General features: G+C 46.3%; 3 protein-coding genes and 2 pseudogenes across 4 annotated transcripts; 4 read left to right on the top strand and 1 right to left on the bottom strand.

Moving 5' to 3' along the window:
• Window positions 1–489: 489 nt before the first annotated feature.
• KDM7A (lysine demethylase 7A) lies at window positions 490–80,053 on the top strand. Its single transcript, XM_075007354.1, has 20 exons — window positions 490–650; window positions 22,411–22,496; window positions 30,550–30,667; window positions 31,571–31,731; window positions 36,684–36,825; window positions 37,094–37,280; window positions 37,876–38,038; window positions 43,281–43,368; window positions 44,364–44,470; window positions 48,101–48,192; window positions 57,220–57,309; window positions 58,425–58,634; window positions 60,372–60,496; window positions 61,125–61,285; window positions 63,296–63,393; window positions 64,993–65,138; window positions 65,285–65,490; window positions 66,511–66,596; window positions 69,548–69,821; window positions 75,621–80,053. The coding sequence occupies exons 1-20, from the start codon at window positions 535–537 to the stop codon at window positions 75,713–75,715; spliced, it is 2,751 nt and encodes a 916-aa protein (XP_074863455.1). The 5' UTR covers window positions 490–534; the 3' UTR covers window positions 75,716–80,053.
• Window positions 80,054–111,500: 31,447 nt separating this feature from the next.
• LOC142016859 (cystine/glutamate transporter-like) lies at window positions 111,501–136,733 on the top strand (annotated as a pseudogene).
• An 8,855-nt stretch (window positions 136,734–145,588) lies between these two features.
• Window positions 145,589–181,308, bottom strand: LOC142016922 (cystine/glutamate transporter-like; annotated as a pseudogene).
• Window positions 181,309–201,581: 20,273 nt separating this feature from the next.
• Window positions 201,582–234,880, top strand: LOC142007235 (cystine/glutamate transporter-like). Its single transcript, XM_074983806.1, has 12 exons — window positions 201,582–201,854; window positions 204,497–204,623; window positions 215,963–216,078; window positions 216,843–216,968; window positions 221,160–221,259; window positions 221,373–221,417; window positions 221,586–221,709; window positions 222,492–222,595; window positions 224,099–224,195; window positions 224,975–225,124; window positions 232,667–232,841; window positions 234,352–234,880. Exons 1-12 carry the CDS (start codon window positions 201,659–201,661, stop codon window positions 234,414–234,416), a joined length of 1,425 nt encoding a protein of 474 aa, XP_074839907.1. The 5' UTR covers window positions 201,582–201,658; the 3' UTR covers window positions 234,417–234,880.
• An 18,368-nt stretch (window positions 234,881–253,248) lies between these two features.
• On the top strand, window positions 253,249–271,593 carry LOC142007236 (protein mono-ADP-ribosyltransferase PARP12-like). Of its 2 annotated transcripts, none has more exons than XM_074983808.1 (8): window positions 253,249–253,579; window positions 256,912–257,065; window positions 258,560–258,680; window positions 259,574–259,670; window positions 262,672–262,750; window positions 263,637–263,767; window positions 266,555–266,709; window positions 271,281–271,593. In XM_074983808.1, the coding sequence occupies exons 2-8, from the start codon at window positions 257,006–257,008 to the stop codon at window positions 271,559–271,561; spliced, it is 924 nt and encodes a 307-aa protein (XP_074839909.1). In that variant the 5' UTR covers window positions 253,249–253,579; window positions 256,912–257,005; the 3' UTR covers window positions 271,562–271,593. The 2 variants fall into 2 exon arrangements, with proteins under 2 accessions (XP_074839909.1, XP_074839910.1); XM_074983809.1 differs by having other exon boundaries at window positions 266,555–266,717; window positions 271,281–271,414.
• Window positions 271,594–288,358: the final 16,765 nt, after the last annotated feature.

Below are 288,358 nucleotides of genomic sequence, written 5' to 3' on the forward strand. Positions count from 1 at the left end.
GGGCCCGCCCGGCAGCTGTCGGTACTTTCCGGGCGGGAGGAGGCGGAGGTGAAGCAGCAGCCCCTCCCCCGCGGCTGGCCCCGCCGGCTTACATAAGGGCGACGCGTCAGCTCCTCCCCCTCCCAGCGCTCGAGCTCTTTCTCTCTGTGTCCTCGCGAAACCCTTCGCTTCTCCTCCCCCAACCCGGAACTGTCACGCGGGGGGCAAAGAGGAGGGGCAAGCGCGTGCCCGGGCCGCCGCCGGCTCCGCCTCCATAGGGAGTCCGCAGCACGTGCTTTTCTGTCGCGCATCCAATTAGCGCGGGCGGGCACGCTCGAGAGTCGCATCCGCTCGTGCGTCCCCCAGCGGCCGCTTGTTCTCGGGAGGCGAAGTTCCTGCGCGCGCATGCTCGGTGCTGGGAGCGTGGGGGCGCGCGCGCTCCGCGGGGCTTGGGGACGCGCGCGCGCGCGCGCTGTTGTTATTGGTGCCGCTGGCGGCGGCGGCGGCGGCGGCTGTTGGAGGGGGAGGGTGGCTCAAGCAGGGAGTTCTTTAAAGATGGCCGGAGCGGCGGCGGTGGCCGCGACCCCCGTGTACTGTGTGTGTCGGGAGCCCTACGACGTGAGCCGCTTCATGATCGAGTGCGACATCTGCAAGGACTGGTTCCACGGCAGGTAGGCGTCGGGGGCCCCGCGAGGCGAGGAGAGCCCCCGCCTGGGCCGTGGGGGGGGTGTGGGGAACAGCCGGGGGTGTCCTCAACCCCGGCAACAACAACCGCTACCAGCGCGGAGCGGTGCGGGGGAGACGGACCCTGGGGACTCTTCGAGTCTCTGTGCTCCCGGCGGGACGGCTGCGGACTCCCCTTCCCCTGGCTAGCGGAGCGGCGGCAGCGCCGGCTCCCGGCGAACCAGCCCCCCCCCCCCCCCCCCCGCATATCCTCTTGCCCCGCGGCGCGGAACTCCGCTTCCCTCCGCGCGCCGGGTGCCTGGCTCGGCCGTGGGGCCGTGTCACCCTAAAAGTCAAAGGCGCAACAGCTGGGGGCTCGGGCCGCTGGAGAGCGGCGCCAGGAGCTGTCCAGAAGTTGGGCTCTCCCTGGGGTGGGGGTGGGGCGCGACATGTGCGGGAGGGGGGATTCCCTAGGCTGCTTCTGTCATGCAGGGGGCGGCAGCTGGCGCCCGCAGGGAGGTGGGGTAACGAGACCACCCCTTCGCTTGTCCCGGCGTGTTGGGGCTACTACGGGCCGGGAAGCGCCGGCTGCGGCCGTGCCTGGGGCTCGTGGCTCGCTTTGTGTTTTGGGTCCGTCCTTGCTTTCTTTGGGTTTGACGTTTCTTGGCCGGTCCCAAGCGGCTTCCCAGGCCGCCGCCGGCTCGCGTGTGTTTTGTAAGCGGAGCGTGTGCGTGAGAGAGGCCTGAGGCGGCGGCAGCCCGGTGTCTGTGTGGGGGAGAGGGGGGTGGGGGATTCACGGACATTTAAACAAAGAAACAAGTTGGGGGTTCGGCGGCCCAAGTGGCTGCCCGGCTCTGCTCCCGGCTGCTTGGCTCACGTTTAGTTTGTTGTTTGTAGCGCCCAAGCGCCGGGATATTTACAGCGGACCTGGTTGTGATTGTAGGAAGTGCGTTTTGATTGACAGCAGGACATTTAAATACCCCCGATTTAACAAAAACAGACTCACGATGTGAAGCAGGCTAGACAGCTGAGTCTCCCTCTGCTGGATGTGGATGGGAAGTGGATTTTTTTTTTTTTTTTTTTTTTTTTTTTTTTAAAACAAGCACATGCTTTTCGTGCTCACTACAGATTTCTAGAGGCCAGGGGACAGTGGACGCAGTGACAAGCCCCAAAGTTATCTAGTACATAAGAAAAAATATTCTATTGCATAATCAGCTCTGTAACTTTTTTTAGAGATTCTTGGCCAGTGCAGGAATATTTGTGTCCTCAAATCCCCAGCCTGTGGTCCTGTTGTTGAGAACAGGAAGAGTGCCTTTGACAGCCTCTGACAGCAACAACAGTTGCTGCCTGTAGGTTTAGGTCTAACGTGTAGGTTTTGTTTGAATATATACATTTATGTGTGTAACTTTTTTGCTGGGTGGGGAATTTTAATGACTTCATTACCTTTTTGTTGATCATGTGTTCAGAGAATTCAGACTTCATTTTTATGAGCCTTGTATACAAAAGCGAAGGACAAAAAAAGCCTGAGTAGATTCAAAAGTGTAGTTCTAAACCCATAAAAATTAGCAAGGTGTAGGGTTTGGTACAACTATTTTTCGTTGACTGGATTTCAAGTTGATAGTGATTACATCTTTATTCTCCAGCACATACAGAAGCTGTTTCCATTTGGATTTGCAGCTTTGTGACATCATTCACAATTATCTTCCTTCATTATCTGTTAAATAATATTTTTATTTGCTCTGCACTCTTCAGAACACAGTTGGATTGGACCTTGCCTATGCTTGCCTGGTTTGAGAAGTTTGTATGAAGCTAACTAATGCATCCTAATGCACAGTCCCTTCGATATTTATTTTTTTTAAAGAGGAAGGGGCAGTTTTGTTGAAAGTGTCTGGGGGGGCTTGTGTGTTTTTTTTTTTTTTTTTCAATTTCTCCTTAAATGGTGATGTACAGTATATGCTGATGCAGTGAAAGGTAAGCTTTCTTCTCTTTGTGCCAACCACATCCCTTGAGGCTGTTAACTAATGAAATGTTATGGCAAGAATCTTTTTATGAAAAAAATTCCATGTAAATCTATAGATTATGATGCTGGATAACTAATGTTTCATGGCAGTTAAGTAGCTGTTTCTTTTTCTTACTAATTGGAACACTGGTAGAATATGGAAAACAGCAGAAGATTGTTTGCTATCCTTTTGAGCATCACAATCTTATTTGGGCATACGTTGTTTCAATTTTGGCAAAACACATATTGCACTTCTAGTCATTTGCTGTACATAAATTTGTAGACCAGTGTTTCCCACATGGTGTTCCACGGAACCCTGGGGTTCTGTGCAGTTAAAATATGGGTTCTGTGAGAAAATTCCTCTATGGCTTCCTGCCCTGCCACTACTAAAACAGTAGAACTAAATGTAATTGGTTTAATGGCTGGGGGGGAGGGAGCTGGGCAGGAGGGATCTGGCCATTTTAGAATTTTAAAACACTAGAACTGGAAGGGACCTTGATAGGTCATCGAGTCCAGTCCCCTGCTCTCATGGCAGGACCAAGCACCAAGTTAAACCAACTGAATTCAGTTCCATTATTTCAGTGGCGGCAGTGGAGGGAGCTGCAGAGAAGCCCCTCACTTGCCCCGGTTACCTGAGCAGCTGCACCACTGTGGTGAGCGTGGCTTGGATCACCACTGCCAGCAGAGCACCTCCATGCCAGCCTTCCTTCTGCTGGTTGCATGCGGCCGCCCAGCATAGGCTCCCCAGCCAGGGCCACAGATGAGTTAGTTCCCTGGGCGGGTTTGAGGCTGAGGCTGCTTAATCCTGGGAACTGGGGGGAGGCAGGGTTTGGAGCTGAGAGGGGCTAAGCCTGAGAACAGGTGGATGGGTTTGAGGCTGAGAGGGGTTAAGCCTGGAGATGGGGAGGATGGGTTTGTGTGATTTGGGGTAAAGCTTGGGGATTGTGGGGTGGATTTGGGGTCTGAGGCAGGTAAAGCCTGGAGCTGGAGAGTGGGTTTAGGGGCCTGGGGTGTTAGTCTGGGAATGAGTTCTGCAAAACTCTTTTGAGTTTAAAAGGGTTCCATGGCTGAATAAAATTGGGGAACGTTGTAGCCACATCTTCACACAATGTTAAGGGTTACCTAAATTATAGGTGGCCTTTGTAATATAGAAGGGCATGCATACCTTTCTATTCTTTAATCATTAACACTGTATATAAATTATTGTCGCGTAAGGGTTAAATATTGTATTCTGGCACCTTAAGGAAATACATTTACCATTTTAAAGCACATAATAGAGGGAGTTGTTTGAGAACCACAGAACAAGAAGTTGTTTAATCAACTGACCTCGTGTGCCTCAGTGTCCCTGTCCGTACAATGTGGCTGTTGTGAAGTTAATATTTTAAAACACTTTAATACCTTTGTTTAGATTTAAACATATAGGAAAAAAATGTAAGCAGGTGCATTCAGTTAGCTTTTCACAGGAGCCTGAACTTATTTTTTACCTCTTCATCTATCCGGGAAACATATCTTCAGCTTTCTTCAAAATCCCTAACAAATAAATGTCTTTTGCAGGATTCATGACAAGTCACCGTTGCTTGGGCCATAACAGAGGAAGTCTGGAAACAAGTCTTTGCAAAGGAGGCACTTACAGCTGTGTCCCTGTTTTTTTAAATAAGAATAATGAGGAAAGGTTCAGCTTGGGTGCCTCAGTGGACTGCAGTTGTGGAAGTTGGGCATGAGGAAAGAGCCATTAGTTTAGCTAGGCCAGTCAAAAGCGGTTTAGTTAGGTTATAATCAATATTTTAAACTCTTCCTGAAGACTACTGGGTGACTTCTGCAGATCCCAGTGAGATACCTCCACATAACAAATGAGCTGCTTCATTCTGCACTAGCTTCTGTCTCTGGTTTTTAAGGTGTAGCTCCATGTAGAGTGCATTGTAGTAGTCTAATATTAAACTAAAGGTTTAAACAAAAAGTACAAAGATTTAATGAAACATTAAAATATTTTAAATATCTGAATTACTGTATTTGAGAGTTTGTGCATATTTTATATTTTTAGTATACTCACTGACAAATTGTTGTTCACTTACTTCTCTGCTTCTATCCTGCATGCATCCACTACTACCTGAACTCTTTTTTTCAGAAGTCTTAAAGAGTGTGTGTGCAAATGAAGCCTTTGGATTCTTGTCCATTTTGGCTTCTGTATCCAGAAGGAAAAATTCTTGAAAGGATTTTTGTAAGGGTGTTTTTTTTTAATGGCAAGGTTTTGGCCAAGCTTTGTTGTAATTTTGTTAAAATGTACATTCACATGAGTAGTTACAGAGAGGTTAGTCTGTGTCTTCATAAAACAAAAAAGAAGTCTTGTAGCACTTTAAAGACGAACAAATTAATGTATTAGGTGACCAGGTTTTGTGGGGCAAACCCACTTTTTCAGATCTGGAAATAGTGCCCTGGTAGTAGTAAACAGAGCACCTAGGACAGTATTTCCAGATCTGAAGAAGTGGGTCTGCCCCACGAAATCTCATCATCTAATAAATTATTTTTTTAGTCTTTAAAGTTCTACATGACTGCTGGTTTGTTTTTATTCCTGTGAGTGCTTAATAAAACCAAGTAATATGCATATTAGGGGTGTTAATGATTAACAGGTTAGCCTCACACTACGCCCTTGATGTTTACGGGTTACAGGTAACCAGTAAGGGGCTGTGGGGTTGCTCTAGCCTGGAGGGCATGTGCTGGGGAAGCCTCTCCAACCCAGCCGGGATGGAGTTGCCCCCCTTCTGTGGAGCAGGGCTGCTTCTGCTAGGCTGGAGCACCCCTGGCTGGAGCACCAGACAGGCTGCTCTTGCCCAGCCATGGTGCCAGGAAGCGGGTCTGAGCTGCTATGGATGGGGGCTACTTTGGCTGTGTTGGAGCACCTCCCACCCACAGCAGTGCTACAGGCAGGGACACTTCAGTCAGGCTTGAAGCAGCTCTGGCCCTGGTGTGCTGTGGGCAGGGGTGCTCCAGCCCTTCGAACAAAATTCAAAAGAGAGAGTTTGGGTTTATTTGGTGCTGTCTCAGTACAGGAGGGTGCACTTGGTGACTACTCAAGGTCCTTTCCAGTTCTACATTTGTGTGACTCTGTCTGTATTTTTGTAGTGTTGTCTGCCATAAGTTACTGTTGCATGCACGTATATAGCATAGGCTTCTTGCATTTCTTTAATGTTCATACCCATTAGAGATTTAGACTGTAAGGCTGTGGCTACGCTAGCCTTCCCTTTCGGAAAGGGCATGTAAATTATGGCCATTCCAAAATGCAAATGAGACACTGATATTAATATTCAGCGTCTGATTTGCATAATAACCCCCAGGGGCAGTTGAAAGTGCTGGTTTTGAAATAAAAATAGCTTTCCAAATTTGTGAAGAAGGGTGCTTTCGAAATCAGGGCACGCTTTTGAAGGCATCCCAGCTACACAGCTATTTTTATTTTGAAATCAGCACTTTTGATGGGCTGGGTGGCTGCTATTATGCAAATGAAGTGCTGAACATTCATATCAGCTCATTTGAATTTCCAAATGGCCATTCTTTACATGCCCCTTCCAAAAAGGAGGGGTGGTGTAGCCATGGCCTTGAGAGACTTTTACTTTATTTCTGTACCACAAAAAATATGCAAGGAACTTTCAAGGCTTTAAAAAAAAAACAGAACAAAACCCGAAAACAAAAACTGCCCTGAGAAGCTTAAAACCTGATTTCTATGCTTGTTACTTTTTGGGTTTTTAAAACTGAATCATTGAGACACAGCCAATATCTGCTACAAAGTGGGTACAGCCAACTTTTGTCCCTTTTTAAATGTAAAGGAATTTGATACAATACCCAACTTAGATCTCATGTCCATTTATTTGGTGGGGGGGCTGGGAGGGGGAAAAGTGCAGTGATCTCTCTTGCCTCCCCTCCCAATTTTTGCTTTTCAGATTGCAGTACACTCATCCCTCGTTAAACAAATACTTTATTTTCAAGTACTCTCTTAAACAAAGGACACACATACCTCCCTTAGTTCACTCAACGGATGAAGTGTCCCCACTAATACGAGCATAACCCCCACCCCGTGGCTCCAACCCCCTGTAGTCTGACCCCCCTCCCCGCTGGCCCCACAGCCCCAACCTGTTGCAGCCTGACAACCCCTGCCAGCTGCGCAGCAGACCACCACCAGCCCCATGGCCCTATAAAATGGCAGCCTGAAGGCTCCGTGTCCCCGCAGCCTGACCCCACCCTGCAGCTCCAAACCACAGCAGCCAGATCCGCTTGCCGTCCCCACAGCCAGACCCCCATGCCAGCTCTGTACCACAGCAGCCTGGCATCCTCCCCCCCGCCGTGGCCCCACAGCCAGACCCCCTTGCTGCCTGTACCCCCTCTGTGATCCCAAATCCCAGCAGTCAGGCCTCCCTGCTGCCTGTACCCCCTGCGACCCCAAACCGCAGCAGCCAGACCCAACCCCCACTGGCCCCGTATCATGACCCTCTGCTGGCCCCACAGCCCGAAGCCGCGGCATCCTGAACCCTGCCCCTATGGACCCAACCCACCACCAGATTTTAACCCTCCCTCCTGCTCACAGCCCCAAACTACCCCAAGCCTTTAATGCTCCTCAACCCAAAGTTCACTTACCTTTCAAAAGCAGCACCACGTGCTGCCTCTCTTTCCTGGAGTAAGGAGCCCTAGGAACCAATCAGAGGTATTTACATGTATTTTAATAGGAATTTAGTGTCCCTCTTATGAGTTTTCACCTACAAGCAGAAAGTTGGGAACCAGTTGTGCTCGTATAGCAAGGGGTGAACGTAGTGCAAAACCCACTGCATAGTGGGATACATAGCTGTACATAGACTGGTTTCAAATGCACAAAACGAAAGCTGAAATTCTGATACAGTAATTTTAGTTTTTTTGAGAAAGGTAGCATCTCATAAGTTAACACTGTTTCATTAAAACTAAATTCTCTTAGTGGAAGGTTCCAGGAGTAGTTGTGTGAAGAAGAGGATTCTCCATTGCTGAACAGTCATAATCTAAATCATTTTTTTGAGATCATTTGAAAATCTTTTTTATTGTAAATGCTAAGTGTGTGAGCCTGTTACTACAAACTTGGTGCACTTTACAACTGAATTTGTTTTTCTTCTTGAGTCTGTTTTTAGATCTAGAAATTTATATCCCTGTCTGTTTTTTAAAATGCTTACAATTTCACAGCTGTAGAGTGTCTTGGTGACCATATTTCACAGTGAACAAGTTGTTAGACGATCATGAGGAGGAAAACTACAGTACTATTCATGTGTGCATAGTGGACATTACTTTTGGTTATAACTAAAAACCTTAAATGACTAAACTTCAGTTTACATCATCTTGGAACTTACAGCATTGATTTGCAGTTCTCTCTCCCAGAAACTTAATTCTATATTTAATCTAACCTGCTGAATAGAAGTAGCTTCATATCCATCCCTGTGAGAATTGTTTCCAGTACAGGTATACCATTTAATTCTCAGTTGCGCCTTAGGTCTTTTCCAAATGTTTGTGTGGGGACAGTTCATTTGAAAAGGTAGAATGTTCTTCTTTGTTTGATACTTTAGGGACTGGTTAGTAAAAACACAGATGCCTCAAAGTTTTTTCTGCCTTTTAAAAGAATTCCTTTTATCAGTTTTCAGGACTAAGAATGAATAAAGAAATTGTACTTTAGAATAAAGTGGAAAAAAACACATTCATTAGAGTGATTATGGTAAATATCCATTATTCCCGATACTAAGAGGTTCTCAGTCCCCTCATTTTAGTACAGTATCAATCTCCAAATCAGTTTTGAGCTCCTGTGATTGTCAGCATTAGCAATCTCAGGTATCCTAATTAGAGAATTTGGCAGATTGAGAATGAGATTTCTTCACGCTGGTTAAACGGAGAATATTACAGTAACTGTTTTTGTTTTTTTGTGTTTTTTTTTTTTCTCCCCCCCCCCCCCCCCCCGCGAAATCATTGATGTGCATTCCTGTTTTAATAGCATCTCACTTCTAGGTAGTTTGGTTTATATACTGAAAAGAAGAGGATGGCCTTGCAGTCAAGTCATCAGACTAGTACTGAGAGCATTTGGTGTCTGATTCCATCCTTGCCACAAGTTTCTGAACTTACTGAGAACAAGTTATTCTCTTTGTATCTTCATTTCCTTTCTGTCACATGACCTCTCTTTTCAGAATATAAACCCATTAATCTGTGTGAAGTGATCATCCAACTGAGTGTTGTAGAAAAGTCTGATTCTTCCAATTGTATGGATATCTGTTTTGAGTGCAGTTGTCTTGTCAGATTGGGGTTTGACCATTTTATATATGTACTGTGTTTGGAAGTAACACATTCTTTTTCTTATGACCAATAGTCTGTTCCCTATTCATATAGTCATTTTTTTTCTAAAGCCCCAACTTCTTGAATCATGTGAGATGAGACTCTTTCCTCCCTTTTTAAAAGTAAACTTCTAGCCCTCGTGGTTGTGGAGGAGAGGGAATGTGAAAATGTGAATGCTAAAGGCTCCAATCAAAAAGTAAATATTTTTAAATTTTTTTTTTTTTTAAATATACTCATGACTTTCAGAAGATGCTTGACTCATAACTTTTGAATTCTTCGGTTGGGCAGTCAAGTCAATTTTGTTGCAGTGAATGCTTTTATAATAAAATTGCAGTGGGAGGCAACAAGGGAATTTCATCATGCTAAAATATGTGGTGGTGTTAGTTTTTTGATAGTACCTTTCATCTAAGAATGAAAGTATCTTGTGTACACAGGAATCATTTAATCCATTACTGAATGTTCTGGGGTGAAATACAGCTGCTGTTTAACAATGTACAGCAATGAGTAATTTTGAACAGGAAGTGAAGAATATGGTGAAAATCTGTAAGAATCTAGGTAGGCAGAACTCAGTTTTCCAGATTAGAATCAGGGCATGACATATTGAGCCTATATCCATTTTTGGTAGAACACTGGTAGTATCTAATAAGGTACAAATCATTTATCTAATAAAGAGATTCCATGATTGTAATTTTCTTTGTGTCACTTTGAAGCCTAGAATCAGTGTGAAGTGATGGAAACAGCTACAAGCATAGTGGAGAGTCCTTTAGACTGTCACCACATTCATCTGTTAAAGGGATTTGTGGAGTGTTAGGCCGTGTCTGCACAGCAGCGTTATTTTGAAATAATCTATTCTGAGATAGCTATGTTGAAATAACACAGCTACACACAAGAATGCATTTCAAAATAGCGTGTTTGGATACATAGTGTCTATTTTGAAATAGTTCCATTGGATGCCATTATGGCTTATTTTGCAATAGCACTCTTCCCATGTCTGAAGAAATGCCTGTTTTGAATAGCTATTTCAAAATAGGTGTTATTCCTCCTGAAATGAGTTTTACAAAATTTGAAATAATGTACCTACTATTTTGAATGTATTTCAAAATAGTGCGTGTAGTGTAGGTGCTCAAAGTTATTTCTAAATAATGCCTGTTATCTTGAAATAACTTTGTGTTGCCGTAGCCTTACTGTCCAAATAAGTTCTCAGCTGTTTTCTTTTTGAACTAGACTCTTAGAACAGTTTGAGTTTTTCCTACTTACTTGTACTATGCTGCTTAAAATCTTAGGATTTAGAATTGTTGTTTGAAATAGTTTAGTTGTCATGTATGTGGTATTTAATTGCTCATTACCAATCATATTGTTAGCCTGGCCTGTTTTAATGTACCATTTGGAGAAAAAAAAAAAGTACAGTTTAATTTGGTAATCCCATTTTATGTCACCTGAGTTAGTGAAGACAGTTTTTGTGAGGCAATAAGTATGAAATTTAACTCATTAGTAGAGAATTTGTATTACATCACCATCTAGATATTTTACATAGAAAATGCTTCAACATTGAAAGAGCATGTTTGGTTTCTTTGACATGCGGTTAATTAGACTGAAGTATTAAAGTAATGGTTTTAAAGATACTCATATTTTTGGGACTGAAGGCCTTGTTGATCATCTTAATGAATCCAGTATTTTATATAATGGGAGCCCATGTTGGAGTTGGATGGTCCTTGACTCTTAAAATAGAGCAGGGATGGGCAACAATTTTTACAGGGGGGCCAGTCTGAATTTTGGTAAGTCATCATGGGCTTCACTTTTCTTATTAATGACACTATGTCTCCATTTATTGCAAATTACTTTCATTGTGTTATCTACACAGCAGGGTAATGACACTTAAGAATGAACTATTATAAAAAGATTTTTGTTCATATACCAGGCAAGGAAGATAAATGCCAACAACTTAAAATAAATTGACAAACCCATTAATGACTATTACTGTCGTCCACTGTATTTTTAAAGAGATTAAATTTAAAATATGATTTTTAAAAATGAATATTTTTAGGAGAAATCTTCTCTTATAGGGCTAGTTATGTGTTTGATGCCCAGCAATGTGTGAACTGTTGCAAAGATCATGTTGTATTTCAAGAGTCCTATAATAAATAGTTCTAATTCTGATGTATCAAACGGTTTAGGAACCGGCCCAAACCAGAATCACGAGGTCCCTGGGTTAAATTTGGAGGAGCTGGTTCTCGGCCCTGGAAGGGCAAGGACCTTGGGTGGCAGGGTTGGGGCTGGGGCCTTCTTTGCCCCAGCCAGTTCTTCAGTTTTGCCTGGCCCATGCTGCCAAAAATTTAGGGGGCCTGAGCTCTGGCTGCTGCCACAGTAGCAGTGGTACTGGCCAGGAGCCACCAGCCCTTTTAAATCACCAGTCCCAAGGCAGTTGCCTCAATTGTTGAGTCATGGTGGGCCATACAGAAATGTTAAACTATCAGAACTATTAACTGTTCATTATGGCTGCGTCTACACTAGCAAGTACGTTCGAAATTAGGAGCGGAAGACCGAGCTCTTTCAAAAGAACCCGCGGAGCATCCACACACTGCACTCTTTTGAAAGTAACTTCAGAAGAACTCCTGCGTTCTTTCGAAGTCGGTCCTTCGTTCCCAAGGTGGGAAGAGTACCCTCCTTCAAAAGATAATTTTGAAAGAGAGCAAGCGTAGATGCTCCATGGCCCGCTGGTTTGAAAGAGGGAGTCCTCCATGGCGGCAATCAGCCAGCAGGCGGCGGTGCTGCTCACAGCACAGATGGAGCTCTATGGCTCCAGCATCTGGCCGCGCTTAAGGACACAGGCTCCCAGAAACCCTCAGACAGGGAGCTGAGAGCATGCAGCCAGCAGTGAGGCCACGCTGCTCTCCAGCTCACCAGCCACCTTGACGGCCAGCCAGTCCCCGCCACACCACTCGGTCCTGTGGCCAGCCACCCGGGCCCGTGGCCACCCCACGGGCCCTCCAGAGACAGTAGGGAGGTGTCCCAGGAGGTGAGCCAGGCCCCAAAGCTTCGAGCTGCCTCCTGGACAGAGGCTGAGATCCAGGACCTCCTCTCCCTCTGGGAGGATGAGGAGGTCCTCCAACCAACGGGGATCCGTCTCCACAATGCAGTCATCTTTGAGCGGCTGACAAAGGAGCTGCCTGGCTGCGGCCACCCCACCCACACATTGGGCCAGGTGCGGTCAAAGGTGAAAGAACTGCGGCAGGGGTATTGCAGGGTCCAGGATGCAGCCAGGCGGTTGGGGGAGCCTCCACAAGCTTCCCCTACTACAAGGAGCTCCACCGCCTCCTGGGGCTGAAGTAGGCCGGACCCCCCACCATCCTTCTCGACACGTCCGTGGGTGACGCAGAGCCGGAGACGTCAACAGAGGGCAAGGAGCACCCGGGACCATCAGCCAGCTCTAGGCGACTGTGGACAGCATGGCGACTTGACTCCACCAGCGATGATGAGGGCTCAAGCGAGGGGACCCTTGTCATTGACTGCCCAATTGGGGTGTACAGCCAGGCCCCGTCCAACCGTGCCTCGCCTGCCTTCCCAGATGGACTCATAGGTAGGTGGCGTGCCCACCAGCCTCCCTAGTGCCCAGGGAGGGAGTGTCAGGTCCCACCCGGGGTGGCCACAAGCATCCCACATGGCCACCAGCCCAGGTACATGTGGACCCTGGACGGCTATGCTCCCCGGGCTCAGGAGGATGATGCACGGCACTCGGCACCACATAGCTGGGACAGCACCAGGGGCTGGCCAGACATGGAGGGACTGGGGAACAGCGGGGGCTGGGTGCGTGTCCTCAGTACCCCAGCAGGACACCCAGGGACATGGAACCTGGGGTGGGGTGGACAGGACACAGGGACCTGCACCTGGGCCTAATGGCCCATTCCCCTCTCCCCAGCTCCTGCAGCCAGCGGCTGGACCAGCCCCACCATAGAGGGCGAGGGGGAGCGGCCTTCATCCCAGGCAGGGACTGTGCGGGGCTGCCGCCAGGCCATCCTCAAGCACCACCAGCGTGGTGATGAGAAGGCTGGGGATGCTGCCCATACCGCAGCTTTGCAGGACCTTACCGATGTGCTGTGGGAGTGGCTTGCCATGGAATGGCAGGCCTGGGACTGAGTTGTGGCGAACATGGACGCCCTGACTGGGGCTGTGCTGGGCCACCTAGACCCAACCACTGACCCATCGCAAGCCACTCACACCCTTGCTCTCCCTGCCCCCACCCTCCCGTCTCTCATTCCCTCCCGTCACCCAGCTTCTGCCCCACCCCCGACATCCCCTGCCCCCCAGGTCTTCCCCCCCCCACCCTCTTCAGTGAACCCCCCACGAGCCTGACCTCTCTGCCCCTGTCAACCCACCTGTCCCCGGCTGCCCTGATGCAGCTGGACCATATGTTGATGACCAGGGCTGGCCAGGGTGAGGCCACCCTCCCGCATCCCCCCACTCCCCCATGCAGACCCCAGGGAGCCTGCAGGGGTCCCACACCAGCAGCGTCCCTCCTTCCACATGCCACCCACCTCAGCCTAGCCGCAAGGGACCACCCGGACCCAGGGGTGGGGGGGAAGGCGGGGGTGGGCAATGGGATCCTGTCCCTCGACCCCCATAAACGATTAGGGCCTTCTGCCCTTTTGTCAGCCCTCCCAGGGTCTGGAGGGTGACCACCTGGGGCCACAATGCCCCTGTACATAGTTCCCCCCGCAGTGCCCCTTTTTGTGATACCCCTCCCTGTACATAGGCAAAACGGTAATAGCGGTTAAGTAAAGTGTTTATTTCATGGTTCCATCTGGGTCCCCTGTGCGTGTGTAGGGGTGGTGGGGTGTGTGTGTGTGTGGGGGGGCGGGGGGGGGTTACTATGGTCCCTGCTCAAAGGCCTGGTGCAGGGCCTCCCATACCCTCACTCCGTCCCTCTGGGCCTGGCGACATGGGGCAGCAGGGGGCTGCTCATACCCGTGCCCTGCCTCAATGGCCCACCCGTGCACGAATGGCTTGTGCTTCACCTCCATGAGGTTGTGCAGCGTACAGCAGGCCGAAACTCTGGGGAGGCCCACTTCCAGCCTCGTGAGGAGGCATCTGAAGTGCCCTTTCAAGCCGCCGAATGCCCACTCCACAGTGTTGCGGGCCTGGTTCAGCCGCTCATTTTGAAAACGTCCTGGCTGGGCTGTGTGTGCCCCGTGTACAGCCTCATGAGTCAGGCCTGCAAGGGGTAGGCTGCATCTGCCCTGATGCAGGGTGTCATTGTGGTGTCCCCAATGGGGAGCTCCTGCTGGGGGATGAAGGTCCCCTCTGCCAGGCGATGGCCCAGCCCCAAGTTCCGGAACACCCTGGTGTCATGGGCACAGCCGGACCAGCCCACACTGATGTCCTGGAACCAACCGCTGGCGTCGACGAGTGCCTGCAGGACCACGGAGCGGTAGCCCTTACGGTTTATGAAAGCCCCGTCGCTGTGCTCTGGGGCCCAGATGGCGATGTGCATGCTGTCCAGGGCCCCGAAGCAGTTTGGGAAGCCCAGTTCCTCGAAGCCCTGGATGGCATCGTCTAGGTCCCTGACACGGACCAGCTGTCTCAGGAGGACTCTGTTGATGGCCTGGATGACCCGCAGGGAGCGGGAGGAGGATGCACTCATGAACATGGGGTGGGGTGAAGTGTGCCCGACCATCCCTGTCCTGTCCCTGGTGAGGGCTGCCCTGTATTCCTCAATGGTGCCCCATGCTGGAGTGCCCCACATCCCCTGGCGCCCGCATGCACACAGCTGACCTCATTGAAGACGGCCCCAACAGTGGTCCTGCCCATCCCGAACTGGTGGCGGACGGATCGGTGACTGTCTGGAGTGGCCAGTTTCCAGAGGGGCGATGGCCACCCTTTTCTGGAGCGGGAGCGCTGGCCTCATGCAGGTGTCTTGGTGCTGGAGGGCTGGGTGAGCCAGTGGCACAGCTCTAGGAATATGCCCTTGGTCATCCGGAAGTTCTGTAGCCACCAGTCGTCCTCTCAGTCCTCCAGCACCAGCTGGTCCCACCAGTTGCTGCTTGTGGGGAAGCTCCACAGGTGGCGGATGCTCCGGGGGGACCGGCTGGGGACGTCGCGCCCTCAGGATGACTTCCAGGAGGGTGGCTAGTAGGCTGGCTGCCCGTAGCTGCTGCAGTGTGGCGGCCAGGACCATGGCCAGTGTGCTGGTCACAGCCTCAATGGTGGCGGGGGTGGGGAGCTGCTAGGGTTCCACGGTGCCTCCTCTGATCTCCTTCGTGTGTGAGCCTGGGGACAGGTGGCTGGCCCTTGACGTGTGCAGGCTGAGGTATGGAATGGGGGGCCCTTTAAGGGGACGGCAGGCTGCGGTCTCAGAAGGGCTTATCTGCCATGCGACACTGCCTGCGAGACTTCCTGCGCCTGTACTTTTGAAAGAATGCCCTGCATAGTGTGGACACTCATTTTCAAAATTGCACTCCAGAATTTTCGAAAGAGCGGATTGCACCTTCAGTCTCTGTGTGTGTGTGGACGCTCCCTTTCGAAAGGGCGGCTTTCGACGTTCTGTTTCGAAGGCTGCCCTTTTGAAAGGGGGCTGTAGTGTAGATGTGGCCTAAGTGAGTTTCCTTAGCACATGGTAGCAAAATGGGTAGGGTATTATGTAGTGGAGTTTTTGTATTGTTTGTTTTTTAATTGTCTGTCCACTATGTTTTCAGAAATTAATATAAGTGGTGCTCAGGAAACATACATCATTAGTGAAGTGCTAACTTTGAAATACAGTAGTCCCTTGAGTTAGGCAAGGGTTGTGTTCCCATGGACCCTTGTATAACTCAAATTTTGTGTTATTTGGGGGTGGCTTTTTCCCTGGGGAATGCATGTTCTGCAACCGGGGGAGCAGCAGAAAGGTAAATCCTGGCATTAGGGGAGCGCATGGGGAGGGTTAAGCCTGGCGGAGGGTTGGGGCCATGGGCGGAGGGCAGGGGGGTTAAGACTGGGGTGTGTTAGGGCTGCCAGGAGGGGTGGGGGTTGAGTTGAGCTGGGGTCGCATGTCGGGGTGGGGAGTGAGCCAGAACCAAGTGGGGGCCGGGGGGGTGGGGTGGAGTTTGAACCAAGGCAAGGGACATTGAGCCAGAGCCACGCGCAGGGTTGGTGAGCCAGAGCTGTGCTCAGGTGGTGAGCCAGAGCCAGGGGGGAGTGGGATTTTGAGTTGCACTTAACTTGTGTTAATGTGAGTTATGCACAACTCAAAATAGTGCATTTTGAGGGTTTACTGTATTCACTACTTACAATGTCTGGTCGAATTCTCTGCTCTTTCTGTGGGGGGAGGGGGGAACAATAGCCGCGCAGTGCCTGTTCCTTCAAGATGTCAGTTTGCGTATGGGTACTAGGCTGACATTTTGCCTGTTGTACAAATTCTTGTACTTGATTGTTTTGATTCTGAAAAGACTGTATGGAAATTTGTGACTTGTAAAGACTTTGATGTATTCAGTTCATAGGCTTGAAAAGTAACATTCCACCCCGTAAAAAGGAAGTTTTAGTCATTTAATAACAGAATTCCTTAATAACAGAATTCCAACCAGATACAAGGAAAAACTGTTAAATTGTTTTGGTGAATGAAGTACTTAGGGAGTTGCTGAACAATTTCTCATATTTCTCAGTCTTTATTCCAAATTATGATATTGGCACAGGAATACACAGAACTAACCTGCATTTCAAAAAGTTGAAGTGTCTGCAGATGTGTTTCTGCTTCATGTCAATACCATGGGTTTAAATGGATACTTCTGTCTTTCCAGGTCAGTTCTGCTTTGGATTGAATTAATATTTAATAGCTTTCTCTCCATTACTTTGGCATTAAATAAAGTAGATTTTCTTGTTGAGAATGTTGAGTTGCAGGATATAAGTGCTGATGTTTGCCACAGAAGCAAAAACTTCTGTAGAAGATCTTTCTACATTATTTTAAAAGCCAAATGCAGTGAGTCAAAACATTTTAAATTTTTAATGTGTTGTAGTATTCAGTGTTTGTTTGCATTTGAAATTCAGTTGACAGACTGCATCTAGCTTACTTAAACTTACCCCAACATTTAATTATGTTGGTTCTTCTTATATTAATGTTTTATTTTATTCACTTTAAGGCTGTCTTAAAACACTGTTCATGGAAGTGGGGGAAGGGGAAAAGAGACTTGAAGTTTATAGTGGAGTGTTTTTTAAATTTGATCTGATCTGGACCATTCTAGAAGGTGAGCTCTTGACATTTTCCAAACACACTTGGATACTACTAGCTTTGTGATGTTGATTTCATAGAGGTTAAAAAGGAAGGAAACACTAGATGAATAAGAAATAGCCAAATTGCTCACTTTGGTTACCCAGTATGTTTTGTAAAATAGCTGACATGGAAGTAAAAGAATAAAACTTCTTAAAGCCTTTCCTAAAGTATTACCCAGCACTTCTTACCTGTTTTTAGGTTTGGCTTTGGGTCCTCTATTAATTTTCAGATGTGCCTGAGGGACTTAGGAACTCAAGTCACTTAGGCTTTAAAGTTCTGTTTACAAAAATCTGATTTGACCTTCAGTGAGGCTTTGTTTCTTAAACCATGTGCTGCTTTTGAAAATTTTGCTCTTTTGTATCTTGCTTCCAGGAATAAGGGCTAATTCCATTTGCTTTTCAGAGGGGAACTGTTTCATCAGAGCTGTGTAAAACAGTGAAAACCCTTTGAGGTTGTCCCCCCTCCGCACACACCATGCCATAGTCTGTTGTTTACTAGCACTTCATCTTACCTTCTCCACCCCATGCCACCCCACTAAAACAAGAAGTCGGTACCCTGGGTAGTGACTTAGTTAAAATTGTGAAGTGTTACTGGTTTTGGTGAATACTAAAAAATGAGATTACATCCACAAGGACCAGACCAGCAGAGCTCTGATTCAGTGTATGCTTGTATTTTAAAAAAGGCCTTTTTCATTTTTTGCCACTTAAGTTCCATTGTGGTGTTGCTGTTATTGATGTGATTTTGTTTAATGACAAAAGCACTTTTGGCAACTGTGCAGTTCTTTTCCTAAAGATTTGACTATAGAAGCTGAATTTTAAAATTGTACAAGAAATTTTTTCCCTCAGTCTCGTTCATGAGACATAATATATAATTACAGCACATAGGAATGGAGCATTAGATCATATTCCATGTCTTAGGACTTGTTTAAATAGCAAATTTAATGTGTGGCAAGCCAGAGCATGACTCTGTAGCACACCAGCTTGCTGTGCAGTGAAGACTTGTACAGTGATTTTGAAAGTTCTGGGGCATGGTTTGGCATCCTACTACTCTTTGAAGTAGCATGCTAAATTGCACTCTGGGACTTTAACTGCACTGTGTAGTAAAATTGATTGTTATCTCTTAGATAAAAATTAAAATGTTTTTCAAACAGTAAAAAGATGAAAATTCTGTGTTATGAATGACATGTCCCATTTACTTTCTTGTTTTCCTAAAATACTATTTTAGTGATTTAAATATGTCTAGTATCTGGTTCACATACAAGATAGCCTATTAACTATTAGCAGGTACTCTCTTAACTCAGATGTTAAGAGGTCTTGTGTTATGGACCTAAAGACTCCGACTTTGTTGATAACACCGCTAAAGTCAGATGTTCAATACAGTGAAATTATTTTAGTTTGCTTTTTAAAAAAGACAAGAGCTTTACATAACTAAGTTTGCCACGTCTAATACTCAGAAGTTATGAAATGCCAGAAATAAGGCTGACTACACAGCCTTATTGGTCCTCTTACCCTTAAGTATTATGAGACATCCATTAGTTCCTGCATTACCTATTTTTTTTCCCTACAAGCCCCTGCCTCATTCTGTGCACAGAAAGGATGGCACTAAGGCAGCACATCAGGTTTGTATAATTAGAGTCCTGTGTGGATGCCAGTTTCTGTATTTGCACCTGCACAAATGAGCTGCGGATATCTACATTGACAGTTTTTTTTAATGCATTTGCTTCTGGTCGGTATCTGCTTGGATGGTGAACTGGAGCCCTGCTTGGGTGGTGAGCTGTGCCTTTGGGGGTTTGAACCAGAGTGGGGTGTTGAACCGGGGCCCTGTGTGAAGGGTGTTTTGAACTGGAGCCGTGCACTGGGCGGTTGAACTGGATCAAGAGGATGGAACTGGGGCCATGCGTGGAGGGTTTAAACTGGAGTTGTGTGTGAGGGGTGGTGAGCTGGAGTCAGGAATGGGAGGTGAGCCAGCAGGGAGGTTGAGCCAGAGTTGTGCCTGAGGGATGGTGAGCTACAGCTAGAGCCAGAGGTGGGGGTGGGGGGTTAGCGGAGCTGGGGGTGGGGAGCAAGCTAACTGCAACTGGAAATCTTGCATTTTCAGGGTTTAGTTTAGGAATCGGGTCAGCTGCTTAAGAGTGGGGTTGCATTCTCTGGGTTCGTGTACTCTGAGACCTTACTGTACTGTAACATCAGTAGAGACACTGGAATATCATAGGATGAAAAGATGACTATTGGTTCAGTTTTTTCTAAATAAAAGAAAATTCAGTTTGCTTGATTCTTAGTAGCGAGATATGAAAATGTTCATCTTTTGAATTCTTTGTGTCTAAGGCTGCTTTCTTGTCAGTCAGTTTAGTTTAGATCTAAGTTTTAATTGACTTATTTTTCCCCTCCAAATATTAATGCTCTTAGTTCCTTAGATTAGCTTTCAAATACAGTTCATTTTTCAGCTTTTTTTCGCTCTTGCAGGAAGTGTTCATATGTGATAATATTTTCAATCTGTTTCTCAGTCTTCATCTGTAGCCCAAACTCTTAACTCTTCTGTTTAAATCCTCCCTGAAGGAATGACAAATAGTGACTTATACAGAGTATCTGCAGAGTCATTTGCTAGGTTGTGACAGTTGGAATTTTTAGCACTTTGTTTGAATTTTCAGTTTTTGCTAAGTTAGCACTCTTTTGACACTTCAAGACAATTAAATTGAATTAATGATTAACCAGACTTCCATGGGATCTGCCAAACTGATTCAATACCTGTATCCCCATTCTTCTGGATAAAAATACTCACATTGGCATTCTTTTCTAGGGATAAGGAGTGGGAGGGTTTATTTTTTTGCTTAGCTTGCAGCTGTTGAAAACTGATTCTGCTAATAAAGGTACAACAGTTGTAAGAGTGTTTTTATTCTGCATGTGCAACCTAGATTCAAAACTGAGCATAGAAACTGTAGACCATGTTTTAATCAGAATATAATGCAAAATTTTGCAAAACTTTTGTGTATTAAATCAGAAATATTTTTGATTTCTTATTGATTGGACATTAGCAGTAATAGCTTATATTTAAAAAGATGTATTAGTCTTTAATATGTGCAGAATTCTTACATGTACAAAGTTGCTAAGATGGGGACTTTCTTTCCTATTGTATAGAAGCATCATTTGGAGATACAAATCAAGGGAAGATGTTATTTTAAAGCCCCTTTATAAGTTTTATTCTGTGTGCATGCTACACAGGTATGTGAGGCTTAAATCATTTTTTTTAAAGGTTATCTTCATTTTTATACAGAAAAAATTACGACTCCTTACACTCAGTGGTGTACCTTGGAAACTTCCAGGGATAAACCCATTCTGATAATCATCTGTAGCATGAATCCCCCTCCAAAATCACCATTATAAATAATACACACCTAATATACTTATGTTTAGAATAAATATACCTTTATTTAACTTAGTTACATGGTTTAAAAGACACTGCATTTAATTTAGGAGTGATATTTAATCTTAGACTGTTAAGTAAAAATCAATTAGCAAAGAAAGTATAAAGCAATAAATGAAACGTAAGTTGCTGGTATTTACACTGCCATCATTTACCCACCCCAGAATGTACACTTCTTTGAATGACAAAGTCCCTGCTGCTTGTGTGGGCATGCTTGAAGATCAGCATCTGGGGTGAAGACAGCAGGATACAGGCTCTGCGAATCAGTTGAGCCAAGGCACCAAGTTGCGCACACAACCCCTCTGAAACTGGAGCTGGTCCCACCAAATGCTAGCAGGTTGGGTTCTGGTTCACTGGACAGATAACTCTGCTTCTCTTGAGACTAGGGCAGTCTAGATTGCAGGCTTCTGCGGGAGCCTGCATATCTCCTGGTAGAAGTCTGCCACTCTGGGAGCCTTCTGCCAACATCCTGGTCATCCTCATTACACGAGAAGGAAGAGTTGGGTTGGCAAAGGGCTTTTCCTGATATTTGGCCCCAGTCCTCCCAACAGAACTGTTGGCAGGAGGTACATCAGTGCGTTGTACAACTTGTGTATTTTTTTTGCTGACAGTTCTCAGCAATTTAGATGTAGCCTGAGCCTGTCTCTCTGTTGTGGCCCTGCTTTGCAAGCACTTTCCCAATAAGAGTTATAGTTCTTCACTGTTTCTTCTCTGCAGCCCTTCTCAGTCAGCTCTAGGCACAGCAAGTGTCTCTCCCCTTCAGGGAAGGAAATCACCAACAGTGAAGCTCACTCCTTGATCAAAGCCCCAGCAGGCTTTCAGCAACAGGCTCTAGCTTCCAGCAGAGTCAGCTTCTGGTTTGGACAGAGCCCCACTGCAGGCTGGTGCCTCTCCAAAGTGGAGCACATCACCTGGTCTGCACCCAGAATTCTTGGATGAGGACAGATTCTCCCTTTTTTCCAAAGCATCCTGGGAGCTGTAATCTCTAGGGCTAGATTGCAGCACCAGGATCCTCACCGTAAATCTCAGGGGTTCCTACAGTAAAAGGGTCTATACAAGCATTATAAAAAGTTTACTGTTAAATTACCAAAAAAAAAAAAAAAAAATTACGTTTTCCGTGATAAAATCGACGCTAAACAAAGCATTAAGGCTTTCAGACTCTGTTTGATATGAGTGCATTTATATGAAAGGATGCATATGCTTTGCAGAGCAGAAGAATGTCTTTTGTGTGGTCAGGGAAGGTATGAGGAAAAATAAACAGCATACCTTATTTCCCTTTTGGTGAATAGCGCTTTTGTTACAGTGTGCTTCTGAATTGCTGCAGTATTGCCACATAGGAAGCAGCAAAGCTTTTTTTGATGTCTTCCGTAAGCTACCAGCACTTAAATTTCAGTTATACAATTTTTCTGGCTCTGTATTAATGACCTTACACACCCTGCTTCTGGTAATTAAGATCAAAGTATCACTGTTTCTTTCGTTTTATAGTTATTGTGGACTTAGCTTCCATCTGGTTACTTTTATCAGATACATTAATGGTATTCCCAACTAAACTTTGATTTGCATATTCTAAAGTAGCTGTATTGATGTTGAAAGTGACAAATATAGTTTGATGGCTTTAAAGTGGAGTCTTGATGTATGTAGTTCTCCCTGCATAGAGCTGACATATGATCTGGTAAATGTTGTGAGACTTAACACTGATTATGAGTAGAAAGGAACATAAAGGGACTTGAATTCTTGAGACTTGTTTTCAATGCTCATGAAAATGAACAAAAAAAACATTTTTTTTCAGCTGTGTCAAAGTGGAAGAACACCATGCTGTTGACATTGATCTGTACCACTGTCCCAACTGTGCAGTTCTGCATGGACCATCCTTAAGTAAGTATTGAATTTTAAAACCAAGATTAAAGGTACATGTGACTATCTCTGTACTTCGCCCAGTCTGAAACTGTAAAAAAAAAAAAAAAAAAAAAAAAAAAAAATTGTTGGGACGGACATTTTAAATTACAGCAGGCTAATTATGAGTTGGAGCACATGATGCATGGAGGCAGATAGGTTGGAATGGAGCACCTGTATACTTTTTATTGTCATTAATGATGTAAACCACAACTAGAGATAAAAATTAAGGTAAACTTTTCCGCATTTGGAGCGTGGCTGCAGTATGAAGGCAACAAAACTGAGTTTAAGGGGAAAGATGATGGGGGTGGGTTTTTAAGTGACCAGACTGTGGGCAATGATGCTTCATTGGACATGGGTGAAAATAGCAGAGAAGTGAAAAATGAAAATTCTGAAGTATGACCCTATGAAAACTAGGCATTTTGCCTGGTCTCTAATACTTGGAAATTGTGAGGGACTGGAGATTTAAATTTCTAGTTTCAAATCCTGAAGAAGTCAGCAATTGAAAGAATATCCCAGCAGGGTCTGTGGTGTCATTCTTCCATGAATAGTGGGCCTCACACGAAGGGCAATCCAAAGAAATCTCTGACCTGTCACTTCAATAGGGATCTATCCTCTAGTGTCTTTTGTTATTTTTCTCAATGCCTGTCTCCACTCTAGTTTCCTGATTTATAAACAGATCTTCCTACATTGCTGTTTGAGCCTAAATCTCATAGGTGTTAGCCTGCGTGCTCTAGGAATTGCACAAGAGATCACCATTCAAACAGAATGGCAGCAGAGGCTTCCTCTCTATCCATTAAATCCATTTGTGGTACAGATGATAGATTTAAAAAAAAGAAAACCTTGACTTATTCTTTGTTTCTTGCGAACTTCAACAGAGAGATTTCCAAAACAAAGAGTGTGTGAGGGAGTGGGAAGTGGGGTTTGGATGCAACTTTAAATTAGTGTTTGCAGTAGTAGCAGCAGCTCTGCATTATCTTACTGGTTTAGCTCCTGGCAAAAGCAAAGCTTACTAGAATAAGCTAGTACCTTTTAGTATTGGAGAAGACTCCTGTAAAGCAAAAAATCTGAAGAGTGTCTGTCTGCCAGTTGGCACTGAAGGCATCTTCAGATTCTTGAATTCCCCCCCCCCCCCCCCCCCCCCGAATATTCAGTCTTAGTTTGGGACTAAATTTGCTTCTGAGGAATATGAAAGGCATTCAGATTCCTGTCAAAAGAAAATGGTAGTCCCTTTTAGGGAAGGGTCTCAAACTGTTGGCCCGGGGGCCATCTGCAACCTGGGCACATCCACAGTCTGGTGTGTGAAATATTTTGAAAAAGTTATTTAATTGTGCTAGTGAGGTGGGCGGCATACAGGGATTCACCCTTGTACATGGCTCCCAGCAGCACCCATGCCCCGAGAGCCCACATAGTTCTGTCACAGAGGGCACTGCTCTCTCTAAAGCCACACTGTTTGCCTCCACCTTGATGCAAACCATGCTGGGCAGGGAGCTGTCCGAACTGATGCACTTCTGAAGTGCAGCATAATGGGGGCTGATGGATTTTGCTTTCGGTTACCCTGGTCAGGGGCTGGGAGGATCCCAGAGCAAGGATGTGGATATCAGCGGGGTGGGAGAGGGTTATGTAGGATTCCAGTGTGAAGTTGCAGGCCTGGGCCTCCCAACATGAAGACATGGGGGTGTCAGGGTGAGTACTCAGATTCATGTCTCTTGTCAGATCCTGGGCTCCTGGACTCTAGAGGAGACACTATCAGCTTTCATGTACTATGTTGCCAACCCTGAGCATTCCAAATTCATGAACCTGCACTTTGCCCCCCAAAAAAGAGTACCTTTTTGAAATCACAGATAAAAATACACTTGGGGATCTTTTTATTTGGTATCTGGTGTTTGAGGTCTTTGGCTGAACTTGGGGCCCATTTTCTAACTTTTCTCCACAAACCATAATAAGACCTAAAGTCTTACTTTTTTTTTTTTTTTTTTTTTTTTTTTAAAAAAATAGGAAAGGCTGGGTCTTTCTTCTAATACATGCACTGAAAAGTGAGCATACTCTACTAAGTCAGAATGATAGTGGTGCATGAGGCATCGGGTAGTGAAATTCACAGACCTGGCTGAATTCTGGTAGTGAGGCTAAGGCTTTCCACGGTCAGTTTCACAAATGAGTTCAGTATCACAGGTTAAACCTATGGACTGAACAGCTGTGCACATACCTCCCCCACGCTAGAGAGAGATGCCAGCAGTAGCACAGCACTAGCACCAAGAAGCCACTCTAGCCCCACTACACTGCTGGTGGTGTGGTGGCCCCGGTGGGTTTTAAATCCTGCAGGAGCATCAGGTGGGCTTAGGGGCATATGAGTGCAAGGGGAAGCAAGTGGGCTAGCAGTAGGGGCCAGGAGACGAACAGGGAAGGGGGAAAGCACAGAGACCCTGGCTCCCTCCAGAGCCCTGCCAGAGGGTGGTGCTTGTTGACATTCTAGGTTGATTTGAGGACTGGCACTGGCCCTAAGGTCAGTTGAGTTTGAAGCAAACTTTGCACCTATGCTTTCCTCTTTTTGAGCATATTTAAATTGTTCCCAGAGTGGATGGAGCAGGCTCTTCTCTTTTCATTTGTCCATAAGAGCAAAGAGATATGTATCTTAGTGTATAATGATTAAAACATTTTCATAATGTAAGGATAAGAATATTGAATGGAAAGGTAAATTTTGTGCAACACTTACGTACATAGTGGCCTGATCAGCTGATCTTGGCTTTTTAAAGGTTAGCCTGCTTCTTGTTAACATATTACATAATGAAAAATTTTGGGTGGAATTTTGAGGTGTCTTTTTAAAAGCTTATCAACATTTATTTCCTGGCCTCTACATCAATTCCCTGAAAATACTTAAGAGGTTGGGTAGCAGACTAGTCTGTGGATGGTGTATGTCACTTATACCCTAAGAATCCAGATTTTCTTGCCTTTCCAAAAGTATTTCTGATCTGTATAGGTTTGACGTTTGCTTTTCCGCTAACAACGTTAGAGAAGAGTTAGTTGTTGCAGCCCTGATTGTTTTGAAAAATTAATCCTCTGTATCGTATATGAAACGTACTGAATACCTTTTAAGATTAGTAACTTTTAGGAGATAAAAGCAATGATCAGCTCCTTTTTTGTGTGTGTTTGTGGTTATCAGTTTTTAACCTTTCATTACTGCACACCTGTCATATGGATCAAAATACAATAAAGTGCATGGAAATATCAACCAACCTCCTTCAACTCTCTTCCGGAAAGCATGAGATGATACATACGTGAAGAGTTTTATCTTGCCTGCTCATAAATCCTGACTCAGCCAAATCAAGGAGGGGAGTTAAGTTGCAAACTTAAATACTCCTCAATGTCTAGCTGACAGCCCCCTTCTTAAATCCCTGCAACCTAGCCTGAACATAGTGAGCTCCAGCTATGAGTGTCCGGTCTTGCAGTTGTTCTGACCACAAGGACCACACATAACGTAGCAAAGACTGGCAGACTGCAGAAGCAGGCTGTTCATCCACTGGTGCACTAACTTTATGTGTAGGGGGAAGAGAGCTGACCCCACAATCAGGAGTTGGTGGCAATGCCAACTCAGGCCTGGGGTCTGTTTGTCAGGTTGGAAAATGATCTGTTCTCAGTTTTGGGTAGGATGGGCTTGGGTGTGGGTCAAAACTAAAAATTATCTAGAGTACATCTTTCACCCTTACTTGCATCAAGGGGCTCAAATATCTGCACTGATCTCCACTTCAGGAATATGACTGACAGGAATAAGGGTGCAATTTGCATTGGAAATACTTTGAAATAGAAGGTGTAAAGTGAAGCAATGTGTCACAACCAAGAAGATTGTCAAGTGGGTAAATTTTCTAGATTTATTAGGCATATCAGGTAAAGTCTTTTTCTTTATCATATCACTTCTATGTCTTTGACCCTGAAATATTCATTTGGGATTTCATTAATTGGATTTTAGTATTGTAACTGAAGAATAATCAGCTAGGAGAAGTGGCTGTTTCTTTAAGGTAATCCACAATCTAAGCAGTTTGTGGGGGTGGGGGGGGGAGATTGGATGATGGAGTATCTTAAAAACATTTCAAAAGTGCTCTATACATATGAAATGCTACATAATCAAGTATTACTTTTATTTATTATAATAATCCCTATTGAAATATGTTTATCCAAATGTGTTTCAAAAGAAGCTAAAACATAATTATATTCAGATTAAAAGGAAGGTACACTGCAGCTCCAGGGAGCATGTATATTATGGATATTTTCCTGCCTAATCATTTACAAGACTGTTCATAATAATTTTTAACTTGCAAGACTAAAGGCATAAACAAGTGCAAACTCTGTATTACCAGAGGTCAGTTAAGGCTGACTTCTGGCCCACCAAAGAATCCACTCTGCTAATAAAAGCAAACTCCAGCACCTAAAGGAACTTTGCTGTCTAGTTTCAAGATGTAAAGATGGCTTGCGGGGCCAGGGAGCTGATCAGCTCATGGCTGGTCAGTTTCCTGTTCCTGCCATTGCAGGGGAGGGAACCAGGCTAAGACCCTTCTACCTCTCTTCCCCCACCCGAAGGGCTGCCAGACAGCTGCATGTCTGAGGGAAGGGAGGGAGAAGGCTCCGGCTGCAGGTCTCCCTGCCCCCCAGCCAGGGACCCCACTGCTGGAGCTGAGCCGGCTTCAGGTCTCCCCCTGGCCAGGGACACTGCTCATATAAGCAGGGGAAGTTCACTCATATAGTGAATAAAGGTAGGTATATGTGTTCCTCATGTTAGTGAGTACTCATTAAACAAGGGATGAGTGTACTTGAAAGTTGAGACTCATGTAAGACATACTAGAACAATACTGGATTTTACCAGCTACAGAACATGTGACATTTAAGGTACTTTTCATACTGCTTTGTATTCTTAAATATTTTCTCCTGCTTGAGGAAAGTGATGCACCTCCCTAACTACCCTGTGAGAAATAATTAACTAAAATAAGTATTAATTCCCAGATCTCAGATGTTAAAACTGATTTAAATATCCTCCGTTGTAAAAAAAAATTTACCATGCAACTACTGCATTCTTTTATTGCAGTATATTACATCACAGATGAATTTTGTTGAAAATGCTGTGTTGCAAATCAAAGCGTTAGCTACTGATCTGTTGCATTATTCAGATATGTATGAATGAGGAGGTGGATTTGGAAAAATTAATTAATACTTCAAGTGCTACTGAGTATTTGAATAGTTAACTCATTAAATTAGCTCTATACCACTGATTTTGAGGTTAGCAAGTCACTATAAACGCCACGTTTAATTGAGCTAATTTATTTTCCTAAGTGTCTTTTAAAGAGTACATTTTGTTACCTCTACAGAAAACAGTACATCATTAGGAATGATATAATGACACAGGAGATGTAAATAGATTAATTAGCTGTCAATCAGTGCTGGACTGCAGCTGGTGTTTCTGTGGTGGGGGGCGGGAATTCTTTAGCTGATTATAATGAAGACAGATTATTATTATTTTTAAATAGAGTGGTCAGTCTTGCTAGGTTGTTGTAATTTGGATGCTATGTGATCTATTTTTACAAGAGCCTATCCTAAATTTGTTTAATATTTGGAATAGGGGTTTTATTGAATTATTAAAATTACTGAATTTTAAAACTGTGTAGTGTCAGATTTTGTTATCGAGGCTTTTTTATCTCAATTTTGAGACACCATTTGTGTGATCAGAGTAGTAACCTGAGTTCTTTTCTTTTCAGAAGATGTAACCAATTCCTGATTAGTACTCGTGTAGTAATTTTTACATTATGCACTTGGTTTCATTTTGTAGATTGGCGGGCAGTTGTCTTTATTAGCACCTATCTAATATTACTGAGCACGATTTGGCATAGTTTTTTTGTTTTAGAATTAATCGGGATAAAATAATCATAAACAAAACTGAACATTTGGGCTAACTTCCCTCAAGTTGCAATTGGTACGTTGCAGAACAATGAAAAGATAGTGAGAAACTGGGGCTGAATTCAACTGAAGTACATTTGAAGCTGATGTGGTATAATCCTTTTTGCTGATGCACCTGGTTGGGAATTAGTTGGGGTTTGCAGCCTTTGAAATGATACAAAGTGAATGCAAATAGTTGAGTAGCACTTTATACCAATGTAATAGTATATGTTGTCGTCAGAGTCATAAATTAACTTTCCTTTCTTCTAAGGAAAGTTTTTTATAAACTCACATTCTGCCTCAGTTATGGTGTCAAGATAGAAAATAAGAGCAATCATGAAAGGTTTAAATGGGTTTAAGGAGAAATGATTGTGATGGGTTCAGCCACAGAGGTGCACTTGAGATTGTCATGTATTGTGCTGATCCTGCCACTGCACTCGCCTACCTGCTGGGCCAGAAGCTCTGGTTTCCCTCCACCAAGGTGCAGAGTTGTGGTAATAACTCCCCAGCAGGGCAACATAGACAGTGAATTAGTTCAGCTTTGGGAGGGCTCAGCTACAAGGCCATTGATAGCACCCAGGTACATAGTCCCAAAGAGGACCAAAACCCTAGATAAATCCATCTTATTCTGTGTAAAAAATTTCTTACACAGAAATAGCTTATAAAGTCAGAGCACCCTTGACAGAGAGAGATGTACAGTATGGGAAACTCTCTCATACCGAGCACCCATGGGACTAGGAGGTTGCCAGATATGCAAATATTCTGATTAATTGAGAGGCACAGGTGGTCAGTGCCCCCCACCAATAATGAAGTTCAGCCACCACCTCGCACTCCAGTGTTGGCTCCTGCTCAACTGCTGCCCCTACCTTGTTGGTGGGGACAGTGTGGATCTGCTTGAAGATGTGACGGGGGCTCACTGTGATGAGCAGCAGACACCAGGCAGGAGAGCAGTGGAGCCTGCTGGGTGCACACACATGCAGCCCAGAGGGATGCAGGGCAGACTGAATGGGCCAGCCTGGAGGGGTGGGGCACTACTCCATAATTCACAAACCCCAGCCATAGTACCCCTTCTCTGTGGTCCCACCTGGTGTCCACTGCCCACAGCTTCATTTGTGAGTGTTATACCTGTTGTTTGAGTCTCTGTTACTCAAATACCAGATATAAAAGAATTTACTGTAGTTGATCCCCTACCCTCAGGTAAAAGTTGTTTATAGTGGGCTTGATAATAAACAAAAGTGTTTTTATTGAGTATAAAAAGTAGCTTTTAAATTATTGCCTACAAAAACAGATCGGCTCAGTGGTTTGAGCATTGGCCTACTAAACCCAGGGTTGTGAGTTCAGTCCTTGAGGGTGCCACTTAGGGACCCTGGGGCAAATAGATTTATTTAAAAAAAAAAAAAAAATAAAAGAGGGATGGTGCTTGGTCCTGCCAAGAGGACAGGGGACTGGACTCGATGACCTCCCGAGGTCCCTGCCAGCCCTATGGGATGTATATCTCCTTATTATAAAATAAACAAAACACACCAGCTAATCCTAATACACTAAGGGCAGGTATATACTACCCTGGAAGATCAGCCCTAGTGTAAATAATTGTTACCTGGGGAAAGCAATTGTTGTGCAGATCTTTCGCTGATAGGGGAGCTTACCTGATAAGCTTTTCCCATGTAAAGCTTTTCTTAGAAAGAGATGGATTTATTTGGGTGTTTTTGGTCCCATTTGGGGGGTTGGTTTCCTGGGTGCTGAAACCTAGAACTATGTCCTCCATGAGATGAAGTGGTTCAATGTCTGCATTGCTCTATGGAGGGTCTGGGAGTGGCAGTGATCTTGATTCTGTACCTTGCCTGGGAAAGACCAGAGTATCTGGCCTAGCAGGATAGGATGGTGAGGAGGCTCAGAGTAAGAAAGTAGGTGTTAGTGGCATGATCAATGCATCGGGAGAGAACCCCAAGAGGACTTCTGTGACCACACCCCATCACATAGTGGATGGGGTGGAGTTAAAAAAAAAAATAAAAAAGCTGTCTTATTAATATGATTGGTTCATTGATGGAACAACAGCCAGTCTGACCTATGCTACCAACACTAATTTTCACGTTTAATCCTTTAAAATATATTCTAGTGAAGAAGAGGAGGAACTGGCACAGACATGACTACACAGAATTTGATGATGGTTCCAAACCAGTCCAAGCTGGAACACGAACTTTTGTTAAACAACTACGAGCTCGCTCATTCCCAAGGTATGGAAACTTCCTTAGAAGTCTGATCACATAATGGGGAAATCTTGGATATTGATCATGTTCAAAAAGCCTTCCTAACATGCCTCCAGTAAAACACCGGGCTCACAGAAAAAAATCCCTTCCCTCTTTTCAGAGATACATATTTTTTTAATTTCCTCTAGTGTGTTTATATGCATATATTTGCCTTCATGGCAAACGTCAGCCCTTGATCAAACACATAGATGTAATTTTCTAGGGAGTCTGTCACTAGCAACCCATATTGATAGGTGCATTGCCTCTTCTTCATTTTCTACTCATCTGGTCTAGGAAACAAGACTCAGAAATCACATCCCATTTTCTCTCTAGTGTAGACCATGTATATTGGAACAGTGGCTTATCTAGTCTTGGATGCTTCAAGAAGGTGAAGGAGATCTCCTGTTGCATAGCCATGTAGTAAGCTGGCCATAAAAACCATTTCTTCCTTATTCCTGCAGTTAAGGCTTGTCTTACTCTCTCAAGTGTGATGACTTATATTGCTTTTTAAAATAAGTTTTTCACCTTATAAAACAATCTTGTTATCCATACAAGTGACTCCTTTTAATCCTTCTCAACTCTTAGCTTCAATGACTTTAAATAGCAGAGTTCCCCAGATTAATTAGGCATATAATAATGTACTTCCTTAATTGGTTTTAAATGTCTTGTCTTTTAGTTTCATTAAATGTAACCAGCTGGACTGCCTTCACCATGAGTGCTTAATTAAATACAATTGTGTCCACTTATTTTTAATTTGGCTTATATTATCTATGTAACTCCCATAAGATGTTTCCTTGAAACCTAACAAAGCTTTTGTTAATTTCTCTTTCTCTTTCAAACTGGGTTACGGGTCTTTTTCAGTGCTAATATTTTGACTTTTCCATCATGCAGTGCTGATGAAGTCATTTTGAAAATGCATGGCAGCCAGCTAACACAAAGATATCTGGAGAAACATGGGTTTGATGTCCCTATTATGGTCCCTAAATTAGATGGTCTAGGGCTCAGACTCCCTCCCCCTGCTTTTTCTGTTTTGGATGTGGAACGCTATGTAGGTAAGTGACTTCCTGAAATATATGTGAATGCTCCAACATAGAGTTAATTAAATTCAGTAAATATTTGCATGATAACAGTCTGAGGATACTATATGCCTAATCTGTATGGAACGGTTTTTACCAGGGTAAATCAGATCTAGCAATCTAGGTTTCATTTGTGGATATGCATGTGACAGTTGTATGCCCATAGCTCTCAACTTCCACACCTGCCAACTTTTGTGGCACAAGCTATTAAAATGTGTGTTAAATGATTGAAATGTTGAACAGCTGTGTTTTGTCCTGCAGTATACCATATGCAACAGACTGTAATGGGGTTTTGAGGATGTTTTCTCACACTGTGAATCAGAAGTTAGTTTTGCAATCTGAGGTTTAATGATGGAAGGCTGTCCTACAAATTTTTTTAAATGGTTTGCCACACGGTGAGAGCAGCTTTTAAGGTTTTTACATTTACAAACCATCTGTTGCTGATGTTGTGTTGCACAGCAAAGTTTTTGCTTATGTGGGGGTCCCTACCCGGGTTTCTGGGATGCTGGGGACAAGGTCCTTATCTGGCTTCTTGTATGGTTTGATGGACATTGGGCGGGGGAATGAATTTAGGGAGACAAGGCTGCCACTTTGCCAGTTACCCCAAAATACAATTATACCACCCACTCTTTTAATGTATTGAGGTTATAGCTGCTGCATGGTTCCAAATACTTCCAACTGATGCATCTCTGGAACCCCCTGCAGCCTGTTAAGGAAGCAGAGGAGCAGAAAGAAGATTTCAGATGGAGTGGTGAGGAGGGAGAGAAGTGCAGGGCAGAAAAGCTCAAACTAGGGAACGGAAAGGGCACAGACAAGAGAACAGACTGGAAGCTTAGGGTCAGATCTATTCCTGCTTGTCTTGGCTCTTTTTATATCTATACTCCAGTGACTCTTCAGTCCACCTGATCCCTTTCTTATAAGCTTCTTTCTGCTCCTTGGAGGAGAGATTGAGAACAACCATAACTTCAGTGGGAGCATTTCATGTTCTGTCGGGCTTCATGGGTAGTCTGTGACCATCTCTTGACCACCTACATACTTACTTCAGTGAGACTGAGGCAGCTGTAGTGTGGACTGTACTGCATAATATAGTACTGCTGAGAGTTTTGTGTGTGCCTTGCTTCATCTTTCCTCCTTGTAGTAATATATTGAGGTATACTACAAACAGGACTTTTATGTTTATCAGTGTTTATAAGACTCCACTAGAATACACAATGTGCAGTATATTGATTTACCTGACCATATACTCAGTCCCCTTATTGATTTTTCAGAAGAATAGCTGGTAGGTCAACAATTCTGTGACTTTATTTTGGAAGTCTGGCTATGCCACAGCAGAAGATAGTCCACCCTCCTTCTACACACTTTCAAGGAGTGTCTTGCTGTGTGCTCCATTTAGGTAAATGTGTGTGTCTGCACCTGCAATTGGAAAATTTCAGTGGCAGTGCCCATTTTGGTTACATATGTGCTTTATCCATCTCATGCTACTTCTGGCAGGTACATAGCACTATGTGACTAAACAGCCCGCAAGTTCTTCTCATCTGTTCTTGTGCTGAGATGGAGCTAGGACAGCCTGTCTTTGCTTGTCACATTTACTTCTGAGTGTTTACATAGTTTCAGTAGCTAGTTAATGATGGCTACCCTCCTTTTTCATAATTTATTTCCTTTCATCTTTATTTTCACCTTTTTATAGTGCATCTTTAACCTCCTTTATCTGGAGGAAGACATGCCAGATCCTTAAGATGTAAACAATGGTGGGAGGCAGTTCTGGTCAGTGATAGGCATTCTCCGTGTGTCCAGTGTTTGGGCCATACACACCTCACAAGTGTCCAAATTGACACAACCTCATGTGTTGTCCTGAGCCAGCCCTGAAGACAGTGTGTGTGCTGCGTGGACACAGGCTGAACCAGTTTCACAATAGTCAAAAAATTCTCTACACAGTGGACTTGACCTCACAGTATGTGTGTTGGAGTTCTTTTCCCAAGCCTCTCTGTCAATTATCTGTCCAGTGGATACATCTCTATAAGGCTGGGGAGGATATTTGTATAACCACACAGACAATGGCAGTTGGTTCCCTCTTAGCGTCAACATTACATCTCAACCTTCTGGAACTCTGAGCAGTCCAACGCTTGCTCGCACTTTTTACCTCTGATCAGGAATGATGTAGTGAAGACAATAAACTATATTACTTGTATGTATTTTATGTAAGCCATAAAGAACAACAACTGGTCACACTCCCTCTGTAGACGTCAGAATTAGAATTTAGGCCATCATGACTTTCCGTCAAAGTTAATGAGTTCTCTGTCTTTTCACATTCTAACATTAAATAGTTCCTATGGGGCATTTGAAACATCTATCCTGAATTAAGCATTCCCCTTACTTTTAGTTCCCCCTTAACTTAGTACTGTACTGTTGCACTGGCTCCACATTTGAACCTGGGATGACATGTTTGCTCATGCACACATAACCATTACATCTGTGTCACGTGAGAAAACTAGGGGCGCTCATGATATATGGTCCATATACACTCTTATTCAAAAATAAGGTCACTTTAAGATTACATCCCACATTTCTACCTAAAATATTTTCATTCCACTAGAACCAACCTATCTACTTTCCATCACTCTTACCTAAACTTCATAAGAACAAACAAGATGTGATGTTCCATGCTATAACTATTAGTTGGGCATTATTATTCTATTCTGAAATTACTAAACACTTGGGGAAGTCAGCAAACCTAGTCCTTTCTGTTACAGAGAACTCTTAAAGGATCAGTCACATACAAGCAATAACTTTAGAAATAGATTTTAGTGCATTTATCTTTGTTACTGCCAGTAATGATCTACATCCCCTACAGAGGGCTTGAACATGTTTCATCTTACTGCTAGTATACACTATAATATTAGAGGTTTTTCTGGGCATCACTGAGAAGGCCAGATCAGGGGAATTTGCATTAAACGGAGCTACTTTACAGACTAAGTCTGGGGGTCCTCCACCATAAGGCACAACAAACTAGTCACACAGAGCAGCACTTCTGTTGTCATGCTCACGAGCAGTTCCCTTGCACACTCCAGCTTCTCTTGTGCCACAGCTGGTATCCCTCCTTACACAAATGAGAGGTTATTAAAAGGTTCTTCCAATCCTAAAGGGTCAGCCACATTCTGAGATCAATTTTTACCTCAGATCCCACCCAAAAGAGCACACTGTGCCAATCCTTTAAAATCTAAAAGATTATTAATAAAAGAGAGAATAGGCTAAGAGTAAAATTTGTTTAAAGGTATCATATTACAGATAAGTCACAAAGTTCTTGATGCAGGCTTGCAGCGCAGGTAGAATAGACTACGATCTTTGGAATACATGCTTGGATAGCATGTGTTATCAGTCCTTCTGGGCCCATCCTCTTTAACAGTGCTCTGAAACAATGGCACCTATCATGGACATGTGTAAAGCAGCCACTGGGGAGTCAGCCCACTTGTTCACAGAGCACTTTGCTATTGAACAAGACTCAACCTTGGGTTTTCTGTTAGGACTCACTTTCTTACCACTTGCAGATCCAACTCTGAGCCCCATTCTTCCCATGAGGGACACTGCTCTGTAGTCTCTTAAAAAGGGGTAGTTGTACAAGCACTCCTTGAAGAAGTGGTTTGTTCACCTTGTACAGCAGCTGTGGTTGCTCCACTATCTATTGTCATCTTTTTTTACTTTTGGAATTTAGATATGCACTCTGCCCTAGAGAAGGAACTGAGGGCAGTTTGATTGTACAGTGCTGTGTATCTGCCAGAAGCATCCCAACATGGGAAGAGTGTGTGACCCAAAGAGGCACTGCTATTGAAATTCCCTGATCGCAGGTGTAAGAATGCACGTTTATCTAGAGTGGCATCTCCACAGGGATGCACATCTCAAAAGGATTTCGGTTATTGCACAAATGTAAATTGGCATACCATACAAACATGTCCGTTAGCGTAAAGTCAAGAAATAAGAGAGCCGGCTAAATATCATGAATACTAGAACACACCTGGCCACTCTGTTAGTTGTGTGTGTCCACTTACTGTATGAAACATAAATGACTTACATCTTGTCATCATTCTAAACAGAACTATAACAGTAAGAAATACTTTTGAGTATCTTTCGCAGTCTCTGCTATTTTCTGTTTAATTGCCATTTGCAAGGTTGAATTACACAAGCTCCTTTTTGAGTTGCTGATCACTTCCTTTTGGAGTTAACATGTTTTGTAATCTACCGGGGAAGAAGAAGCAGTGTTGGTTGTCAGATAGGGGTCTAATTACTGATTCTGAAATTTGGTAATTCTTTTTTTTGCACAGTTCCATGGTATATATCGCTACAAATATTCAGAAGAAAATCTGTAGACATGGGACCAAATCCTGCAGAGAGTTAAGCACTTGCCTAAATTTCAGCACACAAGAAGTCTAGTGGGATTACTGCATGCTTAGTCATTCATATGTTTAAATCTTTGTAGGATCAGGGGTACACACTTCATTATTGCTTGTAGAAAATTTGCAGTTGACATTGAATTAAGTGCTCAGATATTGTGGTGATGACAACTATTGAAATATATACAAATTGCATGTATTTTTGATAATTTCCTCCAACTCCTTTTTTTTTTTTTCTTCTTTCCCTTTTGGTAACAGAAGCCACAGAGCCAAGTATATGAAGCAGCCCCAGTCATATTAGGATCTTCCTTTTCCTTTTGGTTAACCACAGAAGTGCTGACTTTATTTTTTTAGATTAGTTTGTTATATTCTAAAGGAGCAGCAACAAGTTATATCTAGATAAAATCTTGGTTTATTCTTGTCCCTCTTTTTGTTCTGTGTAGGGTGGGATAATAAGTGTGTGTGTGTGTGTGGAAATGGATTGTCATATCTTACTGAAAATAAATACATGTCTTCTTAGAAAGTTTTGTTTTTGTTTTGCAGGTGGTGACAAAGTGATAGATGTAATTGATGTGGCAAGGCAGGCAGACAGTAAAATGAAGCTTCATAATTACATTAAGTATTTCATGAATCCTAATCGACCTAAAGTGTTAAATGTGATCAGTTTGGAGTTTTCAGATACAAAGTGAGTAAATGATTTCAAGACAACTTGACTTGGACTTCTTTGAAGTAGAAGTTTTGGGTTTTCCCCCACCTGAAACAAGGAGTAAATGTAGAACTACAAGTAAATACCACTCTAAAATGAAGGAAATACCTAGTAAAAATTTTTGAGTAGGGATTTGGGGACAATATGAACTCTCATAGAAGCACTATTTGATGGTTATTTAAGAAAGTAGATATTTAAAGATGTTTCTCATTACTTGTGCTTACTTGTTGTTTACTTACTTTTTAAGGATGTCTGAATTGGTGGAAGTCCCTGACATTGCCACAAAGCTTTCATGGGTGGAAAACTACTGGCCAGATGACTCTGTCTTCCCCAAACCTTTTGTTCAGAAATATTGCTTGATGGGTGTTCAAGATAGCTACACTGATTTTCATATTGATTTTGGAGGCACATCAGTCTGGTACCATGTTCTGTGGGTAAGAAGGTCCTTACTTTCTGAATGCTTGAATACACTTCTGTATATATCTTTCTCCCACAAAAGCGACCTGTGTTCAGGAATTTCCTCATGTTTTTTTGAATGACAGTATTAGTTTGAATAGGGGGCAGAGGAGGATTATTGGCTGTGCGCTGTTCAGGCCTCTGTACATGTTTATGCATAGAATGAAACTACCAGTCTGAGCTTTCTAACAGACTGGTGGAGGCTATATTGAGCATTCTGTAGGAGAAAATAACAAAATGACAAATTAAACTTTTCTCTGACATAAGCTCACACTGCTTTCCAAAATGCAGCAACTATGTAGCTGAGGTTGACTGGACACAGCTTCCATCAGTATTAGTAAATTGTTCCTTAAAATGGCACTTTCCTTGTCTCCAAACCCCAGAAGGATGGAGTGTGCTGTGTGTTTTCTGGTAGACCTAAAGAGTGAAATATGAGGGTTGGAAAGCCTAGGGGATTCACATGGAAGTACAGTATATTATCATTAGATTACAGGGCTTGCCTGACAAAATACTGTTCATGTAAATCATTAAAAATTTGTACCATACCTTATGTGGGACATTTTCTATGTACAGGGTGAGAAGATCTTCTACTTGATCAAACCTACTGATGAAAATCTGGCTCTGTACGAATCTTGGAGTTCCTCAGTCACCCAGAGTGAAGTGTATTTTGGGGATAAGGTAGACAAATGTTACAAATGTGTGGTGAAACAAGGACATACGTTATTTGTTCCTACAGGTAAGATTTTCGTACCTCTCCACAGCTTGCATGCTTGTTGTTGCACCACTAGCAAATTTGGATATCTGAACATCTTCCTTGCATTATCATTTTTAGAAATATCATAACGTTTGAGGAAGAGAGTGTCTTAAAACACTTGAAACGGGTACCCAAAGAGAGCACAATATCAGCCCTTCAAAATGTTTAGCTAGTTGGCAAGTTTCTTAAGAATTAAGAAATTGACTCTGGTTTTTGTTATTTGAGGAGGAGGAGGAGGAGTTGTAGTAGTAGTAGTGTTTTAAGGAGACAAAGACAAGATTAGAGTTTGAAAACCAGTCCCGGATTAACTCTCCTGGGAGGCCTGGGGCTAGTAACATTTATGTGCCCCCTAGGCACTGGGATGAATCCAAAAATTCGGGAATCAATGGGTAGGAGGGGGATGGGGGCAGAGGTAGAAGGGTGGGTGCAATGCAGGAGTGAATAATGGCTCCTACAGGATAGAGGCTCTGAGGGGTGGGGCTTGGGGATGAGATGTTTTTGGGTGAAGGGTGTTCAGGCTGGGCCCAAGGTGTTTGGAGAGTGGGAGGGTCTAGTAGGGAATTAAGAGTGCAGAAGGTGGCTGGCACAGGTAGTTGGGTTAGGGCAGCTCCTGTTTGGCATGTGTTGGAGGGAACAGGTAGCTCTGCATGGCCTGTGCACACTTGCATGCACTGTCCCCTGAAGCTCCCATTGGGTCAAGAATTGAGGGCAATGGGAGCTGTGAGGTCTGGAACTTGCAGGCAATGTCAATGCCAGGACAGAGCTTCCTAGTGCAGTGTGGTACTTCTCTTGGCAACGTGGCTCCAAGGAAATGGGGGGGAGGAGGAGGAGGAGCAGCAGCAGTGTGCGGAGCCACATTTTCCCCACCCACTGCCAGACAGAGCCAGCTCAGGACGTAGCGCATGTGGGTTTTAGTGACTGCAGCCTGAGGTCCTGGGCTGCAGCCCCTAAAGCCCCTTTCTTAATCCAGCCGTTTTGATTTGCCGTTTGTTTCGGTAGCTAAACGTTGGATATTACATCAGAGGAAACGCATTTTCAGTCACTTCATGCAACATTTTGGCCATTTGTTTCTCTGTCTAGGTAACTGTTAAATGGCCTCCAAAATATATTAACAGATAAGTTGTAATTCATATTTAATCATGCATTTAGACAAGTAGTGTTTTAATGGGTATGCTCTACGTCATCACTTATCTAGTTTAAGAACCATTCTTGCACAATTAGGAAATAACAGACATGAACTTCAAAGACTGAAATTAGATGTTGCTCACAGATAAATACTTGGGCAGATGAACTATTTAGCGACAAGACTAGGAATAGGCAACTGAACTTTGCTGAAGTGATTTTCTATCAGTAATTTACATCTAGAATTGAGTGGTTTGGGAAGAGAAATGAGTTTATGCTATTTTCTTGATTTAAAACTTAATTAAAGCTGTTGAAAGCAAGCTTACTCTACGGCTGTGGCTACACTACAACTCACTTTCAAAAGGCGAACTTTCAAAAGCTACCATCCAGAAGCTTCCCTTTTGAAACAGAGAGGCTCTAACATTGATCCATCCTTTTGAAAGAGCCCTCTGTCCTTTTGAAAGTGAGTGGCTACAGATCCTTGGGCTCTCTTTCAAAGGAACGAAGCAGGAAGCACTGTGGGTGGGGTCTCATGGCTGTGACAAGCCTTTCTGGGAGCCACAGCCAGCCATTCCCTTAAAGGGCTCCTCCTCAACACCCTCACCATGCGCACGCTGCAGCTACTAGACTGTTTGCAGCACAACCCACCATGTGTGGAACACAGCAGAGCCACTGTGGAGACCTGCCTGGATCCCACCCGCTGCCAGATGGGGATCTCCTGAATGCTGTTGCCAGCCTGCTGGGCGCACTGCTCATGGCCGTCCAGCAGCGGATCCAGACAGCCAGTCACTTAGCTGCCTTCCTACAAGCCCTCCCCATATTGCAAGGTGTGAGCCCCCTCCCCTGGGTCAGATGGCACTGGTGGAGGTACCCCACCAGTGCCAAGTGGTGGGACTGGCTTATCTTGGGGGATGACTGCTGGCTCCAGGATTTCTGAATGACTAAGGTCACGTTTCTGTTGCTATGTCACTGGCTGGCTCCCACCGTCCAGCACCAGGCCACCTGGATACAGCCCACGTTCCCCTGGAGAAAAGGGTTGTGATCACACTCTGGAACCTGAACACCCCAGACAGCAACCAGTTGGTTGGGCACCAGTATGGGGTTGCCAAGGCCACTGTCAGGGTCATCCTCATGGAAGTAAGCCAGACTGGGCCACACACACCACCAACAGGGAGTAGGGAGGGGCCTCCGGAAGGGGGCTGGAGAGGAGACTGGGGAAGGGCCCTTGTGAGGAGAGAGGGGGTCCTGGAATACTCTGCCACATGCTCAGGGGCATGTTTGCCCTCCATCCCATGCAGGTAATCAGGGTGATAAACGACTTGCTCCTTTGCCAGATTGTCCATATTGGGGACCTTGATGATGCCATTGTGTGTTTGCCAAGCTGGGGTTCCCCAACTACTTTGGGGTGCTGGATGGGACCTACATTGCAATCTGGTAGCCACCCAGGCTGTGTTGCAGGAATGTCATCTGGAAGGGGTACCACTCAGTAGTGCTCTGGGTCCTCGTCAATGCTAATGGGTGATTCATGGACCTCTTTGCAGGCTGGTCAGGCTGGGCCCACGATCCCTGGATCTTCAGAAACTTGTGGCTGGGGCACGGGATGGAGGCAGGGATGTACATCCCCCGCCCTCCCCATGGGAGTTCCTGGTCAGGGACACGACCATGCTCCTGTGCATAGTGGCTGATGCTGCCTATCTCCTGCATCTGTGGCTCATGTGGCCATATATGGGCCACATGGACCCCAGTCAGGACCTGTTCAATGCCTGCCTCAACCAGGCCCGCAACACTACTGAGTGAACATTTGGGTGCCTGAAGGGGTGCTTCCAGTGCCTCCTGATGAGCTGGAGGTCTGCCTCCAGAACATGCCTGCCATTGTGGGAGCATGTTGCACTCTCCACAGTATTGTGGAGAGCATGCGGGATGTATTCGTCCAGCTGTACCCTGCTTCATGCAGCCGGCCAGTGCCCTATGCTGCCAGGTGGACCAGGATGGGGTGTGCATGAGGGAGGCCATCCGGGAGGCCTTTGCCTAAGAGCCCTAGTGACCCTCCCCTATGCACCTCTACTACTACCCACTCCTGCACACCCACCTCTCCCCACTCCCCCACCATTCTCACAAGACACTTGGGTGGTGAAAAATAACCTTTTACTGAAACAACAAACAAGTGACAACATAGTTCTTGCAAAGTAACTAACTAGACTGAGGGTCAAGGGACAGAATCTGGCAGGGGAGGGGGCTAGCACTGGAGTGGGTGGCTGGGCCAGGCAGGTGGTGGTGGCGGCCTGGGTGAGGGTGTCCCCTTCTCTCCCGCCCTGGGGTGTATGAAACACCTGAGGGTGCCTCAGGGGAGGCCTGGGTGGAGGTGGCCTGACTGGAGGACCTGGCTGGAATGGCTATCACCGGGGTCTCAATGCTCGACCGTTCCCTGTTGCTGTCTGGCTCTGGCTCATTCTCTAGGTCTTGGGGGTGGGAGGGACATGCTCCAGGGTCCTGGTTCTTTCTCCTCGGCCTCCTGGAGTTCCTCCTCTGGTGCTGTGGTGTCTAGGGGGCTGCCTCCTTCGCCCAAAGGAGGCAGTCGAGCTTCTTGTAGTAGGAGCACCTTGCAGGAACTGTTCCGGAGCCGTCTCCTTCATCCCTGGTCTTGCAATAGGCCTGCCACGTCTTTTACTTTTGACTGCACTTGCTCCAAGGTTTGTGGGGGAGGTTCCCCCGGGAGGTGAGCCAGGCAGATGAAGGCTGCGGTGTTCCATCGGCACCCCGTGGTCTACTGCAGGACTGCCTCGTTCCCCACATGCTGAGGAGGTCGTGCAGCTCTGTCTCTAACCAGGGCGGGGCTCTTTTCTCGCCACCCTGGCTGGTGTCCTGGGAGCCCTTCCCCAGGGTGGTGATGGCTCTCTGAGGGGTGGGGGGCTGCTGGCCATGGCTGGCCCAGCTGTTTTGCTCCTTGTTGGTGTGCTGGAGGACATGCAGCTGCAGGCTCATGCTGTCTCTGCTGCTAGCAAACTTTCAGCTTCCTGCCACAGGGTTTCTGGGTCCCTGGGACTTTGAACATGGCCACACACAGGGGTCAAAGAGCTCTTCCTTGGAGCTGGCCAGGACATCTCCGCACTCTGGCTGGCTGGCACCATGCAGGACCCTTTCTTTTGAAAGAGGGCCCCATAGAGTGGCTACACACATTTTCTTTCAAAACTATTTTTGGAAGAAAGCACTCTTCCTAAAATGGGAATGGAAGAGCAGTTTCGAAACATCGGCTATGTTCTTTTGACAGTAATTTCGAAGGATGGTTGTCTGTATGTAGCCGCTCCCTGTGATATTTCAAAATAGGCCCTGCTTTTGAAAGTATTTTTGAAGGAACTTCTGAGTGTAGCCACGGCCTACATCTTCTTTTAAATAAGAAACAATATGGATGTACTGTTGTGTACATATTTGAAGTTATTTGAGCTTCAGTAGTGGCTAGGTAGAGATGAACTTCTGCTGCTTGTATTAAATTGATGTTGTGAGAATAGTCTTCTAATTATCTGACTAATTAGCATTGTGTATATAATTACCAGTCTTAGTTTTAATTTGATGATAGTTTCATTGGGCTATTATATAATGGCTGCAGTTTAGGCTAATTAGTGGAAATACATTCTAATTTGTATCTGAATAACTTAAATAGAAATGTAATTACTTGTTAGGGGATACTTGTCAGAATTTGTTTACCTAAAGTACAGTGAACTGGAAGATTAGAGAAATTTATTTTGGTTAGTGAAACGGTATGTCAGTTGCCCTGGACTTATGGGTTGTTCACATAGAAAATGGGGTGGAGGGAGTGGCAACAGAAGGAGGGAACACTGTTTTTTAAATAAGAATGTGGTTTTAAGATCAAAAAGGCCTTGGGAAGGTCTGATATCTCTAACTGCTATAACTTGTTTTAAAAAAAAAAACAACCCCACAAAACCGCAAATCTAATTACCAGATTCATAATGTCTCTTTAATTAGTATTTTGCTGAAAAGTATTGTTGCTCTTTGACCTTGAACAGGCACACAATATTTGTTCCCAAACATTGTAGATGCATATTTACATTTTGGCGCTCTTTTTTTTTTTTTTTGGTCAATTCAGGCTGGATTCATGCTGTGCTCACATCTCAGGACTGTATGGCTTTTGGAGGAAACTTTTTGCACAATCTCAATATTGGCATGCAGCTCAGGTTAGTTTAACTTGTCTGTTTTGACTACAGTATAACCCCGAATCACGCTGGGGTTGCATTCCTCCAACCTCCACATAACTCAAATTTTTGTGCAAGTCGGGGTGGGGAGCTGGGAACCAGGCTGCTGCTTGGTTCCCAGTTCCCTGCTGCTTGCAGAACCTAGGAAACTGACCAGCCCTGGCAGGCAGTCAGTTTCCTGTCTGCTTCTCTCTGCCTTCCCCCAGCTGCATAACTGTGGAAAGGCAAGGAGAAGGGGCTCTTAGCTCGTCTAGCTGCCCGCAGCTGTGGTCAGCAACCATAGAGCAGCTTCAAGTTGCGCTTACTCTCATTAAAGTGACTTAGGCACAACTTGAATCCATGTATTTCAGGGGTTTACTGTATATCTTTTCCTCCACAAGCAGGACATCGTTCTGTTTAATAGATTTGATCGTTCTTGTTACAGGGGATTAAATGGAAACCAGCTCTGGTAATGTACAATAGTTTTTTTTTTTTTTTTTTAAAGTGTAGATTGTTCCAGAAACAGACTTTGATCTATTTCATTTCAAAAAGAATCTTCTCCAAAGCAGAATTAATGGTCAGCACAAATGTAATCACCCTCTAAAATCAAACAAGATTTGGAGACTAGTACAAAAAAGAGAGAGATGTGAAATTCTGAGTTGAAAGGAGAAACCTTGTGTCAGGACAGCTGTATTAATTGTTGTCCAAAATGTGGAGTTGTTTTCTAACGGACTTTTTTATTTGTAACAGTGGAGTTCAATGCAGTTCCATACGTTAAAAGTTTATATGTTGGCTTTCTGTCATTTTATGAAGTCCAACTTTATTGTGGAAGTGTGGCTGTCAGACTTGATAGAGCCTGGATAAAATCAGACTTCAGGCTTGTCCCAATGTGGTCTTGTAATTTGACTATGCGGTACTTGATTTATTTTGTTTATCACAGCCTATTCATTGTTTAATTTTAAATTTACACATATAGTAATCCTTCTAAATTTGTTTAGGTGTTATGAAATGGAGAAGAGGTTAAAAACCCCAGATCTTTTCAAATTCCCTTTCTTTGAAGCCATCTGTTGGTTTGTGGCCAAAAACCTACTGGAAACTTTGAAAGGTAACTAATTTTATGTTTTGAAAAGACTTTTGAACATTCTAGCTTTTTCTGTCACCTTGGGAAGGTCATGTTCTCCATCTCTTGACAAACATGCAATGTGTTGAGTTGGGAAACATAGTATTTGTGTGGCTTGAGCTCCTAACATGTACAAAAATGTATAATTTCTTTACCAAAATCTGTTCCTTTGTTTTTTTTTTCAGATGTGGCACTGTTACTACTTGTAATCATTTTTGCTTTCAGTAAGCAGTAATTCTGAAAATTTCTTTGTAGACCGACTAACACTGAAACTCCTTTTTGGGAAATTTAGGTGGATAACTTGAATTATTTTCTTAGTCTTTAAAGTGCTAGGTGACCTGCTTTGTTTTTTGTTTTGTAAAGATACAGACTAACATGGCTACCTCTCTGTGACTTGCTAACTCTGGTATTTATTTAGTATTTGAATTCAAACTTGGTGTTTAAATTTGTTTTCAGATGCCAGTATCATAACTGGCCAGTTAAAATAAATTTCTCTAGACTGTATTAAATTTTAAGTTTGGACACAATGCATATATAAGATCCTAGGTCAATAAGACTAAACCTAACCTACTAGAATTTAGTTCCTAGCTGACCAAAAGGACCATGCTCTGATTCCACTGGCTCACATGAGGTAGCTGCTAACGATACTGAGCACTTGTATTACATATCTCTGTAAAACTCTCACCAAGTAATGAAATTGTAAGAACGCAGTTCATTTTGATCAGAGCCTTCATCAAGAAGGCAAGGTTTCACAGTATCATCTTGAGATGCTTACTGTGGTAACTAAAATTTAAGAAACTATTAATCCAATACAACTCTCTTTACAGAACTCAAATTACATGGGATATTTCTGGTTTTTTTTGGTATCTATCTCTTTGCTTTGTAGAAGCAGAGAAGTCAGTTTAGTGACACAGTCAGCAAAAAGCTTTTAAAACGAATTTATGCTTTTCTTTCTTTGAAGCATCACTTTTACAAAGTCCATTTATTTCACTTGTTACCTTCCATTTCCATTTTTCCCTTTCATGGAAATCTGTTGCTCATGTCCTCAAAATTGATTTACCCTTCTGGAACTTAAGCTTTGACAGGCCCTTATAGATCATAGTACTGAAAGGAACCATGAGAGGTAATTAAGTCCAGTCCCCTACGTTCATGGGGGGGACCAAGCACCGTCTAGACCAGGGGTCAGCAAGCTTTCTGAGGCAGAGTGCCGAAATTGGACCTTTTGATCTCTACATAACGTCCCAGTGCCTGTGATACTTATTAAAGTCACTAATAGTCCTACTTACAACAGGTTCATTAATAAATAAATTAAGATGCAGAGCTTTACTGTTCAGGTGGTAGTTGGCAGCATGAGCTGGTCTTTTCTTAATCCACAGGAGGCATAGTTTTGAGCAAGCTCCCAGCTGCACGGGGATGGAGTGGGGCAGGAAGACACAGGGGAACCTGAGCTGCTTCCTCATGTGCAGATGAAAATTAGCTTATGTGCCAATCTTGGCACCTGTAGTGGGAGTTGCTGACCCCGATGTAGACCATATCTAACAGATGTTTTGTCTAGTTTGCTCTTAAATCTCCAATGATTTTAGGAGCCTAACCCATTGAAAAGCAGTGCATTTTAGGGTCAAAATTGTGGTGTCACTTTTGAAGACTTTACCCAAGATCTTGTCCTCATTAGACAAAGCAGTATCCTCAGAATACTTTGTGAACTGTAATACTGAAAGAGCTTTTAAGAGGAGCCTTGAATCTTCCTCCATTACACTGTGCTGAAGTAACATTTGTTGTTAATTCATATGACCTTATCAATCACTCCTCCATATTCTCTCTCTCTCTCTCTCTCTTTCTCTTTTCTAAAAAAAATTACTATTGCAACTGAAAAGAGGATGCTAAGAACAAGTTTTCTTCTTTGAGTGTGATCCCTGTGGGTGCTCAGGTTTAGGCGTTCATATGCCCCTGTGGTCATACTCAGAGTTTTGGTAGCAGTGCTTGGTTGGGGAATATGTGTGTGGTCCCCATCTCGTGCAGCTTCAGGATGTTACTTGGTGCTGTCCCACAAAAGTTTATCACCTAATAAATTACTTTGTTAGTCTTTAAAGTGCTACTGGACTGCTTTTTTGTTTTGATAGTATATGGACTAGCATGGCTATCTCTCTGTTATTACTTGGTTCTGTGTGACTATCACCCCCGCCCCCAAGTTTCTTCTCTACCTCTTTTAGCTACAGTAAGATCAATTAGCAGTGACTTGCTACTTCGTAGTTAATTAGTATAACAGTTACTTTTTAGTTACCTCATTAATAGTTAATTTCCTTTTTCTTTTATCCATGTTACCTCATTTAAAAAACAACCCAAACACATTTTTTTGTTACTTTCCATTTGAAGTTTAACATTACATTACTAGCTAAGGTGAAGTTTCAGTTGAACCTCTGCATACATTCCTACTCTGAGAACAAAAACTCCTCTTTACAAGAATGCCCTGTTCCCCAGGTATCAAACACTGGCTCACCTGCAAGCTTGCCATACATGTCAGATGACACAGTGTGTTTTCTGCCTCCATGAACCATACATAACAAATGTGTGCACTGCCTCACACTCACTGCCACAACAAGAGAGGCTAGAGATTTGCAACTAAAGCTCCTCGTGGAGAAGTCTCTCAGACCTTCATCTGAGCCCGAAGCCCAGATCCCTCATTCAGACAGACTTTGCTGACCACTGCTTCTGTGAGGAGTCCCTTCTCAACCCAGGCAGCTGATCAGCCTGCCAAAAACCTGTGGAAAAGATGGGCCACCTATGTCCCAATGCAGAAATTGGACAGGAAGTGTCGTTCAGTGAGTGGACCACCAGCACGAGTATCCAGCTGACACAGTGGAACCACCTGGCACTGCCGATATGGCTAGGGCCAGGACCTCTAAACGAGCCAACTCCAACGGAGGCACTAAGGCAGATGGGGGAAAATTACAGCCTGTGGGGCACATCTGGCCTACCAGACCCTTTTGTCTGGCTCCTGCGCTCCCACCCAAGAATGCTAGTCCCTGGATCCACCTTTCCTGTTCTCTCTTCCCCACTGTGGTCTCAGCTTCTCTGGTGCCTGGGCAGTGTGTTTGCCATGCTGCCAGTCCCAGTGCTCCCAGTAGCATAGCTGTGAGCTCCCCCTGCTCTTTCTCCTCCCTTCCACCTTTCAAGAAGCAGAGCATCCTGGGAAAGAAGAAATAGAGTTGCTTTGAGACTGAAAGGAATTGTAACCCCAAATGGGAAAATGTGGAACATCTGTGTGGTGGTGAACTGTAAACTAAAGATTGTTGCAGTGTAAAATGTCATTAAGAATGTTTTATCTAAACCAGGGCTGTGGTCTGTTACATGCTGCTCCCCCGGCCCTAAGTAACGTGTAATACATTGCAAAACTTGTAATTTCATGCAGAAAGAAGCTAATATTAAAAACAGATCTTGTATTTTAAAACATCATTTTCTATGGTTTCATGTACACAGAGTACTACATTTGAGTTGTTTGTCGCACTTTATCTGTGTAATACATTGGCAGGTTTATTAAAGGTTGAAAAGTGTGTGTCTGATTACAATCTTACATTGCAATATGCATATAAACTGAAACCTCTCTGTCCTTTTTAGAACTGAGGGAAGATGGTTTCCAGCCACAGAACTACTTAGTCCAAGGAGTAAAGGCTTTACTTAGTGCTTTAAAGTTATGGATGAAAAAAGAAGTAAGTGCAAGTGGGTTTTTGTTGTTTTAGTGAATTGCTTTTAATTTTAGATACATGATAGTTTGAGTCCTTTTAGAATAAACTTCCATTTTATAGCTCTTCCATTCACTAGCTAGTATTGGAAAACTTGTTAGAAATTCTAGATAGATAGTTTGTGACAGAGTTGTCTGTGGTATTGTCAGACAACATAAAACCATCTGTCATTACAGACCAATTAGTATATTTAACTCTTGGATTGCATTTAATCATGCTTTCTCTTTCCAGCGTATAATAAAGGAATTAGATGGCAATCACAGGAAGATTTTTTCCATGTGAACAACAGTCTTGTGGCACCTTATAGACTAACAAATATTTTGGAGCATAAGCTTTCGTGGGATAAGCAACCCCACAAAAGCTTATGCTCCAAAATATCTGTTAGTCTGTAAGGTGCGACAAGACTTCTTGTTGTTCTCGAAGCTACAGACTAACACAGCTACTTCTGATACTTGTTTCCATGTGAAATGATCATTGCATGTTGGCAAAATGTGCCTAGAGGCTCAGAGTACCTAAGATTTAGTCAGGTGTCAGATCAAGTCAGATTTAGTACGGTTCATGGTCAAGTCACAGACCAAGATTTTGGTCTTTTGATTGCCCATGATCTGTTCATAACTGTCACTAAAAATACCCGTGACTAAAATGTAGTCTTAACCATAAACTAAAAAGGAGCCTGATGTCATCCTTTTCAAAGGAAACGGTACTGGGGCGGGGGGGTTGTGTGGGGCTGGAGATTTAGGGTTCAGTACTTTTTTTTTTTTTTAAACTTCCTTTCATTTCTCCCCACCATCCCCAATCCTCCCATGATCACTGGCATAGTCTACAGGCTTAGGCTGAAAGCTCAAGAGAGAACATCTCTGGCTTCAGGCCCTCTCACCTTTGCGCCAATGAAACTAATCACTGCATAACTGAATCACCTCTTAGGCCTTTTTTTGAGTGTTCACAGGACAGCAGGGATGCTCAAAAGGTGACTCCCCAGTCAGGTTACTCATATGGTCCCCCAAGGCTGACAGCTTTGCTGCAGTGAACACGAGAGAGAGAAACAGGCTATCCAACAAGGTCTCTGCCACCATCTGCTCCCAGAGTGAGCACTTTCAGTACCTCAGGCACTGTGCATCCCACTCCTGTGCACAGGACCAGTGCCGAAACAGCTGTGTCTGCCCTTTCATTCTCCTGGCACCTGCAGCCCTGCAGATAGACTGCACTCACAGCCAGTCTCCTCTCCGCACAACAGCACGGCACCTCAGCAACAACTGAATTCGCTTCACTGGTACTGAGCAGAGCGGCTCCGTGAGCGTGGGAGGCCATAAGTCTAGTGACACCACAGCTGGCTACACCAAGAGTATATACCCATCAGAGGGATCTGTGGGTCTCTTCACTACCAGCATTCCAGCTGCTGACAGTGCCCCTCTTGCCTACCTCAGGCCTACAGTGCAGCTACTCTGGAGGCTTGCCCTTCCTCTAGTGAGGGGGAGGCAGGCTTTTCTCATCATTGCTCATCTCCCCTCACAGGCCGTATATCTGGTGAACCAGTGGGTTGCCTGCCCAGCTATGACTACCTACTGCCCTGGTATGGGCACCACTGGGGGCTGCTCTGTCCACCCTTTTCTGATCTGGTGCCATACTGGAACCCGTGGTGGCTCTATAGATTGCTTTATGACAGGCATCCTACTCCCTCCCAACAGTGGGCATATTAGGTCTCCACCATTGCCTCAGCAGTTCACTGAGGCAGAGGAATGGGAATTACCCGTGGTTAGCCGCTCTGAAGACATTTGTTCTGGCCAAGGGAATGTGTACTGTAATTCATCTATACCACCATAGGAAGCTGTTTTGCCCTCACCCCTACGCACTATGGATGATTTTACTGATTTTTCAAGACCTGTTAACTGTGTGGCTGTGGAATTCCTATCCACTCTGGAAGAGGTTCCTGAAACCCAGCATGGACTGAGTGATATATTGCAGCCACACTCACTGGCCAAGATAGCTCTGCCAATCAATGGTATGTTCTGGACATGGTGAAAATGGTGTGGCAGAATCTGGCCACAGCACCACTGACTTGCAGGAGAGCAGATTGCAAGTATTATGCCCCTCCAAGGGATTTTTCATCATTTCTCTTTAGGTGTTTCTCTCGGGGAAGATCTCAAACCATTTTAGTGCATAATCCTGAACCATGCCACCTCTGTTGGGAAAACAGCAGTATTTGATGGTCCGCAATGTTAAATGCTACAGAAAAGTCCAGGAGGAGGATAAAGGATGTCTACCCTCTATCCATTGGCAAGGGCCATCTCTCAGTCTCTCTCCAGTTTCAGTTCAATGCCCTGGGCAGAATACAGATTGTGCTATGTCTAGAATATTCTTTTTACAGTAACTATACACTCCCTCTGATTGCATTGGTTCTGAATATCTGAAGGTTGAGGCACAGTCACGATGTTGTCCTAGCTATAACTAGCTCTTGGAAACTGGCTTCAGACTTTCTAGGTCTGATGCTAGCACTACTTTCTGAGTACAGGTTTTTTGTCTCCTGATTGGAGTAAGACTTTCTACCTAGTGTTAAATCATCTCAGATTGGCACTCTGACTGCAAGTTTGCTGAGGCACTTGATGAGTGTGGTACAGAAGTCATGTGACTTTAAAAAAAGGAATCTGAACCAAACATAACTCTACTTTTTACATTGCTGAATATTACATCTCAAGTATTCAGATACATGTTACACATTCTTCGGGGCTGCATGGGTTGTGATTCTAGCTTCAACCCTCATGTGCTCCAGCAACAGTCTTTATTTGCGTTGTAATACCCTAGTTTTTGAAAGGTTTTCTCCATGTACCCCTAGAATTACATGACACAACTGCTCTATCTTCATGTCTGTTCCACAAGAATCCATTTTACTGTGTATCACTGTGTTTGCTTGGATGTGTTCATTTACCTGACCTTAAGTATTTCTTCTAGTGCATGCATGGTGTTGGTTTTCAAGGTTTTAGATCTGTTTAGGCTGCTACTGTGAGAACATAGCCTGTACTGTATGTGAGAAGAGGATATTTTTCAGAGCCATAGCTACTGCGTGTATTTAGTGAGATACAGACTATATGGCCAGTGTCTTTAAACTGTAGGCCATGCAGGAAATGATTGTCTTTTGCTCTCTGATCCACGTTTTCAATCTCAAGTCATCTGTTTCCATTCTGAATGGGTTTCTAGCCTCTAGTATTCCCATAAGTCTCTGACACCCTTATTAAGACTTACAAGTGTTCATTCACCCAGAGAGGAAAAAAATGCACTAAACCAGAAGACAGCATCCATTGCAGGCTTTTGATAGTCTTATTTGTAGAATTTACAAAGCTGTTACTTGAAGCCCTATGTGTACACATTTAAAAAAAATCTAAACCCTGCCCCTCACGGAGGTCTCATGATAATTTTCAATAGTCACATGATCTGCCATGTCCAGTTGATGCTTTTTTGGGTAAATTTGCTGTTAATTTTTTATTTAGAAAAGTGGGCAGAGGAATTCCAGAGGGGTTGTACTGCTTGCTAACCTCCCATAAATGGGAATATGCAGAGGTCACTTAAAGAGGCTACTTCTGGTAACTGTGGTGGTGTTTCTCAGGGTATGCTTTCACTACATGGAAGGTTGGGGTCCAGTCTTTTCAGATCCGATTTTGTGCGCCAAGTGTGGACCTTTTTTCAGGTATTGCCTGTGTGTATTAATACTTACCATCTACCTTTCCCTCTTCTTTGGAACCTTAGGCCTGTTTCTCTACTTGAGTTATGCTGGCATAGGCCAGGTCTACTGTAGACCTTAAAGTTGATTTGTAGATGTGGAATTCTAGCTATGGCAATTGCATAGCTGGAAGTGACTATCTACAGTCCACTTACCTGGCTGTCGTCACTGAGGGTTATTGGTGGGAGAAACTCTCCCATTGACCTCCCTCACTCTGAGAGATTAAGTACAGGGCTTGACTGTTGACCCCAGTAGTTCAATTTTGTGCATCCCTACTAGGTGTGCGAAATTGAACCCCTGAATATTGATCCTGACCAGCTCAATCTTCCACATAGTGAAGCTATACCCTATGATGTTGGTTAGGAATGTGAAGCCAATCACACGGTTCCCTGATGATGTGCCAGTAAAAGCTCTAGTGTAGATGAAGTTAGACTGGCAAAGGAACCCTTTTGCTGCTATAGTGAGTTTTTGCTCAGGAAAATTGTATAAGCTATACCAACAAAAGAACTCTATTGGTGGTATAAACTGTCTCCACTCCTTGAGTTTCCTGGTTTAGTTACATCATCTAATGTAGGGGTGAGCAAACCTAATGTGTCGGGCCTCACTTTTTGTCCCTGAGTTAGCAGCACCCCCACTGGTCCTATATAATGTAGTCCAAACCAACTGAAATTTCAGTTATGTTCATATGGGGGGAAAAAACCCTTGTGACGTGTAAGAAAATAAGCATGTAGAATGTGAAGACTTGATGAATCGGTATATAAATGGATACATGCACCTAAAAAGTGTAACACATTTCATTGCTTTCAATGAGCCAGTTCATACCTGAGACCCTGCATCTGATTGTGCTGCACCCCCTCTTGAGAAATTTCATGCTTGCCCCCCACTTGGCACACTCCTGACCCTAATGCTTTCTAGTGCAGACAGGCTTCAGTTAAACAAATGTAAAATTAGGGAAGCAACTGAAGGGCGGTTGTGGCCATTCCTCCTTTGAATCACCTGCAAGGAAGGGGGCAGAAGGAGTGAGTAGCCCCAATATGCCCTGCTTTCTCGAAGAACAGTAGCTATTAGTAAGTAACATTGCAGCAGTCAATTTAATATTTTCCATAAAATCAATGATAACTTTGGTGTTAAGTCTGTATTAATACTGCTGTGTACTGCGTCATCAGTTAAAGGACAGCCTGTTCTTTCCAACTATCGAAGGAAAATTAGGTTCTCAGAATGGCTTCAGAAAAATAAAATCAATACAGGCTGATTGTTCGATACAGAATGCTTTGTAAAGAAAGAAGGCATCAGTTCTCAAATAAGGTGGTCTCTTAGTTCGTCCCTGTCATTCTGTATACGTGTTTTTCCCCCTAAATGTGACTCTTGAGGGCAGTTAGGTTATGCAGCTCAGATGTTGAACAGATACTGTTACAGAGCTAGAACTAAGCCTTCATATAAGTCATTTAGAATACTTACACTGAGGGTAAATCTATGTGGCAAACCCATCAATGTTCAGATATTGTGCTAACTGCATTAAAGTGAGCATACACTATTATAGTCTTACAGGTTTTTCAGTACTGTAATGCCTTGGCTCACATTCTACCAGGTTTAAAATAGGCTCCATCACTGAAATATACAGGGATGCAGCCTGGAGATGAATTTATGCATTTACTCAGAATTGCTTTAGATTTAGCTTTTGCAGCTGAGGTCTAGTTCAGATTGTTGTGACCAGTATGTAACTGAATTTTGTTGAGACAGCATATACTTTTACTGTTATTACTCCTTGTAATCTCCCAAAGTAGGGTTCCATATTTACCATGCACAAAGGAGAGGGAGAGAACCTGTTCCCAGTTCAAGTAGTCAGTTAAATTGTCAGTATGGGTTCCTAGTCCCTCTTCTTTAAATTCCACTTTCAGAATTCTTAGCAAAGAAAGAAATGAAGGACAGTTGATATTGAAGGGAATGCAACATCTTTGAGACTAAATAGGAGGTGCTGCTTTCTAGAGCTCTGATCAGATTCTCCTGCATGTGCAGTAAAAGCTTTGTTATCCAGCATGTTGTGGGGGTGCAGGGTGCTGGTTAATCATATACTCCAGTTAACTAGGTGTTAAGCTCTCTTTAAATATTAGTATTCCAAAAGTATAAGAATGCAATAAAAATGAATACAGTATCAAATAGTATTCAGGTATTCATCAATCTAGTAGTAGTACTACATCGCAGAGTAATTGATTTTCTTGAAGCGCTTAGGTGTATACTGATGAAGTTTTCAATATAGTAGAATCATAGAATGCTGGGACTGGAAGGGACCTTGCGAGGTCATTTGAGTCCAGCCCCCTGCCCTTGTAGCAGGACCAAGTACTGTCTAGACTATCCCTGATAGACATTTGTCTAACCTGTTCTTAAATATCTCCAGAGATGGAGATTCCACAACCTCCCTAGGCAATTTATTCCACTGTTTGACCATTCTGACAGTTGGGAACTTTTTCCTAATGTCCAGCCTAAACCTCCCTTGCTGCAGTTTAAGCCCATTGCTTCTTGCTCTGTGCTCAGAGGCAAAGAAGAACAAGTTTTCTCCATCCTCCTTATGACACCCTTTTAGATACCTGAAAACCCCTATCTTGTGCCCCCTTAATCTTTTTTCCAAACTGAACAAGCCCAATTCTTTCAGCATTTCTTCATAGGTCATGTTCTGTAGACCTTTGATCATTCTTGTTGCTCTTTTTCTGTACCCTTTCCAATTTCTCCACATCTTTCTTGAACTGCGGTGCCCAGAACTGGGTACAGTACTCCAACTGAGGCCTAACCAGTGCAGAGTAGAGTGGAAGAATGACTTCTCCTGTCTTGTTCACAACATACCTGTTAATGCATCCCAGAATCATATTTGCTTTTTTTGCAACATCATCACACTGACTCGTATGTAATTTGTGGTCCACTATAACCCCTCAATCCCTTTTCTGCCATACTTCTTCCTAGACAGTTGCTTACCATTCTGTATGTGTGAAACTGATTTGTTCCTTCCTAAGTGGAGCACGTTGCATTTGTCTTTATTAAACTTCATCCTGTTTACCTCAGACCATTTCTCCAATTTGTCCAGATCATTTTGAATTTTGACCTTGTCCTCCAAAGCAGTTGCAACCCCTCCCAACTTGGTATCATCTGCAAACTTAAGCTTACTTTCTATGCCAATATCTAAATCGTTGATGAAGATGTTGAAGAGAACCAGTCCCAATACAGACCCCTGTGGAACTCTACTTGTTATACCTTTCCAGCAGGATTAAGAACCATTAATAACTACTCTCTGAGTATGGTTATCCAGCCAGTTTTGCACCCACCTTATAGGAGCCCCATCTAAGTTGTTTGCCTAGTTTATTGATAAGAATATCATGTGAGACTGTATCAAATGTTTAGATATACCACATATACTGTGTCTCCCTTATCCACAAGGCATGTTATCCTGTTAAAGAAAGCTGTCAGATTGGTTTGACGTGATTTGTTCTTTGCAAATCTATGTTGGCTGGTCCCCATCAGTTTACCACCTTCCAAGTGTTTGCAGATGATTTCTGTAATTACTTGTTCTATTATCTTTCTTGGTACAGAAGTTAAACTGACTGTTCTGTAGTTTCCTGCATTGTACTTATTCCCCTGTTTATAGATGGACACTGTATGTGCCTTTTTCCAGTCTTCTGGAATCTCTCCTGTCTCCCATGATTTTCCAAAGATGATAGCTAATGGCTCAGATACCTCCTCTGTCAGCTCCTTGAGTATTCTAGAGTGCATTTCATCAGGCCCTGGTGACTTGCAGACATCTAACTTTTCTAAGTGATTTTTTAACTTGTTCTTTTTTTATTTTATCTTCTAAACCTACCCTTTTCCCACTAGCGTTCACTATGTTAGGCATTCCTTCTTCAGGCTTCTCAGTGAAGACCGAAACAAAAGTCATTAAGCATCGCTACCATTTCCAAGTTCCCTGTTACTGTTTCTCCCTCCTCACTGAGCAATGGGCCTACCCTATCCTTGGTCTTCCTCTTGCTTTTAATGTATTTATAAAAAGTCTTCTTGTTTTCCTTTATGCTAATTTGAGCTCATTTTGTGCCTTTGCCTTTCTAATCTTGCGCTTGTATTCCTGTGTTGTGTTGTTTCCCTATATTCATCCTTTGTAATTTGTCCTAGTCTCCATTTGTTATGATTCCTTCTTTATTTTGAGATCTTGCAAGATCTCCTGATTAAGCCAAGGCGGTCTTTTGCCATCTTTCCTATGCAGTGGAATAGCTTACATTTGGGCCCTTAATAATGTCCCTTTGAAAAACTGCCAACTCTCCTCTGTTTTTCCCCTTAGTCTTGCCTCCCATGGGATCCTACCTACCAGCTCTCTGAGTTTACCAAAATCCGCCTTCCTGAAATCCCATTGTCTTTATTTTGCTGTTCTCCCCTCTACCCTTCCTTAAAATTGTGAACGCTATGGTTTCATGATCACTTTCACTCAAGCTACCTTCCACTTTCAGATTCTCAATGAGTTCCTCCCTATTTGTAAAAATCAAATCTAGGACAGCTTCCCTCCAGTAGGTTTTTCAGCCTTCTGAAATAAAAAGTCGTGGACTGCATTGGAAACGAACTTATTGGGTAGTCTGTGTGTTGCTGTGTTAGTTTCCCAACATATCTGGATAGCTGAAGTTCCCCATCACCACCAAATCCGTGGGCCCTATTACACTGTATCTCACTATGGGCAGCATATTGGATGCACTAAGATCACTTACGGTATACACAGAGATCACTAAAAATACGCATATTAAAACTATGCTGAGTGTAATTTAATTCAGAAGACACTTCAGGATCTTGGAGTGTGTTAGGGTCATGACTATCAACATCAGTTGTTGTAGGAGAAGGGGCTGAATCTGTAATGACCCTATGGCACACCTTGGAAGGTGCTGTTTTGAATAAATCCCTGATTTCAGCTTGCTTGCTTGTCTTATGCCTCTTTTGCATAAGAGTGCAGAATACTCACTTGAATAACATGATGGGCAATGTACTAGACGTGGTTACTAGATTGATGTCTTGTATTGGGAGCTACCAGAAATGCAAGTTGAGAGCTTTCCAGTTGGTCAAGTGCCAAATAATGCAGCTTTTACTGTGTGCTGATTCATACTGGCATTCTGCTCTAGTATAAGTAAGTACTTTGGCTTAATTGACAAGGTTTTCTTTGGATCTAGGATTTCCATAGTTTCATCTGTTTTGTAACAGCCTTGATTTTTCTTTAATTTTACTAAAACTTGCTCTATTTTTTTGCCACTCTTCACATACAGCTTGTAACAGAACATGCCTTTGAAATTCCAGACAATGTTAGGCCTCGGCATCTTATTAAAGAACTCTCTAAAGTGATTCGCTCCGTAGAGGTAAGACCAAAAAACATTAGTTGTCTGCACAAAGGATACTATGTTTCTTTTATGTCTTCAAATTATTTTAAAAGCTGTCATGTTTACAAAAAGCATAATTAGTCACTTTGATCCTTTAAAGCTTTGCAGTAGTTGTACTTCAGGATCAGTTTTCATGGGTGCCACTTGTGAAAACATTCTGGAGGTTCCTAGCTGCCAGCATTTCTGATAACCAAAAACATAGCAATTTTTAAAGTGTATAATTCTTATACTAAAATTAGTAAACATATTTTTTTTCAAAGGGAAGTGGGAACTGAGTTGTAGTTTTTAAGTTTTTATATTTTTTAGATTTTTTTATTGTAGTGTTGAACATTTTAGAACCCTTTTATTTTCTAAGATCATCCTGTTTTATCTCCTTGTCTGTCCCTTTTTTTCTTTTGAACATTTTCTTCACTTTTGTCTGGTTTATTATAATCTTTGGTTTTTCCTTAAGTTTTTTTCCTTCTGTTTATTTTAAGTTGGGCACAGTGTGCTCCTATACTACTTAAGAGTCTGTCAATGATGAGGATTCCTAGTTTCTTTGAAATAAGCCTCCACTTGTTGTGAGAGTGGTGCTGTAAACTGGGGAGAACAGAGGTCTGCTGAGTATAGTGGTTATATGCCCCATACTTCCTTAGTGTACCCAGTGGTTAGGGCAACACACTTGTTTAGGCAAATTTTATCAAGAATCATAGCAAAGGTAAATTTAATCACTGGATTTTGGAGAAATGGTATGTAAACCCATGGGAATGCCATTCAACAGGGAGCACTGTAGGGAGGGTTGGATCATGGACACAAAGAAAAGTTTGCATGATTTTTCTGTTCATCCTTATCTAAAATGCTTGCCACTGGTACAAACATGCAGCCTTCACAATTGTATGTACTGATGGTGGTTATACTGTGATAGCACCTAAAGGCTCGAATTACGGGAGAGGTCTTCTGCTTCGTCCTGTATAAAACAGAGTATCTCCCCCAAAAGACCTTCAGTTGTTTGTCTTTTTATGATTAATTTTCTTTCATGTGAATTGGAAATGCTAGTTAAATGTGTGGGCTTATCCAGGATATATCCCTCTGAAATATTTTGTTTTCAATTAAAGGAGGAGAACAGCAAACCAGCTAAAACTCAGGGAATTCTTGGTATGTGCCCAGTTTCACGATCCTCACATGAAACATCCTCTCCTCACCATTCCAGAAGAAAAGTGAGGAAATTGCGCGATCATACAACCAAAGTTCCTTCTAATCTGGATATCCTGGAGCTCCACACAAGGGAGGTACTCAAAAGGCTGGAGATGTCCCCATGGGAGGAGGCAAGTATTATGTTTCATGGACTTAAAAACTATAATGTATAGAAAGTTTTTAAGCCATATATTAAGATGTGAGAAACAGCATAGGACATTTGGCTAAAAATACATTCCATTGCCACTGTATAAATTACGTACCTGTCACCTGAATTTTTTTATTGAAATCTGGTCATCCTATCTCAAAAAGAATTTAACACAATAAGAGATTGGGAGCTTAAAAATAATCATGTCTTGAAGGGCCTTCTAAGCCAGCGAAAATATTGGGAATATTTAGGGTATGTCTACCCTTACTGTGTCAAAGGGTCAATCTCCTGGAGTTTGATTTCACGCATCTGGTAAAGACACACAAAATCAATCTCTCTGGGGTCCGCAGTTGACTCCTCTCATGAGGAGTAAGGGAGGTTGATAGGAGCATTTCTCCCATCAACCTCCCTCAGCGAGGACAGATCTTACAGCCAACTTACGGCTACAATTGCTGTAGCTAGAATTGTGTATATGCAGTTGACTGTAAGGTCTAAAGTAGACCAAACCTTAGTTGTGACAGGTATGAAAAACAGAATGTCATAGAGAAGTGAATCAGATGCTCTTATTTTTCTCAGAATACAAGATAAGAGACATTCTATTAAAGTGAAAAGTAACAAGTTTCATTTTTACAGAAAAAATCATGAGCCTGTGACACTCACTTCCCCAAGAGAGCTACTTGGGATAGAATTAAACAAAAAAGTTGGTCTAATAGAAAAAAACACAGAATCAAAGTTGAAATATTATGGAAAAACAAAATGTATTCAGATTACATAGATGATTAGTCGGACTATGCATCTTTGCTATCCTTTTCGTATTAGATAAAATCTTTTCTCTGCTTAGTTATCTATTACCTTAAAAGTTGCACCATTGTGGATACTCAAAATGTGGGAAATTTTCCTCCTTTCTTACTTTCCAAAGACTGGGGGTTTCTTCTTGGGTTCAAGCAGTTTTCACTTGCTCTGATATTTCCTTTTCCTGGACTGGCTGATGACTAGGTGCTTGAAGTCTGGTCATCTGTTTGGGGAAGTAGCATTTCTTACTGATTTTTTGTTTTGCTGCTCTGGTAGATGATATGATGAATTTCAGCAACAGTTAATTAAAATTTTCTATGTAGATAGAGATGCTTGATAAGCATAATCTCTATACTTGACTCTTAATGGCTATTAAGTTCTGTGCATTACAAGCATTCTTAAAAGATCTTATTGAATAAAATCTCTTATAGCAATATAACATGTCATGTTATCATTTGGTTTAACTGCTTAGTTTGTTGGGTTTAAGTCATCTTTCCTTGTCTTTGGTTGTCTGCACGTAATTGTCATAGTGTACAAGGCAGTAGCTGCAATACCTGTTCCCTGCTTAGCCTTTGGTTTCTATCGCACAATTGCTGTTCCTGTGATTCAAGAACAACTTCTAAAGGGAGCAATTTTCCACATACTTGTCTGGAAGAATGTTTGTAGGAATATGATAATGGAAGGTGGTCAGAATAAACAGAAAAAATCCATAGGTGATGGAATGAACACAACAATTTTGTATTGCTTATGTCCAATCTATTTTATCCCATTCACTTCCACCATTAATAGCCCATCTGAGCTTTCTTCTGCTGCCTGCCCAAAGTATTGTGGGGGAAAAATGCTATAGTGGTTTCTAGAGAGAGAGAAATTGAAGTAAATTTTTTGCCATATGAGGAAATAACAAACAGTTCTGCTTTTGATTCTTCAGGACATATCAAACTCTAAGCTTAATGGAAGATTTAACAAGCCCTTTCAGCCATCTTCTACAATACCTGAACGGAGAACAAAGGACAATGATCTACGTCTTCTGCTTTCAAATGGAAGAATAATTAGGTATAAAAAGTTGCTCATGAATCACTTGTTCCCAGTTGTCTTGGATTTTTTTGCATTCTCATTGTGTGACAGATCTCTTCCTTTCTGCATACTTTGTTAGCAGCTTTGTGTTTGCCTTGCTCCGAGGGGAGGAAAGAGGCCCTTGCATAGCAGGGGGAAAGAAAAAGGAGGGGTCTTGCATGCCCATTTATATAGCATTAAATTCAGTTTGATAAAACTTCAAATTGTAAATGCGTTTTAATCCATAGATTTGTTTGGAGAGTATATACTTTACCCCTCTAACAAATAATTCTCATTTTAAAAAAGTACAGTAAGGTCACATTTAGCCCATTCACATTCCAGGCAGAACATGAATGTATGCTTAATCATCCCAAAATGTGCTGTCATAATTATGATACACAATGAAGAAGTAAAATGTAGAATCATGTGGCTGTTGTGGCAGAGGCAATGCAGTGGGAAAATGTTTGGTAAAAGGAAAAGAAAAGAGCAGTCAGTGCGAGAGCGAGAATCGTGCCCCTAAGAGTATTGCAAAAAAATGAAGACTTGAAACAATTATTTTATGCAGTTTTTGTACACAATGATACAACGTTCAGTAAATAACCTATAACATTTCACTGTCTTGAGATAGAGATGAGCGGCAACCATTTACAGATCGAAGTCTTTACACAGCAGACAGTGAAGATGAGGATGACAGGACGAGGTCAAAAAAGACAAAAGCTATTAAGATGGAAGACCAGAGCTCAGGGTTGGAAGGACAAGGGACTGCAGATGCCCAGAAACCACTGAACAGTAAGCTTGTTTTTGCTTGGACTGAACAATTCAGTAACTCTTTATGACCAGAATAAAGTTCACTTATACTGTTAATCTTTTCAGTGGAGCTTTGTACCTGACTGAACTTTTTTCCATGAGCAAAACATGAAGAACTAAGATTAGAGGGAGTAATTACAGGAATTAAAGGATATTTATGTTGAACAGCAGTGTGTCTACTGCTGAAGCTACCAACCACGTGGAAATAGGGCTTTTCACCAAATGGTTTTTGCTTTAGGTACACTTGTCTATGTGTATGATACATAGATAATTATGGACCAGAAACTGGTGCTTCTGGCATGTAAGGGTGAGGTGAAGTTTTTTTGCTTAAATAGGAATTCAGCCTCTTTGTTACTTATGGAAAAAGGATTATCCTTCCTAAGATTACAGCACTTACTCTGAATAAACAAGACATTTTCTGAACATTTTCAGGTACATCTGGTAAACAAGTTTGGAGCAAAAATAATTTTAAAATAGGTCCTTTTGAGAAATTTAGCATCTGGGGTGTCAAATATTGTTTCTAGAGATCTTATTAACTCACTGAGGTTTGGTGGATAGCCTGTAGTGGAAGAACAAAAGGGTTAAAGTCAGTTTTTGCTTTTATTCATAATAACTGAAGTTTTATGTGAAGGCGCATTTCCTGTGGCACCCGATAGGAACTCAGCATTGCCCCTCCATCCCTGCCCTCCCCCATGCAACTCTCTGCAGTGGCTTCCTGCTGGGGCCAGCAGTAGTTGCCCACCCCAGGGATCCATGTCCTTGGTCCCTGGCTGCTGCCTGCCCCTGGGGCTGGCCTGGGCTCTGCTCCACCTGGCCACTGGGGGGCTAGATCTCTGAGATTTGGTCCATCTCTTTTGAGTCAATTACAATAAATATCCTTCACAATCTTGAGCCCACAGATGCTTACACTTTTGTGTTTTTAAGTAAATGAGCAGCCTCACTGAGCTCTAGGGGATTACTGAGGTTCCTGAAGTTCAGCAGGTGCGTAAAAGTTTTCAGGATCGGGGCTTTACTGTGAAACCAGGTATGTTGCAGATTTGCTGATCCCTTCAAAGGAAGCAGGTCCAGCACTCCTGTGTGTGAATGGGCGCTTCCAGTTTGGCCAAAACCAGATTGCAGGCTAACACGTGGGTCTGTAGAGTCAAGCAGTCAATAAGGAAGGGTTGAGGAGAGTAATAGGGGTTGGGCCTTGAGTCCCCCAGAAGAAGCTGTCAGTCACTCAGGAGGGGAGGCAGTGGGAGGCTGCTGCTCCACTGGGAGAAGAGGTTTGACCTATGTGTAAGTCCTGGAAATTTTTAGATATTTAAAAACCTGCCTGAATGGAGATTTAAAGGCCAAAATGGTAAAGCTGTATATCTGTATGAGGTCATTCCATTGATTTTTTTGTATAATGTAATTTCCATATTCTCCATCACACGCCTTATCCTAACACTTGGCTGTTTTTCCCAGCAGTCTTAGTTGAGCACTTTACACTGATACTAGGTCCCTTTCCTGAGCTTTAGTTAGAACCTTATCAGGTGTATGTTTATTTCCCATGTGCCTTATTTCATTATTAACAACATTAAAATTAAATTGCCATCTTTTTTTGCTCATTCACCTAGCTTATTAAGAACAAACTCTTTGATCTTGATTAAGCTAAACTATGTGTGTTCATATGTTCAACTCATTAAAAAGATCTCATAACAATAGTGTCTGAGATTTTTGTGTAGTCTTCATATATGAAAACTTTAATTAGAAACAACCAGGAAATTCCAGAACAAAAGCTGTTAAGATTACACATCAGTGATTTTGGGGTAAAGGAATCTTAAAAAGAGAGATCTCTTTAAAAGGAAGGCCACTTCACTAAATAGCATAACATCAGACTTATAAGTTGATTTTTGCACATGGAAGGAGGCTGATGAAACTGTGTCGAAAATTGAATAGTATAATGATTCATTTTGAAGACAAATGTGAAATGGCAGATTTAAGAACAAATTTGTCCTTTATTTCCAGTGTTCTTTGAAAGTGTGAAATCAGAACTCAGGAATGGATCTTCAGAGTACTCTGATATTTCTGATTCAGAAGAATCTGAGCCTGATTGCACTACCCAGGTAAATGCTAGGGAAGGAAATGGTATTTGGTGAAATGAAAATCAAAATAGTATTTATTTATGTTTGTGTGTTTTAAATTTCTGGGTACAGGTACAAAACTGTCATTTAAGAAATCCATGCACAGGGCAATTAACTTTCTATGCTAAAATCAGTTGTTGTTGGCCTTTCAGATGTTATGGCATAATCACTGGTCTGATCTGTGGCTTTTTGGGAGGGAGGCAAATATTAATGTACTTCTCTTGTAAATGAAGCTGATATTGAAAAGACTTTGTTTTTTTGTTTTGTGTGTACAGTAACTAGAAAACAATGGGATCTTAATCCATGACTGGGGTTCTGAGATGCTACAGTAATACAAATATTAAATACAAGTTGAACGCCTCTGGTCCAGAATTCTCTTGTCTGGCCATATCGATAGTCTGTCAGGACCACAGATGTTGCTGCAATTGAGGCCAGCTGCAAGTCCATGGTGGAGGGACCAATGGCCAGGAGCCTGGTGGAAGGGTTGGGAACAAAGCCTGTCCCACAGCTGGTGGTGTAGTCATGGGGTGGGAGCAGAGCCGGATCCTGCGGCTGGGAAGTCAGGAACTGGTCTGGTCTGGCGTGAGATCTGGGTTGGGGGCAGCAGAGTCCAGTGGCCAAAGCCAGGGGAAGTGAGGGGGAGCTTGACTGGGAGGCTGGGAGTGGAAGGATCAGAACTGACCATGCCTGGTCTGGCAAACTCCCTTGTTCTGGACCATTCACGTCCCAAGGGTGCCAGACCATGTAGGTCCAACCTGCAATGATAGAGCTGCTGGAATGTGTGGAACAGAGATTTAAGTCATAGTCCCAGTTGTTTTCATAATTATGGTGGTATCAAAAATCTCTTCACTTGCCTTTTCACAGGTTCAAAATTAAAGTAAAAAAGTTTATAATACCATAAGTGTTCATGTAAATACTTCAGAATTTTTTAAAAAAATTCCCTCCCCACATTTAACCACCACTGAGTTTTTGTTTAAAAAAGATAGATCAATCTCAGATTCTGCAAAGCCTTGATTTTTGTTCAGTAAGGTATTCTTCCACTTCATGAACACATTAGTTTTAGATTTCAAAATGTATGTTAAGTAACCTGAGATTTATCTTGCTTTGGTAATCTTTTGTTCTGTACTCAATAAGCAATATATAAATTCACAGTATGTGTTCAGAAGCATATTTCCATTACAATACCAAACAAGAGGGCAGAATTTGGATTGGGTGGGCACAGTAAGCCACCTGAGATGAATAGTGAATGATGGAAAATTGGCAATTTGGGTGGATTCTACAAACTGCCTATATTCAGATTTCAGTTTTTGAAGTTTAAGAAGTGTAGAGTTTTTTTGTAAGAGAAGTTTGGTTTTAGAGGTGTTAATTGTATTACCCTGGAAAGACACTTTCAACCTCTTTGACCAAATTTTACAAAATCTGATATTAGACTTCTCTGCAGGTTCAGTGTTATGACATTCTGTGCAGTACTAACTATTTCTGAAAAATGAATTACTTGAACCTTTTAGTCTAGATTGTAATAGCAATTGTGTCTTTAGAATTGCTGCTGTTCATCATATGTCCTGTTTGCGCTTGTTCTAGCAAAAGAATTCCTCTACAGAGGAGTCAGAATGCTCAGGTGATGAACAGAAACAGGAGGTAACGTCAAATTTCAAGGAGGAATCTAAGATAAAGGACCTCTGTCAAACTATCCAGGAACCAGCTAAAAATGAAACTCCAAGTAAACGGTGAGACAAATGATGTGGGAGTCCTGTTTTATAAATTGATAAGGCATTCTAGACAAATGTATGCGTAAGCCTGTGTTTAATGTGAATATAAAAATTTCCTTCAGTGAAATTAAAGTTCCCTTCTATACTCTAATCTGTTTTTCTAGGGAATGTCCTACCTCGACAAGTACAGAAGAAGAAGCTATTCAGGGCATGCTTTCTATGGCAGGATTGCACTATACCACTTGTTTACCAGGTCATACACAAAGCACAGACTGCACAGATAAAAGAACGTCTCATCAGGAACACAGAAGTTACTCTAAAAGTAGGCATAAGGACAGGCAGCCATCCCAGAGTCATAAAACAGTGTGTGGTACGTACTTATGTTGTCATTACTATTTTATTCTGTTACACTAGGGCTAAGATTTTCAGAAATAAATGCCTAAAATTAGGTTCCTACATCTGCAGTCATATTCTTAAACAAGTCTGGCATACTTTCCAGAAGTCAATAAGATAAAAAAGGTGTTCTCAACAAGTGCGTAAACCAGGCCAAATCTGTTCAGGGGCCTAACTTAAATGAGCCCTTAGCCAGCCACCTGAAAGTTTCTTGATTATCTTTTGGCTTTACAAGAGTTACACTGGTATGGATTGATGAAATGAAAGCTACAGTTCCCCTTGGCGGAAAGCTTGCATTTTATCTGTTTTTCATATGGGCTACATCTACATGAGTGGCTTTTCCTGGTAAAACTGGGCTTTTGTTGGAAAAACTCAGTGTGTTTACGTGCAAAATGTGCTTTGTTGATAGTTTGTCAACAAAACCTGTCGTATCTGCTGGCAGCATTATACCTCTCCCCATTTAGGTATAACACCTTGTCAACAGTGGTCTGTCCATAAAACAGCCATATAGACGCTCCATGGCCCTTTTGTCAACAGACAGGTCTTCTGGTTCACTGGGCAGCCGTATTTGCAGAGCTTCCAGTCAGCTGTTCTGTTGAGAGAGAGCCAGGCACTCAATCTGCTCTGTCAACAGAGCAGATTGCTCTTTCAATCTACTTTTATGGGTAGATGTGATCTGTTGACAGAGGTCCTGCTGGGAAATCTCTTCTGACAGTGAAATCTGTCAACAGAGGCTTCCTGTGTCGACATGGATGTGGTGATTCAGCAGAAATTTGGAAAACTTGGGTGTACCAGATAGGTATGGGGGGGAGAGAGAGCGAGCTAGCTAACATTTGATTGTGTGAGAACTGTGGCAACAGACATTTGTATTATGAGTTAATTGTTCTTTGGGAAGTATCTCATGCAATACTTGCTATTTTATCTGACTAGTAGGTTGAAATTCATAATTGTGACTGAAAACCTTTGAAAAGTTACAGCTTGCTAAATTTCTTTTTAGGAGAGCACATGAGGGAAGAGGAAAGAGACTTGGGGACTTCAATATGGGCAAGACGGCTAAATGCAGTCTCCAGGGTTACTCTTCAGGTAAGACAATATGTTAACCCTTGTTATAGAAGGAGTAAGTAGCTGTCAACAAAAACAGTTGTCTTCATGAAGTTTTCTTCATGCAGCACACAGTCAGCCTGTGGAACTGTTTGCCAGAGGATGTTGTGAAGATCAACACATGATTAGGATTCCAAAAAGAACTAGATAAATTCAAGGAGGGTTAGGTCTATTGATACTTATTAACCAAGAGGATTAGGAATGGTATCCCTAGCCGCTTTTTGTCAGAGGCTGAAAATGGATGCAAGGAGAGGGATCACTTGATTATTTATTCTGTTCACTCCCTCTGGGGCAGGGGTCAGTAACCAAAATAGAAAGAAGATACTTTTTTTTTGAATTTAGTAAAAAACAAGAATTCAAGAGCCGCAATGCATGTGAATACGAGACGGTCCTTAACTGCTTTTTGTAAAACCTGTTTTAAGAACGGTGCACACACAATGATGCACACGCAATGTAATGTGATATGTATTTACTGCTGGTAGTTCACAAACTTTTTACATATTCTGTTTCCTGACACATATTTATGTACGTTTTTACCACTATCTTCCTGACTTTCACTCCCGAGCCCTCTGCCTCTCTGGAGGATGCTAGGTTCCGAACAATATCCTTTTTTTTTTTTTTTTTTTCCTGAAATCACTGTACAGCCACTCTGATACGTTGATAAAGCACTCTTATATATTTGCCATCCATAATGGCTTTCTTTGTTTCATGATCTCTAGAGTTGCCATTTATTGCATGTGTTCTTACTTTGCTCTGCCTTGCATAGCAGCTCCTCCACAGCCTTTTTTCTGGCATCTCCAGCTGGATACTGTTCAACAAAAGTAGTGGTCTTTTTGAGAAAATGCCTCAAGGCTGCATTTTTTTTTTTTTGTTGGTGAATTTTCATTGCAAATGAGACAAAGGGAGCCCAGCTGAACTCAATATAAATGTGAAGGATTGGGTCCAGTTAGTTTGAAATTCTGTTTTCATCTTTAATTTTCCTCTTTTTTCAAGCCCTTCCAACCCCACTTTAATTATGCCAATTTTACTTCAGATTTAATTTTTCTTTCTTAAAATGCATGTTGCCTTTCACAGAAGGAATACTGCAAGCTTCCTTTTCCTTTTCTAAATCAAGACTTTATTAGCAACACAATCAAAACACAGATACAGTATCATATCCCACAATGCACTGCACATATTAAAGGGGAGTTGTCCAGTGTTTCAAGATCACAGACCACTTGCTATTTAGATATGAGTTGTTCATTATTGGTCTTTTAGACATTCACTGTTTTATTGAAAATAAACAGGAAGTATTTTTTTTTAACTTTGCAATTATAGTGTCGGGAGCCACAAACAAGTTCTTTAAAGAGCTGCAAATTGCAGACCCCTGCTCTGGGTCATCTGACATTGGCCACTGTCAGAAGACAGGATACTGGGCTTAGATGGACCTTTGGTCTGACTCAGTATAGCTGCTCGTATGTTCTTAATGTTGATCATATGACCATATCTCCTTACTGCATGTCTGGTAACTGATAACTACCTGTATCATGTTTTATCTGAGTTGTTCAGCATCTCTGGTTGTTTTTTACTGAATCTAGTTACATCATAAAATTACTACAAAAGTGCAAAGTGTCTTGAAGTGTGAATTTACTTTTTTTGATATATTAAACTCTTTCATATCTGGCAGGCCTGGGACTTGGAGGTTGCTGAATATTCAAATATTCTGGTTAATAGAGAGGTATATCTAGCAATGCATAATACTACAGAGAAACATGATTGGATATTAAATGCACACAAATGTATGCAGAGTATTTTATTTACCAATAGTAGTAGTATTTGCTGTAAACTTATACTTTATTTGCTGTATTCATTTGTATTTACTTTCACTATACTGTACTTATGGAAAATGTAACTAAAATTGACTGACAGTTAAAATGTAGATTATTTGAGAGTTCTGGTTGATAGAATGCCAGACATGAAAGAGTTTACTGTATGTCATATTGATGATCCATATCTATGAAGTCTTACTTCAGATAGCGTAAGTTCTAGTTTTTTCCCATATTGCTCAGTCAAACTTAATTTGGAAACTTTACCTCTTTCTTCCCCCCCTTTTTGGTCATGTCTAGTCACACTGCCAGCAAGGTTGTCAGATTTTTTGAGATGTGGACACTTGCCCATTGGAAACGGGATTAAGGCAGTTCAGCTCATTTCACATAGTTCCCCAAATGATCAGTGGTTGCTATTATCTTTGAATTCTTAATCTGGTCTGGATTCAAGCCAGAGAGCCAAAGATGAAAGATACTAAATCCTATTGCCCATTCTCCGAGCCATCCAGTGTTTCCTGGCATCTTAAATGCTGGCCATCATATTTCTTTACCTTTTATTCACTAGAAGTGTTAGCAATTCTTCAAGTTATGGGATACTGATAATATTTCATAACAATAATTCAGTTGTATGATGATAATTTAATATTCTACAGGAACATGTAATTACGTGGTACAGGTTATGGTTTTATAGTTCCTAACTTAGAAACTGTCTTTGTTCAGTTGAAATATTTACTGGTTGTAATGTTGTTCATTATAGTTCGGATCTGTCTATGAAATCAAAGATGTGCACGCTTTGGTTCCCACATAAGAACTAAAGTGGATTATATATTTTGATGTTTACTTCCCTGTATTGATATTAGCAATCGTTAAGAGTTTGCTGCTATTTTTGTGATTTTAATAATGTTACATGGAAAAAGTCATACAGAAGTATGCTATAGCTTAAGTTTTTGAACAGACATACACTGTAGAGAAAAGGAGAGGATGCTGAAACAGACAAGCTTTATTCCTGTGAAGAGAGTATGATCTTTTACAAATACTGTGTTTGTCCATCTGTACAGTAAGACTTAAAAAACATTTGCATTCAGAAATTATAAATCCTCATGTGCTTTTTTTCCCTTTCTGCTCCAGGATACCAGTAAAGCTCAGAAACATATTAAGAAAGAAGGTGCACCAGAAGCTATTCATAAGGTTCAGGATAATAGGAGTTTTAACAGCAATGGCTTTAGCTTCCAACATGGCAAGTGCATGCAGGATTCCACCTTAATCCAAGGGGAGTGTCGGTTGAGTGATGGCAGCCTCAGCCCTGATAGCCCATATGGTGAGACGTCCTTATCTGTACCCCTTCACCCAACCAAGAGGCCAGCATCAAATCCACCCCCTATTAGCAACCAGGCCACAAAAGGTAACATTTTCTTCTCTCTTCTTGTCACCTGATTTTTTTTCTCCTTTGATTATGCATAAACTTAAGAAAAACTTGTCTGAAGCAGAAGCAACAGAAGGCAAAAGACATAGACTTTGAGAAGAAACATGCAGCATAACCATGAAGTAGATGTATAGCGGAAAGGGTGGGATTTAATGGGGTTATGCCTATTTTGAGCGTTGCCTTGTGAGTGTTGACAGCTGTGAAGTTGTGATGCCTAGATTAAATTAAGTATCTCATTTAGTCCCTCTTTCTGAGTTGGGGTACTCAAAGTGTGAGGCTTTAAAAGGTACCTTGATGGTCTTACTAGGTATCTCCTTAGTTGTGCAAATTCCTTGAGTACAAATCTGGGAAGCACATAATTCAGGGAGCTAAGATTAGTGGGTTTTCCTATTTAAACTAGGAAAATCTGGAGATATATAACCAAATTCTCTATTATAGTGCTAACTGTAACTTAGGAAAGGTAACTCCTGAATTTCATATTTGCCCATTATGCCCAAAGCTTTGATCCAAAACAATAACCTGGAGATGAACTGCAAAGTAGGAAGTATTCTTCTTCGAGTGCTTGCTCATATCCATTCCGTGTAGGTGTGTGCACGCTGCATGCACATGTCACTGCAAGTTTTTCCCCTATCAGTGTCCGTTGAGCCAGCAGCGTGCCCCGTAGAGTGGTGCCAGCATCTCAGCCATATGTAACACTGCCCGTTCCAGCTGCTGTCATGGGCAGTAACATGGAATGTGCCCTTTCTCTGAGCAAGTGTTCTCTAGTAGTTATGTATACAGTTCTTATCTCAGTTCTTTAGCTGTTAAGAACAGATCAACGCATATGGCTTGCCTGGCACCGAGGGTGGACCTGACTTGACCGATCTGGGCCCCAGTGGGATGATGCCTCCTCTGCCCCCCACCCACATCAGCACTGGGGGAACCAGAGTTGATGGCTCAGTATGTGCCGCTTGCAACACAATCTGCCTCTACCTCCACTCTACCATGGTCGGTGTCGGAATATTCCTCAGACTCTGAGGCAGAATCCACCTGATTCTATTCGTCCAGGTAGAGATCCCAGCCTCGGCACCAGAGCCCTTCAAGAGGTTGATGTCATTGGTGGCCTCAGCCTGACCCCACACTGGGACTCCAGCAGTGTCCTTCCAGTGGCCTTTTTGGTGCTACTGGGCCTGCCACAAGAGCCAGGGCACAGGATCACTCTGTTATCTCAGAGTCAAGAGCACTGCTGTCAGCAACCCGCTTGGCACGCTTGCCCACATCAGGCCACTTTCTTCCCTTTGGGCCAGCTTTCTCCTCACTCTTTGGAGACTGAGGGCCAGGCAGCCCGAACCCTGGTGGACTCTTCTGCATCAGCCTCTCGAGCCCTGTTTGTAGACAGGGGCCTGGGTCAGAAAAGGTCTTTGTCCTCTTCTCCCAATGAGGCCTCTTGGATGACACCCTCCCTTCAGTGGACTCCAGGGTGCACCAAGACATCTTCCAGTGGTTGCCCCAGAGCCTGGGCATGCAAGCCGAGAGAGTGTTGAAGGATTCCAACCCAACAATGGATGTTCTAACTGGACACCCCCTCTCGGCTGGCCTTCCTTATAAATAAGACAATTGCCAAGTGGATGAAGACCCTTTGGTAGACCTCGGCTCCTATCCCCCCAACCCACCAGACAAGAGGATTGAGCGCCGGTACTTAGTTCACTAGGAGGGGAATGAGTACCTCTCCTCCCACCTGCTTCCTAGATGCCTGGTTGTGCAGGCTGGTAATTGCCAGGAGAGGCAGGGGCAACCTGGTGCGACCCTTAAAAATAGGGGCACCAAGCAAATTGACCTGCTGGGCAGGAAGGTCTGTTCTTCGGGGTGTCTGCAGCTTCGCATCGCCAACCACCATTTCTGCTTGCAAGCTATGCATTCAGTGTATGGGTCACGATGAACAGATTTGTGAACCAACTCCCCTGGGAGTCAAAGTCCAAGTTCAGGTACTGGCAGATGAGGGTAGGGCCATCTCAAGGGTGGAGCTACAGGAAGCCTTCAGCTCTGCCAGTGCAGCTGCTAGGATTATGGTCTTGGAGCTAGTCATGTACTGCAGCACCTGGCTGCAGGGCTCAGGGTGTCTCCTGAGCTACAGACTACAATCCAGGACTTCCCACGTGAAGGCCTCTCGCTGGTTTCAGCACAGGTGGACCAGTGCCTGCACTTGGTCAAGGATGCCTGAGCCACCCTGAAGTCCCAGGGCATTCATACCCCACCCAGCCAAGTCAGAGTCCTCCCACCAAGGCTCGCATCCAGACTTCAACCACAGTAGCAGGAATGGCAGTGGTAGGAGAAGTAGTCATCACCACCGTTCATCCCACGACCACGGACAAGACCTGCTGGACAAATCCTCAGGGCCCCATCAGTTATTTTAAGAGGGTGCTTGAGGACAGTATGCCAGCCTTCCCCTACCTTTTTGGGATTGCTTGTCCCCTTTTCAACAGGCCTTGGGGCTATTACCTTGGACTGCTGGGTCCTGGACATGGTAGCAAGGGGCTACATTATCCCCTTCCATTCCTCTCATCCCCTCCTCCTACAGGAGGACAAGAGCCAGCTCCTCATTCTGGGTGTGGTGGAGCTGATCGCCATGGGGATTGTTGGTGCAGGGTTTTATTCCCATTACTTCCTGGTCCCCAAGGCAAAGTTGGGGGTGTTCTGTCTCATCCTCTATCTCAAGAACCTAAATGCTTTCATGGCCAAGAGAAAGTTCAAGATGGTGACCCTGGCGTCCATCATTCCCTCTCTGGCTCCAGGAGACTGGTATGCTGCCCTCCGTCTATGAGATGCTTACTTTCCTGTCTCTATTGCACCCTGATGCCTGCGGTGTCTTCACTTTATGGTGGGCAGGGACCATTATCAATTTACAGCCCTCCCCTTTGGGCTATCAGTGGCTGCACTGGTGTTCACAAAATGGTGGTTGCTGCTGCTGCCCTCCTGAAAAAGAGATGTACAAGTGTTCTCCTACCTGGATGATTGGCTACTGCAGGGACATTCCACCAGTGAGGTGCAAACTCCTATTGCTTTGACCAGGGAACTCTTCTGGAGACTGGGACTCCCCCTAAACAAGACCAAGTGGGGCCTAGTTTCTTCTCAAGTTGTAGAGTTTCGGGGGGGGGGGGGGGCGGCTATCCTGGACTCTAAAGTAGCCAGGGCTTTCCTCCCCAGGTCCCACTTTCTGGCAATCAGGTCCATGGTCCTGGGCATGCGGGCATTCCCTATGACTATGGTAAGGACCTGCATGCACCGTATGATCCCGCATGCCGTACTCCGCATGCACCCATTGCAGATGTGGCTGGCATGGGCACACAAACTGTCCCTCCATTCTTGGGACAGAGTCATGACGGTTCCCCAGGATGTGCTCTGCTCCCTGGAGCGGTGGACAGAGCTGCCTCCAGAGATGGGCAGGAGGAGGTGTGTGCGGGACTCCCAGTCTCCAGATCACTACCAATCCTTCAGCTACTGACCAGTGCATTGAATACTGGATGGGATGCCCATCTCAGGGACTTGTGGCCACAAGGTATGTGGTCACAAAGCGATCTCTCCCTGCACATCAATGTCAGGGAGTTGAGGGCTGTCTGCCTCACCTGCTTGGCTTTCCTTCCCCATCTGCGAGGCAGGTCAGTTTTGATTCTATCCAACAACATATCGGCGGTTACCTAGATCAACAGGCAGGGTGGAGTTCATTCCCACCAGCTGTGCCTGGAATCCATTTGCATATGGGACCTTTGCATCAGGGCAGAAATCCACCTGATAGCTTCCTTACCCCTGGGCACCCAGGATGTGCTGGCAGACGGCCTAAGCAGGTCTTTCTCAGGCCATGAGTGGTCCCTCAGAGCAAATGTGGCCTTGCAAGTTTTCTGCAGGTGGGGGTTTCCCCATCTGGACCTGTTTTCCATGCTCCAGAGCGGGAGGTGTTCGAAGTTCTACTGCCTCGTGGGCCAAAGCAGGGAATCCCTAGGGGATGTGCTGCACATTCCCTCTCCAGGGGACTTGCTGTATGCATTTTTCCCCACCTCCTGTTGGTGCACCATGTACTTCCAAGAGTGCAGGAGTTCAGGGCTTCATTGATTCTCGTCGTGCTTGTGTGGCCCATGCAGCGCTGATTCTCTGCTCTCCTGGACCTGTCCTGTGACAGACCAATAGTGCTTCAGCTAGTCCCCTGATTACTCAGTGCTTCAGCAGGCTCTGTCTTCCAGACCTCTGGTCTCTGCATCTCTGCTTGGATGCTCCGTGGTTGACAGTTGGAGAACTCCAGTGTTCAGCCAGAGTTCAGGAGGTGCTGTTGGGGAGCAGAAAGCCCTCTCTCAAGGCCACCTGTTTCGCCAAGTGGAAGTATTCCCACAACTGGACTACTGAATGAGAGGTGTTCCCTATGGCTGCCCTGGTCCCCATGGTTTTAGATTACCTTTTAGACCTCAGAGTTTAAGGGCTGTCCCCTTCCTCTATCAAGGTCCACCTGGTGGCTATTTCCACTTTGCATCGCGGGGCAGGGGGCAAGACATTATTTGCAGATCCATTGGTTAACAGGTTTCTGAAGGATCTGGACAGGCTTTACCTGCATGTGTGACAGCCTGTCCCATAGCGGTATCTTAATCTGATGTGCTTTAAGCTCATAGGTCTATGATGTGAACCTTTGGCGCTGTGTTCTTTGCTTCACCTGTGCTGTAAGGTCTCCCTGTTGCTGGCCATTACCTTGGCCGGGGGCGGTCTCTGTGAGCTTCAGGCCCTCACTGCAGATCTCCCTTATGCCATTTTCTTCAAGGACAAGATCACATTTTGCTGCCACTCAGCCTTTTTTGCCTAAGTTGGTGTCAAATGTTCATATGTACTGAGACATTTTCTTGCCAGTCTTTTACCCAAAACCTCATCCATCAGGCAGGGAACAGGCTCTCCATACCTTAGACATGAGGAGGGTCTTGGCTTTTTATTTAGAGAGGACTAAGCCCATTCGTAAATCTCCCCAGCTGTTTGTAGCTATTGCAGAGCAGATGAAGGGTCAGCTGGTATCAGCCCAGAGGCTTTCTTCCTGGGTTATGTCCTGTGTTAAAGCGTTATGGTCTGGCAGGGGTTCCGGCCCCTCTACTCACAGCCCACTCTGCAAGAGTGCAGGCCTCTTCAGTGCCATTTGTAGCTGAAGTCCCCATTTTGGACATCTGCAGGGTGGCCACCTGGTCCTGTGTCCATACCTTTGCCAACTGCTGCGCATTGACCCATGAGGTGAAGGAGGATGCCACTGTGGATAGGGAGGTGCTCTGCTTGGTGGAGGGGTAAAACTCCTATCCCGCCTCCTGGGATGTCTGCTTTGCTTTGGAGTCACCTGCATGGAATGGACATGAGCAAGCACTCGAAGAAGAAAGAACAGATGCTCTTCGAAACGTGTTGCTCATGTTCATTCCCAATCCTGTCCGCCTCCCCTTAATTGGAGTGGGCCGGTGAGAAGGAACTGCTGAGGCCTAGAGCCAGCAAGGGTACATACGGGCTGATGTGCCAGTGCCACTCCAGGGGGTGCCTTGCCAGCTCAACGGGTACTGTTAAGAGAGAAACTTCCGATGACGTGCATGCTGTGTGTGCACAGCTACGTGGAATGGACATGAGCAACACAGCTTGAAGAATACTAGTTACAATGGCAAGTAACCTTTCTTTTCAGCTGAAAAAGTCGCTGGCTCCAGAGGGGAATCTGGTCTCCATTTAGGTTTATCTGATTTTATTTTTAGAATAGATTTTGTGAACTGAGCTGAAGTACTGGTTTCAATTTTCCAGGCAAGCGTCCAAAGAAAGGAATGGCAACTGCCAAACAGCGCCTTGGAAAGATCCTGAAGCTAAACCGAAATGGCCATGCACGCTTCTTTGTTTGATGTAGCTGCTACTACTACAACTGCTGTCTTTCCTTCGCAGTCAGTATTGAGGGCAACAGAGCCTGGAGCTGCTGCTGTTCCTCTGCCTGAAGCAGACTTGCATGTACCATGTAGAACACTGCCTAATGAACAAAAAAACCAATGCTGCATTTTCACTGTGCCACACCTGCTCAGCAATAACCATTTAGGAATGGGGAAATCTTCAGAGAGACAATGGACTGGGACAGTCTCTCTCATCAGGGCTTGAATATTACTTTGTTGCTGGTAGCGTCTGAGCTAATTCATGAGGGGAAGATGATAAAAGTGGTTATCCATAATTTATTTCTGACAGATTTTTACAATTTTTAAATTCATTTTAACTATTTATTTGGAAGACTTTTTTGTGGGTATTGTTAATTTAGATTTAAGAATGTGAAGGTTTTTAATTGTTCTTGATGATGATGATGTATGTTTGGTGCAGTGGAGAGCCACATTAATGGTGATTAGTCTGGACTCCTAAATTTGATATTCAGGTTATAGTCTTAAACAGGGATGCGATGTATTATTAATTATTTTTAAATTAAGTCATATGGAAACATATTCTATATTTTTCTGCTCTTTACAAGCTATTGGTTGGACTTTTGCTGACTTGTAAGGTACATGTTCTCTGCCAGTTTAGTTCCCATAGCCTCTCTCCATTCTGTACACATGGCTGACTTTCCAAAATGGAGAAGCAAAGACTTTTCTGTCTCCAGCAAGAGCATGATGTTGACGTTCAGTAGCTGACATGTCTTTAAACAGCCCATTTCCTCAAACTAGGGCTTCTGTTCTTCATCCTGATGTGGTCGGGGTTGGGTTGGGGCCAGGTGATTTTTTTTTTTTTCTCCCTTTCGCCCCCACCTCTTACGGAGAAAATAAAGTAGTTCTGAGAATTTTATTTGTACAATTTAGTTCAAATGTCCGAACAGAGGAGAGCAGCTTTCATCTTCTCCTAGGGGACTGGAGAGAGGTCAATGTGATGGGTTAAGTTTAACTTTTTCAAAAGTTTTGTTGATTGAAGAAACAGTTCTTAAAATATAAATTGCAGACTTAAGATTTGGCCGATTTATCTCCTGTGAAGGGTGGCAGGAGCATGAAAACTTGCATTCTTCAAAAATACATTCTACTGAGGAACTAAGGAGGCAGTTAAACATGTGCTGCTTGCAAGGCTGCAGATGGCAGTCCTTTTGAGTCTTAACTGGTGCATATGTAAGTGAGTTTGGTAGTTAGCTGATCTCAGAATGATCATTTGTGCCATGCTTTACATAGAGCTGATAGTAAATGCCAATTCTGAATTACCTGTAAATAATATTGATTTTAAAATTTGTATTTTTCTGTAATATAAAATTTAGGTATTTAAACTTTTCAGGGTGGGGGCAGAGGGGAATGACTTTACTTGATTTTTGTAAAAAGGGCATTTTGCAGAGTTCAGCCAAAAGTAAAGCCTGACGTGCTAGGTGTATCATCTTGGATTTTCCTGTATAGTGAGAGTGAAACGGCTTGGGTTAGCTATTCAATTTATAGGTTTGTCTTAAGTCCATTCACAGCTTGTCTGCCCTCATATTCTGTCCTGAATAGCTTCTTCCTGCTGTGCTTAACCAAATGCAGTTTTACCTTCCCGATTAAATGTAGGTACATCCAGGTTCCAAAAGTGATGACTACTACTGTTCTCAGGCAGCAAACTTTCCAGTCAGTGATGAGAGGAGGAAATACTTGTAACATTCAGTGTGAAATTTGAATTCTATCTTCCGATACATTCTCATGGAAGCAATTTGATAAATGTGTACCCTTTTTAAATTATTAGGAAAAGCTTTTCAGGAGAAATCAGGTCATCTGCCAGGCTTTGAGTAACTGGTTCATCTCTGGCAAACCAAACCAAACTGCTGTTCCCTTATTGGTTATCTTTTTATTAATTAAAACAGAAATATTTCCTAAGGGACGTGAAGCAGAATTGGAGGGAAGATGGAATTTTTTACTTATAGATTCTGAGAAACTTAATGAAACACAAATATGCCTAATGGAATCTGGAGTAAGGAAGTTTGGAATAGGAAACATATACAATGCTGCTGTCCCTGTGACTTGTCTGCATCAGGTCTCTCTTGTAAGCCTCTTCATTAACAAAGTGTTTAACTATCAACTTATTAATGGGAAAAAGTACTTGGCTGGACACATGTATGTTAAATGATTATTTCTAGTTTTCCTTTTTTCCCTTCTCTCCCATTTTTTCGAGGTGGCTCTCCATTGTAATGTGTACTAATGTCTCTTCATAGGCTCTCAACAGGCGGTGGGTTCATTTCCATTTTCTCTTGATTTCTATGCTTCCAGCAGAAGTCCCTGTAAGAGATTAAAACTTTATTTGGGGTGAGAGGGAACTTTAATCAATCAGTTTAAAAGAAATTGCCTTGATAATGGATGATAAATGAGTCTCCTTTTGGTAGCTTGATGAAGAGGATGTGTTGATTTCACTTTTCATGTATTTGTATGTTGGGATGTTTTTTCTATTGTTGGTAGAAAGCACTATTGCACCAAACTCTTTGTAGATTGGCTGAACCTGGTGCTACAGAAGTGAAGAGAAACCCTGTCTTTTTCACATTTCAGTTTTTTTGGGAAGGTGGGAGTGAAAGCGTACAAGTGGGGGACTGAGTCCACCTGTGAGAACTTTTATTTTCAGGGAGGATTTTGGAAAAACAAAAGCCTGAAGAATTTGGACTTTTAAGATAAAATTCCTGTACTTTTTAAAATTTTCTATTGCTACAAGAAAAAAATGTTATGAAATGACACATTTGCAGTTTGCTTTTCTCCAGGTACTCTTCTCTTATAATTTTTAAAAAGAAAAATGGAAAGACCGCCTAGAAATTATACTAAGGACTCTTCCAGCAACTTTCCCCTTTCTTCCTGTACTATACTTTTTTTTTAAAAAAAAACAAAAACAAAAAAAACAAACAACCCTGGCTACAAGGTAGCCTTTATGACCTCTGAGGTAGATTACCTATGCAACCTATAATATTTCTACGTGAAATAATTCTTGAAGAGATACTATGGAAAGGTTTTGATGCTGAGAATGAACAATTGTAACTTTCAGACCACATTATTCAGCTGAAGTACCTATGTTAATTTTAACAGTGATAAGAGAGCAGAGTGTCATGGCCACTCCTTAAAGAGCTTCAGCTTTCCCAAGCTTTGTTATATGGCATAGGCTGCTTACATTCACCAAGGCATGACATTTATAAATGTTGAAACCTTTGCAAGAGTATAATCCAGGGCTAAGTCATTATCTTGTTGATCCTTGGTTGGTAACTGTGAAGACTAAGCAAAACTGAGGCTAAGGCCAAGCCCCAATTACTGGCCTGCTCTAGCCTCCATGCCACCAAAAATTAGTGTCTTCTTAAAGCTCATTTACATAGTACTTCTGGACCATTAAAGGCTGTCCATGGCCCTGGAATTAAGTAAACAGAGCCACTTTATTTTGCAGAAGAAATATAAATGAAACCAAGGCCTTACTGTTTGTGGTTAACTAGATTAGAAAGCTGCAACATCCATTTTCCCCAAAAACACAACCACCCCCCTTCCCCCATTTCTGGGTGCAAAGAAAGTGGCGAATCGTACAGTGGGTAGAATGTATGAATAGCACTGATTAGGAAATGCATGTGCTTCTTCATAAGCTGCATTTCCTGTTGGAAAAGGACTTTTTTCTACTTCTATTAAAAATTAAGCCATAACAGTTTCATGCTGCAGGAAGGGAGTGAAAGGAATCACTTTAAGAGATTATATTAATATGAATTATCACTTTTGCTGGGAAATATCTAATTTTCTCAGTGCTTTGGCAGTTACTGCTTTCTAAAAGTCCATGAAATTTGAAAAAGGGGATAGTTCTTGGCTCTATCGAGTAGTTTTGTATTAAAGTTTTGCTGGCCCTTTTATTGTTCCCTCTCCCTTTTTTACTGTCTAATTTCTATCTTTTTTTGAAAATCTGTGCAAAATACTAACTTGTCTGTGTGGATAGGGTGTCTTGTCTGTCTGTCCTCTTACAGAAACGCACTACAGTATTGAGTATTTGGTTGGGAAAGCGGATGCTGCAGCTTTAAGAGCATTTTTCAGTTCATCACAGTATTTCCCATCCTCTTTTGCCTGCAGGCAGGGAAAATGTATGTACAGTATTTATTTTTGTTTCAATTTTACTTTAAATTTGTGAGTTTCTGTAAGTAGCTCACATTGGTTATTCTAGGGGAGGACAAGTGGCTTGTTTAAATTTGTATTTGATATTCATAGTTTCCAGCTTCTGTACTTTAAAATATTAAAATTAAAAAGTTGTATTACTTATGTTTTGATTTTAGCAATCTATAGTGTTTAATTTCTACAGATTGTTGTTCACTTGCTTGAAAGTGTAAATACAGAAAGTTGTACAGAATGTCTTGATGGGAAAAAATGCTTAATTCTGTTTCTAGGTGTGTGTGCGTGCGCGTGCACGCCCATTGTTTGACTCTTGATTTTTATGAAGATGTGCTGGAGAAATTTGGGAAGTGCACCACATTGTCTTGTTTCAGAGTGTAATTTTGCTCTCTATCCGAACATTTTCTGGGAGCTGGGTGTAAAGTATTTTAATTTATTATTTATTTATTTTTGATGCCTAAATGGAACAAAAAATGGTTGAGACGTCCCTCAGTCTATCACTTAGTAAATTTCAAGGAATTGATCCAATTTGGAAGTATTTTAATGCCAAAAATTCTTTTCCATCTTGTCTCTCAATTTTTTTCATATTCTTACTTTTTGGTCAAGTTTGCCCATATGCTCCTGGTGACTCTGGCTTTTCTGGGAGCAGCTCCTCCTGTCTGTAACTGACAAATTGTTTCTGGTAGAATGGATTTCTCTCTGATTCACACATCCTCTTTTGTTTCCGAGCAACATTCTCATTTCCTTTTATGCTCCCCTGCTCTTCTGTCTGTTCCACCTGCAACTATATCATGTTTCACTTCCAGTCATCACTGGTCCCCAGTTTGGTGGGTGACACATGAATACACTTGGAGGAAGAAGCACTGCCACACTGCATTTAGAGCCAGTATAATTCCTTTTTTTGTCTACGCTCTACAGAGATGCTGCTGTGTGCTCCTGAGCTGCTTCAAGGATTTGCATGGGATAGAGGAAGTGTTTCTCTCACGCAAGTCATATGCTCCAATGCAAAGTGATGGTCATGGTATAAAACTGTTTCAAAGATACGAGTGGCTTCAGGAGAACAGGATGGCAAAGGTTGTGTTCTTGTGGTCCTGGGCAGTTGGCCAAGTCACTTACTCCTCAAGTTGGCTCTCAGCTTAGTGGGTGAAAATTTTCTATTTATATTACAGGAAAGAGAGGGACTAGATGGAATGGAAGGTCTTTCTAAGCAGACAGCTGACTGACCTTGCAGCCACTTAACTAACTGATGTCAAGCAACAATAACAAACAAGAATTTTGTACTAGGCACTGAAACTGCATGGCAGTGGTTTCATTTTCCAAGCTATCATAGTCACACAAGTATCCCTCACTTGTAGAGGAGAGGGTCAGTGGGCGCATTTGCCTTCTCTGATACAAAACGTAAATAATCAAAATAGCTACATTTTTCTTGTCTTATTGCTGCGAAGTACATCAGTACTGAATTTCTTCTGCAAGTTTTGCTAATAGCCACTAGGCTGCAGTTGCTGCTGCTCTTTCAGCAGAAACAAACTAATGGCCTTAACCAACTCACTATACTCCCTCAGGCTGCATCTATACTACAAGATAAATTTGAATTTATTTATATCGATTTTCTAATTTTGGAATTTATAAGTCTGATTTTAACCATCCTCACTTCACAAAGTTGAGTCAAAATTCCAAGAAAGAACTTTTGGTTTCCCCACATGTTACATTGCCAGCACAGGTGCAGCGACTCTATTCTCAACTGGCCACCCATCACCCACTACCATCATTGTCAAAATGTGATCCCTGAAAATAACGCAGGGGGAAGAGTATAGGAAGAAAGAAATAATTTTTGGTTTCCCCATGTGTTGTGAATGGAAACAGGTTTTTGACTTTCCAGTGCACTGTAAGGCTTCCGTACAATGACAGTGTTCTAAACTGGACACCCATCCGATCTCCCATAATTGCAGAAAAAAGAATTCTTGGTTTTCCCCTGTGGTAGCAAGAGCAAACCCAGGTATGGGTCAGTTTGGGGTGGGGGCAGTGTTGCTGGATGACCAGTTAAGCTGTTCCTTCCCCCAAGCTCCCCAGTATCTTAACCGTCTGGGGAGACTGCCCCACAGTGGCAGCAAAGCCCTCTCTTTTCCATGCAACTGGCAGCATTGCCAGCACAAAATGGCAGGCACATGCTTTGGGTTGGCCTGGGTTGGGGGCTACCTATGTGATGTGCCTGAGCATGGGAAAGACCCAGATGGTGTGGCACCTGTGGGGGAGGGAAGAGGGTTCACACACAAATGTAAACCACTGAGAAGAAGTTTCTTGGTGTGTTATGTAAGCATGACCCCAGCACAGCCTTGTTGACACTTGGAATGGTGGAATAGGGGCTGGTGCCAGGCAGAGCAGAAAAAAAAAATAGCAAGTTTTTATATACATTTGCAAACTCCTTGCAGGGGCTATGTGAATAGGTAGATGCATTGACACTGCTAAAAGCATAGAAAGAGGAAAGCAATTTCTCAGACTGTCATACAGTTAAAGGCTCGGTGCTCCTGCCTGGAAAATCAGGTTCTTCCTGTTACTGGAGAACAGGGGCCAGAGCATAGCAGTGACAGGGGCATTGTGGGATAGATATGGGACACCTCTGGAGGCTAACAAATTTGATTTTAAGACATGGCACTTCCACACTGGCCTTTAATTGAACTTCTGAATTTGAGCCTGACTCTGTGTCAGGTAACTGCAGTTTTGTAATCTGGAGATTAGTGCACCCAAAATTGAGCTAATGGTCTTGACAGTGAAGACAATCACATGGTAAAGTTGAGCTAACTGAATTAAATTTGAATATCTCTTAGTGTAGGTGCAGCCTCAGTTTCCCTGCTTGCTCTCTGAGGCACCTCTGCTGCCTCCTCTGCGCTCACTCAGGTTACGTCTACGCTACAAGACAAATTTGATTTTAATAAATTTGATTTTTTTAATCTCATTCTTAGGAATTTGAATTTGTGTCCACAAGCATTCTTGAGATTCGACCCATTGTTTTTCTGTGTTTCCATGCCCTGGTTGCTTGTGGGTGTTTCATGTTAGAATCCTAGAATGCAAAGCACTGTCCCAGAATTCAGAGTACCTAGTAACAGAATTCAGACCCTCCAAACCCACCCGGTTTCCCTGTACTGCACATTCTCTGCGTACGTTGGTGAAGCAGCGGCCAGCTGTGCGATCAGCCCTGTCTGCCCCCACCTGCTTCTGTCAGCCACATGTCTGGACCTTGATATTTGCAGGCCCAGGCACTGCAGAATTCAAATTCAATCAAAAATTGGCAGGCTTCCTGTGACCTTCTTGCGCACCTGGATGGAGAGCAGCCGAGAGAGAAGCAGCCATACACAGAGTCACCATGTAGCCTTGTGGGGGACACTGCTGGAGGCTAATATGTTTGGATTAAAGACAGAGCGCTTCCACACTGGCTTTTATTTGAAGTTGATGCTATACTCATCTGGTAATATTGACATTTTGTTATCGGTATTGGGGCCCACTAACTCAAGCTAATGGTGTTTACAGTGAAGACAGTGATGTTTTAATATCGAGCTAACTCATTTAAATTCAATCTTTATTTCACAGTGTTAGACGCAGCCTCGCTCTGACTGGGCTGTGGTAGGGGTCAGACTGCCAAGGGTCTGAGGGCTCCAGCGGGGATGCAATATCTGAGTGGAGCCAGAAATGAGGCACAGGCATTGACTTTTCCCCATGGCGGGGGGCAGGGTGGTGGATTCCTAGCTCTGCACCAGACTTCACCGCGTCCCTCAGGGCACCCCTACCCCACTCCTTCCTGCCCATTGCTCGGCGTGCACCACATCCTCACTCCCCTCTGCCCAACCTTGGGAACGCTGTGAAACAGCTGATGGTGGGAGGCATGGGGAAGCGCTGGGCCCTGTTGGCAAGTGGGTGGCACTGGGGTAAGGGGAAGATGCTGATGTAGGGGACTGTAAGTGGGTACTCTGGCCCCAGACCATCCGTGTTGTCAGAGCTTATGGTTCAGAGTGCAGGAGAGAGCTCTGGGCTAGGGCAGGCGCTGGTGGTGCAGGGCTGGGCCAGGGATGAGAGGAGCAGGAGGCAGCTCAGAGCCACAGGAAGGGGTGAGGAGGATGTGGGGTCCTGGCACTCCTTACCATTACTGTAAGGATGGGGCCACCTGGTCCCTGCAGCTCCTAGGCACAAGGAGGTTCTGCACACTGCCCTTGTGCCTGCAGTTGCCTCTCCTGCTGCTCCCCGGGCTGCAGTTCCAGGACAATGGGAGCAGCGGAGCCAGGATTTGGAGTCGGGGCAGTGCCTGGGTGCTTCAGAGACCTGGCGACCGTTTCCTGGGGGTAGAGCGAGAGCAAGTAGGGCTCTGGCCTTAGCCCAGGTCCCTGCTGCCCGCACTTCTAACAGTCTGTGCAGGGGGGCAAACCTGAGCCGACAGGTCCCTTTTCGACTGGGTGTTAATTTAAAAAAAAAAAAAAAAAAAGAAAAAGCAACTCTAGTACATACTCACGCATACACCCACAACCTTCAGGTGTCTGTACTGCAGTTGCCTACACCATGCCTCACCAACTGTGCTGCTATTTAAGGTTGTGCAGCTAGTTGGGTATTTACACACTGCCAAAAAACCGCACAGGTTCTGTCAGGTATGATGCATTTGGGCAGAGCCTAACACAATGAGTAGAGGCCTGCCAAATTCACAGCTGTGACAAGTGTGGCTGGCTAGTGGTGGTGGTGGTGGTGGTGGTTGGGTTGCAGGATTGCCACCCTTCTGTGCTGCCTTTCAAGCCAGGTGGCCGGAGAGCCATGGTTGCTGGCCAGGCTCCCTGCTCTGAAGGTAGCTCTGCTGCCGCTAGCAGTGCGGAAGTGAGGGTGGCATGGTAGGGAGGGGATCTTTGGTTTTTGAGGCTGGAGGCAGGAGGGCTGGCCTTACGTACCAGCAATGTGAGCAGCTGCCCATGGCACTGTGGTTGGGGGGAGATAGCATGGACACCACTCCTGTGCACGTGCACAAACACAGCCAAGGCCCCTTTAACTTTTCAGCAGTGGGCCTGGAGCTGGGGAAGGGTAGGGCAGGGCTGGGGGCACCCTGGTCTGGGGCTCCGACCAAGCAGCAGGCTCTAGCTTCTAGTCCTGGCTAGGCTGAGGAGGGATGGAACTTAATTTTCCCCTGCCTGGGCTGCTCCCAGGGCCGGGTCACACCCCTCTTTGGGATCTCCCCCACTGCCAACCTGCTGGCTGGGAGCCCAGCTCTGAAGGAAGCCTGGCTAGTAGCAGCAGTGCAGAAGAGTGGTAACACCCCCACCAAAAACGTTGCAAAACCTTCCTCCAACCCACTTTATGGTCAGGCTCCACCATGGTTACAAGAGTGAAATGTCACATTTAAATCATGGGAAACTAAGGTTTGATTTTTAAAATTCAATGACACTGAAATTTACTAAAATGTAGCATGAATTTGTTAAGGTCCTAACAAGGAGACCTGGTTAGAACCTCTGGGCGCTACCGTATTGTAGATGATGCATCTTAGTGTTTTGGGTGCTTTTTGCACTGCTCAGTGCACTAACTAAAATGGATGAGTGGCGCACAGAGATGGTGTGTCAGGGAAACCCTGCAGGAAGCCTTCACCTGGGCCCTGCAAGTGACCCTCCACCAGCTGACTCCAGACCACATGCCTCCCGCACCTCCATCTCTCACCACCCGTCCACTACGCAGTAAGAACATGGGAAAGGGTGTAGAACTGAAACATTGAGTTTACTGTTGTAAATAAAGCTTGACGTTTGTAAACCTGTGAACAAAATGAGTGCCTACAATTGTGTACAAGGGGGGGAACTATATACAGAGGGATGGAGAGGGGGCCTTGGCGGAGGGAGCCAATTTGGAGGAAGGAGCTGAGGTTGGTGAGGACTCATTCGTCCGCTGGGGTGGAGGGCTGGGAGCCACGGCAGCTGCAGGACCTCCTCCTGCCCCAGATCTGGGGACCCCGTTGGGCCTGGTTTGAGGCCAGAACAGTGGGAAGGTAGGGATGTTGGGTGAGGGGTATGGTGGCCTTAGGGTGGGCAGAAGCAATGGTTGGGGTGGAGGAGTCAGTGAAAAGGGAGGGGCCTGCTTTCCCTGGCTGGCCTTGGCCACCAACCATTGCATGAGTGCCAGGCGGGTGGCAGGCAAGAGCGGGGCCCAAGGTTAGCAGCTGCACGGGCAGTGGCAGGGAGGAGGTTGCTGCAGCGTGGGTTGGCAAGGGAGCAGGAGGTTGGGCGAGTGGGTAGCCACAGCCTGAGTCAGAGTTTCTAGGGTGTCTGAAACCCACACTCGCACATCCTGCTCCAACACTAGCCAGTCCTGGAGCACTGCAGTAATCTCCTGTTGGTTGGCCCTGTTGTCAGCCAACTCCTCATTCCTGCACCAGCGGTGGCTCCTGGACCACGGGCAACCATGCAGGGATGAGGAATCAGGTGGGGTGCCCGACCCCCAGCCCTCCGTGGCTGCAGGCTGATCCTGGATGGGACTGGGGCAGCTCCTGGACGGTGGGACTGTGGAGACAGAACAGGACAGGGATGAGCTGTGAGTCCTGTGTCTGCTGGCCCCTGCCCTGGCCTGACCCCCTGCTTTCAAATGTCCCAGGGGCCTCCTGGGATCCTAGGTTCAGGGGGTTCCCACATGGTGAGGGTCGGGCCAGGTTTGGTGGCAGGGGGTGAGATCCCCCCTCCTCAGGTCCTGAGGGATCCTGAACACCCCATACCTACTGGCTGGTAACTACATGAACTTGGGTGATGCCTGGCTGGAGGTGTCCTGGCTCCATGTCTAGGAGGGGATGGAAATGATGTGGGTTCCATTTCTGGAACCTTCATCCTTGTTCCCTGTCTCAGTCCCCTGGCCGGGTGCTGGTGATGCCTGCAGCTTCCAGCTCTTTGTGGCTGCCTCTGGCTCCTCTTTGGTCTCTGTGGAGGCAGGCAGTGTGCAATGCTCTCGTTGTTGCACCCAGGAGGTGATGGAGCTCCTCATAATGGGGGCACTGGATAGGCCGTGCCTCTGACTGGCTGGTGGTGGTGGTGGCTCAGCAGTAGGCCTGCCAGAGTTACTCCACATTTGTTCTCATGTGTTTACCACTCCACTGGGGTGCTCACAGCTGGTGAGGCCCTTGGCCGGCCAGGCAAGTGCATCAGCATTCTGTCGGGGTGCACTGGTTTGGAGCAGGAACTCCTCCTCTGCCCACAGAGTGAGGAGGTCCTTGACTTCCGCCTCCATCCAGGAGAGGCCCCTTTTGTACCAGTGATGGCTGGTCTGCTGGGACCCCTGGCCAGGTCACCAGTGGGTTCTGGGGGGACATGGGGCTCCTGGCTGGCTGACATGGCTGGTTGGGGGTGGTTGTCACCACAGTGTGTTCAGAGAGCAGTCATGCTTCAGGGAGCTCAAATGCCCCCTGCTTGTAGCACACTCTCAGCTTCCTGCCGGGGGTTGCTGGGTAGACACATCTTTATGTGCAGCCAGCAGTGACCACAGAGCCCTGTCTGAGATGGCTGGAGCATCTCTTGGCTCCTGTGGGCTGCCTCCACAGGGGACCCAATACTTCGAAGTAACAGGATATGGAGCATCTATGCATGCCCTATTTCGAAGTTACACTTCAAATTAGGGTGCTATTCCCGGCCTGGGAATGTGATAAGGACTTAGAAGTTGGGCCCCCTGATGTCGACCACTATGTTGAAGTAACGTATAACGTGTAGATGCTCTGCGCTTAACTTCAAAGTAAGCGTTAACTTCAAAATTAAGTTCCAAGTTCATTGCTAGTGTAGACATGGTCGATGTGAGAAACAGGTGGGACTTGATTGGAAAAAAGCTGAGCTTATTTCATGCAATGTTTTCAGTTACATTTTTGTATTTAATGAACCCCCTTTTCTGATTTTTAAAGACTTGTACTTATTTTTTCCAGAAGGAAAAAGTAGAGTGGGAATGAAGCTTCACGTTCTTCAAGTGTTTGCCTAAAAAGCTTTTTTGTTGGAAAATGTTTGATCAACTGTAGAAACCAAGGTAGATCTACTATTATTCAGCACCAGCAGGAGGAGCTCTTGATACAGCATGGGCATGGTTTTATGCATCAGAGGGGTAGCCATGTTAGTCTGTATCCACAAAAACAACAAGAAGTTGTGTGGCACCTAATAGTCTAACAGGTATTTTGGATTATAAGCTTTTGTGGGCAAAGACCCGCTTCATCAGATGCATGTAAGGGAGATTCCAGAGGCAGGTCTACTTATACAGGCTCATGAAAACGATGGAGTCTCAATCAAGGGGAAGGCCAGAGTTGATGAAGTCTGTAAGGTGTCCCGGTACTTGTAATTGTTTGTGTGGTTTTGAAATTCCCTAGCTCTTTTGAGTTTCCCCTTAAGACTCAGGTATTCACTGTAGACAATGAAAGAGGTAAAACCAGACTAGCAAAAGGAAAAGCCACAAGGGGAATACAGCATAGATGGCAACTGCAAATATGAAGTGCTTGGATGGTGTGATATTATCAGTTGTACTTTAAAGTCAGCAAAACTCTGTGGTTTCCATCCCACTGGCTTTTCTTAGTTTATTATCTTTAATGAGCTCCATAAGTTCTGGGTAGGGGGAGCTGTAGTTGAGGTGAAACTGGGGATAAAACTTCTGCTATTTCCTGCCAGAACTAGAAAGTCCTTGATTGCTTTTTATCTGGGTAGGTGATGTTTGGTTGGCAGGGTAGCTCAGTGGTTTGAGCAATTGGGCTTGTAAATCCAGTGTTGTGAGCTCAATCCTCGATGAGGCTGTTTAGGGGTCTGGGGCAAAGAGATTAAAAAAATCTGTCATGGATGGTGATAGGTCCTGTTGTGAGGGCAGGGGACTGGACTCAATGACCTCTCAAGGTCCCTTCCAGTTCTATGAAATATGTATCAGAGGGGTAGCCGTGTTAGTCTGGATCTGTAACAGCAACGAAGGGTCCTGTGGCACCTTATAGATTAACAGAAAAGTTTTGAGCATGAGCTTTCATGAGCACAGACTCACTTCATCAGATGCTGGTCTTGGAAATGGGCAGGCCAGGTATAAATAAGCCAGAGCAAGGGTGGGGATAACAAGGTTAGCTCGGTCAGCAAGGGTGAGGCTTACTACCAGCAGTTGATCTGGAGGTGTGAACACCAAGGGAGGGGAAGCTGCTTCTGTATTTAGCCAGCCATTTGCAGTCTTTTTTAAGCCAGAGCTGAGGGCAGATGAATTGTAGCTCAGAAATTTCTCTTTGGAGTCTGGTCCTGAAATTTCTTTGCTGTAGGATAGCTACTTTTAAGTCTGCTACTGTGTGGCCTGGGAGATTGAAGTGCTCCCCTATGGGTTTTTGTATGTTGCCATTTCTGATATCTGATTTGTGTGCGTTTATTCTTTTACGTAGAGACTGTCCAGTTTGTCCGATGTATATAGCAGAGGGGCATTGCTGGCACATGATGGCATAAATTATATTGCTAGATGTGCAGCTGAATGAACCCATGATGGTGTGGCCGATCTGGTTAGGTCCTGTAATGGTGTTGCTGGTGTAGATATGTGGGCAGAGCTGGCAACGAAGTTTGCACATCTACCAATATAATTTATGCCATCATGTGCCAGCAATGCCCCTCTGCTATATACATCGGACAAACTGGACAGTCTCTACGTAAAAGAATAAACACACACAAATCAGATATCAGAAATGGCAACACACAAAATCCCGTAGGAGAGCACTTCAATCTCCCAGGCCACACAGTAGCAGACTTAAAAGTAGCTATCCTACAGCAAAGAAACTTCAGGACCAGACTCCAAAGAGAAATTTCTGAGCTACAATTCATCTGCAAATTCGATGCCCTCAGCTCTGGCTTAAAAAAGACTGCAAATGGCTGGCTAAATACAGAAGCAGCTTCCCCTCCCTTGGTGTTCACACCTCCAGATCAGCTGCTGGTAGTAAGCCCCACCCTTGCTGACTGAGCTAACCTTGTTATCCCCACCCTTGCTCTGGCTTATTTATACCTGGCCCTGCACATTTCCAAGACCAGCATCTGATGAAGTGAGTCTGTGCTCACGAAAGCTCACGCTCAAAACTTCTCTGTTAGTCTATGAAATATGTAGTGTGGGGGGAGGGATAATTTAGTGGTTTGAGCATTGACCTGCTAAACCCAGGGCTATGAGCTCAGTCCTTGAGGGGGCTGCTTAGGGATCTGGGGCAAATAGCTTAAAAAAAGGGATGGTGCTTGGCCCTGCTAAGAGGGCAGGGGACTGGCCCTAATGACCTCCCAAGGTCCCTTCTAGCTCTGAGATGTGTATCCCCATATGTTGTTGTCATTTACTATTATTGGTCCTGTGGTTGCTGTGGCCCCACTCCAACCTAACTGCTCTGGAGCTCCAGCCGCTTCCCTGGCTTGCCACAGGGCTCCAGGCCCTGCCCCTGCCCCACCTGCCATGGGGAAGCCAATGTCTGTCCCCTGGCTTTGTGCGCCCGCACTGCTGTCCAGCTCCGTCCCCTGGCTTTGTAGCGCAGGCAGAGGGCTCCTGCTCCTCCCCAGCTGCCACCCCACACTGCTGGACCCCAGATATTGCCAGATGAGAGAGGACTGGATTTGAGATGCCACCTGTATTTTGCCAGGAAATCCCATGCTTGAGAAGCTCTTCAGGAGCCTTGAAGCTCTTACTGTAGTTTTTGCTGTGAGAAGGGAAACTGCCTCCGGGTATCTTACAGAAGAGTTTTGAGCGTGAGCTTTCATGAGCACAGACTCACTTCATCAGATGCTGCAGCTCAAAACTTTTCTGTTAGTCTATAAGGTGCCACAAGACCCTTCATTGCTGTTACAGATCCAGACTAACACGGCTACCCCCTCCAATTCTGGGTATCTTGTGGCTTATAATTACTGACTATGCAATGGTGTCCAGAGGCTGTCCTTCCCCTGTGATTCCCTTGAAAGGCATCGTTGTAGGGTAGCCTGGAAGTTGCCAGGCCCTCAGTTTGCAGAGCTGACATTAACGCTGCTTATTCTTCAAGGTTCCCACACTGCCACCTCTGTGTACCTGCAGGGACCACTACAATGGGCAAACAGAAAGTGTCTCCATCCAGCATTTCTTCTGAGGCTGGTACCTGATGGTGTGGGCATTGGTTTTTGCAAACTCTTTATTCGATGTACTTACATCTCCCTCTGACCCTAGCGCCTCCCAGCTTGTAATATATTTGTCCTCCCCTCACCACTGGGAGGTAGGAAGTGTGACCTCTTCCTGTTTGGGGATGGGGACTAAGAGAGAGCATCATGCGGGAGTTCTGTGTTGGAGCTGCGTATCGAACCCAGGTCTTCTGCAGCCCAGGCAAGTGCCCGGTCCACCCATCCAACTTTATTTTGCATCAAAAAGGGGCTGATGCTCCAAGCACTTCACTACCATGTCACAGAGGCGCTGTTAGAGTAGGGCTTGTTATCTATGGGTGCTTGGATTTGTATTGGTAACTTCCATATGAGAGCTAAGTGCGTCTTCCTTCTTCTCCCCACCATCCCAAACCATGGAAAGGGATTTAGGTTTAACAACTTGCTGTTTTGCCATTTTAATAGGTGAGCTTGATTTGCTGCGTATTTCAACCATTTGGATCTGTGCTGCTGTGAAGCCCGCACCATACTGTCCCATTCAGTGTCCTTGACAGGAAAAGCTGTGTGCATTAGCTGTGCCCACTTCCCTCCAGCCCCCCAGACCTTGAGTTACTGCCCAGGACCAGGGATGGCTTTACTGATGGTAGAACTTAGACAGGGGGTAGATAGGACCATTCACCTGGAGACCTCTCTAATTTAATGGTCATAAACAGAGACAGAGTTAACAGGCTACACTATATATTTTTTAAATTTGCTGTACCCTTTGAGTAGAGGGTTGCTTACTTTGCCCCAGGGCTGCAAGGATTCTGTTGCATAAGCTGCAACCTCATTCTCAATGGGGAGAGGGGCAGACCTCATAGGCAGGCTCAGATGCCCTGTGGCAGGCTCTTCTGTTCATCCAGCAGCTACTGGGGGTAGGGGAAGGAGCAGGTAATGAGGAGGCATTCACACATCAAACTGATCTCTAAGAATCATACAGCCATAGATTCATAGGGCTGGAAGGGACCTCAGGAGGTCATCTAGTCCAGCCCCCTGCTTCAAGCAGGATCAACCCCAACTATGTCATCCCAGCCAGGACCTTGTCAAGCCAGGACTTAAAATCCTCTAGGGATGGAGAATCCACCACCTCTCTAGGCAACGCATTCCAGTGCTTCACCACCTGCCTGGTGAGAGAGTTTTTCCTAATATCCAACCTACACCTCACGCACTGTAACTTGATCTTCTTGTTCTGTCATCTGTCACTACAGAGAACAGTCTCCATCCTCTTTAGAACCCCCCTTCAGGAAGTTGAAGGCTGCTATTAAATCATCCCTCAGTCTTCTCTTCTACAAATTTATCATCATCAATAACCATGGGCTCAGCGCCTGTTGGTGTGTGACGCCTCTCTCGCTATTTCCTTCCATCTTTCCCTGTCCAGTGCAGAGTGGCTTAGTTTCTGTAGACTAGGTCCACACCAATCTACCGTATCATTTACCCATTCTCTGTGGGGTCTGTCTCTCCTATTCAGACTGTCCATTATGCCAAATATCAGGGTCTTGATTTTTCGTTTGTCATTCATTCTGCAAATATGCCCAAATAGTTGTAGCTTCTGCTTTATAACCTTCTGCAGCAGGTACTCTTTCAGCTGCATCTTCCTATCTAATTCCTCATTGGTGACCTTCTGCAGCCATCCTATTCTCAGAATCTTTCTATAACAACTCCTTGAATGCTAATATTCTTCTTTCCAAATCTTTCGTTATCACCCATGTCTCACATCTGTACAACCTGCTGCTGAACGCACACCTTCTACAAATTAAGTAAGCCCAAAACCTTCAGCCTCTCCTCATAAGTCATCTGCTCCAGCCCCCTAACCATTTTAGTTGCCTTCCGCTGGACCCTCTCCAATACGTCCACATCCTTTCTATACTGGGAGGCCCCAGAACTAGATGCAATACTCCAGATGTGGCCTCACCAGTGCTAAGTAGAGGGGAATAACAACTTTTGCTCCTCCTAATATGCCATTAGCCTTCTTGGCCACAAGGGTGCACTGTTCACTCATATGCAGCCTCTCGTTCATTTCCTGTAATCCCCAGGTCCTTTTCTGCTGCATTGCTATTTAGCCAGTTGGTCCTCAGCCTGTGACAATGCTTGGGATTCTTCTGTCCCAAGTGCAGGACTCTGCACTTCTCCTTGTTGAACCTCATCAGATTTCTTTTGACCCAATTCTCCAGTTTGTCTAGGACACTTTGGACTCTCTCCCTACCCTCAAACAGATCTGCCTGTCCCTCTAGCTTAGTCTCATGTGCAAATTTGCTGAGGGTGCAATCCATTCCCTCATCCAGGTCATTAATAAAAGTGTTGAACAATACCCGCGCTAGAACCAATCCTTGAGGCGTTCTGCTTGAAACTGACCGCCAACCAGACATTGAGCCATTGATCACTTCCCATTGGGCCCAAAGTTTGTTATAAGGTGAACACAAGTAACCATACCTATGGGCTGCTACCAAAGCATTTCTCTGCTGTTTGTACTGCAATTGAATGATGTATTCAGCTTTGGCTAAATTATTAAAATGCTTAATATCGTCTAGTAGATATTTGAGACCTTTGAATTTGGAGGGTTGAAAGGCAGCACATGAGAAATTAAATGGTATTGTAGTGAGATATTTAGCTGTACCTTTTTCAGGCCAGGAAAACCACACAAATTGGGATTGTGTGTTAGAGTTACATCCTGATACTGGGGCATTTTACAATACACTCGGAGGCTCCACAGCAGACTGGATAGTGCTGTTATGCCAGCACAGTATTTTATGGAGATTATTTCTTCAGGCTGGAGAGTTTTTTTACACACTGCAGTTTTGGAGGCCCCTTTGGCCACTGTTTCCACATGGTACCTTCAGCACTCCACAACCTAGAGGACCCGAGTGATGAGTGACCAAATACCTAGATGTGTTATCGGGGCATGAACCTTCCAAACATCTCTATGTATGACCCACTACCACTTATACCCAGCAGCTATACCCATGTCTAGCTTAATAACAGGGTCCCACTGTCCCACTCTTGGACCTTGAACTCTGAATGAGCAATGGCTGTGTAATAGGATGGGGATTTCTGGGCACAGCTAGAGAAATCAATCCAGGGTACCTTTGCTTAAAATCCAGGCCACTTACAGCCCCAGGCTGGGATTTCCTTCTTACTAAAGCAATCCAGCTAGCCTCTACGGCACCTCTGCCAACCCCACTGGCCAGCCAGAAGCCACACAAGCAAACCCACAAACTTCTCAGCTTCTGTACCAGTCCAGCCCAACAACCCCCAATTTGAGGTGAGAGGCTGTTAAGCCTGTTTCACCCAAAACCACATAGATTGTTCCAGAGTCCAAAGAGCCTAGCCTTAGACCCTGGTCAATATATACTTGATCTTACCCAAACAACATGCTCACCAGTTCTTTAGATCTAATATCTAAAGGTTTATTAATAAAAAGAAAAAACAGGGTTAGAGAGAAGAATTGTCAAAGCAATACTTTACATGCATCAGTTGTAACTACTGATGCAGGCCAGCAATGTTGTTTGCTGATTTTCTTGAAAGTCTCTGAACCTTCCTTTCAGGTTACATAGATTCAGTCGCGGGAGCATTGTAGATCCAGCCTGCTGGGGTCGACATGCTGGGACATGGACCCTTGGAGTCCACAAGACAAAAGATCCAAGACAGACACTGCTAAATGTACATCATCCCTCTGAGGGATGGTCCCTCAGTCCAGACAGGCTTAACTCATGAGGACTGAAGAACAAAGAAAGTCCTTGCCAGGGCTCATCTTATATTTTTTCCTATGTGGAGGGAAAATTCCATTCTTCTCCATAGGCCTTGGCTTACCACCTGACCAGGTGGGTCACTGTGCTGAGTTCCCATTTGTTGCAGTCCCAGTAGGAAAACCCCACCATCACAAAAGGAGTGTTGGCCATCTGGGCCTTTGCTCAGTCTATTGTTCTGGCTTGGGTGGAGACCCACCTCCTGTTGTGAACCTCAGCAATGTAGCATTTCTCACACAGCTGCAGAGCTAAAATCTATCACTTTACATACATACATGATACAGACACACAAGTAGCATACGTATATTCAGGACATCATCAGTTTTCATATGACATCTCACATCACCCCAGCACAATATTTGGGGCTAATAGCCACACTGGCAATATAAAATGGTTTCCAGACCCAATATAAAAGTCTAGCCACATAACAGTGTGCCGGCATTCCCCAGAGGGGAATGACCAGATATGTTTCCATGGCCATAATCAATTGGGAAGTCCAGAGCTGTTACCAAAATTGGAGGGCCATGTGCCTCTATTTAATGAATTCCAGTTTTCCCATGGCTGAGCATTTAAAAACATTTGGACCTGTGGCACATGTACTATCCCGTCTCATACTACCTGCTTCACTGATGATTTCTTTAACTAATTTGGTCAGTGAAGTAGCCAAGCGAGCTACTAGTGTGGCAAACAGCTGCCTTGTCCCTGGGCCTTTCACCCTCCCTCTCCCCAGCTCCTCCCGGCTGGCTGGGTATGCAGTGGCCTTCAAGTTTATCTTATTAAAAACATTTTCCCCGTCACTTTACACAAACAATGCATTTACATAACTGCAGCATGGCACAGAAGGTGTGGAGTTAGTGTAGAGTCTTCAGGCATAGTGTAACCAAGTTTCCTTCTAATACTAATATTACTATTTCATAATTGAACATCAGAATATGCTAACATCAGACAGAGCTAGAGCTACGTTAACAATGCTCTCTGTTGCTTGTCTGAGCCCTACATCTTGTGCTTGGTTAGCATTATAGCCTATAGTTATCATAGCTAACTATCTTATTGCCAACACAACTATTTGCCGGTATTATTCCCCCTTCTTGCCCCTTAAGAACAATCTTTGAGTGGTTACATTTTTAAATTTTTTTGTAACTGATGTATGGCAATATACTGAGACCTTACATAGGCTTATGGGTTTAGTTTGACATACGTTCTTTTGATCCAACAACACATAATAGTAAACCTAATTACTATTAATGCCAATGAAACAATGATGGGATATAAGTCTATGTATAAGGCAGGGGTACAATTATCTTGGGTTTACATGAATACTAATGCTGATCTTGCTTAAATATTTTACATGTATGTTGTACCGATGATGAACACTTCATTTTTGAGCCTGGTCCACTATACTAAGCATCTCTTTCTTGGTGAAGGATGACCAAGCTTTGAGCTTGAATTTTCTGTTGTGTGTACCCCAAAGTCCCATAAAGGTGGACTTGCACATGTGAAAGCTTTGCACCCACAGAATCACAGGGCTGGAAGGGACCTCAGGAGGTCATCTAGGCCAGCCCCCTGCTTCAAGCAGGATCAACCCCCACTAAGTCACCCCAGCCAGGACCTTGTCAAGCCGGGACTTAAAAACCTTGAGGGATGGAGAATCCATCACCTCTCTAGGCAACACATTCCAATACTTCACCACCCTCCTGGTGAAGTAGTTTTTCCTCATATCTAACCTACACCTCTCCCTCTTCAACTTCAGACCATTACTGCTTGTTCTGCCATCTGACTCCACTGAGAACAGTTTCTCACCCTCCCCTTTAGAGCTCCCCTTCAGGAAGTTGAAGGCTGCTATTAAATCACCCCTAAGTCTTCTCTCCTATAAATTAAACAAGGCCAAATCCCTCAGCCTATCCTCATTGGTATTGTGCTCCAGCCCCTTAATCACTTTTGTTGCCCTTTGTTGAACCCGCTCCAGCAAATCCATGTTCTTTTTATACTGGGGGGACCCAAAACTGGACATAATATTCAAGATGCAGCCTCACCAGTGCTTTATAGAGGGGAATAACTACTTCTCTAGATCTGCTCAAAATGCTCCTCCTAACGCACCCTAGTATGCCCTTAGCCTGCCTGTCTACAAGGCTACACTGTTTACTCATATCCAGCCTTTCATCCACCATAACCCCTAGGTCCCTTTCCATCGTACTGCTGCTGAGCCAGTCAGTCTCCAGCCTATAACTATGCTTGGGATTCTTCCACCCCAGGTGCAGCACTCTGCACTTCTCCTTGTTGAACCACATCAGATTTCTTTTGGCTCAGTCCTCCAATTTATCCAGGTCACTCTGGATTCTTTCTCTAACCTCCAGTGTATCTACCTCTCCCCCTAGTTTTGTGGCATCCTTAAACTTGCTGAGGGTGCAATCCAGTCCCTCGTCCAGGTCATTAATAAAGATGTTGAATTATACCTGCCCCAGAACTGAGCCTTGCAGCACTCTGCTTGAAACTGACCGCCATCCAGATATTGAGCCATTGACCATTACCCGTTGGGCCCGACCATCAAGCCAGCTTTTTATCTATCTTATAGTCCAAGGATCCAATCCATATTTCCTTAGCTTATGGACAAGAATGTTGTGGGAGACCATGTCAAAAGCTTTGCTGAAGTCAAGGTATATCACATCCACTGACTTCCCCATGTCCACAGAGCTTGTTACCTCGTCATAGAAGCTAATCAGATTGGTCAGGCAGGACTTGCCCCTGGTGAATCCATGTTGGGTACTTTTGACCACTTTCCTCTCTTCCAAGTGCTCCAAAATGGGTTCCTTGAGGATTCCCTCCATTATTTTCCCAGGGACTGAGGTAAGGCTGACCCGTCTATAGTTCCCAGGATTGGCCTTTCTTTTTTTAAAGATGGGCACTACGTTTGCTTTTTTCCAATCATCTGGTATCTCCCCCTATCTCGAAAGCTGCGTCTACACGTGCACGCTACTTCGAAGTAGCGGCACCAACTTCGAAATAGCGCCCGTCGCGTCTACACGCATCGGGCGCTATTTCGAAGTTAACTTCGACGTTAGGCGGCGAGACGTCGAAGTCGCTAACCTCATGAGGAGATAGGAATAGCGCCCTACTTCGACGTTCAACGTCGAAGTAGGGACCGTGTAGACGATCCGCATCCCGCAACGTCGAAATTGCTGGGTCCTCCATGGCAGCCATCAGCTGGGGGGTTGAGAGATGCTCTCTCTCCAGCCCCTGCGGGGCTCTATGGTCACCGTGGGCAGCAGCCCTTAGCCCAGGGCTTCTGGCTGCTTCTGTGGCAGCTGGGGATCTATGCTGCAGGCACAGGGTCTGCAACCAGTTGTCAGCTCTGTGTATCTTGTGTTGTTTAGTGCAACTGTGTCTGGGAGGGGCCCTTTAAGGGAGCGGCTGGCTGTTGAGTCCGCCCTGTGACCCTGTCTGCAGCTGTGCCTGGCATCCCTATTTCGATGTGTGCTACTTTGACGTGTAGACGTTCCCTCGCTGCGCCTATTTCGATGTTGGGCTGAGCAACGTCGAAGTTGAACATCGACGTTGCCGGCCCTGGAGGACGTGTAGACGTTATTCATCGAAATAGACTATTTCGATGTTGCAACATCGAAATAAGCTATTTCGATGTTGGCGGCACGTGTAGACGTAGCCCAAGAGTCTTCAAAGATAATGGCCAAAGGTTCAGCAATGACTTCTGCCAATTTCCTCAGTACCCTCAGGTGCATTAAATCCAGACCCATGGATCTGTGTACATCTAGTTTTTCTAGATAGCTCAGAACTTGTTCCTTCCCCACAGATGGCTGCCCTCCACCTTCCCATACTGCGTTGTCTAGGACCGTCATGTGGAAGTTGACTTTGTCCATGAAGACTGAGGCAAAAAAAAATTGAGTACTTCAGCTTTTCCTACATCATCTGTCACGAGGTTACCTCCCTCATCTAGTAACGGCCCCACACCTTCTCTGGTAACCCGTTTATTGTTAACATGCCTGTAGAAACCCTTCTTGTTACTCTTCACATCCCTTGCCAGCTGCAGTTCCAATTGTGCTTTTGCTTTCCTGATTACTGCCCAGCATTCTCCAGCTGTATGTTTATACTCCTCCTTAGTCAACCGTCCACGTTTCCATTTCTTGTATGTATCCTTTTTGAGTTTAATCTCACTAGGGATTTCCCCATTAAGCTAAGATGGTTGCCTACCATGTTTGCATTTATTACTATGCAGTGGGATGGTGTGTTCCTGTGCCTTCAGTAAGACTGCTTTAAAATATGGCCAGTTCTCTTGAATTCTTTTCCCCTTCATCTTTGTTTCCCAAGGGATCCTGCTCATCTGTTCTCTCAGGGAGTTGAAGTCTGCTCTTCTGAAATCAAGGGTCTGTATTTTACTGCTCACCTTTCTTCCTTTTGTCCAGATCCTGAAATCTACAATTTCATGGTTGCTGCAGCCCAGGTTTCCTCCCACTTCTATTTCTCCCACTAGCTCTTCCCTGTTTGTGAGCAGCAGGTCAAGTCGTGCACGGCCCCTGGTCAGTTCCTTCAGCACTTGTACCAAGAAGTTATCCCCAACATTCTCCAAAAACTTCCTGCATTGTCTGTGTGCTGCTGTACTGGTCTCCCAACAAATGTCTGGATGATTAAAGTCTCCCATGAGAACCAGGGCCCATGATTTGGAAGCTTCACTTAGCCTCATCTCTCTCATCTCCCTGATCTGGTGGTCTGTAGCAGACACCAGCTACAACGTCACCTCTGTTACTTCCACCTCTAAGCTTAACTCCATGACACTCAACTGGATTTTCTTCTTTCCCATACTGGAGCTCTGAGCAATTATACTGCTCCCTCACATAGAGCGCAACAACTCCTCCTTTTCACCCCTGTCTGTCCTTCCTGAACAGTTTATAACCTTCCATGACCATGTTCGAGTTATGCGAATCGTCTCACCAAGTCTCCGTTATTCCAACCACTTCATACTTTCACTGTGCCAGGGCCTCTAATTCTTCCTGGTTGCTCACTAGGCTTCTGGCATTAGTGTACAAGCATCTTAAAGAAGGGGCTGATTGGCCCACTTTCTCCTCTTCACCCAGGAAACCCACTTGATTGTTCCCTCCTCCTTCCCAACTTACCTCAGGGTTTGTGTCACCTTCCCCTGACGAACCTAGTTTAAAGCTCTCCTCACTAGGTTTGCAAGCCTGCCCGCAGAAATGCTCTTTCCTCTCTTTGTGAGGTGGATCCTGTCTCTTCCCAGCAATCCCTGTTCATTAAAGAGAATCCCATGGTCAAATAAACCAAATCCTTCCCTGCTACACCACCTATGCAACCACGCATTTACCTCTGTGATTTGACGATCCCTATGTGGGCCCCTTCCTTCCACAGAGAGGATAGACAAGAACACCACTCGTACACCGTATTCCTTGATCTTCCTTTCTAGGGTTATGTAGTCTGCTGTGATCTCGTCAAAGTTGCTCTTAGCTGGATCGTTGGTTCCTGCATGGAGGAGTAGGAAGGGGTAATAGTCTACAGGTTTAACAATTTTTGGCAGGGGCTCTGTAATATCCCGGATTCTAGCTCCAGGCAAGCAGCAAACTTGCCGGTGTTCTTGGTCTGGGCAGCAGATGCATGACTCCGCCCTCTTAGGAGGGAGTCCCTGACCACCACCACCTGTCTTTTTCTCTTAGGGGCGGTGGTCATAGAACTTCCATCCCTAGGACTGTGCATCCCATGGCTTAGAAACCGTGAGGACTCTTTCAGATCCAATCCCTGTGAGGTATCCGCCCCAATTATCTCCACCGTATCACCTGTGGAGAGAGGCTGAAAGTGCTTACTTAACTCCATTGGAATTGGACAGACCTGAACTGGCTTTCTCCTCCTGGAGGTAACATGCTTCCAGTTCTCCTCCTTGTTTTGGGTAGTCTGCTGTTCCTGCAGTATTACCTGTTGCCTTCTATCCAGGCACCCACCCACTGCTGGTTGTCCCAGGAGTCCGAAATGATGTGGTCTCGCCAGTGTGTTCTGGTCTCATGAGTCCAAAACCAGCAATGCAGTCCACTGTCAGTAATACATTCAGGGCAGCCAGCAGTTGTGAGTTCTTGGACCTCAGTTGAACGATTTGTTCTTCAAAACCAGTGTCGTCGTCATTCTGAACTATGACCCCTTATCTTTTTCTAGCAAATTTTACTAAATTATTCAGATATAAATCAGATTATCTCTTTGCCTGGTTTATTTACAGACACTGTTTTGGAAAAGGACTCATTTTTCCTTCATAATGTCTGCAAAGAAACCAAGAGTAGTTTTCTGTAACATTTCTACAATGTTTAACAGCTTCATTTCCTTCTCACTCTGGAAAGTTAATTCACTTTGTAAAAGAAAGCAAAATTGCATGACAGTCCGGGAAGTTGCTGCAAAGGTGTGTGCAATGATGTGAAACAATTGGGGATCCAGGCCTGTACAAGTGCTGTGCCGGAGAAAATGCCGAACAAAATGGTGTGATCTCCAGTTCGTTTTCATGCAGTTAGTGGGCGCTCTGAATTCTGGGACAGCACTTTGCATTCTGGGATTCCTGACATGAAACAAAGCAACCAGGGCTAAGGTACTGTGGGATAGGTATTCACAATGCAGTGCTCACACTGTCAAACTTGGATAAGGCAATGGGGACGTGGGGCATAGCTCAAATTTCCAGAAGGTTTGTAGACATTTGAATTCCAATTTGTAAGAATGAGGATAAAACTTTGTATTTAGTAAATGTCGAATTTATCTCGTAGCGTAGATGCAGCCTTTAGTTAGCTCGCCGATCTGCTGATTGTTATAGATCCATCCATATAACTGAGCTCAATTTATTCCTAAGGAGAAATCAAAATCTAAAAGATTAGTAGCATTTATTTAAATTTCTTTTTTCTCATGCATGGGAAAATAATATATCAGCTCGGTGTGCTAAAAGTAGAAATATTGCATGTGTAGGCTGGGTCTACACTTGCTCCCAACTTCGCGTTGGGCGTGTTAATCAGGGCAACGTGAGATTACTAAGGAAGTGCTGTGGCGAATATGCAGCACTTCATTAGGCTAATTCTCCCCCGTGGCAACTTCGAAGTGTCAAACTTTGAAGTGCCAGCATGCATGTAGCTGCATCACTTTGAAGTGCCTGTGCTACTTTGAAGTGCCTTTACTCCTCAAAATTTTGGGAGGTGAAGGCACTTTGAAGTTGCATGCCAGCACTTCAAAGGTTGACACTTCACGGTTGCCATGGGCGGGGGGGCGCGGTGAAGAATCTCCTGTTGCCCTGATTAACACACTGCTTTCGAATTTGGGGGCAAGTGTAGACAAACCCATATTGTTGTACTGAAGGTTCTGTTCAGAATTTATTTTGCCAAATTACTATTTAGAATCCTGCAGCCCAAACACAGTGTTTTCCATCACACTCATCCCTCGTTAAACGAGTAGTTAATTTACGAGTACTTGCTTAAACGAGTGACACATTTACCTACCTTAGTTCACCCGATGAGTAAACTCCTCCCGCTAATATGAGCCTTATCCCCCTCCCCATGGCTCCAAATCCCTTAGTCTGGCTCCCCCCGCCAGCCCTGCAGCCCCATCCGCTGCAGCCAGACCTCCTTCTGGGCCCACAGCCTGACACCCCCCTGCTGCCTGCACTCCCTGTGGCCCCTCAGCTTGACCCCTCCACTGGTCCCATGGCCCCAAACCACGGCAGCTTATATGCCCCGCGGCCCCACAGCCCAACACCTCTGCTGGTCTGGCGGCCAGACCCCACTGCTGTCTACAATCCCTATGGCCCCACATCCCGACACCCCTGCAGCCACCTGGGCCCCCCACGGCCAGACCCCCCCGGCTCTACCCCCCGGTCAGACCCCTCCCCGCCTTCACCCTCTCCCAGCCAGACCCACCCCGTGCCGCATCCACCCCCCACTGCCTGTAACCCCCGTGGCCTGACTCTTCTGAGGCCCCACAGCCTGCTGCCCCTTCCACCTGTATCTCCTGTGGCCAGACACCACCCCCGCCCCACTGCCTGTAACCCTCATGGCCTGACCTCCCACCGGCCTCTCGGCCTCCAACTGCGGCAGCCAGATCCTCTTACTGGCCTGCAGCCAGACCCACCTGACCACCCATGGCCCTGCAGCCAGACCCCCCAGCTGGCCCCAAACTGCAGCAGCCTGAACCACCCCCAACTTGCCAGCAGATTTTAACCCTCCCTCCTGCTCACAGCCCCAAACTACCCACAGCCTTTAACACTCCCCAACCCACGGTTCACTCACCTTTCAAAAGCAGCGCCACCTGCTGCCACTTCTTCTCCAAGTTAGGAGCCCTAGGAACCAATCAGAGACTTCTCCATGTAATTTAATAGGAATTTAGTGTCCCTTTTAACGAGTTTCTGCCTACGAGCAGAAAGTTGGGAACCAATTGCGCTCGTATAGCGAGGGATGAGTGTATAGTGTACTTTAATAGTAGTAGTAATTTATTTTAGAAGCAGGTTGTTAATCCCTTATCTGTAATGAACAGGGTTGCTTTATGGTGGGAAGTGTGAGGCACACCCACTGTTCTGGAGACCAATTTTTTTTTTTTAACACCATCTATGGGCCACTCTATTTCCTTGATTGCTTACATATGTGCCAGCCATGAGGCTCCCAGATATGCTGTCCCTGTATTAGAGGGAGCGCAGAGAAGGGCCAAATGTAGGTTAATTTTTTGTGTGGACTGTGCTCTCAAAACTTGTACTGAAATGCTTCTAGTTATGTTTCTGGCATTGACATTTGAATGCAGTGGCTCATACCAACTGGCTACAAAGGGTGCAAAAAGATTGCTTCTTTGTTGAGCCAGCAATGGAGCTAATACAGTTAATCGTTAGCTCTTATTCAGTCCATCTTTCTTTCTATTATTACAATGGAGAGAGTCTGCAGTAGTTTTCTCGTACTAGCGTCTTCTGATTTTCTGAAAGACAAAAAGAATGTTTTTCTACCCCTTTGGAGTGACAGATCACATCTTAAAATACTTTAACAAACATTTTTGCTGGTTTTGGGCAAGCAGAGGAATTTCTTCAGGACTTATCTGGGTTTATTTACAGAAAACTGAGAAGCATTATTACCATAATGACCTCCCCCACCCTTTTTATCATGAGGGGTGTTTCCAATTACTATTTTTAATGTTGCTTAAAGGCTTTTCTTCTACCAAAAGAAATCATGTACATTGCACATTGTCACAGGGTCACTTCTGTTAAATGCATACATTTTTTTTCTTAACATCTCTTGCACCATTTTAACTAATTTTACACTGCTGTACATAGATCACATTGCCTTTTATACATTTGGGGCAATTAAATTCCAGTAGAAGCCCCTTATCTCTTTAGCAAATTTAACTAAATTATTCAGATTTAAATCAGATTATCTCTTTGCCTGGTTTATTTACAGACACTGCTTTGGAAAAGGACCCATTTTTCCTTTATAAAGTCTGCAAAGAAACCAAGAATTGTTTTCTATAACATTACCACAATGTTTAAATGCTGTTTCCTCCTAACTCTGCTAAGTTAATTCACTCTTTCCTTAAATAATTTGCTTATTCCCAAAAATGACATTTTTATTAATATTACCATTTTAGGTATTACTCCAGGGATTTGAATCTTTTATGCCTGCACTTACTATTTTTCCTTTTCCTGTCACTATGCTCATACCCCGGGCTTTTAGCAAACGGTTCACATTTTTTTTTTTTTTTTGTTTCTTGTATCTGGGAACATTAGACATTAGAGCCATGTCTACACAAGGTGTCCAGATTGGAAAGTGTCCTCTCTTTATCGTTACACTGGCAAAACAAATACATATTCAGCACCTCATTAGCATGCGGGCAGCTGCGGCACTTCGAAATTGCAACTCGTCCAGATGGGGCTCCTTTTCGAAAGGGCCTGACTACTTTGAAGTCCCCTTATTCCCATCTGCTCATAGGAATAAGGGGACTTCAAAGTAGCTGGGGTCCTTTAGAAAAGGAGCCCCGTCTGGATGAGCCGCGCGGCAGTGAGCTGCGGCAATTTTGAAGTGCCGTGGCCACCCGCGTGCTAATGAGGTGCTGAATATGTATTTCAGTGCTTCTTTAGTAAACTTCAAAATGGCCATTTGCATGGCCATTTTGAAGTTTTTGGCTAGTGTAGATGCAGCCCAGGTGACTACAGGAGCCACAGCAGGAATTGCGGCATTTGTTTTTTAAAATCCATTTTAAGCTGCTAGGACTTTTCAGCCACTTTTAGAACTGGCCAAATTTGGACTATTGAAGGAGCTCTGGCTCTTAATTAGGACACCTTTCTTTATTAGCTCTTGGATTACCCCCTCTATTCTTGACTGTGCTTCAACAGGGTAAGGATCACCTGGGTGAGAGCTGTTGGCAGATGCGTATTAAACCCTTCCTTTAACATATTTGACCCATCGGACCCCACAGTTCCCCAAGATCCTGCTGAGCGTAGCACTTAACAGATGCTTCCAAATACATCTCATTCATTATTTCTGTTACTTCTGGAAATGACTTAGTTTTACAACAGAAGAGAAAACTTAACTCTGTGAGCCTATTTAGGCTTTACACAGCCTCTGTACCCTGAGATTGGAAGGTATCCAGATCGGAAAGTGTCCCCTCTTTATCGATACACTGGCAAAACAAACAAAATATAAAATCATAGAATAATAGAATGCTAGGACCGGAAGGGACCTCGAGAGGCCATCGAGTCCAGCCCCCTACCCCAATGGCTGGACCAAGTACTGTCTAAACCATCCCTGACAGACATCTATCTAACCTGTTCTTAAACATCTCCAGCAATGAAGATTCCACAACCTTCCTTGGCAATTTATTCCATTGTTTGACCACCCTGACAGTTAGGAACTTTTTCCTAATGTCCAGCCTAAACCTCCCTTGTTCCAGTTTAAGTCCATTGCCTCTTGTTCTATCCTCAGAGGCTGAAAAGAACAAGTTTTCTCCCTCATCTTTATGACACCCTTTTAGATACCTGAAAACTGCTATCATGTCGCCCCTCAATCTTCTCTTTTCCAAACTAAACAAGCCCAGTTCTTTCAGCCTTTCTTCATAGGTCACGTTCTCTAGACCTTTTGTCATTTTTGTCGCTCTTTTCTGGGCCCTCTCTAATTTCTCCATCTTTCTTGAACTGCGGTGCCCAGAACGGGACACAATACTCCAGCTGAGGCCTAACCAGCGCAGAGTAGAGAGGGAGAATGACTTCTCATGTCTTGTTCACAATGCACCTGTTAATGCATCCCAGAATCACGTTTGCTTCTTTTGCAACAGCATCGCAGTGTGGATTCATATTTAGCTTGTGATCCACTATAACCCCTAGATCCTTTTCTGCTGTAGTCATTCCTAGAGAGTCTCTCCCCATTCTGTATGTGTGAAACCGATAGTTCCTTCCCAAGAGGAGCACTTTGCATTTGTCTTTATTAAACTTCATCCTGTTTACCTCAGACCATTTCTCCAATTTGTCCAGATCATTTTGAATTATGACCCTATCCTCCAAAACAGTTGCAACCCCTCCCAGCTTGGTATCCTCTGCAAACATAATAAGTGTACTTTCTATGCCAATATCTAAATCGTCGATGAAGATATTGAACAGAACCAGTCCTAAAACAGACCCTTGCGGAACCCCACTTGTTATACTTTTCCAGCAGGATTGAGAATGATTAAGAACTACTGAGTACGGTTATCCAGCCAATTATGCACCCACTTTATAGTAGCCTCATCTAAATTGTATTTGCCTAGTTTTTTGATAAGAATATCATGTGAGACAGTATCAAATGTTTTAGTAAAGTCTAGGTATACCACACCTACCACTTCTCCCCTATCCACTAGGCTCGTTATCCTATCAAAGAAAGCTATCAGATTGGTTTGACATGATTTGCTCTTTACAAATCCATGCTGGCTGTTCCCTATCACCTTACCACATTCCAAGCGTTTGCAGATGATTTCTTCAATTACCTGCTCCATTATCTTTCCTGGCACAGAAGTTAAGCTGACTGGCTTGTAGCTTTCTGGGTTATTCTTATTCCTCTTTTTATAGATGGGCACTATATTTGTCCTTTTCCAGTCTTCTGGAATCTCTCCTGTCTCCCATGATTTTCCAAAGATGATAGATAAAGGCTCAGCTATCTCCTCTATCAGCTCCTTGAGTATTCTAGGGTGTATTTAATCAGGCCCGGGTGACTTGCAGACATCTAATTTTTCTAACTGATTTTTAACTTGTTCTTTTTTTATTCCGACTTCTAACCCTACCCCTGTCCCACTAGCATTCACTATGTTGGGCATTCCTTCATCAGTCTTCTCAGTGAAGACCAAAACAAAGAAGTCATTAAGCATCTCTGCCATTTCCAAGTTCCCTGTTACTGTTTCTCCCTCCTCACTGAGCAATGGCCCTACCCTGTCCCTGGTCTTCCTCTTGTTTCTAATATATTTATAAAAAGCCTTCTTGTTTCCCTTTTTGCCTGTAGCTAGTTTGAGCTCATTTTATACCTTAGCCTTTCTAATCTTGCTCCTGCATTCTTGTGTTGTTTGCCTATGTTCATCCTTTGTAGTTTGTCCGTGTTTCCATTTTTTATGATTCCTTTTTTATTTTGAGATTATGCAAGATCTCCTGGTTAAGCCAAGGCAGTCTTTTGCCATATTTTCTATCTTTCCTACTCAGCGGGATAGCTTGCTTTTGGGCCCTTAATAATGTCCCTTTGAAAAACTGACGACTCTCCTCAGCTGTCTTTCCCTAAGTTTTGCTTCCTATGGGACCTTACCTACAAGCTCTCTGTTTACCAAAATCTGTGTTCCTGAAATCATAAATAATCATAAAAAATGACCCCAGACCAGTCACAAAAGCAAAGAAGCCCCAAGCACAAAAGGATGAGGATTACAGATCCTGATTGCCAGACAGTTGGCAGCACAAAAACCAGCTCCTTGTCACTACAAGGGTGAGTTGTCGGATTCTGACACAATCACTTGTTAGCAAGACAATTAGTTTAAATTAAACCCCATGACAAGTACACATACTCCACAATGTGAATATATACAGTAGAAATGGCCACAAACGAGTTAGTGGGTTGAAGAAAAGACTTTGACAAACAGCTTTCAGAGCTGGGCAGCTTCTTCATGGGCTCTTAATCTGGGCATCTGTCCAGAAAGCTATTTTTCACAGCCCAGATGCAGCTGCCAAGTTAGGTAAAATAAAGTATAGCAAATAGAGGCCTATCTCTAATATTTATGGCATAAAATCACAACTCCTTTATCTCCTTACATCTGTCCAGACCACTACAGCAAACCAAATCTTAGTTAAACCCATCACAGGGATCTTCCCCTGCCTTTATTACACATGCTGGTTGCAAAGCCTTAGCTTGAATTTCCTCCTTCACATACTTTGTCTCTTTGCATGCATGTGCCTTCTCCAGCTTGGCTTGTTTGCTTAAATTTTGAACCAGGGACTGTAGACCTGATACCAATTTTGCTACTTTGCATAAATCCTCAATTTATAATTCCAGCATTTCCCCCATTTCTTTCTCTTTTCTTAATCTCTCACATCATCCAATTGCCCTGCTGCTATTCTTAGATGACTCTTTTCTCTCTCGAGCTCTTTTTTTGCATGCTTCCCAGTCAGCCTGCAGCTGTTTGGCTTGTGCCCTCTCATGCTGCCAGCATTTAAACCCTTCCTTTGTTGCTGCCAAACTATCCTTTTGCCCTGGTTTACACAAGTTCATATTTGCTAAAGGTATCTTCCAGATCTTCAAGTTTAGATATGCCCTTCATCAGGTTTGGTCCAGCCTTCAGCAGCCCCTTTTCCCAACTCAATGGGGTTGGTACTAGTTTATTTGCTACAACAAAAATCTACCACCTTTTGTTTCCTTCTCCATTTTTTATAAAACATGTTGGCTTCTATCTTCTCTCCCCTTTTTGGTGCTTCAGATCTCAATCTTCCATGGTTTTAGAAAAGGGGATTGTCCTTTCCTGAAGTATTTCTTTCTTTTTCCCAAGACTTGGGGTATTTACTCCCAGACAGATCCTCCCCGCATCTGTCAACAAATACATCTTTTACATGGAATTAGATTCGGGGTATTTATTCCCAGACAGACAGCCCCATGTAGTCCATCACTTTTTAAAACAACCTAGATTTGAGGTATTTATACCCTGGTAGACAGCCCCCCCCATAGTCACTAAAATGTTTGCTAGCAAGTTAGACTTGGGGTATTTATTCCCAGGCAAATAGCCCCCTGCAGTCACCAGAATGGGTCCTTTTTGAATGAGTGAGACTTGGGGTGTTTATCTCCAGGCAGACAGCCCCTATAGCCCACAAGTACCACTTTTTACACTACCTCCTACACCAGTGTTATTTTAAAAATTTTACTGTGGAATCATTTGTTTGTGCCCGCATTCTCCACCACTGTCACCATATGGGCATGGCTACACAGTTGATCAGGCTGGCAGCAAGTCCCAGGCAAGAAATCAAAGACGAATTTCACAGTAAAAATAGTAATTTTATTGCCTGCACCTATGGTAACAGTTTAAAAACCATGTTTAAATTAAATAGTTAACATTTAGAAAGCCAGTTGAAAATACTGTGTAGCATGAATGGTTAATTGTCTAATTTTTATCCCAATTTAAGTCTAATTCTTAACCCAATTAAGTACACACACTCATTAACCCATTCACACATACCCTCACTCACCCTCTGAGGCTGGCCAGGCCCAGGTAATGGTGATTAGATGACTGAGGCGAGAGTTGGACGTGCATGTCAGCCCATTATGCTGAATTGATGGATTCTGATTTGTGTGACCAACTGATGTAATATTTATCCTCCTAGTAGGAGGCAGTGATGTTCAGTTCATTGGTTGTACTCATAAATCCAGGTGGGTGCTTGTCCATGCCCAATTTTAGAACATCTTGCTTACATTATCCCATTTTTTGCTTGCCTCAGCCATGAGCGATGAACAACAGCGTGTCCTTGGTGTTTTTTTTCCTTCCTTGTTAACTTTTTATCTGGGAACTGGCCTTCTTTTTTGCAATTCTACTTTTCTCAGCACGTAGAATTTTGTTCTCAAAGTGGTAAACAAGTCCATAATTGACTGGGGCACTGGCTTAGGGCCAATCTGAAGCCAATTTACTGTTAGTTTCACTCATGCTAATCATTTACGCTATTCACTCATGCTAACTACCCATGAGTCATGACTGTATCAAGCTGTTTTGGGAGAGCACCAAGAGTGTGGTGGGTGCAGCTCAGAGCTGTGCTACCTGCACCGCCTGGGGACTGACTGGTCATTCAGAGGCATCCTAATTTGGGGAGCAGAGCAAAGAGGGCTGCCAGGCAGCCAGTACTCCAGCTTCTACAGTGAGGATAGCCAAGGGCCAGAGCAGGCACGAAGATCTCTCCAGTTTCCAGTCTGAGGACTACTGGCAGGAGGTGACAATTTTAAACTGTGGGACTGAAACTTGTGTGCTAAATGGAAGGCGGAGATCGAGGGATGTAGGGTGTTTCATGCATCACCTCTGGGCAGCTCAACAGTTTACTTAGATTAACGATACACTAAATGTACAATATGAGGGAACCAAGAATATAGCATTCAAGCACAAGTAACTCCAGGCTCTGAGTGGAGAAATGAAAGAACGAAGAGAGACAGAGCTAACAGTGTGAGAGCAGGCAGGGGATTGTCATAGATATAGGGTGACCATCCATCCTATTTTGGGCAGGACAGCTCCATATTTTGTGTGCCATCTTGGCATCCTGATTTATTTTGCCAAAAGGGCTATTTGTCCCGTATTCCACATTTTCTCCCCCTCCCGTTTGATTACATGTTCCTGAAATCTCTGGCGTTTGCCCATTTATGTTTCTAGGTATTCCTAGCTGGCATTGGCATGGCTAAACATATAAGGTTTGGGAGTTAATTCAGATCCAAGCCTGTAAATTTGTTTTTACATCCTGTTTCTTTTACTTTTACTATGCAATTTCACAGACAACTAAAAGAAACTGCTGGTTACTGTACTTCAAAGTGCTGTAAGACTCCAGCAAGGGATGAGAATCTGGGCTAGTTGGCAAACCTGTCTACTTTGTTCAAACCCCACCAACCAGATAGGTGCACTTTTGAAGTTTTAGTAACACTTGTTGCCAAAGAAAAAACATTTGTAAGGCCACACATTTCAGAAGTGACCTAGCGCTTTTTTTTCAGTCTATATTTGTCGGTGCCCATCTTGAAGCATCTTAAAAGGACCTGAGTTTGAGTTGGAGTGCTCAGGTGTGTGTGAAAATTGGGTCCCTGGAAGACCACCCAACTTGGACACTGAACTACGAAAGCACCCTACATCACTAATGACCTTTGAAAATCTTGGCCTAAAGGATTGTTTATTTACAGCCTCCATTATGTTCAGTTAATCAACCGACCTTGCTCCTAGAGGTGATCTAACATAGGAAATCACATCTGTATAGCATGTTTTATAGATTGGAGTTTTTTTGTTTTTGTTTTTGTTTTTGTTTTTGTTTTTGGTTCTTTTTGCCCAGCATTATCCAGTAGCGAGGAGAATAAAATCCAGCAGGTTTGAATGGGCTATTTGTAAGGTGACTTTAAGAGTGACTCCCACAAGAAGCTCCACAAATCCCTAAGTTTCTCTTCTTCTACCACAAGTGAGCTGTTTCTTGTGGGACTGGAAAGGACCCAGATGATGGCTCCTCATCACAAGGAATCCTTGACTTCTGAACACCCACCCAGCCCTGAAACTGTAGAGGCCATGGAAAAAGCCAAGAGAGAAGAGGAGGATGTTTTTCCGAGGAAAAAGATCACTTTGCTGAGGGCTTTTTCACTCATTGTTGGCACCATAGTGGGCAGCGGCATTTTCATCTCTTCAAAAAGAGTGTTGAAAAACTCCGGCAATGTGGGTGTCTCCTTAACTGTCTGGTTTGCCTGTGGGATTCTCTCTCTGTTCGGCAGGTGCTGAGTTTCTTTACAATTCTTCTTAAACTCTTTATAGCTGAGGAAACTTGCAGATAATATGTAGCTCTAACAAAAGCCTAACTTTGCTTCTCCAGGAAAAAAATAAGTTGGGAACACAATGTCTCTTAATGTCATAGAACTGAAGCTATAAAGTCCTGTGTCAACACGGTTCCAAGGATCTGTTGTTAACCTGGTTTGTCTGAGGGACTTGGTGCAAATCCAAGAGTTAGGATCTGTGAATGAGGTGCCACACCTGGGGAAAGGCCTTGAAAGAGTTCTCTCCTCCCCTGGAATATGTAGACACAGGGAGGGTGAGGCCTCTAGTTAGGGGTACTAGATGGAAAAGCACAGAGTGCTTGGGACCTGGGAGAGATGCTGGGTGTTTGTTTCAGTTTGTGACCTGGAGTTTTACCTCCTTCACAGTTGAAAATGAAACCAAGCGGGAAAATTAAGATGCCTAGATCATGCAGGCAGACTTTCAGCGTCAGTCAGGTGAAGTCAGTCTCATCTGCATTCTGGTTGTTGCACACTGTGTCGGTGTAGAGGATTCTTTGTTTTTCTAATCATCAATTGTGTCTTAAATGTGAGTTCTTCATCTGTCCTCCCTCACCCCACTGACAGAGTGAAACTGGAATCCAATTTAGCTATTCCTTAACCAATCATTTTACTAAAATATTACAAAATAATTCTTTAACCAATCATACAGCACCACTGTAGGCATCAAATTCTGCTCTAGCTGGGAGGTGCTCATCTCTGTCCCAGTGCCAACTAGTTAAGACAGTTCCAGGGGGACACCAGCCACCTGTTCCAGCCCCACCTCCTCCTGGCCCCTGTTCCACTCCCTCCCCCTACTCTGCCCTGCCCACCTCTTCCTCCAGAAGTGCTGGTCTGCTTCTGGGGTGTGTGTGTGTGGAGGGCCAGATGCTAGGTGAAGGTGCATGTGCCTTCTTGCGAACCCCCCAGCATCACTGCGGCTCACCTCCACTCCACTCCACTCCATCCCCCAAATCTTTCCACCCCACCCCCACTCCACCTTTCTCCAAGCTTTTGCCACCACCCTGTCTTTTCTGTCCCCTCCCTCCATTACCCCATGTCCTCACCCGTCCTCTTTCTTCTGAAAAACTTGTGGCTGAAGGAGGCACGGGGAGGGAGGGGTTAGAGGTGAGAGCTCGGCTGATGGTGGGTGTTGATCACCTGCTAATTTTTTCTTTGTGGGTGCTCCACCCTCGGAGCATCCATGGAGTTGGTACCTATGTGCACCACCTTAGTTGTTTGAAGTCATGCAGAATTAGTTGTGCAACAGACAAACACACTCAAAACTCCAGTCAGAGAAGTGGGGACCATAAAGATAAAAAAGGAGAGAGACAATGATTTCCGAATCCCTACTTGGGATAGTGATTTCTTGCTAGATAAAATGTTATCAAACCATGTTTTCTTCAACCATCTTAAGATCTGTTTATTCCACGGGTGAGGGTGGGTAGATTAAGACAGGATTGCCTTCTTTACAGCCCCCTATTATAGTGTTTTAATGTATTTCAGATGCTTCTTTCTGTTTCCTGGTTCATGGCTACTGCTCACCTAATATGGCTGCAGAAAAAGGCTTTATGGCAACAGGAAGTAGCCGCAGACCTTACAAACTGGTGTGTCGTACGTGTGACATGTATAGGTGAAATCTACTCCTGTGCAAACAGCCAGTATTAGGTCACATGCTCTTCCTAAGGCACAAGAGCAGGCCCTCACAGTGGGTGAAATTCACCTTGCAGGGCATTGTTAATAACTGACTGAAGAATTACAAGTGCATAACTTGTGAGCTAAGTTCATGTCAAATGCAACTATTTAAAAGAGGGTGGTTTTGATTCATCTAAACATCCAAATGCCTGAATAAGCTAACTGGGTAAAAGATCTCCGTTTCCATGTATGGAAAACCAAACATTGCCCACTAGGTTCTTACAGAACTTTCCACTCAGTCATCTTTGAGAGGAAAAGGAGCATGACAAATATTTTGTTAGTTTTTAAAGTGCTACTGGACTGCTTTTTTGTTTTGATAGTACATAGACTAGCACAGCTCTTTCTCTGTTATTAGCCCAAAGGGCATTCCTACTCCCACCACCTCTGGAAAGATGATGACTGAAAGCAAGAAGTGTCTTGTAATGAATCCATGTCTCCCCTTGCCTGCCACCCTCCCCCCCCCCCCCCCCCCCCCCCCCACACACACACACACACACAAAAAACTTGGAGGCTAAAACCCTGGACTTTTGGCTCCAACCCTTTAGCCCCCTAAGACTTAAGTTAAAAAATAGGGGAGTTCATGGCCATGTATCTGTCATGATGCACTGATGCAGTTATCCCCATTCACTGCAGCCTCTAAGCTCAACTGTAATGTTGATTACAGGAAACCCTTGAAATTTCGTGGTTCACTCAACTTGTGTTAACATGAGTTAAGTGCAACTCAAAATCCTGCTCCCCTTGGCCCTGGCTCAACCCTCACAGCCCTGCTCACCACCTGCACATGTTTCCGGCTCACCACCCACATGCCCAGATCTGGTTCAACCCCGCTTCCCTCAGCTCCAGTTCAAACCCCCTGCACGCAGCTCGCCACCCCCGCGCATGGCTCTAGCTCAACCTCATATGTGCCAGTTCAACAGCCCCCTGTCCGGCTTCAGCTCAACTCCACCCTCTGCAGCCCTAACCCACCCCAGGCGTAACCCCCCTGCCCCCCTCCTATGGCCACAATCCACCACCAGGCTTAACCTTCCCCAACTGCCCCCCAACCCCAGGACATACCTTTCAAAAGGAGCTCCGGGTTCTCCTGCTGCTTTCCTGGCTGTTGAACGTGCATTCTGCCAGGGAAAAAGCCCCCCAACCCCGACTTACATGAAATTTGAGTTATACGAGGGTGTGTGGGAATGCAACCCTCACATAACTCAAGGGACTATAATATGACATCACTGTAGGTCATACTAATTCAACTATTTTATTAGAAAGACAATTGTATGGCAGGGTGACAGGGTCAAACAGACAAGATTGGTCTGATAGTCACATGACTCAGCAGGGCATTGAAGGAAGTGCATCAGGTTTATTCTTTTTCCAGGGCTGAGCCAGACAAGGGAAAAACATCTGAGGCCTGCAGCCTGTGTTAGTCAGGGGGTTCACTTTGGTGTTTGCTACTACTTGAGTTTTTGTGTTCGTGAGAAAAGAACCTGAAACAGAATCTGGCTACAGCTGCACTTAAACCATTAAAGTGCTGCTGCTGCAACAGTTCTTAAAGTGAAGTGTGGCCACAGCAGGCTTGCTGGACAAGAGCTCTTTCCGTACTCTGCGTAAAACATCTAAATGAAGTGCTGGGCCTTCTAAACCTGGGTCGTGATTAGATTTGTTAAGGGTCTCCAGCAGCTCGAAGCTGCATGTGGCTCTTAAAGAAGCCATTTGCAGTTCCTTAATGCTGCCGCATCCGCAGCTATCTCTATCAATAGAAAAGCAATTGTGCATTACAGAGACAGACAGCTTCTCCACCTTTGATGTTCGTAGACATCCCAGGCAAGCCCCTTAATAGACTCTTGCAGTAAGTAATTTTCTCCTCCTTCCTCCCTTCCCCTCTTTGTGACTCACCCAGCCCCTCCAGCCTCTGAGTGTGACCCTCCCAACCCATGTGACTCACCCAGCCCCTTCGCTTCTGAGTGTGACACCCCAGCCCAAATGTGACTCTCCCTTGCCCCTGAGTATGACCCCCAGCCCCTGAGTATGAGTCCCTTAAGCCTCTGAGTGGGGTTTAAGCTTGGGGAGGGGAGCGGTTGGGCAGATGAGGGTCTTTCCCCCACCAAAACTTAAATCAACTATAATAATAAAATGATTACCTATAATAAACATATTGTTATTATTTTATTACTACTATTAATGTATTTCCCCTTTTTCTATGAAATAACTACTATGACTATATAAACATGAGGAGGCACAATTTTATATTTTTGCCTCAGATGCAAAATTAGCCAGTTATAGCACTGCCCCTCTTCCCACCCCCATGCCCCCCATTTTTTACTTGCCTTGGGTCACCAAGTCTTCCTGAATTGTCAAAATGGGTCCCCCAAAAGTTTGGGAACCACTGCTCTAGTGACAGGTAACTTAGAATCATAGAATTCTAGGGCTGAAAGGAGACCATTGAGTCAACCTTCCTGCCCAAAGCAGGATCAACCCTAACTAAACCATCCCAGCCAGGACTTTGTCAAACCACAACTTAAAAACCTACTGATATGCAGAGTCCACCACCTCTCTAGGTAACACATTCCAGTGCTTCACCACCCTCTTGGTGAGATAGTTTTTACTAATATCCAACCTAGACTTCCTCCACTGTTACCTGATGCACAAATAGGAGGTAGAATTTTGTTTTACTGTGTATCTGTGGTAGGATCGCTTAAGGAAATATTTTACTGTAAGTCTGCATTCATGCATGAGCAGAGTTAAGGTTACTCTCAGAATCATAGGACTGGATGGGATATCAAGCAGTTACCTGGTTTAGCCCCCTACACTCATGGCTGTTTTTAGGATTTTCTTGACTGTCCTTGACATGTTTATCTAACCTGCCCTTCAATCTCGCTAGTGATGGAAATTCCATAACAACCCTAGGTAATTTATTTCAGTGGTTAACAATCCTGACAGGAATTTTTTCCTAAAGTTCAAACTAAACTATCTTTGATGAAAGTTAAACTTATTGTGTCTTGTGCTCAAGGAGAAAATGTTTGCCGCTCCTTGTAACAACTTTTTGTGTACTTAGAAGCAATTGTCCTGTCCCCTCTCACTCTTCTGTTCGGCAGATTAAACAAACGCAATTCTTTCAATCTTTTATCATTGACTTAGACTCATAGATCCTTTTTGGCCTTAATAATTTTTTTGCTCTTCTCTGGATTTTCTCTCATTTGTCCATGACTTTCCTGAAGCCTGGCACCCAAAATTGGACACAATACTTCATATGAGGCCTAATCTGCATGGAGTGGAGCAGAAAATCACTTCTCACATCTTGCTTTACAACTCTCCAGCTAACATATCCCAGAACGATGTTTGGTTGTGGGTTTTCTCTTTGCTTTTTGTTTATTTTTTTCAACTGCATTGCAATGTTGACTCATGTTTAGCTTGTGAGCCACTATGCCTTCCAGATCCCTTTCTGAAGTACTCCTTCCTACATAATTATTTCCTAGTTTGTATGCGTGCAACTGATTGTTCCTTCACAAGGGAACTCCTTTGCATTTGTCTACATTTGAATTTCATCCTATTGACTTTATTTCTCCACTTTATCCAGATCATTTTGAATTTTAATCTTATCTCCGTAAATATGTGCAACACCTCCTAGTTTGGCATCACCTGGAGCCATCATAAGTGTACTTCCTTTGTCATAGTTTAATAAATTGAAAGAGAGATCATACAGAGCCAGACCCTGAATTGATCCCTGTGGAAACCCACTGGATATGGTCTTTCATCTTGACTTAACTCTAAATTTCCTAATTTTTGGTCCAATTTAAGTGTTCAGATGCTAACATTTTTAATGTGGTCTCTTGTTTATAAAATAGCTTAACACCAAGAAGTCATTTTCTAAATCCGGGAATCTGTCTCTCCTGCTAGGCCAGCCAACATTATGATGATTGCGTTGGCATTTGGAAGCTATGTTTTGGAACCACTTTTTGCCGCCTGTGCTGCCCCACCTTCTGCCAAGAAGTTCATAGCTCTCTTGGGGTACAACAAGTATAAAGCGGAAAAAGGCCTAAGTCCTGAAATTCTAATTCTGTTTTGGATCCCTTTTCCCCAAACATTCAGAGGTGTTTACACCTAGGGTTTGGGCTCAGATAATACTGTGGAACTTGGATTCCATATTTAATTCCAAGACACACAAAGTTCAGGATCTGATGTTCCGGTTTGGGCCTGTCTTTTGAATAAAGCCAAAAAAAAGAAAGTTGAAGTATCAAAGCTGATGTGAATGGGTCTGTGGATTGCAAAGCTGGATGGGTTGTAGAAGTCATCAGTGACCATGTATTGCTGTCAACTGACTGGGACATGAAACCAGAGCCATAGGCATCAGGTGTTAAGTTCTGTTTGTATTTATGGTCTAGTTTTGGTTACATGCTGCATCTGGGTGGTGACATTTTGGAAGAAAGGAACTGGAATTGTTCTGCCTATGTGCACATGCTGGGAGTAGAGATTCTGCCTATGGTGCAAGCTCCATCAAAACATATACACACGGTATAGACCTGGTGATGCCAACTAGTGCAGCTGACAGGAAGAAAGTTCCATGCCTTCCCAGTCCTGGCCAATTGAAATGGAAGGGCTGCTGAGAAGCTGAGATGACATTGCCCATGGATTATTTCATCAGACAGGCATAGATTGCACAAGAAGAAATGTGAGAGGAGTGAGGCAGACAGGGCTCTGCTCTCAAGGTTGTAACCTCATTTTCCCCTTGAAATGCCAAACACCGGGTCACACTTTTGTGGCCTTGAAACATCTGTTGCTCTGAATGTTCTGGTCACTAAGAATTCTTCCCAGCACAAAGGACAGGGGTATTGCTGTGTCTGGCAATAGCCTGAGACAATGAATGAGAGTAAAATTGTTCGGCTTTATTTTGAGCTCCAGCCACTTTTGATTTTCTTTTCCTTCTCCTGCAGACAGAGTCCTCATCCTGAACTCTTGGAGTGCCAGCTGGTGTGCCGAGCTTCAGAAAGTTCGCTGGCCCATGCTCTCATCATTGTGTCAGGGATGATGCTTCTGGGCCACGGCAGGTCTCCAAGAGGGCATTCATTTAAGGTGCTTGTCTACATTGGAAGGTGTTACTATCATACTGATATAGTTCTATTGATGTAGTTTAATAGATACAGTTGAGCTCTGGTATAGCTCATGATCTGAAATATGAGGGTTTTATTTTCCTTTTTTGTTCAACTTGTAGCCCTTCCAAAGCACATCTGACACTGTGACAGGGTCTTTAACAGGGTGGTGCTCACCTCTCAAGAGTGGCTCTTCTGGTCAAATGTGCATGTCTGCTCTGCTTCAATTCAAAGTCTCTGACAACTCAGCCCTCTGGCTGAGTCTTGCCTGTATGCAACCGTCTGACTCCTTCCAGGCTATCCATGTAACAGGGCCCCATCTCAGTGCCCTCAACAGTGTCTCTCCACAATCCATTCCCCAGTTGGGCAGGGAGTGCTGCCTCCTGGGCTTCCGATCCTCTGCATGGAGTCCTTCCGCTTAGATTAGGGTTCTGCTGGCAGTCCCTCAACACTAACCTACACTCTGCAGTCTCTCACTTACTCTGCACTTGGAGCTGTCCGTGGTGCTGCTGCTTGCTCTGGCACTCCTCTCTTTATGAGCTCTTTTGTGGCACTGAACTGACTCTGGTCCTGCAGCTCTTCTTATAATCTTCCTGGCCTCTCATTGGCCACTTCCTTCAGCTGACACTTTAGGCTCCCTTGGAGGACTTCTCTATGGTTTACTGGGACAGGGTGCAGCAGGGCCTCAAGCCTCCAGCATGGGGCATCAGGGCCCAATATGCCTCATCACAGGGACATATACTTGAAGAAAATTGTGCTGACTGGGAGAGGTTATATATATATATAGAACTACATTGGTTTAAAGTCGCCTTAGTTTACATAACTTTCCTATGTACACTAGTAGTTTACAGTGTTCACAGCTGGGATAATCAAGCTTGTGTCCTCATTTTGTATCTTTCACTGAAAAAAAAGAGAGATCAACATGACACACTAGAGACCTGATATTGTGTGTTAACAAGTCAAAGGAGCCCTATGTACTGAAGTAACAAACCAAATCTGAAATTTGTGTGTGTGTGTGTGTGTGTGTGTGTGTGTGTGTGTGTGTGTGTGTGTGTGTGTGTACACACACACACACACACACACACATTTGGAGAGAGAGAGAGAGAGCACCCTGTACCAACAAACTCTTGGGGTCATGTAGGAGACAGAAATTGAACCTATTCTGCATATTTATTCTAACACTAGAGGAGAAGTCCAGGTCCCCAGTGCTTTCCTGCTCTGTAACCCTGTGTTTCTCTCCTATTTTTAGGCCACACTGTCACTGGCTTTGGACAAGCTGCCCTTGGCTTTTTATGCTGGGATGTTTGCATATTCAGGCTGGTATGTGCAGTCAGTATCCTTTAAGAAATGGTAGAATCTACTCCTAAGTCTATGGGACTTTTCCTGAGCCATTATTTAGACTCCCCCAAAACCACTCTTATTTCACTCTGCAGGTTTCAGACTAGCTTCATGCGAGAAGAACTCATCCGACCTGAACAGTACGGAGAGGGGCCATTAATACCATCCATTGGAGACAGAATTATTTCAAAATAAACTGCTTTTCAGGTGGAAATTAAATGAGTGTTTAGTATTTCTAATTGCCTTGAGTGCTAGTACTGATATGTGAGATTTAAAAAAAGCTCTATTCATTAGTGTTCTTTCTTTCTCACTGTTGTAGAAATATCCCACTGGCTGTGATAATGTCTGTGGTCACAGTAATGGTGAGGTACATGCTCATCAATGTGTCCTATTATACAGTCCTGACAGCAAAGGATGTGCTGGCTTCTGAGGCTGTGGCTGTGGTGAGTTGTAACCCATTATTGGCTTTCCTCTGAAGGATCATTTTGCACTAATTGGGTGTGGGAGGGAAGGCTTCTAGGAAAATGACTGTGATAATGGATTTAATAGTAGAAAAGCCTTCAGCTTTGTCATATCTCAGTATCAGCAAGTAGTAACATCTCTTAGCCTTGCCCAAAGAGATGGAAAAATAAATCGAGATGGCAATGGGGAAGAGGAACAGGTAGTACTGACTTGCAGGCCTGCTGATGGGGGAAGGAGCAGTCAAAGTAGGGCAGTTGCCCTGGGGCCCAGAATTTCAGAGGATCTTGGAGCCCCAGCTGCTGCTGCTACTTTGGCAGTGGTGGCAGCTGGACCTTCAGGCCCCTTTTAAAATTCTAAGGCAGCACAGTTCTGCTGATGCACATGGCTGTGAAGAAGTTGAAAGGGCAGCTCTGTAGTCTGGGCAGCACTGAAGTCTGACTCCCCTAAATCCTGTCCCTTCTACTCTTAGCCCTGTTCTTTCTGGGGTCTGGATTTTTCACTGCACCTAGCCCCAGGGCCCTCAGCAGCATTTGGCCCCACCACCATCTTTGGAGCAAGTTCTATTGTAAGCCTTTCAGGGGAAGAGCCTCTAGCTATTTCCACTAAGACTGATGTAATTCAGGGATTACCAGGATGTTTCTGAACTGAAACGTGTGTTTTTCTTCAGAGTTTTGCCCTAAAAGCTTTCCAAAGCCTTGTCCCTGTGGTTCCCATCCTGGTTGCCCCGTCTTTGTTTGGAACCATGAACATGGCAGTCCTGTCATTTTCAAGGTCAGATTCTTTTAAATCTTGCTAACCAATTCACAGAATAAACAGGAGAGCACTGGGGACAAATCTGTTGACATGTAGCTTTACTGTTCAGCCAGCCAGCTGCCACACAAGCAATCCTGGGATGCAGTTCAAGCCTTTAGCTCCAAAAATGCAGATCTCTACCACTTCCACTGGAAAAGAATCTCCCCTAGTTGGCAATGAGTTTGACTCTGTCAGCCAGCTCGTATGGCAGAGTGATACACTCTGCCCAGTACATTTCCCACCCTGTGGGGGCCCCTGAAGAAATACTGATTGGAGAGCAGGAAGCAATATTTCCTACTTTGCTCCATGTGTCCATCTAGATTACCTAACATGGGGCAAGAGACTTGGGAATCCTCCAGCACATTATTCCAGTGAGCTCTACTTTTTCCCCTTGTAGAAAGTTCTGCATCCTGTTACCCTTTAGAATATATGAGCTAAAAATGACTGGGATGATACCGGGAGCTGTGGGTTGCTCTGTGCAGTGAACATCATGCTGAAGTGCTGCACAGATGTGTGGTTTGTGACTGTTCCCCTAAAGCCTCTCAATTGGCTGTTCCTTCTTGCTGCTTTTCTAGGGCAGGACCAGAACATCCAGGCCTCCAGCATGAGAAACAGACTTGAAAATAGACCAGTTCTTGAGAACTTGTTGGAATTTCCCAGAGAATTAAGGGTGTTTAACTTTGCTTGTGAAAATCACCCATGAGTTATTGCCTCAGGAAGCTGTGCCAGGAATTGTGGCAAGGTAGCAGAGCATGTCACAGCTACAAGGATGTAGTCAAGTACAAGTGTGGATTTGGGGCAAAACTCTACCCTAATTAGTATAGTTAGTAAGTACAGCCTGCGTTATGGGTATTTACACTGTCTTTACATCACCGGTAAAGCTACCAGTGGCTGAGTTCTCTCGTGAAGGTACAGAAAAGTGGAGCTCAGCTTTGTGTACTTCTTCTTCAAGTGTCCCCATTGGTGCTCCACCTTAGGTGTCAGGCTTGCCCTGGCACCGCAGACCAGAGATCTTCATCGCCATTTTCAGCTGGACTGCACATGCGCAGGCTCTGACTCACCATTTCATCATCTTTTAGTCACATACGCAGTCCAGTCTGAGCCAGTTCCTCTGAACCGCCAGTGGCTACAGACAGAGCCTCTACTTTCTCCTCAGCTTTGAGCAACTGCTTTCCTTTCTTTAACTTCCCTGGTTGGACTTGTTCCTAGGTTTCTTTTTTTTTTTTTACAGAAAAAAGAGAGAGTTAAAGTTTTAGTTAAAGTCTTAATTAGTTATGGTTTGTCATTCTTATTGCCTTTATCGGAGCTAATGGACACCTTGTTGTTATAGTTGCTGTTATACTATTAAAAAATACAACAAAGTTAGTTTGTTTGAACATTATGTAATCATGCCAGGCACTGCCACTTTTAAGAATTGTGAGGTATGCCGCAAGGCAATGTCGGCCTCTGATGGCCATTCCAAGTGTATTTGTTGCCTCGGTGAGGGACACGTTCCCCAGCAGTGTCTGCACTCTTCTAAACTGACTGCCCAGGCTCATGGGGACAGGGAAATGTCTTTATGCATGATCCTGTTCAACAAGGCCATCCAGCCAGCTTCCTTAGAGAGTGCTGAGCCTGCCAAAGATAGCCAGCACAAGTGCAGGGCATTCTCCTCAGAGGCTGCCGTGCACAAAAGACCCAGGGCATCTCCTACCCGATCGCTACCCAGTTTCCCTAGGGGGATGATGGCAAGGCTCAGGGTGGTACCAAAATCATGTCTGGCTCTATTCAAAAGGCAAGACTAAGAACGTGTCTCTGTTATCTGCAGCGAGGTATGGAGCGGAACCGGAGCTCGGAATGGCAACAGACTGCTTTAAATCAACACCGGGGTGGTATCTGCACTGCAGCTTCAACTTGTGCCAATGGACCTGAGTACTATGGCATTGCCCACCCCAGCACTGACAATGATGGCACTGGTTCATGCAGCATTAACAGCAGAACTGGTCCATGTGGCACCAATGGTGGCACCAGCCTGTGCACGCTTGGCACAGGTGCTAATGGCACTGACTCCAATGTCACCAGCTGTGCCAGAACGACAATCAATGGCGATGGAACTGACCCATGCACCGGCTTTGGCACCAAGTAAAGATCACAAGCCCTCAAAGGCTACATCAAAATCTAAACACTGCAGGCGTACTCCCGAGCCTTCACCACAGTGCTCGCCTTCACCTACCACTTCATTTGCCTCGATTCCCAGAGTGCTAGAGAAGGTCAACAGGGATGGAGCCACACTCATACTGATAACCCTGGCTTGGGCACACCAGCATTGGTTGCCAATCTTACGCAGGGTGTCGTTGCACACATCACAGCTCCTACCCTGTCCCCCAGATCTGTTGACTCAGGATCAGGGGATGATCATGCACCCACAACCTCACACTCTTCACCTCATGGCCTGGCTCGTTGCTGGTTCGACTGTGCCGAGGAGCTCTGCTTGGACCAGGTGAAAGAGGTCCTGATGCAGAGCAGGCAACAGAATACATGCAAGACTTACCTTTCTAAATTTAAATGGTTCACAATCTAGTGCTCCTCCAGACAATTGAAGTGCCAATCCACACTATCCTGGACTATCTATTGGACTTGAAACGACAAGATCTAGCATTGGCATCACTGAAAGTGCACTTGGCTGCAATATTGGTCTTTATTCACACAATCAATGGTATACTGGTCTTTGCTCACCCCATTACATCACGTTTCCTTAGTGGGCTGACCAACCTGTACCCCTCAGGGTGGCGCATTTCACCCCCATGGAGTTTGGACTTGGTTCTAGAGACATTGTCGAGGGGCCCATTGGAACCTATGGCTGTGACCTTGCTCCAGTTGCTTACATTGAAGACTGTGTTTTTCTTCTGGTGATCGCATCTGCTTGGAGGGTCAGTGAGCTGTCCGCCCTAATGGCAATCCCTCCATACATCATCTTTAAAAAGAATGGAGTGATTCTCAGATTACACCCATGATTCATCCCAAAGGTTACCTCAGAATTCCACATTAACAACCCTATAATACTGCCAGCATGTTATCCCAAACCACACTCATCAGCATGTGGGGTGCAGCGACATTCGTTGGATGTCAGGAGGGCATTAGCTTTCTTCATTGGCAGAACCAAGCCCTTTCAGAAGATGGGCACATTGGTGGTATCTGTAGGTTGCTGCTCTAAGGGCAAAGCGATATCATCACAAAGACTCTCTAACCTTATTATGTCCTGCATCACAACTTGCTGCTCATTGCAGGCCATGTCTTTACTGTGTCAACCAATGGCATACTCAACCAGAGTGATGACAGCATTCTTCAGAGGAGTCTACCTCCGTGACATCTGCGGGGCAGCAACCTGGGCTTCCCATGACATGTTCATCAAGCACTACACCAGCCACCATCAGATAACTGAAGATACCTCTCTGTCTACAGTGGTGTTATCTGTCCTGGACAAGACCTAAATCCTGTACCCACCTCCTTGTTTATTCTGGGGTACTGCTACTCAGTCACCTAAGGTAGAGCATCCCTGAGGACACTCAAAGAAGAAAAAGACATTACTCACCTTCGTGCAGTAATAATGGTTCTTTGAGATGTATCCCTATGGGTGCTCCATCACCCACCCTTCCTCCCCACTTTGGATTCTTCTTCTGTTCTAGATTTGAAGCAGTTTTGAGGAAGTGGCTCAGACCGGATCATGCACATGACTAAAAGAGAGCGAAGCAGTATGGTTGGAACCCGTTCATGTGCAGTCCATCTGAAAACAGCTATGAAGATCTCTGGTCCACGGTGCCAGGGCAAGCCTGACACCTAAGGGCTGCGTCTACACGTGCACGCTACTTCGAAGTAGCGGCACCAACTTCGAAATAGCACCCGTCACGTCTACATGCGTCGGGCGCTATTTCGAAGTTAACTTCGACGTTAGGCGGCGAGACGTCAAAGTCGCTAACCTCATGAGGAGATAGGAATAGCGCCCTACTTCAACGTTCAACGTCGAGGTAGGAACAGTGTAGACGATCCGCGTCCCGCAACGTCGAAATTGCCTGGTCCTCCATGGCGGCCATCAGCTGGGGGGTTGAGAGACGCTTTCTCCAGCCCCTCAGCTCACTGGTGGCCGCGTGGAGCGGCCCCTTAAAGGTCCCCTCCCCCGCCCTGACTGCAGGAGGCTGAGGCAACGTGCAGGCTCCTGCCTGCACCCGCGGCGAGCCTGCACAGCCCTCAGCCCCTGACACCAGCCATGGCTGCCCAGCAGCCCCCCCAGCGCCCCCAGGTGACCCCCCCCAAGGGCAGCCAGAGCAGCCAGAGGACCAGCCAGTCTGGGAAGCGGCAGCGGGGCCCCTCTTGGACGGAGGCCGAGCTGCGGGACCTGCTGGGGCTCTGGAGCGAGGAGGAGGTGCTCCAGGTAATGGGGAGCAAGAGGCGGAACGCGGATGCGTTCGCTCGGCTGGCCGACGGCCTGGCTGCCCGGGGTCACCCTGCCCGCACTCCTGACCATGTGCGCAGTAAGGTCAAGGAGCTGTGGCAGGGTTATGCCCGGGCCTGGGATGTGGCCAGCCGATCTGGGGCTGCCCCCGTCACTTGCCCCTTTTACAGGGAGCTCAGGGACATCCTGGGCTCCCGGCACACCTCCTCCCCTCCGGCCACCCTTGACACCACGGCTGACGAGCCCCAGCAGGCCCTGCAGCCGGAGTCCAACCTGGAGGCAAGCCCCGCACCCCGGGGCCCCCCCCCCGGAGGCCATCCCCGGGACATCGCGGCAGGAGGAGGAGGAGGAGGAGGAGGGGGGCTCCTCCTCCACAGAATCCAGGCTGCAGATCCTCCTCCTGCCATCCCGGAGCAGCAGCAGGGCCTCCGACCCCCGGGGATCTCCGGACCGTGGGAGCGGACCCACAGGTAGGTACCCCTCTCTGGTGGACACCCCGGGGCTTGAGGGGCGGGGGTAAGAGATATGTGTCCAGGGCCCCCCACACGCTCACATGGCCATGGCCCCAAGGACACCAGGGCCATGGCCCTCACAGCACTGCAGCCATCAGCCCCTGCCCACCCCCACCCTGCATGACAGTGCCATGCCCCATCCCCGGGCCAGGGGGGAGCAGAACCTCAAGGGGCCCCCAGGCGGAGGGGGTGGGACACCCCGCAGCAGCAGCAGCATGTGATGGAGTGGGGGGAGTGCCAAAGGGAGACTCAGCCTACATGTGAGCCACCGGAGCTGAGGAGCTCCCAGCGCCAAAGGAGGATCCTGGCGCTACAGCTGGCAGGTGACACCTCTGCCCTGAGCAAACAGGAGGGAGGAGCCGAGCTGGCTTGGAATTGGGGGACGAGGGCGGGGGCCACAGGTAGAGGCTAGGGGAAGGGAGAGCTGGTAGGCAGCCAGCCAGAGGAGGGGGAAAGCTGCATCCCAGAGGGGCCCCCCTTGGGGTCTTCTCCCCACGACGGGTTGGAAGGACTGTCTCTTCCGAAAGCTGGTGCTGTCACTCCTGCCAGAAACTGGCCATCTGTGTGGCCTAAGAAAGCTCTCCTGCCCTCAGACCCTGCGGGGTGAAGTGAGAGTCGCTCCCACCAGGGGACGGGGTGCAGGGCAGGGGGACCCTTGAACCCCATCCATCACAGCAGCATCTCCCGGGGACGGGGATGGGGAACCTGCAGCCCAGGGCGGGGGGGACAAAGGCCATGGCTCGGGGCCCACACTAACACCTGTCTCCATTCTCCTTTCCCCCCTCCTCTCCTGTGTCCTGCACCTGCACCATCCGAAGGACTGGAAGAGAGCGCCGGCGAGGCCTCGGTTGTCCCGGAGAGCCCTCCGGGACCCTCGCTCCAGGGCAGCCCCTCGGCGGAGGAACGACCGGCCCTGCGGAGGGCAAGACGGCGGACCCCGCGCCTGCTACCGGCGGCGGCAACGGACCCCCAGCTGCTGGCCATCCTCCGCCGGCAGCTGGAGGTGTCGGAGCAGCACCTCCGGCTGTAGGAGCAGGCGCTGGCCTGGCGCAAGGAGGCATGGGGGGCCTATATGCAGACCTTCAACCGGCTGGTTGACTACCTGGCCCCCCATGCCGCGCCGGCCGAGCCACCGCCCGCCATGCCCGCTCCTGCAGCCCCACCACCAGCTGCTCCAGCCGTCGCCGGGCCGTCCGCCGTCGCCCCACCATCTCCCCGCGAGGGCCACCGCGCCGAGGGACCCCTGGAGCCACCCGAGACTCGCCGGCGCCGTTACCTTCCAGTCCAGCCCGCTCCCACCCAGCCGCGGACCAGACTGCAGGCCCGGCGGAGCTCCCGGCCGGGCACGCCCACTGCTGGGCTGCAGGGGCGAGGGGCCCGGGACGTGGCCCCCCCACTTGTTGGACAGACTTTTGGGGCTGCTTTATTTTGGTGCCCCTGTTTGCCCCATCCCCCCTGTGTAAATAGTTCGCCCCGTTCTCCTCCCTGCTTTTCTTTTTTGTTGATGGTGCACACTTTTATTTGCTTTGTGGTTGTATTGTTTTATTTTTGCCCATCTTGATTTGGTTGAACGTTTGTCCCTCCTTTTTGGTTTCTGTGTCAGATATTTATTTATGTACAAAAAAAAAAAATTCGTTAAGACAAACAAAACGTTTACGTTCACCCACAAGTTCGTGCTGTCATTTCTCCTGGACAAGTGGGGGGGGGGCGGAGGGGGGCTCCATGGTGTGGGCATTGGGGCAGGAGTGTTGGGGAGGAAGGGGCGGGCAGTAGGGGGCTGGGGCAGAGTTCACCCCGCGGCCTGTTGGTCGAAGTGGGCCCGCAGGGCCTCCCGGACCCGGGTCCCCTCTGGGTCCACCTGCCGACTGGGGGCAGCAGGTGGCTGCACGTGTGCCCTGCCGGCCTCCGTGGCCCAGCCCTGAAGAAAGCTCTCCCCCTTGCTCTCCACGAGGTTGTGCAGGGTGCAGCAGGCACCCACAATCTGGGGGATGTTGTTGGGGCTGGCATCCAGGCGGGTCAGGAGACATCGCCAGCGTCCCTTGAGGCGACCGAATGAGCGCTCCACCACCTGGCGCGCACGGTTCAGGCGCTCGTTGAAGCGCTCCTGGCTGGTGGAGAGGTGGCCCGTGTAGGGGCGCATGAGCCACGGCCGGAGGGGGTAGGCCGCATCTGCGATGATGCAGAAGGGCATGGTGGTGTCCCCCAGAGGGATCTCCTGCTGGGGGATGTAGGTCCCCGCCTCCAGCCGGCGGCACAGGCCCGAGTTCCGGAAAACCCAGGCGTCGTGGGTGCTGCCAGGCCAGCCCACGTAAATGTCCTGGAACCGTCCCCGGCTGTCCACCAAGGCCTGCAGGACGACTGAATGGTAGCCCTTCCGATTGAGGTATCGGCCTCCACTGTGGTCCAGGGCGCGGATGGGGATGTGAGTCCCATCCAGAGCCCCGAAGCAGTTGGGGAAGCCCAGGGTGGCAAAGGCGGCGACAGTGGCATGTGGGTCCCCCAGCCTCACGAGCCTGTGCAGGAGCATGGCGTTGATGGCACGCACGACCTGCAGAGAAAGCACATGGGACAGCCCCAATGAGGGGTGAGCAGGGTGTGCGTGGCCCTGCCCTGCCCTGGCCTGCCCTGGTCCCCCTGCTGTGCCCTGCCCTGGCCCCCCTGCTTTGCCCTGCCCCCCCTGCCCTGCCCTGGCCTCCCCCTGTGGGTTCTCTTACCTCCATGAAGACAGCCCCGACGGTGGCCTTTCCGACACCAAACTGCTGCCCCACGGATCGGTAGCTGTCCGGAGTGGCCAGCTTCCAGACAGCGATGCCGACCCATTTCTCCACAGGGAGGGCACGCCGCATGGCAGTGTCCTGGTGCCTGAGTGCGGGGGTGAGCCACTGGCACAGCTCCAGGAATGTCTGGCGGGTCATCCTGAAGTTCCGGAGCCAGTGGTCGTCGTCCCACTCCCCAAGCACCAGCCGCTCCCACCAGTCGGTGCTGGTGGGGTAGCTCCACAGCCGCCGGCGTGTGAGGCGGGGGGTGGAGCGGGGTGCTGCAGGGGTAGGGGCTGAGCCCTGCTGCCCTGGGGGCATCTCCTCCCCTGGGGCAAGAAGGTGCTCAGCTGCCTCCCACATGGCATGAGCCAGGGCAAGCCCTGCTCCTGCCGGGAGGGCTGGGTGGACCTCTAGCTGCTGCTGCTGCTGCTGGGGGTCCATGACTGCGGCGCCCGGGGTCTGTGTGCCTATATGGCTCCTCAGACCGCGTGCTGTGCAGGCTGAGTGTATGTGGGAGGGGCCCTTTAAGGGAGCGGCTAGCTGTTGCCCCGGAAGCGCTAGTCCGCCCGTTGACCCTGTCTGCAGCTGTGCCTGGCATCCCTATTTCGATGTGTGCTACTTGGGCGTGTAGACGTTCCCTCGCTGCGCCTACTTCGATGTTGGGCTGAGCAACGTCGAAGTTGAACATCGACGTTGCCGGCCCTGGAGGACGTGTAGACGTTATTCATCGAAATAGCCTATTTCGATGTCGCAACATCGAAATAAGCTATTTCGATGTTGGCTGCATGTGTAGACGTAGCCAAGGTGGGGCACCCATGGGGACACATCTTGAAGAACCAACATTATTGCATGAAGGTGAGTAACTTCTTTTTCTCCATGTCATCTTTCAGGACTCTGTTTGTGGCTCACGGGAGGGGCAGTGGCCTCCTCTGTGATCCACATCTGAAGGTACACGCCCCTTCCAGACATCATGGTGAGGGGAAATGACTTGTAATGTTGCATAAAATATTTCACCAATTTTGCTTTGGCATTGTTAGGTAGGTGCCTTCTAATACCAACAGTGTTTTCTTTGATTTGAAGCAATGAAAATTTGTTTTATTTGCAAAAGCAGCCTATTATTTACCATGCATTTCCACCCTGAAATCTCAAATACAGTAAATATATTGGTCTCAGCTCAGCATTAAAATCAGTCACCATCCCAGACTGCCAACTTTATCTTACTGCTGTTGACAGCAAATGGAAGTTTCTGGCTCACTGTGTTTTTAAATGGCTAAAGATAGGGATGAGGATTTAATGAATGCATTTTAACTTTACAACCCCCAATTCCCATTCGTTACCACCATGGTGTGCATCGGAGACATCTACTAGCTACTGACTTTCTTCAGTTTTCCCTGATGGCTGTTCATAGCACTAGCCACATCCATCGTTACCATCATCCTGAGCTGCCCAGGTCTTTCAAGGTAACGCACTGCTGATTTCAAACCCAGGAGTGCACAAGCCTATCGTTGATATAACATACTTCTGTCTCCATTGTTTGTTGAGATCTAGAACATTGAGCACGTGACCTCAGTTCAATTTAGACACAAGACTGATTTCTACTTATGGAAGGGCTATGAGGGAATTTTTTTTCAGTCACTAGACTGGTTAGCCAGACAACCAGCCATAAATAAAACAATGTTCTACCCTGGTGTGAACAAATGTTTGTTTAATGTTGATAAATGCAAAGTAATACACATCAAGAAACATAATTCCAACTGTAAGTATAAAATGATGGGGACTAAACTAGCCGATAAAACTCGAGAGAGGGATTTTGGAGTCTTTCCGGATAGTTCTGTGAAAACATCCACTCAATGTGCAGTAGTAGTCAAAAACAAAAGACAACCCCCCCCCCAATATTACAGATAATTAAAAAGAGGATTGAGAATAAGACTAAGAGTATTTTATTGACGCTATACAAATCTATGGTTCTGCCTTTGCAGATGTGGTTGTGTCATCTCCAAAAAGGGTATCTTTGTTTTGGAAAAAGTAAAGGGAAAAAAAGGATGGGAGTTCTGGAACAGCTGTCACATGAGCAGAGATAAATAAGACTGGGATTTTTCTTCTTAGAAAAGAGAAGACTGAGCAGGCTGGATGTGGTAGAGATCTGTAAAATCATGCCTGGGATTGAGACAATAAATAAGGAAAAGCTATTTACTTGGTCCCATAACACAGGAACTGCTGGTCGGTAAATGAATTTAATAGGTAGCACTTTTAAAACAACAACAAAAAATTCTTCATGAAATGCATAATCAAACTGTGGAGCTGCTTGTCAGAGGATGTTATGAGAGCGAGGACTTTAACAACCATAGAATCATAGAATCCTAGGGCTGCAAGGGACCTCAGGAGGTCATAGAGTCCAATGCCCTGCCCAAAGCAGAATCAACCCCACCTAATCATCCCAGCCATGACTATGTCAAGACAGGACTTAAAAACCTCTAGGGATGGAGATTCCACCACCTCTCTCAGTAACGCATTCCAATGCTTCACCACCCTCCTGGTGAAAAAGTTTTTCCTAATATCCAACCTACACCTCCCCCTGTGTAACTTCAGACCATTGCTCATTGTTCTGCCATCTGTCACCACTGGGAACAGCCTCCCCCATCCTTTTTAGAGACCCCCTGCAGGAAGTTGAAGGCTGCTATCAAATGACCCCTCAGTCTTCTCTTCTGCAAACTAAATAAGCCCAAATCCCTCAGCCTCTCCTCATAGGTCATGTGCGCCAGACCCTTATCATTTTCATTGCTCTCTGCTGACCCTCCTTCAATGTGTCCACATCCTTTCTGTACTGAGGGACCCAGAATTGGACACAATATTCCAGATGTGGCCTGACCAATGCTGAGTAGAGGGGAATAGTAACTTCTCTAGATATGCTGGAAATACTTCTCCTAATGCACCCCAATATGCCGTTAGCCTTCTTGGCTACAGGGGCACCCTGTTGACTCATATCCAGCCTTTCATCCACTGTAATCCCCAGGTCCTTTTTCTGCTACACTGCGACTTAGCCAGGTGGTCCCCAGCCTATAGCAGTGTTTGGGATTCTTCTGTCCCAAGTGCACTTTGCCTGGTTGAACCTTATCAAATTTATTTTGGTCCAATCCTCCAATTTGTCTGGGTCACTCGGTACCCTATCCCCACCCTCCAATATATCTAGCTGTCCCCTAGCTTTTAGTGTCACCTGCAAATTTGCTGAGGGTGAAATCCTGACCCTCATCTAGGTCATTAATAAAGATGTTGAACAGTACTGGCCCTAGAGCCGATCAGCATCACCCTTCTTCTCGTCCTCTTACCTCAGATGCTGAAAGTGTTTTGTCAGCTTCAGTTTATTCCTTGGCTCTTCAGGCATTCTACCTGGAAGTGGCCTTGCCCTTGTCTCCCCACACACATCCTCCTCGCAGGGGCTACCAAGACACTTGAAAATTCACCTTTTTGGGCTAATAATTCAGCAATAACTTATTGCCTCAGAGGGAATGAACAGAACAGGGACTCACCAAGTGATCCAGCCCCTGGTGCCCATTTCCAGATCCTGGTAAACAGAGGCTCAGGACACCATCGCCATCCATCCTGGCTATTAGCCCTGGATGGACCTGCCCTTCTGGAACTCATTTCATTCTTATTGGAACCCTGTTACAGTCTGGGCCTTTCCCCCATCCCTCAGCAAAAAGTTCCACAGGCTGATTATGAAGAAATAATTTCTTTTGTTTGTTTTAAACCTGCAGCCTATAAATGTCATTGGGTGACCTTCTCTTGCTATAGTAGTGAAGGAGCAGAGCAAATAACAATTCCTTATTCTATTTCTCACACCATTCATGATTGTATAGACCTGTAACATACTTCTAAGCTGGAAAGTCCCAGTCTTTTAGATCTCTCCTCATACAGTAGCTGTTCCTTACCCCTAATCAGGCTGCTGCTCTTCTCTGTACCTTTTCAAAGTCTAGTATCTCTCTTTTTGAGTGGGATGACCAGATCTGCTGCAGTATTCAAGATGTGGGTGTACCATGACTGTAACAATGCCCCTAAAAGACCTGGATAAATTCATGGAAGATAGGTGTACCAATGCCTGTTAGCCAGGTTGGGCAAGAGCTGTGTGGGATAAATGACTTGATTATTACTTATCTGTTCTGTTCATTCCCTCTGGGGCAGCTGGAACTGGCCAGTGTCAGATGACAGAATGCTGGGCTAGATAGGGGTATATTTAGATGCTGTTCTCTGCTTGTGCAGTACTTCTGACCAGTCAGTGGCACAAAAGTGTGGTTGTGTGTGTGTGTGTGTCTTGAAGGAGGGATTTGAGATGCAGTTTAAGAAAAATCAGGCATTAGCTTGAACCTTTGTCTGCCCCCCTTAACTGAACAGGAAGTGACTCTCTTTTTCTGTGACTTTTCTTTCTCTCCTAGCTTGCAACGCCATCCCAAGCCCATGCTAAGGAAGTGTGAAAAGACATGCTCAAGTTTCCCAGGCAGTATGCTGGCTGCATCCACAATTCACCCAGAGCCACGTTCTAAAGATGTATTTACTCGAGGTAGAATCATTGGGTAAAGCATGAGTGTTTGACAAAGAAATAAGCAATGCATTGACCCCCCCCCCGACCCCTCCAAAAAAGAAAGGTCTTTACATCATTCTCTTGGGTCTACATTGGGACTTTAACCCACTTCTTCCAGTTTGAAAACTAACAAATTGAAGGGAAGATATGATCATTCAGACAGGCTCTATTCTTATGCCTGAGGAACTGCCTTTCTGAAGGAGGAAAGAAGAGTATAAATGTAATATGTAGAGATGCTGCTCTCTGGTGGCCATAGAGAAAATCCTTACTTTTGATATTGTCTCTTATTTTTGGATAATTATTGATAATTACTATGCTCATTTTCCCTGTAAGTATTTATGCTTAAGAATAATATAAAACTAATGAAAGCAAGGGGCTTCGTCTCTTTTTAGTCTCCTGAATAAAGAAGCAGCACATCTGGAAACTGCACTAGAATGAAACTCTTGAACTACATTTTGAATCTCCAGCTGGTTAGGCTGCCATAGTCTCTGTTCCCACAAGAGGTTCAGAATATAACAGAAATTTCTTTTAACTAACTCCCAACCACTTGTTTAATTTCTTCCTAGGTGATTGCTTGCTTGGCTCTTTTCATCACTTAGTTAATTGACTGGCATGTGTACGAAAGCGTGCTGACCCTGAGGACTACTCACTAGGAAACAGAAACCAAGCTAGCCTGTGAATTGCTCATAGCAGTCATAGCTTGGACAGTAGGTCACATCTGATTACAAAGGGCTAGAGTCTAAAAGATCAAAGGGAGCAAAGCAAAGGGAGATTTTTGCTTTAGCAAAAAGGATCAGATTTTTTACAGTTGGATTGTATGGAGACTGGCAGGGTCAGATTGGCTCCGCAGCTCAAAAAACCTCTCTGCAGCTCTATTAGGGCCTGCTAACTCATCCTGAGCATTAAAAAGCCTGGTTCGTTTGGCTTCTCAGAGAGTTCTCTCAGTTACAGTGGTAGCTTCTAAATAATATACAATGAAGGATGGTGCTTCTAAGCTTGAGAGACAACTTAATCTTATTAGGCCTCTCTGTGGAAGTGGCAAACTGGAGTCAAGTCAAAATGAATCATTCTGCTACACAAGCACAAGGAAGATCATTTACATGAGAGGGCATGTGCTATTCATGGTTGTAGAGTTCCACCAACAACATCAGAAGATAAGAGCTAAGACCAGTCTGTAATGAAGTCAGAAAGTAGATGGGGCATGACAGATATCTGCCTCCTGTGTCCTGCTAAATGTCTGGCTGGAGAAGGCATTAAGTTTTGTATGTGGCCACTTCTGAGATGAGCTCATAGGAATAAGGGAATTTCGATGTTGGTGGGCTCCTTTCGAAGAGGACCCCTGTGTAAACAAGCTGAGTGGGAGCGAAATGTGGCAGTTTTGAAGTGCCGTGGCCAGCGGCATGCTAATGGGGCACTGAATATGCATTTCAGCGCCTCATTAGTATTCTGCGATCTGGCCATTAGCATGGCCATTTCGAAGCTTTTGGTAAGTGTAGACACAGCCCAAGAGAGGTGAGAGCAAAGGTGACCATATCAAAGAAATTGTGCACCCCCTTGTTGGAGACAGACTGCACAGAAAGATTGGGCTGGCGAGGATTCTTGTCATCTGGACACAGGAGTCTAGTTATTGATAACTATTTGTGTAAAAGCTCAGATATAGTGTGTGTGGACAAATTAAGACTAATTACTGTGGTTACATATGACTGCAGAGATATGTGCTTTTTTCCCCCAGGTTTCCCTCTTCATTCCTGTCTCCTTCACCGTCATCTTCCTCTTTGCAGTGGGAATGGCTTTCTACTCAGACCCAGTGTATATCAGCATTGGCTGAGCCATGGTTTTAAGTGGTTTTCAAGTGTACTTCTTGGTGGTCAGCCGACCAATACCTTACTGTTGCCGTACCACATTCTGTGAGTGGAAATTTGATAAAAGGGGTAATGTTAAACATCATGTAGCATTGCATTCTACTCAGAATCCATAAATCACCATCTATTAGAGGTGGCGTGTTCGAAGTTGAAGTTAATACCATGAACATTATACATTAAAACTAGAACGGGTCCCTTGCTGTTTTGGGTGGCTTTGATCTAAATGTCACCAAATAGAGGGGTGTGGTCCAGGGTTTTAATTTGGCCCTGTTGCTAATGAAAATGTATTGTGGTTAGGTGTTTACTTAAATTGTGGGGAAATTGCACCATTTACATGGGTTATACTATTGCTATTTATGCCATAATCAACGCATGAAAAAATTGTGATTTTTTTCTACAGGATTTCTCAGATGAGAATAAGAGACTTCTGACCCTCTTCTTCATCAAGTAAGAGGTCACAAAATTGCCACCTTCATGTCTTTTCAGTGGCTGGTGGGTGGCACTGCGTTTAGAGATGAACACCCAGACAGCAGCCGCTGCTCTCTGCTCTGCCTTCTCATCTGATGAGCTGGAGACTCTGTGTTTTAGCCTGGTATTCAGCTCTGAAGGGGGCACCACCTGCCAGCCACAGTGGAGAGTAAGGAGGGCATGGGACCCTCAGGCAGCAGGTGTCACTCTCTGCCCAGCTGTGAAGGCAGAGTAGCCCAATTTCTCAGTTTGTGATTTGACTTTTGTAGCTGCAAATTTGGTAGACCCCCAATTAAGATGCTGTACAGACCTCTTTCTGCTGAAAGGCTGGAGACAGCATTTGTGGGAAGAGAAGGGAAATATATATTTTCTCTAGGTTCAAGTACATACTTGTAAATAGACAAAAGACAGATGTTGGTCACGGAGCACCAAGATTTTTCCTGTCTTAAGATAAGTTTCAGGAGGGTTATATGGAGAAGAGATCTGGAAAGCAAGCAAGACCTATTTTCAGAGGATTTTCCCATGTGGTATCAAGCACAAAATTTCTGATGTAACTCTGCCACCTTCAATTAATGTCTGTCTCAGATAAAGCACTGACCAAATATGTATTTTACCTGGCACCCTGACTTCTTCAGACTTGGTGAATTAGTAAATTGCCCTCAAGTTCTCTTCTATCAGAAGGCACTGAAAATGTCTAAGTATACAAAGAAGAAAAGGTAGCAGAGATAGTATTTTGCTAAAAATGTGTTATATAGGACACGGTTTCAATTGTAGTGAAATAAATTTTCTCCACACAAAATACTCCATCCAACCACAGTTTTAATATCGTTCAAACACCTGCAAATTAAACATTTTTTCTCTCTCTTTTTATTCTTGTGGCAGATTATCCCACATTCAAACATCAGGTATTGTTGGAAGTAGTCAGACAGGAAATCAGGACTTACTGAGGACAGCATCTTACTGGAGAAAACACACTGTGATTTATCCAATGAAAGCCACTAGCCTCATTACTCCTAATTTAGGCCTTGCTAACAGACCAGGAGGCATTCTTAATTTTGCAGTCAGTGTGGTGCAACTAGAGATTTCCAGAACAAATAACCTGGATCCAAGCACCTCTCATCTTTCGTAATCAGGATCTAAATCGGAATTTTGCATCTGCTTCTTTCTTCCTAAACCAAAACTCCACATATGAACATCTGGTTTTGGAGATGCTCAAAAATCAGAATTCAAATTCTGTAAGTTCGACCATCTCTCAGTGAATCAAATAATTCTTTGTTTCCTAGACCTTGGATGCTAGTAAAGACAAGCTGAAGAAGAGAACCTGTTGCACAATCCAACTATCAATCAAATGGACCACAATGGAAAACAAGTTCCGTTTGCAAATGGAAATGCAATGGAGATATGAAATTGTATGCTGAGGGTGGTAAAATGCTTTGACAGTAAAACTGGAGAAAGGGAAAGTTAAATCAGAGAGTTACCTGAGAGAAGCAGAGGGGTAGCTGAACTACTTCTCCTTCCATTGGACTTAGACAAAATGATCTTTGGGATGTAAAGTTCAGTTCTACTTTGAAAAATGACTCAAAAATGCCATTTTATGTATCAGTGATTTTCAGAGCAACTTTGCTTGGTTTACAAGAACAAAACCTCTTCCTTTTTCAATACAGGCTAACCGGTAAAATTGAACCTTTTCTTTTAACTTCTTAAGCTTAGTTAGCAGAAAAGATTCTCTAGGTTAAATTTCAGCCTTGCATCTTGTGCAGCTCCATTGTTATAAGTGGGATTTCCACAGGTATAGTTAAGTAGAATCACAGAATTTGGTCCTGCAAAGATTTAGTTAAAAGCTCCTGTTGATGTTATTTGAGTCAAACTGAAATACACTTCTCTTTCTCATACTTCTTCACAGCCAATGCACCCGACAGGAGTAAATACTCAAAACTTTTGTTACTAAAGCCAACTTCTATGATCTTGAATTCACACTGGCCATTTCTACAGATCACACTTTCTTTGAATTCCCTGCACCTCAGTAGCATATTTCGGGTCATTTATTAGCATGCCACTTTCAAAGAAGGTGGCATGTGTAGAAACTGCCACAGGGAGGGAGCACGGCTAAATAAGAAGGTACAATTTTTATAGACTTACTTTTCAGGGTATAACTGTATTTTAAAGGAACCTCAAATGTAAACCAGTGATAAATTGAAATCAGGGTTTTTAATAAGCATCTTTAAATGCAGTGAGAATATGCATAGGTTTTATTCAGCAAAGTGCTAAAACACCTGCTTTAGTTGTAAGCAGACACTCCAATGCTTTGCTGAATCAGGACCTAAATACTCATTTGAAGAAAGTGTCTGTTAAATCGGTATTGTTGCATACAGTGTAATATTGATGTTGTGAAATTCTGTCCAGGTGGCACAATGATCAGTTATTGATGACAACTTTTAAAAATGTGACTCACATTTTAGAAGACGAGAATCACTGTTCCAGGAATTGTCTACTTTGCCCTCTGAAGAGTGGAAGGCCAGAATGTGAAGCATTTTCAGGATTTTGTGTGAAGCCTCTAAGTATTGAGATTAAAATCAAAGTAGCATTTAAACAATTGTTATGGAATCAGTTCACACCCTATTAAATGCATCATCAAGTCCTTTTAAAATAAAGTTTTCAAATATGATTGGGAGTCATTCCCTTTGTTGAAGTCTGTCCTCTCACTGAAAGGAACAGACTGTCATAGTGCAACACTTCTGTTTCAGGACTCACTCCTTTACCTCTCCTGGGGTGGAATCATATGATTCTACCATCGTGAGAATGGGCTCCGGGCTACAGCGCGCCCTGTGTATTGACTGTGTTTACCCCCAAGAGGTCAGAATGGCATCAGTGTCTGTGGGTCTTCGAAGTCCCCCTTAAGTGTTAGTCTGTTTCCCATTAACTCGTTGTCTCCCTGATTGATTGGGAGAGTCTCCTTAATAAATCCAGTCAAAGTGAATCGCTTTTATCAGTAGCTGACGGGCTCTTGTTTTGCTTTATTTCTGTTTTTCCAGTAGCATGTTATTTAACTAAATGAGCATTCTGACAGTAGCTATCCTAATAACCAGATCAACACTCCTAAACTATTACAGAGCAGCTCCTGCTCCTCAATACTAAAGAATCCCTAAAGCTTATAGTCATTTTTGCCTATATTCTTGATAACTCAGGCAGGGCTGAAATAACTTTAAGGCTACATCTACATGGCAGATTGATTTTGGGATACCAGACGCATCCCGAAATACTACTCCATGGCTACATCTACGCTTACGAAAAACTTTGAAATGGCCATGCTAAAGGCCAAATCGAAGAACACTAATGAGGGACTGAAATAAATATTCAGTGCCTCGTTAGCTTGCTGCTGGCCGCAGCACTTTGAAAGTGCCACAGTTCGTTCGCCCGCAGCTCGTCTACACAGGGCTCCTTTTCAGACGGACCCTGCCAACATTGAAATCCCCTTATTCCTACCTGCAGGGTCCTTTCTCTACACCATTCATTATTATATGTATTTTTATCATGGCCCCTCATGCTCATCTTATTTTCAAGGTGAACAGCCAGTTTTTTACATGAGTTTCTCCATGCCCCATACATTTGTGCCTTTCTTCTCTAAACACCCCTTAATTAGTCAATCTTTTTAGAAATTGACACACTACTACTATAAGGTAGCCAGTGTCAGCTACACCAAAGGAAATGAACAGATGAAGCAACATGGATCAAAAGTGATCTACCTCCTGTCGCTGTCTTGCAGCTTCTGGCAAACAGAAGTTAGGGCCATCATTCCTATCTATTTGGGTTAGCCTTATCCTCCATGAATTTATCTAGCTCTTTTTTGAGTTTTGTTATAATCTGGATTTTGCAGTGTCCCCCAGTCAATGAGTTCCCCAGGTCAACTGTGCATTATGTGAAGAAGAATTTCCTTTTGTTTGTTGTAAACCTGCTATCTATTTATTTCATTTGCAGACCCCCAAGTTCTTGCCTTTTGGGAAGGAGTAAGTAACTCTTCTTTATTCACTTGTTCCATACCAGTCATGATTTTATAGACCTCTAGCATACTCTCCCTTAGTCATTTCTCTTCAAGCTGAAAAGTCCCTGTCCTATTCTATTAATCTCTTTTCATGTGACAACCATTCTATACCCCTAATAATTGTTTTGCCCTTTTCTGAACCTTTTCCAACGTCAAGTTCTTATTTTTTGAGATGAGGGGATCACATCTGCATGCAGTACTCCAGATGATGGCATACCATGGATTTATATAGAGGCAGTAAGATACTTTATCTGATTCTCTATCTCTTTCTTAATGATTCCTAACACTGTTTGGTTTTTTGACTGCCACTGCCCATTCAATAGCTGTTTTCAGAGAACTATCCACAATGACTCAAAAGCCTCTCTTTTGAGTGATGACAACAAATTTAATTCTCCTTAATTTATATGTATAGTTGGGGTTACACTTCCCAATGCACATTACTTTGCAATTATCAGCATTAAAATTTATCTGCCATTTTGTTGTCAGGATATCTAATTTTGTGAGATCCTTCTAAAGCTCTTCATCATCTGCTTTTGATTTAAGTGTCCTCACTAGCTTTGTTATAGCTCAGGGGTTTGAGCATTAGCCTGCTAAACCCAGGGTTGCGAGTTCAATCCTTATAAAGGCCATTTAGGGATTGGGCAAATAGTTATCAGGGATTGTGCTTGGTCCTGCTGAGAGAGCAAGGGACTGGACTAGATGACCTTCCAACTCTAGGAGATATGTATTGCCAATTATATATTTATATATGTTATCATCTGCTTTTTTTTGTCACCTCACCACTTACCCCTTTTTTCAGATAATTTGTGAATACATTGAATACAATTGTTCCCAGTATGGACTCCTATAAGACACCACTAGTTAACTGTCCTCTGTCTGAAAATTGATTATTTATTCCTAATTTTTGTTTCCTATCATTTAACCAGTTATCAGTCCATGAGAGGAACCGTCCCTCTTATGCCATGACAGCCTACTTTGTTTAAGAGCCTTTGGTTAGGAACCTTGTCAAAGGCTTTCTGGAAATCTAAGTACACTATATTCACTGGATCCCCCTTGTCCACATGCTTGTTGATGCCCTCAAAATTCTAGTAGATTTGTGAGGCATGATTTCCTTTTATAGATAGAATGCTGACTTTTCTCCAACAAATTATATTCATTTATGTGTCTAACAATTCTGTTCTTTATAATAGCTTCAACCAATTTGTTTGGTATTGAAGTTAGACTTACCAGCCTGTAATTGCTAGGATCACCTCTAGAGCCTTCTTTAAAAACTGGCATCACATTAGTTATCCTCCAGTCTTTTGGTACAGAAGATGATTTAAAGGATAGGTTACAAACCAGTTAGTAATTCTACAGTTTCACATTTGAGTTCTTGAACTCTTATTCTGTAACCAGAGGGGTTGATAGCCACCATTGGCCCCAGGACAAGGGGGCAGAGGGGCCGGCTTTATGTTCCCAGAAGGGGCAGAGCTTTGGGCAGTCAGCTCTTATTGCTGTTCAGACCATTGGTCTCCCGCCCCACAGGGCCTCCCTCAGTATTGGCACCAAGACAGTCTTAATGCAGTACCCATAACTAGCAAGAGCTGGGACTGACAGGCACTGCTGATGCACCTAAAGACCTCAACACATAGGCACTAAGCCAATGATAATTGGTAAATAAGGACAAAGAAGTGGGAAATGGTGACAGCAGCAGCCTCTCCAGGGTATAAGCAGGAAGCTGTCTGGCCATACAGGAGCTTGCTTGAAGTACTAGTGTGTTGCTTATAGAGGTGGAGGTGGCTGTTAAGGAGAGATCATTTGCTTTTGCTTTCCCCCGGTGTCTTTTAGCAAACATCATTTTTTGTATGTATCAGTCACACGCCATTGCAGACTGAACAAGAACAACATGTAAAAGTGTCCTGTGCATAGGACAGTAGAATAACATGTCCATGCTTACATATTTAATAAATAACTGAATGGAAACACACCACTAGATGGCCCTTTGCACCTTGACTGCAGCACTTTCTTATTCCCTATATACTCATCCCTTGTTAAACGAGCACTTTACTTACAAGTACTTGCTAAAACAAGGGACACATATACCTACCTTTGTTCACTAGAGGAGTGAACTTTCCCCCCTCCTGCTAATATGAGCCTTACCCCCTTCCCCATGGCTCCAACCTGCCGCAACCTGAACCCCTCGCTGGCCCTGCAGACCCAGCCTGCCACAATCTGACCCACACGCTGGCCTGCAGACCCAACCTGCTGCAGCCTGAACCCCCGCACCTACCCCATGGATCTAACCTACCACAGCCTTAATGTCCCCCATCCATCTCACGGACCCAACCTGCCACCAGGTTTTAACTCTTCCTTCAGCTCATGGCCCCAAACTGCCCCCAGCCTTTAACCCTCTCTAAACCCCCATTGCAAATCCAAGGTTCACTTACCTTTCAAAAGCAGCACCGCATGCTGCCACTCCTTTGCTGAATTAGGAGCACTTGGAACCAATCAGAGACTTTTATGTGTATTTTAATGGGAATTTGGTGTCCCTCTTATGCGTTTTTGCCTACAAACAGAAAGTTGGGAACCAACTGTGCTCGTATAGTGAGGGATGAATGTACACTGAAAGTCTTTTACGGGAAATACAGTCCCTTTCTATCAAACTGGTGATAGAGGCACTAGGATTCTACCAAATGGGGCAAACATGAGCTTTCACCATTTAAGAACTCAAGGATAATTGCTTCTGTTGAGAGAGGATGGCGCATTCTCATGGTTAATACCACAATGCCTCTGAAGCAGTGCACTTTGCTTAGCACATTGGCCTTGTCTTCACTGCTGGAGGTAAACCTAAGCTTCTCCACAGGGCTTACCTGTCCTGGATATGTTTTGAAGTGATTATTGATTGTCTACATTGGGAATTGAACACATTCGTTAACAGGATGTTAAACATCCCCACTTTTTGCTAGTGTTAGTCAATGCTAGTGAAAAGAAAAAGGTACATGGTTAGGTATGTTGCTATGCAGTATGCTGAATATTTATTCCTGTAAAAGTACTGTTCCCCCCAGGAGACCTCAGAATGCAGGTTTTATCACTGGTAAGCAGTGCGTGAACACTCCCACAACAAAATGGAATGGAAATACTAGTACATCATTTTCATTTATTTTAAGAGAGCTGTGGGAATTAATGCATTTAACACATCTACTAATTAACAATTAAATGTATACAGGCAGATGGCTTAATTGTGGGAGAAATCTCTGCTAATGTATTCTCCCAGAGTGGTAGTTGCTCAGGAGGATAAAGACCAAGGTCTCAACAGTCAGAATTCTAACTGTTCCATCTGAAGTCTTCAGTGTTCTGGCCACGTTGGTCCCATGATTTTAGCAAGAGAAGGTAGGTTGGGTAATATTCTTTGTCAGACCCAGTTCTGCTGGTGAGAAAGACAAGCTTTTGAATTTACAGAGGACTCTTCTTCAGGTAAGAAAGCTTGTCTTTCTCATGAACAGAAGTCAGTCACATGAAAGATATTAGCTCACCTACCTTGTCTCTGTTTCACCTACAGGCATTCTCACGAGCCAAAATGCTTTTTTTTAAATTAATAAATGTAATAAAGTGTGATTTAATCAAGCTATCTTATACAGACACTGCAGAACGGATGCTGAAAACTTGTAAACAATTGCATTTTGATTATCACTTTATTTATCTGTCCTGCTCATTTCTCATATAAAGTAACTAAAAGTACAGTCCACGTAATGTGTTTGTGAAGCTTGGGATCTGTCACAAAGAGATCATACTACTTCTTACTCCTCCCCAAAGATCAGAATAATAATTCTACAGTTTCACTTTGTGCAGTTATTGGGAATGATATTTCCACCCAGGCTCAGATTTAAAGTGTAGTACACCTGAAAGAAATACTTTATGATCCAAGTATGTACCCAGGTGGTGGTAACTGGTGGAAACTGCAAGGCACACTGCTATGAAGAAGTCAGCAAAACTGAGAATCACTGATACATAGAGCTGTCCTGTCCATAGGATGAGATGGGAGGGCCTGCTCGAGGCCCTGTACTTTTGAGTTGCCTGGGGTAGGGTGCAGGCAGGAGGTAGCAGCAGCTGTTAGGGGATTGTCTCCCCTCGGCATCCCTGCCCCTACCACTCCCCATGCAGGAAGGGGAAGGGGTGTGGCCAGTGACTCAGGGGTTGCTATCCAGGGCCCTGCTCCTGGTGCAGTGGTGGTGGTGGGGGGTGCCCTGGCACTGCCCACCCACTGGATAACCCTACTCATATAGTCTCCTGATTGGGTGTGAAGGGGAGGATTGTGAATACATTCCTAATTAATTAATGGTAATATGCATTTTGGAGATGATATTAATCTTCATGCTTCACTCTTAAGCCAATCTCTGATTAGTAGATGGTATCCACCTTCTGAAACATATAGTGTTGGCCACTGTCAGATGATATTGGACAGGATGGTCCATGAGTTTGAGCCAATGTGGCAATTTCTGTTTTCTGATTACTTCTATGTGGAATTACTTGCTGAAGTGCCGTCATGTGGCAATTTCACTGATGAGAATATAGGGTCTTTTCTGTGTGGATAAAGTGCTTTTGCCTCATGGCCATTTGCATGGCAATTTGCATGGCCATTTCGAAGATTACTAATGAGGAGCTAAAATACATATTCAGCACCTCATTAGTGCCAGTGGCTGCGGCACTTTGAAATTGCCGCAGCTGTCTGCCGTGTGGCTCATCCAGATGGGGCTCCTTTTCGAAAGCACCCTGCCAACTTTGAAATCCCCTTATTCCTGTCAGCAACACTCCACTAACTCAGGCCATAGTGATTCCTGCATTAAACGTGTTTGAAGAAGAGCATATTTTTGAAAGACATTCAGTGTTAGCAGTTTCTCTGCTCTTGACGTTCACACCTCTATATTGGCATCTGACAATGGGCCACACCCCTTTTAAGAACTGATTTGATTGCTCCTCTCTTGATGTTGACAACTCCACATTAACTGCTGATGATGAGCCATTTCCAATCTGACTGAATAGACATTGTCAGCTCTGGCCAACCCCTTTACTGAGACCCCCTCTTAAAATCCTCCTCTGACACCCCTCCCCCACTCATGCATCTGATGTGTCCCCCTTATGAGTTTTCACCTACGAGCAGAAAGTAGGGAACCAACTGTGCTTGTATAGCGAGGGATGAGTGTATTCTGGCTGGGGGTCCACTGTTGTTGTACAGAGCTTTGCTTTTTGTTGCCACAAAATTTAGAATAACTGGGCTAAATTTCAGATTTCTGCAGTTTTGCCTGCATGACTGCCGTTGGCTGTAATGAGCTGTTGCATCTGAAAAACCCATGCTGAACATTTGACGTACATACAGTTTGATGTACAGCAGTTGTTGCAGCTGAAAAAGCCATGCCCAACTCTGATGTACAGAAAGATGTACTGGTTGCATTTTTCCGTGTTTCTGCACTTAATGGGAAAGCATCACATGGCCATTGTTGGGACTGCAGCTGTCACTTGTAGCGGGTCAGCAGGCGCATTGAGCCGCTCAGATATAAAAATTAAACAGGCAAAATAGCTCTGTTGTTTTTGTCTTATTGATTGCATTAGTACTGAATTTCTTCTACATACTTTGCTAATAGCCACTAGGCTGGAATTGCTGCTTTTCTGTCAGAAGAAACAAACTAGTGGCCTTAACCAACCCACTATAATACCAATAGTCTGTCATTTGAATTCCTTGTCTTCAGATGAAGTTAGTGCAGAATACTGGGTAAACATTTATCTCATGCAGCTGCTTCTGCCAACCAAGTACGGAAGAACAGCTCTACGGTTTATATTTAAACTATTTCTTTTTCAAAATCCTCAGATTGTGCTATTTCATGTGGCTTTCATTAGCTGGATTTCCTTTTACCTTGAAGGGCCTTTGTAGCTCAGGATGCTGCTAACAATGTGTCAAGAGTCCAAGGGTCACCAGTCCTATGAAGAGCCCATGTATGAAGCTATAGAAGTTCAACAAGCCATAGAGATCACCAATCAACACCACCAAGAAGACCAAGGGCTGCTAGGACACAGGTAAAAATGCAGTATTCAGCACTGTAGTGTAGGGAAGAAGCTATTGCTTTCCACCTATGTTACTTCTGTAGGTCTTCCAACAGTTATACCATGCTAGTGCCTTATGTTCTTGCCATCTCCTCTATGACGATGATGTGTTTTCTGAGCATGTGCAACTATGATATTAATGAAGTAACAGGGCCTCTTATAAGGCTATGTCTGCTAATAGAAGATTCCATTCCCGGGAAACACAGGGTGAAATTTCCTGTGGCATAATAATTCCACTTCCTCTGATGTGTAATGGTAAATGCCTCTCCTGATAGGGAGTAGTAGTAGTAGGCATCCTTCGATCCCGAGGGATCATGGGTTTGTGCCCCAGTTAGACTGATTCAAGAAGCATCTTCTGTGGCTGTGCAATCCAATCCGGGAGTGGCAGTCCTTTCTGCACTGTGAGCAGCAGTAGGCAGATGTCGCTCTGGTATCACGGGCACGGACCTTCCTGAGGGCTCTCCTGTCTTCCGCTTCCTTCACCAAGGTAGTTTCATACATAACAAGAGCTTCCTTCACTCCCTGTTTCCAGGCATGCCGGTCTGAGGCGAGTGAATGCCAGGTGCTCACACTGATAGAGAGATCGCTGAGGTCACACTTGCACGTGTCCTTGTAGCGCAATTTAGGTCGCCCTTTCGGCCTCTTTCCAGACGCCAGTTCACCGAAGAGGAGGTCCTTCGGTATTCGACTATCCGTCATGCGCGAGACATGGCCCAGCCAGCACATATGCCTCTGTTTGAGAAGGGTGAACACGGAGGCGGTGCCTGACCTCTCAAGCACTGCGCTACTGGGGACCTTGTCCCGCCATGAGATACCGAGTATGTGCCTAAGGCAGTGCATGTGGAATGTGTTGAGCTGCTGCTCTTGTTTTGAGCACAAAGTCCATGTTTCACTGGCGTACAGCAGTGTGCTTAAAACACAGGCTGTGTAGACCTGCACCTTGGTGTGTACAGTGAGCTTATTGTTAGCCCATACTTTCTTCGTCAGCCTGGAGAACGTTGTGGAGGCTTTTCCAATGCTCTTGTTGATCTCGCTATCAAGTGACAAGTTGTCCGAGATCGTCGAGCCTAGGTACATGAACTCATGGACGCCTTCCAGTTCATAGTCTAGCACGTTGATAGATGGCTCATTACCCACGTTTTGGCCCATCACCTGGGTCTTCTTTAAGCTGATTGTGAGGCCAAATTCCATACATGCATCCACAAAGCGAGTTATGAGTAACTGCAATTCCTGCTGAGTGTGAGCAGCAATAGCTGCATCGTCAGCAAAAAGGAACTCCCTTAGATGCTTCGTAAGCACCCTGGTTTTCGCTCTAAGCCTTGACAGTTTGAAGAGGTTGCCGTCTGCTCTCATGTGGAGAGAGAGGCCCTCTGTAGCAGTTCTGAAGGCATATTTGAGCAAAACTGCAAAGAAGATGCCGAACAGTGTTGGAGCCAGCACACACCCCTGCTTCACTCCGCTGAGAATCTCAAAGGGTTTGGATGTGGATCCGTCGTATACGACGGTCCCCTTCATGCCTAATAATGCTGAGGCATGCCTGCATGCCTAATAATGCTGAGCAGAGTTGGGGGACAGCCGATCTTAGCCAGAATCGTGAACAGACCTTTTCTGCTGACGAGGTCAAATGCCTTGGTCAGGTCGATGAAGGCAATATACAGAGGTTTGTTCTGCCCCCTGCACTTTTCTTGTAGTTGCCTAACAGAGAAAACCATGTCTATGGTGGACTGTTCAGCTCTGAACCCACACTGAGACTCAGGGTAGACTCTCTCCGCAAGAACATTGAGCCTCCTCAGAACAACACGTGCAAATAGCTTCCCCACGGTACTGAGAAGGGAGATGCCGTGATAGTTGTTACAATCGCTTTTGTCACCCTTGTTCTTGTAGACAGTAACGATGTTAGCATCCCTCATATCTTGTGGTACACTGCCTTCTCGCCAGCATTGGCAAAGTATTCCATGCAGCTCTGAAATGCATGTACCATTGGTGCATTTGAGGATTTCTGAGGGAATACCGTCTTTCCCTGGGGCTTTTCCAGAAGAGAGTACTTTTAGCGCGTCGCCGAGTTCCTCCAAAGTGGGCTCATCATCGAGTTCAGTTACAGTGGGCAGAGGCTCGATGGCATTCAGGGCTCTCTCTGTAACTACGGTATCTCTGGCGTACAACTGTGAGTAGTGTTCCACCCAACATTCCATCTGCTTGGTTCTGTCCTTCAAGACCTCGCCTGTGGCTGACTTAAGTGGGGCAGTCTTTCTTTGTGATGGACCAATGGCCTGCTTGATCCCATCATACGTTCCTCGCATGCTACCAGTGTCCACGGCCTGTTGAATCTTGGAGCAGAGTTGGAGCCAGTAATTGTTGGCACACTGCCGAGCCACAACAGGCTGCACTTGACTCTGAGCAGACCGGAGCGCCTGCAGGTTCACCTCACTGGGAGAGGACCTGTATGCAGCCAGTGCCTGTCTCTTCTTCTCAATCAGGGGCATCAGCACTTCAGTGTGGGCTTCAAACCAATCAGCAGACTTTACTACCTTCGGGAAGAAGACAGTCTTATATCGCAGTATTACAGATAGCGTCCCGTAGTTGTTCCCATCTCTTGCTGATATCAGTGTCATCCGGGCGGGGCAAGGCCTCTTCAAGTGCTTGGACAAACTCGCATACTTTTGAAGGGTCACGAGTCTTGCCAGTGTCAATGCGTGGCCTCCCTTCCTTTTTGGAGTGAAAGAATCTTCGCGGCTGGATGTGCACCTTACTACACACAAGCAGGTGTTCAGTGTCACAGTCTGCGCTGTGGTAGCTACGTGTCACCCTGACATTACCTAAATGGCTGCGTTTGGTGAGGATGAGGTCAAGCTGGTGCCAATGTTTCGATCTTAGGTGTTGCCACGAAACTTTGTGCCGGGGTTTGACGTTGAAGGAGGTATTGGTTACGCAGAGGTCATGTTGGGAGCAGAGTTCAAGGAGGCGCTGTCTGTTTTCATTCATCTTCCCTGTTCCAAACTGTCCCAAACAGGATGGCCAGCTGTGGTGGTCGCTGCCAACTCTGGCGTTGAAGTCGCCAAGGATGAATAGCGGCTCATGGGACGGTACCTCACTGATGGCAATGCTAAATTCATCGTAGAACTTGTCCGTAACTTCCTGGGCAGAAGTTAAAGTAGGCGCATAGACGCTGAAGATGCTGACCATGCCCACTGGTGTTTGAAGCTGGATTTTCAGCATTCTCTCAGTTCCCACATTTGATGGTATGACTGAGCCAACTAGGCTGTTTCTGATTGCGAAGCCAACACCGTGTTCCCTGGTCTCTTCTGGAGGCTTCCCATGCCAGAAAAAGGAAAAGTCCTTCTCCCTGAGACATCCAGAGGACGATAGCCTTGTTTCCTGGAGGGCCATGATGTCCATCCACAGTCTTCTCAGCTCGTTGTTAATGATTGCTGTCTTCCGGGGGTTACTAATGCTCTGTAGGTCTTCTGTAAGGCCCAGAGTCATGGTCCTTACATTCCATGTGCCCAGCCTGAAGGCTGGATTATCTTGTTGCTTGTTTGTTTTGCCTGGTGTAAGGTTAACGATCCACCTGTCGGTGATTCCCTAAGCCCCACACACCCCGTGGAGCAAGTGGACCATGGCGAGGCAGCACCTACTTGGCTGGGGGCTGCCCAGCTTGAGGTGGGTGGTAGCTGCCCAATGAGATCCCAAGACCTCTCCCACCATCGGAAGCAACCCGTGGCGCCTCACTCTATGCCAATTGAGTGCAGTGGCTTAGTACCGGTAACTGTTGCTTTCCGTGTTGTGTCACAGCTCAGAAAGCGATGCCGGAGTGTCCTCTCCAGGGCACAGGCCTGGGCAAGTAAGTTTGAAGAACCAGCTGATGCCCAGCAGCAGGTTCCCCCTCTCCATGCCACTGATGTAATCCAAGGGAAAGGCAAAAGCCAGTACAACTTGGCACCAATGTTGTCACAGGAGCTGCCAGAGTGAGATTGAGCACAACCTCGAACTGCCTTAGGGGCTCCATCTCTGGATTTTTCCTCGGGGTTTACTCCCGAAGCCTTTCCCATGACTAGGTATCACCGCAAGGCAGCGGAGGTTTTAAATCAGAGTTTCCTTCTCCTAGGTGGGCAGCCTTCCCAGGCTGACGAGCCCCATCTGCCCGAACCTGATAGGGTGTTTTTTCTGAGTCATTCCCTAACTTTGATTGACAGCTGACACTCACACCCTCCTTGGCTGACATCTGACAGTCTCATAGAGATGTGTGGAAGTGGGAGGAGCTACCTGTCACAGGCAGGTATATGTGAATGGGTGGAGCTCAAGGTGGAGCCAGCTGAAAGCTGGAAGCAGATGGAGTGAAGGATGAATATCTAAGGCTGGCAGCTGACAGGCTCAGCTCCTAGTATGATCAGAATTTTGCAGGAGAGCAGAAGCTGTAAGATGTCTTCATGGAAGAAACCTCCTGAGAAGAAGCAACAGCAACTGCAGAATTTGGCAGTCACCATGGCAACGGCTTTCTTAGCCCCCCTCAGCAACAGCAGCAGACTGCTTGAGGCAGCAGACCCAGCTTGCTGTTGACAGAACAGAAGGACCAATAGACGGGTCAGAGGGAATTGGACTCAAAGGGGTGTAAGTATAATATTTCTTTCTACCCCTTTATTTGTAGCATATGTGGTTTGCCTGTCAATAAAGCTGGATGTCTGTGACCATTTGGTAACTGCCCAGCCAGCACTTGCCAGATGTGTAGTGTTACGTGGTAATTGTTAAATATTAAATGTTTCAATATTACATGTTTAATGCTAAATGCTAAATTAAATGCTAAATGACTGTGGAGTTTAGACTGCCCTGGTCTGGCACCCTCAGGACCTGAGCGATACTGAACTAGAGAGCTTGTAAGATCAGGGAGGTCAATACTCTCTTGCTGGCCAGCTTCCCCTGCTCCCGGGCTCCCCTTGAGGACACCACCTGCTCCCAGCCACTGGGCTCCGCTTCTTGCCCAGCAAGGCTACTGGCCACTGACCCCTTTGCCACTGGCCTTCCTGGAGCTCCCTGGTTGCTACTGGCTTCCCTGTCCCTGGCCTGGCTACGGCTGTGTCCTTGCAAGTGTCAGCAAAGACTAGCTTTGGGCCACCCCAGCAGGGGGATATTAACATGCACCAGGCTGCAGCTGCTAGTCCTGGCCAAGCTGCGGAGGGATACGACTTTCTCATCCCCTGCACAGGCTGCTCCAAGAGCTGGGTCAGGTGCATTTTTGGGGCTCTACTCCGAGCTGCAAAAAACTCTGCAGCTGCTAGTTGGGAGCCCAGCTCTGAAGGCAGTTCTGACATCACCAGCAGCACAGAAGTAAGGGCAGCAGTAGCCTTGCAAACACTCCCTTTAACCTGCTTTTGGTTGGGACCCCCCATGGGTACAATGCTCTGAAATTTCAGATTTCAATAGCAGCAACCCATGAAATTTTTGATTTTTAATAGCCCGTGGCCATGAAATTTACCAGAATGGACCATAAATTTGGTAGAGCCCTAACAATGATGAGCTGATGCGGGTGAAGCCCCCAAACACTACCATATTGTAAATAATGCATCTTAGTGTTTTGTAATATTTTCTCACTGCATTAATCAAATGGAATGAGTGGAGAAGGCATTATAGTTCATTCTCTAAGGCTATCTCTACAGTGTGCCCCTAACCTGAAATAAGATATGCAATTTCTGCTACACAAATTGTGTATTTTATTTTGAGTTAATTTTGAAAATTTGGGGGGGGGGATTTGGTCTACATGGTGCCAAATTTGAAATACTGAACTTTTTTGAAGCACCCCTGATCCCTCTCACAATGAGGGGTAGAAGGATGCCAAAATAGTATACCCAGTATTTCAAAAAATATTTTGAAATTCTGGGTGCGTATCCTAGACATGGAGTTAGTATTCTGGGATACCTCAGTACCCTGAAATAGGTCCATGGTGTAGACGTAGACTAGAGAAGGAGAGTTAAAAAACTGTCAAGCCTTTTTCAGAATCTAGACAGCTCTGCTCACCATTAATAAAAGGGCAGGAAAGTGGGTGTTTCTTAAACTGTGGATTATGGAAAAGGGTGGAGGCTCCCGTCCTCCTCTGGAAGTTGCAAACAACATCCTGTGAGAAAGAAACAGGTAGAACTAGATGGAAAAAAGATGAGCTTATTTCCTACACCATTTCCAGTTTTATTTTTCCAAATTAATCTATTTGATTTTTTAAAATTTTTTACCCACTTTTCTAGCGAAAAAAGGTAAAGTGGGGATGAAGCTACACTTTTTTCAAGGTTCTTTCTTTGTTGTCAGGAAAAGAAAATAGACAGAAAAAAAAATTGATCAGCTGTAGAAACCAAGCTAGATACAATATTACTGGTCACCAGCAGGAGGAGTTCCTGATTCAGCATGTGTGTAGTTTTGCAGCTCCTCAGCTCTTGAGTTTCCTCCTAAGATTCAGGTTTTTACTTTAGACAATGAAAGAGAGAAAACCACGCCAGCAAAATGAAAAGCTACACGAAGAATAGAACATAGAGAACAACTGCAAGTGTCAGCTGTTTGGATAGCATGATACTGCTACAGCATTGATTTTCACTGGTGACGGGGTGTTTTAGTCCACTGATTTGCATCAGGTTTTCAGCAGATGAAAGGCTGCAGAAAAAGCGTTTGAATGGAAAATTAGCTAGTTTTAGTATGGAGGAGACATTTGGCTTTAGAAAAGATGGGTTTTTACCTTGCCACTGCAAAGATTCCTCCATGCAGAGTACCACAACAGGACAGAGCAACTAGGATTGGAACTGCTGAGGAAATACTCTTAAAAGTTCTATCTGTGAAACTCTGAGTTAAAAATAGAAAACCCAGTAATTCAGGGTGAACTAGTCTGTGTCACATGTCTGCTTCTGTCATCTTGCTGATGCAAAAGCTGGATTTTATCACCACTTTGGGATAATCCCATCTCCGTTATTACTAAGAAGCAAGAGAACTTTACATACAACCCAACAGATGTGTCACTTCTGAAAAATTGCTGGGAGAGAGAAGCAAATCTGCCCATATGAAGACTCTTATATTATGTTACAGCCCTCAAGACTCTATGAAAAGTTGGATGCCAGCCCTTGAAAACCAGTTGCTGTAAATGTATGTCTTGTTGCTGAAGAGGACAGACAACTTACAGCTATACTATTTCTAGATCATCTTCTTTGTGCTTCTTCCGTCTACCTTCTCACCATGGCTGTGTCTACACTACAGAGTTTTGTCACCAGAAGGGGCCTTCTGTTGACATGACTCAGCTTTTGTCTCGATGGTGCTTTCCCTTGAACATTTGAGGAAAAAAGCTTCTGTTGACAGAGGTGCAGCGTGGACACTTCTGTTGACAGAGAGGGATTCCGGTTCACCATGCATCCCTGTTTGAAGAGCTTCCAGTCAGCAGCTCTGTTGAGAGGGGGTAGGGCAGTCTGGCTGCTCTCTGCTGATGGAGTGGATTGCTCTGTTGATCTCCTTTTGTGTGTAGGTGCACTCTGTCAACACAACTCTGGGCCCCTGGGACACCTCCGTCCCCCCGGCCACCCTTGACACCATGGCTGACGAGCCCCAGCAGGCCTTGGAGCCGGAGTCCAGCCCGGAGGCCAGCCCTGCACCCTGGGGCCTGCTCAAGGAGCCCGCCTTCAGGATGGAGGAGGAGGGGTCCAGCAGCGAGGAGGGGGGCTCCTCATAGACCTCCCCTCCCAGAGCACTAGTCGGGTGTCCACCTACCGGGGTTCCCCTGACCGCGGCAATGGACAGTCAGGTACGTACCCCATAGGGCGCACACCCCCAGGCGATGGGGCGAGGACATAAGACATGACCGGGAGCCTCACACACCCCCAGCAGACCCTGACCCACAACTGCCCAGCCACAGCATGGTCCCAGGATGGCAGCATGGCCATCAGCACCCACACCCGTGGACAGCCCTGTGCCCTAACCCCCAGAGCGGGGGGGCCATGCAATGGGGACACCCAACAGGGACACCACACCCACCGACGAGGATGGAGACCCAGCCCCCAAAGAGGGAGCGGAGGGGAATGGGCCCCAGGCCAGGGCACAGTACTAACAGCCTTCCCCTCCCTCTCTGCAGCTGCACCATCCAAGGCCCCAGGCAGCCAGGCGTCCTCCGTGGTCCCTGAGAGCCCGTCAGAGGTCAGCCACCACCAGTGCCCAGGGACACCCTCAAGGCCAGCTAGACAGTCAAGTCACAGATGGACCCAGGGGGTGGCCCCCCTGGACTCCCAGCTCCTGGCGGCTCTCCAGCGACAGATGGAGGTGGCCGAGGAGAGACTCTGGTTTGACCGGGAGGAGTCTACCCGGCGCTGGGTGGCGTGGCAGGAATTCATGGGCGTATTCCAGGACATAGCCAGGTCAATCCGTGAGGCTGACCCCATGCTGCCCTCCCTGCCACTCCACCTGATACCTCCCTGCTGCCCCACCTGCCTCGCCCCCTGCCACGCCGCCTGCCTCACCACCTGCCACCCCACCTGCTGCGCTGCCTGCCAGCCCCCCCGGACCGGAGCCCACTGGGGCTGAAGGCTGGCTGGTGGAGGCATCCTGGCCGTACCTTCTGGTCCTCCCAGCCCCCAGCTTGCCACACTGGGACCATGGACTGGGGGGGTGGGTCACGCCCTTCTACACCCACCCCAGACTGATGGGCTGATGGCCAAGCCATCCGCTGGGCCCCCATTGTCGATAGTAAGACTAAACCTCACTGTAGGGGGAAAAAATCAAAGGGCTTTTCATTTGGATCAGCCCAGAATGTCTCTTTTCCTTGTCACAGAAAATCACTTTTTGGCTACATCTACACTAGCCCAAAACTTCGAAATGGCCATGCAAATGGCTATTTCAAAGTTTACTAATGATGCGCTGAAATACATATTCAACTCCTCATTAGCATGCGGGTGGCTGTGGCACTTTGAAATTGAAGCGGCTCGCAGCCGCACAGCACGTCCACATTGGGCTCCTTTTCAAAGGACCCTGGCAATTTCCAAATCCTCTTATTCCCATCTGTTCATAGGAATAAGGGGATTTTGAAGTTGCCAGGGTCCTTTCAAAAAGAAGCCCCGTCTGGACAAGATGCGTGGTGGCGAGCTGCGTCAATTTCGAAGTGCCACAGCCACCTGCATGCTAATGAGGCGCTGAATATGTATTTCAGCGCTTCATTAGTAAACTTTGAAATAGCCATTTGCATGGCCATTTCGAAGTTTTGGGCTAGTGTAGACACAGCCTTTTTCATCCCTTCATATCCACTGGCAATGGGATAAACAAGGACAAGTCCTATGGCCTCTTATAGACTAACAGATTATTGGAGCATAAGTTTTTGTGGTTAAAGACCCACTTCGTCAGATTCATCTTTGCCCATGAACGCTTACGCTCCAGTAAATCTGTTAGTCTGTAAGAGGCCACAGGACTTCCTATTGTTTGTGCGGGTACAGATTAATTTGGCTACGCCTCTGATATTTGGCATCAGGATGAAATTCCTGTCTTGGTGCTTATTAGAGAGACAGGGTAGGTGAAGTATTATCTTTCATTGGATCTATTTGTGTTGGTGAAAGATAGACAAGCTTTTGAACTCAGAGTTCTTTAGGTGACCTCTCTGCAACAGAAGTTGGTCCTATAAATATTATTATTTCTCTAATATCCTGGAGCCAACATGGCTACAGCAGCAAAAGGTGCTCATTGTAACTTTGCTTCAAAAATGAGTTGAGTCTGCTTATTGAGCAAAATGAAATGGGCTTTGAGAACATTAATCTAGCCCATTTCTCAGCTAATGTGGTTACCATGGGACTTGGCTCCTCCCCCTGTTGGTTAACAACTTAGGTCTTCCTTTAATAGGGGTTAAGAAAAAATCTGCCCCTGCAGCACAGCCGCCTCCACTGGACCATCAAGTTCATACTACCACCACCACCAGACTCAGGCAATAGGACTTGATGGGCCTTTCATCTGCTCCAATATGACAACATCTGGAATGTGCGGAAATGACTTGTGCCCACATCAAGTACCAATGTGAAAAATATTCAGACTTTTATGAAGCTGAATCTCATTGTGCTGAAGTGAGATGTTATCACTAACAGCTGAGAAATCCACATTCTCTTTAGTGGTTTCTTTATTTACCAGCAATGAATTCAACCAGGTGGCCATGAGTCACCTCTCAAGGTGTACGATTTCCTCTGTTACGAAGTTAATGCAGAGCCTGCAGTTAGAAGAGAAACATGTTTAGACCTGGGATTCCGTTTTCCAGGTTGGACTTTGAAAAGCGAGCTGGAATGGGCTATACATTTGTTGCCCTTCCTGAGGTGCACCTGGGAGTTTGCTTCCAGCATAGAGGGTTTCCTTTCTTAGATTATGTATCTTACTACATAAAATAGAGACCATTTCTACAAAGAAAATAAAATGCTTCCTCTTCAGGGTGGTAATGAGGCAAGAATGTTTTTGGAGAGATTCAAGCTGTTGTCATCAGGGTACTCTCTTCCATCTGGCAACTAAATGTTAAGGACTTAGGTTGTCTGAATTGCACCCTGCAAAATCATTCTCTTTTACTTTCTGACATTAGTTCCCTTTTATAGAATCATAGAATCGTAGGGCTGGAAGGGACCTCAGGAGGTCATTGAGTCCAGCCCCCTGCTTCAAGCAGAATCAACCCCAACTAAGTCATCCCAGCCAGGACTTTGTCAAGTGGGGACTTAAAAACCTCTAGGGATGGAGATTCTACCACCTCTCTAGGTAACACATTCCAGTGCTTCACTAATCTCCTGGTGAAAAAGTTTTTCCTAATATTCAACTTACTTCTCTCCTCTAACTTCAGTCCATTGCTCCTTGTTCTGCCATCTGTCACCACTGAGAACAATTTCTCTCCATCCTATTTAGAGCTCCCCTTCAGGAAGTTGAAGGCTCCTATTAAATCACCCCTCAGTCTTCTCTTTTGCAAACTAAATAAGCCCAAATCCCTCAGCCTCTCCTCATAGGTCATGTGCTCCAGACCCTTAATAATTTTTGTTGCCCTCTGCTGAACCTGCTCCAGCACATCCACATCCTTTCTGTACTGGGGGGGCCCAAAACTGGACACAATATTCCAGATGTGGTCTCACCAGTGCTGAATAGAACAACTTCTCTAGATCTGCTCAAAATGCTCCTCCTAATGCACCCTAATATGCCGTTAGCCTTCCTGGCTACAAAGGCACACTGTTGATTCATACCCAGCCTTTCATCCACCCTAGGACCCTTTCTGCTGTGCTGCTGCTGAGAAAGGCAGTCCCCAGCCTATAACAATACTTGGGATTACTCCGTCCCAAGTGCAGGACTCTACACTTCTCCTTGTTGAACCACATCAAACTGCTTTTTGGCCCAATCCTCCAATTTATTGAGGTCCCTTTGAATCCTATCTCTACCTTCCAATGTATCCATCTAGCTTAGTGTCATCTGCAAACTTGCTGAGGGTGCAATCCAGCCTCTCATCCAGGTAATTAATAAAGATGTTGAACAACACCGGCCCCAGAACTGAGCCTTGGGGCACTCCACTTGAAACCAGATGCCATTCAGATATTGAGCCACTGACCAATACCCATCAGGCCTCACCATCGAGCCAGCTTTCTATCCACTTTATAGTCAATGTATCCAATCCATACTTCCTTAACTTATGGGCAAGAATATTGTGCGAGACTGTATCAAAAGCTTTGCCGAAGTCAAGGTATATCACATCCCCTGACTTTCCCCATGTCCCATAGACCTGTTACCTCCTCATAGAAGCCAATCAGATTGGTCAGGCATGACTTGCCTTTGGTGAATCCATGTTGACTACTCTTGATCACTTTCCCCTCTTCCAATTGCTCCAAAATGGATTCCTTGAGGACTCCCTCCATTATTTTCTCAGGGACTGAGGTAACGCTGACTGGTCTATAGTTCCCTGGATTGTCCTTCTTTCCTTTTGTAAAGATGGGCACCACGATCTCTCCTCATCGCCAAGAGTCTTCAAATATCATGGCCAAAGACTCAGCAATGACGTCTGCCAATTCCCTCGGTACCCTGGGGTGCGTTAAATCCAGGTGTATAGATTTGTGTACCTCTGGTTTTTCTAGGTAGCTCTTGACTCATTCCTTCCTCACTGAGGGCTGCCCTCCACCTTCCATACTGCATTGTCTAGCACCTTAGTGTGGAGCTGTCCTTGTCCGTGAAGACTGAGGCAAAAAAAGCATTGAGTACTTCAGCTTTTCCTACATCATCTGTCGCTAGGTTACCTCTCTCATCCAGTAACGGCCCCACACTTTTCCTGATAACCCTCTTTTTGTTACCATGCCTGTAGAAACCCTTCTTGTTACCCTTCACATCCCTTGCCAGCTACAGTTCCAATTGTGTTTTCACTTTCCTGATTACTGCCCAGCATTCTCCGTTTATACTCCTCCTTAGTCAACTGTCCATGTTTCCACTTCTTATACTCATCCTTTTTGAGTTTAAGCTGACCAAGGATTTCCCTGTTAAGCCAAGCTGGTTGCCTACCTTATTTGCATTTCTTACTATGCAGCGGGATGGTTTGTTCCTCTGCCTTCAGTATGACTTCTTTAAAACACTGCCTTTATATTAAAATACTGCCTCTATTACATTAAAGATAGAGCAGTGGTTCATTTGGCACTCAAATGATGTTTTGCCTAAGTTAAATGATCTCAATTCAGTCTCTAGGGAGACAGGTAAACAGCCGCTACAGTGACTGGATCGTGGCTACTCTGGAGTGCATTTGAATCTATGACTACAGTGTGACAGGCTTTATACCCAAGCTCTATACCGCAGTGTTTTGAACTCTTTGGGACTTATTTGGCTTTCATTCATGGCTGGAATAGATGTTGTCCAATATAGATATGGACACCTACCATCCTCCGTAAGCAATCATTCCAGAATAAAAAGCCAGAGGCAGCTTGTCCAGAGCCAGCGAGTGAGGGTCAAAAGTATTCTGGAAGCTGGCATAGTTACCTAAGAGGAGGTGGAAATGCAACAAATAAATCTAATGATCTGAGAAGCTGGTGCTAAGATTCAACCAGCAAAGCCATTGTCTGAAGCACTAGCAGCACTGTGCTAGCTCAGACTCTCCAGCTCAAGTCTAAAACGGCTTATCAAATTTTGTAGCTTTTAAGGACAAAGCTGACCATTCTGATAAGCGAGTCTGATCTCTAACATCACATAGCACAGATTTTCACCCGGTATTTAATGTAGCAAAAACACATCCTTTAGAAAGGTGCCTCATTTAGAAAGGCTTTGAGATGAAGAATCCACCATATTCTTTTGTAATATGTTCTGGTGATTGATTACCCTGACTGATTACAAAAAGAAAAACAAAAACTTACTCTCTGTCTGAATTAATCTAGCTTCAGCTTCCAGGTGCTGGATTTTTATTATGCCTTAAAGGTACTTCTCTGATCCAACATCAGTCTTCAGAGCAATAGTATTATTAAATGCTGTGCAATCCGTCAATGCCAGAGCTCTGCTGCAGGCTGAATATGCCTCTATTTCACACCTTTCAGACTGAAAGGTGAGTCTAAAACTGCACTGAGCTAGCATCGAACATTTTAAGTCCCTCATCTGCTGAATTAGCAAGCGATTCAGTTGCATGCAGCCTTCATTTCCTTCACCCACGTGGGAAGGGAGAGTTATCCACTGGTTGTTCTGGATGAGGTTGGAGCAAAGTGGCCAAGTGCCTGTTATGTGGTGGAGGGGTTAAGGCAGCGGGGAGGCACTGGGGTAAAAACATATTTTCACCGTGTTCCTTGGTGGTTGCAGTTCATGTTCCAAAATGCTGTATCTTCTATTTTATTGCTGCACCTGAGATGGTAACATTGAAGCTGGTGACCTGGCTCAATGGACTAAAAATTGGGAGATGGAGAACTATATCTGCATGTTGACTATACTGTTTCCATTTCAGATGTTCATGTCATGCACCGCTTGGCTTGGCAAATGACTGGAAATACATTCAAGCAAAGCAGCCTACTTTGGAAGGGCTGTTTGGATTTGGCTGTCTTAGCTGTGAAGAGTAGAGCTGAAGGACAATGCAAGAGAAAAGGGCTGATGGCAGGACACAGGTAAACTTGTGCTTATCCAGTAGAAGTTTTCTCCTGGCTAAAATTCTCAGACCTGCTCTCTCTTACTGACTCTGTTGTCCGCTATGTCCTTCCCTTCTCATCTCTCTGTGCCTCTCCCTAGGCCTCCTGCACCTATGTTTCCTGCTGTTATCCCCTCCCTGTCTCATGTCACACACAAGCTGCAGTTGTCTTACCTTCAGCTAGTGTCATCATCCCAAGAACAAAACCAGACCAATGGTATCAAAACAAAAGAGCGGTCCAGTAGCACTTTAAAGACTAACAAAATAATTTATTAGGTGATGACCTTTCGTGGGATAGACCCACTTCTTGGATCTGAAGAAGTGGGTCTGTCCCATGAAAGCTCATCACCTAATACATTATTTTGTTAGTCTTTAAAGTGTACAAAGACTGTTTTTTTGTTTTGATAGTCTATAGACTAGCACAGCTATCTCTCTGTTACTACAGACCAAGGGTGACCATCTTGAGGTTGGCGAGAAATGTTTGTATATTTGCAGACCAGCTGCTGCTCCAGCAGTTTAGACCAATGATTAAAGCTTGGAGGGAAGGAGAAGAGACAGGTGATCAGTGTTGGTTAGATGGACTGAAATCTGTCTCAAAGGCACTGAGCAGAGAGTCTTGGTGTGGATTTGGACTAGATGACCCTTGCAGTCCCTTCTAACCCTCAGGTTCTCAGGTAAGTGGCAAGGTATGCGTGCGTGGGAAGGTGTTTAGTTGAAGTACACTAGGAAATAAGATTGGAGCCTGTCTTGTGTAGTATCTTCATGAATGATCTGGAATTAACTATAAGCATAACTGCATGTTAGTTATGTTTTAGAGGTTACTGATCTGTGACATGTTGAAAACACCAGTTAGTTTAGAGATTAACAACTTGGGAAGGAAATAATTAAGTTGACATACAAGGTGGAAAATACCTCTGTCTAAAATAATACAAAGCCCCTGTTAGTCAGGGATGATGAAAGCAATAACAGGTTGCACTGGCTTTCAGTATTGGAGTTCCATGGAAGCTGGCTATCCCCTGGGGAAGGAGGAAAATAATAGTTTCTCTCTATGGTCCTGAAGAAGATATTTGAAATGTACTGAGTTCTCTTCTGAGCAAAGAAGAAAGTAAGCTGGAGCACCCCAGGGCAGTGAACCCATAAGAGAGTGGTGGCAGGTGGCAAGGCTCTGGCTGCTGCTGGCCACCATACATAGGAAAGATTCCCATGTTGGTGCTGAAAATGGGAAGCCCACCTCTTTCCTTCTTGCCACCTCAAACCACTCTCCCCACAGCCCCCAGACCCAGTGCTGACAGCTGGGGAAGGGGCGGCGGGGGTGGCAAGATCCTTGCCTGATGGGCCATAGACAGCACCTGCAGCGCCTTAATGGCATAGCCACAGTGCACCCAAGGCTCCAGCCTTGGACCTCAGGTGGTCAGGTAGCACAGCCACTCCCTGGCCAGATCCAGGGATCCAGTGTCTGGTCTGCACAGTGGCTGCACACTCAGTCCCAGGCTCCCCCTGACTGTGATGAGAGCCCCTCACATGTCCCAATCCCCTGCCCTGACTCATGCACCCACCCCATCCTGATAACCTGTCTAGAGCTCTCCCACACTGACGCCCTGACTCCTGTACACCCACAACACCCAATCCCCTGCCCTGAGCACTGTTCCCTGTAAGCTCTGAGCCTGTGTCTCCACACAGGAGAAATTCAAATGCCACCCAGCTGATTGGCAGAGGGCTCACAACCAGGTTTGTGTTTATCCAGGTGGTGCACATTCACACATGCATTGGTGCACACAACAACATTTATTCTGCACATGCATCTGAAGTACCCAGATGTAGTGAAACCTCGTCTGGGATGAGTGAAATCTCTGCTCTACAGCCTTGACCGAGAGCCAGCTGGCCTTTAGCTTATGTGGTAGAGTGCAGGCCTGCTGATGTGGGGGAAGGCGAAAGGGGCAGTTGCCATGGAGACCCTTTGCAATCTGGGCAACACTGAAGGCCAAATGCCCTATGTCCCACCCCTTCTGCCTTTAGTCCTGCCCCTTCCAGGGCATGGAGGCAGGCCCCCTTCCCATCTTGCCCTGAAGTCCACAAAGGCTTCACCCTTGATTCTGTGCAGAGCTACTGTGAGGTCACTATTTTGTTCTATGATTCCTTCTCTGGAAAACTGCTCGTCAGGAGGCCCTGTATTGTGTTCCCCTCGCAACCTGGTGTGAAGGTTATTTTCATGAAGAGACCAGTAGTGGGACAGTTGTACACATCCCATATCTTAGATCACTGTAAAACGCTGTAGACAAAATCCTTGTCTTCTTGGCAAGTCGGCCTGACAAACCCTTTTAGTCTCTGTCTAGTGTCTGAGAGTGAGTGCATGAGTCCAGAACATGTGGTGTAATATCTCCCATGACCCCAGCGTGCTAAGTATGTTGCATATGATGAGATTGATGGATGTTCTGTTGGAATCGAACATCACATTTTTCAGCCTCTAACTTTCTTACACTCCTCTGAGCATGGAGTGCTAACGTTGTGCTTTATACGCACAGTGGCTATGTCTACACTAGCCCCAGAGCTTCGAAAGGGGCATGATAATGGACCTAAACAAAAGATGCCAATGAGGTGCTGCCCCTTTCGATGCTCTGGGGCTAGTGTAGACATGGCCACTCTGTTCTGGACCGCTACTATGCTAGCTGTGGATTTATTTTTATTGTTATAACAGCAGAAGGCCCCAGTTATACTAGGCGCTGTGCGAATGCTTATGATGTGACACTTCCTTTCCCCAGGCCCGCTGGTGTGGGGGAAGAGGAAAGGGGGAGTTGCCATGGAGACCCTTTGAAATCCTGGCAACACTGAGGGGCAAATGCCCTATGTCCCACCCCTTCTGCCTTTGGTCCTGCCCCTTCCAGGGCCTGGAGGGGGGCTCCCTTCCCATCTTGCCCTGCAGTCCACAAAGGCTCTAGATAGTGCTGCCTGTCCTAAAGACATTAGATTCCCACTCCCCACTTAGATTAATAGAGGTAAGTGCTGACTATCCTGAGACGCGGAGTTGCAGGATTTTGAAGATTTAGCCCAGGGAGGGTGACATTACAGATAACTATTTATAGTGCATCCTGTTTCTTTGTAAGGGGCTCAGCAGATGTGGAAAAGGGCAATCCTCATTGACACAGGCAGAAAACAACATAGAAAGGTACAATACTAGACACATCCATTGAGCCACTTCATTTACCCCTCCCAAACCTGTGACTTTGCTTTAATTGTTTTTCAGCTTTACTCACAGGAACCAGTGGCAGTGAGCAGCTTCACAGCCAGGGCCAGGGCATGGCAAGGGGTGAAGAGAGGCTCTATTAAGTAATGACCAAAAGCCCAGGACACCATGGCAATGTTGGCAGGACTGGAAACCTAAGGCATGTTAGCCAAGAGAAAACCCTTGGGTTCTTCCTCTATGTAGATTGTATCTCCTCCCCATGAGCCTTTGCTCACTCATCTCCTTCCTGGATTGCCTTTGAAATCATGGTTACTTAAGGGAAAATTTTGATATTTAAATGAAAAGAATAAACAGCTTCCATCTTTCAAGGAATCCTCCTGAGTGTTTATTTCCTTAGTAAGAAAGTCCATTGCTCCACCTCCGAAGTAGCACCCTCACCCCTGCAGCCCCGAGATACAAAAAGTTCATGTGGCGGGCGGGGGCTTCTGGAGTCCACAGTCTGGCTGCATCTTTGCTGTGACATGGAGCCCCTCTCCTGTGGAAGGGGGTGGGGGTGGGGGTGGGGGAGGAAATAAGAGTCTCTCCAAGAACCCAGAGTTCCTTCCCCTTCTCTGAAGGCAGCGAACAGCGGTGAAAGTGGGCAGCCTCTTTTGCACACACCCCCAACATCTGCTCGTGGCTCTGCTGCCAGGCCCTACCTGCAGGGCCAATCTTGGGGCCTGGTGATTTTAAAGCAGCCCAGCACTCCTGGGCCCTTCAAATCACTACTGGAGTTCTAGGACTCCCAGCAGCTGCTGCTGCAGCCCCACAGCTCCTGCTTGCCACTGCAGCATTGTCCAAGAAGGGTAATCTGGTGGAGTCTGATCCCTTAGCCCCACCCCTTCCACTCAAGGGCGCACCCATTTTAGAGGCCCAGAGCTGCTGTCCCCACCCCACTCCCTGGCAACTATGTCCAGGCTCCTGGCATACTGGTAAGTCCTGGCATTTATTTTCACCCCTGACAGGGAAGATCCAGGTACAGATGGGGAAAAAGTGGGAGAGAGTGAGAGAGGTTCTCAACTCCTTGGGCAGCCTCTCCCTCACCCCTTTCCATCCTGGTTTGTCTGTATGCTTTTTACTAATCTGATCAGGGTTGGACCTTCCTTAAACATCCCTTCCCTATGTACTTCTTCATAGTGTCTGAGCGGTACCTGGCCCAGTCAATCTCACCAGCAGCTGTGGCAGCCATTGTCTGACTCTTCACTGACCTAGCTCTGTAACCAGCTGCCTCTGAAATGCAGCAACCTTCTCCAGGTGGCCATCCCTCCGATGACAGTTAGAATTTTCCTTCTTAAAATTCCTATCTCCAGGCACAGCAAGCCCTTTTGATGTGTCAGTGACCCCGGCACAGGTGCCAAGAGTGGGGCATGAGCCGATTTTCATCAGCACATGAGGCAGGAGCTCAGCCCCGCCCCTCCATCCCCAAGCAGCCAAGAGCTTACTCAAAACCATGCCACCTGTGGATAAACAAAAGACCAGCTAATATTGCTACCACCTCCTAACTGGTAAAGCTCTGCATCTTCATTTATTTATTAATGAAACTGTTGTAAGTAGGACTATTAGTGACTTTAAAAAGTATCACAGGCCCTCAGACTGTACATAGAGGTCAAATTTTGGCACTCCACCTTGGAAAGGTTGCTGAGCCCTGGTCTAGTAAGTGCTGGGTCAAGCCCAGAAGAGCTTATTAGTATCCTTAATAGCATGAGGTTTGATCTCCCTCACATACCCCACCGCTTGAATTGGAAGGATGGTCTTGGCATGGCTTGCCCCCGTCAGATTTCTGATGGGACAGAGCAGGGACAAATCAGCATTAGTATGTTCCTTTCTCATCCAGTGTTGCACTCTGGGACTACGCTGCTGTATTTATGAGGGGTGTGTCTTTCATGGTAAGGGGCCATTGAAGGGGAGCAGGATCAAGGACATGGGACAGCCTATCGGGTGGTACCTAATCCAGGCTGAAGAGCACAGGGGCCTAGCTCAGCTGTGCTTTCAAGCTTCTTTGAGTTTCCCATGCCACTGGGTTTTCTTGAGTTGTTATCTTTGATGAAGTCCATGTCTGGGGGCCTGTAACTGAGGTGAAACTGGGGATAAAACTCCAGTTATGTCCTGCAGAAACTTTTGGAGGGCTGTCAATTAAGCACAGTTAATTTATCAAAGCAAAAAAGCAGTCAAGTATCACTTTAAAGATTAACAAAATAATTTATTAGGTGATGAGCTTTTGTGGGACAGACCCACTTCTTCAGATCATAGCCAGACCAGAACAGACTCCATATATAAAGCACAGAGGTCCAAAAATTGCTATCAGGATTGACAAGTCAGAAAAATTGTTATCAAGGTTGGCAAATCAGAAGAGCAGAGGGGCAGCAGGAGTGGGGTGTGGGGTGGGGAAGTTAAGAGTTAAATAAAACAAAAGCTGCGTCTACACGTGCACGCTACTTCGAAGTAGCGGCAGTAACTTCGAAATAGCGCCCGTCACGTCTACACGTGTTGGGCGCTATTTCGAAGTTGAAATCGACGTTAGGCGGCGAGACGTCGAAGTCGCTAACCCCATGAGGGGATGGGAATAGCGCCCTACTTCGACGTTCGACATCGAAGTAGGGACGTGTAGACGATCCGCGTCCCGCAACATCGAAATAGAGGGGTCCTCCATGGCGGCCATCAGCTGGGGGGTTGAGAGATACTCTCTCTCCAGCCCTTGCGGGGCTCTGTGGTCACCGTGGGCAGCAGCCCTTAGCCCAGGGCTTCTGGCTGCTGCTGCTGCAGCTGGGGGTCCGTGCTGCATATACAGGGTCTGCAACTAGTTGTTGGCTCTGTGTATCTTGCACTGTTTAATGAAAGTGTGCCTGGGAGGGGCCCTTTAAGGGAGCGACTTGCTGTTGAGTCCGCCCCGTGACCCTGTCTGCAGCTGTACATGGCTCCCTTATTTCGATGTGTGCTACTTTGGCGTGTAGACGTTCCCTCGCTGTGCCTATTTCGATGTTGGGCTGAGCAACGTTGAAGTTGAACATCGACGTTGCCAGCCCTGGAGGACGTGTAGACGTTATTCATCGAAATAGCCTATTTCGATGTCGCAACATCGAAATAATCTATTTCGAAGTTGGGTGCACGTGTAGACGTAGCCAAAATATGTAAAAGAGTTCTTATAATGGGCCAGGTAATTGCTGTCCCGATTCAAACCATGTGTTAATATGTCGAATTTGAATATAAATAAGAGTTCTGAGCACTCTCTCGGTAAACAATTGCTAAAGTTCCTTTTCAGTAAAACACAGACTTTCAGGTCATTAACAGAATGGCCAACTCCATTAGAGTGCTGGCTGACAGGTTTGTGAGTTAGGTGTTTTTTGATGTCTGTTTTGTGTCCATTCATTCTTTGTCGAAGACTGTTTTCAGTGTGTCCTATACACATGAGCTGTGTCTACATGTGCAAAAACCTTTGAAAAGAGAGGCCCTTTTTTGAAAGAGTGGGCGGAGAGTCTACATGTACAAACCCGTCTTTCGTAAGAAAATCGAAAGAACAGGGCTCCGAAATTGAAATCCGAACCCCGATCCGTATCAGGAAGATCTCTCCCTTTCGAAATAATAAATTGAAAGAGTACACATGTAGATGCTCCACAGCCCACTCTTTCAAAAGACAGGTCTGCCATGGCGCCAATCAGCTGGAGCGTGGGGCCGCTCCAGTTGGCAGCAGCGGGACTCTATGGTCCCTGCTTTTGGCTGCCTTAGAGCCCCACGCACACAGGAAATCCATGGCAGGAAGCTGACAGCGTGCTCGGAGCAGGCTGTACACATGCTCCAGCCACATGCTCCAGCACCATCATGGCCAGCAGCCAGCCCTCCTGTGAGCCTCATGGCCCCGCCTCCGAGCCCTCCACAGCCTCCCAGGGCTCCCAGGAGGAGGTAAAAAAATGAGCCCCCTCCTGGGCGGAGCGGGAGCTGTGGGACCTCCTCAGCCTCTGGCAGGATGAGGAGGTCCTCCGGCACATAGGGGGAAGCGGCGGAATGCCACGGCCTTTGTCCACCTGGCCACAGGCCTCCAGGCCCGGGGCCACCCAGAGCGTACCTCGGAGCAGGTACGCTCTAATGTTAAGGAGCTCCATCAGGGGTATGCCCGGGCCACGGACCAGGCCGGACGCTCCGGGGTAGGTCCAGTGACCTGCCCCTTCTACTGGGAGATCTGTAGTATCCTGGGGCCCCATAAGAGTTCCTCCCCACTGCCTTCCTGGACACCTCCGGGGAGGAGCTGCAGCTGCCCGAGGTGGAGGAGCAGCCCGGGTTGGGGACCATGGACTGGTCGAGTGAGGAGGGGGAGCTGACGATCCTGATGCCCTCCCACTCCTCCAGCTGGGCAACCGAGGCCCGGGCATCTCCGGACGTCGCTGGGGGACCCTGTGGTACGTAGAGGGAGGGGCGCGCACCTACTCCAAGGGTGGGGGTGACACAATGGCTAGGCGCCCACACATGGGACTGGTGGTCCTGGGCCGTATGCAGGCCAGCCCCCACATGGGATGCGGCACCCTGTGGTGGCACATCAGCCATGCTCAGCACCCTCCTTCAGTGGACAGCGCTGTAAGCCGTGCAGGGGTGGTGGCTGGTCAGCGCCCGACGGCGCCTGGGGCCCACATACCGCAGCCTGGGAAGGGCCGCCTGTGGGAGAGACCCCTGGAATCACACCCAGGCTGCGAGGCCTGGTCTCGGGGGAGGGTGAGGGGCGGGGCGGTGCTCCCTGGGCGGTCAGTGTTCCTTGTGGGGGCCCCATGGGGTCGGCTCAGGCAGGTACACCACAGCCAAGTCCCATCCATTTGGGGCACACTACTGACATGCTCTCCTCTCCACGCAGCCACACCACCCAGGGGCTGGGACAGCGCTGCACCATCCCTCATGCCGGAGACCCCACCAGCAGCTATTGTCCGGACGCCACCCCAGGCAGGGCACCATCATGGCCGTGGCTGGAGGGCCCCCCCGGAGGCCCGAGGAGGACCCAGCCACCCAGCGGCAGGCCAAGGTGGCCGAGGAGCACCTGCACCTAGCCCAGGCCGACATGGAGTGGCGGAGGGTGGCCTCGAATAGGATGCTGGACACGCTCCAGGGCATTGGCCAGGCCGTCTGGGACCACACTGCCACCATGGCCTGGCTCCTGGCCCCCCAGACGACTCCCACCCATGAGCCTGCCCCCACTGCCACCACCAAGCTCACCCGCCGGTGGTACCCGCACCTTCCTGCCACCAACCAGGGACCCTGCATCCAGAGGAGCAGGGGCTCCAGGGGCTGACAGGGCTCGCGGCCCAGCACACCTGCCCCAGAATGAGTGCCCCCGCTCCCTCCTCCAGGTTACATGCCCCCCTCTGCCCTCCAAGTTACATGCCCCCTCCCCCCTCCAAGTTAGGTTCCCCCATACGTAAATAGCCACAAAACACATTTTTTTTATTAAAGTTTGTTTATTGTTCACCACCCCATGCTGTGCTCCTTGGTGGATGTGCAGGTGCAGTGCTGGTGGGGGTGGGGGTGGGGGTGGGGGTGGCAGGGAGGGTGGGTGACGGATGTGCGTGGGATGTGGGTGTGCGTGAGGGTCAGAGGAGGCCTTCAGCAAAAGCCTGCCTGAGGGCCTCCCAGATGTGGTGGCCGTCCTGGTGGGCCTGGCAAATGGGGGCAGTGCTCAGCTGCTCGTAGAGAGTGCCATCCGGAGGGCTCCCCCCCAGGGACATAGGTGTCCCCCTTTCCCTCCACAATGTTGTGGAGGATGCAACAGGCACTCACCACCTGGGGTATGTTGGGGACCCTGACCTCGAGGCGTGTGAGGAGATACCTCCATCACCCCTTTAGGTGCCCGAAGGCCCGCTCCACCATGTTGCAGGCATGGTTGAGGCTCTCATTGAACACCTCCCGGGTGGGGTTGAGGTGTCCCATGTAGGGCCTCATGAGCCACGGCTGCAAGGGGTACACTGCATCTGCCACCATGCAGAGCGGCATGGTGACATCCTCCGCCACGGGGATCTCCCTCTGGGGGACGAAGGTGCCAGCCCGCATGCAGCGGCAGAGGCCGGAGTTCCGGAACACCTGGGCATTGTGAGTGCGGCCGGCCCAGCCCATGTAGAGGTCCGTGAACCGTCCCCTTGCGTCCACCAGGGCCTGGACCACCACCGAATGGTAGCCCTTCCTGTTCACGTATTGGCCGGCACTGTGTGGCGGGGCGTGGATGGGGATGTGCGTACCATCCAAAGCGCCAATGCAGTTCGGGAATCCCAGGTCCTGGAAGTCAGCGACGGTGTTGTCCACATCCCGCAGGCGGACGCCCCTATGCAGCAGCATGGCGTTGATGGCCCAGACGACCTGCAGAGGGGGAGGGGGACACATGCTCTAGTGCGGGTGTGGCGGCCGTCGCCCTCCACCTCGGGCCCATTCTGCCCCCCTTCCGTCCAGCCCCTGGCCTGTGCAGCCCCCGCCCCCTCCCATCCTGCCCCTTGCAGGGGAGCGTTCCCCTTGCCCCAGTCCCCCCTACCCCCCGCAACCCCATCTTACCTCCATAAGGACAGCCCCGATGGTGGCCTTGCCCACCCCGAACTGCTGTCCCACAGAGTGATAGGAGTCCAGGGTGGCTAGCTTCCAGATGGCGATAGCAACCCATTTCTCCGGGGTGAGGGCTGGCCGCATGCAGGTGTCCTGGTGTCGGAGTGCGGGTGTGAGCCAGTGGCGGATCTCGTCGAAGGTCTGCCTTGACGTGCGGGAGTTCCGCAGCCACCTTTCCTCACCCCACTCCCCTAGCACCACACGCTCCCACCAGTCGGTGCTGCTGGGGTGGGTCCAGAGGCGTCGGGACACCTGGGGGTGTGCCTGGCAGTGGCCCGGGGGGGAAGCCTCATGGTCCCGGGGGGACCTTGCAGCCACCCGATGAACTCGGGTGCAGCTGCGACGAGGGTGCACAGCACTGCCAGCAGGGCGTCCATAATGATGCCGTCCGCCGGCAGGAGCTGTCGCTGGGCTTCCATGAGCATGAGTGAGTGGGCTCTGCTGGGCAGGAACAGGCTGGGCAGCACTCAGCTCGTGCGGAGGGGAGGGCGGAGGGAGGAGCCCTTTAAAGGAGGTGCCTAGCTGCTGCCCTGGAAGGGCTTGTCGGCCATGGGACGCCATCCGCGGTGTTTCCTGCCTCCCTTCTTTCGAAAGAGGGCTTGGAGCCATGTAGACGCTCTTTTTCGAAAGACCATGGCGGCACTTTGAAAGAGCGGATCAGAACGCCGATCTGAAACATGGCGGCGGGTGCTGTCTTTCGATCCCCTCTTTTTCGAAAAATGAGCAACGATTTTTGCCCATTTGAAAGGGCGCTTATATGTAGACGCAGCTATGGTGCGTGGGCATTGTTGGCACATGATGGCGTATATGATATTAGCTGAGGAACAGGAGAATGTGCCTGTGATTCTGTGAATGACATGGTTAGGTCCAGTGATGGTATCTCCAGAATAGATATGTGGACAAAGTTGGCAATGGGGCGTTTTGCAAGGAAAAGTTCCAGGATTGGTATTATTGTGGTATAGCCTGTGGCTGCTAGTGAGAATCCTCGTAAGGTTGGGAGGTTATGGTATGTGGTTTGAACCAGGACAGCAATTACCTCGCCCATTATGAGGAATCTTTTACATACTTTGTTTTATGTAACTCTTAACTTCCCCACCCCACACCCCGCTCCTGCTGCCCCTCTGCTCTTCTGATTTGCCAACCTTGATAACAATGTTTCTGATTTGTCAACCCTGATAACAATTTTTGGACCTCTACACTTTATATATTGAGTCTGTTCTGGTATGGCTATGATCTGAAGAAGTGGGTCTGTCCCACAAAAGCTCATCACCTAATAAATTATTTTGTTTAGCCTTTAAAGGGATACTTGACTGCTTTTTGGTTTGATAGAATGTGGACTAACACGGCTATCTCTCTGTCCCAGTTAATTTATGTGATTAACTCAAAAATTAATCATGATTAAAAATTAATTGAAATTAATCACATTGTTAAACAATAGAATGCCAACTGAAATTTATTAATTTTTTAAACATTTTCAGTTACCAGACAGAATACAAAATGATATAAAGAATGCAATGCTTGCTTTATATTATTTTATTACAAACATTTGAATTGTAAAAATGATAAGCAAAATAGTGTTTTTCTATTTACCTCATACGTATTGTAGTGTGAACTCTTTATTGTGAAAGTACAACTTAGACATACGTTGTTAATAACTGCACTCAAAACCAAAACAATATGAAACTTTAGCGCTTACAAGTCCACTCAGTCAAACTTCTTTTTCAATCAAACCCCAAGAGAAGCAAGTTTATTTAATTTGCAGGAGAAAATGCCGCCTATTTACCATGTCATCTGAAAGTAAGGACAGGTGTTCCCATGGCACTTTTATAGCTGGCATTGCAAGGAATTTATGTGACAGATTTGTGAAACATTTGTACACCCTTTGTGCTTCAGCCACCATCCCACAGGCCATGCTTCATATTTATGATGCTCATTAAAATTAATGCATAAATTATATTTATGACCTAACTGCTTTGGGGAAAATTGCATGTTTTTTGCTCTGTATTTTACATTTATTCATGCTATGCATTTCATACTATAGTAGTCTTGAATAATTATTCAGCATATGTTCTTCATTTTCAGAATACTTTCATTGTAGATTTGACAAAACACCAAGAAGGTCCCAGTGTGAGATTTCTAAAGATAGCTATGGCACTTGACCCAAGCTTTAAGAATCTGAAGTGCAATCCAAAATCTGAGGGACAAGGTGTGAAACATGCTTTCAGAAGTCTTGAAAGAGCAACACTCTGAGGGGAAAGCTACTGAACCTGAACTATCAAAATAAAAACTTAATCTCCTTCTGGTGGCATCTGAGTCAGATTTTGAAAACGAATATGCACTGGTCCACACTTCTTCGGATCATTATTAAACAGAACCTGTTAGCAGGATAGAAACATCCTCCAGAATGGTGGTTGAAGTGTGAGGAGACATACAAATCTTCAGCACATCTGGCATGTAAATATCTTGCAATGCTGGCTACAACAATGCCGTGCAACCATCTGTTTTCACTTTCACTTAACTTGTCTCACCTTGGCATTGGATAGACATTGGATAGACATTGAATTTTGAGATGAATATAACTGTCCTGAAACATAAGCAAAATCAAACTCTCTGGCTTGGGAATGAACTATGGGGTCCTCCATTTGGACACCATCATTACCCCACCCCCACCACTTCATGTATTTCTCTTCAGACTTTTCCCCTGTGCTCTGCAGGTAGGGATGAGAATTGTCCTAGACTCATTGGCCTGGGGCGGTTTCCAGGTAGTATTGGATTAACTGTGTTCTCTTTGGGCAGGGAGAGAGTTCAGTAGCAAAATCTCTTGTCTGATGGAGGAGTAGCTCCTTCTGTGTAGGGATAAGTTCCTCCCCTGCAGCCACGAGTGTCAACATTTTGCCACTAGTCAGTTGGAGACCTAATGTAGGTTCTGTAGGGAATGGATGTATCAATATGGCTTCTCGTATCTTCCAAGGCTTCAGACAATATGCAGGGTAAATTTGGTCTCCTTTCTTCTGCCTTGCAGTTTTAGTTCATACTCCAGGGGTTCCACCTGCCTAAAGACTTCTGATAGCTCCTGCCACTGGACCATTAACACTGACTTTGCTAAGGCAAGCAGTGAAAGCAGCTGGTTGCCCAAACAGAAGAGCTGTAGTCATGCCTCCCAATTATAATTTGGTGCTGTGTTTACTAGGCTGTTTAAAAAATTTCTCTGGCAAATGTCCCTATATTCCTGAATAACTCCTTTACTTGCATGATGTACTGTCTTGCTCTTAAGGCACCTACACCCTGTCCCCCTGAACCTTCTGGTAGCAAGTCCAAAATTCACTGCAGTTGGTGACCACAAAGTAATGTGATGAATCCCCCAGAGACCTACAGGATTATCTATCTGGCAAACTGGAGCAGGTCCCAGGGCTTGGTGTTGTAACTAAAATTCCTTTCAAAGTTGTATTAAATCACTCCGATAGGCAGTGGGTGGGATACATTGGTTTTGATTTGACCTTCAGAAGGGTAAATAACTCGTGAACCAGCTGGGAGATGATGCAAGGTCTTGATTCATTATTTTTCAGGGAAATCCAGTGCATGAGAGGAACTTCAGGAGCCCTGAGGCTATTGCCATAGTTTTGCTGAGAAGTGGGCAACAGCCTGTGGGTGTCTTGTTACATATGTAATGATCAACTATGTACTGGTGTCCAGCGTCAGTCTTTCCCAGTGCCCTGACTATGTCTGATTCCTTTTGAAGGGCCTCTCTATAGGGTAGCCAACTAACTAATTGCTGAAAACTGAACACAGTTGCCCAGCTCCCTCCCTGCCTCTATGTCCAAGACTCCACACCCTGCTCACTCTTCTCCCACCTCCCTGTCACTCACTCACCAGCTCTCTTGCTCACTCTCTTTTCTTCTGGGACTCATCTGCTACCTGCAGAGCAAGGCTGAGAGGAGCTGATGCACAGACAGCTGACCTTCCCACAGCAAGTGGAGACAGGCCCCAGCCTGAGGGGCCAGGTGAGGGAGGGAGCTGAGTTAATCCTAGGCTGCATGGCTGCACAGCTTCCCACTAAGTGCTGCGCAGGGCTTCAGGGTAGCAGCTGGGAGAGAGTTATTTCTTCAAGCTCTGATCTGCTGGGGACTGAACTGCTGCCATTCCCAACAGGGAGCTACCCAGGTAAGCTGAAGCCCCAGCCTTCTGCCACAGCTTGAGTCCCCCAACTCCCGAGCACCCTCTGTGACCCAAAGAGCTCATCGCTGGCCTAGCCCAAGGCCAAACTGCAGCTCAGCACCTGTACCCGCCTCATGCAGCCCAACCCCTAGCTCAGATCCTATACACCTAACCCAGGAGCCACCCATAACTCAATCCCCTTATCCCCAGCCCCTCCCCAGAGCCTGTACCTTCAGAGCCCATGCACCCCAACCCTCTGCCCCTGCCCTGAGATCCCTCCTACACTCACAACCCCGTAGCCCCAATCCTGCCACATGAATTTTGTAATGTGACATGATATGAAGGAGGGAAAACTGCTGGGAAGGAGTCCATCTTTGTATCCAGGGGCCAGGGCCAAGGCAACTGGACCACAAGCGGGTAGAGGGTGGACGGGTTCCAGTTGTCCCAGAAGGCAGCACCTACCTCCTAAAGCCCAGTCCAAAAGCCAGCCAGTGCTCTCTGGCAGGCATCAGCAGCTCCTCCATGTGGCAGCTTCTGCTTCCTCCACCCAGTGGTGGAGGCCAATTTATGCAGTCAAATGGAATTCTAGCATCCAGTCAGCACAACTGAGAGGAGGTTACCAAGTTCTCTTACTGACTAGATGCAGTGCGGCTCCCATTGGCCGGGAACGGTGAACTATGGCCAGCAGGAGCTGAGATCTGCCGTACCTGTGGATGTGGAGGAAATAAAGCATGTCTGCTGCGGGCTACCCTGGCAAACCCTACCTGGCCCAAGGGCCATTTATTGCTTATGCCTGGTCTAGGGGCAGGAGTGATGACTTTGGAGAATGTTTGGTGGGTGTTACCATTTTGGTATTGGCCTCTCTGGCATCTCTGAGGGTGGTGGTGAATCCCTCTTTTCCCACAGGGACCACGACTAGGGGCAAGCAGGAAGTGTCTTCATGGCCATCCAGCTCTCCATTCACTGTACAGCACCTGACAAGGTCCCATAATACCCAGTCTCTGTCTTTTGCTCGCAGTACCCTTATTGTTCAGTCACAGCCTGGGCCCTGGACTGTTCTTGTGGCTGGAATCATCTGAAGTGGTGTTCCTTCAAACACTAGGTTGCTTTGCAGGGTCTGGCCTCTGTGGGATAGGTTTTAAATCTAAACCTTTGACTGTGGGTCTCCTCAGAAGTGTCCACATAGTTCAAAATAGTGGACTTGACTTACTTATAGTCCTTAGCCAGCTCTGAAGCCAGGTTATGGTAGACTACCTGAACCAGATCTATGTAGCATCAGAACAAAATGAGGGAGGGGAGGGCTCTCTGGGAGGTACTTAAAAAAGTGACAGGGTCATTGTCCATCTCCATCTTGATAAGTTTCCTGAGCATTGGTGGGATCTGACCTTGATGGAAGTGTGCCCCACTGGGGCTTGTGGAGAACATAAGGTTAACACCATCTGTTTCATTGTTCCCATGGAACTCCTGCTGCTGGGTCATCAGTTCCATCAGCAGCTGTTTGGAGTTGCTGTTGGATGAACCACTGCTGGAGCCATTGCTCCTGGAACTGTGGTTGTGAGCTGCTTGTGGGCCCTACATCTCATCCAACCACTTGTACCACTGCTGGATTCCATCTTATTCAGACCTCTGAGTTCTATTCCTCCCTCTGGTGATGGGTTTTGTTTTCCTTGTATCAGGTGTAAATTTGCCTGCATTCTGCACTGCTTCTCCCTTGAGCCTCTGCCAAGGCCATGGTGGTTCCTTTCTGCTGCTGAGGCCAGCTCTACGCTACCCCTTATTTTGGTGTAACTTACTTCATTCAGGGTTGTGAATAATTCACCCTGCGAGTGATACAAGCTACACAGACCTAAGTGGTGATGTGGACTGCATTTTAGCTGACGAAGAGCATCTCCCACCAACATAGCTACTGTGTGTCACAAGGTCCAATTCATTATGCTGATAGCAGAATCCTCTTCAGTTGGCATAGAACAGCATCTCCAGGCACACAGCTGTGGTGCAGCTGCATTCACATTCTCCAAACAGTAATGCTTCTAGCACAGACTAGCCCAGAGTCTTTCCCCTGCTTGGGGGGAAAACAAGAGTCCTTCCAGAAACAGCGTGCCTTTCGGAGGAAGAAGGTACAGAAAGGAAGGATGGGATGAAGTGTGCTTAGTCTTTTGGTCAATTTCTCCCTCACCATCAGGGCTTGCGTGTATGTTTTTTAATTGTCCTAATCAGGGTTGGAGGCCTTCCTTAAGCACTTCCCTTTGGTAACGGCTGGTCCATACCTGGTCCAAGCAGTCTCAGAGGCATCTGGCTCAGCGACTATCTCCTTTGCTGATCTGTCACAGTAACGGCTGTCTTCGGGGCACAGCATTCTTCGCCTGAAGCCAGTCCTTCCTCTGGCAGGCCTTCCCTTTCAAGTTTCCTCCATCCAGGCAGATGAAGCCTTCTTCATCTCTGCCTGTTCACTTGCTTCCTGTAGGGCTGGAGGCCTCAGGATTTCTATCGCTGAGGGTGCTTAGGGACAATCAATGTGTTTGTCCCTGCAGCACTATGCATATGCCTACGCTTTGAACTGGGGGCATGATTCCCAGCTCGCTGAGACTTAGCCACACTAGTGCTTTTTGAGCTAGTCCAGTAAAAATAGCCACACAGCTGTGTCAGTGCATGGGTTAAGCCACCCTGAATACGCTCCTGTCTGAGGTGCTGTGTATGTTTTCAGGACAGCTTGCCACTCACATTGCTTTTGCCACACAATTTTTAGCATGACAGCATGACTGGAGTTAATGTGAATATGGCTACTCAGGCACGGTGGGGTAAGTCCCAGCTCTCAGCATAGCATGAATGTCTCTTCGATTTCTAGAAGAGTCAGGGCCTTGAATTCCTCCCCAGCCATTCTTTTCAGTAAGCTTTCTGGGGCTGGAAGTTGCCAGGCCATCAGTTTGCAGAGTTGTCATTCTTAATGCTGTTTGTTCTGCAAGGGTCCCACAATGCCCCCCATCTTCCACAGCATACCTGCAGGGAACACTACCAGGGGCCAGTGGCTCCATGGCCATCCAGCATTTCTGCTGAGCCTGGCAGCTGATAAAGTGGATATTAGATTTCACAAATTCTCTATTTAATGTACAGTGAACTCGTTCATAGCTGGCATTCTATCATCTGGAACTCTCGAATAACTGGCATTTTAACTATAAGTAAATTTTAATTATATTTTCCATAAGTACAGTATAGTGACAGGAAATACAAATAAATACAGCAAATACAGTAAAAGTTCACAGTGTACAATACTACTGTTGTTGGTAAATTAAGTACTTTGCATACATTTTTGTGTGTTTCTTAATATCTACTCCTGTGTTTCTTTAGTGTTATGCATTGCTAGGCAAACCTCTCTATTATCCAGCATATTTGAATATCCGGCAACCTCCCAGTCCCACTGGATATGAAAGAGTTTACTATACTTATTTCCCCTCTTACCCTAGTATCTGAGCCCTTCCCAGCTTGTAATGTATTTGTCCTCCCCTCACCCTTGAGAAGGTTGGGAAGTGTGATTATCCCCATGTAGCAGACATGGATGGAAACACAGTATCATGCAGAAATTCTGTGATGGAACTGTTTGTCAAACCTAGGTGTACCCAGTCTCAGGCAAGTGCCCGGCCCACAGTGTTGGAAAAGGGCTGATGCTACTAACACATCACAGCCAGGTCACTGAGGAGCCAGTAAGAATTCATACAATCATAGTAGCATAGAACTCTAGGGCTGGAAGGGGCTTTAAGAGGTCTGCTAGTCCAACCCCCTGCCCAAAGCAGGATCAACCCCAACTAAATCATCCCACTCAGGACCATGTTTTTTGATTGTTTTTCAAAGGCTGCTTCCCTAGGAGGGGATTTGGACTGATAACTTTGAGGAAAGGATCTGAGTCCTCCTCACCCTCCCAACCTTGGCAGAAAAAGAGCTAGAGCTTTTGATTAAATAATTATTTAGCAGGGCACAATGGGCTCACTATTCTGTAAATACCATTTGATCTTCTAAGCTTCATTTGTGTTATGTTTTAGCCGTGCTGAACTGTACTGCTGTAAAGCACACCCAGAGGGGTGACACGCTGTGCTCATGAAATAAAATGTGTCGCACTGTGTATAGCTATGCACTCTCACCCCCTACAGATGCACTTCCCTGCATCCTGCGACCTGGAGGTATCACTCGGGAACTTGGGCTGCTTGCTGATGGGGACTGTGGAGAACTTAGACAGACAGGAAAATAGGCATGAAAGGATATTTCAGATTCCATTTCCATTCAGCCTGTGACCTCTGTTATTTTTGTGGCCATAGACACAGGCAAGGTTAACAGGCTAAACAATGTGGGTCTTAAAACAGTGTACCCTTTGAGTAGGGGGTTGGTTATTTTGCCCCAGGGCTGCAGAGTTCTCTTGCATAAGCTGTGACCTCATTCTCCAAGGGGACAGACTTACAGCTAAATCCAGATGTGCTGTGGCAGGCCCTTCTGTTTATCCAGCAGCTATTGGAGTTGGGAGCTGGGGGAGGGGGGTGGAGGGGGAGAGGAGAAGGAGGTCACATATCAAACAGATTTCTAAGGAGCGTGGAGCCCTTTTCCAGAAAACACAGCTGCGTTGGCAGATTGCAGAAAAATGTCCATCTGTCTCATTCCTGCTTTTGCTGCAAGTTGTCCCTTGTTTTTCACTGTTATTCTTTGTTTCATTTTTTTTCCAATGTTTTACCTTTTCATTTCTTCCCTCTGCCCCCTCGGTTTCCCTGTTTCACGTTCCCACCTCCCTTCCCTCTGTACTCCCTCTAGCCATATGAAAGTCCACCGCCTTGCTACGGTTTTGCATTCACCAGCTGGCTCTAATAGCTGCACCACAGAAATCTGCTCCAGTTAGAGATTTAAAGAGAAGAGACTATACATACAAAATCATCATAAACAGCAATGTATCACTCCTGTCCCTAACACCTATAGAAAGCAGAGCTGTTCTTACTGGATCATAATGAATTCAGCTCACAATCTTAAGAAGGCTGGCCTCTCGCCTCAAACTAGTGAGAAGTCTGTGATCTCACTATAATCCTTTCCAGCTGGGTCACTTTGTGGATCTCCAAACAGGCTGCGGGTTAATGGTATGTATTCACATGGTGACCAAACTCAAGGTTAAATCTATGGGTACAGGCAGCAGAACTGTGGGGCCAGCTGCTGTTACTACCTCTGCACAGAAGATATTGTGGGGGCTCTGCCCCAGTGTAAATTAATGGACACTTAAGAGGGATCAGATGTGGGGGGGGGCATGACATGGACCCAGTGGCTCTGGAAGAGGCTGAGGAGCAAGACTTGGTGGGCTGGAATGAGTTCTGAAGTAGGTAGGAGCCCTCCAAGATCTTTCCTTCCTAGCCTGGAGCTGGCTGCCCTCCATTGTACTCGCTTCACTCCTTCTCCCCCTCACCCACAAGTCAATGGGCCTGATTCTCCACTGCTTGGCATCTCTATGGACTCTCTGTCCCATTATCATTACTGAGAGACCTGGATCACTTGCTGAGCTACACACAAGTACATTTTATGTGTTTTAATGGGTGGCATATGTATAAATCCAGGAAGAAAGAATGCAGGCCATGCTCACAGGAGTGGGACCTCTATCCTGAATATCAGTTAGGGCTTCTGGTGGATAATCAACTGAACTTGACATCCCTGTGAGACACCATGGCCAAAAGTGTTCACGTGCTCCCAGGATGCATCAACAAAAGAATGTCAGCCCCTGCAGGCATTCTGTTCGCTCTGTATTTAGCTGATGGACTGCTGCTGGCATATGGTGTTCAGTTCTGGTGCCCATAATTCAAGAGGGATGTTGAGAAATTGGCAAAGGTTTAGAGATGAGGTTGATTAAAGTAGACAGTGTTAGGAAGGGCAGCTATGCAAGCTATCCATCGGGGTATGAACATGCCCAGAGTCTCTGCCTATGTACTCCACCTACTCAACTGAGCTATTTTTAGCACACTAGTATATCTGTCTATGTAAGCTGGGATGCATAAGTTGCAATATTTACACAACTATTTGTAGTACCAGCATGTGTGAGCCCAAGTCTGCCAGACCAGGATTTGGGGCTTGTATGTAAAAAGGCAATAAAAGACCTGGAGCATGGTTGCACCAGGCTTGGTATAGTTGACTCAGGCTCCTGGGACCCAGATTCTGGAGTTATAAAATTACAGTGTAGCTGTTCAGACATGGTCTGGAGCCTGGGTTCTGGAGAGCCTTCCCTTCAGGGGGTGTCAGGCCCTGAGCACCAGCCTCACAGATGTTTTAATCCCCGAAGTTGCTTCACATTTCCTTGCATACAAAAGGGGTTAGAAATTTGTATTTAAAAAGGCTGGGGTGGCGGTGGGAGCTGAGATAAGCCTTTAGAATTCCAACCACATGGGGTTGCCACAGCAGGAAGCTGGGAGGGTGGGGTCTGAGAGCTGGCTTCTCCACCGCTTTGAAACCCAGCAAGGCCACCTCCCCTCAGCAGGCTTTGTGTTATGGGGCCAAGAATTACGGTATTTTTCTCATTTTTGAGCAAAGTTTGAAGCAGCTCCTCAGCGGGTGTGGCTCAGCCCAGCTCCACCAACCCAAGCAGCTTAAACCAGTGCTCTGCAGTTGGTGTGGTGGCACGCTGGTGTGCCTCAAAGCAGCCCTGAGTGTGCCTCAGAGCCGCATGCTGGGAGTGCCATCTGCCGCTCTATACAAGCACCCCTCTGTTTGGTGGCAGCAGCAGGGGCAGTGGCAGAGGCTCTGGGGTTGCAGCTGTTTTGGCGGTGGCTCTGTTGAGTCACAGGTGTTGAGTGGGAGGAGGGAGGACTGCAAGGTGCCTGGCTCTGGGGAAGGGCATTGGGGATTGCGTTAGATCAGGGGGCTGGGAGGGCCTGGTTCTGCAGGAGGGAGAGGGCATTAAGTTAGAGTGGTAGGGGAAGAGCTCAGGGTGCCAGGCTGTGGGGGAGGGGACGGGTGTGCTGTGAAATTAGAACCAGTGGTGAAGTGTGCTACAAGGTGGTAAAGTTGCTGAGCTCTGTCTTAAATTATACAGATTTACATCCACTAATGGGCTCACACATCAAATTCCAGGTTCCTTTTCTTACTTGCTTTGCAATCGCTTCACACTGCATTGCTAACATTTTTTCCAGTGTTTGCATGCAGGTAAAAACGTCTATACAGCTCTAGAACGCGTACAACTAGCCTGAAAGCTGTAGCCTTCTTGTTGGCTTAATACAGAAGAATAGGTAAAACAACTCACCCAACAGAGAGAAGGCCCTTAAGCCAGCCAGGCAATCACGGAGAGACCTACATTGCCAGAGTTTTTCAACACCCCTTTAGGAGTGATAAAGATGCCACTGCCAATGACCAAGCCAACAGTCAGTGCAATGGCCCACACCAGGGTGCTCTTCTTCCTCAGGAACACAGCTTTCTCTTTGCCCTCCCCCTTCATGTTTGACTTCTTTCTGAACTGTCCCATGGCTCTCTGCCTATCTTCTCTGTCGAGTCTTGCAAGCACAGGCCTTCCTAAGAGCTCTCTGTCTACCACCCAACTTGTAGGAATGACACCTCCTCCCCAGTTCTTTTCTCTGCCCCCTATGGGCTCCCCTCTGTCTATGCTTGTGGGTTGCCAGAGAGCAGACTTGGCTGGAATCCCTCGAGCATGAAGCATATAAACAAAAACCAAAGTGAGAAGGAGAAAGAGAGGAGAGTGAAAAGAGATGGGTGCTTCATACCCCAGGCAGAAGAGGGAAATGAACCATTTGGAATTTTACACTGTAAATCCAGCTCTGTGGGACTTTGGCTTGAGGACCCAGTGTTTCCAAGCCAGTGCTTGAGCATCTACGCTGCACTGTAAATCTGGGTTTTCAATTGCTGGACTTGGGTGTCTTTAGCAATGCTTGTGCATTCACACTTCCCACTGCAGACCCTCTGACTCAGGTCTAGCACTTGAGCTGTGGTCACACTACAAAATGATATGGCTTAGACCCAAGTGGCGGGTGGACTCAGGCTCTGACCCACCCTCTAACAAGTCCTAGGACTTGGGACCTGACCTGTATGAGACTGATTTTTGTGTGTGGAGAGAAGTCAGGGTGGGGGCTCAAACAGAATTCAGAACCTGGCTCAGTGTTCAGTTTAGACATATCCAAAGGATACAGTTTGGATCCTACTTATACTGACTTCAGAGGACTTGATCCTGGTTTTCTGTTAGACTGTGGCTAAACTACCTCTCCCTTTCAGAAGGGACATGTAAATTAGGGCCATTGGAAAATGCAAATAAAGCACTTATGAATATTCAGCACCTCGTTTGCATAACGGCCGGCTGGCCCATTGAAAGTGCTGATTTCAATCTAAAAATAGCTGTATAGCCAGGGCTCCTTCCAAAGGGTGGCCTGATTTTGAAAGGATCCTTCTTCCCCCTGCCAAATATATATATATATATATATTTTCATATCACTGACTCATTTGCATTTTTGAATGGCCATACATGCCCCTTCAGAAAGGGAGGGGTAATGTGGCCACAGCCTTAGTGTAATTCAGATCAGATTCAAACCCATACATTTCCCTGTGGGGTTTTTACTGCCAGTTTAAAATTCAGAGCTACAAGCAGGCTAAGAGCTAAACTCTGGTTACAAAACCATACAGGAACATAAGGCTTGTAATAGTGCACCAGAAACCTGGCCTAGCAAATCTAACCGTGGCCAATACTTGGCACTTTAGAGATGGTTACTCAACCTCCATCCATCACGAGATATTTTGTAGTGGCTCTGGAACAGTTTTTGGAGTGCAGCTGGACCTGCTGGTGGGGTAGGGGTGGCAAAAGGGGCAGCAGTCTGTGAGGGGAGCGGGCTAACACCACAGTCTCAGTAGCACTAAGGGCTGACTGCCCTAGGCCCCTTCCTTCCTTCCGGGGCACAGAGCCAGGCCTCCCTACCACCTTGCCCCAGAGTCCTGTGGTGGCTGTCAGCCCCACGGAGTACGGCTGTTGAGGTTTATTCCCCACCTACCTCTGTTCGTACTTCTCACTGCCCCCCAAACGGGGACTGTCAGCCAGGACCAGTGTTCCCTGTAAGCTGTGTATGTACATGGCCACCCAGGAGAGAGTCAGGCACTGCCTGGCTGATTAGCAGAGTTCCCACAGTCAGCAGCCTGTGATTCTACTGGTGCTGCACAGCCACATGTCTTGGTGCACATAACAAAATTTATTCTGAACATGGATGTTAAAAATTAGAGGGGACATTGGTCAGGACCCCTGGCTGGTGGCTAGTGACAGAGTCCCTCCTCCACTAGGTGCAGGATTGGAAGCCCTGTGGGACCCGGACCAGTCGCAGAGACCCCAGGCAGCAGTGAGGCCAATGGCTGGGACCCTGCATGTGGGACAGCATCTGAGCAGGATTTATGACTGAGCAGGATCCTTGGCAGCATGTGCCCAATGGCCAGGATCCTAAGTGGCAGGGGCTTGGGGCTAGAAGAGCAGGCCCAAAACCCGGGGAACAGCACTCCTCTCACCCCTACATCCCAAGCCTATTGTGTCTTGTCTATACTGAGGTTTTACCAACCAGTTTAGTGCCACTGATGGAAATCTCTTGTAAAAGTGCTCTGGTCTGGTGTAGCTTATTCCAGTTTCAAATAAGGCTGAAGTACATCAGTGGATGCCATGGCTTTCTCTGGTATAGTTACATCAATGCCACTAAAGATCCCTAGGAATTTACCAGGCCAGCACCAAATCTGCTGGGCCACCCATTACCTTGGTGGTAGTGAAGCAAATGTTTTTACTTGCTCCATATACGTGGCCTTTCACAAGGCTGACCTACCCTATTGTGCAATGCTGTATGCAAAGGAAAAGTTCCTTCCGGACTCCTAGACCCTCAGTGATCGACTCAGCTCCGAAGCATGAAATTTGATTTCCTTTGTCTTAACATGCATAGCTAGAAATGCAGTTATCGGCCCTGCTGCAATTTGTTTTTCTATTCAATCCAATTACATTCTAGAGAGAGCCTCTGGCAGCAGCGAATCCCTCCTCCCCCCAGCTGTCTGCACACTGTGTAAAGCACTGTTTGCATTTCTTTGAATTTGTTCTAAATTTACATACCATTAATGATGTAGTTAGGCTCACAAGTAAATACAACCCTAAGGCTCAAAGTTCAGAGGTAAGATAAACAGTATGCAATTAAGAGAAGAGGCTCCAAGGCTGGACATAGACTGCAGGACAAAACAACCAGGAGAACTGAGACCAGACTGACTGGGTTGAGAGTAACAGCAACGAAGGGTCCTGTGGCACCTTATAGACTAACAGAAAAGTTTTGAGCATGAGCTTTCGTGAGCACAGACTCACTTCATCAGATGCAGCATCTGATGAAGTGAGTCTGTGCTCACGAAAGCTCATGCTCAAAACTTTTCTGTTAGTCTATAAGGTGCCACAGGACCCTTCGTTGCTGTTACAGAGCCAGACTAACACGGCTACGCCTCCGATGGGTTGAGAGTAGTGGCATAGGTCACCTTGTCTCCAAAAGCGTTGTCCCACTGAGCTGGTGGCAGGTCCCCATCAAGCATCGCCCTGCATCCAGTTTTATGGCTTGAACCAAAGGCCCCTCAAGTCACTGTGAGTCATTTAGTTAACTTCAGTGGAATTTTGATCAGGCGCCCATCAAGATGGGAATCTTGAGGGGTTTGTAACAATCTGACTTTCTGTAGAAATGCATAGACAGTCTCATGCACATGAAAAACTCAACCAGGAGGGTTGAAGCTCCAGCAACTCCCACTAAATTTACCTGAAGTTGTGGGTGTTCTGGCCCTTCTGGAAATCAGCTCTTCTTGTATTGATTTAACTAACTGGGGTCCTGAATCAGTTTGGTTACATCAGTGCAACCCTTCTTGTCAGTTTTTACCTGGAACAAGGTCTGGCTGTATTGATTTAGCTTCACTCAGTAAAGCCACAAGCCAGGCTTTAGTAGTACCCTGAACCTTGATTATAAACCTCCTGTGCAGAGGTAAAAATTAGTGGAATCTGTACAGATATGTGACTAAGCTGAGTTTGATTTGGTTCTCATCCCACTCCCCATCCTGCGGGTGCTAGGAAAGTAGCCCGGGTAGCACACTCATTCCCAGGTGACAGTCTCTGGCAACGGCCAGCCAGCTGCTTTGGAAGAAAGTACAAATCACCCTGCAGCTGACAGTTATAGGACAAAAAGTTCCCAGGGAAGAGAAGTTCTAACTCTCAGCGCTCGGAGGTTGACAACTTGAAGCAGGAGGTTTGTAGCCCCTCACAAACTCTTCAGGACATGTTTTCCTTGGGTAATTACTGCCATTGTTGTAAAGGAAGGAAGTCCAATCCAGAGGGGAGGCTGAACCCTTACAGGTAGTGAGGCTGGAGCAGGTGGAGGATGGGACACCAGCACACCAGAGCCGTGTCTACACGTGCACGCTACTTCGAAGTAGCGGCACTAACTTTGAGATAGCGCCCGTCACGGCTACACGCGTCGGGCGCTATTTTGAAGTTAACTTCGATGTTAGGCGGCGAGACGTTGAAGTCGCTAACCCCATGAGGGGATAGGAATAGCGCCCTACTTCGACGTTCAACGTCGAAGTAGGGACCGTGTAGTCGTTGCGCGTCCCGCAACGTCGAAATTGCGGGGTCCTCCATGGCGGCCATCAGCTGAGGGGTTGAGAGACGCTCTCTGCAGCCCCTCAGCTCAATGGTGGCTGCATGGAGCGGCCCCTTAAAGGTCCCCTCCCCCTCCCTTCCTGTGCAGGAAGCTGAGGGAACGTGCAGGCGGCAGCCCAGACACGCGGCCAGCCTGCACGTTCCTCAGCCAGCACAGAGAGCCACCCCAGCTGCGATGGCTGCCCGGCAGCCCCCCCAGCGCCCCCAGGGGACCTCCCCCAAGGGGAGACAGGGCAGCCAGCCCAGCCAGGCGGGCAGCCAGGCTGGCAAGTGGCAGCGGGGCCCCTCCTGGACGGAGGCCGAGCTGCGGGACCTGCTGGGGCTCTGGAGCGAGGAGGAGGTGCTCCAGGTAATGGGGAGCAAGAGGTGGAACGCGGATGCGTTCGCTCGGCTGGCCGACGGCCTGGCTGCCCGGGGTCACCCTGCCCGCACTCCTGATCACGTCAGGAGTAAGGTGAAGGAGCTGCGGCAGGGTGACTCCCGGGCTCGGGATGCGGCTGGCCGATCTGGGGCCACCCCCGTCACTTGCCCCTTTTACAGGGAGCTCAGGGACATCCTGGGCCCCCGGCACACCTCCTCCCCTCCGGCCACCCTTGATACTTCGGCCGACGAGCCCCAGCAGGCCCTGCAGCTGGAGTCTGCCCTGGAGGCAAGCCCCGCACCCCGGGGGCCCCCCCCGGAGCCCAACCCCGGGAGATCGTGGCAGGAGGAGGAGGAGGCGGAGGGGGTGGGGGGGGGGGGCTCCTCCTCTGCAGAATCCAGGCTGCAGATCCTCCTCCTGCCATCCCGGAGCAGCAGCCGGGCCTCCACCCCCCGGGGATCTCCGGACCGTGGGAGTGGACCGACAGGTATGTACCCCCCTCTGGTGTACACCCCTGGGCTTGAGGGGCGGGGGTAAGAGATATGTGTCCAGGCCCCCCCACATGCTCACATGGCCATGGCCCCGAGGACAGCAGGGCCATGTCCCTCACAGCAGTGCATCAGCCCCTGCCCCCCCCCAACCTGCACGACAGTGCCATGCCCCATCCCCGGGGCAGGGGGGAGCGGAACCTCGAGGGGCCCCCGGGAGGAGGGGGTGGGACACCCCGCAGCAGCAGCAGCAGCAGCAGCAGCAGCAGCATGTGATGGAGTGGGGGGAGTGCAAAAGGGAGACTCAGGCTAGATATGAGCAACAAGAGCCGAATAGCTCCCAGGGGCAAAGGATGATCCTGGGGCTACAGCTGGCAGGTGACACCTCTGCCCTGAACAAAGAGGAGGGAGGAGTCGAGCTGGCTTGGAATTGGTGGGGGAGGGCGGGGGCCACAGGTAGAGGCTAGGGGAAGGGAGAGCTGGAAGGCAGCCAGCCTGAGGAGGGGGAAAGCTTCATCCCAGAGGGGCACCCCTTGGGGTCTTCTCCCCAGGACGGGTTGGAAGGACTGTCTCTTCCGACAGCTGGTGCTGTCACTCCTGGGAGAAACTGGGCATCTGTGGCCTAAGACACCTCTCTGTCAGACCCTGCGGAGTGAAGTGAGAGTCGCTCCCACCAGGGGACGGGGTGCAGTGCAGGGGGACCCCTGAACCCCATCCATCACAGCAGCATCTCCCGGGGACGGGGATGGGAAACCTGCAGCACAGGGCTGGGGGGACAAAGGCCACGGCTCGGGGCCCACACTAACGCCTGTCTCCATTCTTCTTCCCCCCCTCCTCTCCTGTGTCCCGCACCTGCACCATCAGAAGGACCGGAAGAGAGCGCCGGCGAGGCATCAGTGGTCCCGGAGAGCCCTCCGGGGCCATCGCTCCAGGCAAGCCCCTCGGCCGAGGACCGACCGGCCCCACGGCGGGCTAGACGGCGGACCCCGCGCCACCACCAGCTGACGGCGACGGACCCCCAGCTGCTGGCCATCCACCGTCGGCAGCTGGAGGTCGCAGAGCAACACCTGCAGCTGCAGGAGCAGGCGCTGGCCTGGCGCCAAGAGGCATGGGGGGCCTACATGGAGCCTTTCAACTGCCTGGTGGACTACCTGGCCCCACATGCTGCGCCGGCCGCCGCAGCGCCCGACATGCCTGCTCCACCCGCCGCACCACCAGCTGCTCCGCACGTCGCCGTCCCGTCCACCGTCGCCCCGCCACCCACCGCCAAGGGCCGGAGCGCCGAGGGACCCCTGGAGCCAGCTGAGACTCCCCGGGCATATCTTCCGGTCCGCCCCACCCCCAGCCAGCCCCGGACAGGGCTGCGGCCGCGACGGGGCTCCCGGCCACCCACGCCCAGTGCCGGACTTTAGGGGCGAGGGGCCCGGGACATGGCCCCACCTTGTATATAGTTGGGACTTATTATTTTGTGCCCCCCGTTTGCCCCGTCCCCCCCATGTAAATAGTTCTCCCCTTTATCATCCCTGGTTTTCTTTTTATTACTGAACACACTTTTTTATTACTATTGTTTTATTTGTACATATTACTTTGGTTCCACACATGTTGTATATAGTTTGTTCTTGTTTTATATTTATAGTTAAAAAAATAAGTTCTTAAAGAAAAAGCAGTTTAAGTTCAGCCACAAGTGCGTGCTGTCATTTGTCCAGGAAAAGTGGGAGGGGGGTGCAGTTGGGTGCTCCATGGTGTGGGCGTTGGGGCAGGGAGTGTGGTGGAGGAAGGGGTGGGCAGTGGGGGGCCTGGCAGAGTTCACCCCGCGGCCTCATCATTGAAGTGGGCCTGCAGGGCCTCCCGGACCCGGGTCCCTTTGGGGTCCACCTGCCGACTGGGGGCAGTGGGTGGCTGCACGTCGGCCCTGCCGGCCTCCACAGCCCAGCCCTGGAAAAAGGCCTCCCCCTTGCTCTCCACCAAATTGTGCAGGGTGCAGCAGGCACCCACAATCAGGGGGATGTTGTTGGGGCCCGTATCCAGGCGGGTCAGGAGACATCTCCAGCGTCCCTTCAGGTGGCCAAATGAGCACTCCACCACCTGGCGCGCGTGGTTCAGGCGCTGGTTGAAGCGCTCCGGGCTAGCGGAGAGATGGCCCGTGTACGGGTGCATGAGCCAGGGCCGGAGGGGGTATGCCGCATCTGCGATGACGCAGAGGGGCATGGTGGTGTCCCCCAGAGGGATCTCCCACTGGGGGATGTAGGTCCCTGCCTCCAGCCGGCGGCACAGGCCCGAGTTCCGGAAAACCCGGGCGTCGTGGGTGCTGCCATGCCAGCCCACATAAATGTCCTGGAAATGGCCCCGGCTGTCCACCAAGGCCTGGAGGACCACAGAATGGTAGCCCTTGCGATTGATGTAGCGTCCTCCACTGTGATGCGGGGCGCGGATGGGGATGTGAGTCCCATCCAGAGCCCCGAAGCAATTGGGGAAGCCCAGGGTGGCAAAGGCCGTGATGGTGGCATCTGGGTCCCCCAGCCTCACGAGCCTGTGCAGGAGCATGGCATTGATGGCACACACAACCTGCAGGGAAAGCACATGGGACAGCACCAATGAGGGGTGAGCAGGGTGTGTGTGGCCCTGCCCTGCCCTCCCCTCCCCTCCCCTGCCCTGACCTCCTCTGCCCTGCCCTGCCCTCCCCTCCTCTGCCCTGCCCTCCCCTCCCCTCCTCTGCCCTGCCCTGCCCTGGCCTCCCCTCCCCTCCCCTGCCCTCCTCTGCCCGGGCCCCCCTCCCCTCCCCTGCCCTCCCCCCCATGGGTTCTCTTACCTCCATGAGGACAGCCCCGACGGTGGCCTTGCCGACACCAAACTGCTGCCCCATGGATCGGTAGCTGTCGGGAGTGGCCAGCTTCCAGACAGGGATGCCGACCCGTTTCTCCACTGTGAGGGCACGCCGCATGGCGGTGTCCTGGTGCCTGAGTGCGGGGGTGAGCCACTGGCACAGCTCCATAAATGTCTGCCGGCTCATCCTGAAGTTCCTGAGCCAGCGGTCATCGTCCCACTCCCCAACCACCAGCCGCTCCCACCAGTCGGTGCTGGTGGGGGTAGCTCCATAGCTGCCGGCATGTGAGGCGGGGGTGGGGGAGGGGCGGGGTGCTGCAGGGTTGGGGGTTGAGCCCTGCTGCCCTGGGGGCAGCTCCTCCTCCGGTGTATCAAGGAGGTGCTCAGCTGCCTCCCGCATGGCATGGAGCAGGGCAAGCCCTGCTCCTGCCGGGAGGGCTGGGTGGACCTCTGGCTGCTGCTGCTGCTGCTGCTGCTGGGTGTCCATGCCTGCGTCGCCCGGGGTCTGTGTGCCTATGGCTCTTCAGACCGCGTGCTGTGCAGGCTGAGTGTGTCTGGGAGGGGCCCTTTAAGGGAGCGGCTAGCTGTTGCCCCGGAAGCGCTAGTCCGCCCTGTGACCCTGTCTGCAGCTGTGCCTGGCATCCCTGTGTGCTACTTTGGCGTGTAGACGGTCCCTCGCTGCGCCTATTTCGATGTGGTGCTGTGCAATGTCGAAGTTGAACATCGACGTTGCCAGCCCTGGAGGACGTGTAGATGTTATTCATCGAAATAGCCTATTTCGATGTAGGCTTCACGTGTAGACGTAGCCCATGAGTCACAGGTGAAATACCTGAAAATGGAGGGCTGAGCAGAGAACAGTTCCAAAAGGAAACAAATGAAAAGTTACAGATTATAGGGATGCTGTGAAGATAAAATCTTATCTTAATAGCTCCTTGCTGGGTAACACCTGGAATCATTAATTACAACAGACAAATAGGCCAAAGGTTCTACTTCTTCACTCCACTTATGCTATTTCTTTTTCTACTGAATTCCACTTAGTGTGGACCATGAAAGGTGGTTGTTTCACTTTCTCTTCAGAAGTCACTTCACTTCCTTTTCTCATGCAGTAACCTAAAACCGTTCTGTGTGATCTCTACCGCTTAGTGGGCATCTTTCCATTAAACCCTCAAACAAAATCCTGAGCGTGTTTTTACTTCTACTTTTACTTCATGTTCTATATAGTATCCCTCCCACACATACCTTGGAGCACCATGGAGTCATTTTCCAAGAGTAACATCCTCTCTTCCTCACCCACCATTGTGGCTGCAGACCTAGACTTTGGCACCAAACCACGTTTGTTGCCCATACGCCTTAATCTTGAATCAGATCCCCTGTGTGCCTCCGTGGTTCCTTCTATTAAATTTAGCCCCCTTCTCCTCCTTGGCACCTCAGTCCAGATCCAAGCCCTCCCTGATGCCGGTGAAGCTCAGTCCCAACCTGCAGCACTGTACTGCTGCTGGTGATATTCAACCAGAAAGGCCATTTACTTTTCAAGAGGTATCTGGTTGTGTGGCATCTCCAACTCCACCCACCCGGTCCCGCTGTGGGGGTTTGCACTCCTTTCAATGCTAGGAGGTAGTGTGGTCCAGTTTAGGGTTTCCCAGCCTGTGGGTTGCAACCCAACATAACCTTAGCAATGCCGCAGTGTCAGAGTGTAGCCTGCCATGGGGGAGAAGAGCTCCAGGTGTCACAGCTGTGGTATCGTGAGCTTAGTACTTACTGTGCTCGTGTGTCACTAGTAAGCCAGATATTACCGGCGCTCAAGCAATTTACAGGGTCGTGACAGGAAACTATTTACAAATGGATCCTGATTTGAAAAAGGTTGAGAACCACTGACCTGGTTCACTAGAAGAAGGACCCAGGAATTCCTCAGCTCTAATTCTCATTCTGCCTCTGGTTGCTGTGATAGTGGGCAAGGAACTTGACCTCTGCTTGCCCTGGTTTTAACCTCTGTTAAACAGAGATAATGCTCCTTACCTCCCTTTCCTATGAGAGACTAACTAGCTGATGTTAATGCTTTAGGTCTTCAGTGCTTTGTACAATCTATCGTATCAACAGTTGCTAGCTCTTGTGTTTAAGGAACATGTTATAGTCCTGCCACTGCCAATTTAGCCTCAGCAACGGCCCAAGTGGGTTATGAACAGAGAAGCTCCCCAGCAAAGCAGTATAAACAGCGGAGTGAAGTTGTGCCTAGCAACTAGCAATAGCTGGGAAGCGTTGAAGGAAAGAAAGAAAGAAAAGCCTCAATGGGTTAAAAAAGAAATGCGCTTGCCTGGTGACTTTTGTGTTTAGCTTATATTGCAACAAATCAATAACAGCTGATCTGGGAGGCCAGCAGCACAGAGGCTGCAGAGAGCTTGGTTCTGAGGAGGAGTTATGGGCAGGACATGGTGTACTATTACATATCTGCAGTAACATAGTTAGGAACTGTCTGCACTGAAGCCGAGTCAGCAAGTAAAGGTGAGTGTCTTAAAAAGGTCAGAGTGAAAAGAAATGTTCTATGCCACGGGGAAAATACGTGAGGCTCTGAGTTCGAAACTATAGGATGTTAGAGAAAGCTCAGCTCAAGAAAGTTGATCGAGATGCTGCGTAATTTCTGAAGGTGTGTGGGTAAGAGGGCAGGTCACCATCCCACATTCCACCTCAGAGTGCATCTCAGAGCAGTCGGGCTCTGTGGGCAGGGGCCAGGTCCTGGGAATTTTGCCAGCTGGTAGCAGGCTCTTTTGGGGGAGTAGCAAGAGTGAGTTTGGTGCAGCTCAGCATTGTGCTACCTGCCCTGCCTGGGGATTAACTGGCCATTCAGAGGTGTCCTGATATGGAGATCAGGGCAGGGATGGCTGCTAGGCAGCCAGTACTCCAGGTTCCACAACGAGGATAGTTAGGGGCCTGAGCAGGCAGGGAAGCGCTCCCCAGTTTCTGGTCCGAGGGCTACTGGCAGGAGGCAATGATTTTCAAACTGTGGGACTGAAACTTGTGTGCTGAATGGAAGGCAGAGATCGAAGAGTGGGGGGTGTTTCATGCATCACCTCTGGGTAGATCAACCACAATTTTAGTTAGAGCCTAGAGTTACTTGTACTGGAATGCTGTGCTCTGGGTTCCCTCATGTTTTACATTTAGTGTACCCTTAATCTGAATGGAGACATGAAAGAATGAAGCCACACAGAGGTAACAGAGTGAGAGTAGGCAGGCGATTCTCATTAGAAGTGATTTTGTCTTCCAATAGCAGAACAATGCAGTAGAAGAGAGGATGATTTCCCACATGAAAAGAAAAAGTTTCTGCTGGAAAAAAAGGGCCCTGGGTTTGCTAAGGGGTTGGATAAGAGAGATGACAGTGGCAGAGAGTCAAATCTTTAAGAGTACAGGTGACTGGGTATGTGACAGGTTTAGAGCCCTATTGGGTAATGTTGTTGGCACTCACAATATTATGCTTATAAGAAGCACACAGAATTTTTTAAGGGAAAAGTCAATATGCTGCATTTATTAAGAATACAACAGTAAAGCAGCTGGCATACACACAGACACACACACACTATCGCACCAGTTGATGTTGTAGTCACCAGTCTGTGTCTTACGGAAGCCCGGTGGCCAAGCCAAGGCAAGTATGAGGGAGGAGCAGGGTTCTACTCATCTGGACTGATGCTCCAAGATCTTTCGGCAGAACAGAACCCAAAGCCCCTAGCAAAGCAACCCATTTTTGTCATTGTTTTCCTTCATTGGGATCAGTGAGTTTCACACCATCATTCTGTAATTGTTGCTGTTGGGTAAGTGCTTGTTTTTTCCAGTTGTTCCTCTCCTCCTTTATCTGTTCTTTCATCATATTGTCTTCAGTTACAGCTATGTTGTCCCAATTGATAGGCGCTTTCCTCATCTTGTAGAGTCCTCAATCTGCCGTCTTTTCACATCTCAATGGGTACATTGATACTTGCTTGGTGTTTCTGGGTTTTCAGCCCCTGCTCTGACCAGCTGGATGCTTTAGACTAATCTTCTTTCAAACACACGCATTCCTCACTCACACAAACAAAAATTACATTGTTGCGTCCCACAAGCAAGGATTAGAGTTGCTTTTGCAAAAACAGATTTAGTAAAAATAAATCTAATATTAAAATAACTACTACTATTCAAAATTCTTTCATAATACAAAATACTCCTGTATTTTAAAGAGGAAATTCAGTCCTAAGGGTGAACAAGTGAGCACAGTGAGTCAGGAGGACCCTTTTGGTCTGTTCCTTCCTTAATACTAATAACAAGCAGCCTGCTTAATTTATCTTTACCAACAGCACAAAACTGTTCTTTTCTGCTTTGTTGTAGGACTGCTACTTTTAAATCTGTTAGTGAGTGTCCAGGGAGACTGATGTGTTCTCCTACAGGTTTTCGTATCTTACCGTTCCCGATGTCTGATTTATGTCCATTTATTCTTTTACGCAGAGACTGTCCAGTTTGGCCAATGTAAATTGCAGCGGGGCATTGCTGGCACATGATGGCATATGTTATATTAGTTTATGTGCAGGTGCAAGAGCCCCTGATGGAGTGGTTGATGTTATGTCCTGTGATGATATCGCTGGCGTTGATATGTGAGCAGAGTTGGCAGTCTGGTTTGTTGCAGGAATTGGTTCCAGGTTTACAGGTACTGTGTCGTGGTTTATAGCTGCTGGTGAGAATTTGTTTAAGGTTGGCAGGCTGTAGGCAAGAACAGGCCTGCCTCCCAAGGTCTGTGAGAGTGAGGGATTGTTGTCCAGGATGGGTTGCAGATCACTGATGATGTGCTGGAGAGGCTTTTAGGTAACACTTCAATTTCCCTGAACACTCAGTAGCAGATTTAAAAGTAGCAGTCCTACAACAAAAAATTTTCAAAAATCAAATGGAGAGAGAAATCTCTGAGCTGCAATTCATTTGTAAATTTGACTCCATCAACCAAGGATTGAACAGAGACTGGGAGTGGTTGGCCCATTACAAAAACAGTTTCTCTGCTCTTGATGTTCACACCTCCACAGTAGAATCTGACAATGGGCCACATCCCCCCGAATGATCTGACTTGTTTTCTCCTCTCTTGAAATACACTACCGACAATGGGCCATTTCCACCCTGACTGACCAGACCCTTGTCAGCTCTGACACTCCCTTTTACTGAGACCTCCTCTTTAAATCCCTCTCAACGCTCCCCACCACTCATGCATCTGATGAAGTGGGTCTTTGCCCACGAAAGCTTATGCTCCAAAAGATCTGTTAGTCTGTAAGGTGCCACAGGACTTTTTGTTGTTTCTGGTTAAAAGTGTCAGTTCTGAAGGCTGGTGTCCTTTAGCTAAACAACAGGTATGGCATGGTCATTGGCAGTGCAGTCTTCCCTGTGCTGCTGTGCCCTGCCACGGTGCCTCAGCTTGGTGAAGAGTCCTTCAAGAGGTGGGGGAAAGATATTTCAGCCTCTGAGCTCATTCAGCCCTTGGCCTCTGTGGGGCTCGTGGTAACATATGTGTTTGTGAGGTGAGTAGTACTGAAACCACCAAGACCCTTCCCATAAGAAACCAAAGATCTATTGACCATTGCTATCTCTGCCACTCTGGGTCAGAGCTGAAGCAAAGAACGAGTTTTGGAAGGCATTTCTCTACCAGGATGTTGCCTCTTTGAGCCTTGGAATTGCTCAGCATGAGATCAAAGTTTTAAACAAACTACATTTTAATTGTACTTTGGAGTGCTGGGACTGACTTTTTTGAGGGTGGTGGCAGAGGGAGGTTTTTTTTTGTTTGTTTTTTGCTTTGTTGTCATTGTTGTTTTTGCATTGACATGTGTAAGAGAATAGTAACACAAAGGTGGCCGTGTTAGTCTGTATTCTCACAAAAAAACCCAGCAGTCATGTAGCACTTTAAAAATTAACAAAATAATTCTTAGGTGATGAGCTTTTATGGGACAGACTCACTTCTTCAATTTCAGCAAGGTTTTGCTCTGCTTTGAAGGAGGAGCGTACACCTCTGCGTGATATCTCTGCTGGGAATGTTTAGATTGTTTTTAATTTTGTCCTTTGCCACTGAGAAAACAATTTTAAAACAGGACAAATAGTCTTAGTTGCTGCGGGAGGCCTGTTCCTGAGAGTGGAAGAAGGACAAGGCATCTTCCACACACACCACCACCCCATCGGAGGTGGCATGGTAATGAGGCAATTTGAAACAGATCTATGAGGCACTAACATGCATATTCAGTGCCTCATTAGCATAATGGTAGCTGCGCAGATTTCAAAGTGCAGACTTTGAACTGCAGATTGACAGTGAAGATGGAGGCAGCTTCAAAATAAGCTGAATATGCACGTTAGCACCTCATTAGCCTTCTTTGAGCTGCCTCATTATCATGCTCCCTCTGACGGGAGGTGGCATGTGTAGAAGCAGCCCAAGTCAAAGGGGGAAGAGTAGCAGCTTCAGAGCACGTGAACTCATGCTACAGTTCATGGTAGCTTCCCATGATAGAGATTGTCACAGTGGAATGCTGATCTCTGGAAGCTGTTATTTCTGTTACCTTCAAGCTGGCTGTGTTGTCTGGGACTGGGAGCCAGGAATCCTGAGTTCCCCTCCCTGCTTGTTCCACAGTGCCATTGATGTGTCTTGCCTAGCATGTGTGTAAGACCTTCAGAACAGACATGGCGTGGGCATGTGCCCCACCACAATGGGATCCCCACCTCAGCATGGTTCTCCAGGGTCACTATGGTAATAAAAATAAATATGTTTTTCTCTTACCCCCTTGTCCTTCTCTCCATCTCCACCCTCTACCAGGCTTTGGGTTCTGCTGAGACAAATAGTGATTTATGCTGTTCTGGAAAGTTGGTAAAATTACTTGAAACACAGCTGTGAAGTGCAACCTTAAGCAATCCTGTTGGTAGTGGAAAAGGTTCTGTGTTTTGGAGGGAGAAGGATTTGAGCCAGCAGTTAATGAAAAAGGTGAACAAAAAGCAGCTTTATGCATTTTTATATCAAGCACGTTGTGCTTAGTAGTGAGCATTGCCACAAAGATTAACATAGCTACATTTTAATGACCGGTGCATGAATTCAACTGGAATGCAGAGCAGAACAGTTTGTTCAGGTGCTGCCCAGTGCTAGGTATGTTTGACCCTGGTATGCAATAACTTCTTTCTTTTCCCCCTCAATAGCCTGCAGAACAAATCCCAGTTGATTTCACATTCCTGAAATCTGTAGTATTTCCCATTAATTCCAGATACAGTATTCCTGGTGGCATTGGTGTGACAGACTGTGTGGCTAAATATGTAACGTTCAGGAGTTAATTCAGATGCTTGGTAAATTTGGTCTTACATCCTGTTTCTTTTATTTTTACTATGGAATTTAACAGCCAACTAAAAGAAGTTATTATTTACCATACCTCAAACTGCTCTGGGATTCCAGCAAGGGATGCAAATCTGGGCTGGATTATAAACCTGTTTTCTTTGTTCAAAACCATCCAACCAGATAAGTGCACTTTTAAGCTGTGTCTACACGTGCACGCTACTTCGAAGTAGCGGCACTAACTTCGAAATAGCGCCCGTCGCGGCTACACGCGTCGGGCACTATTTCAAAGTTAACTTCGACGTTAGGCGGCAAGACGTCGAAGTCGCTAACCTCATGAGGGGATTGGAATAGCGCCCTACTTCGACGTTCAACGTCGAAGTAGGGACCGTGTAGACAATCCGCCTCCCGCAACGTCGAAATTGTGGGGTCCTCCATGGCGGCCATCAGCTGGGGGGTTGAGAGACGCTCTCTCTCCAGCCCGTGCGGGGCTCTATGGTCACCGTGTGCAGCAGCCCTTAGCCCAGGGCTTCTGGCTGCTGCTGCTGCAGCAGGGGATTCATGCTGCATGCACAGGGTCTGCAACTCGTTGTCGGCTCTGTGGATCTTGTGGTGTTTAGTGCAAGTGTGTCTGGGAGGGGCCCTTTAAGGGAGTAGCTGGCTGTTGAGTCCCCCGTGTGACCCTGTCTGCAGCTGTGCCTGGCACCCTTATTTCGATGTGTGCTACTGTGGCGTGTAGACGTTCCCTCGCTGCGCCTATTTCGATGTGGTGCTGCGCAACGTCAATGTTGAACATCGACGTTGCCAGCCCTGGAGGACGTGTAGACGTTATTCATCGAAATAGCCTATTTCGATGTCGCCACATCGAAATAGGCTACTTCGATGTAGGCTTCACGTGTAGACGTAGCCTTAAAGTTTTGGTAATATCATTTATGGTCCAACAAACTTATTCTTCATCTAAACCTATTTTATAAATCTTTAACTGATCCTGCATTTGAATATGGGACTCACATACTTTGTAGTTCCACTTTCAGAGATATGACATATATCAGACTAGCTATTTCACACAGATTAGCTAGGTATCGTGTAAGTCAATTCTCTTGTAATATCAGTTGTGTGTTGCAGTTCACAGCTCAGGAGCCTTGGTGATGATTTTTCCCACCCCCATTAGCCCTTAAACCAGTGGTTCCCAGACTGGGAGCTCACCCCTAGAGAGGGCCTGTGGGGATTCCTGGGGGCGATGTGAGGCCATGAGAAAAAATATCGATTTTAATATCCAATTCAGCCAAAATATTCAATTTTTATTTGCATTTGATCTCTTCTGTAAGCACCTTTCAGAACTCTTAATCTATTCAAATATTAAAAAATAGAGTGTTTAGATTTCAACTTCTGTTGGCATGATTTATCACCAAATAAAAAGCACCATGCAGCATCCCTGCATGTCATCAAAAAAAGAAAGAGAATTATGTTTAACCAAGGGGCAGCTGAAGCATGCGGAGCTATCTTCTTTGTATCAGATATTTCTATGAATGCCAAAATTTTCTGCCTTTCATTTGCTTTCTTGGAAAATCATTCACACCCTCCTCTAGCACTACATGCTCTGCTCAGCTTGCTGATATTCAATGTCAGGATAGTGCCTGGGTTATTTGTTATTTCTTCCAGCAGGAGGTAAATTCTGTACTTTTAAAATAGCAATTATAACCTAAAATAGTTTGCAGTGTCTGTCTTTGTGTGTGTAATGCTTTTCAATTGCTCATAATTGTTTTAATTAAATATGGATATTCATTAAATTCAGCATCTAAGCTTATGTTGCCAAAAATTACCGCTTTTTCTTTTTATATATATTGGTCTTGTTAATTACAGAATTTTAAAGCAGTTTTAAAGGTATTTTATTCAATTTCTGTGAGTGGAGAGACTGAAATTTTTCTGATATATTGAAGGCCCAAAGAAATCTTTTTTCATTTTTTGTAGAAATGTCTGTGACAAAGAAAAGGAAATTTGATGAAGGAGTATACCAAGTTTGGTTTCACCATCACCACAAAACTGACCTCCCTCAGTGAGTCATATGCCATGCAGTTCTCAGCAATGATGCCATAAGACCTGGCCACCTGGAGCAATATTTGAAGACAAACCATAAGGCATCGACAGACAGGCCTAAAAGAGTATTTTTCTGTCAAACTTCAATGCTTGAAATGCACAAAGCTGGATGCCATTGGAGCTTTTCATCAGGAGATGGACAAACTGGTGGAAGCGTCTTACAAACTGTGAGTTCTCACTGCCAAAGCAAAGAAAGCTCACACGAATGGAGAGACACTTGTGAAACAGTGATTGATGAGTGCTGACAATATTGTGCTTGGTGCCGAAAACCAGAAAAAGTTATCAAAAGTGTTGCTCTCTGATAACACAATGAGGCAGTGCATTGATGAACTTGCAGGGGACATAAAAAGACAAGTTTTGGAAAAAATGAAAGCACTGGATTTTTTTTCAAGTCAGTGCAACGAAGTATCACTGATGAATGCTGTCAGTTGCTTGTCTATTCTCTATTTGTGGATAATGGAGCTGTGAAAGAAGAAACACTTTTCTCAAAAGCATTGGTGATCACATCAAAGGTGTCCGATGTTTTAGCAACAGTTTCTGATTTTTCTTCAGGAAAATAGTCTTTCATAGAAAAAGTTAGTCAATGTCTGTGCTGATGGTGCCCCAGCAATGCTTGGCTCTAACTCTGGATTTGTGACATTGGCCAAAGTAGAGAATCCAGCCATAACCGAAACTCACTGCTTTATCTACAGACAAATCTTAGCTTCTAAGTCCTTCCAGATGACCTGTGCAGGTCACTGAATTTGGCAATCAAAGTTGTCAATTTTGTGAAGAGGTGCACTTTAAATACAAGGTGTTTTGCATCTCTTTGTGCAGATTTGACAGCTGATCAAAAAGCTCTCTTGTTTCACATGGGAGTCCATTAGCTCTGGAAAGGAAATATGCTGAGCATGAAGTGGAAATTTTTCTCCAGGGCCAGAAAAAGAAGAATTGTATGGCTCTTTCATGGACTAAATGTTTCAGCTTTCAGTGGTTTACCTTGTGGACAATTTTGAGGCTATCAGTAACTTCAATTTCAAGCTGCAAGAAAGAAATGCAAAAATCGTTGACCACTACCATGCAATCAGAGCTTTTCTGGAGAAAATTCAGCTTTGGAATTGCTGACTTCATGCTGGAAACTCTTCATCGTTCCCTCATCTGAATGAACTCCTAGCTGCAAAGGAAGATCTTGATGAGCATTACCAGGATCAGAAGAACACAATTATATCTCATCTGGATTGCCTTGCTGAGGAGTTCATGCACTATTTTCCAGATGCCACCTGCATAATCCTAGTGTGAAACTAGCGTGAAATCCATTCAACATTGATGTGGATTCATTGCCAGACCCTTGCAAAACCAAGCTATCAAATTCAAGTTTGATTTAAGAACAAAGGGTAATTTTGAAACCATCAGTCTGGAAGAGTTTTGGGTAAAATACCTCCCCATTTACCACAAAGATGGAGAAGAAGCACTACCTTTGATCATTCCCTTTTCCTCTACTTGTGCTGCTGGTTTTAAAACTCTCATTTTATCAAAAAACAGCACAATGTGGTAGAAGTGGGAAGTGACTTGCATTGTACTCTTCCATTCTTCAAACCTAGAATTTTTGAGCTTGTCAGGGAAAAAGAGTATCATCCACCTTATTAAGTTAATTTGATTCAAATTGCTTAAATTTCTGTTTTTCAAATGTCTGTTTTATCTTCAAAAGTAAGTGACTGGAAAAAAAGGCATTCAGTTAACTGTTAACTACCAGTAGGTTGCTGTCTCATTTTGCTTACTATGGTTTAGTCAAGTTAGTTTTGAAGTGATTAGAATTTGAAGTGTTTTTGTGATATACTACATTATAAGTGTTGATTAAAATATGTACAGTGACATTATTTTTGTTCATTTGGAAATTTTCAGTAAAATAAAATAATACAGTGAACTCTTTCATATCCGGCATTCTTTCATCCAGAACTCTCAAACAACAGGCATTTTAACCATAAGTAAATTTTAGTTATGTTTTCCATAAGTACAGTATAGTGAAAGTAAATACAAATAAATACAGCAAATGCAGTAAAGTTTACAGTGTACAAACCTGCTGTTGTTGGTAAATAAAGTATTCTGCATACATTTTTGTTTGTTTCTTAATATGTAATCTTATTTTTCTTTAGTGTTATGCGCTGCTAGGTATACCTCTCTGTTAGCCAGAATATTCGAATATCCAGCAACCTCCCAGGCCTGGGGCTGTAGGATATGAAAGAGTTTACTGTATGTAATGTTTTATGCATATTTTTCAATCTTCCCCATAGGCACCAGATATAGTGATAAAACAATTACAAGTTAGTTGATCATGAACAATAATGGAAATCCAATTGTAAAAGGTTAAATTTATTTCAATTATAAATGGAGGTAAGCATGAGAGTTTACTGAAAACCAGAAAGGAGTGGTGTGTCATGTCAAAAAGCTTGGGAACAACTGCCTTGAGCTCATCATTTCCAACAAGCTTTAGGAGACTCAAAATTACTGATGCACAGTAATAAATAGGCTGGCCCTTCAGGCGCTCAAGGAGTTTGTTTAGACATTTTCAAGTTTCAGCAGCCAATTTTGGCTCAAAAACAGGTGCACTGTACAAGTTTACACACGTCTATTAAATTAAACCCTTTGCTCCACTGTTGCCAAAGAAAAAAAACACTTGTAACACCAAAAATTTCAAAAGTGCCTAGTGATTTTGTTCAGCCTAAATTTGTAGAAGCCCATCTCAAAGCACTTCAAAGTGTCCTGATTTCATTAGTTATGAAAACTGGATTCTTGGAAGACAATTCAAGTAGAACATTGAACGACACAGGCACCTCAAATCACTAATCACTTAAAGAAAAATTTGGCCTAAAGGACTGTTTATTTTGCAGCGTACATACTGTTACTCTCTGCTGGAGGAGCAAAAGTGTTCCCAGACCTGATCTGACGTGAGAGATCACATGGTTGTATAGCACAGGAAGCACCGCAAATCCCTAACTTTCTCTTCCCCTCCCACAGGTGACCTATGTTGATGGTGGAACTGGAAAGGACCCATGAGTAGCTTCTCATTAAGAGGAATCCTTGATTTCTGAATGCCCACCCCTGCCTGAAACTGTAGAGGCCATGGAAAGAGCCAAGAGAGAAGAGGAGGCTGTTTTTCTGAGGAAAAAGATCACTTTGCTGAGGGCTTTTTCACTCCTTGTTGGCAGTATGGTGGGCAGTGGCATCTTCATCTCTCCAAAAGGGGTGCTGAAAAACTCTGGCAATGTTGGTGTTTCCTTAATCATCTGGTTTGCCTGTGGGATTCTCTCTCTGTTCGGTAGGTGCTGAGTTTCTAAACTCTTCTTCTTAAACTCTTGGTAGATGGGGAAACTGGCAAATAATAGGTAGCTATAACAAAGGGAAAATGAGGAAAAATGAGCAGAGATTACAATTGACCAAAACTTCTGTCTTCTAATACTATAGAACTGAAGCTGTAACAAGCTCCTGTGTCCATGGGGTTCAAGGATCAGTTGTTTAACTGGTTTGTCTGAGGGACTTGGGGAAAACCCAAGAGTTAGAATGTGTGAATGAGGTGCCACACATGGGCACAGCCATGGGAAGAATTCTCTTCTCTCGTGGAATGAGTAGCTACAAGGAGGGCTGGGCTTCTAGTTAGGGGTGCTAGATGGAAGATTATGGAGTTTGGAGGTCTCAGATACATGATGTCTGAAAAAGAGGAGGTTTTAATTGATGTATCTTGTAACGAATCCATATCCAAAAAGATGCAGATATCCTGGGTGCCACTTAAACTATACGCAGGCCTGCTTATGGGGATGTGCAAAGGCAGCAGTTGCCCCTGAGCCTGGTATTCCAAAGGGGCCTGGAGCTCCAGCCTCCACTCTTGATGAAGTTGCCAGTGTGCAGCTCTGTGGGAGCACTGGGGAGCCCAGGGTTGACTGCCCTTGGCCCCGCCCCTTCCAGAGCCAGGGAGCCAGGCCCCCCCTCCCACCGAGCCCCCAGACCCATGGTGGCTGTTGGCACCGCTGGCTATGTGCATGCTAGTTGGAGGCTAGAACACTGGACTTTTGGCTCCAAAACATAGACTTGTAAGACCTGAGCTGGAAAAATAAGAGTTTGTGGCCATAAGTATCTGTCACGATGCACTTATGTAGGCATTATGGATTCATTACAGCCTCCAGACTCAACTGTAATTTTGATTATCATGCCATATGACTTCACTACAGGTCATGCTAATTGAACAATTTATTAGAAAGACATTTGTATGAGATATAGTGACAGGGAGAAATTGACAGTAAAGGATTAGGTTGCTTGTCATGTGACTCAGCAGGAGACTGAAGGAAGAAGACCATGTTTGTCCTTATTCCAAGACTGAGACATCCAATGAAAAAGTCTCTGAGGCCTGCAGCCTGCTTGGCTGTGATTACACAAGCGAGTTTTGCCAACAAAACTTTGGTTTTGTCGACAAAACTGATCACTTTTGCTGTTAGAGTTCTGCTTCTCATCCATGAGGCATAACACTGCTCCAACAGATTCTGTCAACAAAAAATCTATGTGGATGCTCTGGGGGGCCTCCTCTGGACAGACAGGGCATCCAGAACAATGGGCAGCCCTGTCTGCTGTGCTTCTGGGTGCCTATTTTGTTGAGAGAGCAGCCAGGTACGCTGACCACTCTGTCGACAGAGTGGACCGCTCTCTCAATCGGCTTTCATGGGTGGCCACGCTCTGCCAACAGAAGTTTTGTTCAGCAATCTCTTCTGATGGTGACTTCTTTCAACAAAGCACTGTAGTGTAACCATACCCCTTTAGTCAGGGGTGTCATTTTTTTTTCTCCCTGCTTCTTCCTTCCTTGCACGTTTCCACATAAAATCAGCAAAGTTATACCATTAAACTGACAAGCACATGTTACCAGATGAAAATAGATCCCCCCTGGAAACAGCCTTATTGCAAAGAAAGGGGTTTGTCCTACAAACCTTCATTCTCTCTATTGTATTATGGCAACTTCTGCCATCTGAAATGAGTTTTCATGAGACTGGAGAAAGGTCATATGTTTTTAAATCACGAATTAAATCAGAAACTATAGACATTACTTTGAAAATCTTCTCAAATGGATGGTTCTACGGAAACTTTCACCTGATGCATGTCAGTAGCAAAAAGAGTATTAGGAACTATTAGAAAAAAGATAGAATATTGCAAGACTGCTATATACATCCCTAGTGTACCTACAACTTGAAGACAATGTCCAGATCTGATCACCCACCTCAAAAAAAGATACAAAAGATCTGAAAAAGTTCAGAGAAAAGCAAAAAAGATGATTGGGTTATGGAACAGCTTTTGTATGAAGAGAGGCTACAAAGTGTAGAGCTGTTCAGCTTAGAAAGAAGACATTGAAGGGGAGATGGGGATGGAGCTTTATAAAATCATGAAGAATGTGAATGCAGAACTGTTATTTATCCTTTCATACAATACAGAGGTTAAGCATCACCTGATTAAGTTAGTAGGCAGCAGATTTAATGCAAACAAGAAGCAGTAGTTTTTCACACAGTGCAAAGCTCACCTGGGAAACTCATTGCCTTAGGATGTCGTCATTGCTAAAAGTATAACTGGGTTCAAAAAAGAACTAGAGAAGTTCATGGTGGATAGGTCCATCAATGCTTATGAGCCAAAAGACAAGGCGTGCAACCCCAGACTCGGGGTGATTCTCAGCCTGTCACTACCAGAAGCTGGGACTGGAAGACAGAAGTGGATCACTCCAAAAATGCCTGCTTTGTACTCACTCGCCTTGAAGGTCTGGTACAGAGACAGAATACTGAGTAATACAGACCATGATCTGACTCAGTATGGCAGCTCTTATATTTTGTGTTCGTGGTTTTAAATAGATTCCTTTAATTCTCAATTCTATATGCAGCGGTAATCCCATGGGGTAATATACTAACTGCATTTTTATTTCAACTGTTCCAGGTGCCTTGTGCTATGCAGAGCTTGCAACAAGAATCACAAAGTCTGGAGGACATTATATCTATGTCCTGGAGACACTGGGGCCTTTGCCAAGTTTCTTGTTTCTGTGGGCGGAGTACTTTGCTATCAGGTCAGATTTCTTTCCTGCTACCTGAAATGAGATGTTAATGAGGCTGGAGAAAGTTCACATGATCTTAAAACAGGAATTAAATCAGAAACTATAGCCATTTCTTTGAAAAGCTTATCAAAACAAAAGAAGGCAGAAGGAGTAAATGTGCCAGGAGAAGGCCGAAGGAGCCACATGTGCACATTGTACCAGCCATGTCCAAAAAAACTCTTTTCTCTTGGACATTAGATCCCCTCATCATAGCACTGTGATAGTGGTCTTATAATTGAAGTTAGAAGCTGGTTTTATTTTAAACTTTCTATTTTCAGACATTTTATTTTTTTTCTTGTTTCTTTCATGTTGAAAAATCCTTGGAGTAAATAATAATTTTGGAATGTGTAAAACAAATACATTTCTCCTATGTTTTACTTATGACCATGGAAAAATCCCTCATGGAAGATGAAATAAACATGACAGGAGAGATCAAAAAATTGAACTGTAATGCTAGTCCGCACAATATAACTAATCTCAATTTCTGCTCTTGTTTTTGTGTTCAAAATGAGTGTTTTACATGGATTTAGATGCACAAATAAGAGGTAGTATTTTATTTTATTGTATATTTGTTGTAGGCTCACTTAAGGAAATATTTTACTGTAAGGTAGCATACATGTGTGGGGGCAGAGTTAAGGTTACTCAGAGCCAATCATAGTCATTGGAAGGGACCTTGAAAATCACTAAGTAGTATCTGACTATCCCTGACAAGTGTTGATCTAACATGCTCTTAAAACATCTCCAATGATGGAAATTCCGCAACCTCATAAGGCAATTTATTCCAATGCTTAACCACACTAAAAGCAAGATTCTTCCTAATGTGCAGTCTACACCATCTTTGCTGCAATTTAAGCCCATGGCTGTTCTTTCTATTCTCAGCGGTTAAGAAGAGCAATTTTTCTCCTTCCCTCTTCTAACAAACTTTTATGTTCTATTGTGGACTGAGCTATTGGTGGGTGATTAAACTAATCCTAAATCAGCAGATCCAACCATAGATGTCACATAAAAATCTGCCATCTGTGGATGCTATGCATTCTTTTGGGATCCTATGCTTTTCTTGTAATGTCTGGCTATGTCGACTTGAAGTGTTTGAGAGCCTGTGCAGCAGTTTGCCTCTGAACAATCTGTTCTGAGCTATAATTTCTAGATCACTGAGAGACATGCCAAACGATTTCACACTGGCCTTTAAGATAGCTTTATGATGCTTATACTGACTGCCAACAGAGCACTTTCCATGAGCAAGATGGCCATAGAAGACCAACTTTGGTATCTGTGTATCATCCATCCTCATAACATGACCAATCCAGCCAAGCTGTTTGCTGATGCCCATGACACCACACAGCTTAAGGACAGTTTAAGTGTTTGGAATTTTGTACCACCTGTTCATGTTGGCAATCTTCCTGAGGCAGCACATATGGAACTGATCAAGTTTGAAAACTGGCAGTGATACATGGCCCATGACTCTGAACCATACAGCAGGACAATCAAAACAACTGCCTGATAAACTGCTGCCTCAGCATGAAGTTTAACACCATCGTCATTCCATAAGTGTTTGATCAGTCTTCCAAAGGCAAGGCTGTCTTTGGCTAGTCAGGCAATTACATCATCAACATTCATACTGGGGGACAGTATGCTTCCAAGGTAGAAAAACTTGTCAACAGCCTTAAGGACAGTATCTGCAGCAGTGATCCCTGGAGTGCTGGGCTCTTTTCAAACAGACTGACATATAATCTCTGTCTTCCTGAAGCATACAACAAGTCCAAAATGGTGATAAGAGGGAGCTAAACAAATAGCTTCTGTGCATCCTTGATTGAATGAGACAACAATGAATGGCTGTCAGCAAACAGTAGGTCACAGATAGTTGTAGTGAACACTCTGGTAAAAACCTGAAGTCTTCTGAGGTTGCAAATGCCACCACCGATTTGGAAATGAAAGAGTATGCCCAACTTATCCTTGAAAGCAACAAAGAGCATCACTGAAAAGTAGACGCTAAACAAGAGAGGAGCAAGGACACATTCTTGCTTTATAACAGGCGATACCTTAAAAAGGTACCGATGTCTCTTCATTTTCAAGGATGCAACCCAGAACATCATGAAAAGACTGAACAATATTGATAATTTTTTCAGGACAGCCAATTCACCCAATTACTTTCCAAAGCCTGTGGACTGTGTCAAATGCTTTTTTAGGTTGATGAAAATCATGTAGAGATCCTGATGTTGCTCTCTACATTTTTCTTGGGTCTGCCTGGCTGTGAATATTATGTTGGCAGTCCCTCAAACAGCAGAAAATCTGCACTAACTTACAGGAATGATGCCATTTCAGAATACATGTAATGATAACTGATCGCAGAAGATGTGAGCTAGGATCTTACCAGCTATTGACAGCAGTGAAATGCCCTGGTGTTTGCACATATGTACAAAAGAAAAGTTCAGCATGTCTGCTGTAACAACCAGGACATCTCTGCAGTCTTGTGGGACTTGCTCTTTCTCCCAGATGGTAGGGAACAAATGGGTGAGATAATGTTTCAGTGGGTCACTACCAGCTTTGTATGTCTCAGATGGGATTGCATTTCCAACAGATGACTTTCCAGATTGTATCATCTTGACATCTTTTTTGTACTTCATCAAGATTTGGCAGTGTAACCAGCTATGAATCATTAGCTCCCTGAGGGATGTCTTCAAGAATGTTGTTGTCAAAAGTTAATGTCTGGTTTAATACATTGTGAAAATGTTAGGCCCAGCAGTCAAGGTTTTTAGTACTATCTGTGATAAGAGTGTTGCCATCAGCACCGCACACTGGTATAGAGCCAGGATTGCACAGCCCATAGACAGTTTTCCACTCACCATAGAATGATTTAAAATAATGACTGTTGGCTGCATCTTGAAATTGGACTGCTTTTCATTTTCACCTTCCCCTTTCATTTACACAATTTGACTTGTGCCTTCTGCTTAGCTCAAAGGTATGGTGATTTCCTGGAGGCATTCTCTTGATCATTGATCCAAGCTATGTGTGTCACATGCATCTCAACAAAAAGAGCTCAGGCGTCTTTGACCTTGTTGCCAAACCAGTCCTTGTATTTGCGTATTTCGAAACAGTACTTCAACAACAGTTTTATAGGTTGTCTCCTTGATGTCAATCCAGTCCTCCTTGAATAGTGGTTGGCTACTCTAGACCTTCACTGTCGATGACTAAAGGGGCATCAAGACGGTTGAAACAATGCTCATGTCTTGGGCATTTCAAGTTTACCTACATCCAACTTATTCCAGCATAAATCAGAATTATGATGTTTTGTCAGACGGTGGCTTAAACAGCTACTTACTTTGTAATGGTGAGACCAGGAGCCAGTGGAACGAATCAATTTAACAACAGAGAGGTCTCTTTGTTTTGTAATGAAATAGTCCATCATATGCGAATGCTTAGACCAAGGGTGCATCCAAATTGCTTTGTATTTGTTCACCTACTGGAAGAATATACTTGCAATGGCAAGCTCATGCTGTTCACTAGTTTGAAGAAGGGTGTTATTTGATTTATCACTTCCAATGCCATGATGGTTGAACACCTTTTGCCATGTGGTGCAGTGCCGACCAACTCGAGCATTAAAATTGCTTGGGATTAAAGGGTACTGAAGAGATCACTGAGTTCAGGCTAGTGTAGCAAAAACCTTCTTTCCTACATCTGCAGCAGGCAATGTGGGTGCATATGCACTAACAACTACAAGGCTCTGCCCATACCTTATCTTAAGCTTTGCAGTCCCAAGGTGAGGACTGATGGCTTGTGGCTGGGATTCAAGTGGAGTAACTAGTGATGTCCTGATGGCAAAGCTTGTCTTGGAAGCCCCTTGGGTTGGCCCACACAATAATCTGAAGAGCCTGCTTCAACCTTTGTGACCTGGCTCATACCAGAGATGCTTATTTTGTTTGAGGCTCCTACATTGATGATATAACATGTACATTCTCTACCAATGATCGCTGACCTGTGTTCACAGCAATTGTTGCTGTCATGAAGTCTATGTACGTTCCAGGAGGTAAAGCGTAGGTTCTGTTTAGTGATTAATTTTCTCTTGTGACTGCAAAACTGGATGTCCAGTCAGTCACGACTAACTGACAGGAGTCAGCTAGAACAAAGTATGTCCAGGGATTCTTTTCTCTCTCTCTCTTCTTTTGAAGAAAGCAGCGGTGTCCCTAAATAGCCCTATTTGGTTGTTTGGGCAGCATGTGAGAGCTGCTGTCGTTCCAGTTCAGCAAACAGATGAATATCATGTCTAGGTTGCCTACTTGCATGTTTGTGGCTGATGCGTCCACCGATATCATCATCCGCATTTGATATCACATGCCCATAATCCAAGGACTTTTGCCAATGAGAGCTAAATCTGCGGAGTCAAAAGATAAATCTTCAGATAGGAATAGATTTAACTGAAGCTGCCTTATGAGTTCCAACCCCGCTCTCTCTTCTCACACCAATCATTGTGCACAGACAAAAGAATTCTTACATGCTCAGCCTACACCATCCTTGAATTTAGGCCTGTTGTTTCTTGTTCTATATTCAGGGGCTAAGGAGAACAATTTTTCTCCTTCCTCCATGTAACAACCTTTTCTGTTCTTGAAAACTGTTATCATGTCCCCTCTTAGTCTTCTCTTCTCCAAACCCATTTTTTCTAGATCTTTAAAATTTTATTTTTGCTCTTTCCTGAACATTCTCCAATTTGTCCACCTGTTTCCTGAAATGTGGTGCCCAGAACTGTATACAATACCCTAGCTGAGCCCTAATCAGTGCAGAATAGAGTGTAAGAATTACTTCTCATGTCTTGCTTAAAATGCTCCTGCTAACACATCTCAGAATGTGTGTGTGTGTGTGTGTTTGCAACAGTGTAACTCCATTTACTCCATAGGTGTCAATCTGTGGGTGCTCCAGCCCTGAAGTACCTATGGGAAAAAAATGGAGGGTGCTTAGCAATCCTCAGCAGCCAAGCTCTCCCCCAGCACCTCTCACCCGCTAGTAGCCCTGCTTATCAACTCCTTCCCCTGCCCTCCCAGCACCTCCCACCTGCTGCGGTCAGCTGTTCTGAGGCATGCAGGCAGTGCTGGAAGAGATGGGGAGGATCAGGGATGGGGCGTGCTCTGGGAAGGGGGTAGAAAGAGATGGGCTGGTGGAGAGGCAGGGTCAGGAAGGGGTGGCATAGGATGAGGCCTTGGGGAGGAGGAGAGGAGATGGGGGTGTGAGGCAGCATGGGTGTTGAGCAGCCACTAGTAGAGAGGAAGTCAGTGTCCATGGTTCACTTATATTTAGCCTGTGATTCACTATGGCTGCATCTACACTACAAAATTACTTCAAAGTTAACTTCGAAGTGAGGGGTTACTCCCAAGTAGCCTGCAGAGAGTTAACACACACTTTTCCTTACTTCAAAATTAACTTTGAAGTAAGGGAGGCTAACTTCAAAGTCACTGCTCCTTTCCTGGGAATGACGTAGTGCCCTACTTCGAAGTTTAACTCTGCAGTAGGGTGCGCGTAGATGTTCTGCACTCACTACTTTGAAGTGAGGGGTCCACCATGTCGGCAGCCCCCCTGGAGTACGGAGACACTCTGGCCAGCCCAGGCAGGGCTCTATAGTCCCTGATGGCTGCCTAACAGGAAGCAGCTTCCCAGCAACCCCAGGCAGGAAGCTGAGAGTGTGCCACAAGCAAGGGCAGCACAAGCTCCCACTTGGACTGCCCCTGCTCGATGCACCACCGCAGCGTCCGCACCCCCTGCCCACCATGGTAGCAAGCCAGGACTCCCCTGACCCTGCCAGAGGCCCCAGATGACATCTCTGAGGGCTCACGGAGCCCGGCCGGGGGGGGGGGGGGGGGTCCCAGGAGGGGACCCTCCTGGCCCGAGGCGGAGCTGAAGGACCTCTTCACTCTGTCAGGGGAGGAGGAGGTCCTTCGGCAAACTGGCTCCTGTCAGAGGAATGCCGAGGCCTTTGTCAGGCTGGCCAGGGGGCTTACTGCTCGAGGCCACCCCAGCTACTCTGGGGACAGCATCTGGAACAAAGTGAATGCGCTGAGGCAGGCATACGTGAAAGCCTGGGACGCAGCCAGCTGGTTGGGGGCATGGTCTGTGCATAGCCCCCACTACAGGCAGCGGCGCAGGCTCCTGGGGCCAAGGGAGGTGGCTGCCCCGGAGCACCTTGTCAACACCACCAGTCCTCCCCTCTCCCTGTGGACACTGACAGGGAGGTGGGCCCCTCTGGCACCACCAGGTCCCCAGCGAGACCGAGGGTGACAATGAGGACTCCAGTGACAAGACCCTCATCATCACCCACCCCTCCAGGACACCCAGCCGAGCCTCGTCCACCTGAGCCTTGCCTAAGCCCCGGGAGGTCACAGCTGATACGTATGGGGCAAGCGGTATGTCGCAAAGGCCGGGGATGGGGCCCCCACACAAAACAGCCCCACAGCCCACACACCTGGGGAAGGGTGAGGGAAAGCAAACACAGTCAGACCCTCGCCAGGAGGATACCTCTGGGCACCTGGGAATCCCATGGAGCTCACAGGCCAGCAGGTGGCAGGGGAGCAGGGTGGATGCCATTGGAGCTCGGGCCCTGGCTCGCCTGGGGTTGGGACTCAGCACTCATGGGCCATCCCCCGGCCCCTTCTGTCTCTACAGGTCTGTCATTGGGCAGCTGCCACAGCCCTTTGGAGCAGGCCACAGCCGCAGGGGGCCAGGAAGCTGCCCCATCACCCCAGCCTGCATCTCCCCGCAGCCATGGTCAGGCCTCATGGAAACAATGCCGGAGGGATGAGGAGGCGGCCACCAACTGGGCAGTCATGTGCGAGATGACCAGGGCTCTGTGGGACTGGCTGGCAATGGAGCAGGAGGTGTGGGTGCAGCTGGCCGGCAGCCTGGACCCCATGGCCTAGGCCTTGACCCCTCGCTTAGGCCAACCTCTCACTCTCTGGCCAGCCTGGCCCACAGCCTCTACTCTGGCAGCCGCCCCTCCAGCAGCTGCTTCCCCACCCCGCAAATGCGTCCACTGTGTGACAGAGCTGTCTCCAGCTGCCCGCCTCCTGCTGGCTCGGTGGCTCCTGGCTGGGGCGGGCATACCTGGCCCAGCCCCAGTGCCCCCTCCCCCTGCATGCCCTGCAGAGGCCAAGCTTGTGGCCCCCCCACCCCACCCCTTCCTCCACATGGTCCCAGCCCCATTGCAGCCCCACAGGGGGCCCTGGACCCGGGGCGGTAGGGGCAGCCATGGCTGCCGCAGCTCCTGGCTCCCCCACGCCACCAGACGACTCAGCCTTCTCTTATCCCAGCCCCCCTCCAAGTTCAGCCTTCCCACACAGCCCCCCACCTCCCCTCTAGGGACCGTCCCCCCCCATGCATTGTCAAATACTCTGGCATATTCTGTTTTGTTTTCCGATTACATTTATTCCCAAAGTAAAGTTTAACGTTCCCACCCTAACCCTGAGTCCCTGGTGTGTGGTGGGAGACTGGTGAGCGGAGAGAGTGGGACGGGGTGCGCTGGGGGGGAGAGGGAGAGGTGGGGGTGCAGGGGAGCCTGTGGTACAGAGTGTGCTTGGGAGCGTCTGGGCAAGCTCCATCCCTCTGGGCTTCATGGCATGGGACAGCGGGCAGCTGTTCATACCCAGACCCTGGGTCTGTGGCCCAGCCCTGGATGAAGGGGTGCCACCTGCCCAGCACAGCAGACAGTGATCACTGAGGGGATATTTGGGAGGCTGACATCCAGCCTGGTGAGGAGGCTGCAAAATCCCTCCCTTTCAGCCTCCCAAATGCCCACTCTACTGTACCCCTGGTGTGGTTGAGGTGGCCATTGAACGTGTCCTGAGCCAGCATGGTGTGTCTGGTATAGGGCTGCATGAGCCACGGATGCAGCAGGTATGTGGCATCGGTCATGATGCAGGAGGGCATCGTGATGTCCCTGAGTGGAGCTCCCATGGGGGGGACAGATGTGCCCTCCTGAATCTGGCATCCTAACCATGAATTCATGGGTGTCATTGGCCTCATGGGCCCTGCCTGGCCACCGCGTCCAGGAAATGGCCCCTTGCTTCCACCAGGGCCTGGAGTACCACCAAGTGGCAACCCTCCCTGTTAATGTAGGCACCCCCACTGTGGTCTGGAGCCTGGATCACCACATGCATTCCATCCAGGGTTCTGAAACAACTGGGGAAATCCCAGGTCCACGAACCTGGTGAGGGTGGCATCCAGGTCCCCCAGGGTGACGATGCATTGTAGGAGCACCGTGTTGATGGCTCGGGCAACCTGCAGGGGAGGGGGAGGGAAACGAAGACATGCCCATGAATGCCAGACCAGGAGGCCTCCCTTCTCCTTCCTCCTCAACAGCCCTCCCCACCAGGGGTCCCCTTCTCCTTGCCCAGTAGCCCCCCTCCCCCAGGGTAGGTCTGTGATGGGGGCTGAATTTACCTCTGATGATGGCCTCACCGACACTGAATTGGTGGCTGACGGCCTGGTGGCTGTAGGGGGTGGCCGGCCTCCATAGTGCGAAGGCCACTCTCTTCCACACCAGGCGTATCTGGATGTCCTGGTGCTGGAGGACTGGGGCGAGCCAGTGGCAGAGGACCTTGAATGTCTGGCAGGTCATCCTTAAGTTCCTCAGTCACCGCTCATCACCCCAGCACCAGCCAGTCCCACTACTCGCTGCTGGTGGTGAAGGCCCAATGGCGCCAGATCTGGGGGACCCAAGGGAGGGACAGCAAGGCTGTGGCCAGGACCCGGAGGTTGGGTCACATGCGGGTGACCCAGCCGCGCCACTCAATAACAGGGCGATAAGCATGGCCAGCAGGCTGGCCAGGGTGGAGAGGAGATCCTCCTCGGGGAGGGTGTGGGTGGGCGTGGTGGTCTGCGTTTCTCCACAGCACGTGGTCTGCCCTGCTGTCTGCAGCCTGGCAGCCTTGAGCATGTGCAGGGTAGGGTGTTGGGCGGTGCCCTTTAAGGGGCCAGCATGCAACCTCATGCAATCCCCTGCCTGCATCATTTCCTGGCCTCTTACTTTGAAGTAAGGGTATTTTGTGTAGATGCTTTAGTTCGAGGTGGGGGGCAGCCTACTTTGAAGTAAGAGGGGGTGCTTCTTGTGGGCAGGCACTCTACTTCAAAGTACTTTGAAGTTATTTTGTAGTGTAGACATGGCCTAAGGTTATGTCTACACAGCACAGTTATTTTGCAATAACTGTGCTTATTTCGAAATAATTTTGCTAGCATCTACACAACACAACTGCTACTTTGAAATAATTTCAAAATAGCAGCTGGCTTATTTCAAAATAGGTAAACCTCATTCCATGAGGAGTAGTGCCTTTTTTGAAATAGCTCTTTCAAAATAAGCGCTGTGTATGCTGGGAATAGAACCTAGTTCAAAATAAGCCATAGTACCTCCAACAGCTCTAGGCTCTCTTGTGTGTAGACGCTCTATTTTGAAATAGCTGAGGGCTATTCTGACCTGCATTTTAGCTATGTCTGCACTAGCACCACCTTCTGAAAAGCAAATCAGAAACTGGGGGGCCCTTTTGAAAGATCACGCAGAGTGTCCACACACAAAGCGCGCCCTTTCAAAAGGAAATCGAAAGGCCATGGTGCCCCTTCTGAAAGTGCTCCTCCAATCCCGGATCAAGAAGAGTGGCCCCTTTCGAAAGAATCTTTTGAGAAACGGATGCATGAAGACACACTGTCGGGTGGGCCACTCTTTTAAAAGAGGAGTCCTCCATGGCGCCCGCCAGCTGGCATGCAAAGACACCCTGGCCGTCAGCAGCAGAGCTCTGTGCTCCCTGCGTTGGCCACATTGAAAGCCACAGGGACCCAGAAACCCTGTGGCAGGAAGCTGAGAGCGTGCTGGCAGCAGGGAGAAGATCAGCCAGGCACAGCATGCTCTCCCAGCCTTGCCCACAGGCCAGAGGCCCCATGGGGCCAACAGCCAGCGCCCCTGGGTGCCCCAGGGCCCCCACTCAGAGGCTTCATAGGGCTCACAGGTGGTCAGGCAGCCTCCCCAGATGACAGGACCCCTCCTGGATGGACTCTGAGCTGCAGGACCTCCGTGGCCTGTGTAAGGAGGAGGAGGAGGTGGTCCTGAGACAGATGGGCAGCAAGTGCTGCAACACGGCTGCTTTTGCCTGGCTTGCCACTCGAGGACAGCCTGCCTGCAACACTGACCAAGCGAGGAGCAAGGTCAAGGAGCTGCGACAGGGCTATGCCCAGGCCCGGGACTCCATTGGCCACTCTGGGGCAGGACCCACATCCTGCCCCTACTACCAAGAGCTCTGCAGCCTCCTGGTGCCCAGGGACAGCTCCCTACCACCCGGTGTCCTAAACATCTCGACGGATGAGCTGGACCCCGAGGAGGAGCAGGAGCTAGGAGCCAGTGACCGCCCCATGCGCCCAGAGCCATTGAGGCCTCCAGTGGGAAGGGGGACCTCATTATAGACCTGCCGTCCTGGTCTTTGAGCCGGGTGATTGGCTGCCATCTGGCTGTCACTGGACCTCGACAAGGGACCCGGTGGGGCACACACCCTGGATCATGGGGTGGTGGCACTACAGCCGACAGTGGGCCACACACATGACTAGCTGACCTGGGCCACACATGGCCCAACTGGTGGTGGCTCCTAGCATACTGCCACAGCTGCTGGTGACACTCAGCACCCACCCCGTGGACAGCACCATGAGCTGCTCGTGTGGGGAGAGGGTGGGCAGGGCTGGACCACGCCCAGGGACTGCCACACATGGGGGTGGGAATTGTCCAGATGATCGCCTTTCGAAAGCGTGATGTGTAGATGTAGCTGCATTACTTCAAAGTTAGCTCCTCCAGAATAGCTTATTTCAAAATCAGGCTGCCGTGTAGACATACCCTCTGACCCCCGGATCCATGTCTGCAAGGCTCTTTCCTGGGTCATCATTTTCCCTTTTATATGTGTACTGCTGATTGCTCCTTCACAAGTGGAGTCCTTTGCATTTGTCCATATTGAATTTCATCCTATTTATTTCAGACCCTTTCTTCAGTTTTTCTGGATCATTTTGAATTTTAATCTTATTACATCCCTCACAGCTTGGGATCATCCACAGATTTCATAAGTGTGCTCTCTAGGCTATTCCCTAAACCACTGATGAAAATGGTGAACCGAATTGGACTCAGAACTCCTCCCTCCCCGGGTGATATGCCATTACAGCTCGACTCAGTGCTAAATGCCCTGACTTTTTTGTCCAATTTTAATGTTCAGATGGTGACATTCCTTTAACGAAGCCTCTTGTGTATAAAATAGCTTAATGCCAGAAAGTCCATGAGTCTAACTCCATGAATTCTTCCTTCCTGCTAGGCCAGCCAACAGTGCCGTGATTGCTCTGGCATTTGGACGCTACGTATTAGAACCATTTTTTACCCCCTGTGCAGCCCCACCTCCTGCTGTGAAGGTTGTAGCTCTCTTGACATACTGTAAGTATAAAGCAGACATAGGCCTAAGCCATGAACTTTAATTAAGCTTTTGAACCCCTTCTCCCCAGGTTCAGAGTTGGGCTTGTCCCATTAGAGAGAAAACGTTGGCACTTGGATTCCATATTAAACATGAGCCACCCACATTCTGATTCTGCTTTTGCCCCATCTCTAGAAACAAGGCGGGGGAAATGAGATGCCATAGCTGATGTGACTAGGTCTGTGGATGACAAAGCCAGGGGGACAGTAGACATCCCCATTGGCCATGCACTGCTGTCAGATTGGCTGAAACCAGAGGTATAGGCAGCAAGTGTCAAGGTCTGTTTTCACTTATTGTCAAGTGTTGGCTAGATGCTTTGTCAGGCTGGCGACATTTTGGAAGGAAGGGTTCCATGTCTTTCTAGTCCTGTTTGATTCAAATTCCAGGGCGGCTGTGAGGGAGAGGAACTGAGATGACACTGTATTCATGGATTATTTCATCAGCCAGCCATAGATTGCACAAGAAGAAATGTGAGAGGAGTGAGGCAAACAGGGCTCTGCTCAAGGTTGTAACCTCATTTCACCCTTGAAATGCCACACTCTGGGGCACGCTTTTGTGTTCTTAAAATATTTGTTGCTCTGAATGTTTTGGTCACTAGGAATTCTTCCCAGCGCTAAGAGCAGTGGGTTTGCTGTCTCTGGCAAAAGGCTGAGACAATGGAACAGAGTAAAATTCTGCCTTATTCTGTGTTCCAGCCATGTGTGGTTTTCTTTGCCTTCTTCTCCAGACATAATTCTCACCCTGAACTCTTGGAGTGTCAGCTGGAGTGCCAGGCTTCAGAATGTCCTAACCGCCATCAAACTGCTGGCCCTTGTGCTCATCATTGTGCCAGGGATGATGCTTCTAGGCCAAGGTGGGTCTGCAGGAGAGCAACCCTTAAGGGCTTCTCCATGTGGGAAGGTTTTACCATTGTACTTGCAACCCTTCTGCCAGTCAGAGTTGGCAGCAACTGGGCTCAGGATCTAGGGATTCCTTTTCAACCATATAACACCAAACCAGATCGAGCCCCAACTCAATGAGCTGAGACAATTATATGTCACCCCTGGATGCCTCTAAGAGGCAATACTTCCGCTCCCACCAGCAGAGCCTGCATGTAGCCAGAACCTTTAATAGAAGTGGGAAAGTAACTCAGCATTAATTTGGGAAAACACTGCAACTAGGGCTCATAAACATAAACCCTGAGCCAAAAGACCCACCCCACAGTAGGCTGGGCGGTGTCTTTCATTTTAGGTTCTGAAGTCCAGCAACCCAAAAGTCCCGTACTCGTGCCCATCCCTTCTGTTCACCCCACTCATAGTCACTGCTGTCTTTGGCCAGTGCAGCCCCAGGGTTCAGAAGCTCACTTACAGAGTTCACCTTCCAGCCTGGGTGGAAGAAGGGCTAAGAAGGCACTTTACACCCTCTGATGCTCAGGCTCTCACTTGCCACCACAATGGCCAACTCTTGTGCCTCTCTGCAGTGCTGTGCATGAGCCATCCTCCTGGCCATGATCCTCTGCTAGCTACTCATTGACCACACCTCCCTGCCAGCAGCGCCTCTCTGCTGGCCACATGTCCCTGCCAGCTGTTCTGCTGGTCATGCTCCTCCACTTGCCAACCTGCTGGCAACAGCTTCCTGCCAGCCATTCACCAAGATGGCTTTGGGCTTCCCCACTTAACAGAGCTCCCACTGATTTCTGCTGTTAGTGGAGGAGCCTCACTGCTGGCACACACTGGGCAGTTTTTATGCATCAGAAACACTGTCCCAAACTAGGCCTATTCGGTAACACATTTCAGCACTCCAGGGCATAATACGACTCTCAACTTGAGTCTAAATTGAGCCTAAAGAGAGGAAGGGTCAAATGGTGTCTGAGACTCTTAAACAGAGCCCACACCACCAATAAAATAAAATAAAATAAGAAAAGAAAACACAGCAGCAATATGGCAATCCCCACCCCACTCACTGAGCTTTGGAACCCACGTCCCCTGCCTAGCAAGTACCATTAACTTGAGGGTGAGTCCCTCCCTCAGGGTATACCAGGTACAGTTCTGCTGCCATGGATTCACACAACAACGATGACAACTCTTTATTACTCCTGCCCTGAAACAAGGAGACTGTGGAGCCACTTTGTTCCCATCATCATCAGACCTCTCGCCCTGAACTCTTTTTCTGTCTCTGTTCCCTGTGTTTCTGAAATAAAAATTCATGATTTCAGAAAAACATGATCTTTATTATTTATATAAGTTGCATTTGGGGGTGGGGAAGTCTATAGGCCAGTACATGTACTGCAGGGGACACCTCATTAAGGGCAACATACACAACTGTCACATCACTGTCTGGTCATTTACAAAACTGGCTTTCAAAACCTCTCTGATTCACAGTGCTCCTCCATGTGTCCTCCTGATTGCCTTGGTGGCTGGAGCCTCATAATTAGACACTAGGCAATCTGCCTCAACCCTCTCCCCACCAGAAACATCTTCCCCTTATTTTCACAGATATTATGGTGCACACAACAAGCAGCAACAGTGGGAATATTGCTTTCACTGAGGTCTAGCCTAATCTGTAAACTGTGAAAGTGTCCCCTTAAATGACTAAAAGCACATGCTATCACCATTCTGCATGTGTTCAGCCTGTAGTTGAACAGTTCCTTACTGCTGTCCAGGCTGCATGTGTACAGCTCCATGAGCCACAGGATCAAGGGCTAGGCTGGGTTTCCAAGGATAACTGTTGGCATTACAGTGTCTCCAATGGTAATCTTCCAGTCTGGGAAAAGAGTTCTATCTTGCAAAGATGCAATTTCCTAAAGATGCATGCATCATGCCCCTTTCCCAACCACCCACACAGATGTTGGTGAAATGGCCCTCATGATCTACCAGCACCTGCAATGCAACTGAGAAGTATCCCTGACAGTTTATGTACTCTTCGCCAAGATTGTCTGGTGCCAAGCTAGGGATGTATTTTCCACCTATTGCCCCAGTCAGGGAACCCCATTGCTGCAAAGCCATCCACTATGTCCTGCACACTTCCTAGCAGAAGGTATTGATTGTCCTGGTTACTTGGATCACAGCTGCCTCCACTGTAGATAGTCTGGATTGATTCCCAACTGACTAGTAGCAGTCTGACACTGCAGATTTCCATCTGGCTATCACCACTCACTTCTCAACTGTCAGAGCAGGTCTTATTCTGCTATTGCTGTGCTTTGGGTGAGGGAAAGCAATTCACAAAGTTCCATGAAAGCGGCCTTACACACGTGGAAGTTTTGCAGCCACTGGTCATTGGCCCATAGGTACATAATTAGGTGGTTCCACCAGTCTGTGCTTGTCTCATAGGACCAGAACAGGGCCAACTGCTAGCAGCCTATGACAATTGTTCTAGTCAATAGGTTCCTGCATGTTGGTGGTTGTAGTCTCTTCACATTCTTCCTTGCTCTGGCAGCTCCTGGCCATGCTCTGGAGAAACTGCAGCATAATGCACAAAGTGTTTGTAGTGCACCCCACACCAGTTTACAGCTGAGCAAGCGCCTTGCTTGCCATGCTATGACATCTGCACAGATAACCAGGCGAAGAAAGGGTGTAAAAAGATGGCTTGCTGTTGTTTTCAAGCTGGGATGAAGGAAGGAGATAAGTGCATTATTGGGGGCTGATGACATATAATCAGAATTACCCCCTACAATGTTTCTGTCCCATCAGGCCCTGGGAGCCTAACATAGAATGCAAATGGGTTCAGGAACTGTGAGATGACTACCCACAGTGCATTGATGCCAAAGTCGAAGGTAGCCACGCTACCAGGGATGCACTCCATCAACCTCACATGCCTAGTAAATTCAGGTGCTAAAAGGTCAACCTTAATACATTTGACCTACATACATAGTGTAGGCATACCTTAATCTCTTCAATTTTTCTTCCTTTTCTAGCAATCAGTGGAGCGCTAGCAGGGACGTCTAGGCAGGGATGATGTTTTCCTGAAGTTGGACCATGAAGTCCACTCTTTGTCCTACTTCCTAGAGCTCTTCATATCATGGTTCTCATGTTTGACACAGCATGAGGCTGGGGTTGGTGCTTACGCAGGAGTCAGGGTAGCAAAGCTTGAGCCAAGTTAGCTGCATGTAAAACATTGAAGTAGAGTGCCCAGCCAGAGCTGGGAGCGGGGAGGGGTTGGGTCAAGGCATTTACTGTAAATCTCTAGAAAGAGAGTTATTTTTTTCTGTAAATAGAGATTCTCTCAGGCCAGGGGTCAGCAACCTGTGGTTCCTTCTTGAACTTTATGGCTCCCGATGCCATAATTGCACTAAAACAGCAACAACAAAAAGAACAAAAACAAAAAACCCTCCTGATTATTTTCGATAAATGGTGAGTGTCTAAAAGCCCAGCAATGAACAACTCCTATCTAAATAGCAAACAGTAAGTGATCTCAAAACGTTGGATAACTCTCCCTAGTGTCCTCCAGAGAGAGAGAGAAGGTTTAGGTATGAAAATCAGTATGACAGGTGCACAAACACACACGTGAAGTGTGAAGAAACAGAGTATGTAAAAAATTTTTGTATCTCCTGCAGTAAACAAGTATCGCATTACAAATCTGTGTGTGTGCACTGTTCTTAAAATAGAGGTTACAAAAAGTACGGTTTGATGTTATTTATTAAAGACCATCTCATATTCACATGCTTTGCAGCTCTTGAAGTACTGAGGTTTTTACCAAATTGGAAAAAATGGCTCTTCTTGCTATTTTGGTTGCCAACCCTGTCTCAGGTCATCTTTGGCCTCCTAGCTCTATGCTCTGCTTAATGCAGAGCAGACTGTATGAGAGAGGGAACCCACCACCATCACTCACCTTTCAAAAATCTCTCATCACAGACTTGGTATCGTGCATTAACATGGCAAGTGAGTTCTATGAATTGAAGTAACCAAACACACACTCTTGGGCTGTGAAGGATATAGAAATAGAATTTTCTTCTGCCCTTTGTATTTTTATTTATTTATTTATTTAATATTTATACGATACTAGAGGAGACTTCTAGGCCTCCACTGATTCCCTGGTCTGTAACCCTGTTTTTCTCTCCAATTTTTAGGCCACACTGAAAATTTCCAAGATATTTTCCATAGTCAGTCACTGGCTTTGGACAAGCTGCCCTTGGCTTTTTATTCTGGGATGTTTGCATATTCAGGCTGGTATGTGCAGTCAGTATCCTTTAAGAAATGGTAGAATCTACTCCTAAGTCTATGGGGCTTTTCCTGAGCCATTATTTAGACTCTACCATAACCAGTCTTATTTCACTCTGCAGGTTTCAGACTAGCTTTGTGCGAGAAGAACTCATCCGGCCTGAACGGTAAGAGTGGGAGAGGGGCAATTAATACCAGCCATTGGAGACAGAATTATTTCAAAATAAGCTGCTTTCTAAGTGTAAAGAGAAAATTAGTGTTAGTACTGATAATGTGAGTAAAAACTAAACACAGAACAGATCTGTTAACTGGCACTCTATCTCCCACTGTTATAGAAATATCCCATTGGCTGTGATAGTGTCTGTCGTCACTGTAATGGTGGGGTACATGCTCACCAATGTGTCCTATTATACAGTCTTGACAGCAGAGGATGTGCTGGCTTCCGAGGCTGTGGCTGTGGTGAGTTGTAACCCATTATAGGTTTTCCTCAGCAGGAACAATTTGCACTAAGCGGGTGGGGGTCTGGAGGCATCTAGGAAGATGGCAGTAATATTGGATTTTATAGTGAAAAAGCCTTCAGCTTTGTCATGTCTCATGAGTATCAGCAAGTAGTAACATCTCTTAGCCTTGCCCAAGGAGATGGAAGAAAGAAATAGAGATCAAGATGGCAATGGGGAAGAGGAACAGGTAGGCAATGTCTACACTAGCCCCAGGACTTCAAAAGGAGCATGATAATGAACCTAATTGAAAGATGCTAGTGAGGCTCTGCCATGCATATGGCAGCCATGGCACTTCGAAAGTGCCGCTTTCAATTGCACGCGGCTCGTCTACACAGGGTCCTTTTCAAAAGGACGCCACGCACTTCGAAATCCCCTTATTCCTATAATCAAATAGGCATAAGGGGATTTTGAAGTGTGTGGGGTCCTTTTGAGAAGGGGCCCATGGAGACAAGCCACGCATGTTCGAAAGCAGCACTTTTGAAGTGCCGCGGTTGCCATTATGCTAATGAGGCGCTGTATATGCATGGCAGTGTAGAAATAGCCATAGTACTGCAGGGCTAGTGTAGACATAGCCATAGCATATACAGGGCTAGCACAGACATATCCATAGGACTGATGCAGGAATAAGTGGAGTTCTATTTTAAGCCTTTCGGTGGAAGGCTGTCTAGCTATTTCCATTAAGTCTGATGTCACTCAGGGATTACCAGGGTGTTTCTGAACTGAAACGTGTCTTTCCTCCAGAGTTTTGCACAAAAAGCTTTCCAGAGACTTGTTCCTGTGGTTCCCATCCTGGTTGCCCTGTCCTGCTTTGGAACCCTGAATGGGGGGATCTTCACGTTTTCAAGGTCAGATTCTTTTAAATGTTGCTAACTGATTCATAGAATAAACAGGAGGAGAGCACAGGGGACAAAATCTGTTGACAGGTAGCTATATCACTCATCAGCCAGCTGCCACACAAGCAATCCTGGGATGCGGTTCAAGCTTTCACTTCCAAAAATGCAGATCTCTACTGCTTCCGGTAGAAAAGAATCTCCCCTAGTTGGCAATGAGTTTGACTCTGTCAGTCACCAGCATGGGAGAATGGCACACTCTGGCCAGTACATTTCCCATCCTTCTGGGGCCCCGGAAGAAATGCTACTTGAAGGGAAGGCAGTCACCTACCCATGGTAAAGACAGCTCCTATCTCTACCACCCCCACCTTGTCACCTCCATCCCACCCAAAACTGATTTCTCAGTTTTACAGCCTTGATAGTGAAGGACAATTCAGTTGATAGGTAAGGGATGATTTGTATTGTTTGTTATATTACTCCAAATCCAAAAATAAAAATTGTGGGGAAAAGCCTCCACTGTGAACTGGCTACATGAGGATTTTCCCTTTGGTATGGAGTTACCCTCCTCATTCCCTCCAGCTAGCAGCGCCGGGGTGTTCCCAAGGGAAGGCTGCTTTAAGTAATGCACAGAGTCACACTGGTTGCTGGCCAGCTGCAGCTCTGGGAAGCACAAAGGCCAGCGTGAAGCTAATTTTGGGCACATGCCAAAGTTTCTCCAGGCAGTGCTCCAACCAGATGACAATTTGGTGCTAGTAGACAGAACCAAACAAAAACAGACACAACTTTTTCTTCTTGATTGTCATCTCATGTTGCAAGGAGGGAATGGAAGATAGTAGTTCCTCACTGTTACTTTGCTACAGGTGGCTGCTTCTGTCAGGTCCATCAAGATTCCCCAGCATTGGTCCAGAGACTTAGGAATCCCCAAGCCCATTATTGCAGAGAGCTCCACTTTTCCCCTCAGTTCTGCCTCATGGAAACTTTTAAAATGTATGAACTAAAAATGACCCAAATAGTACCAGGAGCTGTGCGTTGCTCTATGCAGTGAACATTGTGTTCAACTGCTGCACAGATATAGGGTGTGCAACTGTTACAGGAAAACCTCTGAATGGCTGTTCCTTCTTGCTGCTTCTCCAGGGCAGGACCAGAATGTCCTGGCCTCCAGCATGAGAAACAGACTTGAAAATAGGCCAGCTTTGGGAACTTGTGGGAATTTCCCAGAGAATTAAGAGTGTTTGACTTTGCTTGTGAAAATCACCCATGAGTTACTGGCTCAGGAAGCTGTGCCAGGAACTGTGGCTAGGTAGTAGAGCATGGTGCAGCTACAAGGATGTACTCAAGTACAAGTGTGGACGTGAGGCAAAACTGAACCTTAATTAGGATAGTTAGGATGGTCAGGCTACATGCTGGGTATTTACACTGTCCTTATGTCACCAATTCAGCTACCAGTGACTAAGCTCTCTAGTGCAGATACAGGTAAGTGGAACTCAGCTTCGTGTACTTCTCCATGTCATCTTTCAGGACTCTGTTTGTGGCTTCAAGGGAGGGTCAATGGCCTCCTCTCTTCTCCATGATCCACATCCGAAGGCACACACCCCTTCCAGCCATCATGTTAATGGTGAGGAGAACAGATTTAAAATTGGAATTTCTGCTGTCTGACAGTTCTGATTTGCTTCTTATTTTACATGTTACTATGCAGAACCTGGACAGATGTGTGAGATTTCAAAGGGATCAAGTTAGTCTCAGGTCTCTGAAGAGTAAAAGGAGTGGATTTCTGCAAAAATCTTTCTATGGATATTCATTCGCGCTTATAAACAAGTTTAAGTTGACTGCGTATTGCAAAGTATTTTCAAAATCGTTTCGTTAACGTGGGAGTTGAACTCAAGCCCCCTGCCTCCCTGAGTTTAAAACCCACTTGACCATCTTGCTAATCTAAGAGGAGTACTGCCATCTTCACCATCCACAAACAATTCTCCCACAAAACATGTCTTCCAGGTGTTGGCTCCTTTGTGGATAATGCAGTCCTTCAAATGTTACAAACACCGACATTTTGGAGATGGAGTGTATCACATGTAGTGAATTTTTCTGCAAAATGTTTCAGCAATTTTGCCTGAGTATTGATAGGTGCCTTCTAACATCAACACTGTCTCTTTGAAGTGGTGAAAATTTATTTTATTAGCAAATACAGCCTTTTGCATGCCATGCATTCCCACGCTGAAGCCTCAGATGCAGTAAATGTATTGATCTCAGCTTAGCATTAAAATTGGTTGGGATCCCAGAGCACCAGCTTTATTACTGTTGACTGTAAATGGGAGTTTCTGGTTCATCCATGTATTTTAAATGGCTAAAGATTGGGATGAGGACTTAACACATGTGTTTTATTTTAACAATCTCCAGTTACCATTGGTTACTGTCATGGTGTGCATTGGAGACATCTACCACCTACTGAATTTCTTCAGCTTTTCCCGATGGCTCTTCATAGGATTGGCCACATTTGGACTCATCATCCATCGTTACCGTCACCCTGAGCTGCCCAGACCATTCAAGGTAACACACGGTTGATTTTAAAGCCAAGAGTTCATAAGCCTATTGGTGCTATAACTGACTTCTCGCCCCATTTTTCCTTGAGAGCTAGAACATGCTGCACATGACCTCAGTTCCATTTACACTAATGAGAGGTAACCGAGGAAGTGACGTGGGGGAAACTTTGTTTGTCACTAGAATGGTCAGTCAGACCGACAACCCTCAGTAAAGCAGGGTTCTACCCAGCTGTGCACGGTCACGTTTAGTTAAAAAGGGAGCATAGTCCAGTAGGCAGGGGTTTAGACTGGAAATCAGGAGATCTGGTGAGACTAGACATTCCCAACCCCACTCTCTGATATGCACGTAAGCAGGCTAGTGTCCAAACATTCCCCCTGGGGTTTTCCACAATGAAGCTCAAGCCTCAGCCAAAGAACCCTTCTGAGCTTAGTTTGTCTTTTGGGTTTCTCCCTGCAAAACCCATCTATCTGATCCTCTAGTTCCCTTTCCCCAGAGAAGTCTTCCAACAGCTCTTCTCTTCCAGCCCCCAAATGTTGTGCTGTATAAGTTTACTATATAAAAAGGAGGACAACCCTGAGAAGGAATGCATTTGTATCACATTTACCAACTCACCTTGTACTAACGCATTATAGTATATATAGAACATTATTAATACTAGATGAGTTAGTAGATACTGATACAGATACACTCCCTCTCGGGGTGGTCTCTCTTTTGAAAGGTCAAATAAGGTAACCCCAGCTGCTGTAAGTTTTTTGAAGTAGAGCTGCTAACCATACAGGCTTTAGAAGAGAAGCAATTAACCAAGAGCAGCTGACAGGTGTAATTTTGATCTCGCCCCTTTCAGTTGTCTGTCTCTGTGGGGTCAGGATTCTGGCTTATGCAGTTTTCCTGATTCCCACAGTGATCCTCTTCTGTGTCCCAGGCTACTCCTGTCAGGTCTTCCCTAAGGCTGGGTGTCACAGATGGACAGTCTGCTCTGCTGAGCTCTCAGGGTATGGCTGGGGATTTATCTAGGTGCTAACAATTTGTACGTATCCATTCTCTGCCTGTCCAGTAATTCTGCGTAGTCATTGGTGCAAGAGTATCATAGTCTGTGTGTGTTAGAGGAGGGATGTGTGAAGCAGTTCAAGAAAAAAAAACAAACAAGTATGAGCTTGAACCTTTGTCTAGCTCCCAAACAGAAATGACCCTTTTTCTATGTGACTTTTTTTTCCCTCCCAGCTTGCTACTCTACCCCAAGCACATGCTAACAAAGTGTATATAAAGACATATTCAACTTTCCCAGGCAGTATGCTGGCTGCGCCCACAATTCACCCAGAGCCACCTTCTAAAATGTGTTTACTTGAACTAGAATCATTGGGTAAAGTGTGAGTGTCTGACAAAGAAATCAGCAACATGTTGATTCCCTCCTACCTCTTCCCTGATGGTTTTTAACCTTATTCTATAGGGTCTAAATTCGGGCTTTAATCCACTTCTGGTAGTTTGAAGAGACAAACTGAAGAGAAACATAACCACTTACACAGGGTTTATCCTTCTGACTTAAGAACTGCCTTTTTGAAAGAGGAAAGAAGAGTATAAATGTCAAGCAGTTCTGTAGCACCTTAAAGGCTAACCGGTTTATTAGGTCCTGAGCTTTCATGAGTAAGACCCACTTCCTCAGATGACTGGAGTAGACAGTTAGAATCCAGGGTTTATACAGGGGGGTGCAGGGAGGGGGGAAGAGAGGAAGGAGAAGAAAAGGGGTTACCTGTCACTACTAGGGCAAGTAGAAGAAGCAAATTAAGTAAAGTAGGATGCGTCCCATTCCTGCAAATATCAAAGGTGGGGAAATTGCCCTTGTAATACGTAAGATAGTTGTGATCTCTGTTAAGGTCTAAGTTAAGTGTGTCAGATTTGCAAATTAATTCCAATTCAGGTGTCTCCCTCTGTAATCTTGTGGTAGTTTTAAATCCATTATGGAATGTCCATGGAGGCTAAACTGTTCCCCCATAGGTTTATGTGTGTTCCAATTCCTGATGTAGGATTTATGTCCATTCATCCTTTGGCACAGAAACTGTCCAATTTGTCCAAGGTACATGGCAGGGGGTTGGCACATTGTTGGCTCACAGTGGCGTAAATCATATTAGCGGATGTGTGGTGTATGAACCCCTTATGGTGTGGCTGATGTGTGTGTCACAAGATTATACAGGGAGACATTTGCATTGGAATTCATTTGCCCTTGCAATGCATAAAACAAAACAGCTGTCATATAGCACTTTAAAGACTAACAACATGATTTATTAGGTGATGAGCTTGCATGGAACAGACCCACAGCATTTCCAGTACAGACTGACAGCTATATAATATGGAGGTCCAAAAAAAATTGCAATAAAAACTGACAAATGAAGTACATAGGACTGAAGGAGGGAGGTGGGGGTGGAAGATGTTAAGTGTCTTCCCTGAGATAATTATGAACATCAAAAGAAGGGAAGCAGTCCTTATAATGCATGAGATAATTGCTGTCTTTTTTCATACCAAGTGTTAATGTGTAGAATTTGAGTATGAACCCCAATTCACAAATCTCCCTATGTAATCTGTTTTTAAAGTCTCTTTGTTTTAGGAGGCATATTCTCAGGTCTTTAACAGAACGGCCCACTCCACTGAAATGCTCACTGACAGGCTTATGTGTATTGAGATTCCTGATGTTTGCTCTGTGTCCATTCATTCTTTGGCAAAGTGTTTGCCCGGTTTGTCCAATGTACATAGTAAAGGAGCATTGTTGGCACATAATGGCATATGTAACATCAATCGAGGTACATGAGAATGAGCCCTTGATCTTATAATTAACATGGTTAGGTCCAGTGATGGTATCCCAAGAATAAATATGTGGATGAAGTTGGCAATGGGGTTTGTTGCAAGGAAAAGTTCCAGGATAAATATTACTGTAGTTGTAATCTGTGAACAGGTTACACTATGGTATTACATTACATGACAAGTGTTACAGTATTATAGTATTACATTACATTACAAGCATTACAAGGACTGCTTCCTTTCCTTTGATTTTCATAGTTATCTCAGGCAGGACACTTAACATCACCCTGCTTCTTCGGTCCTATGTACTTGATTTGTCAGTTTTTATTGCAGTTTTTTTAGATCTCTGTACTATAGCTGTCAGTCTGTACTGGAAATGCTATTGATTTGAAGAAGTGAGTCTGTCCCCTGAAAGCTAATCATCTACTAAATCATTTTGCTACTCTCTGAAGTGCTACAAGACTGCTGTTTTGTTTTGTTAGACTACAGACTAACATGGCTACCTCTCTGTTACTACTGTAATGCATGAGATAGTTGAGATCTCTGTTAAGGCCTAATGTGAACGTGTCAAATTTGCAATTTCCCCACCTTTGATATTCTCAGAAATGGGATACTTCTTGCTTAACTTAGTTTGCTTCATCTACTGGTCATACCAGTTGCAAGTAAATCCATCCCTCCTCCCTTTTTTTCTTCTTCCTTCCCTCACTCGGCTTCACCCTGTCAATTATATAAACCCTGGATACTAACTGTCTGCTCCAATAATCTGAAGAAATGGGTCTTACCCACAAAAGCTCATGACCTAATAAATTTGCTAATTTTAAGGTGCTATGGAATTGCTTGTTATTTGTGAAACTACAGACTAATCCTACTACCCCTTTGAGTAAAAATGGCACCTTATAGACTAACAGATATTTTGGAGCATAAGCTTTTGTGGGCAAAGACCCGCTTCGTCAGATGCATGAGTCATGGGGGGGTTGGTTTCAGAGGGGTATTTAAAGAGTGGGGTCCCAGTAAAAGGGAGGGTCAGAGCTGACAAGGTCTATTCAGCAAGGTGGAAATGGCCCAGTATCAATAGTACTTCTCAAAAGAGGAAAAAACAAGTTAGCTCAGACAGGGAGATGTGAGCCTTTCTCAGAGTCTAATGGGGAGATATTAATGCCCAGGGCAGAGAAGCTGGTTTTGTAAGCTGTGAGCCACTCCCAGTCTCTGTTTAATCCTTGGTTAATGGAGTCAAATTTGCAAGCGAATTGCAGCTCAGAGATTTCTCTCTCCATTTGATTTTTGAAATTTCTTTGTTTCAGAACTGTCACCCTTAAATCTGCCACTGAGTGTCCAGGGAGATTGAAGTGTTCCCCCACAGGCTTCTGTACATTACTGTTCCTGATGTCTGATTTATGTCTGTTTATTCTTTTACGGAGAGACTGTCCAGTATGGCCAATGTAAATTGCAGTGGGGCGTTGCTGGCACATGATGGCATATATTATATTAGTAGATGTGCAGGTAAAGGAGCCCCTGATGGTATAGTTGGTGTTAGGTCCTGTGATGATGTTACTGGTGTAGATATGTTAGCAGAGTTGGCAGCGAGGACTGTTGCAGGGGCTGGTTTCAGGCCTAGAGCCATGTGAGCATGTGGGGGGCCCTGGACACATATCTCTTACCCCCGCCCCTCAAGCCCAGGGGTGTCCACCAGAGGGGGGTACCTACCTGTCAGTCCACTCCCACGGTCCGGAGATCCCCGGGGGGTGGAGGCCCTGCTGCTGCTCCGGGATGGCAGGAGGAGGATCTACAGCCCGGATTCTGCGGAGGAGGAGCCCCCCTCCTCCTCCTCCTCCTGCCGTGATGTCCCGGGGGTGGCCTCCGGGGGGGGCCCCCGGGGTGTGGGGCTTGCCTCCGGGGCGGACTCCGGCTGCAGGGCCTGCTGGGGCTCGTCGGCCGAAGTATCAAGGGTGGCTGGAGGGGAGGAAGTGTGCCGGGAGCCCAGGATGTCCCTGAGCTCCCTGTAAAAGGGGCAAGTGACGGGGGCGGCCCCAGATCGGCTGGCCGCATCCCGGGACCCGGAGTAACCCTGCCGCAGCTCCTTGACCTTACTCCTGACGTGGTCAGGAGTGCGGGCAGGGTGACCCCGGGCAGCCAGGCCGTCGGCCAGCCGAGCGAACGCATCCGCGTTCCGCCTCTTGCTCCCCATTACCTGGAGCACCTCCTCCTCGCTCCAGAGCCCCAGCAGGTCCCGCAGCTCGGCCTCCGTCCAGGAGGGGCCCCGCTGCCGCTTGCCAGCCTGGCTGCCCTGGCTCCCCTTGCGGGGGGTCCCCTGGGGGCGCTGGGGGGGGCTGCCGGCCAGCCATCGCAGCTGTGTGGGGCTGAGGGTGGTGCAGGCTGGCCGCGTGTGCAGGCTGCAGCCTGCACGTTCCCTCAGCTTCCTGCAGAGGAAGGGAGGGGGAGGGGACCTTTAAGGGGCCGCTCCACGTGGCCACCAGTGAGCTGAGGGGCTGGAGAGAGTGTCTCTCAACCCCCCAGCTGATGGCCGCCATGGAGGACCCAGCAATTTCGACGTTGCGGGACGCGGATCGTCTACACGGTCCCTACTTCGATGTTGAACGTCGAAGTAGGGCGCTATTCCAATCCCCTCATGAGGTTAGTGACTTCGACGTCTCGTCGCCTAACGTCGAAGTTAACTTCGAAATAGCGCCCGACGCGTGTAGCCGCGATGGGCGCTATTTCGAAGTTAGTGCCGCTACTTCGAAGTAGCGCGCACGTGTAGACACAGCTTATTTCTCTCTGTAAGTGATCTAGGTACCACTACATGGGATAGCGAACCACATCCCTACGGGTGAGGGTTACAGCTGCACAGCGCTCAGCAGGCAGCTGCACAGACATGCGACTGTGCAGCTTACAGGGAACTTAGCAATTAGGCCAGGGAACAGTCAATTTAAATGGGACTGTGGTCCCCAGCCACAGCTGCCAGCAGTGCAGCAGAAAGCTCCCTGCCAGCCCCGGCCCTACACTGCTCCCAGAACAGGCTGGATCATCTCTACAGCCCCTGGGGCAGCGGGTCTGTGCGCACTGCCCCAGCCCAAGCTTTGAGTTTGCAGCAACCACTGGATGGGAGCTGAGGGGCTGGAGATCCCCTTTCCCCCTGCCCCTCGGTGCCTCTGCCAGAGGGGTGTACAGGTCACTTTTGGGAACCACCAGAGCTAACTGCTGACCCTCACCTCCCCCGACATTCCTACTCCCAGACCCACTTCATGCCTTGCACCCCAACCCCCCTCCCAAAGCCCAGCCCCCTGCCCTCTCCCGCACCCAATCCTCCTCCCAAAGCCCAGCCCCATACCCTCTCCCACACCCGAACTCCTGCACAAAGCCCAGCCCCCCACCTTCTCCTGCAGCCAAACTCCCCTCCAAAGCCCAGCCCCCAACCCTCTCCTGCACCTAAACTCCCTCTCAAAGTCTGCTCCCTTCTCCCTTCCCAGACCCTCAACCCAGCCTCGCAGCCAAACTCCTCCGCAAAGCCTAACCCCCTTAACCCCCATACACCCCAATCTCCTGCCCCACCCCAGAGCCCATCCACCAAACCCAGATTCCCTTATCCCCAAACTCTTTTCCAGAGCACTCAAATTCCCTCCCAGATCCTGCTCCCAGCACCCCTTCCCTCATCCTCACCCCCAAGCCCAGTCAAGGGACAGTGAGTAATGGTGGAGAGAGTGAGTGACAGAGAGGGGTTGAAGTGGGGTGGGGCCTGGAGAAGGGCAGAACAGAGGTGTATCCTCAGGGAAGGGATGGGTCAGGGTCTCTGGGTCAGGCAGCTGGCAACACTGCTGGGCTGGAACGTGGAAGCCATGCCGGAAAAGTACACCAGGCAGCATAGGCCCAGCACGGCCCCAACGTCACATGGACCACATCCAGGGGCCTGGGGGCCCACTGACTGCTCTGTTCTGGAATTACTGTGGGTGGGCATCACTAACACTGGTCCATAATGGATTCAGAAAGTAGCTGAGGCATGATACACACACGCACCTCCTAGAGCTGGAAGGGACCTTGGGAGGTCAGCTAGTCCAGTCCCCGGCCTTTGTGGCAGGACCAAGCACCACCCCTGACATCTATTTGCCCCAATCCCCTAAATGGCCTCCTCAAGGATTGCGCTCACAGCCCCAGGTTTAGCAGGCCAATGCTCAAACCACTGAGCTATCCCTCCCCCCACAGTGGGGGCACACATCTCTCATAGAGCTGGAAGGGACCTCAGGAGGTCATCGAGTCCAGTCCCCTGCCCTCTTGGCAGGACCAAACACCATCCCTGTCAGATTTTCTTTTTGTTTAATAATCTATTTGCCCGAGGCTCCTAAATGGCCTCCCCAAGGACTGAGCTCACAACCCTGAGTTTACTAGGCCAATGCTCAAACCACCATTTCCCAGTTGAATTTGATGTCTGCCTCCTGCTAAATGCCTGGCTGGAGAAGGCATTTTTGTATGTGGCCACTCCTGAGATACTAATGTCTGCTCACATGTCTCATCAAGAGAGGTAAGAGCCTGTGCTGGTGGTGTAAACAGCAAATGTGAGCATGTCACAGAGATCATGCACCCCACTTGTTGGAGACAGACTGCACAGAAAGATTGGGCTGGCCGGGATTCTTGTCATCTGGACACAGGAGTCTAGTTATGGATAACTATTTGTGTACAAGCTCAGACATAATGTGTTTGGAGAAATTAAGACAAATTACAATGGTCAGATATGAACACAAAGGCCTGTGCTCTTTTTTCCCCCAGGTTCCTCTCTTCATTCCTGTCTCCTTCACCGTCATCTGCCTCTTTGCAGTGGGAATGTCTTTCTTCTCAGACCCAGTGTATATCAGCATTGGCTGCGCCATAGTTTTAAGTGGTTTTCCAGTGTACTTCTTGGTGGTCAGCCGACCAATACCTGACTGTTGCCGTACCACATTCTGTGAGTAGAAATTTGATAAAATGTTGTTACGTTAAACCTCATGTAGTATTCCATTCTACCCGGGATGCATAAATCACCATCTATTGTAGGCTGTGTGTTCTAAGTCTGGGTTTAATATCATCAGCAGTATACATTAAAATTAGAGGATGACCCATGTTGCAGTGATTGGCTCCAGAACTAAATGTCACTAAGCTTTGGGGTGAGGTCCTAAAAGTTTTAATTTGGTTCTAGAATTGTACAAATGTATTATGATTAGGTCTATTTAAATGTCATAGAAATTGAACAATTTTCATGAGTTGTCCATTGCATATGTAGCAAATGTCATGGACGTACGTCCATGAAATTTGCAATTTATGCAATGAACAACCCATATAAAATATATGATTTCTCTGCAGCGTGTTTCAAACTAGGGACCTTGATCTGGGGGGATTATGGGCCTATTAGAGGTCACGGTATTGCCATCCTCACTTCTTTGCTGTGCCTGGCAGGTGGCATTGCCTTGGGAAGTAGGCGTCAGGGCACAGCCATCACTCTCCGCAGTGTTTTCACATCTGATCAGCCAGAGAGCCACAGCTGCTAGCCAGGTGTCCAGATCTCAATCCAGTGCTGCCCAACAGCAGCAGTGGAGATATAAGGGTAGCATGGGAACTGTGGGCAGCAGCCACAGGTCTCTGTTCTGCCCTCAGAGCTGGGTGGCCAGAGATCATATTTCACAGAGGAGACCAGATTTCACAATCTGTAATGTGGTTTTCATGCCCCCACAAGTTTTATGGGTACACAATTATGCTGTGCAGACCTGTTTCTGTGGAAAGACTGGGAAAAGCATTGATAGGAAGATAAGGGAAATATATTTTCTCCAATTCTGTTTATACATTTGTAAACAGATAAAATATACATGTTGGTCATGGAGCACCAAGATTTTATTCTGTCTTAAGAAATGTTTCAGGAAGCAGGTATGGACAAGGGATCTAGAATACAAGTAAGATTTTTTCTGATTTGTCAACCTTGATAACAATTTTTGGACCTCTGTGCTTTATATAGTGAGTCTGTTCTGCTATGGCTATGATCTGAAGAAGTGGATCTGTCCCACCAAAGCTTATCACCTAATACATTATTCTGTTAGTCTTCAAAGTGCTACATGACTGCTTTTTTTTTTAATGTAAGAAATATTTTAAGAAGATTTTCTCATGTGTTATCAAGCTAAAAGTTTCAGAGGTAGCTCTGCCACCTTTAATTCAATGTTTCTCTCTCAGATAAAGCGCTGATCAAATCTATGTTAATTGCCCAGAGTTCTGTACTGTCAACAGCTCTGAAAATATCTAAGTAGAGACAGAAGGAAAGGTAGCAGAGATCAAGTGGGTCATATTATATATGATTTCTATGGTACTGAAATAAATTGTTTCTCCACGCAAAATGCTCCATCCACATACAACAGATTTAAAAGTTTGAAAAACTCCAAATTAAACATTCCTTTCCTCCTCTTTTTTTTTTTTCTCTCTCCTTGTGGCAGATTATCTTACACTCAAACTTCAGGTACTGCTGGAAGTAGTCAGACAGGAAATTATGACTTACTGAAGACCACATCTTATTGGAGAAGACACACAGTTTCTTATCCAGCGAAAACCACTAGCCTCATTTCTCATCATTTAAACCCTGCTAACAGACCAGGAGGCATTCTTAATTTTGTAGCCAGTGTGGTACAACTAGAGACATCTAGAACAAATATCCTGGATCCGTGTGCTTCCCAGCTTTGGTAATTGGCTTCAGGATCAGAATGTTGCATCTGCTTCTATCTGTCTAAACCAAAACGCTGCTTCTGAACATAGGACTTTTCAAGACATTCAAGAATCAGGATTCGAATTTTACAGGTTGGTCCGTCTGTCAGTGAGATGAATGATTTCTGTGTTCTAGATTTTTGGTACGAGGAAAGACGAAGTGAAGAAGAGCACCTCTTGTGCAATCCAAATATCAATCAAATGGACTGCAATGGAAAACAAGTTCAGAATCACACAATTCCACAACACTTACAATAAACCCTGGGCTACAGTATCTTGTGTGTTAATTGTATTTACTCTGATAGTTCTCACTGGTGTCAGTGCCTGTGGCTCTTCTCTTTCAGGAGCTTGTGACCAGGCACCTTTCTTTAACCAAAGAGTTACAGTATGAACAGAAGAGAGCATGTTAAAAACAACAAAAATCTATCAGCATATCTATTTTACTTAGACTCCTGCCACCCATCAATTTCCCCATCACCCTTAGCCTCTGGGTGTCACTCTGACTCCCATTAACTGGCCATCTTTCTGGTCGATGGGAGAGTCTCCTTTTAAATTCAGTGCTCACACATTTGGACTCTCCCTTTGATAAAGTAGGTATGCTGAACTCAGGAGAAGGTCAGAGGTAGAAGCTCAAAGTGAATGGCTTTTCTATTGCCCCAGAAGTATTGATAGATGTGGGTTTCGAGCCATTGTTCTGCTTCCTGACTGTTTTTTCCAACAGCCTGCTGTTTAACTAAACCAATGTTCAACCAATACTCCTACACTACTACAGAGCAGCTCTTCCTCCTCCGTACTAAGGAATCCTTAAGTGGATGAAAAATACCCCGTTCCCCATTATAGGGGAAAAGGAAGAAGAACTGAGTTTCATACCTAAACATTAGTAAAATAGGCACATTCTGTCTGTTTTGGTCTAGTTACTTTTTACAGGACATCGTTTACAGATGATATATTAGTTGCTAAATAAAGGAAAACCCCATTCCAATTCAATGGCTAGCAGCTTGATAGTGCTGCAGGAAGTCTCCTGCACTGTATGAAGCTGGTTGTCAGTCCTTAGGTGCTGCACTAAAAAACCAAAATAGTTCAAATAGCTGTTTTAACATAGGAAATTTTAAAATAGTGTCAATCACTATGCCCTGTTGACACAAGAAAGCCGGGTGTGCTGGGGTCTACCACCAGTGACCTTCTGGCAGGATGGAGGCCTCTGTTTTAACGGAAAACATCACTTGTTAACAAATCACATAATGTTCAACAGAAAATAACCACCAGTATTGGGTGAGCTCAGTGCTTTCAATTCATGGCCATTTGCTATTTTTAGAAAGGGAGTAAAGGTGTTCCTGGACTGAAAGAAATTTTTTATTGAGTCAGAATTGCTAGAATTGGCACCTCAGCTGGCACTGAACTGTTGCTCTTGGTCTCAGTTCAGGAGGATCTTTTGCCAGTAGCTTCACTTTTTGAAAATGACACTGAAGCATCTCAGACACAAAGGTCGGTGGGGGGGGGAGTAACATCTTTTATTGGACTGACTACTGGTGGTGAGAGAGACAAGCTTACACAGAGCCCTTCCTGAGATCTGGGAGCATTATTGCCAACCCTAGGTCTTCAAACATTATGATTCAGGCTAAGCAAAACTCAGCAGATTGACTTTAAAATAATGAGATTACATAAAAATCATAGATTTGGTGTGCATCCTATTTGCTTTCTGCTTTTTAAGCTTTGAAGGTGCCCTGGGGTCACATTTTGAAGGTTTTGTCACAGTCACAAGAACTAGAAACTTACTGGCTGTTTAACAATGAAGGCTAAAATAATAATATATTCTCTTGACTTCTTGATCTGGGGATTTAAGGAAAACAATAATTATCAAGAGGCTCATGACAAAATCATGACAGTGGGCAACACTGTTGTAATATTGAGAGGGGTTCTGGGCCAAGCTGAGACAATCAATTCTGGGCAAATTGCTTAAAAACAGGCCACTTACAGCTCGGACTGGCGTCTCCTTTCTTAGTCAGATGAACCACGCTAACCACGAAAGTTCCACTGCCAGGTGCTCTGGGCAGCCAGAAGCTACATAAGCAAGCCCACAGATTCTCTGGCTGCTCCTAATGCCCAACACAGTAAGCTTCCTTACTCAGGTGAGAGATTAGGAAAACATATTTCACCAAATCCACAGATTCTTCCAGACCCCAAGGGTCTAGCCCCATTTCCAGGTCAATATACACTTAGATCTTACCCAAAACAGCACACCAATCCTTTAGAATGTAAAATCTAAAGGTTCATTACTATAGAAAGAAAGAACAGGGTGAGAGAGAAAAATTGTTGAAGTCGCACATTACATACATCAGTTAAAGCTATTGATGCAGGACACAGCAAGAGGTGCAAGCTGCTATTCTTGAGAATCTCTGAAAATACATCCCCTGAGGGATGAGTTCATAGTCAACACAGGCTTAGTTCAAAAGAACCAAAGAACAAAATGGTCACTGCTGGGGACATTTTTATAGACTTGACATGGAGAGGGAAAAACCCTTTCTCCTCAACGTAGGATCACCTGATCAGGTTGCATGTTGTGGCATTCTGCCATTGGCCGCATGCCAGATGACAAGTCTCAATCAATTTCCATAAGATGTAGAATCCATGTCCTGGCCTCTGTTCCTTTGTTCTGACCCCGTCACCTGAGGAGGGAGGTGATCACACATTCCATTGTGAATCCTTAGCTCTAAAGCCTATCTAATAGAGGTACATAGCCAACAGCTGTAACTCTACATGCACAGATATACGGGTAGCATAAACAGATTCAGTGAATCACCAGCTTTCACTAGACACCCACCTGGCACAAGAGCTGATGCAAACTGAGTACAGTGATTACAGAAATGGTTTTCATATTTAATTTAAAAAATCCAGTCATGTCACAAGTCGATATGTACACAGAGTTAAATAGAAGGTGGGAGAGATTGTTTAGCATAATGAGTTAATGCATATTTCAAGAAACAATGCAAGGCGAAGTGAACTAACAACACGCCTCTAGTCACAGGAAGGAAAGGAAGCAAGGGGTCTGTCTGTGTGCGAATCAACTGAGGGGGAAGGAGTTGTGGGTAATAGATCATTGCCTTTACAGAACATGGTGTATGCACCTGTGTGTGCTGCTGAGTCCAATGCATGAGTGACTATCTGTCCAGAGACCAAGCACACCCACATAATACTAGCAATCAATCTGAAGAGCGGATTCTTTCCTCCTCTGACACTGACATACTATGGCTGTCCTTATGTAACATAACTTTTAAGATCCATGGGTCCTACACATGCCTATCACGAGGTGTATTTGATTCACTGCACTAAATGCCCCAAAACAGCCATGTGAGCAAGTCCACTCTTGAATGAAGTCACACAGCAAAACGACGACAAACACTTTTCACAATACACTTACTCTATATCCGATTTATCAGTCCTCAGCCTGAAAGACATTCTCCAGGGGACTGTTCAAAAGACATGCCTGGAAGTCTAAATTCATAACTTTGCTAGACACTAAAAATCATGGGCTGACTATACACAGTGAATTTATGGCTTCTTAGAACAATCTGTAACCCACGCCTCCCTCTTGCAGTTCCTCCCCTTCCCCCAGTTTCTCCCTACGACTGTAGTGGAGTTAATGGGCTGATTCAGCTTTAATTGTCATTTGAAATATATGTTAGCTTCTTACGCTAAGCAGTCTATTTTGCCTTCTCTGTAGCTGTGACATTGAGTATGTTTCCCAGACCTGAAGCTTGCTCTCTCGCCAATAGAAGTTGATCTAGTAAAAGACATTACCTCACCCACCTTGTCTCTTTCATATCATGGGACTGGCATGGCTATAGCAATATTGTAGCATCTGACACTTTGTAGCTCATTCATTAATTAAAAGACTACAGGTTCTGAGCTCCAAGAAGTGACCAAGCAGTGCTGCGGAAAAGATCACGTGTCACTGAAAAAAGTGAGATTGAGATGAACTAGTCTGAAAAGTCTGTACATTTACATGCCTTGTAAACTGGTTTACTTGATCCTTATATTGGCATTTTCAGACTGTGACCACAGGATGCATTCATAACACATACTGAGCTTTCCAGAAACTAAGACCAAAGTTGAATAAACTTCAGTGTTTGCTAGTTTGGTTTGGACAGCTTAGTTAAAACTAATTCTACTTTGTGAAAAGCCCATCTGTAGGTTGAAACTTGAGCTGTTGGTGGAGTTTGAACTTGGAACTTTTACCATTAAAAGTGTGAACTGAAAGTCCATAAGATGAAGAAAACTCGGATATAGCTCAGCCACTAGACGGGGACAAATTCTCCTAGAATATGTGCTCAGACAGCTCATGTGGGTCAGAGCTCATCAAAATTTGGTGACGGCAGACAACAACTCAGCGGACTGATAACAATCTGTAGATCTTTTCTTCTCTAGCAAGCTGTTGCTGGGAACACAGCCCAGGACTGTAGTATCACCAAATCAATACCATCTGATGGCCCTTCTGTAGCCTGCAAAATCAGTTGGTGTATTCAATGCAAAGTTTAGTGCCCGGTGCCCAGAGCACAAATATTACCAAGAGAGTTGGTCCCTCTTTCCAGTTGGAATGGAATGAGTGTTGGTACTGAACTACTGCCACAAAATTCAGTTTTAGGGGAGGCAATCCAGACCAAGGAGTTGTTCGTCACTGGGGCTACATCTATGTGACAGCCCTATTTTGAAATAAGATCTCATTTCGAAGTAACACAACCACATGCAAAATGCATTTCAAAATATCACCCAGATATTTCAAAATAGCATTTCCAAGTCCATATAGCTATTTTGAAAGAGTGCCATTGGAGTCCATTGCGGCCTATTTTGAAACAGAAGTTAGTCCTCAGGTAATGAGGTTTACCAGAAATGAAATAATGCACCCGCTATTTCGAATTTATTTCGCAATAGCATGTGCATCACTTCAATGCTGCCAAAATTATTTTGAAATAGCTGCTGTTATTTCAAGACAACGTGGCTGTGTAAACGTAGCCTGCCTGATTTGTAACCTTGGGCACCTCACAATGGTTGGCGATTGTAGCTTTCAACCCTGGGATTCCAATGGTAGGTACAGGAGGGCAATCTAAAGTTGTGCTTTGATGGGAGCGGTGCTGAGCAGACAAGAAGGGAAGGGAAGGGAAGTTAAAGGATTCTTAGCAGCTGACCCAGCAGCTTTACAACCATCAGCTGCAGCCCTTTAAGCCTCACTTCCCTCTGTAAAGGTAAAAATACTGCAGAGATCCAGGCTATTGTGGAGAGGGCAATGTTGGAAGGGGTAAAAGATGCAGGGGGGAAAGCTGGCTGGTGCAGGCTTAAACCTCAAGGTAAAGGAATGACAAATATACAGGGTAAGTCCTGGCTTGACAAGGTCCCGGCTGGCATGATTGAGTTACGGTTGGTCCTGCTTTGGGCAAAGGGCAGGATTCAATGACTTCCTGAGGGCTCTTGCAGCCCTAGGACTCTATAATAAAGGTAGGCTAAATTATTGTGGTGTTTACTTATTTTCCCAGGGAGATGAAGAAGTGTGAGATTGAGCTAACTGAAAGGGAAACAAAAAGTGAACTCAACTGACAACATACACTCAGGAGGCCACAGATGTACTAGAGAAGACAAGGATGGCTTTGGTCAGAAACAAGCAGAAATTGGAAGAGTTAAATTCAGAGGAAGCACGGGGAGGGAACTATTCATCCCAGGAAGAAAAAGGGACACAAAACCAGGGCTACTGATCGCATTCTAAAACATATTTTATATGTCTAGTCCATCTCTTTCCACAGAATTTGTTCAACACAAAATCATTCTATAACCAGTAGAAAAGCTGACTTGAATGCTATGGATGTTTATCTTCCCTGGGGCAGATTGCAATACCAAGTTATAGGCTTCCACTGGTGGAGCTAAATAGTTCACTATCTTATTAATGAAACGCTCCTGGGACACAATTGTGTTGTGGAAGTTGGTGTGTAGTACCAAATAAGTGGCTCAAGGCTATATGGACCTCTCCTGGTGAGACCTCTGCTTGGGGAGTGTGATTTCTGTGATCATCTGCCAAATGTCCTTGTGCAACCACAATATTTGGGTTCAAAAATGCCTAGGGGTCCTTCTTAGAAAACAATAGCTGGGGGGGCCCACCCAGAATAACTCTTATTTCTGCAGTTGGACATTTAAAAAGTGTTGTTGGGTGGGTGTTCCCCCCATTTACAAGCAGCTTCTGGAATAAGGAACGAAGGAATAATTTATAGGAGGAAAAGGAACCAGACAAAACAACATGGAGAACTCACTACATAGCTATGACAATTAAGGAAAGCAAATCTAGAGGCCAGCAGCTTAGTCAACTTCTATTCTTTCACTTCTCTTAGTAGGTGCCCAGCAGCTGCAATTTCAACACATTCACTGCACCCCGCTGAAACCCTGCTCACAGTGTGAGCCACTCTCAGAAGTAGACAAGGTTATCCCTGGGCAGCTCTCCTGTGCTTCTTAGCCATGTCTCACTTCCAGCCACCTAGCCAAATTCTGTAGGTAGGCTAGGGCACTACAAAGACGTCTCAGCTGGTGCAGTTGTGGACAACTTCCTAAGTCTTCATAATCTCCACTGGGGGGCACTGTGAGCAATATACATCCTTATTCAGGGGTGGGCAAAATATTGCCCGAGGGACTGACCCAGCCTGCCAAGCCACCAGATCCAGCCTGTGGCCCAGCAGGAGCCTCAGCCAGGTTCCCTGCCTGCTCCTCCCCCCCTACGCACACCGCCCACAGAAGCTGACTGCAGGGGCCATGAGTTTCTCTGAAAGCCGTGAGCCCAGAGAGTGGGAAAAGAGGCTTCACACACTGTCCCAGCCTCCAGCACAATCTCACTGCTTCTATTGGCCGGTTCCTGGCCAATGGGAACTGCCTGTTTGCAAAGTACCCCTCCCCTCCAGCTACAAGTGATCAGAAGAACACATGGCCCCTGCAGCTGGCTGTGCTGAAAGGCCTGCCAGGGCATGGAAAGCAGGGAGCCTGACTGAGGGACATGCAGGGCTGCTGGCCAGGACCCACCCAGGTAAGCACCTATCAGCCACAGCCTGCTGCTTTTCACACCCTACTCCTTTCCTCTGGCCCCTCCTGCACCAATACACCCTCCTAGACCATGCAACTGTAACCCATGCACCTAATAGGGAGCTAGCTCTTTACGAGACCCCTGTTGCGGGAGGTAAAAGTGAGTTGAGTGTTACTGATGAGGGCAAATTTAACACTCCACCCAGAAGTTTTTGCAGTTGGGTCCAGTGATTTGGGGTCAGATTTCATGAGCCTGCAGGCAGGGCAGAAGCGTCTAAGGCCTGTGTGAGCTGGGAGAAGATGGGCCAGGAGCAGAGCAGACTGCTGTTCCTCGCTCTGCAGCACTTTGCAGCAGGTTGTTAATCCTCTCCCAGGGATCATGGGCAGTGCTACTTAGAGCAAGGAGAACCTGGGAGGGAAAATGCCATATTCTGTGTTAACTGTCTGCTTTAAATGCTGTTTTGATTTTAGCCAGACTGTTTTAGTTACTGTTCTCAGTGGCTACGTCTACACGTGCATGCTACATCGAAATAAGCTATTTCGATGAATAGCGTCTACACATCCCCCAGGGCTGGTGCCGTCGACGTTCAACGTCGATGTTGGGCAGCACCACATCGAAATAGGTGCTGCGAGGGAACGTCTACACGTCAAAGTAGCACACATCGAAATAAGGGTGCCAGGAACAGCTGCAGACAGGGTCACAGGGCGGACTCAACAGCAAGCCGCTCCCTTAAAGGGCCCCTCCCAGACACACTTGCACTAAACAGCACAAGATCCACAGAACCAACAACTAGTTGCAGACCCTGCAGCAGCCAGAAGCCCTAGGCTAAGGGCTGCTGCACACGGTGACCATAGAGCCCCACAGGGGCTGGAGAGAGAGCGTCTCTCAACCCCTCAGCTGATGGCCGCTATGGAGGACCCCGCTATTTCGATGTTGCGGGATGCGGATCGTCTACATTTTCCCTACTTCGACGTTGAACGTCGAAGTAGGGCGCTATTCCCATCCCCTCATGGGGTTAGCGACTTCGACGTCTCGCCGCCTAACATCGAAGTTAACTTTGAAATAGCACCCAACACATGTAGTCATGACGGGCGCTATTTCGAAGTTGGCGCCGCTACTTCAAAGTAGCATGCACGTGTAGACACGGCTAGTATGATTCTTCAGCTGCTCTGTAAATGGAGTACAGTAGTCCCTCAAGTTATGCGAAGGTTGCGTTCCCTGGCATCCTCGCATAAGTCAAATTTTGCATCAGTTGGGGGTGTTTTCCCCAGTGGGGCTCACATTCTGCAGCTGGGGAAGCAGCGGGGCACCTGGAGCTCCTTTTGAAAGGTAAGTCCTGGGGTTTCGGGGACAGTTGGGTCGGGTTAAGTGTGGCAGTGGGTTGGGGCTGTGGAAGGGGGGCAGGGCAGTGAAGCCTGGGGTGGGCTAAGGCTGCAGGGGAGGTGGGGTTGGAATTGAGCTGGGGCCAGGCAGCCCTGTGGTGGGGGAGGTGAGCCAGAGCTGTGTCCAGTGAGGTGTGAGCTGAGCAAGAGCTGTGTGTGACAGCGGTGGGGGAGAGCTGAGATGCAGCTGGTGGGGTGGAGTTGAAGTGGGTACATGAGGGGGGTTAGCTGGGGCTGGGTGGGGGGAGGATGAACTGCAGCCATGCAGGGTGGGAGTGAACTGGGGCCATGTGGGGGGGTTTGAACCAGGGCAGCAGGCCAGTTGAACTGAGGTGGAGGGTCTTGAACTGGGGCTGCGCAGGGCAGTGGGGGCTTGCACCGAGGCTGCACAGGGTTGGGGAGTTGAGCCAGGGCTGGGGGTAGCGGGATTTTGAGTTGTGCTTAACTCGCATTATTGCAAGTAAAGCACAAGTCAAAATTGTGCCTTTTGAGGGATTACTGTAATGAGAAAAAAGTGTCCTTTTACATCATTATTCTCAGGTGGTTTTTTATTTTCTTGTAATAGGGGTTCTTAAAGCCTGTTCACTTGTGAGTTAACTGACTAGTATAATCAGTGAGCTGGCTACCTAGCACTGATCCACAGCAGAGGAAGAGGCTGCTTGGACTGCAGCTGAGGATTCCCTACAAGCATGTAGAGAGATGGATCAGACTCAGCATGTGACGCAGGTTAGATAATCAGAGGCACAAACTGAGGCTTTGGTGAACTGGGGTTGTGTCTACACTATGAGATAAAATTGATTTGAAGTCAGTCCGGTTTTTCCGAGTACCCTGTCCTCACTTTAAATTCCATTAGCTCAGTTTATGGAGCACTAAAATCAACATGATATCGAAATCCTAAAATGGTAGAAACCTGACCAGTACAGCATTCAGTTTGAATTCAAAATTCCGAATGGAGGAGAATGAGGATGTGGCATGTCTTTAAATCAATTTCATTAGCCTCCACACATGTCCCATATATGCCCCAGAGTTCTCCGCTCTGGCCTCTTACATCTCCACTGCTCTCAAATGCACAGGAATTAGGTAACAGGAAGATCATTACAATTTGCCACCTGCAAGCCCGTGGCTACAGGGTCATGAAAGGCTGAAAATTCTTTGTTCTTTTTCTTTGCTAGGAGCACAACTGTGGGGTCTGTGCTTTTGCGTATACCTCTGCTAGCTGCCTTTTTTTCTGCGCTGCCTGGCGCCAGCCACTGGCCCCCTGTACCATGGGTCAGCTAAGCTGTGGGTGGGGGTCTCTCTTGTCTGGTAGTATGAGAAACTTCTTTTTAGCTGTTTACATGTTGTCCTGACCCCTACATTGCCTCCCTTCCCTCCCCACGCCCAGCCGCATCATGTGGCTTGACCCTGAACGAATAAAAGGACATGCTGTGCAAGGTGCCAGGCAGCCTGCACATGGTGAAGATTATGATTTTCAGGGGCTGGCTGTAGCCAGGGGTCTTGTAGCCACCCAGGGGACTTGTCCCTTGGCGGTCACAATTTTTGGGTGCTGGCTTTAGCAGGGGTTCTTTTAGCTGCCCCAGGGATGTTTCCCTTGGCAGTTAGATTTTTGGGGGCTGGCTGTAGCAGGAGGGGAGCTGGGGGGTTTAGCCACCCTGAGCCATACATGTTTCAATGAAAGCAACGTATTAGCTATACAACTACCACAGTTATGGAAGTAAGGCTTGCAGTGGGGAATAATCTTGTCCTTAGGGTTTTCTTTTCCAGCTGCAAACCTTGCTGTAGTCTGCTGTCTTTTAGCCTGATGAATCATTTGAGTTTCAGTATAGCAACTGTGTCTACTTAAGCATAAGGGTCTTTTTGGTAGGAGGCCTAAATCCAGATACAAGTGCCAGAAAGGTCCTCCGTGGGCAGTCACAATTTTCGTGGCTGTCAAAAGCGTACTGTCTGTTAGCTGCCCTGGCCCATTACTCATAATTCATTCAAGTTTCAGTGTCGGACCTGTGTCTACTTAAGGTCCTCTTTCCCAGGAAGCGTAAATCAATATCCAAGCCCAAAATAAAGCCTAGGCATGCTCTCTCAGTGTAACAGCTGTGTCTACTTAAACATACTTAACATGGCAGGGGAAAGAGGGTAATGAAATATAAGATGTCATCATATACCCATATCTACTTGTGGGGCCAGAATGCAATGGGGCTCGGGCACTGTGGCACAAGTTCCCACAATACACTGCTGCAGCACTCGATTTAAGCTTGATTTAAGCTACTTGTGTGGAGCAGCAGTAAGTCAATTTTTGTGGGGAGCATGTGGGAAGGTGAAGATGCTCAAAATCAAATGGATAAAACCCAGTGTTAAATCAATTTTAATAAAATTGATTTTATCTTGTAGTGTAAATGCAGCGTAAATCTTAAGCTTTTGGGACCTCTCAGTCTTCTCTTAGGCCGTGTCTACACTTGGCCAAAATTTCGAGAGGGTCATGCTAATGGCCAAATTGGAGAATACTAATAAGGTGCTGAAATGAATATTCAGCACTTCATTAGCACGCTGCCAGCCATAACACTTTGAAAGTGCCGGTTTTTGATCATGCGCAGCTTGTGTACATGGGGTCCTTTTCTAAAGGACCCTGCACATTTCTAAAGGACCCTGCACATTTTGAAATCCCCTTATTCCTATCAGCTGATGGGAATAAGTGAATTTTGAGGTTTGCACCTTTGTCAGATGCAGGAGTGAGGAGAGGGTTCAGAGGAGGGTACAAAGAGGGAGTCTCAGTCAAGGGGAGGGCCAGAGTTGACAAGGTCTGTTCAGTCTCAGAGAAACCTTGTCAACTCTGGCCCTCCCCTTGACTGAGACTCCCTCTTTGTACCCTCCTCTGAAACCCTCCCCTCCATGCATCTGATGAAGCTGGTCTTTGCCTACGAAAGCTTATGCTCCAAAATATCTGTTAGTCTATAAGGTGCCACAGGACTGATTTCCTGTTGTGTTCAAAAAAAATGAAATTTGATAGGCTACACTCTGGACAAGAGCCTTGAAGGGTGAAGGTTCCCAAAAATTCTAGGTCAATGTGTATGGTTGGGTGAGGGGAGAAGGGCTGAGAGGGTATGACATTGAGACAAACACCGGGTCAAGGATAATTAATACTAGTTGATTGGTGTGTTGTTGTAGTACCACTGTGTAACACGTCCCATGACGCCCAGCCCCTTGGTCTAAGGCGGGCGGCAACAGAAGAGGGGGTTAGGGCACCAGCCCGTACTCAGTTCGGGCAGTCAGCGGCTCCCCGCTACCACCGTACAGGGCCCCAGCCCTCAGTCTAGGGCGGGGCAGCAGTTCACAAGAGTTGTATAGTTCTGGGCCCAGCCCTCAGTCCAGGGCAGGGCAGCAGTTCACAAAAGTTAAGCACCAGCCCAGCACTCAGCTTGGGGCGGGGCAGCAACACAAGGGTTAAGCACCGGCCCAGCCCTCAGCTTGGGGCGGGGCAGCAACACAAGGGTTTACAGACAGGCTCAGCGGGGGCTGGCCCTGTCAAGGAGGGGGTAGAGGGTTGCAGGCCCACCCACTCCACTGCGACCCGGCCCGGGGCCCTGGGGGTCGCTCACATGCAACCCCGGCAGTGGGGATCCAGACCGCAACACACTGCCATTGGTTCGTGAGCGACGTTCCCTGGGCCACTTCCTACCTCACCCTCTGTTGGCGGCAGGTCCCAGTCCATCTGGTCGAGGGGTCCTCCTAGGTCGGTCTCCTCTGGGTCATCCACCTTTGGGGGCTCCGGCCAATCGTCCATAACCACGTCGTTAGGGTAGTCAGGCGGCAGCAATACAGGAGACGCAAGGCGGTCCTGGGTCTGAGCGCTGTAAGGATCCGCCGGGACTCTGGGGCAGCCCGCTCCCGGGGCCTCTTCCAAGGCGGGGGGTCTCCGCCGGCGGGAAGGTCCTGGTAGGTCTGGGAAGTCTGGATAGTCTCCTTGGGGCATACGGACCTGGGATTGCGTGGAGCCTCTGGGGGCCTGCTCCTCTGGCCTGGCCAGGCGGCCGCAGGCCCTCTCCCTTTGGCCCCAAGGAGCTCGTGCAGGCACGTCCTCCCTGCCCGGAGGACCAGCCCCAAATGGTTCCTGAGTCCCGCCTTTGGCTCTTCTAGCCACTGGCCCCGCCCTCTGAGGGGCGGGCCTCTGGTGTCCTGACTCTGGCCCCGCCCACCAGGGCCTCTGCATAGCTTCCCCTGCCTCCGGGTCTGCAGGAGGCCATATTGACTCACTACATTCCACCCCCCTCAAGTCCGTCTCCCATGCCATGGGGGCGGGCTCTTCCATTTCCCCCAGGCGGGACAGGAAGTCTGCATTTATGTGGTCCTTACCTGCCTGGTGACGTATGTCGAAGGCATACGGTTGTAATGCCAAATACCACCGCATAATACGGGCATTCGTATCCCTCATTCGCGCCAGCCACTGTAAGGGTGCATGGTCTGTAACCAGGGTGAAGGGGGCACCCAGCAGGTAGTACCTAAGGGCGTCGCAGGCCCACTTCATGGCCAGAGCCTCCTTTTCTATCACGGCGTAGCGCTGTTCCCTGGGGAAGAGCTTCCGGCTGATGTAAACTACCGGGTGGTCCTCTCCGTCCACCTCCTGGGACAGGACAGCTCCCAGGCCTACCCCCGAGGCATCCGTCTGCAGGATGAACGGACGGGTGAAGTCGGGGCTGTAGAGAACTGGTTCCCGTATTAGGCATTGTTTCAGTGCCCGGAATGCCTTGTCGGCAGCCGCAGTCCATAACCACCCTTTGTGGCTGGGTTTTCGTTAACAGCTGCGTCAGGGGGGCTGCAACTGAGGCGAATTCAGGGATGAAGCGTCGATAATATCCTGCCAGTCCCAGGAACTGTCGTACCTGCCGCTTGGTACTGGGGGGGAGGGGGGGGGGGGGGGGGCAGGCCGCTAAGGCCTGTACCTTGCCCACGAGGGGCTTTACCCGGCCCCCTCCTATGGTATACCCAAGGTAGGTCGTCTCCTGCCATCCAATCTGGCACTTCTTTGGGTTCATTGTTAGGCCCGCGGCCCTCAGAGACCTAAGGACCACGGCCACCCGGTCTAGATGTTCCTCCGAGTGACGACTATATATAACGATGTCGTCAAGGTAGGCCGCGGCGTAGTCCCGGTGGGGCTGAAGGAGACGGTCCATAAGCCGCTGAAAAGTTGCCGGAGCACCATGGAGACCAAAAGGCATCCGGGTGAACTGATATAGGCCTGATGGGGTCGCAAAGGCGGTCTTCTCTTGTGAGGAAGGTGTCAGAGGGATCTGCCAGTACCCCTTGCTGAGATCCAGGGTACTAAAGTAGCGGGCGGCCCCCAGACGTCCCAGCAGCTCATCGACGCGGGGCATCGGGTACGCATCGAATTTGGAGACTGCATTCACCCGCCTGAAATCGATGCAGAACCGCTGGGTGCCGTCGGGCTTCGGGACGAGCACCACAGGGCTGCGCCACTCGCTTTGGGACGGCTCTATGACTCCCAGGGCCAGCATTGCCTGTACCTCCTCCTCTACTACCTCACGCATCCAAAAGGGTAGTGGGCGTGTGGCGTCGCGAACCACCTTCCCTGGCTCAGTGCAGATGACATGGCAGACCAGGGAGGTGTGTCCTGGGAGGGCCGTGAAGTTCTCTCGGAACGCCTGGAGGAGGCACTGGGCCTGTTTCCGCTGCTCCCCCGTTAGCGTTGCCCCAAGGGCCGGTTGTACAGGTTCCTCCCCATGAGGCACCTGGGGTCCTAGTTCGGGTTCCGGGGGGCAGGGGTTTATCAAGAAGCCCTCCCGGTCCCGCCATGGTTTTAAAAGGTTAATATGATACCGCTGTGTCTTCTTGCGGCGGTCGGGTTGGCGGACTTCGTAGGTGACCGGCCCTATGGCTCGAACAACCTCGTAGGGCCCCTGCCACCTAGCCAACAGCTTCGATTCGCTGGACGGCAGTAGGACCAGGACCCGGTCACCTGGCTCGAAGCTGCGGCTCTGTGCCTCCTGAGTGTATGATCGAGCCTGGGACACCTGCGCAGTTCTCAAATTTTCCTCTGCGAGGGTCCCTACCTGTTCCAGGTGCTTCTGGAGCTGGAGGACGTATTGCAGCAGTCCTTTCGAGGGAGACGCGGTTTGTCCCCAGACCTCTCGCACCAGGTCGAGGACTCCCCGGGGACGCCGTCCGTATAACAGTTCAAATGGCGAAAACCGCGTAGAGGACTGGGGAACCTTGCGGATGGCCAAAAGCAAGGGGGGCAACAACTGATCCCACAGTCGCAGGTCTTCTGGGGGGAATTTGCGCATCATTTCTTTTAGCGTGCGGTTGAATCGCTCGACCAGGCCATCTGTCTGAGGGTGGTACACGGAGGTGTGTAACTGTTTGATCCCCAGGAGGGCACAGACCTGTTTCATCAGGCGTGATGTGAAGTTAGTTCCCTGGTCCGTGAGCAGTTCCTGTGGTAATCCTACCCGGGCAAAGATCTTCATTAGTTCCCCCGCGATGGTGCGGGCCATGATATTGCGCAGTGGGATTGCCTCCGGGAAGCGAGTGGCATAGTCCACGAGGACCAACACGAACTTGTAGCCAGCTACGCTCTTAGGGAGCGGGCCCACTAGGTCCATAGCCACCCACTCGAACGGGGTCCCCACCACTGGCATTGGAATCAGAGGGGCCCTAGGGACCCGCGGGGGCGCAGCAAGCTGGCACGCGGGGCAAGAACTACAATAGTCCTTCACGTCTTGGTAGACCCCGGGCCAGAAGAATCGGGACAGTATTCGGGCCACGGTTTTTTCTTGGCCCAGATGGCCGGCAGCAGGGATGTCATGGGCCAGCTTCATCACGGCCCGTCGATGGCACTTCGGCACCAAAAGCTGTGCCCATTGGCCCTGGGTCTGGGGGTCCCGATTCACCCGGTAGAGCCGATCCTGGCGTAGCTCAAAGTGGGGCCACTGTGTCATGAGCTGGGGGTTTGTCGTCACCCCATCGATGGCCGCCACCTGAGTATAGGCCCGACTTAGTGTGGGGTTGTCTTTTTGATCTCGACAGAAGTCCGAGGTTGCCCCGTCGTCGGGGCTGGTCCCCTTTGGGCCTTCAGCAGGTCTTTCCGCTGGGGACTCCAGGCTCGGCTCCACACTCTCCTCGGGTGGGTCCTTGGGCGTGTCCCCTTCTAGAACAGGGGCCGCCTCTTCGTTGGGTCCCGTGGCCGGCCGGAAGATGTCTGTGAAGCCTGGCCAGTCCCGACCCAACACCACAGGGTACGCTAGTTGGGGGGCTAGGCCGACGACCAGATAATGGGTCACCCCTGCCACTGTCAGGGGCACTCGTGCGCTGGGGTAAGGGCGCACATCGCCATGGATACATTGGAGCCAGATAGTCCCTAGAGCGGGGTCAGCCTCCAGGCCGGCACGTTGTTGTATTAGAGTCTGGCTGCACCCCGAGTCCACTAAAGCGACCATGGCCTTGTTTCCCATGAGGACTGGGACTGTAATTGTGGGTGCCTGAGGGGGTCGCGCCCTCTTTTCAGCCGCCCACACTCGGCCAAAACTACAGATGCCTTCCAGGCAGTCCCGTTGGAGGTGCCCCCATTGACCGCAACTGAAGCAGAGTCCTACCGCTGGTTGGGACCGCCCCTGGGTTTGGCGCCCCTTAGGACCTGGTGGTCGCGTGCTAGTAGCCCCCTCCATTCACCCCTGGGGTTTACTGGGGTCTGGCTTCAGGGGTGTCGTCCGACACGGATTGGGTGGCTCCCGCAGCTGGCTGGACGATTTGGTGCGGGGCTCCTCTGGCTTCCCAGCTCCCCGACGCGGGGGCCAGGACGATGGGACCAGGCCCGTGGGTGCCTCTGGCTCTTCCACCGCTAGGAAGTCTTCCATGAGGTCCACAGCAACTTGCACGGTGGCAGGGCGGTGGCGCCGCACCCAAGCCCGTCCTCGAGGTGGGAGGATGCAGAGGAGTTGTTCAAGCACAACCTGCTCCATGACCTTTGCAGAAGTTCTCACCTCTGGCTGCAGCCACTGCCGGCACGCGTCCCTCAACTCCTGTGCCACGCACCGCGGCCGGGCTCCCGGGGCGTAGGTCAGGGACCGGAAGCGCCAGCGAAAGGTCTCCGGGCTGATGTCCAATGCGTCCAGGACGGCTGCCTTTACCCGGTCATAATCTCGGGCGTCTTCCACTGACAAAGCCCGGTAAGCTCTCTGGGCCCCCCCGGTCAAATAAGGGGCCAGTTATGTGGCCCACTGGCTCCGGGGCCACCTGGCCACCACTGCCACCCGCTCGAAGGTGACCAGGAAGGCCTCCGGGTCATCCGCGGGGCCCATCTTCGTCAGGTGTACCGGCGGGGCCGACGCTGGGCCCTCCCCTGGAGCTTCTTGCCGTGGCTTGGTGGGTAACAGCACCAGGGCTGCCAGCTGCTGCAGACACCGTTGCTGGTGCTCCTGGCTCTGTGCCATCAGGTCCGTCAGGAGCTGCTGCTGCTGGGCTCCCAGCTGCTGGATTAATTGCTGTTGCTGCTGTAGTTGGGCAGCCTGCTGTTTTTGCTGGCTCTCCGCCAAATGCTGCAGTACCCTGTCCACCTCCATTGGGAAACAGAGTTAGCAGCAATACAAGAACCCACAAAACAAGCACCAGAGGAAAAGAGGGAGAAAAAAAAAAAAATAGCGGACAGTTGCCCTCACTGCCCAGGGACCTTCCCTCTGTGGGTCTGCGCCCACTTCCTCACCCCTTATGTCAGGGGTGGGGACCAGGTACCCACATTCTCCACCACGTGTAACACGTCCCGTGACGCCCAGCCCCTTGGTCTAGGGCGGGCGGCAACAGAAAAGGGGGTTAGGGCACCAGCCCGTACTCAGTTCGGGCAGTCAGCGGCTCCCCGCTACCACCATACAGGGCCCCAGCCCTCAGTCTAGGGCGGGGCAGCAGTTCACAAGAGTTGTATAGTTCTGGGCCCAGCCCTCAGTCCAGGGCGGGGCAGCAGTCCCACGTAATAATACAGTTCTGGGGCCGGCCCTCAGTCCAGGGCGGGGCAGCAGTTCACAAGAGTTAAGCACCAGCCCAGCCCTCAGTTTGGGGCAGGGCAGCAACACAAGGGTTAAACACCTGCCCAGCCCTCAGTTTGGGGCAGGGCAGCAACACAAGGGTTAAACACCTGCCCAGCCCTCAGCTTGGGGCGGGGCAGCAACACAAGGGTTAAACACCTGCCCAGCCCTCAGTTTGGGGCGGGGCAGCAACACAAGGGTTTACAGACAGGCTCAGCAGGGGCTGGCCCTGTCAAGGAGGGGGTAGGGGGTCGCAGGCCCTCCCACTTCACTGCGACCCGGCCCGGGGCCCTGGGGGTCGCTCACATGCAACCCCGGCAGTGGGGATCCAGACCGCAACACACTGCCATTGGTTCGTGAGCGACGTTCCCCGGTCCACTTCCTACCTCACCCTCTGTTGGCAGCAGGTCCCAGTCCATCTGGTCGAGGGGTCCTCCTAGGTCGGTCTCCTCTGGGTCATCCACCTTTGGGGGCTCTGACCAATCGTCCATAACCACGTCATTAGGGTAGTCAGGCGGCAGCAATACAGGAGACGCAAGGCGGTCCTGGGTCTGAGCGCTGTAAGGGTCCGCCAGCACTCTGGGGCAGCCCGCTCCCGGGGCCTCTTCCAAGGCGGGGGGTCTCTGCCGGCGGGAAGGTCCTGGTAGGTCCGGGAAGTCCGGATAGTCTCCTTGGGGCATACGGCCCTGGGATTGTGTGGAGCCTCTGGGGGCCTGCTCCTCCGGCCTGGCTGGGTGGCAGCAGATCCTCTCCCTTTGGCCCCAAGGAGCTCATGCAGGCACGTCCTCCCTACCCAGAGGACCAGCCCCAAATGGTTCCTGAGTCCCACCTTTGGCTCTTCTAGCCACTGGCTCCTCCCTCTGAGGGGCGGGCCTCTGGTGTCCTGACTCTGGCCCCGCCCACCAGGGCCTCTGCAGAGCTTCCCCTGCCTCCGGGTCTGCAGGAGGCCATACTGACTCGCTACACACTGATTATAAAATTAATTCAGTTTATGTCCTCTGTCTGAATTGTCTGGCTGGTCCTGGTGTTTTCCATCCCTAAAATGAGCTCTTTGGGCAGCGTCTCAAACCACTTTTTACAGTTTGAAGTAGTGGATGAGGGAAACTAACAATAAAAGTAAAAGTGTGCAGGAGATGAGAATCAGCACGGCTGCCAAAGCCATCCCGCTAACTCACACTTCCTGCTAGCCCCAGTGTTCCCGTGTGTGACGGTACCCGCAAGGAAACATTGTTAGTTTCAGTTCTGCAAGTAGTTCCGTTTTAAATATAAAGGACAGCCCGGTGTCTCAGGAGGAGGAACACGTGAGAAAAGGGAGCAGCAGCATACAGAGATGTGCATCGACTGAGTGTACATGAGTGGCTGTGTTTTCTTCTGAAACACCGTTCCCAGGCTGAAGGTCCGAAGTCTGCTGAAGAGTAAAGTGAATTCTTCTGACGCAGAGGCAGCTGACTACAGGTGGTGAGTGTGGCTCCCTGCCTGTAGAGAATTGTGGCCGAAGAGTCGTTAGGTAAGAACTCTATGAGCACCCCAGGGGGGCAGAAAAAGTTTATTCTTGGCTCTTGTTTGCTTTTGTTCTTAGTTAATAAAGCCAGTTGGGGAGGTGGGGTTCATGTTTAGACAGCGTGGACTTTGGTACAGTGCAGTGTGGGAAGCAAGTCTGCTTGTAGTGAGTAACATAATGGTCGGTCTGGGAAGAAACTATTTCCCTTGATTGTTTGCTTACTCCTCCTTCTCCATGCAAGATCTACTGTCAGTAAGAAATGTACTGTAAGATTGCTTTTTACCTGCACAATATGTGATAATATTTTTTAAAAATATTTACTATAATGAAGGGAGAACTTGATTTTCTGGTTAAAGAAGACTTCTGTATTGGGGTGCAAGTAGGCTGTACACTAAGGAGAGGGATGCCTAACCGTTGAGGGGTCCCCAAAATGAGAGAGATTTCTTGTGAGCTTAAAAAGCTATTTAAAATGGTCATTTGTGGTATTGTCTTATAGTAAATTAAAGTTTTGAGAAACTTTAACGACTCGAGCAACTTTGGAAAGTGAAAATGAAAGGGTTGTACAAGTGCCACCTGTAAGGCTTTGGAAAAGAAACCAACAGTAAACAAAACCTAGCAAATCCCCTGCAACGGGATTTGAATGAGAACAAACAAGGTCTGTCTTTATAGGAATGGGCAGTGAACTTGTTACTATGGATTAAAGAGGAAAACAATGCAGGGGACAGAATCTGAATAAAAGATTTTGTCAGAGGAATCAAAAGATGAGATCTTTGATCATCCACAAGCCTCTCAGTTCCTGGAATGACGCATACTGGAGCTTTGTGCTCTAATCTTTGTATTCTGAAAAAAAGTGGAAGGGAGGCTTTTTTAAAAAATATTCTTATATGGAATGATTGGGTTTCCTCTTCTTCATCAGATCCTTGGGTCTTGAAAGCTGCTTTCAGAATCTGTACAGACACTGAAGCAGGTTTGTTGGGATTTTTCAAATCCTGCTAGAATACTGGGAGATTCAATTGCCATTAGCATTGGGAGTGTGGATGTCTTTAGGCATCTTTGAAAAATCTCAGCCACAGCCTCTTGTAAACTTACACAATAGGTATATGGGCACTTGAATTTGTGTGCAGCTAGTCATAAGGAAAAGTTGTTGTACAAGGGATAACAAAACATTAAAGTACAGGGAGGGTATTTACTTATTTTGAGTTGAAAATCAAGATATCCAAATAAAAAAATTCCCAACCTCTCCAGATAGTAAAATAATTAATACTTTGCTGCTGTTGCTCATCATTGGCATGTTGCTACTAGCTTGTAGATATGGGCCGAATCCAAAACCCTGGAGCCAAACATGGCTGAACTGTATGGAAGTGTGATTCAAATCCAAACTGCAGAGCTGGTCTTTATAGAATGGACTAAGCTCAATGTTACCTTCCTGCACCATTCCCTTTCCACCAAACCAGCTTTTTCCCAAAATGTATTTTGGACCTATGAAAATATAGCTAGCACTCCTTTGTTGTGTGGAATCCTATACTTTTATCTGGCTTAGTGGACACTTTGGCTATGTCTACACGTGCCCCAAACTTCGAAATGGCCATGCAAATGGCCATTTCGAAGTTTACTAATGAAGCGCTGAAATGCATATTCAGCGCTTCATTAGCATGCGGGCAGCAGCGGCGCTTCGAAATTGACGCGCCTTGCCGCCACGCGGCGCGTCCAGACGGGGCTCCTTTTCGAAAGGACGCCACCTACTTCGAAGTCCCCTTATTCCCATGAGCTCATGAGCTCCCATGCTCATTTAATTGGCTTATGAGCTCCCATGCTCATGAGCTCATGGGAATAAGGGGACTTCGAAGTAGGTGGCGTCCTTTCGAAAAGGAGCCCCGTCTGGACGCGCCGCGTGGCGGCAAGGCACGTCAATTTCGAAGTGCCGCTGCTGCCCGCATGCTAATGAAGCGCTGAATATGCATTTCAGCGCTTCATTAGTAAACTTTGAAATGGCCATTTGCATGGCCATTTCGAAGTTTGGGGCACGTGTAGACACGGCCTTTAAGAGAAGGAATCACTGGCCTTGAATCCTCCAGCCACTATATTTGGATGTTCTTTGATTTAAGCCAATTTTTACTTAAGACGACTCCTGAGGATACATATTCTCATTAAATTGCATGCGTATACTGAGGGCCAGTATACAGTAAACTCTTCCATATCCTACAGCCCCAGGACTGGGAGGTTGCTGGATATTCAAATATTCTGGATAATAGAGAGCTATACCTAGCAATGCATAACACTAAAGAAAAAAAGATTAGATATTAAGAAACAAACAGAAATGTATGCAGAGTACTTTCTTTACCAACAGAAGTAGTATTGTACACTTATATTGTATTTGCTGTATTTGTATTTACTTTCACTATACTGTACTTATGGAAAACATAACTAAAATTTACTTATGGTTAAAATGATGGTTATTTGAGAGTTCTGAATGATAGAATGCCAGCTATGAGGGAGTTTACTGTACTCATGCAAGGCACACCCAGAGAAGATTTGTATCCTGTTTCCTGCAGAGCTCCATCACAGTTCACTTAGACCCTTCTTTTTTTTAAGCGCACGCCCGAGATTCTGTAACTCGTGCCAAAAGAGCTTTTGCCAAGTGTGACTTAAGGAGACTATGTGTTGAAGAGTAGGCTGCCGTTTGAGGCTTCATGCCGGAAAGCCACATTTTCCCTTGTGCTCCCCCAGCACTTGTTGATATCTTTCTGTGTTGGCTACCTGCTATTGATTCACTTTGAGAGGAGGAGCAGGCAGGACATGGAGTCTTACTGTCACAGTTTCTATGCTGGCATGGGAGAAGAGGCCTCTTAGCATTTGTTGTTCGTAGAAGTTCTAAGCTGGCTGCCTCCTGCTGGCCATAAACCAGAAGTTAGCAGCCTTTGTGAGGTGGAGTGCTGAAATTTGACCTCTCTGTACGGTCCGAGTGCTGGTGATAATTTTTTAAAGTCACTAATAGTCCTGCTTACAGCAGCTGTATTAATAAATAAATTGAGGCAGAAATTTACCCATTAGGTGGTGGTTAGCAGCATTAGCTGGTCTTTTGTTCATGCGCAGGCTTTGAGCAAGCTCCCAGCCACCTGCGGGGAGGAGAGGCAGGGCTGAGCTCCCCCTTCACATGCCATAGACTCTTCCTGCATCTTGGTGCATCATGCCATATCTTCTCTGGCCTCCCCAAAAAATCAGAAACGAGCCATTTCCCTTAGAAATGGCCGCTGTCCTGTTGTCGAAAGAAGAGAAGATACCACCTGAACTGTTCTGTTAAGGCTTGTGTTAAGCTTGGATTTCTCTCTCCATTCTAGAGTTCAGGAAATTACCTGAGGCTGATCTGCTGCTTTGCTCCACTTTAAGAATATCACTGCACCACCTCTTGTGCATTTGCGCTCTGTTGTCAGAATGGAATACATCTGGTACTGGCAGGATGGATCTGGGCAGTGGATTGAATATGGGAAACAGGTGAGTTCCTGAGAGACTGATGGCAGCCATCTCTGGGCCATTCTAGATGTCACGTTGGTGTTCTTTCAGTGCTGTGTCGGTGCATTTCTATATCAGCATATTCTCAGGTGTGCCTCTGATGAAGTGGATTTTATCCAATAAAGCTTATGCCCTAACAAATCTGTTAGTCTCAAAGGTGGTACAAAACTCCTTGTTTGTTTTTCCTCTATGTTCTGGTTGTTCCTCAGTATTGCATTAGCACTTCACAGAAACTTGTGAGGAGCAGCTCTATAAATTGGTGTATTTTTCTAGGGCGGGCCATATACAGTTGGTCAAAACATTTTTCAGCTGAGTGAATGGTGCTATGAAAGGTACTGGCTTTCCAAGGAAAATGTTGATGTTTCACAGAAAACTGAACAGCCGACAACCAAAATACTGCACTTCAAAATGGTACCATGAGAATTGCAGTTTGAGTGCTCCCATTCTCTCTTGAGTGCTGGGTTTTCTGGATATACTTCATCTCCTATAATGCTCACCCTCCTCACCATGAGAAGAGGAGAAAATGGGGTGTTATTGGTGATGTAGTCTGGCCAGGCAGCCTCATCCATAGAACAAAATGGGAGAATAAGGCACCCAAACTACAATTCCCATGAGTCATGCTAACACCTTTATGAATCAGAATATTTGAGGGTTTAATATTTTGCTGAAAAGTCATATTCTTCTGCAGAAAATTGATGAACACAAACTAATCATTTTTGTGAAAGTTTTCCACAGGACAGAAACCTATATTTTGATCTGTTCTAGTATTTTCTAATACACAGCCCTATTTCCAGTTAATTGCCTTCAGAAAAGATTCTGCCTTCTCGTATCCTTTCACCTTTGCTTTGCACTGCAGCTCTACAGACACACTAGGGTTTGTAACCTCACTGCCCTTTTTTCAGTAGAGTGCTTTCAGTCTCTTTTGCAATAGGTCGGTCTGTAGCTGTGCTATATCCACTACACTGTCACAGATTTACAGCTGGTCCTGTTAGAACTCTGCAGGGGACCAAAGAAAGGGAGAGTTTAATGCCGTGTCTCAGGATTACTGATGATGTTTGTAAGCACCATCAATACACTTATGTCACAGATCTGCAGCTAATGCCTATTGCAGTGAGTCCTATTTGGCTCCTCTTCAGTAAATCCTTTCAGTCTCCTGCGCACTAACTGAAGAAGTGGGTCTGCCCCACGAAAGATCACCTAATAAACTATTTTGCTAGTCTTTAAAGTGCTACTTGACTGCTTTTTGTTTTAACTTTAAACCAGACTGAGAGCCATTGGGAGGAGAGTATTTAGCTCTGGTCAGCGGCAGGAGGTTTGGAAGCATGCCAAACTGACCTAATTTAACACTATAATTGAAATAATGATTTAATGAAAAATGAATTGATGGTAAGCGAAATTCTATCCTGTTGCATGCATAAAATGCCAATTAAGCCAAAGGTGTAAGGGGTGTAATTTTCCCACGTATTCATTCTGTAGCATACAAACTATTGTGCTGCCACTGTAAACTCTGCAGACCTGGAAGCAGCATATTTAGCAGACCGAAAAGGCACTGTATTCTTTCAAGCTGGTTCTCAGCTGTATGAGATCAACTTTCAAGGTAAGGTACTTATTTGTTTAAAATTTAACATGCTTATAATATGACTGTATGAAGGAAGCTATGTGAAGCAGTGTGTGTCCTCTCTATGAACTCTAGGACAACAATTCTCATGCCTTGAACAGTGGTGAAGATGCAAGGGTCAGCGACTATCCTTGCAGACTAAGGATATGTCTATGCTACAGCATTAAAATCTTGGAGTATGAATGCTCTATGTTAGCATTTTTGATGACAAAATATTCCCTGCCTCCCAAACTTAGGGGATTTGCTTTGTCCACAGCAGAGCACTGCTGCTGACAAAGCAGTATTCGCACTTTCACTTGCTGCAGCAAAACTTTGTCATTCATAGGGTGTTGCTGTTTAATACCCATGAATGAAAGAAGTGCTGTTGATCAAGTGCACATGCAGGCATACCCTGATTATGGGGAGGGAAGACCTAAATGATGTAGCAGTGGTAGGGGTCAGTTGCTGTAATTAAGGTGAAAATAGGTAGAAAATGAAGAGCAAATCCAGAGAGAGCTTTGTGTCTGTGATGCAGGTGAAATACTGTGAAGTGTATTAAAAGTTCAACTGTCTTTCCAAAGTCTCAAAAGTATTTGGTATCTGACACATCAACCAAAAAGTGGGCATCTCCAAAAAAATGCATGTGTACCTAGAACGCCTCCTCTGCCCTAATCTGTTTTTCTCTGAGAAATTGGTGTCTCAGTGCTCTCTCTACCTACAAGATCAATACAGGATCAAAACATCAGCAAAGACAAAGCTTAAACCTTAAGAAACAATCTCATGCTGAGAGGACTAGATGACCCAATTGGCCTTCCTCCTTTAGTCGGCATAATTTCATAAGGTGAGACCTGTGCTGAAGGTTCTTTAACCCCTGCCACATTTTTTTTTTCAAGATATGGTCCAGAGAAACTTATACTATCAAACTCAGAGAAAAGTTTGTAGGTGGCCAAAGTTCGTGTCCTTCGGAGGTGGAGACAGGAGCAAGAGAAGGTACTGGATAGTTTGTTCACTCCGTACTTTTTTATTTTATTGCCATATAGTGTCCTACGTGGGATGTCAGTTCCTCGGGAAGACTCTGTAATACAATGATCCACTGGGGCGGATTAAAACCAGGTGGGGCCCTGGGACAACACAGTCCTGAGGAGCCTCCCAGTATATTTAAATATTAATGTAACATCCTTATTTGTGTGTTAGAGTCTATTCATGCTTGTTATTACTCATGATGCTTGATGAAATTACACTTCGGTCAGTTTAAAATAAGAATGACATGGCAAATTTCTTTTGTTCCATTAAAGAGAATTGTTTAAATAAAATGGAGTTATGGAGCCTTGGTGCCCATCGTGTCTGGAGGCCCTGGGGCAACTGCCCCTTTTGCCCTTCTATTAATCTGCCACTGTGGGTCACATTTTGCTGATTCGAGTTAATGCCAGGCTTTCTTGGGGATGTGATGCTGAACATAGGTACCACAGTGCCTCCAGAGGTGTGGGCTTTGATTGCATTGTGTGGTGACTGACGGCTTTCAGATAGCTGGAGCAGTTGCGTACTCTTTGCTATTCTTGGTAATAGTAACTCTGTTTCTTGAGCAGGCAACTCCTCATTTTTAATGTATGTGACCAAAAGAATAAAATGACTTCCTTCGCACAAGAATTTGGAGTAGGGGACTGCCATGCCAGACAGCCAGGACAGAGCTAGAGAATGCTGTCCCTGGAGGCCTGGGGTGCTGTGCTGTGCAAAGACAGGGTTCTTTAAAGTGAGCCCTCCCCTCCCTGCCGATTTAAGAAACATCTGTTAATTTGAGGAAGTTCTAGCCTTTGGCTCAGTAATATTAGGGGTATGGAATTTAAAGCGTGATTGGTTCGATAAAGTTTCACGTCTGGGTGAGCAAGAGCTACAGTGCCTGTGCTCTCTTTGCCCAAAACACGTAGCCTCTGGAACTCACAGCCACAGGATCTCATTGCAGCCAAGAGCGTCAGGGGATTTTTGAAAGGATCTGCAGGGATAAGAATAACCGCGGTTATATTAACTAGCATAAAATAACTGCATTTTTGAAGGACTGTTTAACACCTTGAAGCATGAGAGTTTCACAACGCTCTGACATTTAGAATACGCTTCCCTTACAGACGCGTTGTGCTATAGCTGCGCGCTTCAGTTTCATGCACCCCGGGGGGCCCACAACCTCCTCAGGCCCCTGGGCAAAATGCATGTGGGGATGCAGCTCTGTGACAACCAGAAGGGATAAGGCCAAGGGAGCCCTTTGTGCCGCCCAGAGTGTGATGTGCCCCCCCACCCCCTGCCAGCCCTCAGAGCTGCATGGTGCCTCGCTCTGGCAGTGATTTAAAGGGTCCAGGCATCTGGCTGCTGCCACCGCCAGAGCAGCAGTGGTGGCTGACTAGAGCCCCAGACCTCTTTGAAGCACTGGGGTAAGTGCCCCTTTGTGTCCCCCCACACCTCCCCACCTCAGCAGGCCTGCCTGTCCCTCCTTCTGAAGAGTCTGAGAGGCTACGTCTACACTTTAGAGTTATTTCAAGATAACTGCTGCTATTTCAAAACACCTTTGCTAGTGTCTAAACTACACAGACACTATTTTGAAATAAATTTGAAATAGTGGGTACGTTATTTCAAAATTGGTAACCCTCACTGCCAGAGGAGTAATGCCTATTTCAAAATAGTTATTTCAAAGTAGGTCCTATTAAGACACAAAATACTTCAAAATAATCCATAATGGCTTCCAATAGCACTATGGCTACGTCTACACGTGCAGTTTACATCGAAATAGCTTATTTTGATGTAGTGACATCTATTTCGATGAATAACGTCTACACGTCCTCCAGGGCTGGCAATGTCGACGTTCAACTTCGACGTTGGGGAGCACCACATCGAAATAGGCGCTGCGAGGGAATGTCTACATGCCAAAGTAGCACACATCGAAAAAGGGTGCCAGGAACAGCTGCAGACAGGGTCACAGGGCGGACTCAACAGCAAGCCGCTCCCTTAAAGGGCCCCTCCCAGACACAGTTGTACTAAACAACACAAGATCCACAGAGCCGACAACTGGTTGCAGACCCTGTGCATGCAGCATGGATCCCCAGCTGCAGCAGCAGCAGCCAGAAGCCCTGGGCTAAGGGCTGCTGCACATGGTGACCATAGAGCCCCGCAGGGGCTGGAGAGAGAGTGTCTCTCAACCCCTCAGCTGACGGCCGCCATGGTGGACCCCACTATTTCGATGTTGCGGGACGTGGATCGTCTACACGTGCCCTACTTCGACGTTCAACTTCGAAGTAGGACACTATTCCCATCCCCTCATGGGGTTAGCGACTTCGACGTCTCGCTGCCTAACGTCGATTTCAACTTCGAAATAGTGCCCAACACATGTAGCCATGACGGGCGCTATTTTGAAGTTGGCGCCGCTACTTCGAAGTAGCGTGCACGTGTAGACACGGCCTATATGTCCAGAAATGCTATTTTGAAATAGCTGGGTGGCATTTTGAAGTGCATTTCCTGTGTATCTGTGTTATTTCAAAATAGCTATTTCAAAATATCTTATTTCTAAATACCTCTGTAGTACAGCTGTAGACCACTAGTCTGACTTGCATAGCCCAGGTGAAGAGAAAAAGGGTCATGTCCTAATTTCCAAGGGATTTAAGCAAGTATCAGAAATCTCTCTGGAAGCATTATATTGGGGGAGCCATTCTTAAGATGAAATTTCAAGGACTTTCCTACCCATTCTACTTCCTCTTATTTGTGCTGCCTGACTCTTGCAGTGCCATTTATTCTGTCCGGCAACGAGTTAGCTCTTGTTGCTATTAGAGCATGTTACTGTAACAGGCACGATTGTGTGTGGATTTTATCTCGGTAACATTAGTTGCCATTTAGGATAAAGTGTCTTGTGTCTCCAAGACAGTGTTTAGCGCTCATTGAAGCTCCAGGATGGAATAATCAGTATGGAAGTTCCATAAGCTCACTGTTATCTCTTTCTTTTGTTTGCTAACAGCCAAATGGAAACTATGAATCCACCTCATCTGTTCCCTCCAAACTGGGACCAATCAGCACTGCCTGACATAGGGTACAAGGTAGTCTTTCACTTGGTAGTTCTACTCAAGAAGAAATCTTTCCCACTCTTGTGAAAGGTGGACCACTTAAAATACAACTCTCAGATTCAAGGGATGAGATTTACGTGATGTTTCCAGTGACGTGTGTGAGCTGGAAATGTACAGCTGCCATGTTTGATGTAGACATGTCCACTGGGAAGTGAATTGAGACCACCAATTCATTCCACATGAATGCATGACTGAACAACCACCAAATTATAGACTTTTTGGTCACTGCTCAGTTGATCTGGTTTCCAGCTAATGAATTAAGCCATGGAACTCCATAGCTTCATGCTGATTTTATCCAAGCAGTATTCTTAAATGTATATTTACTTTTTTTACTGCATATAAAAATTAGGGAGAAACGTATTGCTTTCTTCATTAAAATGTCTGCCATTCAGGTTACAGAGCTATTTTTAAATAATTTGCTACAGTAAAGTTAGTAATACTTTTCAAATGTGAAAAGACTTCTAGTGAATAAGGGAAGGCCCTGGGAAAGTTTAGAGTATGTTTTCTTTATGTAAATTTGACCTATTTAAAACAAAGGCACTCGCACATGTGGGTGAAAAATCCCCAAAAATGAAAACCTTGAAGAAAATTCATTTTGAATTGATTAAAAAAATAGATTTCTTTGGTTCAAATCAGACTTCTTTCTGTCTCTTCCCTTCCCACCAGCACCATCCAGTTTGGGGCCAAACTGGAAAAAAATAAATCAGGTATCCATGTACACTGAACTGTGAGCATAGCTGCAGGGTTGTTCCTCCTCCAATGCAAATGTGGTTGGCTGCTTCCTTTTGTGAAAGGACTGGGGGAAGTACTAATTAAAGCACTTCAACATCTTGATTTCTGTTGTGCCTAACATTTTTAGCTGGTGGAAATGAGTACCACTACCAGTGAATACAAAGAAGTCAAGGACCTATTTGAGAAGACAATGAAAGGTTATAGAATCTGCAGACTGCAAAGAATTCAGAACCCATCACTTTGGCAAGTTTTCCAGTGGTGTGTATCCAGTTTGTTACATTAAGAAAACTAAACGTCTCCTAAAGTGAGCTGAATAAGTGTTTGGAGGGGATGATGTGATGGGATCTCTAACAATGGCATGTGGCCCATTGGTCACTGCAAGTTGTAAATGTCTCCAGCTGCTGGAGACAGGACACTACATGGGCAGGGCTCTGAGCTGCATAAATCTGTTTTTTCCAAATACAGGACAGAAATTTATTGAACATTTCAGCCTTCTTTGCATTATTACGAAGTCTGTTGTTTCCATTTAGTACTGTACCAATACTATTGATAGGACTCTCTTTGTTCCTAATATAACTCAGGAGCTCCTTACCATTTTTTACTCTGTTGATCATAGAGAGGGACATTCTCAGTGATGGATAACTAGGATTTGCTTTAGGTGAGTCTGGAAGGAACAAGCAGATCACTGAAGCTGAACTGAATGGATACTAGGAGAACGGGCATTACCAGCAGAGGATGATCTATGGCAGTGGTGGGAAAACTGTGGCCCACAGGCCACATGTGAACCATGAAGGTTCTATGTGTGGCTTGCAAGATATTTTGTTGACCGTTTCCCACGTGCTGGGTTGCCAGAGTCCCCTGGTTTCCAGACACGCATTTTTCTTTTACCAGTATTACTAATGTGACACAGGCGTGAGGCAAAGGCACATGAAGTGAGGTGCATGGTGGCTGCACACAACATTGACTGAGAGCTATGCGCTCCCTCTGCGTCCAGTTACAGTGCTGCTACCGTTCAGTCAACACCCTCCACAAATTCTAGATACGGAAGCGCAGTTAGCAAAACTACCCTCTCCTGGGAGTTTGACATGGTTACATCAATCTTGTGGCCCACTGAGATGGAAGAGGGCCTCTCATGTGGTCCACTCGCTAGCCTAGATTGCCCATCTCTGGTCTATGGGGCATATGCTATATGCCGTGGCTGAGCTGGAGCTATATTCAGCTGGGTTCCCTGTTTCCTTAAAGTGTGTGAGATGAAGGCAGGTTCAGAGAGTTCTGACGTGAATTTGCTATTCAGATTTCAAAGATCATTATTCCTAGTTCATTCAGGTGACTCGTGGTGGCATTCCTTCCCTCACCCATTAGGAAACTTAAAATGTGAGAAATCTGGCATTAAGAAGTGGCTCTGACTCCTCCTGTGCCATGGGTTGTTTCATTTGTCAGGAATTCCTGATAAACCATGACAGTCTTCCTTACTTTATTGGCTTATTTCTTAGTTCAATAAAGAAGATGAATTTAGAGGACTGGAATACCTCAGGCAGGCTTAAACCCTTCTTCAAAAGGACCCAACGTTGGGGATCTTAATTGCTCTGTAATCATATGCTCATGTCTGAGCACACTCTGGTTTTAAAGTAATCTCTCCCTTAGCTTATTGTTACTTACCTTTAGCGTAGGGAGGCTAAGACAAAGGAGGAGGAAACTTACAAGAGATTTTATCAGCAGTTCTGTATCATGGTCTTTTCTACACCCTACTTCTCTCCTACTATTCTTTTGAGGTTTGTTCTTCTGTGGTGGCATTTCTTTCTTTGTACTCAATGGCTGTGTCTACACTGGCACAAATCTTCGAAATAGCCATGCTAATGGCCATTTCAAAGATTACTGATGAGGCACTGAATTGAACATTCAGCCCCTCATTAGCATTAGGACGCTTCTGGCTGCAGCGCTTCCAAAGCACCACTTTCAAACGTCCGCAGCTCGGCGAGGCTACACGAGGGTCCTTTTCGAAAGGACCCTGCACATTTCGAAATCCCCTTATTCCCCTCACCTGAAGAAACACTGAGGGAAATAAGGGGATTTTGAAATGTGTAGGGTCCTTTCAAAAAGGACCCCTGTGTAGCCGTGCCGAGCCATGGGCATTCGAAAGCGGCAGTTTGGAAGCACCGTGGCCGGAAGCGTCCTAATGCTAGTGAATTCGGTGCCTCATTAGTAATCTTCAAAATGGCCATTAGCATGGCTGTTTCGAAGATTTGTGCCATTGTAGACAAAGTATTTTTCTTTGTGCTGTAGAAGGTTCTAAACTGAAAGGCTATGTCTACACTACAGATATCTGTTGCCAGAAGTGACTGTTGGAAGAGGTCTTCCAGCAAAACTTCTATTGACAGATCATGTCCACATACAAAAGCGGATCGAAAGAGCAATCCGCTCTGTCGACAGGGAGCAGCCAGGCAGCCTGGCTGCTCTCTCAACAGAATGGAGAACTGGAAGCTGCTCTCCTGACAGAAGGGACAACTGGAAGCTCAGCAAACAGGGCTGCCTGGTGAACTGGAAGCCCTGTCTGTCGACAGAGGGGGCCCCCCCCGGAGCACCTACACGACTCTATTGTTGACAGAAACTGTTGACAAAGGCGTTACTCTTCATTGTAGAGAGGCAGAATGCTGTTGGCAGAAGTGCCGAGTTTTGATGACATACTGTTGACAAAACACATTTTGTTTGTGATGCTCCGAGCATTTTGTTGACAAAGTTTTCTACTGTAGACATAGCCAAAAGGATCTGGCAGCCTTCATGCCTTATATTGTCTTGACTGGTGGGCTCTTTGCTTTCTGGTAGGTAGAGCCGTAACATTTAGCATAAAGGAATCTATTGGATAATGTGAGAATGGAAAACCAGGGTAAATCCTCTCACCTTTTAGTGTTCCTTCTGTTCTGCTTTCTGTGGTTGAGATCTATCTGTAATATGGTTGAAGCAGAGAGGAAGATTGGAAACCTCATTTTGCCCTGACATCACTGTTACAGGGGGGTTGTCCTGATATTGATGCATTTCTATCCCTAGGCAAAAGGAGCAAATGAGGAAGAAGAATGGAGGAAAAGATGTAGATGAGAGACTCCTGTTCCATGGAACAAGCGCATCCCATTTACACTCCATCTATGAGCAGAACTTTGACTGGAGAATCTCTGGAAAAGCCAATGGAACAGTCTATGGAAGAGGTATAGAGGTAGTTTGTGTACATATGCTGCAAACATGCTCGCCCTCTGTGTTCCTGGATTACAGTGAAACTGTGTCAAATCAATACAGCAAAAGTCAATGATTGTTGTTTTGCATCTTCAGTGGACACTTACACCAATGCAGAATGAGTGCAAAAGGCTATTGAACTGGCATTTTATATCTCGTTTTTAGAGGTGTAAATGACTACTCAAAGTTTAGGACAATACTGTTTCAAATTTAGATCTGTTTTATCCTTCTGAATTCAATCCTGTAATCTTGCTCATTTTGAAAATTGCCACTGAGATCAGAACTTGTTAATGGGATTGCTTTAATATTAGTGGAAATTAGTGAGGCATATAAAATGATGTGTAGAATCTGTGTTTTGTTTTGTTTTTTTCTAGCAACACTTTTGGTCTTTTTCTGAGTTTGATGAGTACCATCCTGCCTTTTTGTATAGAATTACTAGTTCATTTTTTTTGTTGATATTTTGAAATATTGAAAGGATCCTTGCTTCAGGATAGGTGTTCAGTAAATAGTTAACTCTAGAAGGGCTTGTTGTTGGTTTCTGCATAAGATTTTCATAGCAGCCTTATCTGGTGGTAGCTCCTGACTTGATTCCATCGTTTCTTAACTTTCACATTATTACTAGGTTTTATCTGAATCGCTTTAAAAACTCTAATTTTGTCTTTATGGTGTATGACATCACAAGAAACCTTGTTGGAATATTAACCGCAAAATCCATAGCTGACTATTATCTGGTAGCTTGGGGAAAAGCTGAGTGAGAAGCTTCTCACAGAAGCTTTTTTTTTTCCTTAACCCCACAAAACAGAAGTTGGCTAAAGACTGTTGAGACAACCCTGTTCTTTAACCAATGTTACTCAACAACTGGGTGCTAGACCAACTCTGATCCCTGAGACGTTTCTGACGCAGATTGTGAAGGCAGCAAGTCAATCCTTGGTATCAAAAAAAGTTGAGAAACGCTGCTTTAAGTGCTGTTCCAGAGGCCTTCTGCTAGGTGTTTTGGAGATTCATTGGGGCTGGTCAAAATTTTTGGGAGGGTTGACAAAACAAGAACTTTTTGCAGAAAGTGACTTCTATTCTCTGAGTCTCTCACTATGCTATGAGCCTATGTTGAGCCTATGTTGACTATGGCTTTGTCTACACTAGTGCATAAACTTGATTTTCATCAGGCACTTAGTTTGATTTTTATAATGTTACAGTCTGGACTGCAAATACCAGTAGGCTGATTTTTGAGGGGTCCTAAAGTTGACTTTCTTGCCCCACCCTCCTTAGGAGGCGTAAGGCCAGGTTCAAATTTAAAAGGTTGAATTAATGCTAAAAGTTTGGAAACAGTGTTTAAATAGATTTTATTGCTCCTCAGAGGTATTCCATAATGCCCCAGATGTGTCCATTTTGGCCTCTTTCACCTCCACTGCTCTCCAGGTGTGCAGGAAGTAGGTAACAGGAAGCCCGGGAATTTGAATTCATTTTCTTTCTGGCCAGCGTGGCTAGCAGACCTCAGGAGGGGGAGCCATCGGGAGATTCAGGATCTCATTTCTGGGTGTGGGGGATGAATCTGTGCTAAGTAAACACCAGGGATGCTCAGCAGTGCCGGGTGAAAATCAAGCCCCACCCCGCATCACATGACTAGCACCTCCCCCGCACCACATTGCTGCCGGGCTGTGCAGACCCTGCTTCCAGACAGCAGCATGTCTTGTTCTGTGTGAGGTTTCGTTGCTTGAGAAGGCTTTTTCCCTGCACAGGATTTAGCAGGAGAGGCCGAGAAACTTGTTTTCTGTGCTTTACATTTTACGAGGCTGCCGCTCCCAAGCTGCTGTGCGGCTGGTGGGCTAGCCCTTCCCTCCCACCACGTGGCTGCAGGGTTGGATATTTTCTAAAGAGCATTATTTTCTGTCCCTTTTAAAAAGTATCCCAAGCAGGTCCTTTGGCTAAAGAAGGTTTCTTATGCTCTCCCTCCATGGCTACACTTCCTTCCTCAAGCATGTAGCTTGGGGGATGATTTCCTAGGAAGGAATGGAGCTTGTGGGCTTGCTCTCTTCCTTCTCTCCCCCAAACAGGCAGTTGAGCTAGGGCTTCTTTACCAGTAGAGACAAGGGAATCCCTGCTGCTTGCAGGCAAAGTAATTCTTGGGTGGGGCCAACAGGTGCCAAATAATCTGAATGCTCAGTGTTGTTTGTTCAACTGTACTGTCCTCCCTACTACTTCAACTTTGCCAGATGTCTGCTTCTGGTGGGCTCCTCACCTCATGCTGGAGACGTCCCTGTAATGAACTGTGAAGATAACAGTTGCAAGATCTTTCCTCAACTTTTCTATCATCTAATACAGGGATTGGCAACCAAAAAAGCAAGAAGAACCGTTTTTTTCAAATTTGGTAAAAACTCAATAATTCAGGAGCCTTGATGCATGTGAATACAAGATGGTCCTTAATAAATAATGTCAAACCGTACTTTTGATAACCTCTATTTTAAGAGCAGTGTGCACAGTATGATTTGTAATGTGATACATGTTTACTGCAGGACATTCACAAACTTTTTACATATTCTGTTTCCTCACACTTTACGTGTGTTTTTGTGCCACTGTCTTCCTGTCACTCCCAAACCCTCTTTTGTTATGCCAATTTTACGTCATGTTTAATTTCAGTTTTCTTTCTTAAAATGTGTGTTGCCCTTCACAACAGGAATGCCACAAGCTTCCTTTTCCTGTTCAAAATCAAGACATCATTAGCAACACGATCAAGACAAAGATACAGTGTCACATCACACAATGTGCTGCACATATTAAAAGGGGAGTTATCCAATGTTTTGAGGTCATATATCATTTGCTATTTAGATATGAGTTGTTCATTGTTGGGCTTTTAGACACTCACCATTTATCAAAATAATCCACAGGGTTTTTGGTTTTTTTACTTTGCAATTATAGTTCTGGGAATCACAAAGTCGTCCTTAAAGAGCTGCATGTAGCTCCGGAGCTTCAGGTTGCAGAGCCCTGGTCTAATATGTCCTTAACTTTTTAATACGATTGAAACACACGCTTTAGAAAGCATCACCCACTCAAGTGATTTAGGAGGCTAGTCTTGGATCCATAATAATTCTTGAAGTAATTACAGTACTTGAGCAACTACTACTGTTGGCATGGCAGCAGAATCTGTGTTAAGATTATTATCTGAAATAGTGCATTTCAGATTCACCGTGTGGTCACCACTGGTGCTTCCGTTGGCCAGTGGCAAATTTGACTCATTTTCTTGCACATGTAGTGAATCCCACCTTCCAGGTACGCTATGTTCCACTTGGGTGTCATAGGCTTCAGCTCCTGAGCCCTTCCTGTTTCGTGTATTTTCACTGGGGGAAGAGACTTTGGAAAAATGGCTATTTGTTTTCAATGGCGGGGGGGAGTGAGGGCAATGCACTGTGGGAAGATGACATCACACACCCACAACCACTTAAGCCACATGTTCTTCCATAATACACTGGCAAAAGAACCCCAAAGTGCAACAGGGCTGCAGGGAGTGTGGGATAGGTGCCTCCAATGCACTGCTGCAACAGTCACATTTAGGTAATTTAGTGGGGACACACTAAGTCAACTTTGTGAGCGGATATGGGCCCTCAACTTTGACTTTATAAAAGCTATTGTTAAAAAGTGGACTTCAACAAATTGGACTTTATTCCCAAGTGGAGACAAAGCCTACGTCATTGTAGCTAGGCCCCCTGGTGGAGACACACCATATGCCAACAGAAGTTTTTCTGCTGATACAGCAGCTCCCTGTGCAATGTTAGCTATGCCAAGAGAAACAGTCTTGTGTCAGCACAATTGCATTTACATTGATGAGGATTTTATCAACATGGCTATGCAACTAGATTTTATAGGTTTTTTTTTCACACCCCTGTCCAACATAGTTATGCCAGTTTGCATTTCTAAGTTGTCTATTTTTTAAAAAAAATTGAAAAGTAAAAGTTGCTCAAAGAGAAGAAACCTACTTTCTAACCAGCTAAGGTCTGGTCTACACACAGATTTTGTATTGGATTACTTGTGTCAGTCAGGTGTGTAATTTCATTTCTGAATTACCAGCCCAACCCCAAGTCTAGACACAACTATAGAAAATACCATTACACCTGTTTACATGGTCTGGGTAGGAGTTTCAGCTGATATTTGGATAAAAAAGTCACATCCCTGATTGACACAGTTTGCCACTATCTTATACCCATGTAATTTGTTGCTCTGCTAGTACAGAAATAAGCTGTAATGTGAAGTAAAACACACATTAAAAAGCCAAAAAGTTGAACTACATAGTTAACTAACTTACTGTCCATGGAGCAGTGGTTTGGGTGATTGAAGTCTTGGTTTTAAAGAGCATTAGTAGATATTGATCTTTGATGGTTAACATAATGCATAAGGATTTGATTTAGGAGATATCTGTAGTTACATGTAAGTACATATATTGTTAAGGGTAGTTGTTGAAATGCTGTGCACTAAAACATCAGCTGTTGTGGCAGTAAAGCACACAAGCATAAAATAAAGTCTACTGAAGTAATTCTTATTTTGGCTTTTTTCTTAGGAAGCTATTTTGCCAGGGATGCTTGTTATTCCCATATGTATTGTCAAGCCGACACCAGTTCCAAGACCATGATTGTTGCTCAAGTGCTAGTTGGAGACTTTGTTCAAGGAAGTGACACCTACCTTCGCCCTCCACCCAGACCTAACAATCCAAACAGCTTTTATGACAGCTGTGTGGACAACCCGGTGACTCCTTCCATATTTGTCATCTTTGAGAAGCACCAGATTTACCCAGCATATGTAATAGAATATGCAGAAGAGTACAGCTGTGTGATCTTGTAATGGCCAGCAATATCAGCTTCCTGAACTGTGAAAGTCACGTGATTTTATAGATTTTCTATTGTAATATATAGTTACATATTTATTAGAACTACTGTCTTCATGTGTGTCTGTGTGTGTGTTTATGGAACAGTTTGAAATGCAATGGAACAGAAGTAGCCAGTCCTGCTGCGGATTGTTGGCACTTTGGTCTATTAATTCTATGCATGTTAAAACCACAGAACATTAAGCATGTGTTTACTCCCACACTAAAGGGAGAGGAGCTGGGATATGGAGATGGGAGCCTGTTTCCCATAATCCATAGGTGTATGCTGGAAGAGGGGTGTGGGGCTCAATTGAAGCAGGCCGCACTTGCACATCCTGTGCACTGGAGAAGTTAGTATTGCTGTTCCCTCCCGCCTGCAGCAACTATTAGTGCGGCGCCTATTAGCCTCCAATTCCAGCTGGCATCTACTGGTGTCCATGGAGCATTGCAGGAAACACTGTGCAGTATCTCCCCTTTCAGAAGAAATCCTTCATCAGCTATTTCCCACAATGGCTTGTCTCTGCCCTCCAGACTCCAATGGCGAGGTCAGGATTTGGCCATAAGAAAAAACACACAGAATCTGAGGAAGTGGGTCTTACCCATGAAAGCTCATTAACAATTGTATTAATTAGGTAGTCTTTAAGGTGCCACAGGGCTGCTTGTTATTTGTGAAGCTACAGTGGACAGATGAGTACGGAGGTGTATAAAAATATTGCTCGAACGTGCAGGGGTAGAATCAGGAAGGATAACAAGAAAGGTTTCTACAGGTAAATGGACAACACAAAGAAAGCCAGACAAGGTGTGGGACCCCTACTGAACTGGGAAGGCAACTTAGCAACGGGTGATGTGGAAAAAGCTGAAATACTCGGTGCTTTCTTTTCTCCCAGTCTTCACAGACAATGGCAGTTCCCAGTCTGTTGCACTGGTCAGCACAGCGTGGAGAGGAGGGGTGGAGAGGAAGTTAAGGACTATTCAGAAAAGCTGGATGTGCACAAGTCCATGAAGCCGGATCTAATATATCGGAAGGTGGTGAGAGGGTTGACTGATGTGATTGCAGAGCTGCTGGCCATTATCTTTGACAACTCGTGGCAACTGGGGGAGGTCCTAGATAATTGGAAGAAGTCAAATGTAGTTCCCATCTTTTTAAAAAGGGGAGAAAGAGAATCAGGGGAGCTACAGACCTGTCAGCCTCCCCACAGTCTCTGGAAAAATCAGAGTAGGGCCTGAGGGGATCCATTTTGAAATATTTGGAGGAGATGAAAGTGATCAGGAGCAATCAATGGGGATTCACCAAGGGAAAGTCATGCCTTAGCAACCTAATTAAATACCTTCAGTGATGAGATAACTGACTGTGAATATGGTGGATATGATATACCTTGAGCTTAGCAAAACTTTTGATATGATCTCCCTCAGTTTTCTTGCCAGCAAGTTAAAGAAGTATGGCTTGGATGCATGGATTATAAGGTGGATAGAGAGCTATCTAGACTGTTGGGTTCAAAGGGTAAGTAACCAAGAGCTCAATATCTAGTTAATAGCTGGTATCAAGCAGAGTGCCCCAGGGGTTGGTCCTGGGGCAGGTTTAGGTCAACATTTTCATTAACAATCTGGATGATGGGCTGGTTTGCACCCTCAGCAAATTTGCACATGATGCTCAGGTGCGGGGAGAGGTAGATGCGCTGGAGGGTAGGTATGGGGCCAGAGTGACCTAGACAAATTGGAGAATTGGACCAAAAGAAATCTCCTGAAGTTCAACAAAGACAAGTGCAAAGTCCTTCACTTAGGACAGAAGAATCCTACATGCTGGGGATCGACTGGCTAAATGGCAGCTCTGCAATAGAAGACCAGGGGATTACAGCTGGTGAGAAGCTGGATATGGGTGAACAGTGTGCTCTTGTTACGAAGGTGAGTGGCATATTGGGCTGCATTAGTGGTAGCATTGCCAGCAAACTGAGGGAATTGATCATTGCCCCCAGTTGTCACTTGTGAGGCTACATCTGGAGTATTGTGTCCACTTTTGGGGGCCCCTGCTACAAAAAGGATGTGGACAAATTGGAGACACTCCAGGGGATGCCAGAAAAGTGGGGTCTGGGTCACATGATGTATGAGGAGAAGCTGAGGGCACTGGTCTTATTTAGTCCACAGAATAGAAGAATGAGAGAGGATTTGATAGCAGCCTTCAGCTACCTGAAGGGAGGTTCCAAACAGGATGGAATGTGGCTATTTTCAATGGTGGCAGATGCCAGAACAAGGACCAGTGGTCTCAAGTTGCAGTGGGGGAGGTCAAGGTTGGACATTAGGAAAAGCTATTTCAGTAGGAGGGTGGTGGAGCACTGGGAAACCTAGGGAGGTGGTGGAATCTCAGTTCGTAAAGGTTTTTAAGGCCAGGCTTGACAAAACCCTGGCTGGAATGATTTAGTTGGGGTTAGTCCTGTTTTGATCAGGGGTTGGACTAGGTGAGCTCCTGAGGTCTCTTCCAAACCTAATCTCCTGTGATCCTTGATAGCCTGCAATCCTTGGGTGCAGCTTTGTGGCTTTGATGTAGAACATCTATTTCCTATCTCTCTACAGGTAATCAGTTTTGTTCATTAGCATAAAGTAATTATCCATTAAGCAGTTCAGGGATCATTGACCACAAACTTCAACTGAGAAATAGAGACAATGATACTGTTAAACCCAATCCTAGAATCATAGAACAAGAGACATAAAAAAGCCATCAAGTCCAGCCCCCTGCCCTAGGCAGGACCAAACCCATCAGATCAGCCCAGCCAGGGCTTTGTCGAGCCGAGACTTAAACACCTCCAGGGATGGAGACTCCACCACTCCCCTAGGCAGACCATTGCAATGCTTCACCACCCTTCTAGTGAAAAAGTTTTTCCTAATGTTCAACCTGGACCTTCCCAACTGCAACTTGAGACCATTGTTGCATGTTCTGCCATCTGTGACCACTGTGAACAGCCTCTCTCCAGCCTCTTTGCAACCTCCCTTCAGTAAGTTGAACCCAATCCCCATCTAAATGTTAATATTCCCTTTTGATTTCTAAATCAGTAGAACACAGTAACAGAGGGGGACCGTTATGGTTAACATCAAGCAAGAGGAGAATAAACACATGCAGTTAGTATCACCTTTGGGTCTCTAACAATACAGATTTGCATTTCAAAACTCTAGTTTATTTAACATCTGGAATGGTCCTAAGTGCCATTCATGTATTTTTCTAATGTGTCTCTAAAAGTTGAATTTGGATAATTTAGTCTGAGTGTTGGGCTGCGTCTACTCTATGAAATAAATTTGACATTTACTCAACATGATTTTTTAAACTTGTTCTTATGAATTCAAATTTAAGTGTTTACAAACCTTTGGGAAATTTGAGCCACTGTTTCTCAGTGTTGCATTTCCCCTTCCCCATTCCCTTCCCCAAGTTTGACTGCATGAGCACTGTATTATGGATACCTATCCCACAGTGCCTGAGCCCCAGTTGCTTGTGGGTGTTTCATGTCAGAGTCCCAGAATGCAAAGCACTTCCCAGAATTCAGAGCACCCAATAACAGTGCAACAATGAACTGGAGATCACGCCATTTTGTCCAGCACAGTGCTAGTGCAAGCATGGATCCCCAGTTGTTTCAAGTCTTTGCACACACAGTTGCAGTAGCTTCCTGGGCTGTCACGCAATTTTGCTTTCTATTACAAAGTGCAGTGATGGTTCAGTATGATGATGATCTTGACGCTGGCTTGGAAGAGCAAATCTTTCAACTGCGATCCAAGGACTCACAAATGCTGGCTGCCCTGGATGCATTGCTGACAGTGGAGCGGCGTTTGTGGACTCATGAGACCTGCATACACTGGTGGGACCACATTGTTTTGGAGTCCTGGAACAACCGTCAGAGGGTGGGGAACTTTCGCATGTGCAAGTCCACTTTTATGGAATTTTGTGATGTGCTGACCCCCACACTGAGATGCAACAACGTAAGGATGAGTCTGGCTTTAATGGGTGGCAATTGCTCTGTGGAAGTTTGTAATGCCCAACTGTTATCGGTTAACGGCTAATCAATTTGGGGTGGGTAGATCTGCAGTGGGGTCTGTGGTAATGTAGGTGGGCCATGCAATTTGTCAGCATCGCCTCAGAAGATTGTGACCCTGGGAGATGTACAGGCCACAGTGGATGGCTTTGCTGCCATAGGGTTTCCTAACTGCAGTGGGGCAATAGATGGCATGCACATCCCCATCAGGGCTGTGGAACACCTGGCTTCTGAGTATATAAACCGAAAGGGGTACTTCTCCATGGTTTTGCAGGCGTTGATAGATCACAAAGTCATTTCACCAGCATCAATGTGGGATGGCTGGGGAGGGTTCATGACGCACGCATCTTCAGAAATTCTGGACTGTACAGAAAACTCATGGATATGACTTTTTTCCCAGACCAGAAAATCCAGATTGGCGACGTGGAGATGCCTGTTGTAATATTGGGTGACCCTGCTTACGCTCTCTTCCCTTGCCTTATGAAGCCCTACACAGAAGCCATAGACTGCAGCAAGGAAAACTTCACTCAGAGACTCAGCAGGTGCAGAATGGTGACGAAATGCACCTTTGGCCACTTAAAAGTGAGGTTCAGATGCTTTTTGACCCATTTAGACCTTTCTGAAACTAATGTCCCAAACATGATTGCAGTGTGCATTATTTTGCACAATATTTGTGAATCCAGGTGGGAGAATTTCCCATCCACCTGGCATTCTGAGGCTGAGGCCATCAGCAGGGCTCACTTGCAGTTGCCTATACAGCCATTCACCGATAACCACATGCAGGCAGCAGCAACAAGGGATGCTTTAAAATACAGTTTCATGAGTGATCTGTCACGCACATGACAGTGATGTATTTCTCTGTTGTAATCCCAGCCAAGCCCCACTTCTCAAACTGACTTATGCTCCCCACCAGATGTGAACCAATAAATCAGACCTTGTCTTAGTGAATGAATGCTTTTACTTGGTGGAAGGGGGCTAAATTGCAGAAAGTAGAGTGGATGTCAAGGGAGGGTTATTCCCCTAAAAAAAGGGCAACTGTGCTTTCAGCCCTCTAACCCCCCACCCAGTTCTGTCTGCTGTCAGTCCTTTGTGGACCTTGGCTTAGTGGTGGGCACCTGTGCTTTCAGCCCTCCACCCACCCCATGCCCGGTTCTGTCTGCCTCCAGTCCTCTGTGGACCTTGGCTTAGTGGCAGGCGCCTGCCCTGTCAGCTCTCCCCACACCCTGCCCACACCCACGCCCACGCCCGGCTCCACCCAATGATTTATGTAGCCTACCTCCACCCACCCCACCCAGTTCCGTGCAATGATTTGTGTATCCTACCACTCATGCATGCCAAAAAATCACATAGCTCAAAAGAGTAAGTTTATTTTGTGGGGAGGAAAAGTTTAAGTGGCAGGGAAAAGAAGCCTTGTCAAGGGTGGTGGAATAGCCTTTTCCAGTGGCCATAGGGGTTAGAGCAGCAGGCTGTCCTTGCCCTTCCTCCCTGCATTCGGGGACCATGACACTGGGGGCAGGGAGGCAACCTGTCTTCAGGGGACTCCGGCAGCAGTCAGCGGAGCCTGCAGTGCTGTGTTGGGAGTACCTCTACGGCTGCATCGTGGAGCGCAGAACCTTCATTTGGTCATTCACTGCCATTACGAGATTTACTGCTTGCTCTTGCATTTTCTGCTGCCACTCAGCTGTACTTTGGTGCCACTGAGCTGTGCCCCTTGTCATCTTACTGGGGGTTTCTCCCTCAGACCGCTCCATGTGCTGCAGGATGAGATCCTGCTTACACCTTTTTCGCTTCCTCGCCCTGTCTCCCATGCTGCAGATGGCAGCTGTAAAGTAAGTGAAGGTCAGAATTATGATACAGTTCAGAGAAAGCACTTCTCCATGGAATGAATGGATTTCTATTTCTCTTATTGGGGGAAGATTCGTTTTTTCAAGGGCGCTTAAGACTTATTAAGGATGGCATTCAAAGCGTGCATTGCACAAGCAATCATTTACCATCGTTTATCCAGAACATTTCGTTGTGGACGTGGTAAGTTATTGTCTACTTTTCAGGGGAAGGGAGAGGGCTGCAATGCAGGGGAAGCCACCCAGTGTCCTGGGGCTGGGGAAGAACTTTCTGCAGCAGTTCTTGGGGCAATCCTCCACAATGAGCAAGGCCTGCAGAGCCCGTCAGCCGTATGGCAAGAGGGGATGGTGGGGAAGGGTTCAATTACAGCTGCATGGATGGCTGGATGTGGGCAGGGAAGAGCATCCCCATGAAGTCAAAAGAAATGCTGGTGGGGCAGGGGGTGCTTCATGCCATCTGCTGGGTTGGGGGAAAAACACTTCTTGGTGCTCACTGGAGCAGCCCTCATCAAGGCAAAAAGGCCATTTAAAGGAGGACAAATCCGCCTGTGCTGCACAAGCTGGTTTACGGTAGCAGGGTCCTCAGAGCACGGCAGCCGTGAGGTGAGGGGAAAGGGTTTGATTCCAGCTGCATGGATGCCTAGGAGGGAGGAATCCCTGTAACATGAAACAAAATGCTAGGGGGAAAGGGACATGTGAGGGGAGAAGGCTCAGACAGGCAGCAACCCACATGGGGGTGGGGAACAGAGCGCGTGCCAGCCATACAGTGCAGCAATGTGTTCCAGGGAATGTAAAAGGGCAGGAAACATGGGGGAAAAAAATTCAATTAAAATTCACATGCTTCTTTAGGTTGCCAAAGAAGGCGTCACTCTCCTCAAGCTAACAGATATCGACAGAGAAGAGCTGCTCATCCTGTGTGATCAGAAGCCTGGAAAATTTGCCAAACTGCTGTGTGGTGCCATGTCACCAGATCGCTATCTGATTGCCTGGCATGGCAAGGTGTGCTACTGTGGAAGCTGCAACAAGTCAGGCCTGCCCAAAAAAATCATGCAAAAAATACAAGAGTGCCTGGATGAGGCCTTTGAGGAGATCTCCAAAAAGGAGAATCACTCCATACTCAGAAGTATTAACACGCTCTTCTGAAGGGCACATATCCATGGAAAACCCGTACCTGTACCCACACCTATTCCTATACCCACCTGCAACCCTCTTGTAGCATTCAGAAAAAAAATCAGAATAGATTGGTCCCGGGGGCAAGAGGACCGGTGTAGTGGGGACCAGTTCCAGATCTAGGGCAAAGAGCTCTGGGCTGTCAGGAATAACTTCCTCAGGCCCTTGCTCCTTCTCCCTTCCTCCTGTCCTTTGGCCTCTTTCTTCTGGGGCCCCAGTTCCTCTGGATCACCCAGGACTCCAGACCAGGGCCTCTACATACGTCGTAATTTAGACTAGGCTCCGCAGTAGGATTGGCCCCATTAAGCACATGCAGCTGTTCATAATGGTTCTCAATCCTGCTGGAAAGGTATAACAAGTGGGGTTCCATAGAGGTCTGTATTGGGACAGGTTCTGTTCAGTATCTTCATCAATGGTTTAGACAGTATGCTTATTAAGTTTGCAGATGATACCAAGCTAGGAGGGGTTGCAACTGCTTTGGAGGATAGGGTCAAAATTCAAAATGACCTGGACAAATTGGAGAAATGGTCTGAAACAAACAGGATGAAGTTTGATAGGAGGAGCAATTAGGAAGGAGCAATTAGTTTCACACATACAGAATGGGAAGCGACCGTCTAGGAAGGAGTATGGCAGAAAGGGATCTACGGGTTATAGTGGACCACAAGTTAAATATGAGTCAACAGTGTGACTCTGTTGCAAAAAAAGCAAACATGATTCTGAGATGCATTAACAGGCGTGTAGTGAACAAGACACGAGAAGTTATTCTTCCACTCTACTCTGCGCTGGTTAGGCCTCAGTTGGAGTATTGTGTCCAGTTCTGGTCACCACATTTCAAGAAAGATGTGGAGAAATTGGAAAGGGTACAGAAAAGAGCAACAAGAATGATCAAAGGTCTAGAGAACATGACCTATGAAGAAATGCTGAAAGAATTGGGCTTGTTTAGTTTGGAAAAAAGAAGATGGGGGGGCATGATAGTGGTTTTCAGGTATGTAAATGGGTGTCATGAGGAGGAGGTAGAAAACTTCTTCTTCTTGGCCTCTGAGGATAGAACAAGAAGCAACGGGCTTAAACTGCAGCAAGGGAGGTTTACGGTGGACATTAGGAAAAAGTTCCTAACTCAGGGTGGTCAAACAGTGGAATAAGTTGCCTAGGGAGGTTGTGGAATCTCCATCTGTGGAGATATTTAAGAACAGGTTAGATAAATGTCCATCAGGGATGGTCTAGACAGTACTTGGTCCAGCCATTGGGGCAGGGGGCTGGACTTGATGACCTCTCAAGGTCCCTTCCAGTCCTAGCATTCTATGATTCTATGGTAATAGCGGCAGGTCTATGGAGATGACCCTGACTGCTGGTTGGTTTCCCGGACTTTGTGATAGGCCTGCTGGAGTTCTTTCACCTTCACCGAAATATTGCATAGAGTCCCGGGAGTAACCTCTGGTGGTCATCTTGTGTGACGTGATCATAGAGGTCCACATTTCTCTTGGCCACCTGTCCTCGACATTGATTCCTCTCCCCAAACTGCAAGAAGATCTGGAATCTTGTGATGGATCCATGCTGGAGCTCTCTTGTGAGCCTGAGAACTGCAAGGCAGCTCACTAACCTGAGTGCTCATGATTGCAGGAGGTGGCTACTGATGCAATTGCTACCGGCATGGTGTGATGGCGATGGGTAAAAGAATTGTTTCATTGTGTGCGCCCTTTATATTTGCATGACTGGTTGCTGATGAATTCAAATTCAAATTTAATCAAAAGTTCATGGGCTTCCTGTGACCTTCTCCTGGCACACATGGATGGAGAGTAGCAGAGAAGGAGGCAGCTATACTTGGCAGGTAACTACATAGCTTTGTGGGATACATACAGGATACTTCTAGAGGCTAATATTTGATTTAAAGACATGGCACATCCACACTAGTCCGTATGTGAGATTTAAATTTGAACTTGATGCTACACCCAGCTGGTTCTGACAATATTATGATATTGATATTATATCGATATTAGTGCTCCCTAAATCAAGCTAGTGGTATTTACAGTGAAGACAGTCGTTTGGTATAATCGCGATAACTGCCTTAAATTCATATTTATCTCGTAGTGTAGATGCAGCCTTGCTTAACCCTTTCTGTCCTAATTTCACACGAAGTTAGGAATTTTTAAAGCATTTATAAACAATTGCCATGTTAGCAACAGCATTATAATCTATAGTGTCACAGAAATGCGTTCCTTTACTTCACCTTTGCACCTTTTCAGTTGTGAAAAACTCTCATATGGGAGGTTTAAGATATAAAGGGTGTGAAAAAGTGTAAAACCCCTTAAATTAACACAGAGACTTGCTTAGGGCAATTATATATAATATCCTTATCTTATTAATGTCTGAATACAAATTTGCTTTTTTTCCTAGCATTGGGAGACATAATGGTGCAATAATGCCACTGTGAAGACTGAAGGACCATTTCCTTTCTGAGCTCTATTTTTAATCTGTGCATACCCCAACCATCCTTTTGGGTTCCATCTGAGGCTAGAGATGGAAAAAGACCTATTCTGTTTCCTCAACATTCCAAGATCATTCCCTAAACTATGTATTTCTGTCACTTGATTTTTCTTTTTAATATGTCAAATGGCTGTAGTTAAAAAAAAAACAACCCAAGAACACTGTAGTATTAATAGTAAAGTCCAGTGATAAATTAAACATAATATTCTTTAGATTTCTTGAAAATTAGGGAATGTCAGAATTAAAATTGATCATGTAACCAGACTCTCAGCAACTACTTTTTTGTGCAGTTCCATGGTCAGCTGCAACTACTGTTAGCAGCAGTGTCTATTAACTGTAAACTAAATTTTATGTTCGTATGACATTTAATTAATATGCATGAAATTTATCACATGAAGCCACCCCCTCCCCTTGGCAGCTGTGAGCAGAGTTGGCATTTTCTATGTAATCAGGAAGGACATAAAGGACAGCTTAAAGAAACGGATATTTTCAGCTGATCAAATGTCCAATTAATTTGTAAATTTCTTCCCCTCACCTCATGTAATAAGCAAAATATCAAGGTTCAAAATAAACCTTCAAACATCCCTGCTCCAAACCCAACACACCCACAGATTAAATCTGATCTGATCTGAGACAACTCTCTTTTGTCCAAGCTGTCACCTTCACTATTTCCTGGTCCTGAAAATGAATCATTGCGGGCACAAGAATCAGTCCTATTGCGTTCAGTGGAACTCCTTAGGGATGGTACATGGACGAATAAATCATGAGAAAGAATCCTTGTGCCCCATCCTACAAAACACAATGTTTCCATTACCCTCTGCAGTAACAATCTCAATGGGATGACTGATGGTAGCACAGCGAAGTGTATTTGGAAGTGTTTGCAGAAATAGGGACTTAGAGGCTGTAATTTTTGCGGTAAATACTTATTTCAGAGCCACAATAACAAACATTAGAGCACAGTTTTATCTAAATTTCCCCTTATGTGCCAGAGTGCGCAGAGCCAGGTGCTGACCCAGCACTTGGCTCACTTAAGCATTAATTAGTTCCACCAGGAAAGACCTGGTGGAGGAGGAGAGTATTTAATTGCTTAAGTCGAGTGGAGTTTGATGAGTGGGAGATGCTGTGAATAGACCTGCTGCAATGCACAAGTCTGTAGTGGTGTTTTGGAGAAGGTAACAAATAATACTGTAACCTTTCTGCCGGAAGGAGTCGGCAGCAACTGGGGCCAGGTTCAACATCTAGGGGTTCCTTTTCATCCATCTCACACAGAACCAGCTCGAGCCCCCATCCAGTAGCCTGGGAAATTCACACACCCCTGGGCGCCTCAGAGAGGCCATGTTTCCCCACTCGCAAGCACACAGTCTAAGTGTAGAAAAGAAACTTTTAATGAAAGAGGCAGAAAAGTCAATTGACATAAGCTTGGAAAAATACCCCACCCAGAGTTCATAACCAACCCTCAACTAACTGTCCCAGCTCAAATGCATTGAGCAGTGTCCTTGGCCTCTCAGGCTCACCAGTCCAGTACTGTGAACAGCCAATCCACACACCCAAACTTTCTTTGTACCCCTCTTCAAATGCCCCACTTACAACTCAGTCCAGTCCGTGCAGGCCCTGACACCTCACCCTGACGCATTTCCTCATTGAACCTGAGGCTATGGCCCGCTTACACTGGTCCGGCATTCTGCTTGCTCTTTGCCAGCTGCCCCACTGGCCGGCTGCTGGTTGCGCCATCTGTCCACCCATTGCTCCTCCTATGGGCTGGCCTCTGGTCACACTATCTGTCCATCTGCTGCTCCTCCTACTGTCCACCAGTTGTGCCATCCACCTGTTTCTCCTGCAGGCCCCACTGTCCATCTGCTGCTGTCTTATGGGTTTTGCTGTAGGCAAAACCCTGTGATTTCAGCTCATAGTGGTATTCAGTTCTGGGCCTAGCCACGGCATCTACCAAATTGGATTCTCACAGAATAACTGTAGACCCATCTTTAGGTCTACCTGTGAACATGGGAAAGAGAACTAGTTAAACCAGCCTTACAGCTGTATAGCTAAAAGGCTTCCAGCCAGCTGGTTCAACCAATGTGCCTCCCTCTTTTTTTCACCCACACAGTGCTTTGAGGGGGGAAGCCCTCTGTAATCCATATCTTATACAGTAATGATGACTGCCCTGTACCCTCACAAAACTTCAAGCATTTCTACAATTCTTACACTGGGTGATAGCATAAATTGTGACTTCACAACAACATGTTGTTTACAATAGACAAAACCTCCTTGCTTTGCCTCCTCCCATTGAGCTTTGTTGACAAGGTATTACATATGCTCACCTTTGTATTTTCATGCAAATGAACTCTGCAGGACACATTCCCCAACTCCTTTGGCAGTATTGAGCTCCTGCTGGCACACTCCTTACAATATTATCAAAACAAAAAAGCAGTAAAGTGGCACTTTAAAGACTAACAAAATAATTTATTAGGTGAGCTTTCGTGGGACAGCCCCACTTCTTCAGACCATAGCCAGACCAGACCAGACTCAATATTTAAGGCACAGAGAACCAAAAATAGTAATCAAGGTGGACAAATCAGAAAAAAATTTATCAAGGTGAGCAAATCAGAGAGTAGAAGGGCGGGGAGGGGGAAGGTCAAGAATTAGATTAAGCCAAGTATGCAAAAGAGCCCCTATAATGACCCAGAAAATTCCCATCCCGGTTCAAACCACGTTGTAATGTGTCGAATTTGAATGTAAAAGAGAGTTCAGCAGCCTGTCTTTCAAGACTGTTGTGAAAATTCCTCTTCAGTAAGACACACATTTTTAAGTCATTAACAGAATGGCCCATTCTGTTAAAATGTTGTCTGACCAGTTTGTGGTTTGATAACTTTTCTTCTGATTTGTCAACCTTGATTACTATTTTTGGTTCTCTGTGCCTTAAATATTGAGTCTGTTCTGGTCTGGCTATGGTCTGAAGAAGTGGCTCTGTCCCATGAAAGCTCACCTAAAAAAGTATTTTGTTCATCTTTAAAGTGCTACTTTACTGCTTTTTTGTTTTGATAGTATATAGACTAGCATGGCTTTCTCTCTGTTACTCTTTATTAATGAGATGCTTTGACGAAACTTAACTGACACTGAAATTGAAGATGGTGCTATAATTGCTGAAAAATGTTTTTTTATTGTCCAGAAGTGGAGACAGCTGAAGATGATGAATCTAAATATCCAGAAGAGGAAGAAGAGGCAGAACAGGTTGTCAAATAGTTAAAATCACATCCAATTACAGTGAAAGCATCATGTGGATTTAATTCTGTAATTCTATACCAATATTTTATTTTTGTATAGGACGTGCGTGAAGTGTGTAACTGTAATGACGCCACAGGGTTAACAGCTGTCTGGGGAAATTGCTGCGGCTGGTAAAACAAGGGAAGCCCATAAGAAATGTTCCAGTCTGGTGCCTAGAAGGGAGATGATGTGGATCATGTGGGGGTTAGCCTAAGAGACAGAAATCAAACGTCTGGGATAATTAATACTTGGTCTCAGGCATTCATCTGAGTCCAACAGATGTTAATAAAATTTATATATTATGGTCTGCCTAGATGAACTCTACTGAGGAATGGAACATGCCAGCTCAGACACAATAAATAAAAAAGAATTGGAATAGTGAATTTTGTCAACTCATCAAAATCATTCTGTATGTCTTTTTGTTGATGGAATCCATTAGACTGGGTTATTTTTGTACTCCATTTTATCCTGTCACTTAGATTAGGCTATTTTAAGGTCTATTATGTTAAACCATTTCTTTTGTTATTCATTGGACTAGTCTTGAAAATGAATCTTGGAATTTTTTTAGACACTAGTAGATTGTAAAATAATATTGTCTATATACAAAGCCTATTAGGAAAGTCCAGTATAACTAGAATGTATCTCTTCAGAGTGTTAAACAGGGAGACAGCAGAGTATTAAAACAATTAGAAAGAGAGAAAGAATATTGGATACTTGGAGTCCTAACCTGGAATGGGAAAGGCAGTGTTTTAGCCTGAGGGTATTGGGATGCTGGATCCTCATGTTGGTCATGCATTGGTCTGACAGTTTACGTTGAGGAAAGGGAAAGTTGTGAGTCACTCAAAAATCTGACGTGGTGCTGCCTCCCAGTGGCACAGATGATCCTGATGCTTTTGCAACATTCACTACCATACAGGGTTTTGGTTTTTTTTTTGTAAAAATTATTTTATCCCCAGGCAACTGGCTGTCTCCTAAAGTTCAAATCAGATCGAGTTCTAGCTCCACACTTCTAAGTATTACTCTGCATTTTTCCTTCCTAACACTGGTATTTAGGAAACCACCAAAAGATTGAGTACCTCTGCATCACTTTGATACCATTCCATTATCTGTCACCTAGCATGTGTGTTCTACCTCGTGAGTAGTGTATATCAGATGCTGGTTGGATGATGCTGGCCTGTGGTTTGAATATGGGAAATAAGTGAACTTCCATCCCTCTAATGCAGGGGAGAGCAAAGTTTTAAGTCAGGCCCCACCTTTCATCCCCACAATTAGCAACCCTTCTGTAGCCAACCAGGCTCGGGTTCCCCAGAGACGAGGCTGCACCCAGAAGGCGAGTGCTATATTTGGTTTAATGAAAGCGCGTGACACCCGCGACGGGAGCCCCGGAGACGCCGCAGTCACCAGTGGGGAAAAACCCGACGCGTCGGAGCTTCGCTCGGGGAGAGGCTCAGTAACAGGCCTCCTAGCACTAGCTGATAAAGCTGAGCTCATTAACATAAGATTGCCTAAAATTGCCTATGCATTCCTTATCACTATCTCTTGTGGCCTACTGCCAGCGTAGCCTTGAAATCTTGGCAAGCGCAGCTTGTTCTGCAGCTGTTCCTATGGCAGTTTGCAGCTTTCACCTTGCACAGACTGGTCTGTTTAGATTCTCCTGAGGATTCACAGAGGGGTCGATCTGCTCTCATGAGACCGTTACAAACTCTTCTCGCACCCGTCTGATGTAATCCAAATGGACAGAAATTTCAGTTATGTTCATATAAAAAAAAAACTTGTGGCATGTGTTAGGAAATAAGTATGTAGAATGTAAAAACTTTATTAATCAATATATAAATATGGGTACACATATGGAAAAACAGTAACATATTTCAGCATATTTAATGAGATGGATTAGCTTGAGACCCAGCAGCCAATTGTGCTGCACCCCCTTGAGAAAATTTCATATCCCTCCATAGGAGGCCAACCTCCGCTTTGCACAGCTGTGCTCTAATGCACATCATTCTGAACAGCGAGTAGGCTGTTTATGGAGAAGGGAAGAGCAATTCAAATATTCCATGCACCCAAACATACCCATGTCTGAAGTTCTTAGTCTTCTTGAGGGGTTCATTAGAGGACTTATCACATGTCAGGCAGGCGGCAGCAGCAGACAGTGGCAGCCGTCTGTGGGGAAAGGGCAGAGCCGCTGAGGCCCAGGTGTCCCATGTTAGATTTGGCGACAGCTATGACAGCGAAAGCTTAGCTGTCTGTGGCCTGTTATGACTCACCACCGATGACAGGGCTCTATTTGTGGCAGAGCTTTTGTAGGGCTCTATAAGGCTTTCTTTAACTAAACATCTCCAGTTATTTGCCCTCAAGGTTTTTCGCCTCAGAATTAACAAACTCAAAAATATTTTCCTTCCACTTTCTGAGGACGGTATGAAGGACAGCACCTTCCCCCTCCCTGTCCTGTAAACATTCTTGCTGCTACTGGCAGACAATTCTGATAGAGTAGTGAGGTATGATTTCTCTTTGCCAAAGCCATCTTGGTTCTTGAGCATATCCTGTGTGTCTATGACTGATAATTTTGTTCTTTACTATAGTATTAATCAATATGCCTGAGACTGGAGTTAGGCTTACTGGCCTGTAATTAAAAGGGTTGACCCTGGAACCAGCTTAAAATTTTGGTGTTATGTTAGCTACGCTCCAATCACCTGGTATAAAGGCTGGTTTAAGTAATACTTGAATCATTTTACAACTTCATATATGACATCCTTTCGAACTTGTGGGTGACTACAATCTGGTCGGAGTGCCTTATTACTATTAATTTGTCAGTTTGTTCCAAAAACACATCTGACACCTTGGTTTGAGATGGTTCCTCAGATTTGTCACCAGAGAAGAAAGGCTCAGGTGGTGGTATCTTTTTCCACATACTCTCAGTGAAGACCAATGCAAAGAATTCATTGAGCTTCTTTGCAATGACTTCATCTTCCTTGAATGCTCCTTTAGGAACTTGCTTACCCAGTTGCCCCTCTGACTGTTTGGCAGGCTTCCTGCTTCTCATGCATTTAAAAAAGTTTTGCTGGTAGTTTCTGGGTCTTTAGCTAGATGCGCTTCAAACTCTCTCTTGCCTGCATTATTGTATTTAACTTTTCAGAGTTTATGTTTTCCTATTTTCCACAGTAAAATTTGACTTCCAGTTGTTAAAAGGTGACTTGTTTTCTAATCACTTCTTTTACCCTGTTTACCCCGGTGACATTTTTTATCCTTTTATTGTAGTATGGTTTAGTTAGTGAGTTAGTTAGGGTATACATTTAGTTTACGTCTCCATTATGGTGTTTTGAAATGGTGTCCAAGCAGGATGCTGGCATTTCAACTTTGTTCCTGTTCCTTTAAAATTTTGTTTAATTGCCTCACATTTGGGTAATTTCCATTTTTTAAGTTAAATGCTACTGAGGTGGGTTTTGTCTTTTACCCCTACAAAGATGTTAAACTGAATTACGTTATTGTCCCCCTTACTGCGTGGTTCACCTGTATGCATCTCTGCCATTGTGCAGGAATGAGCAGGCCAAACCGGAGTGGCACTGTGACTCTACAGGCCAGGTTTTAGCGCCACTTATTTAAATATGGCCCGGCTGTCACTCCCAGAGCAGCAGCTAGGCCAAATTAAAGCAGCATGGGATGTCATAGTGAAGTTTTGCCTCAATCAGCCAATTGCTTGAGTGAGCTTTGGGCACTAGACTGGGAGACCCATGTTCAATTCTTTGCTCTGCCACAGACTTCCTGTGTGACCTTGAGCAAGTAACAGAGTGTTTCCCGACCTCACACGGGTGTTGGGAGGGTAAATATATTTTAAGATTGTGAAACGTTCAGGTACCAGGATAATAAGTGCCATGTAAGTAGCTTGGCTACGTATCTGCTCTTCCCTAGTAATATTTGGGATTTTTGTTGTTGGAAGATGCTGGTTTGTGGAAGCTGAAATGTCTCATAGAAATGTATTGGGTCCAACAAACTTCTAACAAGCCACAAG

Source organism: Carettochelys insculpta, chromosome 1 (genome assembly GCF_033958435.1).
Source record: "Carettochelys insculpta isolate YL-2023 chromosome 1, ASM3395843v1, whole genome shotgun sequence".
Taxonomy (NCBI): Eukaryota; Metazoa; Chordata; order Testudines; family Carettochelyidae; genus Carettochelys; species Carettochelys insculpta.

Excerpts from the sequence above, each read along its gene's own strand:
- KDM7A (XM_075007354.1), top strand. The coding sequence starts at position 535 with ATGGCCGGAGCGGCGGCGGTGGCCGCGACCCCCGTGTACTGTGTGTGT. Across the intron at positions 36,826-37,093 it reads TTGGAGTTTTCAGATACAAA|GATGTCTGAATTGGTGGAAG; the intron begins GTGAGTAAATGA and ends TTACTTTTTAAG. Across the intron at positions 63,394-64,992 it reads AGCCTGATTGCACTACCCAG|CAAAAGAATTCCTCTACAGA; the intron begins GTAAATGCTAGG and ends CGCTTGTTCTAG.
- LOC142007235 (XM_074983806.1), top strand. The coding sequence starts at position 201,659 with ATGGAAAGAGCCAAGAGAGAAGAGGAGGCTGTTTTTCTGAGGAAAAAG. Across the intron at positions 221,710-222,491 it reads CTTCCGAGGCTGTGGCTGTG|AGTTTTGCACAAAAAGCTTT; the intron begins GTGAGTTGTAAC and ends TCTTTCCTCCAG. Across the intron at positions 225,125-232,666 it reads AGCTGCCCAGACCATTCAAG|GTTCCTCTCTTCATTCCTGT; the intron begins GTAACACACGGT and ends TTTTTCCCCCAG.
- LOC142007236 (XM_074983808.1), top strand. The coding sequence starts at position 257,006 with ATGGAATACATCTGGTACTGGCAGGATGGATCTGGGCAGTGGATTGAA. Across the intron at positions 262,751-263,636 it reads TGCCTGACATAGGGTACAAG|CTGGTGGAAATGAGTACCAC; the intron begins GTAGTCTTTCAC and ends TAACATTTTTAG. Across the intron at positions 263,768-266,554 it reads CTTTGGCAAGTTTTCCAGTG|GCAAAAGGAGCAAATGAGGA; the intron begins GTGTGTATCCAG and ends TTCTATCCCTAG.